Source organism: Leguminivora glycinivorella, chromosome 10, assembly GCF_023078275.1.
Source record: "Leguminivora glycinivorella isolate SPB_JAAS2020 chromosome 10, LegGlyc_1.1, whole genome shotgun sequence".
Taxonomy (NCBI): Eukaryota; Metazoa; Arthropoda; class Insecta; order Lepidoptera; family Tortricidae; genus Leguminivora; species Leguminivora glycinivorella.
Window position 1 is genome coordinate 11,929,905 of NC_062980.1, and position 234,738 is coordinate 12,164,642.

The 234,738-nt window shown below is 36.6% G+C and overlaps 19 protein-coding genes across 28 annotated transcripts; 11 read left to right on the top strand and 8 right to left on the bottom strand.

Annotated features, from left to right (window-relative positions):
* Positions 1-2,673: 2,673 nt before the first annotated feature.
* Positions 2,674-4,436, top strand: LOC125230385. The gene is made up of 2 exons (XM_048135524.1): positions 2,674-2,982; positions 3,944-4,436. Exons 1-2 carry the CDS (start codon positions 2,691-2,693, stop codon positions 4,294-4,296), a joined length of 645 nt encoding a protein of 214 aa, XP_047991481.1. The 5' UTR covers positions 2,674-2,690; the 3' UTR covers positions 4,297-4,436.
* Positions 4,437-6,593: 2,157 nt separating this feature from the next.
* Positions 6,594-11,649, top strand: LOC125230283. Its single transcript, XM_048135398.1, has 3 exons — positions 6,594-7,132; positions 7,482-7,862; positions 9,889-11,649. Exons 1-3 carry the CDS (start codon positions 6,796-6,798, stop codon positions 10,458-10,460), a joined length of 1,290 nt encoding a protein of 429 aa, XP_047991355.1. The 5' UTR covers positions 6,594-6,795; the 3' UTR covers positions 10,461-11,649.
* A 1,111-nt stretch (positions 11,650-12,760) lies between these two features.
* On the top strand, positions 12,761-16,033 carry LOC125230623. The gene is made up of 2 exons (XM_048135839.1): positions 12,761-14,443; positions 14,961-16,033. Exons 1-2 carry the CDS (start codon positions 14,104-14,106, stop codon positions 15,905-15,907), a joined length of 1,287 nt encoding a protein of 428 aa, XP_047991796.1. The 5' UTR covers positions 12,761-14,103; the 3' UTR covers positions 15,908-16,033.
* LOC125230622 (sodium channel protein Nach) lies at positions 16,025-20,319 on the bottom strand. Its single transcript, XM_048135837.1, has 8 exons — positions 19,226-20,319; positions 18,385-18,579; positions 17,902-18,055; positions 17,695-17,825; positions 17,261-17,434; positions 16,836-17,100; positions 16,484-16,682; positions 16,025-16,275 (listed from the first exon to the last, which is right to left on the bottom strand). Exons 1-8 carry the CDS (start codon positions 19,345-19,347, stop codon positions 16,025-16,027), a joined length of 1,491 nt encoding a protein of 496 aa, XP_047991794.1. The 5' UTR covers positions 19,348-20,319.
* Positions 20,320-20,593: 274 nt separating this feature from the next.
* On the bottom strand, positions 20,594-54,849 carry LOC125230555 (sodium channel protein Nach-like). Of its 4 annotated transcripts, XM_048135742.1 has the most exons (11): positions 54,747-54,849; positions 33,056-33,209; positions 32,679-32,885; positions 32,436-32,601; positions 32,225-32,370; positions 31,829-31,967; positions 30,941-31,021; positions 26,622-26,874; positions 25,472-25,667; positions 23,261-23,367; positions 20,594-21,096 (listed from the first exon to the last, which is right to left on the bottom strand). In XM_048135742.1, the coding sequence occupies exons 2-11, from the start codon at positions 33,142-33,144 to the stop codon at positions 20,867-20,869; spliced, it is 1,614 nt and encodes a 537-aa protein (XP_047991699.1). In that variant the 5' UTR covers positions 33,145-33,209; positions 54,747-54,849; the 3' UTR covers positions 20,594-20,866. The 4 variants fall into 4 exon arrangements, with proteins under 4 accessions (XP_047991699.1, XP_047991697.1, XP_047991698.1 ...); XM_048135740.1 differs by lacking the exon at positions 54,747-54,849 and having other exon boundaries at positions 33,056-33,325; XM_048135741.1 differs by lacking the exons at positions 30,941-31,021; positions 54,747-54,849 and having other exon boundaries at positions 33,056-33,325.
* Positions 23,835-24,238, top strand: LOC125230557 (acylphosphatase-2-like). The gene has a single exon (XM_048135747.1). It carries the CDS (start codon positions 23,857-23,859, stop codon positions 24,169-24,171), a length of 315 nt encoding a protein of 104 aa, XP_047991704.1. The 5' UTR covers positions 23,835-23,856; the 3' UTR covers positions 24,172-24,238.
* On the top strand, positions 24,734-26,761 carry LOC125230559 (acylphosphatase-2-like). Its single transcript, XM_048135748.1, has 2 exons — positions 24,734-25,129; positions 26,705-26,761. The coding sequence occupies exon 1, from the start codon at positions 24,823-24,825 to the stop codon at positions 25,126-25,128; it is 306 nt and encodes a 101-aa protein (XP_047991705.1). The 5' UTR covers positions 24,734-24,822; the 3' UTR covers position 25,129; positions 26,705-26,761.
* LOC125230556 lies at positions 32,906-60,260 on the top strand. Of its 4 annotated transcripts, XR_007177532.1 has the most exons (4): positions 39,887-40,044; positions 45,995-46,194; positions 47,111-47,445; positions 60,250-60,260. XR_007177532.1 is itself a non-coding variant. In XM_048135745.1 (3 exons), exons 2-3 carry the CDS (start codon positions 46,000-46,002, stop codon positions 47,324-47,326), a joined length of 411 nt encoding a protein of 136 aa, XP_047991702.1. In that variant the 5' UTR covers positions 32,906-33,025; positions 45,995-45,999; the 3' UTR covers positions 47,327-47,659. The 4 variants fall into 4 exon arrangements, 3 of the variants coding, with proteins under 3 accessions (XP_047991702.1, XP_047991703.1, XP_047991701.1); XM_048135745.1 differs by lacking the exons at positions 39,887-40,044; positions 60,250-60,260 and adding an exon at positions 32,906-33,025 and having other exon boundaries at positions 47,111-47,659; XM_048135746.1 differs by lacking the exons at positions 39,887-40,044; positions 60,250-60,260 and adding an exon at positions 34,682-34,735 and having other exon boundaries at positions 47,111-47,659.
* LOC125230378 (sodium channel protein Nach-like) lies at positions 47,755-58,937 on the top strand. Its single transcript, XM_048135517.1, has 10 exons — positions 47,755-47,867; positions 48,189-48,383; positions 49,135-49,272; positions 49,605-49,751; positions 50,673-50,754; positions 50,879-50,964; positions 54,764-54,963; positions 55,702-55,867; positions 57,801-57,910; positions 58,624-58,937. The coding sequence occupies exons 1-10, from the start codon at positions 47,755-47,757 to the stop codon at positions 58,890-58,892; spliced, it is 1,506 nt and encodes a 501-aa protein (XP_047991474.1). The 3' UTR covers positions 58,893-58,937.
* A 30,949-nt stretch (positions 60,261-91,209) lies between the features above and the next one.
* Positions 91,210-97,453, top strand: LOC125230268. The gene is made up of 13 exons (XM_048135378.1): positions 91,210-91,367; positions 91,805-91,994; positions 92,554-92,864; positions 93,379-93,507; positions 93,605-93,756; positions 93,868-94,109; positions 94,194-94,343; positions 94,419-94,562; positions 94,680-94,903; positions 95,225-95,390; positions 95,923-96,087; positions 96,324-96,477; positions 96,726-97,453. The coding sequence occupies exons 2-13, from the start codon at positions 91,817-91,819 to the stop codon at positions 96,727-96,729; spliced, it is 2,019 nt and encodes a 672-aa protein (XP_047991335.1). The 5' UTR covers positions 91,210-91,367; positions 91,805-91,816; the 3' UTR covers positions 96,730-97,453.
* A 2,307-nt stretch (positions 97,454-99,760) lies between these two features.
* LOC125230269 (uncharacterized protein F21D5.5) lies at positions 99,761-109,162 on the bottom strand. 2 transcript variants are annotated; one of them, XM_048135379.1, is made up of 6 exons: positions 108,892-109,162; positions 107,917-108,650; positions 106,169-106,438; positions 105,168-105,317; positions 100,848-101,053; positions 99,761-99,928 (listed from the first exon to the last, which is right to left on the bottom strand). In XM_048135379.1, exons 1-6 carry the CDS (start codon positions 109,022-109,024, stop codon positions 99,805-99,807), a joined length of 1,617 nt encoding a protein of 538 aa, XP_047991336.1. In that variant the 5' UTR covers positions 109,025-109,162; the 3' UTR covers positions 99,761-99,804. The 2 variants fall into 2 exon arrangements, with proteins under 2 accessions (XP_047991336.1, XP_047991337.1); XM_048135380.1 differs by having other exon boundaries at positions 108,777-108,911.
* Positions 109,163-111,024: 1,862 nt separating this feature from the next.
* On the top strand, positions 111,025-118,265 carry LOC125230579 (acetyl-coenzyme A transporter 1). The gene is made up of 8 exons (XM_048135776.1): positions 111,025-111,166; positions 111,254-111,484; positions 111,729-112,018; positions 112,376-112,730; positions 114,696-114,815; positions 115,545-115,727; positions 116,381-116,602; positions 117,310-118,265. The coding sequence occupies exons 2-8, from the start codon at positions 111,272-111,274 to the stop codon at positions 117,475-117,477; spliced, it is 1,551 nt and encodes a 516-aa protein (XP_047991733.1). The 5' UTR covers positions 111,025-111,166; positions 111,254-111,271; the 3' UTR covers positions 117,478-118,265.
* A 6,455-nt stretch (positions 118,266-124,720) lies between these two features.
* LOC125230606 (cationic amino acid transporter 4) lies at positions 124,721-131,429 on the bottom strand. Its single transcript, XM_048135818.1, is given in 8 exon segments — positions 124,721-126,195; positions 126,681-126,842; positions 127,999-128,215; positions 128,308-128,876; positions 128,879-129,286; positions 129,763-130,011; positions 130,862-131,011; positions 131,302-131,429. Coding segments are annotated over 7 exon segments (1,953 nt in total). The 5' UTR covers positions 131,004-131,011; positions 131,302-131,429; the 3' UTR covers positions 124,721-125,989.
* An 8,494-nt stretch (positions 131,430-139,923) lies between these two features.
* Positions 139,924-144,455, bottom strand: LOC125230666 (leucine-rich repeat-containing protein 1-like). The gene has a single exon (XM_048135900.1). The coding sequence runs from the start codon at positions 144,225-144,227 to the stop codon at positions 141,501-141,503; it is 2,727 nt and encodes a 908-aa protein (XP_047991857.1). The 5' UTR covers positions 144,228-144,455; the 3' UTR covers positions 139,924-141,500.
* Positions 144,456-146,772: 2,317 nt separating this feature from the next.
* Positions 146,773-154,532, bottom strand: LOC125230531 (spindle assembly abnormal protein 6 homolog). The gene is made up of 12 exons (XM_048135714.1): positions 154,368-154,532; positions 154,109-154,272; positions 153,224-153,380; positions 150,335-150,520; positions 149,938-150,095; positions 149,341-149,500; positions 149,169-149,237; positions 148,364-148,507; positions 148,064-148,271; positions 147,580-147,760; positions 147,123-147,235; positions 146,773-147,051 (listed from the first exon to the last, which is right to left on the bottom strand). Exons 1-12 carry the CDS (start codon positions 154,482-154,484, stop codon positions 146,918-146,920), a joined length of 1,791 nt encoding a protein of 596 aa, XP_047991671.1. The 5' UTR covers positions 154,485-154,532; the 3' UTR covers positions 146,773-146,917.
* A 978-nt stretch (positions 154,533-155,510) lies between these two features.
* Positions 155,511-158,018, top strand: LOC125230265 (LDLR chaperone boca). The gene is made up of 4 exons (XM_048135372.1): positions 155,511-155,707; positions 155,783-156,037; positions 156,401-156,677; positions 157,133-158,018. The coding sequence occupies exons 1-3, from the start codon at positions 155,583-155,585 to the stop codon at positions 156,573-156,575; spliced, it is 555 nt and encodes a 184-aa protein (XP_047991329.1). The 5' UTR covers positions 155,511-155,582; the 3' UTR covers positions 156,576-156,677; positions 157,133-158,018.
* Positions 158,019-158,804: 786 nt separating this feature from the next.
* On the bottom strand, positions 158,805-162,638 carry LOC125230160 (replication protein A 32 kDa subunit). 2 transcript variants are annotated; one of them, XM_048135208.1, is made up of 7 exons: positions 162,534-162,638; positions 162,314-162,447; positions 162,153-162,235; positions 161,195-161,416; positions 160,147-160,332; positions 159,280-159,494; positions 158,805-158,973 (listed from the first exon to the last, which is right to left on the bottom strand). In XM_048135208.1, exons 2-7 carry the CDS (start codon positions 162,321-162,323, stop codon positions 158,889-158,891), a joined length of 801 nt encoding a protein of 266 aa, XP_047991165.1. In that variant the 5' UTR covers positions 162,324-162,447; positions 162,534-162,638; the 3' UTR covers positions 158,805-158,888. The 2 variants fall into 2 exon arrangements, with proteins under 2 accessions (XP_047991165.1, XP_047991166.1); XM_048135209.1 differs by having other exon boundaries at positions 162,314-162,614.
* A 512-nt stretch (positions 162,639-163,150) lies between these two features.
* LOC125230181 (protein spinster) lies at positions 163,151-209,231 on the top strand. Its single transcript, XM_048135244.1, is given in 10 exon segments — positions 163,151-163,595; positions 194,630-194,826; positions 195,158-195,309; positions 197,273-197,363; positions 197,366-197,472; positions 202,638-202,772; positions 205,690-205,951; positions 207,143-207,241; positions 207,708-207,897; positions 208,939-209,231. Coding segments are annotated over 10 exon segments (1,503 nt in total). The 5' UTR covers positions 163,151-163,390; the 3' UTR covers positions 209,004-209,231.
* A 566-nt stretch (positions 209,232-209,797) lies between these two features.
* Positions 209,798-218,194, bottom strand: LOC125230180 (ovarian-specific serine/threonine-protein kinase Lok-like). Of its 2 annotated transcripts, none has more exons than XM_048135243.1 (9): positions 217,919-218,194; positions 217,587-217,713; positions 217,368-217,504; positions 217,114-217,238; positions 216,901-217,026; positions 216,520-216,723; positions 214,983-215,191; positions 214,535-214,736; positions 209,798-211,291 (listed from the first exon to the last, which is right to left on the bottom strand). In XM_048135243.1, the coding sequence occupies exons 1-9, from the start codon at positions 218,091-218,093 to the stop codon at positions 211,019-211,021; spliced, it is 1,578 nt and encodes a 525-aa protein (XP_047991200.1). In that variant the 5' UTR covers positions 218,094-218,194; the 3' UTR covers positions 209,798-211,018. The 2 variants fall into 2 exon arrangements, with proteins under 2 accessions (XP_047991200.1, XP_047991199.1); XM_048135242.1 differs by having other exon boundaries at positions 217,584-217,713.
* Between the last annotated feature and the right edge of the window lie 16,544 nt (positions 218,195-234,738).

Sequence of the window (234,738 nt, forward strand, 5' to 3'; positions counted from 1 at the left end):
AGGATTAGAATACGAGTAGGTACTATAATGTTGGTACTACCGGAGGTAAGTAATAAGACAAGACTGTGGTTAACTCTGTATATTTGACTGAAGATACATCGTGTTTATATAGTAGGATATTATCTAATTATCTATTTATGTGGGAGTTATCATGGTATCTATTCCATGATACTATGTTCTCATATTTCAAAGGTTAATTGGTACTTGATACTTGATACTTTATTATCTTATTGTTAATCTAATGTTCTCTGAAGGTTATCTGTTTAAGATGTGTGAGTGTATGACGCTGCTATGACTGTGACCTCACTACAGCTTTCCCCTTTTTTTTTTCAAGACAAAAATAGTTCATTACTTAAACTATTTTTGACTTATGTTTATGTACTTAATAATTTATTGAATGTCACAAGTCACAAATTATTAGTCCGGTTTCCTCCCGATGTTTTCTTCCACAGAAAAGTGACTGGCAAATGACAAATATGAAATAACATTAGGAAGACCATAAACTCTTAGATACTATAAGCCGGGGTTTGAACTGAACTCACGACCTCCAGATTGATAGTCGTCTATTTGTTTTAGAACGGGCTAAAAAAATTATCGGCTTGATAACTTTAGTGAACGTTTATGAATAAGGGGGTTAATATTTAAGTAGGTAAGTAGCTAACTTTTGCCGGTCATTTGTCGATATTCTTACAAAAATACACGAAATATGTCGTATGAGTAAAAAGTGACATATTTTCTGACTTCCGTGTTATCTGATAAAGTTGCTGTTATACCTACACAGTGTAATATTTTTAACCGGCAATATTTATTTAAGGATCGGTTCATATAGCTGGTACAGAACACAAAACAATTATAATATGTAGGTACCTTACTTTTACTCAATATATAAAAAAAACATACATTATGGAACCCAAGCGCGCGGCGGTGAAATAAAGACAGAATGAAAGTGGCCGAGGTAAATTTAAAGTAAATGTGATATAATTATATAATTTGCCGAACATTTGCCGGTTATAACAATTACACCATATATCATATTTATATTTTCCCAACCAACATTGTTTACACATTGTAAATAACTAATTACAAAGGACTATGATCTTCTACTATTTGTATTTGTACTAAGTAATATAATCATGATAAAGTAATTACAAAATAAATAATACGTTCAGTTACCTCCTTATCGAGGTATTATTATACAAATTCATTATTATAGCTGTAATATAAGTAAAGCAGGTGGTATACATAAATATTAGTAAAATTTAAGGTATAATTTAGCTTAGGTAAAACTGACTATTCGAATAGGGGTAGACAGGGCTCAAAAAACAGCTCAGTGTGCGTAGCCGAATACACAAACGCTCACGATAATATCTCTTTCGTATTAGCTATCTATCTCTATCGCTCTTGCGTATTGGCGCGACAGAGCCAGACTACATTTCTGCGGCGTTTCGTCGCAGAAATGCCATTCGGCTACGGAGCCAGGTCTCAGTGCCACTCTTAGCAATTAACGGGTTAAAAGAAAACAAAATCATGATACTCTAGTGAATACGACAGATACCAATTAATAAATAATAATATCAATAAATATTCAGATTGTATAGCTTATTCTGAGCCGATGAGTTCGTCCGTCTGTCACGTAACTGATTACTCGCTAATAGAATTTTGACGTACATTTTGCATGTCAACCGTTTAGTGTAACCGGCCCTTAGTTTAAGGAGAAAGGGGAAGGCCGCTTCTCCATAAAAAAAAACGTGTTACTTAGTGACCATTTATTGTGTGGATATTATTTGACGTATCTGTAATTGTATTTTAATTTTAAAAGAGCTTGGAAAATCAGTTCAGTACAAAGCTATTCAGATCCTTAAAAGTAACAGGAGACGTTGGTGAGATGAAAATCTGAGATTACAATTTCCGATTTTTCTGCATAGTACCTAAATGTTATGTAATGTTGTGTATATTTCTTTATTTGTAGTTTTAGCACTTTTAGCAATGTTCTAAATATTTACGTAAATTAAACCCTCGGAAACTTGATAAGAATGAAATCAATTGGCAAAAAATTGCTACAAATAAAGAGTTTTTTTTCATGCCAATTGAATTGGAAAAGTAATAGCAATTTGTAGCTTTTTGTAACAGGAATATACACCCTGTTTTTATTGAATTCCGTTAACATTAAGGGAAAGTTCTTTAGATCAAATACAATTAATTTCTCTAAGAAACTAGCGTCTTAACTCTTACGGTTATCGAGTTATTAAAAAATTAAAGATAATTATTGAACACGTGTGTGACAGCCTTTCCCACTTCCTAATGTTATTTGTTTTGAAATGTGCCGTCAATCAGTTGATACTAACTTGAATAAATTCATTTATTATGTATGAAACTCATGAAAAAATTTTTTTGCGAATTTAACTAAAAATTATATACAGGTTGGTTCCTGATAATGAACCTAGCTACGTGTCGAATTTAACGGAAAACAAAAAAAACACGGTGTATTTTTTACTATGGGATCGGATTCGATCAAAAACATGAGCCTGTATTTTGTATTTTTTTCCAAAATCTGTAAACAAGCGATTTCATGCGGACTTCCACTTCCATCTTAAGAGAAATCTTATCGTCGTTTAGAGAAGTCTTACCATCGTCTCGATGATTTCATTCTTGTATACCTTTGTTTGAACCGAGTGCATGATTTAACAACCATGAAACTAATAAATCACGAGGAAGTAAATACTTTAATTAAACAATATGGGAAATACAAAGTTCTTGATTTTACGATTTCTAAGTATTCAGACAATTTGATCGGTTATTTAGGAGAACATTTGAAGCTAACAGTTACAGTGGAAGCCAATGGAGTTCAGTCTGACTACAAGTTTTTTGTGAAGTGCATGCCGAAAGAGCAATGGCTGGCAGATTTTTTGACAAAATCAAATTTCTTCCTGAAAGAATACGTGATGTTGAGTGACTTATTTGTAAAATTTGATCAATATGGAGGTAAGTATGTTCAAACTACCTGGACATTAAGAAAATTTTTATTTATTAAATTAGGACTAATTATTTCTTATATTAGGTTCCATTTATTTAGTCAGCTTCAGCTTACAGCTATGTACTTTTATTTGAGTAAATATTATCTTGACGACCGGTCTGGCGCAGTCGGCAGTGACCCTGCCTGCTGCGCCGCGGTCCCGGGTTCGAATCCCGGTAAGGGCATTTATTTGTGTGATGAGCACAGATATTTGTTCCTGAGTCATGGATGTTTTCTATGTATATAAGTATTTATATATTATATATATCGTTGTCTGGGTACCCACAACACAAGCCTTCTTGAGCTTACCGTGGGCCTCAGTCAATCTGTGTATTAAGAATGTCCTGTAATATTTATTTATTTATGTATTTTATGAGGTTGTGATTAGACTGAAGGATAAACTCAATTAATAGCAAAAAGTGGAGAAGTATGGTGCCAAAGACACTTCCAAATACTCTGTCTCTATAACCTTTATGTTGATTCCCATTAATTAATACTTAATTTTATGAATCAATTTCATCGATTTAAAGATGATCAGTGGTCTACTTTTACCTTGAGTGTGTAATTAATTTTAAAGCAAGTAGCAGCCATTGAGGTGATCTATTGTCACTGCAATATTACGGGGTCGTTAAAATGTTCCGAAGGAAGAAATAGTGGCCTTAGGAATTCCGCAATAAACGTAACTCTTCGAATATCTTTACAGTCGTTTAAGACTTTAAGAGTAATTCGTAAATAAAATAATTGTATAAATAAAAACACGTTTCATTCTTTAAATAGTCGTATGCATTTTATCGATAGTTTTATACCACATCGGAATTTTTGTTTTCTTGCAACAGTTGTAGTCCCTTAGTTGATGATTCAAAGTTTAGATCGATGATCAATTTATATACTTACCTAAAGATTATCACTTTAATTAGGTACTTATTCCAGGGAGTAAATGGCGTCCGAAATCGCTCTTGATAAGAAAAGATTTATTTGTATTTGAAGACATAAAAGAACTTGGATATCAAATGTTTCACCAACAAGGTGTTCTAAATTACGAGGAAATGAAAGCTGTAGTGAAAACACTAGCTAAATTTCATGCTCAGTCGTTCATTTACGAAGAAAAAATGTCTCGAGAACTGCAAAGACCTTACAGAATTTGGGAAGATTTTAGCGAACATTTAAAAGAAACCGAGGAACTCAAATGGCGTAATACTGGCAGGAACGCTGTCATTGACTTTCTCAAAGTCAATTCCAAACGCAAAAGCGAAACAAATTTTTCAAAAATGTCAGGGAACTAGTGATCTCTTTATTTGACAATGCTTTGAACTTAACGAAACCTAGTGCAAAATACCGAAATACTGTGATCCATCGAGATCTCTGGTGTAACAATATATTAATTAAATCCGATGGTCAAAGCTATCACGCGCTGATAGTGGACTTCCAGACAGTCTTGTACAGTGCTCCAACTTTGGACTTATCTTCACTGATATACTTTAACACTTCGAAAGATTTCAGAGACAAATATCTCGATGATATTCTAAATACTTACTACAAAGAACTATCCAAAGAAGTAGAAGACGCAGTTAACGTAGATTTCTCAACAATTTTAAGTAAACCTAACTTTATGAAGTCTTACGAAGAAAGTATATTATTTGGGATGACTCAAGCAGCAATAATAGTGCCTATAATAGCACTATCTGTGAAGAAGAGAGAAGAATTGTTCTGTGACCCAGAATCTATTGATAGGATAAACAATGTGTCACGTAGTCAGGAGATATTGGACGTGGCTAAGGAGGATGCGACATATAACTTAAGAATTACTGAGCTGTTTGAAGAGCTCATTGATAAATACTACTATCTTATAAACAGAGAAGAGGAAAGAAAAGTAGTTGTTTAAGGCCATAAAGGTCCAAAGAGTCAAAATCATAATTACTTATGGTATTATAAGTATTGACTATTAAGCGGTTGCTTTATACAAAGATTACAAAGCGAGAAAAGAGAAAATTGCCAGGGAAGAATAATTGAAAATTACATTTTAAATGAATGTGCCCAATAATTTTACAGTATTCAGTTTTATTTATGGGAAATTACAAAGAAAATGTACATACGAGTAGGTAGGTCTCTGCCTTGTCAAGATTTGTTTCTTGACAACACAGTGCCAGTGGGACTTTTTGTTTTAAAACGTCACATTTTTAATGAGGTAGGGAGCAAACGAGATATACATTTTATTTTGTATTAATTACACCCTTAACAGACTTCTGAGTCTATTTCATTTCAAATAAAATAAAGACTGTAGACTACAAAGATAAGAGAATAAAAATTAATAAGAATTCTGTGCGTTTTTTTAAGTCTATGCGATAAAGAGACTACTACAGGTATAAACTCTAGGACTTGCCACATAGCCACATTGTATTCATTCAATTAAACTTCCGGTTGTGCATGTGCAATCATCTTTTTATAGGTACTAAGTGAGATAGTCGCCCAGTCGTACTGTAAGACAGTATTGTAGATCCTCTCATGCTTATCTGACGTTGTATATTTTCATGTATTAGAAGATGATGTAATTGTGGTTTGTGAATATTAGTTTTAGTGTGACGTCGTTAATCAATAATATGCATAAGTAGCCTTGTTTTGGAAGCGCTGGTGGCCAAGTTTGTACAATTTTTGCCAGTCATTGTCTCTTTCCGGTGAAGGAATCGAACTTCCCAATAAACTAGTTTACCCTTTGGGGTTGGAAGGTCAGATGGCAGTCTCCCATGAGCCGTGGCAAAAAAAGCCGGGATAGCGCAAGGAAGATCATATGTCGCCATAAACACATAAGCCATAATTTAATATATCGTGATTATGTTCTAGTATTCAAAGATAGCAGAAGTATGGTCTCATCGGAAGATCAGCGCTGGAAGTCGCCAGCAACACGCTGAGATGAGGCCATTTCGTGGCACTTCATTCCTCTCTGTTTGTGTTGTAATGTGTAATTAGTCCTGACTGTGCTCACGAATAAATGAAAATCACAAATATAAACTTGATGAAATTTGAGTTTCGTGAGTGGGACAAAATTCAAAACTTTACTACGTGCCATAATATACACGGTTTAACATAAGGGAACAGAAATATTTTAACTATGCATTTCTGAGGGCAAAATGAAGATAAAGTTATTTTAAGCAATTACTTCAAGCAATTTTCGCAAAAAAAAGGTGTATTTTTTTTTGTTTTTTCGGATGTATTTTCTCATAAAAAGTAAATGTTATTCGTTAAACTGGCACTTAAATTAAAACCAAAATTTACATTTTTTTTTCTAAAAAGAAAACTTTTTTGCGATGAGACTCATGACATCTATCAACGAGGACAGTTAGATAATGTCCGATAACGGCATCATCGCCATCAAAATAGCGTTTTGTTCTGAGAAATAATAAGTAATTGTTTTTTTTTTATGCTTATAACTCTGAAAGTAGGCGAAATCCAGAAAAGTTTATATGACATTTTACTCTTCTAATAAAATGAGGAATACTTTTAAAATTATTCGGTTTTCTCATGTTACACCGTGTATAGTAATGGGTATTAAATAATTTATTTTGACTTCTTCGAAACCTATTATCTATACAAAAACTTTATTATCTTCTTTACTTTCATTTGTTTATCAGTTACAGAGATACGAGTTAATATTTGCTGTTTATTTATTACTTATTTACTTATTTTTGATAAGTATAAAACTAGGAAATTTTAGTATCTAGTGTTTCATATCACAATAAGGTTAGATATATCAGCAAATTACACGTATAAGTAAAATTAATACTAATATGGAGAATAATAAAAAAGTTTCATGTGACAAAATGCAATATATAACAGAAAAAGACATCAAATTGATTGTTGCCAAATATGGATATGAGAGCGAAGACACCGTCATAGAAAAATACGACGTGCACTATGCAAGTGACAAATTAATTGGATTTGTGTCGGACTATTTGAAACTTCAAATATCTGTAAGTTCTAACGGCACACGAAAATTGTTGAGTTTCTTTGTTAAAGCAATTTCTAAAATGAATGATGCTAAGGCAAACATGGCAAAGGACTTGGGGGCCATTGAAAAAGAAATCATGTTTTATGATGTTATTAAAAGGAATCTAGCAGTACCAGGTGAGATTAATATATTTATTGACCGCGGTGAGAGCGTAGGTCTAGACTCTACTTACAGTTTAACTCGTTTTGCTTTTTTATGTCCGGGTGTGCTCCTCCTCAACAGGTCGCAATTCTCAACCGATGCTTGTGGAATTTTGTGACCAGGATCTATGATTAAGTATTTTTAAGCATGGTAAATAATGCTTCCTAATTAGGCTCCGTCCGCAATTTGAATAACGATTTATGAAAGGTGGTAAAAATGACGGTTCCGTTGCTGTAAAAATGATGCATTCGGTAAATTTCATTAAATGCTATTTTCGGGGTAGCACGTTTTTTATTTCTTACACTTTAGTGATCTTTATTTCAGGTTTGAAACCATGGAGCCCACACTTTGTAACATATCTGCAAGACGCTGTAGTTTTTGAAGACTTATCAGCTCTACAATACGAGATGAGGAGTCGATTTGAAAAATTTGATAAACGACATACTTTGAAAGCACTTCAAACATTGGCCAGATTCCATGCTGGCTCTATTGTCTTTGAGGAAGTAAAAAGTAAAGAACTTCAGCGACCATATACAGTTAATGAACAGTATAAGGATACTTTAGGAAGAAGTGGGTACATAGAATCCGATCCTTGGTTCATACAATGTAGAACTACTGGGTTGGAAGCCGTAAGGACCTTTTCAAAGTATAGATTAAATGTAGACTACATGAAAATCATTGAACGCCGCTGGGACGCTGTTTTTACCCATACAACCATTTCAGTCGCAAAATCTTCAAATCAGTAACTAACTGTCAAATGTGACATAACGCGTGGTAACGTCGTGCAAACAATGCGACCGTATTGTTACAATAACAAAGTGTAGTCGTCGTGTGCACTCGTTACGGTAACAAAATGTGTACGAATTTGTGGCTGTCAATGTCACTGTCAGAATGACTTTTAACGACACTTTATTAGTCGACGTTTGCACACATAACGGTAACAACATGTGGACGAATTTGTGGCTGTCATTGTCACTGTCAGAACGGTTTCTGACAGTGACATTGACAGAATTTGTACACACATGTGTAGGTCTGATTACCGAACTGCTCCTAAACCACTGTAACCGCAAATGACAATCTGAAATACGAAGGTTTCTCAAACTTTCTTGTGAAGTTGTGGACTGGTTGCTTTGAATCATTTAAATATGAGCGAATTAAATAATAATAAACGATGACGACCATTTAAGCACTCTTCGACATTTTATAGAAATGTGGGAAAGTTAAGAAAAGTGCAGAATGATAATACAAATAGATAAGCACTTTATAGTTACTTAATGTATTAAATATATAATTTTTAATTCTTATTGATAAAAATGAAGTGCAGTGTTGCTTTACACAATAAAAGTAGGAATCAAATGAAATAGAGTATTTACTGTGATATTAATAGAATTTCTGTTGCGCAATGATAGTTTTTTTCAGTACAGATGCTGCTTTTTACACGCAGTAGTGCGAGCAAATCAAGCAATGATTCATTTCTTGTCTGGTCGAAACTCTTAGCTTGGATTTAGGTACTGAAAATCGTCATACGATACACGTGCAAAAGGACATTCACAACTCGTGTCGATTTAAAACACTCCCTTCGTTCGTGTATTAATTTATCGCTACTCGTATCGATTTTCCTCTTTTCCGCACTCGTATCTACAAGTATTTTGTTTGGGTTACAAAAAAAAAACATTTTATTTACTCTACTACGTTTTATTTATGTCTCTTTAACATTACAAATTTGTAGACACTTATCTATACAAAAATCTTGACAAAAGAAGTACAGATCGCTGAAATTAATGTTGATAGTAATATTATTGACGACTACTTCAACAAGTGTCAATTGTGAAATGCCGCAAAATACTAGTTGCTCTATAGAAGACCATAATAATATGATCCCCGATCCTTTACAACCCAGCAGCTCGGTACGCACGTTACATTTTTTTTTAAATCTTCTTTAGTGAGGGCAACTGAGTACGACGGCATATTTAATTGTTTATAAAGTTTGAGGATACCTGGAAAAAAATAATACAAGAATTACGCCATTTTGAAAACAGCTTTCGGTCACGCGTGTACGCTGCGACCATTTTGCGACCGTTTGTCGACCGTTTGGTGACCGTTTGGCGACTGTTTTTTACATGGAATATTACCGTCTTAATCCATATTTTAACAACTTTATTGGTTTTCTAGGCATTATTTTTAATATTTCAGTATAGTGTATGCACCGGAGCACTAAAACTTCACCAATCAATATACATAACACGCAAACACCGAGTAGTCAATAATATTATTACTGGTTAAACTGAGGTAAATTGATGGCGCGTTGATAAATTTAGACTTATTTTATGAAATCACTCGAGCAATTTAATTGGCCATGGTAATTAGCCCACATTATATTACAAATGCAAACAATATTTATCTTTAACAAATTCTTACGCCATTACATTTTAATGTCAAATGGTTTTATTTCTTTTTTACTTTGACGTCTCTGACAGTCGCCATTTGAAAAGAATGAAATGAACGAATGATTTTCGGAAAGTAGTCGCCAAACGGTAACAATGTGTGCACGCGTAGTGCACACTTCTGTCACTTCTGTGACCATTTGTGCCTGTTACCAATCGTCCCCATTTGGGTCGCCGCGACTAAACGTCGACCGTACTGCGACTAAACATTGAGACCCGAAGACCTGTGTGTACACAAAATAGGAGGATTTGCGTAGGAACGGCGACCGATTATGGTTATATGGGTAACTCCGCTATGCTTTTAGGAGATCCTTCTTCCGAGCATCGTAATGTTATATGTCATAGAGATTTGTGGAATAATAACATTCTATTTCATTATAAGAAATTACAGAATAACAGTGTTGTGCCTGACGATTGCGTATTTGTGGACTTTGTGGTAGCACGCTACATGCCTCCTGCAGGCGACGTCATGCAACTACTTCACTGTAACTTAAATCCTCGCTTTCGGAAAGACAACCTGCATACTTTCTTGAATTACTACTACGATGAACTCAAAGTTATTCTGAAGAGCAATGATATTGATATCCTAAATATTATGAGCAGAGAAAAATTTATAACTTCAGCTAAAGAACAAAATCTGTGGGGTCTTGTAACTCATGCTTGTTTAGTGGAAATATTTTGGATGGATGACGATATGACGACAAATGCTTTTACTGAGTCAGCACAATTTCATAAAATAATGTACCGGGATAAAGCGACCTATGTTATAAATATAATGAAAAATAATGAGGATTACAAGAATATTCTTTTAGAGGTTTTTGAAGAGTTTATTGAAGATTATCTTCTAAATCAAAATTAACTTATACCGAATAGGTACATATTTTATTATATTAATCCGTAAACGACATAAACGTACCTAATATTTTCTGTAATTCTACTATCAATATTATAATTATATTCTACTGTATCCACGAATATAAACTCGATTAAATCGAACGTGTCGAAAAACGGGCGTTTAACTTGGTTTAAGCGCTGGCTTCCCGTCATGATAGCTCCACTCCATGTTGGAATGGAGCAAATTGAAGTGAAAAAATGTCAATCAGTTGTCTGGAAGATTACATCCAGGACAATATAATACCTCTTCTGCAGCAAACTCTGTTGACTTTGAAATTTTTGACTACAGATATCTCTGTTTCTATCTATACCATACATGACGGTAGATAATCGCAGTATAAGCCTATTTGACCATTTATCTTTTAGTACCTGATGAGATATTATACAAGAAATATTGGAGCGACTAATAAAACGTGCCTGGTACAGAGTCCGATACCACGCTGCGAGTCATGCAGGTTCCTCGGATTCACAATTGACGCCAAGCTGAAGTGGAAAGACCACGTAGACAATTTGTGTGGAAGTTTGGGCAGCGCTTTATTTGCTCTGCGCAAACTGAAACCAATTGTCTCAAATGACGCTCTAAAACAAATATACTACGCGTACTTCTTTTCACTGATGCAATACGGCATAATTTTGTATGGAAACTCAACAGATTCAGACCGAGTATTTTTGATGCAAAAATGGGCTGTACGGATATTGGCTGGTGTGAATCCGAGGCACTCGTGCAGAGAGCTCTTCAAAAAATTCAATATGATGACCTATTACTCGCTTTACGTGTACGAAATTATAATGTTTACGCGAAAACATATTCATAAATTCAAACGGTCAAATATGCTTGGCGAAATAACCCGTCAAACGGGGCGATTACTGCCCGTGCCGCGCCGACTAAGCGCTTCTCGACAAGAACCCGCGAGTAATAGGTCCATCACTTTATGAACGCCTACCCGCCAGTATCAGAAATGTAACCTCCGACGACATATTTGGTCACCAATTAAAAGAACTTTTACTATCGACACCACTGTACTCAGTTAAAGAGTACACTGAAATGTACAAATATTAATGGACATTGATAAAATTGCTTTTTTTATATTATTTCCTTTGTTTATCTTTCTTCTTAAGTTAGGTTATTTATAATATGATTATAAAAGTAAAATACAAAACCACATACAAAACAATACAAAATATATAAACACATTATAAAAAACCTAACCTAGGGTGCCGCCAGCAGCGGGGCAGGGCCCAAGCTGCCGGTGGTTAGGGCTGCAGAGAGAGGAACCGTCGGACTATCCGCGCTGTGTCCAAAATTACCGCCTTCTGCATCTGGCCCTTGATCCAACCACCGAGCGAGAGTCTCTTAACATGTTGGTCGAGACTCTTCGCTATGAGACCGTTCGCTGAAACGACTATCGGGACAATGATCGTTGAATCAACATCCCACATGGTGGTTATCTCGTGAGCCAAGTCTAGGTACTTACTGGACTTGTCCTTCTCGGCTTTCACGAGATTCTCATCATGGGGGATGGTGATTTCAACGAGCACGGCCCGGCGTTGCGGTCGATCTATTATCACAATGTCAGGCTTATTGGCTACAATAGTCCTGTCAGTGATAATAGATCGATCCCAATAGAGCGTGGCACGGCCATTTTCTAGAACTGGCGCAGGTAAGTACTTGTAGTACGGTACTTCGCGGTCCACAAGGCCGTATTGAAGAGCAAGCTGCTGGTGAATGATCCGGGCTACGAGACGCCTGTGCAAGTACTCACCGTTAGCAAGATGAGAACAACCGGAAATGATATGCCTGAGTGATTCTCCGGGACGGCGGCATGCCCGACAAATGTCAACCGTACCGTCCTTCAGGATATATTTCCGGTAGTTGTTCGTCATCATAACTTCGTCCGCAATTGCACAGGCAAAACCCCCTTTATATTATTATTATTATCTTTGATTTTTGACATTGTTTTTAGCACTTATGACGTTTGACATTATATTCACTAGGAAGCCCTAGTACTATATACAAACATTTGTTTTTTGGACATTACTAATGTAATTTTTTTATTTTTTATTTTATTGCTTTATTATGACATATTATTATTGGTTTACTTTTTAATTTGATGATTATTATTGTTTGTATCAATTATTTTCTTATAATTATGTTGTGACGATCTTTTTGTGAATTGGTGCTATTTTTAAGTTAAAATAACATGTAATTTTCATCAAGAAATAAATATAATCTAATCTAATCTACGTCTGAATAGTTAATCCATTCTATAACGGTGAAATTACTGCATGTCTGTTACCTTTTAACGCCTGAGCTGAACTGTTATTGAACCCATTAAATGGAATGTGGTACGCAAATAATGGGAGGAGGGAAAGAAAATGAATTTGAAAATGAAAAAAAAAACTGAAAATATATCATTCATTTTGGCCTCTTCAAACCTACTATGTATATAAAGGGTGTTTTTTTAGAGGTATAGAACTTTAATTTGGCAACACTTTTTTAATTGGCGGTAATTTTGTAAACTATAAAGTGATTTGTGTTTAGTTTGGTTTGGCATTTCAAGATTGAATAAATAGGCGCTTGGATAACGCTTCCAGATTGTGAAAATTTATTTTGAAAATCATGGATCTGTTCCAAAGACTTCGTCGATTTTCATAAGCGAATTTTGTTTAGCGATGAAGCTCACTTTTGCTTGAATGGATACGTCAAAAAACAAAACTGCCACATTTCGTGTGATGATAATCCTCAAGCCTATGTTGAGACACCGTTACATCCAGAAAAACTGACCGTTTGGTATGCTTTATGGCTTGTTGGGATAATTGGTCCGTACTTCTTTAAAAACGATGCTGGCCAGAACGTCCAATGGTGACCGCTATAGGGCCATGATTACTGATTTTTTCGTTCAACCATTGAACGATCATGATGTGCAGGAACTGTGGTTTCAACAAGACGGGGCAACATGCCACACAGCTCGTGCCACAGTTAACTTATTGAAGGAAACGTTTGGTGATCGCATAATTTCACGTTACGGGCGTTTCGGCCCCATGAATTGGCGTCCAAGATCGTGCGATTTAACGCCACTCGACTATATTCTGTAGGGATATGTGAAGTCTCTAGTCTACGACGATAAACCCGAAACCGCGTTGACCACTTGAAGGACAACATTCGCCGCGTTCTTGCCGATATACGGCCACAAATGTTGGAAAAAGTAATCGAAAACTGGACCTCCAGATTAGACTACGTCCGAGCCAGCCGTGGCGGTCATATGCCAGAAGTTATATTCAAATTATAATGCCAGAAAATTGTCTATCGAATAAAGTTAATTTCATGTCAATTGAAAAATATCATCTTTGTTTTATTCCATTTCAAAGTTCTATACCTCTAAAAAAACACCCTTTATATATAATAACTTTATTATCTTCTTTACATTCATTTGCTTATCAGGTTACAGAGGCGAGTTAATATTTGCTGTTTAGATTTATTACTTCAATATTTACAATAAGCAGGAAACTAAGAGATTTTAGTGTCTAGTATTTCATATGGTAGACGATAAGGTTTTATATAACAGCAAATTACACGTGTAAGTGAAATTAACACTTAAATATTAATAATGGAGAATAATAAACAAGTTTCATGTGACAAAATGCAATATATAACAGAAGAAGACATCAAATTGATTGTTACCAAATATGGATATGAGAGTGAAGAAGACACCGTCATAGAAAAATACGACGTGCACTATGCAAGTGACAAATTAATTGGATTTGTGTCGGACTATTTGAAACTTCAAATATCTGTAAGCTCCAACGACACACGAAAATTATTAAGCTTCTTTGTAAAAGCAATTTCGAAAACGAATGAGGCTAAAGCGAATATGGCGAAGGACTTTGGGGCTCTTGAAAAAGAAATCATATTCTATGATGTTATTAAAAAGAATTTAGCAGTATCGGGTGAGATTAATAATATTTACCTATGTATTATTTTCTAATAATATTTGGTTAAGCTTATTGCCTATATTTTATCGACAAGTTACATCCTCTTAATAAGTCACACATCAGTCAATCGGAAAGTGAAGAGCCTGGAATGAACGAAGCCCTACACATTCTGTGACTTTGCTAATTGCTGGCAGACTCTATATGCGTCGGTTCCAAAATATTAATTTTACTTTTGTTTCTTGACTTTCATTTACAATGCGACATTAAAACCAGAACAAAAAAAACTAAAGGATTTCCGTAGTCTAGAAAATTGTTAACATTTAACCTCACATCTTTCTTTACGAAGAAGGGCGCTTTCTTATTTATTTTCTACGTTTATACAACGTAGGGTTAATAATGCTTACTAACTGAAATTTGAATAAGGATGTATGAAAGGTGGTCAAAATGATGCATTCGGTAAATCTCATTAAATCCTATTTTAGATGTAACGAGTTCTTTGTTCGTACACTTAAAATAGTGATATTAATTTCAGGTTTGAAGCCATGGAGCCCACGCTTTGTAACGTGCCTGCCAGACGCTGTAGTTTTTGAAGACTTATCAGCTCTACAATACGAGATGAGGAGTAGATTTGATAAATTTGATAAACAACATACTTTGCAAGCACTTCAAGCATTGGCCAGATTCCACGCCGGCTCTATCGTCTTTGAGGAACTAAAAAGCAAAGAACTTCAGCGACCGTATACAGTTAATGAACAATATAAGGACACTTTAGGAAGAGGTGGATACATAGAATCCGATCCTTGGTTCATTCAATGTAGAACCACTGCCTTTGAAGCCGTAAAGAGCTTTTCAAAGTATAGAGTAAATGTAGATCACATGAAAATCATTGAAAGCCGCTGGAACACCGTTTTTAACTCCGCTTTACTTTTAGCAGATCCTTCTTCAGAGCATCGTAACGTTATATGCCATAGAGATTTGTGGAATAATAACATTCTATTTCATTACAAGAAATCAGAAGATAACAGTGTTGTGCCTGACGATTGCGTATTTGTGGACTTTGTGGCAGCACGCTACATGCCTCCTGCAGGCGACGTCATGCAACTACTTCACTGTAACTTAAATCCTCGCTTTCGGAAAGACAACCTGCACACTTTCTTGAATTACTACTACGATGAACTCAAAGTTATTCTGGAGAGCAATGATATTGATATCCTGAATATTATGAGCAGGCAAAAATTTATGACCTCAGCTAAAGAACAAAATTTGTGGGGTCTTGTAACAAACGCTTGTTTAGTGGAAATATTTTGGATGGATGACGATATGACGACAAAAGCTTTTACTGAGTCAGCACAATTTCATAAAATAATGTATCGAGATAAAGCGAAGTATGTTAAAAATATAATGGAAAATAATGAGGATTACAAGAATATTCTTTTAGAAGTATTTGAAGAGTTTATTGAAGATTATCTTCTGAATTAAAATTAAGTTACACCAAGTACATATTTTATTAAATTATCCATAAACACAATATTTTCTGTAATTATACTATCAATATGTATGTCACTATTGCATCCACGGATATAAACTGGATTAAATCTAAGCTTTGAAAATCCGGCGTTTAACTTGGTTTAAGCCAGCTCCAACATTTCCTTCATGATAGCTCCACTCCTTGTTGGGTACAAACTTGTTGTCTTCCAGGCGACGGTTACCAAACTTCCTGTGCCAATGATCGACGCCCCTCTGACTGTAAATATCGCAAAAGGGACGCAGCAATAGTATGTAGACGAATTCCACAAAACTCAAGATGCTTGCACCAAGAAACAATCCGCCTGTACCACCCGTGGATACTGAAAATTGGAAATTTGAATATAATTGGGCTCCCGATTTTAAACATTCGCTTAGTTACGAAAATATCCATCCGTCCATCTAGCTCATGTCATGGCATTTGGAATGACTTGAGCTCAGGCAGACACAAAAAAGAAATGGAAGTGAAAACATGTCGGTTATTTGAGTGAAAGATTACCTCCAGAATATTATAAAATCTCTTCTACTCACCTACAAGATCCAGTATGCCTCTAACAACATTTCTTTTATATCGCTCGCTCGGTAGTATAGCTAGTTCGATATGGACTGCAGCAAACTCCGTTGAGGCGGTGAGTTTGAAATCTTTGACTACAGATATTTCTGCCTCCGTGCATGACGGTAAACAGTCGCAGTACAAGCCTGGACGATTTGACCATTTAGCTTTCAGTACCTAGAAGTTAAATAATAATTTAAATTTAAAGTGGTATGTACCAGTGTACCTATGTACTTGGAAATACTAACTAGATACAAGTGAGTCTCTAGCATAAGCGAACTGGTGACTAAAAATGTCACACTCTCTCTCGAAGGTTGTCAAAAAACTTACCGATAGTTCATTAATGTGGTTGTTAAGACAAATAATTCCATTCACATCGCACTTCAGATACTCCGGAACATTGGGCGTGAAATAATTTGTACAATTACAGAATCTGATCTGCGCGTCTTTCCTGCACTGGACCGTGCAAGCACTGTAGGAGTAGTGACGATAGACGTCCAGGAAATTTTCATCTGTGTACCGGCATTTCCTTTTTATTGGAGAAATGAAGCGAGCAGCCTGGTCGTTGGCAATGGTTCTTATGGAAATATAACGTCTGGAAGAGTCGGAAAGTTTATAAATAAACAATTCAATATCAGTCATAATGGCGGTTGCACATCAGCTAGCACAACTTGCGTTCTCTCGAGACTTCATACTTCAAATATGGGTTTGGACTGATGCGCGTTATAAGTTGTAGGCAATGCGATTTAACTTACTTTTGAGAAACTTCAGGAGCGATTGTAAGGACGTCAGAGCCTAGTGTGGTTTGTGATGGAACGTCTTCTGCGTTCAATACATATACGTTGGCGCTTACCATCACGTTAAATTTAATAGCTCCTGGACCAGTGGTTCTGTTACTTATCATGGGGAACATGGGCGGATTGGGATCTCTGAAACATCAGTTAGTTACGTTTTTAGAAGACTATAATAATATATGATAATTTTAAACACTAACAAATATTGGCCACCATTAAATAACACATAATGATCATATAAATATGTCCAGAACTTACTTAAAACCTATATAGGTGCTATTTCTTAATCCGTAAAACTTTAAAGTTACCGTTGGGAGAATTTAGTAGTTCTAATTCATGTAAACTAAATCACCGAATCTAGGACCACCCTTTCTTATATATATAGGTACACTTGCCTTCCTTGTATTGTATTTACGGCAAAACATGTGCCAAGTTCTGTGTCCAAAGGTCTGAAGTATGCACAACATAGAAAAGGTTGATCGTTCCATGAACAGTTGGTTAACATTTCTTCACAAGGAGTTCTAACCTAAAATTAATAGAAATTTTTAATTCAACCTTGAGTAAAAAAACTGTTTTAAGTATTTCTTTATTTTTATTCTTACCAAGTTGGCGTAGTAACTGAGATTGCTCTTGACACAGTCTGGTAAGGGGTCTTCCAAGCCACAAAATTGCGAAGTGTAGTAAGTTATTCCTTTAAAATAGGCTAGTTCTTTCAAAACTTCTTCCATGTTAAAATCATGATCTTCTCCCCATAGCCTTAAATAAGATGTTAAGATTTTAGGTTATTAGTATTCAGAAAATTACAGACGAGGAATATGTAAAGGAATCGGGTGAATTTTTGTGACCGAAAATAATTAAAATCAATTTAAATCTAAAATTATTTAAAATTCGATTTAGGAACTAACAAATATGAAGTTATTATTATTACTAATTAGCTTTATTTGATGTGTAGAGCGGTACGTTTAGTTTTGTGTTGTGCTGGTAGGTAATACGTACTACGTACCTACCTACAAATGTACAATTAGTGAGTCTTCATCTTGGTGTACATGTACAACTACGTTAAGTTACATTTGGTACGTACTTACATATCGGAAACATGTTCAATACGAGCGGAATTGTCATGCTCGCAGACCGCCACAGAGGGAAAGTGAGTTTGCCAATCTTTGTACGTCGTTTCGACCACAAAAGAAATTGGATTATTCTGGAAAGCGTAGTACTGGGCTTCTATGAGAAGGGATGACCCGTACCAGGACATTGCGACGAATATTAGCCAGAAGATCCTGTGATATGACAAATGGCAGAGCACATCACATCGGATTTTTTCAGTCACGTTACGATATTCCGTTATTTAAAAAAAAGAACAAATTAGAAAATAAAGAATTCCATATCTAGTCCCGCGTCACAGAGTTTGGTGGATGTTTTACTGCTCGTGGTTTTTAAGAGGCAACAGGAGCGAAAACGCTAAGAAAGGAGCCCCCTTTAAACAAAAAAAAATGTCCATCAAGAACAACTCAGTAAAATGATATTGAGACAAAAATCTTTAAAATAGATACTCAGCTCTCGACTGTTTCCTCCCCCAAAACATAACGTTTGAGAATCTGAATAAAAATTCACTGTCGGACCGTTTAGTTTTTTTGGCTGATCTTGAGAATATTTTACACCTTTTTTGCGCCATATTGAAAAAGGCCGACTGTGATTTTTTTTAATTGGCTCTAACGTCTTTAAAAATAAAATAAAAATGTCAAAAGAATCAAAACGGTCCGACACAGATGAAAACAATAATAATCTGTATAGAAAAAAAATATTGCTCTAATTTCAAAAACCCGGGAGGAAATAGTCGAGAGCTTTTGTATGATTGACCCCTATTGCGTCTTAATAATCATTTTTAGATAGTTATTATTTTTTATTATATTTAAAATATCTTACCTTTCCACCCAATGTCTCTTCGAATCTGCGATAAATCTGAAACCATGTATAGAAGTAGTGTCAGGCAAACTTTTGATGCCATTCCACCAAATTTCAACATATCTTTTCATCTTTATATCCATTTTGCACGTTACTCCAAATGAGTCAAAATAAAACGTATGTCCCACATCCAAATTATTTTATTAGTGCGTCAAATAATCGTACCATAAAACTCACCATTGGTATTACCAGTAGATAATTACGAATCATAACTGTCGCAACCTCTTTTCGATAGCAATTAGAAAGTAACAATTTGGACTCTAATCTTGAGCAGTATAATTATAATATCGAATAAACCTAATAGCGCGGTGCGAGCTTTCGATCTCGAAACTTGATAAGGTAATAAATAATTCAGACTAATTACGTATCCCATTCCATGGCAAAGCTTGGTACAAAGAGATTTTATCGGCACCAGCGTGGAAACTACGCAGATGGTTGATTTATTTGTCGTTATTACAGTCCCTTTCTGCCCTTTGATTTATGGCAGATATGCGATTACTCACTAATTATTTAATAATTACCAATATTAAACGCACATTACCCAATAAAATGGTATCTAGCTATTTTTACCCGACTGCGTCAGAAGGAGGATAATGTTTTTAGATAGTACCTACGAGAGAGTTTTAAGAATAGATTGATGTTTTTCGAAATTTTGGTCACCTAATACGTTAAATAGCTAAACTATAAAATCCCCCATTTTTTGGGGATGAATTGTAAATTCATTATACGCGATTTAATCCGTTTCCATAGTTTTATTTCATGAGTAACTATCGCGGTAACCGAAGACAATATTAGCTAAACTATAGGTAGGTTTACCTTTACATGTAAGAAAACCTTTACCTTTTAGAATCACCCCCTATCCTTCAACTGACTATCCCTGAAAATTAAGTGTATGATACCTATTCAATAGAATTTTGCTCGTAGGCACTGTTACCTGTTACCCACATATTTATATGGCAGTCAGTGTCCGTGTGAATGAGGGTCCGTTGCCGCTACCTCCCTTTTGGCACAGAATATATTATAATAGTACAAGTACAGAAGGCCCACTGCTTTGATGTTCACGAAATGCCGCCTTTTTAAATGCCTACAAAATTGTAACAAAGAAACGAGCCGCACGTGCGCTGCGTCGGACGATAGGGTTGCCTATGGATTAAAACGAATTATACTCAGATAAAATGTTATAATTATTATTATATTTAAGTCTTGGGTACTTTCTATACGTATATATGTTATTTATATATTTTTGTTTAAGTCCCAACATCACAAGCCTTATTGAACTTTTCCGTGGGACTTAATCAATATTAGATCTGTGTTAGATTGTCCTATTTTATTCATGATGTCTATTTAACTAAGCATTATTAGCCATTCCACACGCGGACATCGCATATGAACCTTAAAAAAGACTCGTGACGTAAAGTAACATAGAAAGTGCAAACGTGCGGTCCGTGAGAACGCGGGCGCCCCTGATTAGGCCGCGAACTCACGGCCGCCAGCATGTACTTGTAGCGCGGCGATAGAATCGCGGAGTGGGCCGCCCCTGCTTTTGGCGCGAACCAATGACGTTCTTTATTATCTAAGGTGGCTAAAGCCGCTAAAGCCCGGTTAATATTTTTGGGCACTATTGCCCAGTTCATTCCAGTAAATAGGGCGGTATCTCGTAATTGGCTTCAAGTGGGGAGTGGGGGGTTGAATTGCGTTGAGGTCCTGTTGCCTCTGCCGCTGCCGACGCGCGTGGACCTCTCGGAATAGCTTCACGGTGAAGAAGTAGAAGAACTCCAACACGGACACGAAGCTGAAGCCGGTTACGAAGCCGCAGGTGGATCCTATGTTACCTGTAGTTAATATAAATTTATTAATTTCCGTTACGGACTAGTTCGAGGAACAGAGTACTGTAACGAACCCAATCATGGACAGTTTAAGAAAAAATTTCGCCTGTTTTTGATATTTCACTGATAAATGTAAAAATTCTACCGCTAAGCGTGTTAAATCTTGAATGTCCTATCCTTCTTTTACATTTCAAGCGTATTGCAGAATAGAAACTCCTATTGGTTTCTTCATAGTTAACAAATTAAAACTAGGTGTTTTTTCTCCAATTATGGACGGCAGTTCTCCAGTAATGGATCCCCCATTATGGACAGTGAAATAAGTTTAAAATTTTACTTTTAAAGCGAACTGATACTCAATGAGTCAATTTTATATACCATAAATAAAATTAGTTTGGGTTATTTTAACATAGGATTGTTTCTTGTAAATTTTGGTTTTGTAAATTGTTCCTTGTCCATCATAGGAGGTACGCCGTTTTTTGGTTCCAGTAATGGACACTCGCAAAATAACGCTATTTCTTTATATCTTTGGAGCAACAAACTAGTATGTTTTATACCTTATCTCATGCTTATTGCAGTAAGTAAAACTCATTCAAGTTTACACCGACTATTATTTTTTTATTATTTTATACATGAACCCAACTCTCTTAACAACATTACTAAGAATTAGTCTTGAAATTTTTTTTCAGTAAACTGGTGAATTTTATCTTATCACCAAATCCTTCAGAAATAACCGAATTAATTGAAACTTCACAATGAAACAGCTCTACAACTCTAGTTTATGGTACATAGCCGTCAGTTTTTAGAAACTAATTTTAGATACTTATTTTTAAGGATTTGTGTTTTTTTGTCCATAATGGCATCACCGTCCATTATAGGGTATTTTACATTAGTGGAGGGTTCCAAGGTAGGGCCAGTTAGAAGTAAGTAAGGACATTTAACATCGTCATCAATAACATATGGTATGGGTAGGATTTGCAATACATTGCGTAATTGCATAATGAGATCCACCAAAGATTACGTTAGTGCTAATAAGCCAACAATTATATAAAATCGCAAGCCATTTCATTCACCGGCATTCAGTTGCAAAAAGTTATTTAGATAACCCAAGACAAGCTGTTTTTTTTTTAGTATGAATAGGTAGACGTTTGACCACGATCACACCTGATGGTAAGTGATGATGCGGTCTACGGTGGAGCATGCTTACCTATGAGATACCTATTTACTCTTGCTTTAAAGAGACCTGGATTGTACTCATCTGGAAACACAGATTCAGGCAGGGCATTCCACTCCTTGGCGGTTCGCAAAATAAATGTTGAAGCGAAACGAATTGGGTTGGATGTTTTCAATATACATGATTTATAATTCATGTCTACATTAACCAAAATAAAAGTCCTCTTCCAACGTCACAGGATACCATAATAATACTACTATAATAAACCAGACAAACACTAATTTATGTATCTGAGTTTCGCAAAATATCAAGATGTTGGCGAATATAAGCATAAAGCGACTAAACTATTATTAATTGGTCAGGTTATGAAAGCGTTACGTTACGTCTGCTAGATTCCTAAGAAGCTGTTTAGGTATTCGAACTTTCTAGCCCCAGTATAGGTTTTGTAAAACCTGTTAGATTAGTCACTAGCACTAGCGATTATTTAGCGCACCGTTCTGTCAAAGCGCAACAAACTTAGCAAATTATAGCTAATTTTACATAAAATTCTATGAGGATCCTCCAAGGATTTCTATGGATGGACTTCTTTGTAATTCTTATTTTTGGGAATAGCAGTCATCCACAGGTTACCCGGCTAAGTATTTTTTACTAACATTAAAATCAGGAATGGGTTCTGTTTTATTGTTTTTATTTTTTTATTTCCGTTTCTTTCGTCTGGTGACGGGTTAAGAATTTCACCACCCCCATTCCTACTGTTGTGTGGGCGATTGGGCTGGATATTATGTGCTCTGCCTACGCCGTCTGGGAATACAGGCGTAAGATTAGTAGTCTGTTCCTCGACATCCCGAAGACTTTTAAACTGCGATTGTTTGAAATTTATTCTTTATAAGAACCTATCCATTGATAACATATAGTCACGTATAGGTCGGATAAAAGTAGTGAAGTGCTATATCTAACAAAAAAGAATATGTTTCCAAAAGTATGTAGGTAAGTACTTACTTATTAAATCAAACCATTTCATAATAACGTTTTGTCCGTAACAATCCGCCACTTCTTTAGCGTATTTCACATGAACAATCGAGGCCCCGGTGTAGTTGGCACCAACTCTGAAACAACATGCATGACAATGCTGGTTCCGAACTCGCAAACTGAGCTTAGTTGCTTTTGTTGCTAACATTCGACTAACTTCTGTACGTAGGCCCTGTTGCATTGTGTTAAAACTGTTACACAAGAAGGTGCACAGAATACAACGCCGATGGTGTTATACGTCCCAAATGCGGACTGAATTTTCATTTTAAATTAGTTAGTTTTGAATTAGTACGTAATTGCGTATAGTACCTACCCTAAATTATAAAAACAAGAATATTAGTAATTTTACTATTATCTTCGGTTGCAATATTCTTTACAGGTATCTGCAGCTTATGGATATACAAACTTACGTTGAACCTACATATTGGCATAAACGGGTGTCATTCTACAACAGACCTCCAATAGCCAATACAAAAAATAATACACGTAATCATAGACTAATGTCAAACATACGTCACTTTAAGCAATTTATTCTTTTGGTATATCTAATAAAATTTTTATAAATAATGTCAAGATTGTCAACTTACAAGCCACCCGTAGTTCACACAACAGACTTTGAGGTTTTCGGGAAGGTGCAAGGCGTCTATTTTAGAAAATACACACAGAAAAAGGCCTTGGATTTAGGGGTAAAGGGATGGGTGATGAATACTCCTCACGGCACCGTGATTGGCCAACTTCAGGGTCCTCCGGAGAAGGTACAGGCTATGAAGAGCTGGCTGCAGCTGATAGGGAGCCCTAAGTCCAAAATCGGAAAGGTTGACTTCAAAAATGAAGGCGCGATAAAGGGTTGTAGTTTCCAGAGTTTTACTATACGCCGTTAAAATTTGTATTGTTACCGTTAAAATGTATCTTGTTATGTAATAATTTAATAAATTGCCACGTGAAACTTTCTTTCCAATCATTGTTTTTTTGTAATTATTTTCAAAATACTTACGTATACTTATATACCAATTAAAGCAAGCCAGGGATGAGCTAGGTGAGCTGATTGCATCAAGATTGCATGAGCAACAAATACCCAGTGGTAAGTGATGGTAATCATTTTGAGTTCGTAAGTAGTTCGAATTACTTATTGGTGGGAAACGGAGAAAAAAATAAGTAAGAGAAGAGTCGTGTCGTGGGTCGTAACTTTGGTCATAACTGTTATAAGAAAACCAATAAAACTTTAGGAATTTATTATTTACGTATTGAATGACACATTTCTATTTTGATTTCTATAAATGCTTGTTTTCCACTGACGTAGTATAAACAATATACAAGTTTAAAGCTTTCAATTTTCTCTCAGTGTACAACGTGAACGCGCCCTAAAAGTTGCATAGCAACCTTTCCGGTGCTTCGCAACAGGCCTAAACGAATGCCGTTTCCAAAGCAACAAAATATGTAAAGTCAAAATTTTTGTATTTGTACACAACTACTAAAGATTTTAATTTACATCAAACATAAACAAAGGAAAACAAGTATAAACTGATCAAAAAATGGCAACCAACAAAGCTGTGACGTTGGCAACAGCCGATTTCGAAGTTTTCGGCAAAGTTCAAGGCGTTTACTTCAGGAAACATACACAGAAGAAAGCACAGGAGTTAGGTTTGAAAGGTTGGGTGATGAACACGGCCCAAGGAACCGTAGTCGGACAACTCCAAGGACCGCCAAAACCACTACAAGATATGAAGGTCTGGTTGCAGATGGTTGGGAGTCCGAAGTCTAAAATTGAGAAAACTACTTTCCGGAACGAAAGTGCCATCAATAACTGTGCTTTTAGAAGCTTTGAAATACGTCATTAAGGTATTTTTTGCTTATAATATTTTTGCTGCATTAATAAATTTACTTTGGAAAATATATGAACCAGTGATACTTTCTTTTACATTTCAGTATAAATATATTATGCCTATGTACCTACACAAAATAAAAAGTTCACTTTCACTGCATAACCAAGTAGCAGTTTATGAGTCATGCTTAATGTTGATATTCCTTAAAAAGGTCTTGGAGTTTAAATGGTTAGGATAGATAACGACGTTGTTGAAGTCGTAGTTATGCATGATCTTACGACACGATGGATAGCACATAGGGTACTGGATACCTCCGCCCTACCAGCTCATGAAAATTAACTTAAAAGCAGTAACTTACAGCCAGTTTTCTCTATCTTCATCCGGTACACTGTTCAAGTAGTTAGGATAAATGACCACGTTGTTAAAGTCGTAGTTATACATGGTCTTAGAGCAGGATGGATAGCACATGGGACAAGGTATACCACCGCCCACTTTGTCGAGTTCCAGTTCTGGTGGTATCTCGTCTACTTCTGGACGGACCGTGATGGATTGAGCTGTGAAAAAAATTAATTATCGTTTCAATTTTTTGCTTGGGTATTTAGTTTTGGCTTTTGGACTAGATGCACGTAATTAATTTTGGTTGTAATAATAATATTTATTTTAATTTACGTTACAATTGCATTGAGTTTAGATTAAAATAGGAAAAAATCTGCCTTGGATGAGATGAGCAGAGGTACCAACTCTATAGAGTTCAAGTCCCGTCCAAGCAATATTTATAAATTTATAGCTTCGTGCTGTATAAAAACTAATTTCGTCTTAGATAATCATATCCAACACTTGATCAAAAATTAAATAATGTTAGATATTATATGATATGTAGGTGTTTTAATATATAACTTACAGAACAGAGCAATTTTATTTGATATGTGATTGCACAAGAAGTAGAAATTTAAAGCCGACTAAAAATAACTATAATAGTTTAAGGTGGTGATAATTTACATTTCGACATGGTCAACCTTGCAACGATTCAGTAATTGACGATGATTGATCTCTGGTGTTGCAGAATTCACGCTTAGTCAAATTATCATTAAGAATGTTCAGCGTTGGAATTTGATGGATTCAATCACGATTAAGCCTTTCCAATGCCTCCGTTTGTCATTCATTAGCAATTAAAAGAGATCTATTAAAACTGATGAAGATATTATATATAGAGTTTCGTGTAGATATTACGACCCTCGTCACTATCTTTTTTTATATTTTTCCTTTGGTCATGGCTTCATTACTCCGAAAGCATATGATCTTTTAATTGCTGTGTCTGCCTATCGTGTCATAAGTTTAGCTGTGCCATATGGGCGTCATTCTATAATTATAGTTTGAGCATTCAAGCCAATAAATGCAAATTCGATATTGGTGTTTCTTTTGGTCTATAAAGGTAAAATCTAATTGGGATATAATAATTAAGGCAGACTATTCTTCTCATTGGAAAAGAGTTATTCCTATTTCCTCACCATAATAAATCCCTAGGCACGGTATATCCTGCATATCGCACGTCCTGCCGTTATTAATCTTGGGCATGTTGAACGGCGTGCAGTTGCAGTTCTGCAGCAGGAAAAGCATGCGGCACTTGAGCATGCAATCGCTGTACGTGTAGAAGGGAAGGTACGGGGATTCGTCGTAGAACAGGCAGCTGCGGAGCTTGACGGAGACGTGCTGGATGTCGCGGGAGGCTTCGGTGAAGCTGGCTGTTACCATTACTGTCATCTGCGGGGATTGGTTAATTTATCGTGAGTACGAGTACATAGGAGGCCGCGCTGGACCGTGAAGAATGGAAATCCCTTCTGAGGAGCCCTATATCCCTGATGATTGATAACAGGATATTATCATCATCATGAGTACGTAATGGTTTATATTATACTAGCTTTTGCTTTTGAGATGCGGAGCTTCACGGAGACGTGTTGGATGTCACGTGAAGCTTCGGTGAAACTTGCAGTGACCATTACTGTCATCTGTGGGAATGGGTTAGTAGTTATTGTAAGTACATAATTGTGGTTTTCATTTCTATTCCATACCCTCATGAAGTAAGGAGACAAAATTATCCTATAATGGTTCTGTTTTTTTTTTTTTTTAATTTGAGGTGCGGAGCTGAATCGACACGAGGTGGATATCGCGGAAAGCTTTGGTGAAACTATCTAGCTGTTACCAGTACCTACTGTCATCTTCTGAGATGGGTTAGTAAATATATTTTATAGTTAATATATATACCTTGTACTTTTAGCTGTTGAAAAAAGTGTAAACAAACCGGGGCCGTCAAATTTGACAGATCCAGGGGTAGTGAACCTTTTAAGCCCAGATCGAAGAACAAAATTGTAGGTGGTTACTTACTTGGTACTTTTTATTCATGGTGAGCCAATTTTAATGATTATAAACGCATAAATGGTAAGTAAGGTGAGGTGAGTAACAATGCGATTCCTTGTATTTTTAGGTATGTAAAAAACTGTGAACAAACCGTCAAATAGTTGTTTATCAGGTAACGTTTGGTTCCTGTTAAAATTTTCGTATTTAAAAATAATTGAGCTCACTACTATAGTCCGTTCCATTCCAAAACATATTATACCTACTTTCGCTTAATTTTACCAAATACACATGTACAATTAGACAAGACGAGTGTAAGTACAAGTTTATAATGGGTCGGCAAACGCACATTGCTAATGTGAAACCAGAAAACTGGAGAAGATGCGAAGAACATGTCATCAAGGAAGAGAAGAAAATGAAAGAGTTGAAAATGAAAATGAAAATGAAAATGAAATATTTATTTTTCAAGTAGGCATATTACAATGCGCATATGAACAACAAGACAGTTAGACAACAAGATTGACGATTTGGCCGACAGAATAATAATAAATGTGACAGAATCATCTTCGTCTTCGTCCTCATCGTCGTCATCGTCCTCACCAGAATAAAATAACGTATATATAGTATTGCGTTTTACTTAAAAATAATAAATGTTTTCAACATTAACCACATAGAATAGAACGACATATTTAATTTTTCATATTTTTTTATTATTTATGCACAGATAATCTTAATTTTCTTTCTATTGCTTTTTTATATTTCTCTGTCTTTCATCAAAATTTAGTGTGGTACCTATAAATATTACTGAATCAACTAAACTACCGTCTAGTATAAAAAAATATATAAATATAACAATCATCATCTCATACGGAGAAACGGAAGCTCGAAAACACAAATATCAAATTTGGAATAGATGATGATGATGATGATTGATAACAATGGAAAATGTCAGATATAAAAGAAAGCATTTTGTTTGCAAAGTTGAATTATCCAAAATGTATCGTATTCCAATCATTAGTAAGGTTTAAATTAGTTTGTTAACACTCGTAGTAATTTGCATAATGGGTAAGTATGTTCTTTGTACCTATTATGCAAATGATTACAATTTAAGCATCTATCTTGTACAACTGAATATGTATATATGTAGTTAATAAAATTAAGCACTTATATTCTTTAAGGAAACTATAGGTCTATTGTAAATGCAATAACAACTTATATGTACCTCATACTGTATGTGACCGTTTGTTTTTTCTCAATAAAATAAAATAAAAATAAAATTAAAAATCGCGTAAGGGTTAGTACCTTTATATTTTAGTAGTGTTAATACACCCAGATTAAAATGCAACCATGAGTTTTAAACCTCTGCAAAATTGGGTACTTTTTGGTTGATGATTCCCTGAAGAAAATAATAATATTACTTAAATGTAATGACCACAGATGTCATATATACCATAGATCAAGCAAACGTATCTACTTAGCGTGTCAAATGAACTCAGTGAAATCCACTGAGTTGTCCGTCTTTAATCGCAGCTTGCAGCTTTCGGGCGTCAATTTTTGTAAGTTGAAGTCAATCAAAACATAAAAAATGCCTCGTTACGTGATATTCAATTGCAACAACACAAAAATTATGAACAATCAAGAGCCTGAGACATATTTAAAATTACAGGCAAGAAACAACTTCAGTACAAAATTTGACACGCTCGGCCCCTATACAAATAGATGAACTTGTTTCTTCTATCTAAATGTAGTTCTGTGGTAATGACGATATGCTTGTATTCATGAAGGTGTATTATGTTTCGTCAAATTAATCGAAATTACATGTTAGTGGAATGAAATGGAAAATAGTAGTGAGTAGTGAACTCAATTTATTTTTAAATAGAGAAAAAAAATCAGGAACCAAATGTTACCTAATAAACAACCCTCAAATTTGACAGCTCCGGTTTGTTTACACTTTTTTCAAGAGCCAAAAGTACAAGGTATAGTAACTGACAATAATCGAAAGGATTAATTTAAAAGTATCTAGTCATCTACTGGATTTTTTTTTCAGCAATTTTCAGGCCATTTATTCGGTGTGAGAACTCGCACGCCGCGGGTTTCTTTAGGTACATATGGCTGTGCTGAATTGTGTGTAATCCCAATAGTCCGCAATATAGGTAACTACCTAACTACTTAATTCACGAAGATAATGTCCTGAACAAATGCTACGTTTATATGAAGACTTATGTTGACCTTTAATTAATAGGACAGGCAAATTAGCTGTATACTTTGCCTAAGTGTCCACTGTCCACGTTCCCATGCATCTATTAAAGTTTACTTATTAGAAGCCCTTCTTCAGATGTCAATAGTCCAAGGATGAAGTTGCTAGTGAATGGATTAAGTCTATTACGCACTTATTGCAACAGACTAAGTACCAATTTTATGAAGATAATTATGTTCCCATTTTATGGATATTAATGCATTTATATACCAGACGCGGTTTGTGGTAGGTAATAGTTATTTGTTATACAAGGGGGCAAAGTTGTATTTTAACACACGAGAAGTAAAATACATTTGCACCCGAGTGTAACACAAAACTTTTCCCCTCACTATAGCGAGGAAACTACAACGCAAAAAAATGCGTTTATCACTGCTTCCAGTTTCTACAGGTGGTAAATCATCTTAATTACTAGATTCACCTACTTTTATCAATTTTAAAGCAGTTAATTTGACTTTATTCAAGGTCAAATTACTTTACCCACTAGTGGATAAAATGCGTTTTTACCCGCTGGTATTAAAGGACAAAACACGTGTTTCCGAGCTAGTGAGGGGAAAATAATTATTATTTGAGGAACCTCATAGTAATATTATAAATGGGAACGTGTGTGTGTCTGTTTGTTTGTCCGTCTTTCAGGGCGAAACGGAGCGATGAATCGACATGATTTTTTAGGTGGAGATAGTTGAAGGGATGGAGAGTGACATAGGCTGCTTTTTGTCTCTTTTTAACGCGAGCGAAGCCGCGGGCAAAAGCTAGTACTTATATAAATATTATACCTACCTATATTTCTCGTGTAGTAGGTCCACATATGTGTACACAGATATTTAGATATTAATTAGATATATGTACCTATTCATTTATATTTATCTGACCAGCTAGCCGAATGGCACAATCGCTCACGAAACGCTCACGAAACGAAGCGCTATTATCTATCTCTATCGCGCTTGCGTATTGGCGACAAGCCAGCGGCGTATCGCTTTCGTTTGGCGTCGGAGAAATGCCATTCGGCTACGGGGCCAGGCCACGTAGCCGAATGGCATTTCTCCGCGCCAATACGAAACGCCGCGAAGAGCTGGCTCTGCCGCGCCAATACGCAAGAGCGAAAGAGGTAGATATCTACTAGCGTTTCGTTTCGTGAGCTTTTGTGCCATTCGGCTACGCAAGTACGCACCCAGTTGACCATCACTGACCCATTTTCATAACTGTAATTTTTAGACTTACGTGAACGCTGGGGCTAATTATTTTCATCGAAAAACTTCCGCTTGGCCCATCAGGAAAGTCATAAGCATCTGAAAACTGTAGCTGAAAACATAGACATATATTCGAGTTGTGACAATATACGAGTATGTGTTTAGTTATGTCGGTACCATTAAGGCGAGATTTATTTGTATCTTTATATGAATAAACTGACGAAGCGGCTTTATAGCAATCGACAAAGTGAGACGTTTTCCCGTAGTACACACTCATGTAGTTTACTTACAGCATATGAAATGAAATAAATTTAAATGCTTGAAATATGGTACAGAAGTTTTTCAGACAATATTATAACACATATTTCACCGTCATCGAGCATGCAAAAATATCTTTACCTACAACTAAAGCTAAAAGCTAAGTCTATACAATTATGGTCAGGGCCAACTTCAGTCAAAAGAGGACACGTATTCCTATGGAATAGAATGCTTTTTGTACAAGCCAAGCTTTTAGTTTTACTGTATGTTTTCAGCGGCAATAGTTTAAGATCATTATCCAGTCTACTATATATCTTAATACTCATACAAAAAGTGTTTTACTATACAAATCTGGGTTTATACGTCTTGCAAAGTTCTGGGTGCATTTTAACAAATAAACATATTTCGTAAATATACATACAAAAGCACTGTACTGTCATGTCTGTCATTAAGATAAGGTCTTTGAACAGGGGTCTGCAAGACGTCATAATATCAACATCACATATTGCTCTGATGCATTGCTTCTGAGCTATCAGCGCTCGGATTGCATGGTGAGAATTTCCCCATAAAATAATAGCGTACCTAAGTAGGGAGCAAACGGACCCATGATACGCCTGTATGGTTGTGTAGTTAAGTACACAAATATGTTATAAGAACTTACTGTGGAACCTAGAGATGGAATGTTGTAATAAAAATCATCACTCTCGTCTATCTTAAGTAACACTTTCAGTCCCATATCGAAGTCGAAACTAGACTTATTTCCGTACTTGTACATGTCCATACTTCGGTGACCGCTGTTTCTGCTGAAATAAAGAGAGTCAGTCGGGAAAATTAATATATTGCAAATCTTGTTTTTGACTTTAATAGATAGATCCACGTATCTTAGAAATAGCTTCATAAATTATTAGAATCCTCTTACTATTGTTAGCATTATAGATCTACATATAAAACTTACAGAGAGTGCTCATAATTATTATTCATATTTATTATTCCAGAAATGTAGTGCAAAACTGCCCGAAGAGGAAAAGAGTAGAGTGTAAAAATGTCTAGAGCATACTCTTCAAAAATATCCGACTGTCGCAGATAATTGAAGGTGCAACAAAAACCGTTCATTGTCAGACGGAAGTTAAACAGGTGATTGCAATCCTCTGCCTTCTCGTTCCAAGCACATCGCAACAGCAAATCGTCGCAATGGGGAGTCAGCTGTAAAAGAAAAATCTAAGTTACACGTAGCACATACCATATTTTGAAAATGAGACGATACTTACATCTCGCATCAGCTCTGAGACTTCGTAATCACCCAGTGCGAGGTGGAGTTCCTTCGATCGTGTATTGTCCCCAGTTAAGCCTTGCAAGTTGTATAACTGGCCCAGACCAAAAAGGAGCGACATTATCTCCGTTTTATTGTACTTCTTGTTACGTTCCTCTTTAAGCCTAAGTATAAATGATTGAGGTAAGTTATGTGATCCTTTTACGTATGACGTATATCAACAAGTAATTTTGAAACTTACAGATTGTCAGCAAGTTCGGATACGGCTCGCTTGCTAATCCTATTATTCGAGCAGATTCCCACAGCTGGAAATATTATGGTGCTAACGGAGACACCTTCAGGCATTTGAGTGGTCACTAAAGGCGCCTTGTAGTATTTACTAAAAGTGAACCACACCAAGGATGCGGAACAGATCAGCGCACTGATCAAGATTATGACCCAAATGATCCTGTGGAGATAAGTGACATAACAGTGCTAAAGTTGTGTAATACAGGCTGTACTGGAAAGACATAATTACGACAAAAAGTCTAAGGTGGCAGCGACCCAAACAAGTTAAAAACAACTTGCAATGAGCATTAAAACGAACAGGTAATCACTACTTTCATGTGCGGATCTTACCTCTCTATATGCGTCGTGTTTTCATTTACTAGGTGTTTAAGTCCACATATCGAAGATTCAGAGCAGTACTCTTTCCCCACCGCCTTCATACTATCTTTTATCGTTTCATATTTGGAATATTCTGGTGAGTTGTTTCTATAACGACGCCGGTATGCTAAAACGTAAGGGGAATGGTCTATATTCATATTTCGTGATTTATTTTCCTCAAAATATAAACCTGTGGGTCGATTCATTTTAAAAACTGGAACTTCACTTGAACATATGAGTTTTCAAAGAGTACTGCGTAGGCAAGCCATACTGGTAGTTAAATATTCGATTTCTGTGATAAAATCAAACCTCTATTTTATGCCGGGTCATTTGTTTTGATTGATCGATTCTTCTCGTGTTGATTGATATAAAAGCTCATTTTATTCTAATCGATCTTTCTAGTGGGTACATTTTGTTCCAATCTTACAAATAATAATTATAGCCTCCAACTAATCTCGTGCTCTGTCCAGCATACCAGTTGCAAAACTGGTTGCCAAACAAAAATAACCATCTCCGTAACCACCCACATTCTCTCGAGTATTGCTTTTACCTTGTATCGCGTCATAAAGTGCTCCCATTATTTCATACCTACGTAATAACTGAAATTTTGTAGTGACAACACTGACAAATTAATGATACTTAAAGGCTAGCAATTGATTTATAAAATGTAATACCTATGCCGCCGCCACCAGTCAATGTTATTTACCTACGTCATATTAAGAATATTTTATTTCGGTCATCGGTGTACCCGGTGCGGTGCGGTTTCGGTAGTGGGTGCATGGTTTCGGTGGTGTGTAATATATTGTTTAGATGGAACTTTCTAAAATACTATATTACTCAAAAAAGAAGTTGGCAACCCTAGTTAAGAGTCTTAATTAAGACCCTTAGCTGGCTGGTACTAGCTATGCCCGCTTGTAACGCCGTGGCTTGCATGGGCGAAGGTCGCGCGACGGCGATGCGACGCATACGAAATCAAACCTTATCGATATGGAAGTAGACGATGCGATGAGACGCGACGGCGACGGTCGCGCGACCGTCGCCCACGCAAGACACGGCGTAATATGCTGCGTTGCATCTGTTCCGCGGTTCCGTCGTATGTTCATCAAATCCCAATGTCCAAAAATTCAGAAGCCCTCGTCAACATTTTTAGTAGTTTGATGTGAAATGGATTATTAGACTTATATTGACCGGGATATAGACCGTGATTACCTTTTTGATTTTTGTCGAGCTCCCGATATTTCGACGCAGTTGCATGCATCATGATCACGGAAAACATGATGCATGCAACTGCGTCGAAATATCGGGAGCTCGACAAAAATCAAAAAAGGTAATCACGGTCTATATCCCGGACCCCGGTCAATATAAGTCTAATGAAAATAACCGTGAACCATTCAAAACTCTTAAATGGATTATTTTAAGACAAAACAGGGAAACAAGGATAGGTGTACGTACAGTAGTACATATAATATGTATTTTGAAATTTAGATGGACTGTGACCTTCAATTTTAACTATAAAACATACATACATATCGAGAGCGCGACGTGTATGCGGGTATGCGTCGCGCTCTTGATATGTAAAGGCGGGGTTGCTACTCTTGAGAAAGATCCTCGAAAATGGATCGAAGCATGTCGAACGCTACATCGACTTAACACGTAAGTAACCCGCTTAAAATATTTTTAAATATGTGACCTTAAATACCTACATAAAAAACATAAATGGTCCTCTTCTTTCACTTCATCGTCCACATTAGTAAATGATGAAGAAGTTGGCATGAATATACCAGTTTATATTATTAACACATATTTTAGCCACCTCCTTTGCCAATCGCCAACGTCAACTTCAATATAATTCGGTTGGCTAAGTTCGAACTTGTAACCTAAGATGCGGTCTCGGCTGGTTGCGCTAAATGTAGTGTATTACATACAATTATGTAATGAACAGCAATCCGTACAAGGAACATTTCGGGCAATTACCGGTCAGGCATTCGAGCGACCACCAAGAAGTTTTCTTTACTACCGCTTACCAAACATTCGCATCTGATAAACCACTTTAAGAACGTTATAAATAGTACTGATTCTGTAGATATTTTATACTAATTGAATCAAATTGTGTTCTATCTTAATGTATAACCAACCAGGACAGAGTGCGTATCGTAATGAAAAGCATATCATATTTAAAATTTTGAAACGATTTAGAGAAGAACTTTATAAAATGGGATATGTTTTACAAAACTACCACGAATGTAAGCTAATGTAATAACGGCCGAGGTCTTCTCACCTTTCTCTGGCCGGCGCCAGTCACGTGCGCTTACGCAAACTAATCTACATTCCCAATCTCCAGTGTTTCGGAAGCGGCAGCATTAACAAAGGCTATATTTTGCACAAGGTTGGTATAATTGTTTAATCAATTTTATATGCACAAAGTAAAAATCCATCAAAAGTAATATGGAAAGTCGTAAACGACGAGATTGGATTAAAAACAAAGCCCCAATCCATATCATTGAAACAAGAAGATTCAAATGCCGTATTATCTTACGAAGAAATTCCGAATACATTTAATTCACATTTTATTGATATAGCTACAAAATATGTTATAAATAGCGATGAGCAAATGTCTAAAGGATATGTCAGTAAATATTTAAGCAAATATATTATTTAACACTTTAAGTTCTCGCGCTTTGTACACATATTTAAAGTCACACACAGGTCGAACGCAATTAATTAACATTATTTTTACCTTTTTTCCCAACGTTTCGGCCAGGTTGCACTGGCCGAAACGTTGGGAAAAAAGGTAAAAATAATGTTAATTAATCGCGTTCGACCTGTGTGTGACTTTAAAAATATATTATTTTACAAAAATTCAATCTCCCTGTAGTATCACGTGACCACTTGGACAATAAAATAAAATTAATGTTAAAAACCCGCACAACTATTGACGTTTATGACATGTCATTAAACATTATTTTAAGTATATGGCCAATTATTGCTGACATATTAGTAATATTAATAAATGCTATGTTTCAGAGCGGTAAATACCCCAGTGTACTTAAGAATACCCGAGTCTGTCCTGTGTACAAGGGTAAGGGTGAGAGGGATGACGTGAACAACTATCGACCAATCACTATCGTCCCCACTATTTTAAAAATAGTGGAGTCCATTCTGTCCTCCAGCCTGATAGTGATGACATATCTAGAAAAACATGCCCTACTTACTGATCAGCAATACGCATACAGACGCAACCGGTCAGCTACAATGGCGGCGCACAAGATCATTGACAACATTATCACAGGCCTCGATGAGAAGCACAAGACGGCAGGCATTCTGTGCGACTTATCAAAAGCATTTGATGTTATTAACCACGACCTACTGTTAACTAAACTAAGCATGTACGGTATTACAGATTCTGCTCTTAAATTGTTCACGTCATTCCTGTCGGACCGTAAGCAGGTGGTGAAACTGACCACGAATGGGAAAGTACTCACCTCGGATATGGGTTTCCAACTTGTCATATTAGACATTGACTACCACTTGTAAAATGTCACTTGTAGCTTCGAGAAATGGGCCTCGCCCCATTTAATTCGGTCATTTCTGAAGGATTTGGCGGCAAGATAAAAGTCATGAGTTTACTGAAAAAAATATCAAGACGAATTCTTAGTAATGTTGCTAAGAGAGTTGAGTTCATGTATAAAAAAATAAAAAAATAATACTCGATGTAAACTTGAATGAGTTTTACTTACTGCATTAACCATGAGATAAGGTATAAAACATACTAGTTTGTTACTCCAAAGATATAAAGAAATAGTGTTTTTGTGCGAGTGGACCCGGAAAACTGCGTACCTCCTATGATGGACAAGGAACAACATACGAAACCAAAATTTACATGAAACAATCCTATGTGAAACTAACCCAAACTAATCTTATTTGGGGTGTATAAAATTGACTCATTGAGTATCAGTTGGCTTTAAAAGTAAAATTTTAAACTTATTTCACTGTCCATAATGGGGGATCCATTACTGGAGAACTGCCGTCCATGATTGGAGAAAAAACACCACGTTTTAATTTGTTAACGTTAACTATGAAGAATCTAATAGCAATATATATTCTGCAATACGTTTGAAATGTAAAAGAAGATTAGGACATTCAAGTTTTACCACACTTAGCGGTAGAATTTTTACATGTATCAGTGAAATATCAAAAATAAGCAAAGTTTTTTCTTAAACTGTCCATGATTGGGTCCGTTACATCGTAGTAGGTATACCTACCCTTCATAACTTCATATATAATCCATACTAAGGACGCAAAAAGACAGCTCTGTAAACACCAGCGATTATGAAAAGAATGGAAATAATAAGCTTAAGGCACTGGTCCCACCGCGAGCTAGTAAGCTATGAGCTATCGGCTATAAAAACGAACAAAAGATAGCCGATAGCTCATAGTTTACTAGCTCGCGGTGGGACCAGTGCCTAAGGCTCCATAGTCGAAGATTTACGCTACAATTTGCGCAACAAAAGGTCTATTTTTGGCGCTCGCTGCGTAAAATAATTTGTTGTTCCAAATTATGTGCTTATTATAAACCACAAATATAATGCCTATGCAAATGAGTTGAGTGGTTGTGTTGCAGAAGAATACAAATGAAATCGTTTATTGTCTCGGAAACAACTGTAGGTAATGGATGACCAAATTAAGTCCTAATAATTTGTACTGCGTAGGTACTGGAGAGTGGAGACCTAGCAAAGAAATCGTTTGCAAAGGAAACGCAACACTATAAAGTTGATAGAGAGACAAAAGTTTTTCGTTTAGATATCTGTTGTTATAATTTTTTACATGAATAACGTCTATTTATAATAATATTGATTAGGCACTATGCCTCAGGGGCTCTCTTTAGATTTAGATTTTTTTTATGGGATAGGATAGGAGGCAAACGAGCAGACAGGTCGCCTGATGGTAAGCGATGACTGCCGCCCATGAAACACCAGAGGTGTTGGTATTGGAGGTGAAGAATTTTTTAAATTGCCTAGTTTATAATATATTTATGGTATAATATATTTATTGTTGCCACCCCATAGGACCATGCGGATCATTCCAGACTACTTTAATAGTCTAGTTTTATCCACTCAAACTTTATTTCAAATAAAGTATCCGCCGGTCTTGCCCGCACTGACCTTATAATAAATTTTAAGACAATTATTATTACAAGATATGAGTTGAACAGAACAAGAGACAAGAGGGTCATGAGCCCTTATTACCTACCATATTATACCTAGGTAGTAAACACCTCACAGGAGCTATTGTAGAACCATGTCACAATGTCAACAACTAATTGCGAGCTTCTACGAAGACCCATAATTTAAAAATATTGATAGGGAATACCTACCGATTAACTGTGGGTAAATGTTTTACCCATGTATTAAAGGGGTAAAATTAAAATTGTTCGTTAGATAGCTGAGATATTATTATAATTATAGTTCCACAAAAATACTATACATAATTGCTGTTTTATTTCAAATGATTTTAGCTTATGGGATGTGGATGTCAATTGATTTTAGCTTATGGGTAACTTTCACATTCACACCCTGTGTGGCGAGGGTTTAAGTATTTCATCCCACTCTTCGTTCCCGCGGGAAGTCGACTGTAGTAGGTATATGGGTTCAATTGTGGTCTTGTTTCCCTGACAGTGGCACTTCAGCAGCTTTATGTACAATATTTTGCTACTTTTGCTGACCTTTTTGGCAATACTGGGTACTTTAAGTTCTCACGCTTTGTACACATATTTAAAGTCACACACAGGTAAAAATTATGTTAATTAATCGCGTTCGACCTGTGTGTGACTTTAAATATGAATACTGGGTACGTAGCCGAATGGCACAAACGCTCACGAAACGAAACGCTCGTAGATATCTATCTCTATCGCTCTTGCGTATTGGCGCGACAGAGCCAGACTATCTTTCGCGGCGTTTCGTTTTCGTTTCACGTCGCAGAAATGCCATTCGGCTACGGGGCCAGGCGAGAGTTTATTTATTTAATTTTTATTGAACAAAGAAACACAATGTACAATAGGCGAACTTAATGCCATAAGGCATTCTCTACCAGTCAAACTTTAGGCAAGGCAGAGAAGTTGTAGGCGGTGCAAAATTACAAACACAAAAGAACTATAATTAGGTACTTTTAAGTACACATCAGGGTTCGAGGATATATATCAATATATATATCCAGCGGGGTTCGATGATATATATCAATGGATATAAATATCCGATATTTATCATTTGTTTATAAATATTGCAATACAAAAATGGTTTAAAAAAATGTAACAGTTAAAAATAGAGTTTTTTTTGTGTTTGTTACTGTTTTTCTACTAAATTTTATGTTTTTTAGTAGAATTTTCCTAATCTGAAGTTGTATTCATAAATATCCGATATTTTGATATTATATTCCGCAGACGCGCAGCTTGAACATTTTATGCATGTACGGTAAACTTAATTTTGTGCGGATTCAAACCTTGCGAATGAAATCGTTGCCAATTTGGGCTGGGGCTAACTCTACTATACCTACCTACTACATCGTAAGTTGTACATTCGTCTTAAAATTCTTCGTAATTCGTAATGAGAATGAGATTGAATTTAATTCCAGTAATTCGGTTGCAATATTATAATCGTTGCATACATTTTCAGCGACTGCAATCTGCAATTCTGTAAACACTAAACAGTGTAATAAAGTAATAATTTATATATAATTGAACGCCGAATGGTGGGACTAACGCAACAGTGGTGGTGAGCGCTCTTTGGTGCTCGAGGCATGTTCAAATGTGAGGCAACCGCAGTGTTGACCGGTGATACTCTAAATATTCAATATTAATAAAAAAATTGTTTAGTGAAGTGAGATGTGATTGTGTTTTGTCAGTGATTATTTATAAATAGTGCTTAATTAAATATTAATAGATTGTTTACAATTAATTTATGTAAAAGGTAATCATAATTAAATACTGATCCTATTCATATAAACAAACAGAATATTCATCTATAATGGCAATGATACCCAATAAATAATTAAGAATCAACCATTACAATAAACACTAAGTTCATCATCATCATCATTTTCCTCGCGGTGTAGCGTCGTTTGGGAACAGGGGATCGATTTTTTAATTTCGAACGCACGAATTCGTCGTTCAAAAGTCTGTGGAAAACGAAGTAATGCTACTTTTCAAAAAGTACCGCTAGAAATTTTAAAACTAGTGGTAATGATCACTCGTTTTCGATTCTGTTACTAGAATTTAAATAGCTAGTAGTGGGTCACTTTGATCTCTCCTAGCCGAGAAGAAAAGTTTACATTATGATATTATGAATAAGTGTATTACTTTTGTTCTTAACCAGTATCTATTGAGTATGTAGAAGCCTGACCGCGCATCTTATACTAAATTTAAATTTTATTATGACCAGTGGGTAGAATACGATGTTACACCAACTTAACAATGCATGTTTATGTTTATGTATGAACCGATAACTTCTAGATCTTTACGCTGTCTCACCTTGGACTTATGACGATTATCTAAAACCAACGTTTATTTATTACTTAATTATCCTTTTAAGTAATCGATGTCTTAGATTGTGATTTAAATTCTTATCTTAATGCAATTATTGTACTCTATAGTGTAATAAAATTATCATACTTTTTAACTTCTGATTAGCAGAAACGTCTGCAATCGATGCCATTAGGCTTAGAATAAATTTAAAAGTGGAAAACTGGAGTATCGATCCAGAGGCCGTGAGTTCAAGTCTCACCCAAGGCAGACATTTTCCACTTTTAAATTTATCATACTTTGTCTTACGGTAAGGCTCTTTAAGCAACTATTTCGGATCTATTTATTTCATAAAAAAGTAGGTAGCAGCAGTGGCTGATCCATACAAGCCGATTCTCACAGGCTTGCCTAAAATTGATTACTATTAGTAAAGTACCTAATGTGAAGTAGGTTTCTGTTTGCTCAGTGTTGCCTAGCAGAAATTTTCACCAGCCGCCACTGGTAGGTAGATCTTTAAATTAATCATAAGGTATGGTACGGGGAAGAAATCATAACTGCGGGACGCTGGACATTTAAACTATGTAATCAAAATATCTTCCATAAATAAATGTTATGAGATATACTTAGACGGATTGACTAAGCCCCATGGTTAACTCAAGATGACTTGTTGTGGATACCTACTCAGCACTGCCTCTGTGTGCGTCCCATGATACAGCCACGAGCAGCATCGGCTCGGTGTACCCCTTAGGGCCCTCCCACATCTAGCGTCTCGCGAGCGAAGCGTCGGGCCAACTGGCCCCGTAGCCGAATGGCATTTCTCCGACGCCAAACGAAAGCGATACGCCGCTGGCTCTGTCGCGCCAATACGCAAGCGCGATAGAGATAGATATCTACTAGCGCTTCGTTTCGTGAGCGTTTCGTGAGCGATTGTGCCATTCGGCTAGCCACCCAGTTATAGCAAAGCCTGACGCCGCGTCGGCGCGACGTCGACGCAACGTCAACGCAGCGTCTTTTTCCATACAGTTGGCCCGACGCTACGCTCGCAAGACGCTAGATGTGGAGGGGGGGGGGGGGGGGGGGGCTTACATGTCATAGTGTCATAATTTACAACGAGTTGACTTCGGCTACGTTGGCTTCTCAAAAGTCCGGAATACCATTGGTATCCGTGATGAGAAAGCCATATACTTCAGAACATAGAAAACATCCACGACTCAGGAAAATGTAATTACCGGGATTCGAGCCCATGAAACCCAGGACTCTTGGCTGTAGGCAGAGCCACGTCCAGACAGACCACGAGTTCCATATTTCACATTATTATCTAGAATGGCAAAACAATAGTTATTTGTTATACAAGGGGCAAAGTTGTATTTTAACGCCGAGTGTGGAATTGAAAAACGAGCAAGTGAAAGGATTCTATAGTTGAACCACGAGCGAAGCGAGTGGTTCGAGAATAGAATCTTTTTAATACACGAGACGTAAAATACATTTGCACCCGAGTGTAACACAAAACTTTTCCCCTCACTATAGCGAGGAAATTACAACGCAAAAAATGCGTTTATCACTGCTTCCAGTAGTTCCACAGTGGTAAATCATCTTTATTACTAGATTCACCTACTTTTATCAATTTTAAAGCAGTTAATTTGACTTTATTCAAGGTCAAATTACTTTACCCACTAGTGAATAAAATGCGTTTTTACCCGCTGGTATTAAAGGACAAAACACGTGTTTCCGAGCTAGTGAGGGGAAAATAAAATTATTTACCTCTTGTTTTTGACGTGGAAGAATACCGTCAAATATTTATTTTGATACCGTATGCTAATAATAGTCTCGGCATTCTCGACCTCTCGCATTTATTATAATATTAATAAATAATCTTCGATGAGTCAAGGGTAGCCCCAGTAACGCTGCAGGTGGACGAGTATATTTATATTTATTGACCAGAACATTCTAGAGCGTTGACCAACGTTTGTTTCGATCCAATGTACTAACAACACTGCATTTCTCTCACCATTTATGGACCATAATCTCGTTGTAACAAGATTGAAGACTAGTTATTCGTTCTAAAGATGTATAAGTACACTCGTTTGAAAGTGAATTTGACCTTAACCAAGTCATTGTCCGGTGTGTTGCGTGGGACATGGACGCATCTTGGGGCATCTTAACTACATGTCCGCGTACATCCGTCTTTGTTGTTTACGTTCTATAAAAAAGGACAGCTAAACACTTGTACGCACGTTGTGAGACCCTAATTTTACATTGACCCAGTAAAATTGACGCGTGTCTTTTTATGGCATAAGCTCTTAAGTTTACCAAACAAGTGTCTGTTATGATAAGGAATGCTTTTGTTTATTTAAACACACACCAACGGTGCCTATGAGTAGATACTTCTACCTAGTAACTATCATAATATTTGTATAATTTGTTCAAGTTGCTAATCAGATAATGAATCCATACTAATATTATAAATGGGAAAACTAGTATTGACGTGATTTTTAAGTGGATAGGCTACTGTTTGTCTCTTACTAACTCGAGCGAAGCCGCAGCAAAAGCTAGTATTCAACTAAATATTAGGTACCTATTTCGTGTGAGACATGCAGACAGAAATTTTGGTGCATGAAGGTCGAAATAAAGGAATACATGTTTAAACATTCTCTACATAAAAAAAAATTAAGGTTCCTATTACTGCTATTAATCCTCATAGTCATTAACTATTCCAGCTAAGTGCTGACATACATACCTATGCCTTTAAAGCGACAATGTTGCACCTGATACAAAATTTACGATGTCTGAAGATATGTCAATTAAAGTTTCAGTAATGCTTGTGAGGAACTCTATAGACGTTCATAATCATCAATCAACCGTCATCGCCCACTACTGATTATAGGCCAATCTACTAGTAATAACTAGTAGGTAAGCCTCTTCTACTTCGCTCATCTTAAAGATAGGACTTTCGGAAACGGAAAACCCCGCTAGCGAATCTCGAAACGAAACAATTGAGTCTCCCATAAGTAGAAAAGAGCAAACATTTTAATTTGTGTTTTCGGTGTTCCATAGTAATAGTTGTGCAGTCTATGATTATACTGGCATCATAAAATGCATACAGCCTGTATAAGTGTACTAGCTAGAGATGTACCGACTAGTGATTTGGCCGACTAGGCGGACTACCGACTAGTCGGCGTTTGGGTGGCCGATTAGTCGGCCGACTAGTCGGCTAGTCGGCCAGAACATAATTTTCGACTAAATTCACCAGAATTTTTGAATGACATTTTTGGTTCTTTCGCGTTTTCATTTTTTTCAGGTTCAAAGGTCTATGAGAATAATTATACACATTTTCCATTTTTTAGCTTAAAATACATAGTGGTCTTGCCTATGAGACCCATAGTCTTAGGTACAGTACCCGTCGATAATGTGTGCACATCGGTTTTTCGTCTTCGTAGAGCGTTGTGTCTTTCTTATGTGACGTGTATCTTGCTGATGTGACGTTAATTGACTCTTTCCAAAGACCAATGTGCATTCTTTATCGCTGTTCACTGTAGGATATTTAGAATACGTACATAATACGACCATAAATCACCCCTTAGTTACCTACTGTTTTCCTATCACTTATCAAGTGCCGACTAATCGGCCTTTTTTGCCGACTAGTCGCCGACTAATCGCCGACTACAAATATGGCCGGATAGTCGGTTTTCCCGACTAGTCGGTACATCCCTAGTACTAGCTTTTGCCCGCGGCTTCGCTCGCGTTAGAAAGATACAAAAAGTAGCCTATGTCACTTTCCATCCCTTCAACTATCTCCGCTTAAAAAATCACGTCAATTCGTCGCTCCGTTTTTTCCGTGAAAGACCGACAAACAAACAGACACACACACTTTCCCATTTATAATATTAGAATGGATAAGCCACAGATCAATACAACAAGATGGCCCTTACAGGGCGACTCGCGGTCACCAAGCATACGACAAATCAGGTTTATAAAAGTTTGAACGCGTGCGACACCGATCAGTAGCGCCCAAGTATACGACCCGCTAACAGTGTCCGTGTCCGCTCGGGAAAAAATCTTAAATAATCAATTTTGGTTGCAAACAATGGTCTCTTACAGCATAAAGTGGTGTGGCAAGTCTTCTAACGCTTCTACATGTAAAAAAGATGGAACAACATTCCACAGTTAAGTCAAATTAATTATTTTGTTGAATATTGTTTATTGTCCGCGGAGTTCATTTATACTGGTCAATATGGTTGTGCTGAGCGGCGCCGAGGCGCGTCCATCCCTCTTTACCGAGTTAACAATGTGATATGCTATCCCTTTCACGTAAACGACTAGGCATGGGGCCATGTTAGTTTATGTCTGTTGCGGGAACTTCGTACTGCCGTTCGTACCATGTGCTACCATTTTATGAAATATAAAAGAAAGCAGATTTGTAATAGTGAATAATTATCTAGAATCTGTAGAGTCTGTAGTGGTATTTAGTTCATTGATTAGTTTAGAATATTTAGTTGGTTATTTAACTTAGTAAACGTAAGTAAAAATGCACAGTTTAGTTATTAGTTACTAGAATGATTTTTATTGAGATGCTATCACAATTATCATCCTCCTTGCGTTATCCCGGCATCGGCATTCGCCACGGCTCATGGGAGCCTGGGGTCCGCTTTGGAAACTACTACCAAGATTTGGCGTAGGCACTGGTTTTATGAAAGCGACTGCCATCTGACCTTCCAACCCGAAGGGTAACTAGGCCTTATTATAATTTAATTATAATATTATAATTTGTTGCAAAACAAATTCACCACAGTACTGGTACCGGTACCATTGTCTATAATAGACATGTCCCATTCCCATCCCTACTGCTAATCATACAGGCGCGCCATTATTTGAAACGACCAATGGCAGCACCGTGCGCGCCCGCCTCACCCCGCAAGGATTGGTGATTTGCGTCTCGAACAATATCGCTTGCATTTGGCTTCTAGTGGGGTGTTCTGTGGGATAAGCTGACAAGCCGGGTTCGATTCCCGGCTCGGCCACCACGCCACCAGTGGGCCTTGCCATTTTTTCTTTCGTGTATGATATCTATTTCAATTTATAATTTATATATATTTATTTTATTTATTTATTTAAACTTTGTTGCACCAATAAAACAAAAATATACAAATGGCGGACTTAATATATATAGTAGTGTGACTACTTGAAAAAAAAGAACAAATCAAAAATATTCAATAAAATAATTTGATTTGTTCCCTAGTTGTATAAATCCCGTTGTAGGTTAATGTCAGTCACCCACATAAGGTGGAAGGTTTCAACTGGCTGGCCCTGTGTACTTAGACTTGGCCTGTTTGACTTTTGCGCCTTTATCAATTACTGAATCAAAGTTTTTTTTTCTATCTTATAATTTCTGTATATTTCAGGCACAATGTGGAAGTCATTATTTTACGTACTGGCAACCTCATGGCTCGTGAGCTGCTTGCCTCCCCCACACCCCGCCGTGATTCAAGTCAGGCAGGAAGAGGAGTTTCTGCCACAGCACCTTCGAAGTAGGGCTCTCTACAACCCTCATCTTAGAGAAGTCCTACCGCTGACCAGTTTGCTCCACAAGGGAGAACAGTTGGTAAGGAAAACATTGAAAAAAAAAACTGTTTTAAGTCTAGAGCCAGTAAATATCCACCATATCCAAGCAGGGTGAAGAGGAGTTCCTCCTACAGCACCTTCAATGCAGATATCTCTCTACAATCATTACTTACTCAGAAAATGCTGCCGCTGACTAGTTTACTCCACAAGCGAGAACAGTTGGTGAGACAAAAATTGATAAATTTCTTTTAAAATGATGGGTCGACCAATTAACTGATTTAGTAATTTCCTTAGTGGATCCAATTAACGAGCAACCTTTTTAAAATGTTTCCTCTCGCAATAGGATGTCGATTCCAATTGATGTGTAAAATGATGAACCTGGTTCGAGGCAATTTCTGCTCAAATTACATCTGCCTGGCATTCATACTCGTAGCTAGGTACTATATTAATATTAGCCCCATTTCTCAATACTGAAAGTTACAAGTTACAAGCGGAAGTCTCTTTCCAACTTGTCATATTAGATATTGACTACCACATGTAAATTTTTTGTAACTTGTAGCTTCAAGAAATGGGCCCCTGCCCTATCGCAGGATCTCAAAAATCAAAGATAAACAATATAAATGGACATAAGTACTTTCGCGAAAATATGAACATCTCGCTGTTTTTAAAATCAGCTCCTCTAACACAACTTGGCTTGTCGCGCGCGAGTCCATACTTGAAGTCGCGCTTGATGTATGAACTCGCGCGCGACAAGGCAAGTTGTGCTAAAGGGTCAGGAAAAGATAAAAATCGACCCTGACCATCATTCATGTTAAGAATTTAACACAGTAATCCGTATTCCATATCAAACTTATAATCGTCAATGCCACAACACAAAATAGTGGAGGTTAGTAACTATTTCCTTCCCTACTAAAGCATAGTTGTGAAAATAATAAAATAATGATTTCTTTCAACAGGTGTACGAAAGGGAATCGGACAAAGTGCCTCGCAGCAAGATATACAACCTTCTGACTCACTCTGGGCTGGTACCTCGTCAGTTCCACCAGCCTCCCCAGTCCCAGTTACACCAGTTCCAGCCAGCGCCGCAGTTCCACGCACCACAGTTCCACAGACCACCGGTCTTCCACGATCCGCCCTTCTTCCCCAACCCAGATGTACTACAACGTCTGTAGATGTTCGATAAAATCAATAGGTTATTTATAACAAGTAAACCATATTTAGCAATTATTGCTCTAATAGTACCATTAACCTACATGTACCTACTTATTTTTAAGTGTTAAAGTAATATGTTGTGTAGTTAGTAAACTAACAATTATCGCGACCTTGGTGTTGAAAACACGAAAGTAAACAAATAATACACGATATGCATTTCTGTTTGGCATTGGTTGATTGGTGACCTTGAATAAAATGTATGGTCGTGCATAATAGTCATTGTGCAATACACACGAAATTATGTGATCCAACTAGCAATTATGGAATTAAATATTTAATATCGAAATATCAAACAATGCATTTTTATTGAAAATCTTTATTCCTCGTTGAGCTTTACTGTGATTTGAGCGTAAAATTTCGAAATGGCTGGATAGACTCCAAAGTTAAAATGACGACGCCACCGCCGACAACGTGCAAGGCATTGGTAAAAGATTATTGCGAAAACACTACATTTGCTGGAGTTCACTTCATCGCTGACGATACGAAACATTGGTTTGAGAGGTAATTTGTAATAAATGGTTGAGAAGGTAAGTACTTAATACGTAGTCTTAATCAGGGATATAGACAAAAAGAGAAAAATAAAAAGAAACTCACACATACACTGAGTTGACTCAACTTGTCCTCTTAGTAGCTAGAAGGGGACAATTAAGTAAACAAAGGAAAGGAGAAAAACTACTGATAATGATTCAGTAGTTTGACTCATCTAATCCTCCTCCGACTCATCTAATCTAATAATCCGCACAAGAGTACATCACGAGTCAATAAAATGATTAATTATTATTAAAATCGGACTTAGCTGTTAACATAATCTTATCATTCTAGATGGTTCTGGTTGGCTCTAGTGATTCTCTCATGGTATGGTTCGGCCATCCTGATAATAGCGGCATGGGATGCGTTTCGGGAGAGCCCCATCAGCTTCGGCTTGGAGACCACGTACACCAAGTGGGACACGGCACTGCCCTCGGTTGCTGTGTGTGAGGCCGCTAATGATGATAAACTTTACAGCGTGTGTGACGCGTAAGTCAGGTTTATAAATAAATCAGTCACTATGGATGCAAGATAATATCCTGGCGACACCAAGACAACGCCCATATTGCTGGGATGAACGAGAAAAGGAAAAGAGTTATTATTAATTACCTACTGCAAGCACTTCTTATAGGAGATCTGCCACTGATTAAGAAAGAAAGAGTAAATATTTAAACTTATTTTTTAGTTATGCAGAAACGTCTGCGAGCGATACTACTCGTATCTACATATTTTAAATTCAAGGTGATTAAAGGAAAAATGAAAAAATTCACACCTCCGGCAGGATTCCGACCTGCGACCTACTGCATTGCCGGTGCAGTTGCTATGACCAACTAGGTCCAACCAGCGACTAGGTCATAGGTGTGAATTTTTCCCTTATTTTAAAATTAAGTAGGGTGCATTAGGGTAATTCCGAAAGTCGTCTAATTTCGAAAGTCATATAAAAATCACCATTATTTCCATCATATCAAGATTCCCCTTTCGAAATTACCCGTGCATTTCTGTCATTTGTAGTTAGTTAGTTACCTACCCTAATGCACCGCCTAAATATTTATTACGAATTTAGACACGAGCACATTTAACACAGAAAAAAATATTAATTAGTTACTTATTTAATGCGTACATATAACCATCAATTACAATTAACAATATTTTTACACTCCTAAGTGACATGGAAAACACTAATATCGTCTTCGATACACTATGGTCCCGGGGATACACATATATTTATATATTCTTTTAGTATTTGGCCTCCGGGCCACCTTTTGGATCTGGAAGACACCTTAAAGGAGATCACCTACTTCCGAGGAATTTCTTACAGTCTCACTGAAGTCTGCGCTATCGACAAGCCTGACCCTGGCTGTCTTCTGTCAAATTACAGGTAATTTATAAATTGCTATTTTTCAAATTTGCCTCCTTTTTTTAGTGACAAGATTTGGTTGGCTGTCTATAATAAGTATATAAGTGTATACATAGGTAGATAATAGGCATTGTGTAAACGAAAGGCTGAAGATTAAATGAGTATACATGAAGTATATAAGTACTTAAGAGTATCGCTGTAATCGATGGTCCCGACGTATCGAACGAAACCCTCTTTTTAGTGAAAAACCTCAAATTCAGAACTAGGTATAGGTAGGAACTTAAGTACCTATAGCTACATGCATAGCTTGCAAAGTATAAATATTTCATATTAATGGTGCTGTGTTATTACAGTTACTTCGCCAGTCTGACACGCAGTGCATGCCCAGAAATCATAGTAAACTGTTCTTACAACGACGAGCCTTTCAACTGTTGCAAATACTTCCAGCCCATAGAAACTGACGTGGGAACCTGCTTCATCATTAATTCTATTCAAACTGAGTATGTCATATTTATTTTCACCACACCAACTGATAAAGGCTTTCTTTGCTATTCGAAAACAGATAGCAAAATTGCATTTTATCCACAAGAGTGCAAAGTAATTTCATACAAATTTTAACTTGATGTCTAAAGCTGGGTGTTGGAATTCACGTATAAATGATGAATTTGAATCATAAATGTTAAATAAATTGAATTTTTTTATTTATTTTGATGTTTTACAGTTCATATTTTCAGTCTTGGTGTGGTGAAAAATTTTGTGTTTCACTCGGAGGCAAAGTTTGTTTAATCTTCGTGCCTTGATACCCTCGCAACGCTCAAGATTCCACTTTTTGAACCACTCGCTATGCTCGCGGTTCAATATTGGAATCTTTCGCTTGCTCAGGTATCAATATTGGCACGTGCGGTTAAACAACTACTTTGCAAAATTTGTTATGGTTAAAACTCCACTTTTGAACTACTTGCTATGCTTGTGGTGAAGCTTTGTAATATTTCCCTTGCTCGGGCGGGTCTGATATTGATATTTTAATGTTTAAGTATAGGTACTCAAATGCTAACCTTGATGATGATGATGATATCCTGTTATCCCTCACCAGGGACTTTTTAACTGACTGTTAACCTTAGAAGTATTCATTGATTTCTTGACTCTACAGTCAAACTTATATCGTAGTTTTGTGGAGCACTGTATATTTATACTATTTATGTTACCTTTGATTGTAATAATTAAATAAATAATAATGTAATAAGATGGGTTAATCAAATTTTGCCAGCCAGTAAAAATCATGTTTTTTTTTTCACTACACCAGCGCAAGCGCACCGTACCCACATCCCACATAACCATTTTCCACATATCAACCCCATGCATTCATATAATGATGGGTACTAAATAATATTCGTGATAATCTTATACGTATTATGTTTTAGGAAACCAAACCCACTAGCGATGATAAGCAATATGAAAAATAAACGATCAAGCATCAAGTTTGAACTGTTATTGCAATCAACGGTAAGATTTACTTCTAGTTCTTGTCTAATTTAGTAAATTACTAAATTTGCTGTAAGCGCAAATCTGTAGAAAATAAAATCTGTGAAACGTAATTATTAACAATTTATGGTTCTATTTTTGTAAGATGTACACATTGGGGAATGATGAGGTCCCAAGCATTACCACATTACAATCATCAACTATGAAGATACAACTCGGACATAAATATACGTAAGTAATGTGATTTGAGAAAATCTTATATACTTATGTACCTGCCTAAGTATAGAGGTCTTAAACTCTTGAACTGTGTTTGATATAGACGTGTGCGCCGCGCCGGCGCGCCGCCGCCGCCGGCGATTTTGGCCGCCACGGCGCCGCCGCCGATTAATAATCGGCGTGAAATCGGCGTGACCTTGGTGGTTAATAAACTGCTCAAACTTAGTATTTGATTAAATTTTTGTACTTTTTATGCTTTTATTTGTTACAATTTCCAATACTTTACTTTTATTAAAATATTATATATTCAGCACTAAGAAAGACAAGGAACCTTAATGTGAAGTTATAATGGCATGCGAAAACCGTATATGCGGGGAGATCTGTGGTAGTGACAACGTTGACCTAGCATACGACTTGACACAATGGTTTTAAGCGTCTACGAGAAAACCACACGTGGAGAGCCAAGAACTCTCCCTGTTGGATCTTCTGTTATCGTTTCATCTGGATGACTACCATATTGTAATCCATTCAAGGTTGCATGGCTCCTTGAAATATTGTCCGTTCTAAAATGCCCACGTGCCCACCGCGTCGGGAAATTGCTTATAGGCGCTGTGTAACTCGGCAGATTGAAATAAGACTGTAAATCGGCAGATTGAAATAGGCAGCGATTGTTTTTTGCGTCTTACTCTTAGAAGTATACTACCCAGGTAACCCAGGTTTGCTTCACTTCGCATGATCCTAATTTTGTTCTGCAGGAAATGAAGCTTTTCATTCCATTCTCTGTGGTTTCAAGAACTCATTTTGATCGTATCGTGTTTTAAGTGGCCTAATATGTGTCCCACTGCTGAATAACGCCTCCTCTTCTTTCCCCCACTCATCACGGTTTGATGCCCGCTCCCGCCAGTCATTATAAAATGCGTCCAGGTCGTCCTGGTATCTCTTTTTAGGGTTCCGTAGTAAACTAGGAACCCTTATAGTTTCGCCATGTCTGTCTGTCCGTCCGTCCGTCCGTCCGTCCGTCCGTCCGTCCGTCCGTCCGTCCGTCCGCGGATAATCTCAGTAACCGTTAGCACTAGAAAGCTGAAATTTGGTACCAATATGTATATCAATTACGCCAACAAAGTGCAAAAATAAAAAATGGAAAAAAATGTTTTATTAGGGTACCCCCTACATGTAAAGTGGGGGCTGATTTTTTTTTTTCATTCCAACCCCAACGTGTGATATATTGTTGGATAGGTATTTAAAAATGAATAAGGGTTTACTAAGATCGTTTTTTGATAATATTAATATTTTCGGAAATAATCGCTCCTAAAGGAAAAAAAAAGTGCGTCCCCCCCCCTCTAACTTTTGAACCATATGTTTAAAAAATATGAAAAAAATCACAAAAGTAGAACTTTATAAAGACTTTCTAGGAAAATTGTTTTGAACTTGATAGGTTCAGTAGTTTTTGAGAAAAATGCGGAAAACTACGGAACCCTACACTGAGCGTGGCCCGACACGCTCTTGGCCGGTTTTTTTCGTCTGCCTCTGCCCCGGCTAAGCTGCGGTAACCATTCAGTTGCTACTTTGGCCCACCAATCCAGGTGCATTCGACAAGCATGTCCTGCACGTATCGTATAGCACATGGAAAATTATTCAGTGATCCAAGAAGAAAAAAAAACAGAACCACTGTCTGCGTCCAACTCAAATTGCCGAGAGCTATATGTCGGGATGTTCGTTTTCAGCATAGTTCAGCATGTAAAGCTCTTTTTTCCTCGACAGTGATAACGATGGAATTCTTGTAATTTTGCTGAAGTTGTATGCTTCTGAGAGGTCATCAATATCGAAGACCTCTTTTTCAACGTAGACCCAACCTCATAATAAAAAAACCGGCCAAGAGCGTGTCGGGCCACGCTCAGTGTAGGGTTCCGTAGTTTTTCGTATTTTTCTCAAAAACTACTGAATCTATCAAGTTCAAAACCATTTTCCTAGAAAGTCTTTATAAAGTTCTACTTTTGTGATTTTTTTCATATTTTTTAAACATATGGTTCAAAAGTTAGAGGGGGGGGACGCACTTTTTTTTTTTTAGGAGCGATTATTTCCGAAAATATTAATATTATCAAAAAACGATCTTTGTAAACCCTTATTCATTTTTAAATACCTATCCAACAATATATCACACGTTGGGGTTGGAATGAAAAAAAATATCAGCCCCCACTTTACATGTAGGGGGGGTACCCTAATAAAACATTTTTTTCCATTTTTTATTTTTGCACTTTGTTGGCGTGATTGATATACATATTGGTACCCAATTTCAGCTTTCTAGTGCTTACGGTTACTGAGATTATCCGCGGACGGACGGACGGACGGTCGGACGGACGGACGGACAGACAGACATGGCGAAACTATAAGGGTTCCTAGTTGACTACGGAACCCTAAAAATGAGCTTTGGCTTTGATATACGTAGCTCCAGCCTACGATCGCGATTGGCACAAAGTTCTTGTTTCGAAGCTTCCATCATAAGAGATTGTTCGAACGGTTCAGCAGCTTTCTCGCAAATAAAAGCATAAAGGTTGAAATTAAATGTTCGGTTCAGACTACATTCATGCTGGATTACTGGTAGCCCTTAGGGTTATAATATACATAATAATAATATCGTTCAGTAGCAGTAGAAGTAGTGTATTAGTAACATTCTGCAAAACAGTCGCTGTTATGTTGATGATATGAATCTTCTTACAGCGCTAATGGAAAACTTAATTGAGAGACCCAATTAACAAGTTTCCCATTATCATCACTAAATCACTAAGCTCATCATAATGAAAGAGTTGCTTGTAGGTTCATGAACATTTAAAGAAGGAATCCTTAAATGCAAGCCAACATTGATCAAAAAAGGTTTTGTGCCAGTAAAGGATAATTATTAGCGTATACCTATTCGAAAGTATTTTTTCCTATTCTGTGTTCATTTCCATGTGTTATTTAACTCATAGTTTATATAAAAGTATACGTAGTACACCGGTATTGATCAGTATTTCAAGAATAATAACAAATAAATGATTTTTATATAAGAAACATAAAATCACGGTCACGCCGATTTCACGCCGAAAATACGCCGCCGCCGCCGATTTTTTGGCAAACGCCGCCGCCGATCGTTTTATAATCGGCGCACACGTCTAGTTTGATACCAACTTTCGATTAGCATGCATGAGTTAAATTGTTAGTGATTTTTGATATTGTATCCAAACTGTATCAAGTAGATAAATCAGAATCGGGCTCCCGACGGTTTACCTTTACCGTGAACACCGAAGTTTACAATTTGTGAGTGTGCACGGGAAAACGTCCCACTTTGTCGATTGCTATAAAGCCGCTCTGTCAGTTTATTCATATAAAGATACAAGTACATCTCGCCTTAATGGTACCCGACAAAGTGGGACGTAAAGTAAAAAGTATTTATTGTACACACAAAAAAAAACTTAAACAGAAATTAAGTTATCTGGTCTTACAACTAAGTGACAGTTATGTAGGTACATTAGGCATTATCATTAGGATTTGCTGGTTCCTACACTAGGCAAAGCCTGTCTCGTAGGTAACCGTTTCAGACATGATATTCCATTGACGTGATTTGTGCGAAGGCCAATAAGACACTAATGAATAAGGTGAAAATAAAAATAAAAGATAACCAAAAAGAAGATTACAAAGGAGTTACATAATACAATAGTTAACCTTAAATCTATTTCAACTATAAACACACTCACATTTGTTTGTGTGTTGATAATTTAAGTGACAATTTGCCAACTTCGGTAATCTGAGTGTAGACCTACCCAAATTGACATTTCAGTCGTCAAGTCGCGGTGCGTGATATCGAGAACGACCCACTTATTGTAGAGACGACCACGGAGCAGCGAGCCTGTAGGTTCCATGAAGAAAACGAGGACGGCCTGTACCCGCACTATTCCTACAGTGCCTGCACTGTGCTGTGTCGCAAACGGGCGCAGATGGATATCTGTAAATGCAACGACCATTTTATGCTTGGCACGCGTAAGTTTTTCTCTCTTATACGGCATACGCTTTGAAGAAGATAAAAGTTTCAAATGGAATTAGAACAATTAAAATGGCATTAGAAATAATTAGTGTTAGTGGAAGTCTAATTGGCGTCAAAAGAAAAAAAAACATGTAAGTAATTTGGTATACTGGAGCGTTTATAGGCAAATTAATAATTAGCGACGGAGGTGCTAAGCGGGGCGAGTAGAGAACATAGTACCTAATAGTACTTAATAAATAATACGCAGCTGAGCAATTAAGCATTGCCGTGTCTTAGGGCCCCCCACATCTAGCGTCTCGCGAGTGTAGCGTCGGGCCAACTGTATGGCAAAGCCTGACGCTATGTCGGCGCGACGTCGAAGCAGCGTCTTTTTCCATACAGTTGGCCCGACGCTACGGTCGCCAGAAGCTAGATTTGGGCTAAGTGTTGCTCAAAATAAATAAATAAATAAATATTATAGGACATTCTTACACAGATTGACTGAGGCCCACGGTAAGCTCAAGAAGGCTTGTGTTGTGGGTACTCAGACAACGATATATATAATATATAAATACTTACATACATAGAAAACATCCATGACTCAGGAACAAATAATCTGTGCTCATCACACAAATAAATGCCCTTACCGGGATTCGAACCCGGGACCGCGGCGCAGCAGGCAGGGTCACTACTGACTGCGCCAGACCGGTCGTCAAAAATTCGTCAAGAATTTTATTATAATTTTTATTTTATAGCCGAATCCGATCGCTGCAATATATCGGGTCTCGCATGCATCCATTCTCACGCCAATTTTCTGACCACCCTCAAACCGCACTGGGCCACACGACCGGGACTCTCTTGTGACTGCCTCCCATCTTGTGATGAGACGGAGATCACAATCATCAAAGATGTTGACATTTCGTGAGTAAAAATATAGGTACAATAAAGCATAGTTAATTTAGAATTGGTACGCGATGGGAGGAATTTAATTTTTAAATGAAAAGAAAAAAGTAAACAATATTTTTTATTGCAGAATATAAAAGATCGTTTATTAATTTATAGCGTGTCACATATATTTCAATTATTCAGTATGTTTATGCACAAAATTACGGACTTTTCTGAAAATAGTATTCATCATCCTCTGAACAAGATTTTCATCCATCTTTTTTGTCTGTTGATTCCGTGTGGACCGCAAGGAGTGGATATTTTGAATTATTTTGCCACTATTATTTAATTGTCCTTTAATGAAATAATGATTTGGGCAATAATTATTGCCTAGTAGTTTTCTGGAAATTCAACAATTTAGCAATCATTGACCCAGACCAAGGGGATTTTTCACGTATTTGTTCACAGTGCATTTTCGCCGGTCAACGTCCATCATCAATAACTTACAAACGCAAAAAGTTAGATCAACCAAATTTCTAATATAGAGTTATCAACGTATTAAAATTAAGATGTGATTATCAGTTTTTTTTAATTTTTAAATATATTTTTTTTATTCATCGTTAAACGCGTGCCAATACTATGTTAACTATGCTTTACTTGCATATGAATATATTTATTAGGTATCGCAATGCTTTGCTTTATAAATAAATACGAGAAAAGTGTGTAAAAATTTAAAGGATTATTAGGTAGTCCTAAGATTTCTAGAAATTAAATTTTAATCAATTGAGTGCCAGATTATTATCCAAAGAGAATGTAACTAAGTATTTAATAATAGAATTAGTGCGAGCACTTCGCTTACGCATTTTAAATGAAAATGAAATGCGTAATTTTCGATCGATATATACACGGTGAAATAAAAATTAAGGACCGTTCAAACTTCGCATGGTGACTTCTGAGGTTATAATTAACAACTTTTATTATGGGACTAATGCTGAAATCGCAAAAAAAATTTGGCAGTTCCATAGAAATGAGCGGCATCATGACAGTCGGAATGTATGGAACATCCAATTTTTTTTCGCGGGATCAGCATTGGTCCCATAATAAAAGTTGTTCATTATGACCTCAAAAATCAATACATGAGTATATACAAAGTCGGAACGGTCCTTTTTATTTCACCCTGTAATATTAAAATATGCCTATTCTAATTTTATTGTAGGTTATACACGTTAACATTCAGATCTCGATACGATATGGATCGGATCTGTCAGTGTGAAATATATTACGCTTTAAGAAATGTCACTTCAGATATTGGCATATCTGATACGATACGTGCCGTACCGAGATCACGATTTTGACGTTTACTAAAATAAAAATAGGCAAGTCCAATTTCTTCAAATACCAAACATAAGTTCATTATTCCTTAGACAGCCGTTGAGAGATACAATCACAATACTATCAATATATCTGTCAGTTAATTTGGAAAGGCAATGTGAGATCAAAGGGTATGTCAATGTCATGTTACTACGGTTTTCATTTTCAACATTTATATTTGATTAGATTACTCAGTGTAAGTACATGACTATTTGGAAATATCATAAATATACAAAGGAATCGCAGCAAAAAATAATCTAGAAGATGAATATAACATCTTTAACGTAGAAGACCATAGTACTATTCGCATAGGTTGAGTATGTTGACTTTATAAATTATAAACATAAGTGGTAGGTATTCCAAAAAGATAAATCAAACTAGACTAGAACTCCCTTCGTTCCAGGTGTTAATAACAAAAAATAAGTAGGTTAATTACCTACATGAAAATTTCATATGAATTTAATTACAAATTCTTCTTTAAGTATAGCCTATTTTTCGCATGCCTCATAAAAATGCCTATACCCATTATATAAATAAATGATTGTTTTATTCTAAAAATGGCATATAACGAAATAATATTTTTTACTTTTATTTTTAGACAGCGATCGAAGAAGGACAAGAAAAAAGCAACAGTAGAAATGGTGTTAGCTTACATGCCCACTGAAAGATACAAACGAAACGTCGTAAGAAGTCGCCTTGACCTCGTCGGTAAGATTAGACCAATTCCACTTAGCCTTTTCATGAGAAAGATTACCGTAGATGTTATTTTCGCATTCAAATCGTATTTTTACCCAAGAATCATTCAAGGTGGTAACCTTGTACAGTCGCACTAGATAATACGGTAAAGAGATAAATTAAAGCTCATCATTCATAATCTAAGTGCAAAAAATTTCCACGCTTTTGCCATTTTATTCTAAACGCAGTAGTCATTGGGTGTATGAATAGAAGCAAAAATATCACACATTTTATTATCAATTATTATCTATTACAAGTTGACTGGACCTTCATTAGAACAATAAATTAATACAGAATATAATTAAGTAAACATAAAACTAATTAAAAACTGAACTTAATAACTTCATTGACCTAAAGTAATTTGTGCTAGGTATCTAATATTTCATTATAGTCACCATTAAGATACATCGGGGTGTCTGAGCTGGGAGCCGATTTTTAAGTCTCACTGTCAATAAAATACTGGTTGAAAATGGTGACTTGCCTTTTATTTTCAGTGACAATTTTCTGAATTCGAACGGCTCAAAAATCGACCCACTGATCACAGACGTTACATGAGAACACACCTTTATTGAATGCGTATTCAGGTAGTTTTGAGTAGGTACCTGGAACGCTCCAATATAATCTAATAGTGACTGTAGCTACTTACTTTAAACTAGATGCACTGTAACTATCTACTGCCTTTTCAGTCTCTGTTGGCGGAACAACAGGGCTATTCGTCGGAGCCAGCATCATAAGCTTCGTAGAACTGATCTGGTATTTCACCATTCGCTTCTGCATAAACATCTGGCTAGAGCGGCGGGCAAGACGAACCACTGCCGTGTTGCCGCAAGACACAGAAATATTGCGGATTGCGAATAGAGAGCAGAGTGATGACCAACGTCCGTACACTAGCAGTGGGGTCCCGCAGTCCCAAGTGGAGTATGACAAATTTTATTCGCAATCAATTAATAAATAATGCTATAAAATAAACCTGACCAGACTAAAATAGTAGAAATAAAAAAATGGCAATATAGTAGTGTCAGTGTCGTCCCGTTTTATACACCCATTGATTTCCAAGCAACCATCTTGTTGTAGCCACTTTTTAATTGTTACTCTTTTTTTGCCAGATACCGCTCTTTGAATATTTTTAATGAGGAGGCACAATGACATTTTATCCCGCCAGGCGGCGCCTGTACAAGAGTCTAGGAGTCTAGGCATGTAACTGTCATTCATATGTGAGAGAGAGAGAAAAATATCTTCTTCGCGCTCTGACGTATAAAATTATTTATCTGTGCAATGGCCTAATAAGGTGGCGCCATCTGTCATAACCTTTGAGTGTGCCTCCTCATTATTTCCGAAAAACCCAGCAGCATAAGTAGTTCCACAATCCCGAGTCCAGAATGAATTTTATTTACTTACAATCGAACAACAGAGCGAAGCTGAAACTTTTGGGCGCTTAGGAATTTTCTGCCGCTAACTTTGTAACGTCTCATTTGTGTGAAACATTGTTCACATCGTGGATTCACATTCCTCTGCCGTTGGTAGAAAATGTTGCAATGGCATTATAAGCATGGGTTTAGATGGAAAATACGTCAAAACTAACAAATTGAGGAAGGATTTGATTTTCAACTGTCACTGAGATTCAGTAAATGTAAATTATATTTTCCGCTCTTATGTTAAGAAACGTGCAAATATCATACTGTACTTATGTACCTATAGGTAAGTTAATAGTGTTGTTGATGCACTAAATAAATAAAATAAAAATATCCGCCAGTACCAGAGTTACGACATAGAACGAATTACCCAATTTAAACCAAGCCAATACATCAGGCGGAACACGAGACGGGTATTATTGCGACATAATACCGGGTTAGTGCAATGTCCTGTAACCCGACTTATAATATGTTATACTGTAATTGACCCTTTGTGCGGCAAAACAGAGATGAAGTACCTACCCTAGCTAGTTTCTACCAGAAAAATCTACACTAATATGTTACTATAATTTATATATTCTAGTTATAGATATAAAAATTAATGGTAAGATGGACATTTAACTAAACTTGGACACAACATTCATAAGGTCAATACGGGTAAGTGTGTCTTAAGACTCTTAAGGTGAAGTCTGTCTAGTCTTCACATTTGACCTTTTTACTCATTGTCACTGATGTTTTTGCGAGTTTATACTTTTGCTACTCGCTACTCTTGATTAGTAGTAAACGTATGAACTCTCAATAAACACTGATCATTGTTCTAAACAAGCTAAATGTGAAGGCCAGACACACTTCTCCTTATGACACACTTACCCGTTTTGACCTTAAGTACATAATATATAGGTACATACATAAACCTATATATTCCCAAAAGGGGGCAGATAGAGTACAATATGAAACTGCTCAGGCCTCGTAGCCGAATGGCATTTCTACGACGCGAAACGAAAACGAAACGCCGCGAAAGGTAGTCTGGCTCTGTCGCGCCAATACGCAAGAGCGATAGAGATAGATATCTACGAGCGTTTCGTTTCGTGAGCGTTTCGTGAGCGTTTGTGCATTCACGCAGGTTTCTACCAATATCCAATTAATTTCTACGACACCCACGGAAAGAAGGGGGTGGTGATTTGCATAAACCGTCACCACACGGCCACACGGGCACAAACATCTCTAAATCCTAATACCACAGAATATATAATAGTACAAGTACAGAAGGCTCACTCCTTTGATGTTCACAAAACGCCGCCATTCTAAATTCTTACCTACATTAACAAACGGACCGCACGCGTGCAGACGACATTGAATTCTATTGCGCCGCGCGAAGGTCGTCGCCAATGAATGGGCCGCTGTAACTGAACCTCCACTCACCTTACTTATTTACTTACTTACTTGACTAACCAACAGTATAGCTAACCCCCCTTTAAAAATACCCCGTAAATTTGGCCTTGTGATCGTCTAGCGTGAATAAGTAGAACCCTTCGATGTGAACCGCGATAACCTAGATCCTTTAATGAGTATCAGCTGTATTTTTGACTAATATTTAAATTTTTATTTATTTATATTATAAAGAAGATTATAGGTAATTGTAGCATAATAATGTAGTGTTATAGAAGAGTATTTTACCAGATTTAGGCTTAGAAAGTTATGTGAGAGAAAATTAATGACGTAATGAAGAAATTTTTAGAATAGAAGTTAGTGAGTGAAGCATATATGAAATAAATATTAAAAATATTTTGGTAATCATCCGCTACGCCTTATTAGTGGTCCCGGCTTGGGCAAGGGCTTGCGATACGGTATGGGACCCCTGACCCGACCAAACCACTTTATCGGGAACCTAAGCAAGCAAGCCAGAAGGGCTATCTATCTACGAACTAACCCCCCTTTTATTTATTTGTTTTGTTTCCTAGCTAAACCCCCCTTTTCCCCAATACTGCTAATAGACCATAACTTCTCGATCTTTCTAATGTATCATCAAGGCTCCGAGTAGTTGCTACCACTGAGAACGAAGTAAGTAAGTCTAGTAACTCCTTGAAGCTTTTGACTTGTCATCAGTGGACGGCGCTCGCATGCCACTGGGCCCTATAACAAACTTATGCTTTTTATTCCAAAGTATAGTTTGTTTCCCTAACCAACTTGATAGAATTTACCTTGAAAAACTAGTTAGCAACACTCACTGGCTCGATGCTACACGAAGAATCAGAAATTGCTACCACAATTATTAATTTCACTCAAATAAATTAAGTAATAAGAGGTTTTATAAATTACCAGTTTTACCACATATATTAAGATAATAAACACCACATTTAAAGTCCATTTAAACCATATAAATAGTAGTAGTTAAATTATTTCTCCACAATACACGTCGACCAATTATAATTTAAGACCAATCATAAAAGAACTCTACTTTTATAGAAATAGTGTGTGACTCTACCCTATTCCTATCGTTTTCCCTACTCTAACATATCTGAAACACAGACCCTCACTTACCATAGATCTTGTGTTCAGAATATGTACAAGTGTATCCCTACTAGAACTGTACAGTTCAGCCAGCGAAGCTGAGATAGGCAACCTATAGGCTTGAGTTCTGATCCCCCCCTCTGCTTTTGCCCGCGGGCTAGGGTAGCAGAGAGTAGATCGCCCTATCCGTGTATATATCCAGTATTCTAGGACACACCAGTACCAGCCACATGGGAGACCCAGCTGCGATCAGACTTTACTTAGATATGGATCGATCACAACCGAAATCTCCAGCGACCAACGCCAGCATGAACCAGAACACCGAGTAAATAAATATATATATATATAGGACCCCAGCCTCAAATACTGCTGACTTCAGTGAGCAAGGATTACTCCTAATGTCTTTCGTCAATCGTGAAAGTCCTCACTTCCATCTAACAGTTGGACTCTTTGAGACCGGTGAGAAAATACGCTTTTGTAAGTATAGAAAAGCGTCCAAGCCTCCACTTGGAACAAAAAGACTCCTAAACGCCTTATGTTTAACACCGCAAGGTATAAAGCGCTTAGCCGGACAACAGTCTGTCACAAACAATGATCTGGCTTATAACTTTCACAAAATAACCCCTTAGAAAATTACTAAATTCAATTTTACTGATTAACTAAATAAACGAATGAAGTTTCCTTTACGTGCTATAATCTAAGCTTAGTTTTGCAAGAATTACTCCCTACAAAACCAAACACAGACTTATCTCCAAGCACCAGCCATACATCGACCCAGTCTTTGTATTGCTTGACGGCACTCATGAAACAAAGCACAGAAAACTTCACTACACTTTAATTAAAACGTAAAACTACACTATAATAGAACACTAAAATAAACCCACAACTGACGGTAAAGCAATTCTACCACAGGTCTAAGTTCAACTGTACGACGATATTGTCCCCGCACAATCAAACAGAGACACAATTTCAAAGTTTACAATCACTTAGAATAATTTCCAAGTAAAAACAAACAAAGAAACAATAGCAGAACAACTTCATTCACCAGTATAACACACGAAAGCCAGAGACACTGTTAGTCTTGTAGATATTTTAAGAATGACGCGCGTCGGCTCGCTTCGACCCTTTTATAGCCTCTATCTCCGACTTAAATCCGACATCCGACATCCGACATATCTCCGACCTAAATCCGACCTATCTCCGACATCCGACATATCTCCGACCTAAATCCGACCTATCTCCGACATCCGACATATCTCCGACCTATCTCCGACATCCGACCTATCTCCGACCTATCTCCGACATCCGACCTATCTCCGACCTATCTCCGACTTATCTCCGACATCCGACATATCTCCGACCTAAATCCGACCTATCTCCGACATCCGACATATCTCCGACCTAAATCCGACCTATCTCCGACATCCGACATATCTCCGACCTATCTCCGACATCCGACCTATCTCCGACCTATCTCCGACCTATCTCCGACATCCGACCTATCTCCGACCTATCTCCGACTTATCTCCGACATCCGACATATCTCTGACCTAAATCCGACCTATCTCCGACATCCGACATATCTCCGACCTAAATCCGACCTATCTCCGACATCCGACATATCTCCGACCTAAATCCGACCTATCTCCGACATCCGACATATCTCCGACCTATCTCCGACCTATCTCCGACATCCGACATATCTCCGACCTATCTCCGACCTATCTCCGACATCCGACCTATCTCCGACGTATCTCCGACATCCGACCTATCTCCGACTTATCTTCGACTAGGCGGCTATTAAATCGCGCACATAAGAAAAAGATCATAAATGCTTTGTTTACTAAGTCATACGCCCTACGTAATAAAGTTCACGATCATCACGCGGACGTTCGCGTATCAACACGTGCAGATTGCAGCTGTTTTAGAGAGAGACAGAGCTATTGGTATTGATACCTATGTAGTCCAATAGTGGAGTGTTCCGTAAATATTTTTACGTAAATATTATTTTGTGAAAGACTGTTTAAATCAATTTAATAAGTAACTTCGCAATAAAAGATCACATTTGTTCCTAATTGTTACATTGAATGATATATTCAGGAAGTATAATAATCAATATGAGTGATTATTACCTCTTTGACTTGTAATTGGAACCAAGACATAATATCGGAACGCTATGCAGTTGACAACTGTCAGTGTCAGTATTTCGTCCATGTGAACGTAATTTGTTGATAAATACGTTTTTTCCAACCTGTTTTACATTAAATAATAGTGAATTTTATCAGTGATGACACTGATGACGTAACTTAACATGTGATTAACCATCAAAGATATTATTTGTTAAAATATTCAATGAAATCCCGAAGGAAATATGTACCAAAAAGTTGGTCAAGGAAAAGTTGATTCGCCGTAAGTTTTATATGTAATAACGGGTCCATTTCCTCGTCATAGACGCTTGTTCTGTTACAACTCGCCCCCAGATTGGAATTCTTTTATAAAATACAAAGTGGTTTGTAAAAAAATCCAATCTCACTTAGCAAAAGAAGCAATAAAATTGAATAAAAGAAAAATATCTCTAGATCAGTCGGAAATATCCCCCCATTTCTAATCGTGTGGTGTGTATTCCAACATTATGCGACTGCTAGCGACTCAGTTTTGAAATCAGCTCATCAGAATCTCGACAATGAACCATGATAACCCCTTTCTCAGAGTCCACGCACCGCCAGGGATACCAGGTTGTGAATCTGATAGGTCCTATTAACCCGTTCTTGCTAGCTCGTTCCCCGGTCGCGGCGAATATTCATTCCATCCACACTGTTGGACCGGAATAATTACCGTAGTAATTTCAACGAGTTCACAATAACTTCCCACGCAAATACGAAGAAACCTTTTGAGCTCTCATTATAAGTCCAGAGCCTTCAATCTCCATTGTCGGAACTCGAACCAATTTTTCTACCTAATCACTCCCAGTCACATGTCTTGGCGCATGTCTCATACTTGAATAAAAAATACTGACTTAAGATTTGTTTGGATATTTTTTTTTTTTATAAAACAAACCTTAAATGACATAAGCATGTACCTCAACTTGGTACCATATCATGATTTGATCAAATGAAGAAATTATTTGATGACACTAAACTTCACATTCTTTGAACACATAACAAGGAAACAAATATTGAAAAGAGCCTCGTTCTTACTAGACGATTTCGGCCCTTAAATATGTCGATTGTCAAATACATCCCATTCAAGATGAGGTGTGTGGTTTTCGTATGGGTCTTATTACCTTGTGTAGTAGTAGTCACAAAAAACTACCCTTGAAATGGGTCGAATCCATTGGATTTTAACCTAACCAATAAGAATTTTATGACTAATGTGTTCCCGAAATTCCCCCCCTTGTTTGTTCCCGCAAATTCCGACCAAACTAGTTTTGACTACTTTCCAGCGCTGTCTGTCTGTATCAATCCACTCATTCCATAAAAAAAAAACATTCGAGACAACCTTCATATCTTACATCCATCATATCCAGCCATTCAATCTATCAAAACATTCATACATCTATAAGCATTCATCACCTCTAACTTATACACATACACTCGTTCATTCCTCCTCAATTAAGCTTTCATTCGATTGTTTACAGAAAGCCAACGCTTTTAAAAGTAATCAAAATAAAGAATAAAAATAGAAGTAGAAACTAGATAATAATTTTAAAAGTTTACCTATCCCATTTTACCCTTCTCTACCCTGGCTCGAAGACAAAGAAAATTTTATTTTATTTATAATAGGTCCTACGTTCATCATTTATAAAGTAATTACTATTTAAAGTATTTGATTTTATAAAGTATTTACTAACCGCAAACCATTGGACAACATGTGACACCTTGATCATAATCTCATCTGCTACAAAATTGTATGACGATCAAGCATACCAACTTAAGAACAATGACAGTTTGAGTATTGTCGCCAATAGAACACCTTTTGGCGGAGATATATGTTATCTATGGTTAAATTATTTTCTCTAATCTATCTCATGTTTACCGCTAAACCGCTTTGTCCGCGAAAAAATGACAGATCTATTTATGAATGGACCATTTTAGCGCTATACTGCCTACAACATGAATCTGTAATAACTTAAAACAAATGTTTTCCATTTAATATTTCAAATGTGGTCCGAAGAATAAACTTTCAGATCAATGTAAAATATGTTTGTGTCACTAAGTGAGTTTTAATTTTTATAACCTATAAATTCGTTAGGAAATCAGGCGAAAACGCGTTATTTTAATTCATTGCAATAAGTGTTAGGTGTACAGTAGACTTAGTGAAATCTAGCCTAGTGCAATGGACGTAAATAAACTGGATACTTAACTTTACAGCAAAGGTAAGCTTTTGTTTTTACTCTTCAATCTGTCATGAAACACGAAACTCCTGAACACACCTCGTTTAAAGAGTAAACATCAAAAATATATCTTCGATTAATTTACTTGACCTAGGCTACCTAACTGTACTTGGAATTTATAAAATTTTTGCGGTTCCAAACAATGAAATGACTTAATTATTTTTCTAAGGCGCTAGCTTATGGATTATGGAAAGCAATAGTTATAGGGACTTAAATAAATGTAGTGTCATCTAAAAACGGGTAGGATGCTTTGAGTCTTGTCCTTAGTTTAATTTTGTATTTTTCAAAGATAAGGCTTGACGTTGAACACTTAGCTGTCAACAATGTGCAGGTGGACTGAGGAATTTTCCGGTGTGTCTTTTATGGACTGTACTCTGTCTTAGCACAATTCCCAAGTAAGTACAAAACATCTTGTCATTAAAAAGCTATTCTTAGACTTAATTAACCCTACTTAGTAGTAAAACGACTCGGCAGGAAATTTTACATTACTTAGAAAAATGGATATGGTTGTTCTTCTTTTTTTTTCTTAACCATGAATGGCCTAGATAAATATAAACAATCTTAATGATACGTATTTATAAATAAGATTCCTTAAACATACATACACCCTTTTTTAACTAATCTTTCAATATGTACAATTTCAGGTTTTACCTGAGAGGCCACGCTTCAGGTTGGACCGTCTTCCATATATCTACTGACTTCATATAAATGAAAGGTACTTATGTTTTATTATAATAACACGTTCTAATTATTAAATTTAAAAGTGAACAGCTCATGGCATCATTATCTAGAAAATTGAAGTGAAGCGTAAAGCAAAACGGCGAGGCATGAGCGACCGGATAAAAATCAAACTTAACTGACTCATCATCATTTTATTGGCTAAGCAAACTTATTACTAATTTATGTCCTAGCTCATGTAGATATGAACTGCTAGGCAGGGGTTCTCAAACTTTTTAATATATTTTTTTTTCTTTTGTAAATTTTGTTGTATGCGTTGTTTTTTCTGACACAATATTTCTCACGGGCGTGCCTTAGTTCCAAAATTAAGCGACGCGCCCCTGTGAGTAGATAAATGAAATAATATTGAACCCAATTTGGCAGAACCTAACTCTAAAACTAAACCCTTTTCTTACTCTATCTATAATATATGAAAATTTCTAATGTCTGACTATTTCCTTTCAGTGTACTAAGGACTCGCTGATCTGCACTGCACTACCAGCTCATGTTCAACGTTACTGAACAACAAAGTAATCCGACAATTAGACTGGACCCGGTCATGTTAGGTAAGTTTATATACCTACTGCATACTACATACATACTATTTCTGAACCTCAGTAAAATATGGTTTTATAGTAGTAATGGTGCTTATTATCTATGCCTACTTAACAGGAATATTACAAGTTTAAATCAATTTTCATAAAATTATTTGAGCAATTGTGACAATGAGCAAGCAGTGATGGAGTTAAGGTATGGCGAGGTACGACCTCCCAGATGCTGGTAATGCTAATATTTCGTAGGACATGTTTGACATGGTTGTAATGAAGTACAGTATGTTGGCATACTCCTGACTTGTGTAATATTGTATAAAAGCTGTGTACACAATCTACCGAACATAATGATTGTATGGTTTTACACTTACTATTTTAGACTAGCCTACAGCTTATCATGTGAGGTAACGAACTCATGTCATATGAAGCTATTGAAAATCTTGTTTATACATACATACTTATTTGTATTACTACAGTAAAAATATATACGTATAGAAAGTTGAAATTCGTACAGTGGATTTAATTTATTGAAATAATTGGCAGATATAGGCTATGGTGACCTCTCACCATCAAGAGGGACGTATGCTTGTTTACTACGGATGTAATATGAAAATATATGATGACTTATAAGCTAATGAACTAAATTAGTCCTAACATGATTAATACGTATAACCTAACAGACAGACATCTGTTCTTCTCACGGCTGCACTACAGTGACAATATTTGGTACAAACAATTTTGCCAAATTATTATATGATGTATGAAATCCTGTAAGCCAATATGTAGATTATAGAGTGACAACTAAAATGCAAACAAACCATCCATCGAAGGAGGTACTGTCATAGTATAACATGCGTGTAGCTATTCAGTATTCATAGAAAAATGGCGTGACGCCCCATATAATATTGTACTTCAGCGTGACAATAAATGATCGCGCCCCCATAAACATTAGACTAGAGCCTATCTTCTTGTATTACTAGGTCTTAAATCTAGGGCTTAGGTATCCTAGATTATTTTAGGAAAATAACCTTACATCTAGACTGTAGTTATCCTGCCTATGAATGAAATTCTGTATAACAAGCCTGCTAGGAATATGTATATCATCAGAGTGTTCATAGACTATATAAAACAGCATCGAAGCTATCCGATCTCCGGTGTGAAGTGCAAACGTGATGTGAGATTTCAAAATAGCCCTGAAGATGGCAGAGCCTGCTATGAAAATGTACTAGACATATAGAGAACTATTTGTTTTAACATGAAATTCTATTGCTATTGTACATAGTTCACACACTTATGTTTCCAATTCCGGTCACTAGGTGGCAAACTCTTCTAAAGTGCTACAGCTCCGCGCCTCCGGCCTTTTATTTTAGGTACATGGGTATTTTTCTATAAGTACCTAGTATTTTACGTACTAGCCCCGCCTATCCCTCAGCTAGAAAAACATACATTAAGGCACAGAATAAATAATAGTACTAAGCATAGGCGCATGGGAACGTCAAGATGTGCCAATGCCAACAATTACTACGTAGCAATGCAAACCGAATCGCCTATTGGGGACGATGTTTAACCACTACGACTATGAACTAATTTCCTAGAAATATTTTTTTGTCTTAGTTTACTACGCTACTTTACTTTTATTACTATGTTTTTTTTTAGATACCAGTGGAAGGAGATGAACATACAATTGACTCCGCATCGATGCATGACTTCGCCCGGAACGCGGCAAGAACCAACAATGGAAGAAAAACTACAGACGTGTTTATTAACAATAAAGTTATTTTTGTTTTTATGAAATAGCGATTGAATAAAAATATTAGGTATATGAGTTTTATTTAGAGATGACATAAGTCAGAAATACAGCACACCCACTCGTCTTCACAGCAACAAATGTAGCCTGGTAAGGCTAATAAAATAAGGTTATTAAAATTCTGGTTACTTGGCACCAAAAGTAACCTTGCAACGGCTACTTCCTATTATTTATTTGTAAACCTTGGTATCCAAGATGTGTTCTACAGAGCACATCTTAGATCCCTTGGTCACGGAACCAAATGTAACTGAACCTCCACTCACCTTACTTATTTACTTACTTACTTGACTAACCAACAGTATAGCTAACCCCCCTTTAAAAATACCCCGTAAATTTGGCCTTGTGATCGTCTAGCGTGAATAAGTAGAACCCTTCGATGTGAACCGCGATAACCTAGATCCTTTAATGAGTATCAGCTGTATTTTTGACTAATATTTAAATTTTTATTTATTTATATTATAAAGAAGATTATAGGTAATTGTAGCATAATAATGTAGTGTTATAGAAGAGTATTTTACCAGATTTAGGCTTAGAAAGTTATGTGAGAGAAAATTAATGACGTAATGAAGAAATTTTTAGAATAGAAGTTAGTGAGTGAAGCATATATGAAATAAATATTAAAAATATTTTGGTAATCATCCGCTACGCCTTATTAGTGATCCCGGCTTGGGCAAGGGCTTGCGATACGGTATGGGACCCCTGACCCGACCAAACCACTTTATCGGGAACCTAAGCAAGCAAGCCAGAAGGGCTATCTATCTACGAACTAACCCCCCTTTTATTTATTTGTTTTGTTTCCTAGCTAAACCCCCTTTTCCCCAATACTGCTAATAGACCATAACTTCTCGATCTTTCTAATGTATCATCAAGGCTCCGAGTAGTTGCTACCACTGAGAACGAAGTAAGTAAGTCTAGTAACTCCTTGAAGCTTTTGACTTGTCATCAGTGGACGGCGCTCGCATGCCACTGGGCCCTATAACAAACTTATGCTTTTTATTCCAAAGTATAGTTTGTTTCCCTAACCAACTTGATAGAATTTACCTTGAAAAACTAGTTAGCAACACTCACTGGCTCGATGCTACACGAAGAATCAGAAATTGCTACCACAATTATTAATTTCACTCAAATAAATTAAGTAATAAGAGGTTTTATAAATTACCAGTTTTACCACATATATTAAGATAATAAACACCACATTTAAAGTCCATTTAAACCATATAAATAGTAGTAGTTAAATTATTTCTCCACAATACACGTCGACCAATTATAATTTAAGACCAATCATAAAAGAACTCTACTTTTATAGAAATAGTGTGTGACTCTACCCTATTCCTATCGTTTTCCCTACTCTAACATATCTGAAACACAGACCCTCACTTACCATAGATCTTGTGTTCAGAATATGTACAAGTGTATCCCTACTAGAACTGTACAGTTCAGCCAGCGAAGCTGAGATACGCAACCTATAGGCTTGAGTTCTGATCCCCCCCTCTGCTTTTGCCCGCGGGCTAGGGTAGCAGAGAGTAGATCGCCCTATCCGTGTATATATCCAGTATTCTAGGACACACCAGTACCAGCCACATGGGAGACCCAGCTGCGATCAGACTTTACTTAGATATGGATCGATCACAACCGAAATCTCCAGCGACCAACGCCAGCATGAACCAGAACACCGAGTAAATAAATATATATATATATAGGACCCCAGCCTCAAATACTGCTGACTTCAGTGAGCAAGGATTACTCCTAATGTCTTTCGTCAATCGTGAAAGTCCTCACTTCCATCTAACAGTTGGACTCTTTGAGACCGGTGAGAAAATACGCTTTTGTAAGTATAGAAAAGCGTCCAAGCCTCCACTTGGAACAAAAAGACTCCTAAACGCCTTATGTTTAACACCGCAAGGTATAAAGCGCTTAGCCGGACAACAGTCTGTCACAAACAATGATCTGGCTTATAACTTTCACAAAATAACCCCTTAGAAAATTACTAAATTCAATTTTACTGACCAACTAAATAAACGAATGAAGTTTCCTTTACGTGCTATAATCTAAGCTTAGTTTTGCAAGAATTACTCCCTACAAAACCAAACACAGACTTATCTCCAAGCACCAGCCATACATCGACCCAGTCTTTGTATTGCTTGACGGCACTCATGAAACAAAGCACAGAAAACTTCACTACACTTTAATTAAAACGTAAAACTACACTATAATAGAACACTAAAATAAACCCACAACTGACGGTAAAGCAATTCTACCACAGGTCTAAGTTCAACTGTACGACGATATTGTCCCCGCACAATCAAACAGAGACACAATTTCAAAGTTTACAATCACTTAGAATAATTTCCAAGTAAAAACAAACAAAGAAACAATAGCAGAACAACTTCATTCACCAGTATAACACACGAAAGCCAGAGACACTGTTAGTCTTGTAGATATTTTAAGAATGACGCGCGTCGGCTCGCTTCGACCCTTTTATAGCCTCTATCTCCGACTTAAATCCGACATCCGACATCCGACATATCTCCGACCTAAATCCGACCTATCTCCGACATCCGACATATCTCCGACCTAAATCCGACCTATCTCCGACATCCGACATATCTCCGACCTATCTCCGACATCCGACCTATCTCCGACCTATCTCCGACCTATCTCCGACATCCGACCTATCTCCGACCTATCTCCGACTTATCTCCGACATCCGACATATCTCCGACCTAAATCCGACCTATCTCCGACATCCGACATATCTCCGACCTAAATCCGACCTATCTCCGACATCCGACATATCTCCGACCTATCTCCGACATCCGACCTATCTCCGACCTATCTCCGACCTATCTCCGACATCCGACCTATCTCCGACCTATCTCCGACTTATCTCCGACATCCGACATATCTCTGACCTAAATCCGACCTATCTCCGACATCCGACATATCTCCGACCTAAATCCGACCTATCTCCGACATCCGACATATCTCCGACCTAAATCCGACCTATCTCCGACATCCGACATATCTCCGACCTATCTCCGACCTATCTCCGACATCCGACATATCTCCGACCTATCTCCGACCTATCTCCGACATCCGACCTATCTCCGACGTATCTCCGACATCCGACCTATCTCCGACTTATCTTCGACTAGGCGGCTATTAAATCGCGCACATAAGAAAAAGATCATAAATGCTTTGTTTACTAAGTCATACGCCCTACGTAATAAAGTTCACGATCATCACGCGGACGTTCGCTTATCAACACGTGCAGATTGCAGCTGTTTTAGAGAGAGACAGAGCTATTGGTATTGATACCTATGTAGTCCAATAGTGGAGTGTTCCGTAAATATTTTTACGTAAATATTATTTTGTGAAAGACTGTTTAAATCAATTTAATAAGTAACTTCGCAATAAAAGATCACATTTGTTCCTAATTGTTACATTGAATGATATATTCAGGAAGTATAATAATCAATATGAGTGATTATTACCTCTTTGACTTGTAATTGGAACCAAGACATAATATCGGAACGCTATGCAGTTGACAACTGTCAGTGTCAGTATTTCGTCCATGTGAACGTAATTTGTTGATAAATACGTTTTTTCCAACCTGTTTTACATTAAATAATAGTGAATTTTATCAGTGATGCTAATACCTACTTAGGTGAGTACAACTTAAGAACCTCTCGTCCTGGCGATGGCCCCGTTTCTCCAGGAAACCATCAGTTGACGGCGATGCAGTAGGTTAATTGCGGTTGTAGACAGTAATCAACTGCAGCGGGGTAAACGAGCTGTATTGCATTCGGCGACAGTTGGCTTAATATAATAGAGGTACTATGTACCTAAGTAAAAGTATAAACATCTGAAACATATCTGCTGCCTAAGATTGTTAGCAATATTTATGATTATAGGTGTATAGTTTTGGTTTTGCGAAAATTCTAGAAAACTAAATTAAAGATAGGTATTTGAATACCGGCCCGTGCGCAATTTAACTGTACAAAATATGTTCAATATGTCAATGTGAATATTTTCTATAATTCGTTTTATATTACTAATAAATATCCTGCATCCTAATTTCTGATTGCTATAAATTAAATATGCTATTATTGGGAATATTTTTTGTCAAATCAGCTCCCGTTTCAGTTACACACCATACCGACACATTTGCTAGATAGTATTTAAATAACAATAGACCTGCCAAGTCTAGGAAATGCACGAGATAGGTGGTTATGCAATTGCATAATATGTACTACCAAGACGATAGTTGTGTCGGAACCAATTCAATACATTATCAAATTGTTAAATTAGAATTGGCCTCCCGGTGTTGTCAGGGCCGGACTGATCCTTGCACGCTTTGGTTCGTATTTTCATGTCATTCATGGTTAGAATTGACTACCTAATTGGTTCGTCATCGTGAATATTACAATCTGTGTATGTATATCAGATTATTATGTTGACGCATAATCGGCGTAATCAAGGTATGTTTATGTGGACTTTGTGGTACCTAAACGATTACACTGCGGCATCGGGGCGAAATATGTTATAAAGAGGTTAATTACGAGTCAATAGGGAACTTGACTGGTGTTAAAATAAAATATTTTATACATATATAAAGTAACTGAGTTGACCGTGACGTCACTCAATTCGATTTCATATATAAAAGTAACTGAGTTGACCACGTATTTAACAAGTCGTTCAAATTCGTTTTGACAGTTCTTAAAAAGAAGCTAATTTGACTAACTAGGAGGAGTAGGAGGCAAGTAGCCTATTGCTGCAAGGAAGGTGTTAAAAAAATAGGTAAGCTATTTAGAGTGTAATTTAAATGATATAGTAGGAGGTACTTTTAAGTATCTGAGTTATAATTATATTCAATAAAACAACAGTCAGACTAGAAACTTTATTTAATACTTAGTTCAAAGTATGAAACATTACACCTAGACGTTACATTAATAACAAAACATAAATTCGTAATACATTGTCTGTAAGAAAATACTGTTTTACGATATCATTATGTAAGTACCAATTAAATCTAAAGTTATACTAACATTAAACTTAAAATAAAAATTAAACTAAATAAATCTAAAATTAAACTAAAATAAATCTAAAAACGGCCCCTGTGGCATGGTACCAATTTGTAATTATCTTATCATCATATCATATTCATATCATATTTTTGTGCTACGTAAATATTGTTTACACCTAGTTATGGTGTTTTCAGAAAAAAAGTAATTACCAGTTAATTTCTTGTTATACCCCTCTAAAGTAGCAATACAGATATTCTGAAAACACTAAAATTTACAAGAATATAATTATGCGTAGGTAATATAAATACATAAGTGTATGAAGTATCAGATACGTAGGTAAGTATGTACTTATAATTGTAAAGTGAAATAATTTTAAGGTCAATTAATAGTGTCTACCATATTTTAGTGTGTAAATTACATTACACAAATTACAAACATCAGTCGATTTCATTATTGATTATACATATAGATATTAGGTACATATATAAAATTGATAATTTTGTACCTATATGATGTAAATTATATTTGCTATACAATTAGGGAAAGTAGGCTTTAACATTCTAAAGTTACAATAATTTCTCTGTCTCTTGTAGTTAAAGGAATGTTAAAGTGTTATTAGACATGCAGTACCATGGCACAAATACATTTAAACATATTCTTCACGATGTAGGTACATAATGTACATATCTACCCTGACAGCCCTTATTTCGAAAAAGTAAAGAGACGTCGTTATCATGGAAAGGACATTAAAACCAAATTAGATTCTCTAATCATTAGTTTCCAAAAAAGCTAAAATCTCTTCTATAGCCAGACTTCAAAACAAAAACTCTCAGAGACTAAAAAACCGTCGGCTCTACAACGAAACAGTCCATGGGCGATTCTCAGAGATGACGTTCGGTGCCTGATTTCGGTGCTGATTTTTATTTTCTACTTTTTTGATAAGTCAGTCTATTTACTAAAATCTAGCCTAAATATAAAAAATATTGGTGGTGGAGGCCTCCATTAGAACTTTATAGTTTGTAAGAAATCTGACATTTTAAAATCACCGAAATTATGTATGGGCACTGTAATCAATTGGCACCACCGAATTCAATTTTTTACACATTATTCCACATTTTCATCTTTATGTATAACTTATTATTCAATTTATTGATATTTTTCATTTTAATTCGATGACAGGTGATGTACAAAGGCTCATAATCGCGCAATTTTACTAATTTTGACATGTTAATAGACTAGTCATTATCGAGTAGTGAATTTTGTACCCATAGTATGGCTTAATTTGCTTACAAACATAGTTTTATGTTTTTACAAAGTATATCCTACTATTTAAGTATTAAATGTTAGAAAATAATGCACAATAAACTAGTTTACAACGTGGCAATAGAAGTCGGCGGTCACTTTTTTTGATATCGGTGGTCAAAAAATCCACCGAAACCACGGAAATCAACTCCACTGACATCAAATTTTATCGCTTTTTTGGAGATAACTGCAATAGCATGCATGATACAAAGGAGATGTCATAATGACGTAATAACATACGTTCAAGGATTTATTAGTACCTCACATAACGACAAATGCACTAAAACTGTGGGAGTAAATTGAACCACCGAATCTTAAAAAACATGGGACCAAACCCACCGAATGACTGAGAAACCTTTAAAAAGTCCCCTTTATAAAACGGTACTGCATCTCCTCTACACTGAATGGTTAAAACATAGTTAAAACTTACTATATTTGTGCCACTATGTCCCTGATCTACTAATTTGTAAGAGTACTGTCTTGTTTAGCAAATGACACCGAAATCAGTCACTAGCCCGAGACACATCGTAAATTTGTCTTTACTCGATGAGTTTAGCTAACATATTATTTTTATATAGAAAATATGAAGGTAAACTAATACTTTATGCGTGAATATCTATAACAACTGCGATCAACAACTCCATCTTGAGTTATGATTTTTTGTTTTGCAAATTCTGGGTGCGGGACACGTCCACCGAAGGTCATTTTTCGCATTTAATATTTTATTACTTATATTATACAAATAATAAATAAATAATTTGATAGTGTACCAAACAGAACAGAGGCTAAAGATTATGCCTGAATTAATTCAGATTTTTAGAACAGTCCGTTCTGCCGTTTTTTGCCCCGGACACGTAAAAACGCGCCTCCTGAGAACTGCCCCAATGCACTGATTGCACTGTTCAATATTTGATCCAGCATCATAGCGACATAACTATTAAAGGTTTTTCTTTAATCCAACCAATCTCAAACAACTTAGAAAACACATTATCGCAATGCACTGTTAATATGGTTCGGTTAATTGTATTCAAAGTTCAAGAAAACTTGCGCCAACACAAAAAAATGACCCATATCAAAGAAAAGTCAATACACTGTTAACATGGTCACGCTCGATTCGGGGCTAGCCGTGCAGCTGAAACCGCCGGTAGCGCATGCTAACTCATAATATCATGCTAGCGACATCGCTATAAAATCCTCAATCCTGTGTTCTTTGTTTTTTTTTTCACTTTTGTTCAAACTCCAAGAAAACCTCAGAAAAAATACGCTCAAAGAAAAGTCGACGCACTGTTAACATGGCCACGTTTCCGGCTAGCCGATGAATCAGGAGCGGCGCATGAGCCACCAGCGTCTGCACGCCCGTGGAGCTGAACCGCCGGTAGCGCATGCAGAGCCATTGCGAGACTGCGGCGGATCGCTTCAATGTAGACTATATTAGATCCATCATGGTAGTGACATCACTATGAAATACTATTATTTACCTACATAATCCATATATTTTTTACTCTTCTAACCAAACTTTAAGAAGACTGTAAAAAATCGCCATCTCAACGAGAAGTCAATGCACTGATAATCCACGAATAGCTTCAATCTAGATCCTTGATCCAGTCCAATATCCTCCTAGTGATGTCACTGCGACTATGACAGCGTAGCTATGAAAGGATTTTTCTTCAATCCTCCATTTTTTTATCCAACCGATCTCAAAAAACTTAGAAAACACACTATCGCAATGCACTGTTAACATGGTCACGTTCGACTCGGGGCTAGCCGATGAATCAGGAGCGGCGCATGAGCCACCAGCGGCTGCACGGTCCCGTGGAGCTGGAACCGCCGGTAGCGCATACAGTGCCATTGCGGGACCTGCTGCATGCGGCGGATCGCTTCCATCTGGAACAAATATTCAAGAGTTACTACTTACCACCAGCTGAGCCGTATGCTAGTTTCGCACCGTGCGGTATAAAGAAAAATATTATTTAAGTCATTAATTTTTATTGGCCAAGGGACGATGGACATTATTGGTCTCCTAATTTATGTATGACACTAGCTTTTGCCCGCGGCTTCGCTCGCGGTAAATTCGAAAGCTGTGGACTGCTCCATACAAACTTCCATCCCCCATTTTAGGGAGTTGACGGGTTAGAAAGAGACAGAAAGTAGCTTATGTTACTCTCCATTCCTTCAACTATCTTCACTTAAAAAATCACGACAATTCGTCGCTCCGTTTTGCCGTGAAGGACGGACAAACAGACACACAAAGTGTTTCCCATTAATAATATTAGTATGGATATCAAGCAAATTCGTTTCACATTTTTAAATTATTTTGTAATTCATGGCATGTCTTGCCGGTTGAATTTTTCAAATCTAAAGAGAACGTTCCATATAGGTAATAAAACTAAATGATCAGCAACACATTGGGATTTCATAAAGTTTTAAAGCCGGTTTGTACCTACTCATAGTGGGCATATCTTTCATGTAACTATACCTAGGCCTAGATGATATTTTATCGGTATTCAAATTGGCCTATTCACATTGAAATAAAGTTTGAGAATCCCACAAATGCTATGCTAATACTCACGTCACGTTTAATCAATTTCCATTTTCATTCTGCAAACTATCTGTTACAACATTCCTAAAATACTCTCAGCTAAAGAAAACTTGTATTTTCACTTAATTATTAACAACGTAGGCCGTGTGAAGTATTGCCCATCTTTTTAGGGTTCCGTAGTCAACTAGGAACCCTTATAGTTTCGCCATGTCTGTCTGTCCGTCCGTCCGTCCGCGGATAATCTCAGTAACCGTTAGCACTAGATAGCTGAAATTTGGTACCAAAATGTATATCAATCACGCCAACAAAGTGCAAAAATAAATAATGGAAAAAAATGTTTTATTAGGGTACCCCCCCTACATGTAAAGTGGGGGCTGATATTTTTTTTCATTCCAACCCCAACGTGTGATATATTGTTGGATAGGTATTGAAAAATGAATAAGGGTTTACTAAGATCGTTTTTTGATAATATTAATAGTTTCGGAAATAATCGCTCCTAAAGGAAAAAAAGTGCGTCCCCCCCCCTCTAACTTTTGAACCATATATTTAAAAATTATGAAAAAAATCACAAAAGTAGAACTCTATAAAGACTTTCTAGGAACATTGTTTTGAACTTGATAGGTTTAGTAGTTTTTGAGAAAAATAAGGAAAACTACGGAACCCTACACTGAGCGTGGCCCGACACGCTCTTGGCCGGTTTTTAATAACGTAACATAATGTACCTAATTAAACGCAACTTACAGTTACGTAAAACATTGTAGTCTTGTTATTAAGTACCTCTATAACATTTTTGTCAACGAACGACAACAGAAGTACTTTAGATGAACAAAGCACGAAGCTTTCACACAATAAGTAAGGGCTCTACAGTGTAGGGTACTCTTCATTCTCGCAGTTGCTCTTTATGTGATTGTTAGAATAGTTGCCAGTTTTCTGCATTCAGCATTTTATTTGCTATGAACAAACTTTGTTAGGTAGGTTGCCTTCAGATATTTTTAACCGCCTTCCAAATCTCAAAGGAAGGGGTTATCAAGTCGTCTGTATGTTTTTTTTTTTTTTTTTTTTTTAATGTTTGTTCCTCGATATCTCCGTCGTTACTAGACCGATTTTGAAAATTTTTTTTTGATTGAATGTATATGCATACAGATTGGTCCCATTTTTCTCAGAACCCAGTTCTGATGATGGGATCCTGGAGAAATCGAGGGAACTCCTCAAATCTGAAAGGCATACATATGGTGATTTTTGTGTTTTTAAAGGAACAGCATGCATTTAGGTACGGAACAGTGACATTTGGTGCAGTGGAACTGCTGATGATGGCCAGAACGGAACTCTTCAAATCTGAACGGCACGCTTATAGTGACTTTGGTATTTTTATACGAACAGCATGCACTTTCGTCCAGAACAGTGACATTTGGTGCAGTGGAATTTCTGATGATGGTCAGAACCGAACTCCTCAAATCTGAATGGCACGCTTATAGTGACTTTGGTATTTTTATACGAACAGCATGCACTTTCGTCCAGAACAGTGACATTTGGTGCAGTGGAATTTCTGATGATGGTCAGAACCGAACTCCTCAAATCTGAACGGCACACTTATAGTGACTTTGGTATTTTTATAAGAACAGCATGCACTTACGTCCAGAACAGTGATATTTGGTGCAGTGGAATTGCTGATGATGGTCAGAACGGAACTCCTCAAATCTGAACGGCACACTTATAGTGACTTTGGTATTTTTATAAGAACAGCATGCACTTACGTCCAGAACAGTGACATTTGGTGCAGTGGAACTGCTGATGAAGAGTGAGCCGCCCCTGGTTAGAGTTCCGTTCTGATAATCATTCTCATCTGTAAGTACTTCAGAATCATCCAGATTTCAAAATTGGTTCAGAAATGACGGAGATATCGAATAACAAACATTAAAAAATATACAGACGAATTGATAACATAATCCAACATTTGAAAGTATAAGTATTTATCACCAGAACCCCAAAGGAAGGCGGTTTTTTTTTCTTAAAAATTATATAATTTAAAAATGATGATTTGATTGATCAATTAATAATGATTAATTATTACAATAAAACTATTTGAATCGTCATATATGCAGCGTATGACATCAAATTGATGTCATCGGCATGAAAGTTACGGGCCCTGTTTATAAATGTGACCTTTATTGACGGTTAACGATAATAATCTATATATATAAAAATGAAATGCGTTTCTTAGTTACCTATAAACTAGAGAACGGCTGGACCGATTTACGTAATTTTGGTATTGAAATGTTTGTATTAGACCGCAGAAGGTTTAGGCAGTGTAAAAACACGTAAATATTGTGATGATAATTAGAAAACAGTGATTCTTTTTTCCCATACAAATTGTTCCTACCTGACAACTTGACAATGACGTGACGTTAATGACAGGTGCGTTCCAAACTTACATTAATGACGGATGCGTTCCAAACGCATTGTGATTTTATTAATTTATCTTGGCAAAATAATGTGAAAATTAGTAATTATTCCGTTAAAGAAATAAGGAATGGCAAAATAATGTGAAAATTAGTAATTATTCCGTTAAAGAAATAAGAAATAATACTAAATCGGAACGCACACGTCTGTTACAGCTATTTTAAGTAGTCTATGAAGTTGTCATTGTCAAATTGCTTGCCAGATTTATAAATTTTCTCTAATAGCTGTAACAGACGGTTAGATTTGGTTCGGGCCGGACCGGTCGGATTTGGTCCGCGTGCTCTACAGACGGCCGGATATGGTTCGGAGCGAATTAAATCCGCTGTCCGACTCGAACTAAATCTGACAGTTTGTTACAGCTATTAATTTTATACTTCACAAAAGTAGTGATGAACCGGTACCATCGCAAATAAATAGTTACATTCGCTCCGTGCAAAACTTAGGCGAAGGAAACCGAAACGATCACAATCCTCAAGATCTCTACACACATGGCGATCGGTTGCTCGATTAGAGTGAGATAGAGCGATAGAGTGAGGCAATACATGTTTCTCCTTCTCTACCTATTGCTCCATCTCACTCTAATCGTGCAACAAGTAGTTGATTAGGTGGATGTCACACTGGCTCCGATTCGCATCGCACAACCGGAGCCAGTGTATCATCCACCTATGTAGCGGCCAGGTAATGCGGCTAAAAAATATTGCTTGAAATGAAATGAATGAGAATGAGCTGTCATAACAGAAAAAAAATCTGTTAGACGTTGTCAACTGTTACTGCTGTGATTTTAGTAGGGGGAAATTAGCTAAAATTACGGCATAATTAATGGAAGGTTTTTTTTAATTGAAATATGTACGTTATAGACTGAAGTTATTTTTCATCAACCCTCCCCACTCCTCCCCCCTCTGAGTCACCCCTCTACCCTCCCTTAAAGTGCCGAAAATGCGGTTTTTCTCGATTTCTGACAAAACTGTTGAAGATACAGAAAAAGCGCGTAGGAACGAAGTAATCCTTAATAAATTTACTACAAATCATTCATTAACACTTTGGTTCTAGCACTTATAGTTTTCGCGTGATCCGTCACGAAAGTTGGTCCTTTGCTGCAATTTTCTTTATTGAATGTTAAGTTTTCGCCCAAATGCTTACGAAATCGTCGAAATTTGTTTGATATGACTAAAATATTGTAACACATGACTAAAATAAAATTAAGGGGGAAAAATCACTACCATGAGTGGAATTTCCAATATGTCTTGGAATTCCAATAACTATTTAAGACGTAATATTTTCACAGTAGTAGTCGCTAGGAGTACCATTGATCCATATAGTATATCGATGACTGGGGATGAGCTTTTGGTAGCTGTTGGTAGAGCCCTGGAGTTTCAATCCAGAAGCCGTGAGTTCAAGTTCCACCCATGGTAGTGATTTTTCCCCCTGAAATTCATTTTCAGTTTATAATATTTTAGTAATATCAAACAGATTTCGTAAGCAATTTGGGAGAAAACTTAACATTCACTAAAGAAAATTGCAGCAAAGGACCAACTTTCGTGATGGATCACGCGAAAACTGTAAGTGCTAGAACCAAAGTTTCAATGAATGATTTGTAGTAAATTTATTAAGGATTACTTTGTTTCTACACGCTTTTTCTGTATCTTCAACTGTTTTGTTAGAAATCGCGAAAAACCGCATTTTCGACTATTTAAGGGGGGGAAGAGGGGTGACGCAGAGGGGGGAGAGATGGGGAGGGTTGATGAAAAATAACTTCGGCCTATAATGTACATATCCCAATCAAAAAAAATCTTCCATTAATTATGCCAATATTTTCATACATAACTTTCCAGAAGCAACGTACTATTTGTGTTTTGAGATAAAATAAAAATAGTATATTTTTGTAGTTGGAATAAACTAGCTTAAATGGTGTATTTTAAATGAATGGTAAAAAAACTCCAAATTGATTTCAAAAGCAATTTAAAGTATTACAGTTAGTAACTAAAACAACGCAATAACCGGATGATTGCCACAAGAGGAAAAAGGTAAGTCATCTTATCTCTTCAATAGGTATGTGAATAGCCGGGCACCGTTAATCAAATATTTAACTTCGATAATCGTTAATCCGTTACTAAAAAAGTTAACTTCGTTAATCGTTAATGCGATACATTTCAACAAATTTAACGTAAGTTAAAGTTAATCGATAATCCGTTAACGCGTGACAAAAAAATATTTTTACTGTAGGTATATATTTAGTTGTATCAGTAATCCACTATAATGTATTATATTACTGTAAAAGCCCGAATTACAGCAAGCCTATTGAACTATAGGCTACATGTGGAAGGCAGTGATTGCCTGAGCTACTGCCAAGAACTGTGTCAGGAGAGCTGCAAGATCACAGCAGGCGGAAGCCGGGTAGAAACTAGGGAAGAGAATGTGGTCTTAAATTGGGCTCGAATTTGCCGCCCTGTCACTAGAACCACAGTATAATCTAGAACAGTTGCCATGGTAAAACTTAGGATTCATCGAATCAACGTTGGTAAAAGCGAACCCATGTGAACAACAATTCTTTAGGTAATATTTGGGCTTTTGGCGATCAAAATCGGTAAAAGCTGGGACTTACCGGTTAAATCCTAGGATTTTCCGTACTTCGGACTTTTACAGTAGCGTGTTTTTCGCGGCGCTGCCCTGCTAAATTAACGATTAACGGACTCGGAGAAATTTAACGGAAGTTAACGAGTCCGTTAACATTTTTTAGAGTTAACTTAAAAGTTAATCCGTTAATCGAAATGTTAACTTCGTTAATTAACGATTAACGGATTAACGAGTTAATGCCCAGCTATGGGTATGTGTATATTAAATAGGTACGCTATAATGTAATTAATGATGTAGCTACTTAATTGTGTCAAGTAAAAATGGTCACTTCTTTGCCTTGCCCCATGTTTTGCGCCTCCAAGTATAAGGCGATACGAAGTACGCCGGGCAGCTAGTTAAAAATAAAAATCAAATACGTAAGATCTGTTCAATTGAAAAAATATTTATGTGCCACACCATGTTTTTGTTGATTTTCGTTAACCTCGGCATATAGTTAGGTCCATTGTAGGAAACAGAATGGCATAGTTAGTTTTCTTAAATTCGTATTTTTTTCTAAAAAACCCATACACCTGCGATAGATGTTACTTCAATTGCTGTTGAGAAACGGGCTTTACAATTAATTAACTTATACTAAATAAGTGTCAAAACTATGACATGTCAATCGCATATCGAACACACAAAGCCCGTTTCTTAACAGCAATTGACATAACATCTAATAGCAGGTGTTTTTCAGAAAAAAGTTACGAATTAAGAAAAACTAACTATGCTATTCTGTTTCCAATAATGGACCCAACTATTTGCAGAAGTTAACGTAACTCAATACAAACACGGTGTACTGGCATTATTGGCATATTTTACAGTACCTACTACTAAATTCGCACGCAAAAGCTCGAACAGCGTATTTACATTTTACGGCATAGTTCGTACCCTAATGAATTTATATCACTATAAATATTAACTCATTCAGAGCTAATCACGACACGTTGTCGTTCTGCCTCTACAACGCATTTTCGCTATTTCGCATACACATTTTTACATACAGGAAAAACCATGTTGTCGACTACGACGTAGCGCTACAACCGTAGCTCAGCGGTGAATGTGTTATAGATTTTTTTTTTTTTTGTGTATGAGAATTGGGAATTTAGAGGGATCCTCTATTCTATCCGCAAATCGGACGCCGTGATGTCCCGGAAGAATTGAAAATATATGTTTAGAATTAAAATAAAATTTTAGGTTAAGGTACTAATGTTACTACAATAGTTTAACACAAATATAAATATAGAGGAGATACCAAATATTCTTCAGGCCAGTATCAATCTGTACTTGTTAATTAATTTACTTGTGCGCCAAAAAAATATTTAGGTATGTGCATCAGCTATCAGATAGGTACATACCTACCTACATGTGGCCAATCCGAATTTCACACAACAAACAAAAAGTAAATCCGATTCCCGGATTCGAAAACCAGTGAACTTGGTCGCATTTTCTTAAATGTCTACCTACTAATACCTATCTATGTTAGTTTATAAAAAAATAACAAAGTAGGTAAAAGTACTTACATAGTCAATATTCCCGGGCCTGAACGGATAGGCCTCCACACACATGTGAGTCACCAGCACCACCAATAACAAGCACAATTGGACCTTCATGATCCGGCGTCCAGAGTTCTAATGGACGCCGGCTGGATGGCCCGCCGTATATAGGGAACCGCCCACGCGCTTTCTTAGGGACGCGTGGATGCAACAGGCATTGTGCGAGCACTTTGATGATTAGAAAATGGGAATAAGCTACGGAAGCTACTAAAATACAGAAGTTTCCAGAGAAAACGGTAAAAGCGTACCTAATTGACATTTGACATTTTATGTAGGTAAGTATGTATTTAAGATTCTACCAAAAACGAGATATTGAAATAGTATTTTATGCAACAGGCGTTTAAAGGAGGTCAAAAAAGACGAGTGGCGTGGGTAACAATTTGAGGCGAAGCCGAAAATTGTTATTAAGACGCCACGAGTATTTTTTGACTCAGTTAAACACCGTTGCATACAATACTTTTTCTACGACCATGCACTTACTCTTTAATAGTTTTCTAGAATAACTTTCGTGAAATTCGCACTGTTCCCTGTATTTTGACTTGTCCTCTGTAATGATCCTGCACTCACCCTGTCGCTCGCACTCCCCGCCCCGCGCCGCCGCAACCCCCGGCGCCCCGCGCACCCACGCTATATGCCTTAAAGGCTACCTAACAATACTTTAAGAGCTATATCGTATGCGCGGGTGCGCGGGACCCCGGGCGGGGGCCGGCATCTTTTATGTAGGGTTTTAACGATCTATGCTCGACCCTGTAAATGACGAATAACAGTTCGGGAGTAGAAAAAGAATTATATGACTATTGTCAAGAGGGCGGCGCTGTTATTCTGATGTATGTGGTGATAGTTCAGTTTAGTATGAAGAAAATAGTTCCAATGAAATTCTGCTACATGGCGCGTAGTCATATATTTCAGGGTGGCTAGCCGAATGGCACAATCGCTCACGAAACGCTCACGAAACGAAGCGCTAGTAGATATCTATCTCTATCGCGCTTGCGTATTGGCGCGACAGAGCCAGCGGCGTATCTATCGCTTTCGTTTGGCGTCGGAGAAATGCCATTCGGCTACGGGGCCTGGTCAGGCTAATATACATATATACCTGTTATCTACCGATAGATATAGGTGTATGTACCACATTTGATAACAATACTTTTTTGTCAAGGGAGACGAATAAAAATGAAAATTACCGCACAGTTTAGCTACGCGACATTCATACATATCGAAGTCAATTTCAATCATTATATTTTTTTATTTAGAAGTAGGTATTTATGGATTATTTGTTTTGTAAATCACGTGACAGTAAAATGAGGTTGCATTATTGACAAAACGTACTGTATCGTGCCAGCAAGTATTTATTTTCAAACAGTACCAACGGACGACTGACACGACATATTTTGATGCCATATTTATTCAAATTCATCATAATATACATATATCAGTTTTAATTAAGTCATTGTCACTACACCATAATTTTTAAGAAAAAAAAAAACCGTCGCCTTTCTGGTTCTGGTGAAAACTACTTGCGAATGTTGGATTATGTAGAAATGTGTAAGTATTTTTTAAAACTGCTTTTAATGCTTTAATTATTAGATGGAAACACAAATGAATATACGTATAACGTTAAGGTTTGAGGAGTTTCCTCAATTCCTCATGAATCCGATTATATTATAAGAAATCGAAGCTTGACAAACTTTGACTTCAAAACATATGCTTAACAAACATAACTAAATAAATGTCACTGTTCTGAACTTAAATGCATGCTTTTCTTACAAAAATACCAAAGTCACTATGAGTGTGCCGTTCAGGTTTGAGAAGTTTGGTTCTGGCCATCATCAGCAGTTCCACTGCACCAAATGTCACTGTTCTGGACGAAAGTGCATGCTGTTCTTATAAAAATACCAAATTCACTATAAGTATGCCGTTCAGATTTGAGGAGTTCGGTTCTGACCATCATCAGAAATTCCACTGCACCAAATGTCACTGTTCTGGATGAAAGTGCATGCTGTTCTTATAAAAATGGCAAAGTCACTATAAGCGTGCCGTTCAGATTTGAGGAGTTTGGTTCTGGCCATCATCAGCAGTTCCACTGCACCAAATGTCACTGTTCTGAACGAAAGTGCATGATGTTCTTATAAAAATACCAAAGTCACTATAAGCGTGCCGTTCAGATTTGAGGAGTTCGGTTCTGACCATCATCAGAAATTCCACTGCACCAAATGTCACTGTTCTGGACGAAAGTGCATGCTGTTCTTATAAAAATGGCAAAGTCACTATAAGCGTGCCGTTCAGATTTGAGGAGTTTGGTTCTGGCCATCATCAGCAGTTCCACTGCACCAAATGTCACTGTTCTGGACGAAAGTGCATGCTGTTCTTATAAAAATACCAAAGTCACTATAAGCGTGCCGTTCAAATTTGAGGAGTTCAGTTCTGACCATCATCAGAAATTCCACTGCACCAAATGTCACTGTTCTGTACGAAAGTGCATGCTGTTCGTATAAAAATACCCAAGTCACTATAAGCGTGCCGTTCAGATTTGAAGAGTTCCGTTCTGGCCATCATCAGCAGTTCCACTGCACCAAATGTCACTGTTCCGTACCTAAATGCATGCTGTTCCTTTATTAACACAAAAATCACCATATGTATGCCTTTCAGATTTGAGGAGTTCCCTCGATTTCTCCAGGATCCCATCATCAGAACTGGGTTCTGAGAAAAATGGGACCAATCTGTATGTATATACATTCAATCAAAAAAAAAATTTTCAAAATCGGTCCAGGAACGACGGAGATATCGAGGAACAAACATAAAAAATAAAAAATAAAAAAAACATACAGACGACTTGATAACCGTCCTTCTTGAGATATGAGGCGACGGTTAAAAATGATCAGAGTTGGGGAAAAAATACTGTTGACGTCCGTACAAACTAACTCAAAGAATTAGACTTTTTAGGAACTAACATAACATACCTACATACACTTATTACGCATTCATTTATTTCCAATTCTAATAAACATCTAACTGAACATTTAATTTAATTCTATAGTCTATTACCTTCGCATTTAAAAATTGCTAAAGAACAAAAGTTCTCTCAGATAAGAGTTCTTTTGTAGTCGCCGCGAGGCTGAGCTACACTGTCTACAGATGTCAAATGGAGCAATCTCTGAGAACCATCTTATAGATAATGAAAAGATATTGTAATATAAAAGGATGGATAGGCACTTACTAGTACATACTCAACTTAAGCTGTTTCAATAATGAACTGGGCACATAAACAAGTGTGATCCGCTACCGAATGTTAACGATGGCCCTAAGAGATTGTCCAAGAGTCAGTACGAGTATGTGACTGTGGTGACGCCCGTGGGTGTCGTAGAAGCCGGCTGTGAAATGGGCGCCAGCCAGTCTGTGTAATATCACAACTTTGTTTTCTTTCAACCCAATGCCCTACACCTTGAGCAGTTTCAAGGGCAGGTAGGCCTTTTTGGGAATACACATGAGTGAATTTACGTATGTAAATATGTGACTGTGAGCCCCTGTGCCTGTGCCTACGTTTAATCAATAAAGCCTTTGAAAATGAGTCTAGTTCAGGGGTGACCTGACTAACCTGCCTTATTATAAATAAACGTTAATAAAGTCATTGGGCAGAAGAATCGTGTTGAAAATGGAGATCAACTTAAGACGATACGGTAGGGGTCAATTCTCCATACAAACGCTCTCGACTATTTCCTCCCTGGTTTTTGAAGATAGAGCAATGATTTTTTAAACACAGATTGTTATTATTTTTATCTGTGTCGGACCGTTTTGATTTTTTTGATATTCTGCAGGGTCCCCCCACATCTAGCGTCTCGCGAGCGTCGCGTCGGGCCAACTGTATGGAAAAAGACGTCGCGTCGACACGGCGTCAGGCTTTGCCCATACAGTTGACCCGACGCGACGCTCGCGAGACGCTAGATGTGAGGGGACCCTTAAAGACTCTAGAGCCAATCAAAAATTTCCAAAAACGGCCTTTTTCATTGTGGCGCAAAAAGGTGTGATACTCAAGATTGGTAACAATTCACCAAAAAAGCTAAACGGTCCGACATATTCAGATTCTCAAAATTCGTTACGATTGATTAAGCTTTGAAGGAGGAAAGAGTCGAGAGCGGAACCTAAACCGATTTTAAAGATTTTTTTGAAATATCTTTTGACTGAGTTGTTCTTAATAGACAATTTTTTTTCGATAAATCTAGTTAATAACACTTGTATATTTAACTAAAATTCCCAAGTTGAAAGGGGGGCTCCTTTCCATTTTAGCATTTTCGCTACCGTATCCTCTTAACACGGCTGGCTGAAAGTATTAAAAGTAAGAGAGAAATTATTAAAGCACCATTCCTTGTACTGATTGATGGCAATCATTACTTAGAAATGCCGCAAACCGCACAGCGCGCTTCTTAGAAAAATTATCTTTGGATCAGCATTTAACTACATTACTAATGATCATTATTTAATTAACAACATATTGATAACATTATGGATGTACATAACATTAATTGTCAAAGCGGACCCCAGGCTCCCGTGAGCCGTGGCGATGGACGGGATAACGCAAGGAATATGATGATGGATAACGCACAAAAACATCTAGAAATGTCTAGCATACACAACTACACAAGCAGATTACAATCTAGTAACCTTCAAAACAATAATCTTCCGTATATGAAATCGACACCGTAACAAAGATCTCGAGATTTCCACGCATTACCTCAGCCTTTACGTATCTATTCATACTCAATTTTGTCTGAGTCTCAAATGTCTCAATATTAGTCATTCCCGCAGGAGCACTTAATTCTTCCGCGAACTGCAAGAAACTGCGTTGAGTCAGGTCATAATTTGATTAAGGAATTACCGTTTTCGAGTGCGTAAGTGTTTTAATCAGATCCGGTCGGCTGCATTTAAACTGGGGGAGAACGAATGCTTTAAGCTGAGTTTAGACGAGCAACTTATTGCTGCAAGTTTTGAGACAGAAGTATATGCAAGAAAGAGATGCAGATAATGGCCACTCACCTAAGTTGAGTTGAGTTGAGTTGGTAAGACCTATAGTTGCGTCTTAAAACTTGCAGCAATAACTTGCTGGTCTAAACTCAGCTTTAGGTTGCCGTAGGCAACGCTATGCCCATTTATCCGTCTGTTTTTTTTAACCCCCCGCCCCGACGCAAAAACGACGGGTCTGTCTGTCTGTCTGTTTGTCTGTCTGTGTGTTTTTTTTAATTGAAAGCTGAGTTAGTCGGAAGTATTCTTCTTAGCTATGTTACATGAAAATCGGTCCACTATGTCGAGGTTTTATTTTATTTATTTTTAGGTCGTTTTTAGGTGGATACTTGGATAGGTTATTTATTTATTTATTCATAAATAAAACTTAGAACATAAGATTACAAAACAATCGCTAAAAACTGTATAGGTGCAACAGTTGGTCAGCGCTAGGAACCTGCAATTAGGCAAAATAAATAACCTAAACATAAAACCTACTAAAAACAAGACACACTTTTAGCGGGCTGAAAGGCAGCTCACTGCGCAAAACATAGATCCCGTTTTCTTATTTAAAGTTAAATTAATTCCTAAGCTTTTGGTAAGCATCAATTGACGGATGAACCGTGACAAATAGGTGAAATTTAATAAAGAATTCTGCTTACACAAGGTGACGGGGCCATAGAAAACCGTTTAGTGAGAAGCCTTAGTATGAAACGTTAGTAGGGTGTCCAAACTTTTGAAATATGTAAGTAGGTACAGTCAACAATCTGAATCCTAGGCCACTGTAGAACCCTTTCACAGTAAAAGTCAAAGTGACTGCCTACTACTACAGGGTTCTAGAGTGACCTAGGATTCTAATTGGTTGACTGTACATATTAGGTACTTCTCTAATTTTAATACTGAACAAGTGAACAGTCGAGGTTTCATCAAAAACTATTCATAAAAGGAGTAAAAATTGATATTGACAAATGTCGATTGAGGAAAAGACGTATTTTGTACGCTTGGCAGTTTTGAATCCCGAAAACTATTCACATCTCATGAAAAATAAAACTTGATTTTGCAATTCTAAAAAACCATATTGCGATTAACAGTGCTAGTTAACAATAGCTTTGTAGTCGTGGAGTTAGTAGGGTCAAGATAGTTAAAAAGATAGTCAAGTTAGCAAAGAAAGTCAAAATTAATTAATGAAATCATGCTGATTTTAGTCACTTTGCTAGCAAGAAAGTACCTAACTCATTTTCTTCCTAAAATTTAGTTAGTACCTGCTACATCATGCAAGTCCTTCCGTAAGATTGGTCACCCCAGCGGCCGCCGTGTATCGATTGAAAACAGAACAGGGACGCCCACATCGCTCCGTACCGCTCTAGTTTGTCGCAGAAACATGTATAACCGACCTTATTTACCGGTTATCCACACTTTTACTCCAAATTTCCCAAAATTCTCGTCAATGCATCTGGATTTTTAGTGTTTTGTGAAATAGGTGACCTATATCAGCGCCATGTTTGAAAACAATGTTGAAATGAGTGTTTTGAGTGGTTAATGTTTTTATTATGGTAAGTACTGAACGTAATTATAAATAGGACACTATTTTGTACTTAACCTATTTAATATTATTATAAGTTGCTATACACTATCCTGCAATAGGTTGATTTTAAGGACTTTTGTATTATTTAAATATTGAATTAAGTTTCATATGGGCCTTGACAACCAATAACTAAGTTGGTGCATAATTGGTACAACCTACTTTTTGCTATTACTTTCATGATAGTACGTAGGTACCTAGGTATTGTTATCGGATATAATATTAAAAAAACTAAATAGTTTTACCTACCCATCAAGACATACTTTGTACCTACAGCAAAATGTTACGAAACATATTACCTATTTATTACGTACTTGGTAGATACAAGTCTACCACTTTTAATACTGTATTAAAGTGCTGGGTTAAAGCGACAGTTCGTGCGTCTCCATATAATTTAGTAAATTACAGTGATTTGTGAAAATGTCGACGGAGCCAGAAAGCGGTATGAGCCGTACGCTGAGCGCACTCGGCGGCGGAGATGCGTGCGGGGCGCGTTGGACGTTAGCAGCTCTTCTGTTGGCGCCTTTAGCTGCTGCCAACTCGAGCTACTGCGCTGTGCCTGCTGTTATGTTGCTGGCTGCCTTTATAACAGTGGCTAGTAAGTACTTTATAAAGGTTAACAAAAACCAACCAGTCAGTGAATATTTTATTAGAGCGTGCGGAACGCGTTGAACGTAGGCAGCTCTTCTGTTGGCACCCTTAGCTGCTGCCAACTCAAGCTACTGCGCTGTGCCTGCTGTTTTGTTGCTGACTGCCTTTATTACAGTGGCTAGTAAGTACTTTATGAAAGTTTAGTAGTAAGTAAGTTCTTTATTTACCCGGCAGCGGGGACGCGTGCGGTACGCGTTGGACGTTATATATATGGGACTTATTCAGGGCGCTCAACGGAAAAGCGACGCTCTTTTAGCAGCATCATTTGTTAACTATTTCCAGCAAAAATTACAGCGCTATTCGAGGGGATTTATGGTTCTTACTCAGTTTTACAAGTTCTAGCAAACTGTGCCGCATCTACATTTCTTGTTTATTTCTTATAATTACCGAACCGTAGATACTTCAAGCAATCTGCTATTAGGTGTTAAATGTTGTCAACATTTTTTTCAAATATTAACCTCGATTGCTGCTACCTCGTCGTTTAACAAGAGCATTTTTTTGTGCAGCTATCACATGTAGAGATCTCAAGAAACTAGCCGACATCCTACCCCCAGCAAGAACCGGCCGTGGCCGTCGCGAGCGCAATCTACGCTCCTTCGCCGACTTCATGGCAACATGGATGTGTTTCCTCTCACACCTGGTAGCCGTAGCCATCTGCGCAAGGATCCTCAGTGCGACTGCGGATCACGTGACGAGCGGACGGACGAGGCGGTGGCTGTTTGGATATGAGACCAGGGCGCTGGGCGAACCTTGGCCTGATGTGCTTGGGGTTACTGTGGTCATGGTGGTTTGTGCCATGTTCATGTGTGGATTGGAGGTACGGCTAACAGAAATTCCTCTCTTCGCATACTCATACTCATTTATTTGTAAAGCCATTTTACACGTCAAGATTTGGTTTAAAAAATAATATTCATACAACAATAATACTTAAGAAAATAAATAGACAGAAGATTGAGATTACAAAAAAAAAGTTAGGCAACATTCACATTAAAAACACACAATAATATTTTTCTAATTAGGTAGTAAAAAATTCGTCATAAGTGTAGAACGGGTGCTCGACCAGCCAATTTTCTAAGCGATACTTAAAGTTCGACACACTAGGTGCTTCAACCACATATTGTGTAACTTATTCGTTTTGGAAGTTTCGCTTTATTGTAATGAAGCCTCTAATATTCTTACTTTTGCCAAGAAATAAGGGAGCTCTTAAAATTAATCGCGAAGCGAACATTGAGCTATTACCTAGTCCGTTTTACTAATCCCTACCTATGATAATTAGGTTTTGGATGAACTTTATCTCTTGGTTATTCTTAAATTGCTGTTCTCTTTTGCAGGAAAGCATGATGTTCACATTCATGCTGTTGATTCTGCTGTACATATTCAGCCAGTTCTTCGCTATCTTTGGTCTAATAAATTTAGATATTGCTAACATAAACATGCCTATACCTATGACTATTTACGAGGTAAGAAGATTTTTAAGTACTGTTGTCACGTTCTTTCGCTTATCTTAAGCGCTCTGCAGTTTTTTTGCATTTTTTCTCCATGACTTTTTTCTTTCAGCTTTTTGCCGCTGGATCGCCTATCTCATACGCTTTTTGTGTATCGACACAGAAGAAAGATAACAGTTTAAAGAAGACTCTAATTCTTATGGTCGGGCTCCCTGCAATTATTTTATCTGGCCTGTGTTTTTTGTACACAAACATGTTAAAAGGGTGAGTTGATTTCTCTTGAGTCAAAATTCTTAGCTAAATATGAACGGACTACTTTTTTGGAGCGTTCACTTTTTTCATGTACCTTATATACCTTCGCACTTTTTTTTTCAGAAGTAGTATAGACGCGGCATTGCCAATAACAACTCTACTAGAAGCCAGAGCACCCTCATGGATGTGTCCCCTCTTAGCCGCAGTCACTGTAGCGGGGATCAGTCTGGCCCTGACCGAGCTGTGTCCCATACTCTTCTCTATCCTGGTGACTTTGGCTTCTCCTGAATGGAAGGTGCTCACCAGATCCATGACGTACGAAAGTCAAACAACAGGCAGTCCGGTTCTAGCTGTGTTCACTGCTGGTGAGATTCACTCCATATTATCAAAGTCAGATTGCATTTTTCCTTAAGTGGGCGGCTTAAATTATCTGACAACTTTATTTGCAGGAAGTCTAGCAGCAATTCTAGCTTTCGCCTGTCCACTTTCCCACATGATCACGTTAATGAATGCGAGCCATTTACTGGGAATTTCGGTACAGGCTTTCCACTTTATGATAATGAGATGTGTTCCGACTGCAGAACAGAAAGAAGCTGGAGGTATTCCTTTTGATTTTGATAATTTATTTTAACACACATATTCAGTAGTATCTTGAAACTCATCTTGATTTACAGATGTTGAGTACAAACGTCTAGATCGAGGAGATGCACGAACTAAGACATCAGGGAAGAAATCAAAAAGGGGGCTTTGGTTCATCCCTTCTGCTATAAGGCACACAAAAACTTTGGAGAGCATCAAATCTAAAGTAACTGCGAAAGGTAAAACCATTTTATAATCATTACATTTGCCCCGATTTATATGGTTTCTCGGTGTAGTTTCCTAGTGATGTGTGACGCTTTTATCTTGAGATAATAAGCCAATGCCTATTTCTTCAGAAACTGAAGAGCGGGAATGTCTCCTCCTCGACGAATACGGCAGCGGAGTAGTAGACGATGCCGAGCCAATGACCAGTTGCAGCAGTGACCAGCGGATCGCGCCGACTGCTATAGACGAAGTGCCTTCGGATGTCGAAGTGGAAGTCAGCGAAGGGGACCTGTCGTCTGGCGATGACTCCACTGATATTGATGCTGTTGTTAAGGAGTACAGGGATACGATACAAGTAAGTGTATTTTACGCCCCTCGCTAGACTTGTTAAGAAACATATTGGTCGAATTTCTACCACATGTAAACTGGCTGAGATTGCGAATGCTTACTTAAAAGTTAGTGATAAAAATTATTGCCGTAGTGTTTGCTCCTTGATGATTTGGTAGGACTTGTATCCTTCTAACTTAAATAGCGCGTGTATTATCTACCTCTTCCTTGCATTCTGTCATTGGTCAATGGTCGGCATTGACAAAAACCCCAGAATTTGGCGCATACATTTGATTACCGATTTCAATCTATTAAAATTCAAAAATTCCTCACCCTGACATCATTCCAGGTAGTGACGTCTCTCCCCGAAGCAAGTGCTCCCATCCCTCCTTGCGTGCGCGGGGCCAGATGGTCGGCAGTGGGCGCTGTAGTGCAGTTGATCGCTGCTGCTTTGATAGCTGTAGCCTTCTGCAATGAACACATTCGATTGCCAATGTTCGCTGCTGGGATACCAGGTATATCTAAAAAAGTCCTAAGTCCTATAAGTCTTCTACTTTCTTCAAGTCAAATTCTTATTTTTTATAGGAAAGTTGAATTGGGCCTAACACTGATCATTAGGTAACATTCGTCCGTCACATAGTAATATCCTGGTCAGTAGGTACCAACAACAAACATATTCGTAATTCTGGAAGACAATTAAATGGTAAACGATCGAGACAAACAATGATATCCTCAATTATCAATTAAACAGATCGGTTTTAATATGCTTGCTTATGATCAGCTCGATGACGTGTACCTGGTCGTATTTATGTGTGGTAGAACCAGAGGTGCTTTATTTAATGTCACTGTGATTGACCATTTAATACCAACTAAAAGTAGACCTTATTTTTCAATGCAGTTTAGGCGCGAAGATTTCCGGCGGTGATGTTCTATTCACTACATTTTTTTAAGTTCGTCGATGTCGACTCGTAAAAACTAAAAACTGCCTCAATGGCTAGATTAGATTCCTTATAAACGTTCTCACTTTTTCTTTTAATATCATTCCAGTGTGGATCTGCGGCACCTTCATATGCGCATGGCAGCCAGCCCATCCCCTCGGCATGCGCAAGGGGCAAGGTCTACAAGCGCCTTTGGCTCTGCTGCCGGCTCTTCTGTTCCTCACGCCTCTACTGATTGACTCCTGGCCCGCCATCGTACTGTTCGCTGGCGCTGGTACAATACTTAAATCTTTATATAATAGTTTGGTGTTGTGGTACCTTCATATGCGCTTGGCAGCCAGCTCATCCCCTATGCATGTGTAAAGCACAGGGTCCAAGCCGCTACCAGCAACTTTAACTAGGGTGCCCTCTGGCTTGCCGGCTCTTCTGTTCCTTTGGTACATTGGCTGACTTCTGGCCTACAATAATTACAAAGTCTAAGTTAAATCTTATTAACATCAAATGTTCCAGGTGTCGTGATCTACGCTCGCTGTGAGCGTTGGTGTGGCGACTTAGCCGTCCAGCAAGCCCGTAGCGCGGTTGAACGACGGAAGCTACACGCTGTGTCCGCTGATGTCCCTCTGGCCGCTCATCTCGCCCACATAGACACCGTGTTCATAACCAGGTAGGGAGCAACAGCAGTTCTAAGCAAATAAAACAAAGACATGCAAACAAAAACATTAGACGCTAAAATAGAACCCCCAATCAGCATAATGTCGCGGACATCCGCAACGCTGGTTTTCTGTGGGGACCTGACTTACACTAGGTTAAATGGCGTCACTTACGCCAACAACACAATATTGGTGGAATCCTAAGGAGACTACTTATGTCTTTTCTAGAAGCAAGAAGTTCACCCCATTATCCTAATTGCAGATGACAAGAAGATGACTCGGATACGAGTCTGGATAACCTCCTCGACGCAGAAGACGAAGAACCGGACCCTGACGAATGACCAGCAGATGTCATCCCATAGTCATCTTCAGAACCATTGTGAATGTTCAACCATGAATTCGACGTATGTAGACGCCAGGAGTTGTGAAGTGGGACTTTTGCTTGTGGAAAGTGAGATTCGATGATTGGCAACAGCTAATTAAGGGTGTTATATCTATGCATTTAGATCTGGTTTCTATTCAAACGAAAACATTTTAAAATCAGAGAGAACATAAAAGAGAAGATATGCCCTTGCCCCTATTTGACAAGAGGCGTGAAATATAATTAGTAAGTGTGAATAAATGTGTCAAAACACAACACAGAAAAAGATAACGCAATAATATTTATAAAGATAACCTCCTAGTGCCTATATTGCTTTAGGGTTTGAAATTTTATAGCTGATTTGCATTAGTTCTTGTGTCATTTTAGAAAAAAGCCTGAAATCGACACATCTTGTGAAAATAGCAGTGTATCACAAGCTTTATAAATTATTAAAGACAATGATGTTCTTTATTATAAATTATTCTAAATTTAAATTAATTGTAAGAGTTTTCTTAAATACGATTCAATTTTATTCATAAGTGTGTTGCCAATGTTGGACACAAATCAACCTTAGGTATATAAGGTCCTAATTTATTAGTTGCAGATATTTTAACACATGATACTTTACATTAAAATAATTAACTTTAAATATAAATTAAGAAATCTTTTCATGTAACTTTTTGATTTCATTTTCCTAACAAAAAAATTAATTATAATTTCGTCTAAAAAAAATCATCATGTGCATTATCACATGTCACAATATCACTGTCTGTCATGTCAACAATTGTTTGTTGTAAATGTCATAAAGGTTCGGCGGGAAAACTGCACATGTCATTGAAGTGGCCAGTTACAGTTAAGTGGTACGTAAAAGAGGTACTAGAATCTGTTCAATGAGTTTTCATTTAATAATCACATAAACAGGGTGTTTTTACGGAGCAAATTTGTTTTTCCGTTTTCTCCAAAAAAACATCGTAAAAGCTATAATGTTTCACGGTTTAATATACTCCAGAGACCGAGTACTATCAGCTGTAAAAATATCTGCATCTAATAAATTAGGACCTTATAGAATACTACCAACAACACACACCGTGTTTTATTGAATTCCGTTAACTTCGGCATATAGTTAGGTCCATTATAGAAAACAGAATGCCATAGTTAGTTTTCTTATATCCTTTTTTTAATAAAAAAAAAACCATACACCTGCGATAGATGTTACTTTAATTGCTGATTGAGAAACGGGCTTTACAATTAACTCACACAGTGTCAATCGCATATCGAACACACAAAGCCCATTTCTTAAGAGCAATTGATGTAATTAACATCTATCGCAGGTGTATGGTGTTTTACAGAAAAGTCACTAATTAAAAAATTCAATAAAAACACGGTGTGTAAATAAATAAAAACAGGCATACATAGATGCCCTGATTAGGATTAAAAAAACAATCGCTAGCTTGACGTGATTCCTAAATTAAGGAGATAAAGTGTGATATCATGTGATTTTGTAGTCATTGAAAAATATCCGGAAAGTTAAAGTGTTGGCGCAAAAATCTTGTTTTTGGTATTAGATGGATATATTAAACATAAATCTGTGCGTGTAAGCAATTGAAGGTTTAGTTCTTGCCATTTATTACTTACTGCTAAGTGGTAAGAGTTATTGTGCCGATGCCGGTCTTATTTCCATCCTTTTTCTTACGCAGAGAACCAAATAACTCAACTTCCGTTGACTTGGTAACCGATATTGGCGGAAAAAAAAATTATAGACATGGTTTAACCCATGGCTTCACAAAGCTTTGAGAGAGCGAGAATCACGGTTTCCGTCCATTTTGGCATTGTATTTATCATAACACGCTTCGCCTTAGGCCGTTTTCACATTATCCGATCCGGTATCGGATGTCGGAAGGATTTCGATGGAAAAAATCCAAGATGGCGCTTATAATGTATATATCGGTCCAACATCCGATATCGGATCGGATAATGTGAAAATTCACTTACACTGTTAAATTTGCTGTCAATTGGTAGTCAAATCGTACCTCGATATTTTTTCACTACGCTTATGTAAATGCCTTACTTAACTTTAGGTAAACTATCTCGTTGTCTGATCTAATAAGTGTTGAGTGTTGACTTCTTCTAACTATAGCAGATGGTGTGATTTTCACCATGGATAAATCGTGGTTTAAACTTTCACGATTATTGCACATATTTACTTTTAAATCGGTACTTAATCGCGTAACACGTTACTTGCCAAGCAATAACATAATTGTTTAAATATAACATTAGTTAATGCGTATAATTTTAGACGTAAACTCAATGTATCAATGTATGTTTCGGTGAGAACTGATGTGGAGGTAAATGCATGTTTACCATATAATTTAGTTTTTATACAAAAGTATGTACATTTAACTCTGTTTGTTCTCCTAATAAATAAAATAAAATAAAGAACACTACATATTAAACTGACCTTCAACGTTTCAGGGGCGTTGTCCACGTGGTATAGCCGTGGTATAATATTTAGTGATACGCGATTACGTCCTGATTTAAAAGTCAATATGGATAAATCGTCCCAACTAGATAAACTAAAAATATTTTTTGATATAGTGAATAAAAAAGAATATTGTATTTGGCTTGATAAACTATGTCAAGAGACATCACAATGTCGAATCGTACCCGAGATATCCTATCCATGGTGAATTTTGCGTCCATCATTGATCTACAGTACAGGTCTCTGTGAGGTAAATGACTCAATTGTTAGCACTTTATAATTCAATACACCTAGAATCCAAAAAATTGAAATTCGAATTACTAGGTGGATTTGACCAAACAATTGAGTTGTTAACCATACCAAAATACTCTATTAGGCCTACTAAATAGGCCTAAACTATACTACTCAAAACAAATGTACCATACATCTTCATCTTCGCTACGCAATAAAAATCTGCTGACCTTATAACTGTTTTATTAATATTTCCAATCACAAATGTTATCACTTCTCCAGCAAATGCATTCGGTACACTTCTTCGGCTTGTTTATCTTCGAAACAGGGATTAAAATTCACAACTATTACTTCCTTGAAACCTTCGCTAGGCGAGGGCTCTGTATATTTATTTCTGAAACAAGAGTATTTAAAACAAATTAGGACATAATCACTAGTTTTATAGTCAACTAGCTTTTGCCCGCGGCTTTGCTCGCGTTAGAAAGAGACAAAAAGTAGCCTATGTCACTCTCCATCCCTTCAACTATCTCCACTTAAAAAATCACGTCAATTCGTCGCTCCGTATTGCCGTGAAAGATGGACAAACAAACAGACACACCCACTTTCCCATTTATAATATTAGTATGGATAACCATCCCACTTCTGAGAACGAGTCCCCTCTCATGCAGGGAAGAGTTCAAACAATAATGGAGGGATTTAAGGAAAATAATGCAGACGACAAGACTGTCAATATACTCTTAATTTGAATTTTCTGCCAAAAGGACAAGTCATTATTTTGAATGTAAATTATGGAAGACGGATCCTTTTCCCTAAACTACGTCCAATTGAGCTATAGTTCTCAAGCAGGGTTGGGTTCTTTTTTACGACTATCCATACTAATATTATAAATGGGAAAGTGTGTGTGTCTGTTTGTTTGTCCGTCTTTCACGGCAATACGGAGCGACGAATTGACGTGATTTTTTAAGTGGAGATAGTTGAAGGGGTGGAGACTGACATAAGCTACTTTTTGTCTTTTTCTAACGCGAGCAAAGCTGCGGGAAAAAGCTAGTATTGTATAGGTATATGTGTGGTAAGTTTAGTGAAACGTCTCACTTTAACGGGTACGATAAGGACGATATTTGTTTGTATTTTACGTAACCTGTCAAAATGTTCTTACGGCAAGCGACAAAATGGGAAGTTTTTCCGGAAAATTACACATATGTAAAAGGCAACTTACTGTCAAAAAGAAACGTCTTAATTTCTTGACAGATTTTAGACCACGGAAAATAATTAAACAATAAACCATCAAGGTATAAAGAAGACAAGAAACTAACTTGTAACTATGAAACACAATATCGTTGACAGGCACATGCTTGATCTTCATCAGCTCCCTAAACTTGTTGTTGTGCTGCGCGTGCGCCTTAGTGGTGGACATTCGGGCGCAACGGCACTGAACCCCCATTTCCTTCGCCAGCGACGTCCAGCGTCCGCGGGATTCCACATCGGGATTTGTACTGTCTACTATGACGCTTTTACCTTGCTGAAAAGATACAAATACATACATCACTCTAACTCACGCTTGTAAAGCCTGACCAGGGTCCCGTTGCTCGAAAGTTACAAGCCTAGTGTGTTTCCATGACAACCCATACGATTTGACATTTAAAAAACACACTTGTAATACAAGGCTTGTACCTTTCGAGAAACGGGCCCCAGGTGCCGTAGCCGAATGACATTTCTGCGACGCCAAACGAATACGAAACGCCGCGAAAGGTAGTCTGGCTCTGTCACGCCAATACGCAAGAGCGATAGAGATAGATATCTACTAGCGTTTCGTTTCGTGAGCGTTGTGCCATTCGGCTACGTACCCACAAATATATGACTACGCGCCATGTTGCGGAATTTCATTACAACTATTTTCTTTACAGAGTGTAACAAAAATGGTGGTGATCCGTTTAAGGGCGTATTCAGTATCGTAAAATTTTTTTTATCTTTGTATGGAGATTCGACCGATTCGCGCGGCCCGGCTCATACAAAAGTGAAAATTTTTTTAGCGAAAAAAAAATTTTCTTCTACTTTTTCCTGATAAGAATACGATACTGAGTACGCCCTTAAACGGATCACCACCATTTTTGTTACACTCTGTATACTGAACTGAACTGTAACCTTATACATCAGAATAACAGCGCCCTCCTGACAATCCATACTAATATTATAAATGGGAAAGTGTGTGTGTCTGTTTGTTTGTCCGTCTTTCACGCCAAAATAGAGCAACGAATTGACGTGATTTAATAAGTGGAGGTAGTTGAAGGGATGGAGAGTGACATAGGCTACTTTTTGTTTCTTTTTAACCCCCCCACTTCCCTAAAATGGAGGATGGAAGTTTGTATGGAGAATTCCGCAATTTTTGAATTTAACGCGAGCGAAGTCGCGGGCAAAAGCTAGTAATCATATATTTCTGGTCAGGCTTTAGGAATTCATATTAAAATGAGTTAGCAGAGAACATGCAATTATATTTTTTTAAGTGAAATTAAGGGGTTGAATGTGACAGGTTGCTAGACGTTAGGCAATAGCCACAATTAAACCCATATCCCACACCACAGTCGACTTCTATAACACCCATGACCGGAATGAGAGTGGTAAAATTATTATTCCATCACTATAAACGGGGAAAAAAAAGGTGACGTTGGAAAATGTACCTTATAAAAAAGCTCGTATGGTCTACATTAAAGCACATAATTATATTGTGTTTTGAGTGGCTAGTGCCATAGGTCACAACATTAAAAAAAACAATCTGGCGCCAGCCAGTGCTTTTTTAGTTTAATAAAATTAAAAAGACTCATTTTGTACAAAAACATTTTTCTGGTTATAGGTATCTAACTAACAAAGCCTACTCAATTATGATCGTATGATTGGAAATGTGAGTAAGCAAACATTTAGATTTTAATTGTTTTTCGTAATAAACCTTATCTAATCATTTCAGCTACGCAATTTCAAATGCCGTCTGCATTTTGACACATTGTTCGATGTAACGGTTCAAGGGAGCTCAAAGGTTCAGTAATGACAACCAATCAGCAGAAAAAGAAAGGTACCTATCGTAAAATAAGTACTTAATTATTTTCCCTAATCAAAATGATATGATTATATAGGAGGAAGTAAGTTTATCTCCATCTAAATATGATTCATCTTGTATAAATTAAAAATTTAAATAAGATGTCATATAAAATAGGCTACTAGACTCATATCGAATTTGGCACAAGAAATGATTGTTTTCTGTATTATTTGACATAAGAAACCAATATTTATAGATTATGAGTATTAAAAGTGAATGATTACGTATTTTCGATTAAAAAAATTGGTTGTCTGTAAAGTCGGTTTACGGACGGTAGTTTAACGTGATAACGTCAAACATTACAGTAGTATAGACAGGGGCGGTCAGAGTATAGCAAAAGGGGCCCGATTCTGTGACTTTTTTCACGTTTTTTTATTTATTTATTTATTTATTAAAAATACACAAAAGTTAACAGTATTTCACCAAAGCACTTATGTGGTAATATAATTATGTACATGTTAAATTGCATTAATAAAAGCAAACACACTTAAAAGTTAAACTATGGTTATTACATTAATCACCTAAAGAGTGTAGAGTCTATGAACCTTAAGAGTTTTCTGTAAAACACACCAACACTATCAGCAAATATGTCAATATCGTCTGTCTCCAACATGATGCGGTTAAGAGCAGCTCGGGCTCGAGCGGTGCGCCGGCCGCCGCGAACAGGCGCCGCCGCCGCCGCGCCGGCACCGCGCCCGGCATGCCAACCACCACATTCGCTCTTGGCACTTGCAGCCCCATTCTCTCAAGCACGGATGCGTCATCTACTCTATGGTGAAACAGTTGGCGGTAATGCATAATATGCAGCAGTTTCCGTCTGGTTTCTAGAGTTTGAAGACCAACCATTCCTGTTACGAATAGAGATGGATAAATGTGCCTACAGAACTTCCTCTGCACTCTTTCTAGCATAGTGTTTTGTTCTTATTAGAAAGAATGCATTACAATAAGCCTCTTTTATAAATTAAAGTTTTTTTTAAAACCTACTAATTTAGGAGTTAGAGTGGTGCAAAGTTGCAAAATTTTCCCGTAGCATTACTAAGGCGCCAGAGACAGAAAGCGATATCGACGGAGCCCCGCTTATTACAGAAACTGCACAGAATAGGAGCCTTCGGCCGTTTGAAGATACCTAACGAACCTAACCTATACCTATATAAAAGTCGTCATTTTGTATCCTAGACCGTTTGCGAGACACGCGTTAATTTTATTAAAGTGCTAGTGCCATTTACTAATCTTAGAACCCTAATATCTCAGTAAATATTAATGGAGAAGAAAAAGTTTATATAACAAAACATCCTTATTTAAACGTGTTCTATATGATTTATCAATATTAACATAGGTTATATTGGTAAAAAAAATCATCGTAAATTTATTAAGTCTATGGCGCCTTAGTAAATACTATGGGAAAATTCGCAACTTCGTACTGCTCTAACTCCTAAATAAGTAGGTTTTTCAAACAACTTCATTCTATAAAAGATGCTTATTTTAATGCAATCTTTCATGTTTTTAAATTACAAACACTCAAAAATAATAAACACGGGCGCGCCATCTGTCGCAGCTGTGGTGCTTTACTCAGGCCACACGCTACAACCATACCGAGCGCATCGATCAGCCGCTTAGTTCCATTCCAACGCGCGCCAATAGATGGCGCTTAAGCTATATTGGGAAACAGGACAATTACGTCATCTTTTTCGTGCATGCTGCCCGTAGTAACGAGTTATTAGACGTTATCACGTCAAAATGTGTGTAATATTTGATTTAACTTTGGCCACCGAAAACGCTGTCAGCGATGTAGTGACGTCATAGAACCTAACTTAACTTCATGTCAAGGCAATCACTGACATAATGAACTTTATGCCTCATACTTAAATGACAGGAAGTTTTGTGTTTAATTCGATTGACGTCAATCACAGACAATCTATAGATTAACATGGCTAATGTTGTTTTTGCCTGATAAAGTGAAAGTATACTTTAAAAATGTTTCTTTCTTGCGGTTTTCAAGTCGTAATAAAATATGGTAATATTTTCTTTCAGCGGTTAACAGTATTACGCTCCGCATCACCACTGAGGCGCCAGCATAAGCGTGGCGGCCAGCAATACTGGTGGACAGCTTCGGCAGGGTCGCGTCTCGCGTCGTTGTCACGGCATATGAACGCTCTACATCACCATCGAGGCGCCAGCATAAGCGTGGCGGCCAGCGATACTGGTGGACAGCTTCAGCAGGATCGCGGCGTTGTCACGGCAGATGGTTAATCGGACAGTAATTAATAATATAAGATAGACTTAAAAAAAAATGATTAACGGTAACGTTTTTGCAGCATGGAACTTTCTACAAAAAAGTGGGTAGAATCGATTGGGGCCAAGTAGCCTAATGACGGACACCACCACGACGGATGACGGATGACGGATGGACGGATTTTAAATTTATATATAGTAGTGTGACTACTTAAAAACACAAATCAAAATATTTGTTAAAAATAATATTTGTTCCCATAGTTGCGTCATGTTGTATAAATTATTATGAATTAATATAAAATAAAGAAATTACCTGCAATAACTTTTTTGCTTCAGCAGCACACTTTTGCCATGATCCTAAAACGTCTCTGCAAACCGCCACATATTTATGCTGCGATTTGTTCTCAATTTGCTTGGCTAAAAATGACTTGCCACTCCCTGGGAATCCGACTAAGACTAAAATCTGTAAAGAATAATCAAATTACAACAACTGTGAGAGTAAAGCATCAACACCAACTGCAGTGTTGAAAATTATCGAGTATTTAAATAAATAAAATAAAAATAACCAAGTCCACACAGCAACACTGCCTCTGTATGGATCCGCCTTATTACAATAGGCAGCAATAAAATAAAATAAATGATACTTTATTTTGCTGACAAAAGATTCTGATTTGATTAAAACTGAGAGTACAATATAATACACACTGGGTCTTACTGTCTCATGGGTCCTTATGGCACTCCCACCTCCCACACTGGCTGTTAAATATAAATATGGGCCATTTTTTTTTCAAAGTTGTCCACTTTTTTTTGGATTTGGAAATTTTTATGTGGTATACTCAGATTACTCAGAATCGCGAGCTCATTCAATCCTAATAGGAGAAAAAAGTGTCCCAAGGTTTTTTCCCATTCCGTTACCATTTTTTCATACATTTTATGGCGGTAACGGAATGGAAGGTTTGAAAAATGTATAATCATCTTGGGACATTTTTTTTCTCCTTTTAGGATCGAAAGACCTCGCGATTCTGAGTATGAATCGCGTAAAAAATGCCCATAGTACAAAAAAAGTGGGGTGGACAACTTTGAAAAACATTTTTCAAAAACATCCAAATGGTAATCCCAGTCACACCATGTTATATAACATTTATAACAGCCAGTGTAGGAGAAAAAAAATGTAATAATGGTGCTGTCCCTATCACACCATGTTACATAATTTTTTTATTGTTCATATTTTGTTTCACAATGAATATATTTTGTGAGTGTGTATCCTGCACACTAATTAAAATTTTACTGGTATTTAATAGTATTTCTAATTACCTCTTTCTCTTTACCAAACAGATTATCATTAAAAGGTTCCGAAGCCAGATGTTTTGAGACAAACTCGGGATTGCTGAAAGGTACATTAGCAACAGAATGCCCCAGGAAATACTGCTCAGGTGTGTAGAACTTGAGACCCAAGTTTTCAGCCATAAGCTTGTCGGCCATGGAGTGATCTTTCTTCTTTCCTGGTGCCCAGTTGGCTACTCTGCCGGCGGCATCACCACAGTAGAAACTTTTATCCATGTGTACTTCTATGCCATCATTTTTCTGAAAAAAATACAGAATTCAATAGTCTTCTTTAATCTAATATGTTATTAAACAACTATAACTATTAACATGAATATAATATGGCAGCTTACAAGCATTCAATCAAAGGCATGCAATATATTTAATTAAATATTTAGAGGTCTTATTCTATGTGAAAATAATATAGTAAGGACTGTATCGTTAAGTATAAGGACAAAACAAACTTCGTCTAAATGTTGACATGTGCATAATTTTGTATTATTATGTTCCGAGAGTATGATCTTAAGGTATTGGTAAGTACTATTTGATATAAGGTCTGATTTTTTTTTTATTTTAGGGACTTTATGGTACTTTCATTAAGGTCTAGCAAATAAATTTCGGACAACCCCTATCTGGCTTAATTTGAGAATATTTCAATGACTCTTTGTACGATTTCAACAAACAAAGGTTAATATGCTGCCAAAACATATTCTTTAAGAGTCCTCTTCATGATTTTTCCAATTGGGTACTTGTAGAATAAATGCGGCGAATTTATATAATTTAAAAAAACGCAATTTTGAGCAACGTTCCGGATTGCCGTAAATTTTTGATGCTAGCAGGATGAGAGAAACAGATAAAAAAATTAGCCATAGGCCAAAGCCTAATTGACATTCATGGTGTTTGAACAGTGCTTAAACCAGATCGATATAAACAATGTATGATAGTCAAATTCGACATCAAAGTCGAAGTTAGAGTAAGCACCATGCCACATTCTCTAAATGGCCGCCATACACAGATCCTGAACTATATTTTTTTAAAATAACAGTGGCTAGACTATGTCCAGATATTCTGCTTTGTGGATCATGTGTCGTTGAGGTTCGCACCATACAATTTTTTTTCGCAATCGTATCGTCTTTTACGCACTTTGTGAATTTTCTAGTAGCACTTGTCCGAAATCGTAATTGGTACTCGGGAGGATTAAGTCAATACTGTCTAAACCATATGCTTTACGTCGAGTTTCTAGGACAAAATGTGTACCTTATTATGTGCCTTATTAAGCCCATGGCTTGTTATAAGAAAAAAATATAATAGCAAAAAAATACAGCTACTCAAAGTTGTCTTCATACTTAACAATACAGTCTTTATTAAAGATTATTTTTGTTCCAAGGTGAGCTACTTATAATTTAATATACCTAATGTACTTTACCTTTGTAATTTACCTTTGTATGTAAATTACTGTAAATAACTTTAAAAGTAAGGTATAATAATTTATGTTTGCTATCCAATGCTGTGTCATAGAGGTTTTTATTTTCTGTAGGTATATTTAATTCATGTCAACATATACATTTGCATGCTGTTTATAACAGCTGAAGAAGGTGGAACTATTTTATACTAATAAGACGCTATGTACCCTTTTTCTGCAAATAAAAGATTTCTTTCTTTCTTTCTTTCTTACTATTATGAGGCAAATAGCACACACTTGAGTTCTACTTCTGTAGTTTTTTCTTCAATCAACTTACCTTTTCAGTTAAATAATTCCACATCCCGGGAGTAGGCTTCCTATAAAACCCTTTCCCAGTAGCTATGTATGCTTGTATAGGCACATCTAATTTTGCAACTATATTTTCTATTTTCTTCTTAAAATCCTCTATTTTTACCCTACCATTACCGATAGGAGCTTGATTACTTAGAATTACTACTTTAAAATTCATAGAATATAAGTCTTTTAATTTCTGTGATACCGGAGGGAAGGCAATCTGCCAATCATTAGTGTCCACAGGATGGACTTTCCCTGATTTAGTTTTAATTAGTGTTCCATCCATATCAAAAGCAGCTATTTTATGGCTAGATTTGACACCTTTAGATGTAAATATGTAGAGTTCTCCTTTGTCTATTTCCTCCCATACATTTTCAACTGCTTCTGGTATATCTTGATCCATTGTTTTTTCAGTCTTTTTAGTAGAGTTAGATGTGTCTGACTCCTCTTCAACTTTTAGGTTTTTCCTTTTCCTAGGTGATTCTTCCTCTTCCTCTAATTTTCTTTTGGTGTTAACTTTAGGTGGATCAAATCCTTCTGGGGGAGGATCAAACTCTATAACATGAGAGTAGAAGTTAAGTAATATTTCAATTTTTGTACCATGTCCTAGTTTGTATGTGGCATCTTTTTTCATAGCAAAGCCATCGAGACCAGACGGGTTTATTCCAATTTGTTTCACTTCAACAACACATTCATTGCAATCTGCTTTTAAACTCACTGGAAACAAACAAGAATTATTTAGACACACAAACTGAAGAATAATGAATAAAGATACTACAACAAAATGTTTTACTAAAACTAGAATATTATGGAACAAAAACCTAAAATCTAGAGGCTACCGACCAGCAGTCCGTTCACCAAGACGGTGTTTCAATAAAAGTAGATTCAAACTCAGTACAATGTGTGCCCGACTTAATCTTTATACATATCTCGATTCGCGCGATACGATAACACTCACATTGATGACGAGAGCATGACTGATCTTTTATCTTGGTGATTTTACTTCGACCCGTTAGGATTTCAACGTTGTGCGGCAACTTGACAGGCGCGTGCGAGTCTAGTAAACATCGTAAAAAGCACTGGCGAACCATTTCTTACAACTTTTAATACATGAGATTCAACAGATATCTCTACTCAATTGTTATGTATGTAAATGTAATGATTACAATTCAATGAAAGCATTTATTTCGAGTTCAAAATAACAACCAGAAAATACGGAAATTAAACTTATTGACAATGACAAATGACATTTTTAAATTTTGACATGTCAGCTGTTAAGCGGGTCGTTCCAAAACTTCCGATTATATCCTAACTTTAGTAACAGAAGAGTTTTTTTTTAAATGTAATTTATTATTTTTCTGTAAATTTAGTTTCTTCTTTAACTTTTATGGGATGGAATACTTATTCCATCCCATAAAAGTTATACTTATGATACTTATGAAAAATTATACTTGTGATACTTATCAGTCCAGACATCGGATTCCGTGGGGCGAAACTTCTTGACAGCTAGGGACTTCCTATATCGATAAACTCATTTATCGATACTAGTTCTATATACTAGTGACCGCCCCCAACATTGTGTGTTTTTTGTAACTATTGTTCTGAAGACCAGTATGAAATTCATACATAGCGTCTAAAATAAATAGCGTCGAAATAAATTGTGACGAGTAAACTTTTAAAAACGTTTTCAAAAAAGAAGAAGAAAATTGAGTTCTTATTTTATTATATACTGTTTTTTTATACTACGTCGGTGGCAACCAAGCATACGGTCCGGTGCGGTGGAAAGCGGTTACCGTAACCTATCGACGCCTGCAACTCAAACAGTGTCACATGCGCATACTCTTTTAATAAAAAAATATTTTCTAAGCAAACCTTTGTGTGATCACTGGTATTTAGAACTAGTATCGATAAATGAGTTTATCGATATAGGAAGTCCCTAGCTGTCAAGAAGTTTCGCCCCACGGAATCCGATGTCTGCTTATCACAATCGATTTTTAGCATAGATTTAGATATATAAAGCTAGATTGAGTAAGGCCAAAAAGTGTGTCCACATGAGAGGGTAAAGTTGGGGCTGGTGTCCCTCTCGCACTTATTGCCACTGTCAAAATCATTTGAATGACGTCATCACTGTCATACTTTGGGAATACCAGTCAATATTCAACGTTACTACCAAATCTACTAATACCAAATTAAAGGTTTTTTTTTAATTGAGCAAATCTTTGGTTTTATGGCTTCATAATAATGACTTACCAATTCGTTACAAGGTATTAATACCTTGGCCTCGATATAATACAAAAATAATTTAAGAAGTTTATAAACTTAGTTATCACACAGGTAAAAATACTACTACTATAGCGTCTATAGCACACCTCGGACACTGGCGATCAAATATATGAAAGAGGCGCGTTCCCAGCACACTGTCTAAGCTCGTGTAGTTGAACGCGTACTATGCTTGTATGAGTGAAATATGACAGGATTGACAGGTCGACTGTTCGTGTTTTTGACAGGCGGTAACTGTGAGGTAACCGAGAGGGGGTGGGCGGCACTTTCAGCGGGGAGCGGGAGTGGCCATACTGTACGATAGTACTCTTTATTATACTGTGACTATAGTAATCTCTTTAACACTGGTCACACGTGCGAGAGGGACAACAGCCTCAACTTTGACCCTCTCATGTGGACACACTTTTGCTAGTCTGACAAGAACGCCTTTCTGCACCGGTGATAAAGTTCAATTTAGTATGGCAAAAAAAGTGTGAGCTCAGTCCCTATTGAAGGTCCATGATTTTTAGCGCCTTGTTAGGTTAGTGCTAAAGTTTTCAAACTTTCTGTATTTTTTTCTGCAGTGTAATCTGTTAGGCCGGCAACAGACAGTCTTAATTTTCATAATCTTAAAAAAAGATTTGTATGCAAACTGACATTGACAGATCTGTCAGTGTCAGTTTGAACTGTCAGTTTGCATACAAATCTTTTTTTAAGATTATGAAAATTAAGACTGTCTGTTGCCGGCCTTACATAGTTTCATTCGTTTTCAATCGCATCCTAAAGTTATCTGTGGTTTGACATTTCATCTCACTGACGTGTAGTGCTGAGAGCTCGCGTTTTGAAAACATTTTCCATTGGTAACGTGGAAAATTCATGTCAATTTATGAATTGAAATTAAAATATTGATTTCATTAAAGCCCACAAATACAGCGGCTCATTATATTCATTCATAACTGTGTGTGAAAATTAAGGTTTGTGAAATAAACTTCTCTTGTTACACAGAACTTCGAGGCCTTGAACAGGGAAGTCGATTTTTTGTGATTTGTTATTATTTTTAGGCCATACGAGCTTTAATCATGTCCGTAACTAAAAGAAAAAATGTGCCAGAAAAGGAAGAGTTGATTGAAAATGGTTCTACACTTACATATACTGGACAAAGTAACATAAAAGGAGATGAACTGAATATCGCCGTATTATTATTTCTGTACACTTTGCAAGGGATTCCCCTGGGCCTAGCTGGAGCGGTGCCTATGCTTTTACAAAATAGAGGAATCACCTATACACAACAGGTATGAAAGCCATGTCATTTAGAATTTTCTTTAAAAACTCCTAATTACTTTGCTCCATTTATATGATTATTATTCTATGCCTTTTTTAGATCCTGGTTTTTAGTTAAAAACTCAACAACAATTAACAAAACTTCTTTCACTTGTGTAAATGACTTGCTATGTAAATGGTAAATATGTATATTGGCCTAATGAGTATGACTATTTCAGTGTTATTTTCACAAGTGTTTTTACATTTTATTTTTAGGCAGAATTCAGCTTTGTGAATTGGCCGTTCAGTGTCAAATTACTATGGGCACCAATAGTTGATGCATTATTCTGGCCAAAGTTTGGCCGACGGAAGACTTGGTTGGTGCCTGTTCAGTATCTCATTGGCATTGTTATGATCATTATGTCGAGCAGCATTACAGACTGGCTAGGGTCTGATGACAAAGCTCCTAACATGATGCTTCTCACTGTTACATTTTTGTTTTTGAACTTTTTGGCGGCTACACAAGATATAGCAGTTGATGGTTGGGCTCTGACTATGTTGAAAAGGTAAGCATTATTTCTAATAGTATACATGTCAGGAATGTTTCATTTCCTCTAAACATAAGTGTCATATCAATAAGTATCCTGCTATCTTAATAATTAGAATTATTTTGTTGAGAAAAGTTATTGGCCATAATATACTTTCCACCCTCTTGAAGTTACTTACCACTCTTACCAGCAATCCTGCTTAATGCACCAAAGCTGTCTGAGTAACCTTTAAATCTATCAATCACACCCAACTTTACCAGAAAACATGTGATGTTTAAATTTAACCTATACTTTTCCATATTAACTGTATCAGTCTGTATAGCATTAACATTACTGCTTTACTGAAAAAAAAAACTAACGTAAATCTCTTTGCAGGTGCAATGTAGGCCATGCGTCAACCTGTAACACAGTAGGCCAAACCGCTGGTTTCTTCCTCGGCTACGTCTTATTCCTAGCCCTAGAATCTCCGTACTTCTGCAACAAATATCTCAGAATCGTCCCAGAAGACGTTGGCCTTGTCACTCTAGCCAGTTTCCTGTTCTTCTGGGGCTGGGTCTTCATCGCTTCAACTACACTGATAGCGATCTTCAAACATGAGGCTAAAGAAAGGGATCACAAAGAGAATGAGACTAAAGGAATGAGTGTCATAGTTGATGCATACAAACAGTTGTATACTATTGTGAAATTGCCTGCAGTTCGGACTTTAGCTCTAGTTCTATTTACTGCCAAGGTAAGTTACGTAACTTTAAGAATTATTAGTTTGCTATTTTAAGATGGTTGGAAATATTAATAGATTTACGTGACAAATAAACATCCTGTTGCTAAGTATACCTATGTCACGATTTACAATCATTTATCATTATTACCTAACTAGCACCTCAAGGATGTATCTATGTTTAAAAGTAAATGAAAATCACTTTAATTTATAGGCACCTTACAATGCAGAACAATTGAAATTACAAATATGGCTATAAAGGTTTCATTTGGTTTCTATGGTGCATAGAAAACGTTATCAAATTTACGACGTATGTTAATTACAATCAATAAAACAAGTGGGCATGACTAAGCATGAATTTGCAGTTGTTACAGCTTTTATTACTAACTGTACTTTTTACTCAATGATAACTATAACTTCGCTTGCAACATCTCACAGTGTTTTTTTTTCTCAAAAATCGGACATCACACTTTTAATCAACCAAAGAATAGCTAGATAGATGCATCTGATCCAAACGTTTAACCCTTCAGGTGGCAGAGCTTTAAGTTGCATAGGGGAGAAGTGGCGCGGTCATTTTATAAAACATTCCGTTAAGTGGCAGGCGCCGGGAGCCGGACTGTGGGAAAAACAAGCTGTTAAGTGGCAGGGACCGGCTCCTGGACCCTGTGCGACGATATACCTAAACATATAAAATAAATAAAACCGTCTAAAACTATATCTAAGCTTCCTCATACTTGTACAAACCATTCGTCACTAAACAAGGACGGCATTCAGTAAAGGTTCAACACCTTCAACTTCAAAACAACTTGAAGTATGACCCAATTTGATTGGACCACCCGCCTGCCATATTTGAGACACGTGTTTAAAAACCGTCTTTTTTGTAAAAAATTTACTGTAATATGTTAAAAAAAACCGGCCAAGAGCGTGTCGGGCCACGCTCAGTGTAGGGTTCCGTAGTTTTCCGTATTTTTCTCAAAAACTACTGAACCTATCAAGTTCAAAACAATTTTCCTAGAAAGTCTTTATAAAGTTCTACTTTTGTGATTTTTTTCATATTTTTTAAACATATGGTTCAAAAGTTAGAGGGGGGGGGACGCACTTTTTTTTCCTTTAGGAGCGATTATTTCCGAAAATATTAATATTATCAAAAAACGATCTTAGTAAACCCTTATTCATTTTTAAATACCTATCCAACAATATATCACACGTTGGGTTTGGAATGAAAAAAAAATCAGCCCCCACTTTACATGTAGGGGGAGTACCCTAATAAAACATTTTTTTCCATTTTTTATTTTGGACGGACGGACTACATGTAAAGTGGGGGCTGATATTTTTTTTCATTCCAACCCCAACGTGTGATATATTGTTGGATAGGTATTTAAAAATGAATAAGGGTTTACTAAGATCGTTTTTTGATAATATTAATATTTTCGGAAATAATCGCTCCTAAAGGAAAAAAAAGTGCGTCCCCCCCCCCTCTAACTTTTGAACCATATGTTTAAAAAATATGAAAAAAATCACAAAAGTAGACCTTTATAAAAACTTTCTAGGAAAATTATTTTGAACTTGATAGGTTCAGTAGTTTTTGAGAAAAATACGGAAAACTACGGAACCCTACACTGAGCGTGGCCCGACACGCTCTTGGCCGGTTTTTTCCTAAATAAAGTTACTTTAATACATGGAAGTGGAAAATGTAGCCATCTGATATTTGATCGAGTCTGGCAAAATTCACATAAATGGAATGTATTTGTATTTGAATATGTCTGCTGAACATTTTGGACTACTATTGTTCAATCGGAATCTTGCCAAATGTTCCACAGATTTTTTAGGAAACTTGTAATAATTTTTTAAGGAATGGGATTCCAATTTTCCTTTGAAAGTTTCCGAAAAAAAAAAACGGATTTTTTAATATAGCGTGTTTAAACCAAGACTGCGCAAAAAAAATCTGTTCTCCTATTAACTGTATGTTCTATGTTTCAGCTTGGTTTCTGTGCCAGTGACGCGGTGTCTGGTCTCAAATTAGTAGAGGCCGGTGTGCCTAGAGAAGATATGGCGTTGTTGGCCGTACCACTAGTTCCAGTTCAAATTATATTACCAGTGGTAAGATTTTTATTTTTACTTTTGGTAGGTACAGTCAAAGCGCCGAATATAATGTAACGTACCTTTGTACCCCTGTGTGGTGACGGGTTAAAATTTCACCACCCCCTTTCTTCCCGTGGGTGTCGTAGAATGGGACTATGGGATATGGGTGAAATTGTGGCGTAGGCGAGAGGCTGGCAACCTGTCACTGCAATGTCACAGTTTCGTTTTCTTTCAACCCCTTATTTGCCAGGAGTGCCACTGAAGCTTTGGTAGTTTTGTGTGCTCTGCCTACCGCTTTATGGGATACAGACGTGATTGTATGTATGTATGTACCTTTGTAAGGTACCATAAAAATAATAAATGTGTGTTTTTTTTATTTGCCTTTGGTTGTTACAGTACCTATATTCGATGCTCGCTGTACAATAAATATCATACTCTTGCACTCTCGCATAATTTACAATAAAAGTACCCACAGTAACATAATAGACATTGTTAGTATTAACAGCCAGTGACCTATTTCTCAAAACTGAAAGTATAAGTTACAAGCAGAAGTAATTTTCCAACTTGTCATATTAGACATTGACTACCACTTGTAAATTGTAACTGGATCCTTCTCTTCTCTAACTTTGAAACAAGTAAATGGAAATTTCTATCTGCACCTTTATGGTTCGGATACCTAAGAGCGATAGACAAGCAGATACTTAACGATAGGCATTCTGACGTAAAGTTTTGTTTTCTAATTTTCAGCTACTAGCTCGCTACACGACGGGCCCCGCGCCGCTGTCCCTATGGCTGCACGCGTTCCCGTTCCGACTGATAGTCGGTCCGCTAGCCGCTGGTTTGGTGGCCCTAACGCCTTCGCTACTTGGCGACTCTGGGCCTTCTTACTCGTACCTTTTGGTGTTGATGGCTTTGTACGTTTTTCATCAGGTAATCACCATTCTACAATCTAATCAATTTTAGTAGATGATCTCTCTAGGAGCAGGGGCCCATTTCTCAAAACTGAAAGTTACAAGTTACAAGCGAAAGTCTCTAGTTCCAACTTGTCTTATTAGACATTGACTACTACTTGTAACTTGTAACTTCGAGAATTGGCCCCAGATCCGTCCAGTGTTAATTTTTAGAAATAAAATTAAATTCACTGCCGTAAGCGAGTCGGTCAAAATTCATGGCGCTCTAACATCAATACCTCGCTCGCTAATTAAACCTTCCCAGTTTGTGTCAATATTTTACTACAACCTTAAAATAAAATGACCTGCAAAGACACAACTAAACTAAGCTAATTCTTGCGTCACGTGTCGGAGATGTTTTAAAAGATATCCGAAAGGTTAACGGAATGGATGTGCAAGTATATTAGGAGTAACCAGCAAAGATGTTCAAGCTCTGAGTTAGGCTTAGGGCCAGTTGCATCAACCACATTTGACAGACATAATATCATCGTCACGCAGCAGACGTCTATAGAACTTCCCATACAAAAAAAAAATTTAGCGAACGCTGTAACGGTGACAGACGGTTTGATGCAACCGGACCTTAGATGGCAGTCTGCCTGGTACACAATTTGAACCCTAATTTTATCATTTCAGACCTGCCTCTACTGCATGTTCGTAGCAGTCATGGCTTTCTTCGCCAAAGTCTCAGACCCAGCCGTGGGCGGGACTTACATGACGTTACTCAACACTGTGTCCAACTTGGGGACCAACTGGCCTAACACTTTAGCCCTGTGGGCTATAGACCATTTGACTTTCAAGAACTGTTCACTACCGGAGATGAGCGATAATACTTGCTCTTCAAAACTTGAAAGCGATGTAAGTACAATATTTGTAATTGTTGTCAAAGAAGGATTTATTCATATTCATTAAGAGCCCAGAAACTTGCACCAACAAACATCCCGGGATAGAATATCCTGGCTCCGATGCACAAGGAGGCCCGACCCCAGATAAACTAGAATAATGGGCAAGAAGTTATCAAAGAGAAAGGGTTTTACTGTTTAATCCTTTATACTTTCCTTTTCAATCTAACATCGCGCTGGAACCATTTTCTCAGGAACAATAAATTCAATGATAATGCTATACGTACGTGCCGTATGATGTATTTAAATTAGTTGCAAGCAAAGCATTTGCAAATGGTTGCAGACAATTGTCTCCATTATTAAACCTCTGCATCAGCGAATAAAACACGTTTAATTAAATGACATAATTTTGCTAATCTTGCATTGCGCTTTAACTGGTGTTTACCTAGGTACTAATAAATTAGGTACCTACTGAAAACACGATTTAGATATGTGCAATTTAAGTGTAATATTTAACCTTATTTCGAACCTCTTATTTACAAATTGTGTCAATCAATACCTATAATTTAATTATTACAATGTTATTCATAAAGTTATTACTTATCGATTAGCCCATAGACAACCATTATAGAGCTCTAATATAAAGGGTATTTTTACATGATTATTTGATAATGATAAACTTATACTAAACACATTCCTAAGATAATTTATGTTTCATTTCAGCTCTGTAAAAACGGCGGAGGCACGTGTGTGACCCGAATCGACGGGTTCTACATAGAAACAGCCATCTGCCTAGTCGTAGGCTACCTCTGGCTACAATGGGGCCGTCCCACCATCAACCGGCTACAGCGCCGGCCCGCCTCGGCGTGGCAAGTCAGCACGCTAAGATAAGGAAAGACTGTTCATACTATACGTATATTACCTCTAGCGTCCCACGAGAGTCAGTGTCATTTAAATAAAACAGTTTTTTTTATAATGACCATTGTTAATGGATTTAAATTGACAATTTGATAGGTTACTTTTGTAGTCAAAGGACACGTTAAGAGAGAAAGTTCGATTAGAAAAAAGGGGGCGCTGGTGGTGGTATGTCTTCATTCGATACCCCTGCTGGGGTGTGAGTGGCCCCTTCCGCGCTGGGCGCTGGGGGGGCTGTGTCGGGGCGCGCCCCATCCTCGTGGGGCGGTCTGACGTCGTCATTTTGCGGACGACTGGGCAATTGGTGCTTTGTTCCTCGCTTTTATTATATGGACATGAAGGGGAAAACTGTGGCGCTTCAGTCGTCATTCTGATTGGTCACGAATGCCGAGGCGCTGGCCGCCGCTCATTGGCGTAGCGGACTCCTTAAGTTGGCTATCCTGGGCAGTGTTGCGTTATGCAGTCATGGCGTTAACAGTTGGTATGAGCTTCAAATCTAGGCAATAAAAGCTTGGAAAAAATGAATGCGCACCTATCTACATGTACAATATAAACTTGAGCCCTACAAGAAAACTTTGTAGTAACATTTTGAACCAGATGTTCATTGTGTAAATACAGCAGAATTTACATAGTTTGCTGAAGATTCGAACAGAAATAAATACAAGATGGTTACAATTGATGTACACTTCACAGAGTTTGTAGTAATATTTATTTTATTGTGGGACGCTAGCGGATAATCTAGTCTAGGTATCTTTATGGATAAACACATAAGGTCAGTGTGGGGAAGACCGTCTACCCGAAAAGACCGTCTATTGACTATAACTTTTTTGTTTATATATCTACGCTTCTCACACCTCAGGAGGTATAGTAGTTTTTCATCCTTAATCCATTGGTCTTCAATACATATCCCTAGGACGAACACTAGTTAACAATAAACTTGTTTCTCGTTTCGAACTCGAACATCGAGTTCAACATGGTACCGCAAAAAAATAAAATAAAATAGAAGCAGTCGGAATATTTGTATATCATGTATGTAACGCAGTCATTTAATAACCGTTATTTCTGACTAGTACTATTATTCTACTCAAAACGCGCTCAATTTCTAGTTTTATGTTCTGAAATATGTAACTTAGAAATTGTGCCTAGTCAGAAAGTCCGGCATAAAAGAGAAAGGCAAGACCGGCATATGATAAACAAGGAGTTGCCAACCTTTTTAGGCTTAATTAGAAATAAGTCTAGTGTAAACAATATCAATATATAAGTACGTTTTTGGCTTATGATAGTTGTACCGTTTTTGATTTTAACTTCGAAATACAGTTTTGATAATGATTCGTATGGTGTTACTAAAATCATTCGAAAGTATTAAGTAAAAATAAAATATATGTGACATGGTTGTGAAGAATGATAAGAGGTGAACAGAAGTAAGCCTACACTGCATTATTCATCATCATATTTAAGTTGGTAGAATTATCGTAAGCTCTAACCGTTTTTTATTATTTTTGTTTAAGTATATTTAGATTGTGCAACATGCGGCGACAAATATTTCAAAAGAGAGTAGGGTTTCCAGGGTGGCTAGCCGAATGGCATTTCTCCGACGCCAAACGAAAGCGATACGCCGCTGGCTCTGTCGCGCCAATACGCAAGCGCGATAGAGATAGATATCTACTAGCGCTTCGTTTCGTGAGCGTTTCGTGAGCGATTGTGCCATTCGGCTAGCCACCCAGTTGGTCATTATTTTTATAATCAGCATTACCCAACAGGGACCGTATGGGACCCTTTAAAACGGTTTTGACACTTTTGACCGACTATTTTACGGCTACCCAACCGTTAATTGACATTGCTGGCTGTCACTTCTGTCACTTTCACAAAAAGTCGTCATGGGTGTCGTCAATAGGTTATCGGGGGTGGTAGCTCAGGTAGGTGGTAATTCTGGTAGTAACTATAGAAAAACCAAGCATTGCTAAGAAATGTTACCAAACCAATTCACGTATCTTAATATCCTATTACCTTTTCTTAATAAAAAAGTTTCAAAAACAGATAAGTAGTTGGATTTATATGAGCCCGTAATATCGTGACTAAATTATATCGCAGGTGTTCGTTGGAAAAACAGTATTATGCAATATCTGGACCTGAAAAGAAAAGGTTATGAACCCCATCTACGGGACTTATGCCGGTCTTGCCTTATAAATAGAAAAATGCCTATATGTTCAATATTTTAACATTATTTTATTCATTATCTAGCACATTCTGCCCTGTTATTACGTAAAATAACAATGATCATGATTTTGGAAGCTAGTCTCATATGAAATTACGCGACAACAAGCACTAGACGGTCTTTCTGTACTCATCGCGGGAGGACGGTCAACCCGCCGAGCCTTATAAAATGTGATTTTTATGACTTAAAAGTACCCTATTTCACCAAAATATTATAAAAGCTGTATAAAATATAATATTTGCTTTCTCATAGGACCATGCGCATTAAGCCAGACTACATTAATTATAGAGTTTTATCCACTCAAACTTTATTTCAAATAAACTATGCCGGTCTTGCCCGCACTGACCTTAGTGTATTTTATGAAGATTTTTAGGCTAATAAATAAATTTGTATGAAAAAAATATTTTGGGTGCCCCCGATGAGAAATAGTACCGTTTCGTAACTAAAAATTGGTAACCAGCTTCGAAACGGGAAAAAAAATCCTAATTCGTAGCTGGCTTCAAATTGGGACTTTCCCATTGCCGATTTGTAACCACGTTTGGTAACCGGGTTTGAAACGGAAAAAAGAATCCCGTGTTGTAGTAACTGGTTACAAAATGATACTAAATCATTACCGATTCGTAGCCATGGTTGGTAACCAGCTTTCAAACGGTGCCCCTTGTCGGTTAAAGCCGGAATTCGTTTCGTAATATTTGGCTTTTTGATGTTTGGCTTATCGTCGTGTCTGGCGAATAAAGCAACTTGTGAAGAGCCTGCATCATACAATTCATACAGTATTCCAATACCTGTAAAAAAATACCTAATTACAGGCAAATTCAGGAAAGCTGGCACGAATGGAATGAACAAAACTGATCGTATGAGTGACATTGTATTGATAACACTGGACCCTGTCAATAGCTACCATTTTATAGGCTACTAGACTCATATCGAATTTGGCACAATAAATGATTGTCTTCTGTATTATTTGACATAAAAAAACAATATTTATAGATTTTGGGTAATAAAAGTGTAAGATTACTACGTATTTTCGATTAAAAACGTGTGTAATTTTTTTGGCCATCGAAAACGCTGTCAGCGATGTAGTGACGTCATCGAATTCGAACTTACTTCATGTCAAAATAATCAGTAATAGTCAGAAAATGTTGTTTTGTAGTCGAATGACCTGTTGCACAGATAATCTATAGATTAACATGACTGTGTTGTTTTCGCCTGATTACGTAAAAATATACTTTTAAAATATTTTTTGCTGTTTTTAGGTCTTAATAAAATATGGTAATATTTCGGATAATTGGATAGTACTTAATCAAATAAGACTTTAAAAAAGGGTCAAGTAGCCTGTCACACACATGCATATTTTCATTCAGTCATTCGTTCCATTCATTCTAGCTCTTGTGGGTTGATACGGTACGATATGAAATAATAGAAATAGAGTGAGGGCGCCACTTTCTTTGTAAATGTGCAATGTGGCAACAATTTAGTGTGGAATTTATTTAGGTCAATCTAACTTAATTATTTTATATTACCGAATTATTAATGAATGTTAGGCTGGATCGTGATGTAAAAATGTCTATTCTTGAACACGTAGACGAAATGAAATTTAATTGAACGACAAATGACAGACTCAAGGTTTTTTTTTCTTACATTAGTTACTTTGTCACGGACTTTTTTCATCGAAGATATTAAGTTATTTAATAAATTAAAACAATATATTTTTCTGATAAAGAGAATAGGTACCTACATGACCTAACCATTGATTTTGTTTGAATTAGTTATTTGTTTTACAAGGGGGCAAAGTAGTTGTTTAACCGCACGTGCCAATATTGATACCTGAGCAAGCGAAAGATTCTAATATTCAAAAAGTGGAATCTTGAGCGTTGCGAGGGTATCAAGGCACGAAGGTTAAACAAACTTTGCCACCGAGTGAAACACAAAATTTTTCACCACACCAACACGAACAAAATACTGACTATAAAACATCAAAATAAATCAAATCCATCAATTTATTCAATATTTATGATTCAAAATCATCATTTATAGGTAAAATCTAGCAGCCAGATTAAGACATCGAGTTAAAATTTGTATGAAATTACTTTGCCCCCTTGTGGATAAAATGCAATTTTGCTATCTGTTTTCGAATAGCAAAGAAAGCTTTACCAGTTGGTGTGGTGAAAAAATATTTAAACTGGCTATTATTTACGAGGTACATTATTCATATTGGCGCAAAGGTCTTAGCGCATAAACTACTTGAAATCATGTATTATTTAATTTTCATGTATTTATTAGATAATGTTGACGTAATTTATTTCTTTTTATTAGTTAATTTCACTAGGGTTAAAACAAATTTAAAAATGGAAGTTGTTTGCCTTCGGTGTGATTGGAACTCACTTTTAAATTTATTCTAAGCTTAGTATGAATCACAGCACTCCAGGTCTTTTTACTTTCAAAGTCGACGTAAAAGTCGACGTAATCGACGTAAAAGTTCGCAATAATAGTCCGAGTTTATAGTCGTACCTTTTTGGAGATAGTCAACCATTATTACACCCTTTGCGTCCCAGAACACTGATGCCATAACTTTATTTGCCGACAAAATGGCCTTTGCCTTTTTGGGTGGCGGAGATCCAGCACGAACCCACTGTTTTGATTGCTGTTTAGTCTCGGGCGTATAGTGGTAGACCCATGTCTCATCCATAGTAACATATCTGTCCAAAAAGTCTTGAGGGTCAGCTTCATACAGGTCTAGACAGTCGCGTGAAATTGTTAGACGAGTGATTTTTTGTTCCACTGAAAGGAGCTTTGGAACCCATCTCGCCGACACCTTGGAAAACCCTAATTCGTTAACTATAATGTTTTGAGTTTTTTCATAGGAGATGCCTACGATGTCGGCTATTTCTCTCACTTTTAACCGTCGGTCTTGGATTTATCTTCATAAATTTGTTTCGCAGTCAATCCTTTTTTATGAAGATATTTAATTACATCACGTTGCTCCAAATTGTCCATTGTGAAAAAACTGCTTACACGTATTTTTAAATGAGAGGAAAAACTTATTTTAAAATATTGCATTTAATTAAAATTTCGCGGGATGACAACTAAATAATGACAGTTCAAAATGACGGCAGAAAAAAGGAACTAAGTTTTTTTTTTAATGGTCAGGCCGCGAACTTTCCAATCAGCCCTCGTATTATTATTCGTGTATTTATTATTTCGCATAGATATAATAATTTATAATGATCCACCTTAAATCTTTTAAATTTGGGTTATGGTTGTGATATATATTTTTATTAAATATCATCCCTTAGTATTTAATATTATAACCCAAATAGGTATATTTTATGACTTAACGGCGATTTCATTTAAATGCTCAGGTTCTTGTGTACAAAAATATCTTATGTTATTCTTAAGTACTACTGTTGAATATTTTAAAAATAGTTTTATTTTGTGTTTTTACTGTACCTACAAAAGATACTAATCATTCCAGCGACTCAATAAGATGTCCACAAGTTTGGTGGAATTTAATTGTAAATAACTTTGTGATAATTAAAAAGTTGTAGTTATTATAAAGTGAATAAAATGACTAAGATAATATTTGTGAAACATGTGTTTTCATTAAAATACTTAAAAATTAACATATTTGAAAATCATTCTTAAACCCTCGCAATGGAGTTTATTTTCAGAACTATCCAAAAAGTTTCAATTTCACCCAAATAAGGCTTTTAATATATATAGTTTATAAGGAGGTAAATTAAATCCTTTATTTTTTATAATTTCTTTATGTACACATCAACACTTCTTAAAATATGTCGTTAGAGTATTAACAATGCTATATGCAGTTCATAAACATTTTTGGTAATCTATAAACTCATATGCAAAAAACAATAACATTCTGTTTAGAAATCTTAAAGAATTGGAAATTTTAAAAGATCACATTTGGTGTCACTATTTAATAGTCTAGGTATTTTATTTAATAAAAGATATATCTGCAAATATATTTACCTACAAGGACGTACTTATATACTACTTCGTAAAATTAACATATATTCGATTTTTATCAATAGGTAAGCTATTTAGAATATAGTTTTGTTCGGTGTTTCATTCCTATTTGGAACTTCATTAAATAATTGATATATTTCCTTCAAGCCACATAATATACTATGATGAACCAACATATTACTATGAATTGCCCTTACAAAGCAGCCACAAATTGCTCATAATACTCAAATGATATATAAAGACCTTTTCACTACACGATATGTTCATACTGGACACTAACAGCACATAAAAGTACACAAAGCAATATAGTAAAACATCATTTAAATAAATGCATAGTAGTCTGTAAAAACACTCAGTTTTAATCAATCCTTCGTGAAGTATTTTATCATCATGTGCATTGGAAGATTTACATAAATGAAAATAAGGTTATGTACCTATACAAGATCAAACGTAAAAGATCATTAATAATATTCGTATCCCAGTTTCATAAAATAATCATTACATTTTTGGCAACACTAATAGAAAATTACGTCACAACTAACTAACAGTTCACTATTCACATTTATGTTTGGTAAATTAATCGACTTCTGAAAAAAGTTACAAAAACAAATGTACCTAAATTTTCTAACATTGTAGTAATTTAATTTCGATTGTAATCTACATATATTTGAATAACTAAAAATAACATCTTCCAATCGAACTTTGACTTTACTTTGTGCTATAAATAGGTACAATAATAGTCTTTGGCATTGTATCTTTATAAATATGGATTTTTAAAACAATTGCGCGATTTAGTTGTATCGCTTAAAATTTTAATTGTTATTTTCGAGTAAGTTCGATTTGCTCAACATTACTATGTAGGCATTACATACAATAATTGACCCTAAGCTTAATTTAAAGTTTAATTTAAGCACACCTCGGACACTGGCGATCAAGTATATGAAAGAGGCGCGTTGCTAGCACACAGTCTAAGCTCGTGTAGGTGAACGCGTACTATGCTTGTATGAGTGAAATATGACAGGTCGACTATTCGCGTTTTTGACAAGCGGTAACTGTCAGGTAACCGAGAGGGGGTGGGCGGCACTTTCAGCGGAGAGCGGGTGTGGCCATACTGTACGACAGTACTCTTTATTATACTGTGATTTAAGCTAATTTAACATGAACATTAGCATAACGTTATCGTCAGTTAGTAACACGAACTGTTTCTACAAATCCGTTGCCCCCGCTAGTACAGGTGCCGTAGCCGAATGGCATTTTTGCGACGCGAAACGAAAACGAAACGCCGTGAAAGGTAATAGTCTGGCTCTGTCGCGCCAATATGCAAGAGCGATAGAGATAGATATCTACGAGCGTTTCGTTTCGTGAGCGTTTGTGCCATTCGGCTACGTTCCCAGACATGCCAAAGAGTTTGGACCAGCGACTGCCATCGTATAAGTCATCTGAAGATGTTATCAATGATATGGCGCTTGAATACATTACATTTTATTCTTTATGTAGTTTTCGCGTGTTGCACTAAAGCAGCAAGACTTTTAAATGACTTAGGGAGAACCTTATGGCTTTGTAGGTACAATTTATCAGTTAATCCCGTGGACGAAGATACCTCCTTCAATTAAAATTTCATCTCATTTTATACCTACTTCTAAAATTGAAGTCATCACTATTTGAAACATTTTTCCATTGGAGTATAAAAGTTTTAAATGCAATATCATTTTGTGCCTATGTTGTCCGAATAGTTCAAGAATCCATAACAAATCGTATGAGTAGGTAATAAATAATAGAAGTAGATACATTTAAAAACGGTAGTCATGTTCTATAATCAGATTATAGAGATATCAAAGTAATATTTTTAAAAGTGCCAATCATCTTGGGATAGCCAAGCAAATTATAACACAACCACTGGCGACATTGTGTCTTACGTGTAACTAACTAAAACGAACAAACTAAGCGACAGTTTATAGAGCTGAACACAGATCTGTAAATAATTATTAGATAGAGTCATTACATATTGAAAACGCACCTTGACGTATATTTGAAGGCAAAATCATTGTCATATGTTGCAGACTTTTAAACCAATAGTCTTTTGCTGATGTCATGTGTTCTTTCAATAAATATCTAATTTGGCCTTTTGACTTATCTGTATCCCTGAATCCATATCTGAATAGGAACCGTAACAATTATGGATATTGAAAAAAATAATAATAATAGGTGCTTACCCGAGGGATGTCAAGCCACAAGTTTAACGTGCGTTTTCAAATTGGAATCTTCAGAACACATACAACTTTAGAATCACGGATCCCGCCGCGCGAGTTCATCGTCGCTTATGATCGGTTTTCGATCGTCACTCTTTTCTTTTCCGAAGCGTCCGATGCGCCGCGAAGTCTTTTCGATGGCGCCCCAGCCGCGGCCGGCGCTGGCTGATCGGGACAGGAGACCGGCTACGCCTTCGCCTAGCTTGCTGTGGTGGATGCCGTAGAGGAAGTAGAGGAGGAGACCTGGAGTATGTGTGACATGATTAGATGATTGATGCAAGAATCAATGCACTTTAAATCTTTTATCTGGTTATAGGCAGACATCTAAGATCAATGGAAGTAACATCCATTGGTATTTCCTGTGAACTAGATTCTCTAATTTCTGTGCAGCGTATGTCATATGAAAACAGCTGCTATTGGATATACTTCGAGAGATAAAATGGATATTGATGATATCTAGGAGGACCCTCTTGATATACCTACTCGTATTTGAAGAACTTACTGAAAGTATCCATAGGTATAGCGAACTGCGTGAGAGCATGACGGAGGCGCCATCGTATAGCAGCAGCAAAAACGGTACTCTGACCAAATGTAGGTAGGTATATGAGGTCTGGACTCTGGAGGAGCATATCCAAAATTAGCGCATTGAAATTGACCATGAACTTCACGTTGCGGATGACGGAAGCAGCACCTATGGGCTCTGAATGGAATATACATGAGGAACTTACCAAAAGTGATCCATATAGCGAACCGCGCCCACGTCAGCGCGTTAAGATTCACCATGAGCTCGACGTTGAGCATGACGGAGGCGGCAGGAAGTAGTGGAACCCATGGGACTCTGAATGGAAGCCGCGCTGGAGACTGCTGGTGCGCCCAGATTATGAATATACCTGGAGAAAATACAATGTTTTTCAAAGACTGCATGAAATTTTTTCAAAGAGATCGATAAATAAAATAAACTAAGATCCATACTATAGAGAGAAACTGTCCTCTCAGATCTTCGTCAGACTAAATTACTTCATTCCCTATTTCACTTCACCACAGATAATAAGTGACTCAAGCCTGGGTTATGTGCAGTGATCGGGGATTTGGATGCCACACGGGGTGAATGACCTCAAACATTATGCTAGTATGGATATGCCGCGGGATTCCAGGCTTTTTGTGGTCAGAAAAAGGACAGTTTTTTTATCATAATATTATGTAAGTACCTACCTTTATATTATCATTTTTTTGCTATTACGGGTCAATATTTTAAATGCGACATCAAACCATCATTGTTATTACTGCTGAATTTTTCTTAATTAGTTTAGTACTAATAGGCCTCACTTACAATAAAATATGCGTATAAAAATTCACTTTATTATAGATTAGTGCAAAATCAACACATTTTCTCAGTGACAAAGAAAGTTTGACTTTTTTTATATTACACGTAAATTGATCCCTACATTTCTGTACAATTTCATTATTTTTATATAATTGGGCTGTTTTTTTTTATATAATGCTTAAGGTAAGCCTTTGAGTCCCACGGTAAGCTCAAAGAAGGCTTGTGTTGTGGGTACTCAGACAACGATATATATAATATATAAATACTTATATACATAGAAAACATCCATGACTCAGGAACAAATATCTGTGCTCATCACACAAATAAATGCCCTTACCGGGATTCGAACCCGGGACCGCGGCGTGGCAGGCAGGGTCACTACCGACTGCGCCAGACCGGTCGTCAAAATCATTTCTATTTCTCTATATCATAACCAATACTTGCTAAACTTACTTATTGAATATCGTTTATATTATAAATATTATTACCTACACGGGAATTGCGTTTATTTTTCGACCAGTTACTTTGTAACCTCATTGTTTATGAGCTACGGTAGTTGCTTACCATCAGGCGATCCGTCTGATCATTTAAACTAAGACATAAGAAAAATTATCACGGGCCGGACGGCATATCCATATCACTGTTTCTACTTGATATCCCGTGGTGTGGCATCTAAATCCCCAATCACTGGTTATGTAGGTTCTTAGCAGCAGAATGCTTACATGCAATAATGATGGAAGTCAGCACAAGGTCCGGCAGCAGTGCCCACAAGCCCGCCTGTTCAGCCACGAAATGGTTATGTGCACATAACGCGGCGGCAGCCGCAGTCAAAGTGTACACACAGCCAGAGACGGCAGCCCCGGGTGCTCGGCCGCCGACGAGTGGCTCAAGCCAGGCGTATTGCGGGCGGAGACGACCGACGGTTAGAGCTTCGAACATCTGAAATCAAGGGTCCAATTAATTGGTACCATAGAATACCTAGTACCTACCTACTACAAAATTCACCACAGAAGACATAAGCTGATTCTCACCTCTGAAGAAGAAGATCCGCCATCAGTCGCTGGTGTACCAGTTGCTGAACTATCTTCACGATCTCCAGGAGAATCTATCGGTGGAACTCCAAAACTCTTATCGTCAACTGTAGGAGCAGGCCGATACCGTAATATTATAACTGCAGCGCTCACGATTGTGTACGCCAATAATGTACCGATTGACATGAATTCTACGAGCTTCTCCAAGTCAAACAATAGAGCAATGATCGCTGATGATAATCCAGAAATAATCAAGTTCGCAATAGGGATCTGAGACTTGTTGCTAATGTCGCTGAGGAAACCAAATAGAAGGCCATCAGTAGACATGGCATATAAACAACGGGGCAGGGAGAACAGAGATCCAAGAAGAGTAGTGGTCATTCCGCAGACTGCTCCAACGGAAACTGCATATTTAGCCCAATCGGCATGCACTGCACCTAAAGCGGAGGGCAGTGCTGCTTCAGGATTAATACTAGTATATGGCACCATAAGAGTCAAAGCTAAAGCGACAAGAATGTATCCAAAAGCGACAATGGCCATGGAAAGGACTGTCGCAATAGGAATTGAGCGTGAGGATCTTTAGCTTCCTCGCTAGACGCCGAGATGCTGTCAAAGCCAACAAAGGCGTAGAAACATGTCGCTGCCCCAGCTAATACCCCACTAAAACCGAAGGGCATAAACCCGCCATTGGCAGCAGACCAGTTCGATGTATCAGCGTAGTAGAAACCTAGCGATATTACCAGTGTGATGACCAAAAGGTTTAGAATAGTGAGGCCGTTGTTGATGTAAGCGGAGGTTTTAACGCCTACCGCTAAAATGAGCGAGGCTAAGATGCATATTAAAAATGCTAAAACGTCTGGATATCGACTGAGAAGAGTCTCGTGCATTTCTCCAGTGACGGATATGGTGGCATTGCTTAGAGCTCCGTTTAACATGGCGTCTAAATAACCGGACCACGCCCTGGCGACCGAAGCTGCACCTGAAATCCACAAAAGGATTCGTCATCACCGGAAAAAGGATCCAAATAAATTAATAATTAATAATGCGGTAGCCATGATTTAATTGTCTTTTGAGGAAATAAATACATTTGTTAAAACCGTGACCATTTATAGTTACAAAACGACCGGACCAGAGCGATCTTTATCGTTCATTAATAATCAATGAGCCGTGTAATAAGTGCATCTGTAACTTCATAGTGGGGTGTTAAACAATGAGCGATTATAAGTACAGTTTATGCATGGGGTAATTCTGTAATTGGGAGTGGTGTTTACAGCAGTCAAATTTACAACATAGTTTAGCCACATTTCCTCTCTTTGAGGCTTGGTTCCTTCGTCGTTTTAGATGTAAAATTCTAGAACCAAACTGGGCGATACCGATAACACAGGAATGGTAGGATTGGTAGCTAATTATGTGATATAAACAATAGTACAGTACAATCTCAATTTAAATACTTACCAATCATATACTCCAAAACGATGTTCCATCCAATAATAAAGGCCCAGAACTCTCCAATGCTCACGTAAGTATACGCATAAGCACTTCCAGCTCTCGGTATCCTCGTCCCGAATTCAGCATAACACAGGGCCGCGAGGGTGGAGGTTATTCCAGCCAGGAGGAAGCTGAGGGCCGTGGCTGGACCGGCCATGTGCCTAGCGACTGCGCCAGTTAGGACGTAGATGCCGGCGCCCACCATGTGACCGACGCCTGGAAAATAGATTAGGTGCATTCATTTGTAAAGTTGAGTGTACCTACAGAACACGGCTTAGCAAAAGAGAGGTCAGCATGTAGTGGAACTAGTCGTAATTAGTAGATTATGAATGCATTATCGATAATATAGTCTGGGCCCTCTCGTAGTAGAGGAGGTCTGTGTTTGGCAGGCCGCATCAGTGGGTGACGTATTTACCCATAATGTGATTTAAATCACATTAACTGTTTAATACGATCACCTAATATGGATAACGCAGTACTCATATTAGCTTATCAGCCTTATCGTGGTCATCCTAGCGAAACTTTGCCATTATGAAAATTACTAACTCTTTACTTTCGCTGGAATCTAATCACCATCAATCATGGTACAATTAAATTAATCCACCAACCTACTTACTACTACTGATTGCCGCGAGAGTATTCGCCGCGAGACTACCCGTCCTTATGATTAATACAGTTAGAAGAAGACGTGTGAATCTCGCGGCGACATACTCTCGTTGACACCGTTGACACCGTACTCCATCGACGCCATATGTAATAGGTATATTATTAACTCACTCTACAATTGGTCTACATTATTTTTTTAACAAATAAAACAGTTTAAAATAAACAAACGTTTTTGAATTTTTCCTTTACCCTTTAGTTTAAAAAAATCAGGATAATATTGGAAAATCAGAGTGAAATTGCGCGTTTATCGTATCCAATAGGAAACTCTTAACACCGGAAAAACGACATCAATTCTTGAGTGAACACCTCACTTATTCAAATAACCTACACATAAATGTAAAGTTAACCTACACCTACATATTTTCATTGTACTTAAGTAATATAAGGTCTTTTTTCTTACCAAGCAAAGTGATGTCCAAGGTGGTCAAACATCGGTTGAGCGGAGTATCCATTGCGTCCCCATACAGAGGTTTGCGACGGTTCATCTTATGGCAGAACCCCGACAGAACATGCCCCAGTATTTTATGCCTGGCGCCCGGCATCTTGGCTCCTATGCAAATACAACAATCAATAAAAAAATGTGTTCACTTGTCACTAATTGTTGAATTAAGGTATTTTAAATAACTTTTCAGAGAAAAAGAAGTAATGAGAAGACAATTTTCATAAAAGGTCACTGAAATTTGAATACTTAGGTAAGTATAATTTGTACATAGGTTTCAACCTTAGATTTCAACAGCAGTTTTCTGTATAATATTTTGTCAATGTATGAGGTCAACGTGTATGAGGTACTTGATCGTTGTTTATAAATACCTAAGTAAGACGTAGAAATTCCAAACTTACCTTATATTTGAACCCCAGCTGACTGTATTTGCTATCGAGGCTCGCTGTAACGGGAACTGACTGAAGCCAAGAGCGCAGCGCGCGCATCTAATCGATCCTTCATATACAACCTTGTTTACATAATAAGTACCTATGTAGGGTAAACAGCTCCATTGTAGGTTGTAGCCACTCTAATTATTGATACGATCACTCGTATCACCAAGCTGTAAAGACGTAAATTATTTGTCGATATTACGCTCATAGCCGATAACTGAAGAGTTTACCCTAACAGAAAAATTTAGGTACAGCGGAATAGCGCACATCATATTAAATTCTTTGTTAATTGGAAAAGTAGATGAACTGAAGCTTCCATGTTAGTTACGGAAGACCTAGTTTTATTCTGAATGCAAATTAAAACAAAACAACTTTTGGCTTCGTCGACCTCGTTAGTCTGCCGATTTATTCGCAGGTTTTTAGGTTTGCAATTTCATTTTACAATATAAGTAAGTAAGTAAATATTTTTATTGCACCACAAGGATAAGCTGATACAAACTATCTAAGAGTAGATTAACGTTCAATTAATTTTGCATACTTAGTTTTGCTTTTCAGAATTTCGTTCGATAGACTGGATAGACATAAAACTAACATTGAAATAATCATACGTACTTACTTTAAGTAAATGACGTTTAAATATTTCCAAATTTCGTCATCTCCAACTTCCATAACCGGGTCCTTAGATTAGGTCACAGACCAAGTTTTCTGTGACCTATAGGTACTTAGGTAGATGTAAATTACTTAGTTAAATAGGGTAAACTATTAGAGTGTGAAACAGTGATGTTTTTTTTACAACTTTTTATACTGAACTGAACTTGGTTAAGTACAAGGGGATAGACCAGAAACTTAGATCCCAACTGTGTAATACTTGCTAGGAATTTTGGAGTTAAAATTATAGGTAATAAGTACACTAAGCGGCATGCTAAAGGCAAGATACGATGTTTTGTGAATTATGTCCAAAGGTTCGGTGCTACTCACCTGGCCCCGTAGCCGAATGGCATTTCTCCGACGCCAAACGAGTGAGCGTTTCGTGAGCGATTGTGCCATTCGGCTAGCCACCCTGTTGCACATAACTGCTTTTAAGTAGCTTTAATGTTGTTTAGCCACTGGCCCGTTAATAAGAAAATCAAAGACGAATATAATAGACGGACGCATAATGACACTACGTGGGTAGGTATAGTTTAGCTGCACATTATGTAGGCGAAGGATGGAACGATCTTATATCATGCAGCCTTGATTAAGAAGCAAGACACGATGTGTACGTATCATATTAACGAATAACTGGCTAATAGATCAACTAAAATGGAAATGGACAGGTCATATGATGCGCTCGAAAGAAGGAAAATGGAGTAAAGAGATCACTAACTGGTACCCCAGAGGATGCAGCCGTAAGAAAGGCCCACAGCTCTGTAGATGGGAAGATGAAATAAAACTAACAGCGGGACCATTCTGGAGAAGAGCAACCATGGACAGGACACACTGGAGGGATTTAGAGGAGGCCTTTGCCAGGAGGCAAACTGAGCTACGAGACTTAATTTAAAAACTAAAGAACAGATATAAAACTAAAAACAAAATACGAAACTTAACTTTAATGCCAACAATGATAATTCAAACTTAATTTAAAACTCAGTAAGAAAGGCTATTTTAATTTTAATTTTAAACTGGCTAATACCAGTCAGTTCATATTCGCAGTTCGCACCAGACAGTCTACCTCTATTCAGTTTCTAACCAATAGTCCTCAAAATCCGTTATCTGCCTGTACCTATCGTTGAAAGCATAGTCGGAAAAGTGTAGCCAACTAAATATGAACCAATTGATTTATCCATTTTCGTTCAAAATTTACCTAGCCAATAAGTGTCGGTGTAAAGATGCCTACTCCTACGCGATCCGCGGAAACGCGTGGGCATTTGCCTGCGAATGCCGAAACTTCGCAGAGCCTAAGTATCCAAACACGAAGATGTAACACATACACAATACACATGTACATGTTTGACGACCGGTCTGGCGCAGTCGGTAGTGACCCTGCCTGCTGCGCCGCGGTCCCAGGTTCGAATCCCGGTAAGGGCATTTATTTGTGTGATGAGCACAGATAGAGATGGGTAACTACCCAGGTAAATACCCGACGGTGGGTATTTACCGGGTAAATACCCGATATTTACCTACCCGCGGGTAAATACGCGGGTATTTTCATTTTTCTTCCAAATTTGACGTTTTAAATGGTGTTTTGGGCTAAAATAGATTAATTTAAGTCAGTCTTTGTAATTGTACACATAATGTTTATTCAAATTGAGAACGAATAGGTTGCTATGAGATAAAATGTGATTTTAGTGTATCGTTCCAACTATGAAAATGGTGTAATATCATTCTCTGACACACGGAAATAATTTAAAATGCTTTTAATATAAATTATAAGTCTGATAAATTAAAACTGTAAATGAAAATATGTGAATAAAAATATTTTAAAAATCTCATTTTGAAGCTCATAACTCATACATAGTATGTTTTATGACAAAAATGTAGCACAGATATTTGTTCCCGAGTCATGGATGTTTTCTATGTTTATAAGTATTTATATATTATATATCGTTGTCTGAGTACCCACAACACAAGCCTTCTTGAGCTTACCGTGGGCCTCAGTCAATCTGTGTAAAAATGTCCTATAATATTTATTTAACACCATGTATGAACTAAAATTGTATGTGGTTTGCCATACCTAAAGCTTTATCTGCAATAAAGTTGTATTTCTGTCGAGATGAAAAAAGATGCAAGGAGCTTATTGCAAATATTGTGACAAGGTGGGAGGGGAAACCTCGAAATTTGGATTGACGCTAAATGGATGACACAAAATGCGTAGTTCAACATAAGGACTTAGGTCAGGGCTTCCCGAACTGTTCGTCGCGACGCCCCAGGAACTCTTTAATCTAATTAGCTTATTTAGGAAACAGCTAGGAATATAATGAATAACCTTTAACCACAAAATTAAAATATTGAAAACCCCCGACCGCGATATATTAGACCGATTTTCATGAAACATGGCTAAGAACACTCCCGACTAACTCAGCTTTCGGACAAAAAAAAACTTAATCTAAATCGGTTCATCCGTTCGGAAGCTATGATGCCACAGACAGACACACGCACACACAGACAGAGAGACAGACGCGTCAAACTTATAACACCCCGTCGTTTGTGCATCGGGGGTTAAAAATAAAAAAAGGATACAGTTTCAAACTCTTTATTAAACCCTATACTCTACTAACCATTGAGTAATCATACATAGCAGACAAAGCGTAATAAAAACTTGATAAATACAAATAAAATACAAAATATCTACAATTACTTTTTAAAGTATATAATATTATAACTAAATTACTTTAATATTCCTCTTTTGTATAAAATCATTTTCGCAAATTATTATTTTATAAATTATTTAAGAAAACTATATTTTATTTTAAGCAATATTTTAACATAATAATTCGAATTGAGATGCAATGTATTTGTACAATACCCGTATAACCCTCTTTTTGGGTTCAAGAAATTCTTTGATTACTTAATTTTTATGTTTTCAATTATTTCCAAAATACGAACAATACATTTATTAAATTATCAAATATTATCATCATAAGTTTTGATCCTAAGAAAGTACAAAAATTACATATAGAGCAATAATAGAAAACATTAAAAGATATTTTATGAAGGTTTATTTCTTTTTCAGGTTTATCATTATCAAATCGTGTAAGTAAAAAATCATTTCAGTACCTTTTTATAACACTGCTAGGTTCCGCATATATTTTGCAGGGCACTATCAACCTGACAATTAATCGGATCCGCGGCACGGCCATCCTGATCGTTAACACGTCCTCCTAAGCGAGAACGCTGACATGTCGCGAGATGATACTCTAACTACGTCTTGTGAAAATTAGACGAGGCCTATATCATTAGGCTACAACCAAATAACTCAATAAAAAAAGAATTTCACCTTGACAGAACAACAGTCCGATTCACTTATTAAAAAATGGGTAAATTGTACTATAAAATATAGAACATCTTCTTTTCATCCTGTTACTCATTATTGAGGAACGAAATATTACGTAGACACATAAAAAAAAGTTTAATATTGTATTTAGCCACCAACTTTTGAAACCATGAACTTTTAGATAAACTATAATGGTACCTATTTAGTTTACAAATAGTATTATTTTATTAGTCATCGAAATAGATCTTTTCTATTTAACATATTGAGTACTCTTATTAAATCTATGGCACAGTAAATAAAATCTTTCATAACCTCATAAATCACTATACATTCTCTATACTGAGGTACATTAAACAAGTAATGTTGTCTCATTTCAAAATGGTACTTGTTACTGATTGCGTATGTATCATGTAATTCATGTACCATGTTTCATTTTCTAGTCTCAGTAGTTGTTTACTAAGTTACCATTAAGAACCCTTACCTACATTTACCATTATAATGTACGTTACATTAATGTATGTGTCGTTCATTAGTTATAATTCATAATATGTCAGCGCCATGGGCTTTTTGCATATGATGATGAGACATTATGCTAAGGTCCTTTACATCGTCATTGGTTTATTTAATTCTCTAGATAGATGTTATTCAAATAAAATTAGTTATTTTATTATTTTAGACCAAATTCTAGTTCTGTCATTATAATTAAAATATTCTGAATTTAATTTGGTAAATACGACACATAAAAAGTAAACATATAAACTTCCAACTGAAAACTACATGAGTTTTAATCTCTATATTTATTTACTTTGTACAAATATCTCCTTAACAATAACAATATTTACTAGTTTGTGCCTTGTATCATTTAATTTTCCAGTTCTTAAAAACACCAATCATATCTACAATTCACGGATAGTTCTCATCCAACACGAGTTCAGTGAAGAGTTAAACACCCTTACTTTCTATTAATGTGAGCTGATGAGTTATGAAAATTGTACTCTAAATAACAATAACACATTGAGTGTGATCTTAATCAGATATACATATAGCTTATATTTGTCCCTTGTTGCACCTAATAATAGGACAAATTCAACAACTTTCATTACGGCTTAATACAACATTGTGCTAACATATTCAATTTAAAAATAATAAATTAAAAATAACATTGTGTATAACGTTTGAAAACTCTTTCATCCTTTAGACGTACTCTTATCGTAACTTAAATATTTTAACATTTTATACTCGAGTATCTAGAAATAGTCTGTAAGGATTTTAAGTGAATTTGTTTGAATACACAACTGATAAGAGCTGATACTTACTGCGCAAAAGAAGTATTTATGAAAAACTACAACATTAGATAGCATTATACGTGAAGTAAAAATTAAGTATAATCTTAAGAACGCTGGTTGGTATAGATTGTGAATATTGTATTATTAAAGTGGATTAGTGGAGCTTAAATCGAAAATCGCTTGACATATTTACGGTTAAAAAACTGTTTTTATTCAGAATTATATCGTTTTGTTGAATTAGACACATTTTAAATGCAGATATATAAATTTGCCCCATGGAAATTACCAGATAATTAAGTACAGACTAAATTTTATAGAGTTACATAATTATTTAATATAAAACAACAAAATAATGATATGTCTTAGGCTTCAGTCTTCAGAATGTAGCGTTTTGTATTATAATATTCAGAATTAGTAAATTATGCAGAATGTTTTTGAATTAAGTTTTGTAAATTGTCACCCGTAACCTATAATACGATATATGATAGATTAGATGTCTACATGTACCCATGTATCAATATGTTACATACGTTGGTAAACAGAATGATACTTAAATAAATATCTCATTTTCACGCAGACAAATATGCTCAAAATAATACAAGTTCAACTATTCTGTATGGGAGTAACTATATGTATTTATTAATTATTATTTCAGTTAAATTTACTTTTGACCTATATACTTTGTGCTTTAGAAAAGTAATAAATGGTACAAGAAGTTTTATTATTTATTGTAATTATGATGACCTGTAAATTGGAATAAATTATGCGTTTAATTGAGTTTAAAGTACACCGTATTTTGTGCAAAATCGAAGGTATGTAAAGGTATGTGCTCTTTAAATACGTTTACAGACTGTATAACATCCATAGGCAGACTAAACAATAATTAAATATTAAATTTTGAAAATAGTTATATTAAAACATAAGGAATTGAGAAATCGCGAGTAAAGAAGTTAAAAAGTTGGATCGGATTTTTAGTTGTATTAAATACGAGGACATTAAAAAAAGGTATATTTATATATAATTTTAACTAACTTTCTTTAATGTATGTATTTGAATTATTTAAAAGCAGGTACTTCGAAATCATTTTATAAAAATAAAGGTTTTTTAAGCGATGGGCATTTTCAAAATATGCAAACATAAACTACGCGTATTAACACTATTAACCTCTGTTATGTACATTTATATTTGAAACCAGTTTTTAATTAAACCATGTCGGTACAAATGTATCTCAAGTGTAACAATAACCTGCGGTCTGAAAATTATATGATAGGATTGGTAGGCGTAATAAAATACTGTAACTACGATCAGTTTTATAAAACCCATAATATATGCGTTCTTTAAATTTTAAAAGGTTCATGGATTTTAATATAAGGAATTAGAAATACGCACCTGCAATACAGGTATTTGAATTAAAATAAAGTATATATTATATGCTAGTATGCTACTCTGCTTACAGGTGTATATTACGTTACGTTGGTCCTAAAATTCTAATAGGTCTCAACAATTGCCAGTTTACTACCATATTTATAAAGTTCTACTATCACTTACATACTTCTTAATCACGATTGTGGTTACACCACAAATTAGGTTTTTCAGTTATACATTTTCGGTTTTAACCTTTTAAAACTGCAACATATCAGGCAAAATTTTATAGTACCAGTGACTGAGGACATGTCAAATATTCTAAGTAGGTAAGTATACACGATTATTTACATTACAACAAGAACGTAGAATAATTTTGACGCTCTTAATAATGGTCCCAATGTTTTAATTTCGATTAGAGCTTTATGTACCAAAACCTGTTTAACTTAATTGCATATTGACTAGAATATTTTAAAGTTGATTAATACTTTCATATTATACTTTAATCGTTTAAACTATTTACGTATGTTTTTTAATGCATGTATGTTGGAGCCATATCTTCACTTCAAATATAAGTACTTCTTTAGACTACCTCCCAGGAATCATAAAACATAAGTTTTTATTGTCCTAGGTCTGATACAAAAGATCAATTAGGTGCGTTAAATATACAATGGCACAAAAATACTCAAGTAATTATTGCGACGCCATCTCATAAAAATAATAAAATTTATATTTACAACGCATTACATTTAAAAATAAACATACAAAAATAAAGTTTATCTAATTGTGATAAATCAGGCTTAATACTTAATTGCTTGTTAAAATAAATTCTTCGGCAGTTAAATTCAAAAAATAAAATAGTACACGTCACTTACTAGCAAAACAATTTAAAATCGGGAAACTTTATTTTACATAGGTATTATAAACATCTCTTACTGCTTTATCTAATGTGAGAAGGAAAATTGTTCATTTATATTTTTAAATAAATACGATACGTAAATATGATTAGTAAATTAATTATGAAGTTTTGGAAATCATTATTGGGATCTAGCGGCCAATTTGAATTATAAGGGGTTTCCCAAACTAACCAATACTACAAACAAGGTTAGGCTGCATCTCTCTTACATTAGTAGTAGTTCAGCAATTCCCGATAAGTTTGTACATTTGGATCAAATCTCCGATTTGGATAAAAATTGGTAGGCTGATAGTCCATGATGCTGAGCAAGATCCACTAGGTTTCCCAAAATATCCTAAGTTGATTGTATGAAACTTTCCTTTTTTGTTACCGAAAATGTATAGAAATCTGGTAACAAAAACCGGCCAAAACGCTCAGTGTAGGGTTCCGTAGTTTTCCGTATTTTTCTCAAAAACTACTGAACCTATCAAGTTCAAAACAATTTTCCTAGAAAGTATTCATAAAGTTCTACTTTTGTGATTTTTTTCATATTTTTTAAACATATGGTTCAAAAGTTAGAGGGGGGGGGACGCACTTTTTTTTCCTTTAGGAGCGATTATTTCCGAAACTATTAATATTATCAAAAAACGATATAAGTAAACCCTTATTCATTTTTTAATACCTATCCAACGATATATCACACGTTGGGGTTGGAATGAAAAAAAATATCAGCCCCCACTTTACATGTAGGGGGGTGCCCTAACGAAACATTTTTTTCCACTTTTTATTTTTGCACTTTGTTGGCGTGATTGATATACATATTGGTAAACGGTTACTGAGATTATCCGCGGACGGACGGACGGACGGACGGACGGACGGACGGACGGACGGACGGACGGACGGACGGACAGACAGACATGGCGAAACTATAAGGGTTCCTAGTTGACTACGGAACCCTAAAAAAGGAAGGTTTCATACAAACTACATAGGACATTTTGGGAAATCTAGTGATCTTGCTCAGCATCACGGACTCTATCAGCCTACCATTTTTTATCAAAATCGGAGACGCGGTCCAAATGTACAAACTTTTCGGGAATTGCACCTTTAACATTTTATTATGAAAAAAATTAAAAAAATGCGAGCGTTTTATAAATACAAATATACCTAGGCCCTGTAAAAGTTGTCATCTTTAAATGCGCGTTTATCGTGTTCATTTCATGGCCGCAGTTGTCTTTTATAAAAGACATATATTAAGGAACTTTCATGTCACGTCTCTGTCAAATCGAAATTTATTTTGATTAAACTAAAACGCCTGCTGTTTTCTAACCCCTGTCCAAGATATTTGCGAGCCTGATACGCCACGCGCCACCCGGCAAAACTTTTTAATACTTATAAAATATACATACAGAAAAATAGTAATGAAATGCAAAGAGTTAGTTCCAATACACAGTAAAAATTAAATATATATTTGAAGTTAGTTTTATATACAATACAAACATCAATATCACATGAGACAGTTTTTACAAAAATATTTTTAAAATGTTTAGTGCAAGCCTTCATTTCAACATTGTAATAGATAAAATGTAAATATGAAATGCCTGCTCAGAATACTTTTTTATAAAAAGTTTATGCACTCGCCCAATTTCGGGAAGCGGACGGACTGTCAGCCAATTTATTACAGAATGAAAGACAATTACCAAATTATTATTAAACTCAAACAATTGAACTATGTGAATTTGTTTTTTTAGGCATTTCTTACTGAAGTAAATACCTACTGGCATATGAATCATATAATACAAAACAATGCACGGCATATAAATTATAAAAGTTAAACTTTTAAAGGTTGTAACTTTATAGATTATAAGTTATTAAGCGTTAGATTGCATTGCAATTAACTATCTGCTGTCAGTAAGTAGAAATAAATAGGTATGTATATGTACGATACGCTGACATATAACTGAGCTTCACGACTTTCTGTGCAGGCTTTATTTATCGATTTAATTATTAATTTAACAATTACATCATATTCATAACAGTATAATGAAACAACATAGTTGTTACCCAATGTACTAAACCAGTACCTACGCTTTCACCTAGAGTGCTCGTTTTTACAGTTTGCCATATACACACATATGCCATAAATCCTACTCAATTTAATTAAGTAATTACTCTACTGTAGCTGTAGTCACTACTTTGGCATCGATTGACAATAGCTACGCCAGCTGCCACAACTTTATGACTTTTAATCATGATGATAAATTTGAGCAGTGCTCGAAGGTCAGCCTTGGTACTCTAGGCTGCTTAAATGCGTATACTTAAAAAAAAGTTGTAGTTTTCTAACTACGGGTTTTCACTACCGAAATACGTAACGGTTGGTTTTTGTTTCCGGGCACTGCTCATGATAAATGTATGAAGCACTTATATCGCACTAAAGAACCAGTCATAAAAATATCCCTTTGGACACTTTCCAACAATAACATCCATCTTGTAGCACCTCAGTATTTCCTTTTCAACTTCAACATATGAAGGTATCACATTTAAATTGCACGTCTAGAAAACAGACATCGGACCACTAACACATGCCGCTTGTTCATTGTTGATGATAAGGGCAGGGTTTGTGTAAGATCTTCTGTTTTCCTTTCATTAAACACTATCCACCCGTTCCATTGAAATATTGAGCGTGTTTCGTGTATGGAGCTACTATATGGTAAGGCGGAGGCTGGCCTCTGCCGTACACCGGCTCAGACATGGCACTGCTTGGACTGTGGCGATGACTTATTACACTCGGCGGGTTTGACGGAGCTCCCATTGAAGGACTTGGAATAGCGTCATACAAATCATACATGTTAGGCGTAGAAGGAGCGTGTACGTGATTGTAACTACCGTCGTCCGATATAAGGGGCGTGTTGGTCATCCTGTATGGATTAGTAGTATTTGTATGCCCTGTCGGCGAATACAATTCTGGCGACTGCGTAGGGACGTAAGTGGGACTCGAGGTTGACATTCCATAAATATTGGCATTGGGAGATGATGTAGAATAATGATGGCTTTCGACAGTGGGGCCCGGATAGGCGCTGCTGTAGTTACTCAAATTAGGCATAGTTGTTGAGCTGACAACCTGGCTAATAGTGTGTACTCGCGGATTTGGCGCGTTGCCATGAGGGTGATAGCTGTAACAGTCGTAATTGCTTTGGCTGAAGTTTTTGTCATTAGCATAACCATAGCTCTCAGTTTCATAAATTCTTTCATGATGATTTCCTTTTGTTATAGGATGTTCTCTTTTATGGTAAATGGGCTCAAAATTTTTAGCATTATCAATTACAGGTCTGTGGTTGTATGTATTGTCATCATAATGTGTTGATATTATGGTTTCATTATTTGAACGCCTATCTTGAGAGGTTAAACTTAATCTTTGTAATTGACTGTGCACTCTATTAAAATTACTTTGGTAATTATTTTCATTGCTGTTATGATAATTCTTAGGTTCCGGATGGGCATATACATTTTGTGGTACAGGAACATTATTCCTATCAAGTTCCTGTCTAGAAGAATAAATTTCAGTATTATGTTGGTTTCCATAATGTGATTTTTGTGACATGTTATAATGGTTACCAGATGAAAAATCGTTATTGTCATCATCATTGTTGTCGGGATACAATGCATGATCTACACTTTTATAGGTCTTCTCTAGATCTAAAGGCCTGTCATATGCGTTATCCGGTGTAACATTATCATAGACAGAAACCTTCATAGGATCAGAAGTGCCATCTGTATTATCCTTATTTATATTTCCATCATCAATTTCTTTCTTGTTATCTGATGCAAATCTCTGCTGTAGTGTAGGTGTTATTTTAGCAGCTTTGATTAATACAGCATTTTGCATTGGAGGGGACACATCTTGTGTACCATCTTTGTGAATATTTCTGGCATGCTTAGCCAGAGCCCTTAACTCTTTTGGGTAGGGTGTCGGAGCCCTTCTTAACTGACCCGGCTTTTCAGGTATCTTAGGTGCTACTTTCATGTCTACAAAACTAATATGGCGTGCAGAAGGCTGAACATCAGCACTTTCAGATTTGTCATTCTCCAACTTGTTTTCAATGGGGGTCAAAGGCACTTGGGGAAAGAGGAAACAAGTGAGGACTTGCTCATAGGTATGGGGATCCACTTCAGAATGCATAGGCACAAGAGGTTTGCTTTGATTCTCAGACAGCCAAAGGGCAACAAGATTATCACAATTCAGTAAGGACTGAGGAAGGCTGCTCAGCGAGTTTCTCACTAAGTTTAGTACTTTTAAGGAAGAAAGGTGCCCAATTTCCGATGGCACCTTTGTCAATTTATTCGCTCGTAGTGACAATACTGATAACTTAGAACAACTTCCTATCTCAGGGGGTATTGCTCTAATCATATTATCATCAATATTGAAATATTGTAACTTTCTGAGCAGACCAATAGAAGACGGGATTTTATCTATGTAATTGCACATGAGCATTAGCTCCTCTAGATTTGTGAGCTGCCCTATACTCTCTGGAATAGAATACAGCCTATTATTATCCAACTTTAGTGTTGTCAGGTTGCCAAGTTGTCCGATGCTGTCTGGGAGCTGAGTGAGAGCATTTGCTGATAAACTGATGTCTACTAATTTTGAACAGTAACCAATTTCAACAGGAAGCTCCTCAATCATATTATTGCTCGCTTCCAAATGTATCAAGTTCTCCAAAGGTTTGATCACACTGGGTATACTTGTCAGACTGTTGTTATCAATCCATAGTTCTCTCAGCTTTATAAATCTTCCAATCACTTCAGGAAATTGTTGGAATTCATTCTGACCTAAATCAAGTCTAAGAAGTTCTGTTGAGCGAGAAAGAGATTTCGGTAAAATCATTAAGTAATTATCTCGTAACTCAAGTATACGTAAATTAGCAAGTCGTCCAAAATTACCTGGTAGGTATTCAAGGTAGGTATCATTTAGATATAATTCTTGCAAGGCAATCAGATTTGTGATGGCATCGGGAAGTTTTTCCAAAGGATTAACACATAAATCTAAGAATGTTAAATACTTCAGGGCTTTCATGGTGTCAGGTAACGAGGCGAGCGTGTTGCGGCTGATGTTGAAGTGGTGGAGGTTGACCAGGGACGAGATGGCCGTGGGGATGGCCTGGAGCTCGTTGTCACTGAGGTCCAGGTGCTTCAGGCCATGGCACATGAACAGTTGGCGCGGCAACTCACTGATTCGGTTACTGTTGCACAGTAGAGTCTCGAGCGTCCTTTCATAGACGAACACTTCCGTGGGAACGTCCGTCAAGGACTGGTGGGAATAGTCTAACTCGCACACATCCTCCACCCCCGGCCTCACGCAACACAAAAAGTCGAAAGGCATTGTACAGAAAGGCACTTTCCATACACAAACACAAATTTACAATATTCGTTCCATTGAACAAATCACTTGTAGCCCCTACTCGTGTAAAACAACATTGTTATTATCATACTGGTTTAACACTTGACTGTCTTAAATGGCACTGTATGTTATTGTATTGAAATTTGATGTTACAGGAAATAAAATAATTGAATCCATCGATAATGAATCACTCAACTCAAAAAACTTGTGATTGACCTTCCCATCCCAACACATACTTATCCAATCTGACAGTTCATTTGGTTTTTTTTTAATGGCTTAACAAAAGCTGCGTTCCAACAGCCACAGAATTTAATTACCTGTTAATATTTTTGCATCTCTCTTCTTGCACTTATAAAATAATGTTTATAGATCATCATTTTTAGGGTTCCGTATTTATAATATTATAACTGAGAATCTGCCACTAACAACAAAAATATTCACTTGTGTAGCCCTCAAGCGATTTTAATTATTATACTACTCTTTGATTTTCATTTCCTATTTATGTTGACGCGCAGGAGGGCAGGCGGATTTGCCTCTATTCTTTTGACAGGCGCTACATACTTCAACGCCACGGCTGGGCTCACAACTTTAAATTCCATCATAACTTTTTTCTGGTACGCCAAAAAAATTTGAAAAAAATATATTGACATGCATTTGACAGGTACCAAATAGGTAGTAAATATTGACTAAGATATCAATTAGTAGTGTTGTCTAGAACTATGTAAACCAAAAATGGTCCAGACATCCTGACGTCCGAATGTCTGGCCACTTTATTCGCTCGATTTTTCGATATCAGTGGAGGTACCAAATATATGTACTCAGGTACCAAATAGTATCAAATAGGTACTAAATTTTAGTATGTACTAAACATCAAATATCTGTAGTGGTCCAGGGGTCCTGACGCTCACGACATCGCGAGGCGCGGATTGAAGAGGATGTGCGAGACTTGAATTGAAATATTTGTTACTGTAAAAATGTACCTTATTGCTTTCGACATAGAGTATCGTATGAAACTTACAATCTACGGCAGGCACCAGCAGGCACGCGCGGGCTCGCTCGAGCTCGCGCAGGCCCGCGATGGCTATTAATGGCAATTTTTAGTGGAAAAGGGTCCGCGGGCGATCTCAATTCCCTCCGCTCTGCCCATTCACGCTCTGCCGGTGGAAAACCACCTTAAGTTATGTATAAGTTGTAGAATAGCCAATCAATTGCTTCAAAAAGACGGTCAAGCAAATCTTGCCACTAAAAAAGTCGCGAAATTCAAATTTTTTATTGGACGATAAACTTTCGCCACATTTTTCAACTTTCTTCGCCTTTTTAATGACAAGATTGACTTGGCTGTCTATATTTTAAAATGGAATCTACTATTTCAATTCAATTCAGGTATTTGCTGGATATTTCTCTCATTTTAATAGAAAATTAGAAGTTATGAGGGAACAGATGAACATACATACATACATATATATATACATACATACCGGTCAAAATTATAACCCTCCTTTTGCGTTGCCGTAGTCGGGTAAAAAATACACTTAATTTTGTTTCTGTCTAAAATATTTATATTAAAATTTCATATGTAATTATGTATACTAAAACAAATAACTTTTCAGTAATTAGGTAGTAAATGGAGCCAAATTCAAATTCTTCTAAGACCACATTTTAATTTTGCCTCTTTTTCTAATAACTAATTTGCTGCCAACTATATAATAACTAATGTACATAATATAAGTAACTCTCATTTCAAAAATAAAAAAAGTAATAAGTATTGCCTTTATCTTACGCTAAGTGTCTACCCAATAGAATGATATGAGTAGGTATAGTTTTATTCTTATTTACAGGTTTGACAGACTATAGCAGGATACTTTTTAACATAGATTTAACTGAATAATTAATCTGGTTCATGGCGACCCTCTACCAAAGCGTCTCCTTTAAAATGTCTTCGAAATCAAATTGATCCATTTCAATTCATTAAATTGGTTAACCAATAAAATTGTCATCTATAAACAATACGAGTAATTAGGTGTTTTTTCATACGGGGCTACAATCACGAACAATACCTATTGTCTAGTTGGGAAGTAACCTCTTCCTAGTTTTCTTTGGCAACTCTTGTTCTAAGGCAGGTCCAGCAACTTACAGGAATCTCGAAAGTCCACAAGTGGTTTAAAACGTTCTTAGGGTCACATTTGGGTGGAAATTCCGGATAAGAACAGATTGGACACTCATCAAAGGACTGATACCTCCAATACAGCAACATTTTGCGAACGCTTTTACTGTGACAAAAAGTTTGATAAACAACCGATCCTGCCTCTCGAATCTCTATTTGCCAAGCCTTGGGATAGATAACTGTTTTTTCTCAAACATGCAATGAAATATTGTCTTTACGTTCCTTAAAATGGGCTGGGAAGTATCGCTTTTTGGGCGCAACAACTCGAGAGGACTGTAAAGGGATTTCATATTATTTTTTAGGCCTAGGCCTGCAAAGTAACTTTTTTTCATAAAATATTGTCCTTTAGAGCATTTTTTTTTTATTTCATTGTATGTTTGAGAAAAGCACTATACATGCCTCGGCGTGAAAACGGATTCCCGGCCTCGTATCCCTATCCGGCCGGAAATCCTCATTTTCCCGGCCTCTGATGTAATGTACTATTTAACACCAAACTGGGATTAAATTCTCATGGAAAATATGCCGACACCGGTGTCGCCCGATAGGTATTTTTTCGCGAAGATTTTTTTTCTCTGTAATCCACTTGAGGTAAACTGAATTTGTCATTTTCCTTTCCTTTTACGGACTTCTGTGATCCGCAATCTGAAACAAAGACTTATTAGAAACACATTAAGAACAAAAGTCGAGAAAAAAGAAAATGTATAAAAATATACCTTTTGTAATCTTGTTTGTTTTATCATCAGCCGGTCTGAGGTATTTCGGGTCAAGTCCGATTTTATTTCCATGATCTTGAGTTTTCGTTACAGGAGTTCCTTCAAATGTGGACCTAGAATGAACACTTCATATTAAAATGTATATTACATTTCTATGAGTCACTATTCTCTTTCATTATGCTTAGGCGGAGTGTCAGCGGAGCGCAATGATAGCGGTGCGCCGGACGAACACTGGTGTTGCGCCCAGCGGACGCCGGCGGGAACTAACGAACGCGGATTGCGAGCGGAACGCCGGCGTTCGTCCGACGCACCGCTATCATTGCGCTCCGCTAACGCTACGCTACCAAAACGCTTTATGTGTGGCGGAGGCCTTAGGAAAGGTGTTAAATGCGTATGTTCAAAAACATATTTCGTGAATTCGTAACTAAAGAGCAATATTAGTTTTTAGAACACTTACATTTTCGATGTAGCATAAAAATTTATAGATTCTTCTGACATGCCCTCAGCTAAATCTGAACTCTCATTCGGCTGAACATGCGGCGTCGAGCTATGTTTGGCGGCTCCGTTGAATGATTTGTTTCTCACAGCGCTGATTGGTTCACAAGTATCCTCCATTTTTTTATGCAGCCATTGGATCACTGTAATTTGTTTGAATTTAATCAAAGATAGGATAAATAGAATCCATTAGCTGGATGTATTACACAGAGCGAGCATAGTCGCGAAGCGTTTTCTAGCGCGGCAAACGCCAACATACACCTAAGAAGAGCGAACTGCCCCGGCAGCGGCCAATGCACGTCTATATTGGCCGTTTGGCGTGCGAGGAATTCTGAATTTCAGGCAGGCAATCACTTACAAATAGTGCGATAGGGCCAGATGTTTTATCATTTATCGCGCGACCATACTTGCCTGGCAGATTGGAAATATCAATAAAGAATGGTTACCCATATTATTATTCTTTATCATTTCTTCTTTATCTTTCAATGCTGCTTCGTTTATTTTATACTTTTCTTTTAGCTTGTCCAATTCTGTTTTTAGACTGTCAATATTCTGTTTAGTCATATTTATCTCAGACTTGAGCTCCTCAATTTCTTTATTGTTTTTCTCTATAACTTTTTCTTGTTCTAATGCTATTGCTGTTCGACATAGTATCTGAAAATAATCAAAAACAGTTATGTAAAATGTCCATTTGGCATTGTATAATTATTTATTATGTTAAAACATGACCTTGCTCGGTTAATTACCTTTTCTTTCATTTCAATGATATCATTATTTTGTTTCGAAATTATTTGGTTAGCCTTCAGCAGTTGTTCTGAAGTTGAATTTGCAGCTTCATTATTTCTATTCGCTAGTGATTCACTTACAGCTAGTCTTTCTTCTAAAGTTACCTGAAAAACAGAAAAATTAGAACTTCACACACAATAAAAAAACCTCTCACATCATCTTAGGGACCGTCCCCACTCAGGCGACGCATGTCTTGAGACGCGGAACGGACGTCAGCGCCACGCCGCCCGAATGTAATTTAAAAAACGTCTCCTCAGTACATTTTGTATAGGAAGGACGTAAGACGCGCCCCCAGGCGACGCGTCGCTTGGCGCGCACCGCGCGGCCTGGGGCGCGCCAAGCGACGTCCCTTGCTCGTCCTTCCTATACAACATGTACTGAGGAGAGGAGACATTTTTTAAATTACATTCGGGCGGCGTGGCGCTGACGTCCGTTCCGTGTCTCAAGACATATGCGTCGCCTGAGTGGGGACGGTCCCTTAAGAACTTTTCAGATATTTGTCACAACTGAATAATATAATACACTATCCCACAACTAAACATATACTACCATACTGTCACACTTACGTGCGAATTTACAAGTGCAACAAAGACGTAAGATACCGAACATGGTACGCGGTACGCGGTAGACCCCCCTCAATGTGCCAGCGGCGCCCTCTGCACAGAGTTTTGTGTAATATTCTCTACTGCAGTCCTTGTCAAGTGTAGGTCTTGGAATAATAGGAAGATACAGAAAGGTTTCTACAAAAAGCAAAATAGTAGTTACCTTTTCTTTTTTAACTATTTGTAACGAGTTTTTCAGCTCAGTGACAAGGTCAGCATTATCTTTCCCAATCTAAAACAAAACAGCAGTAATATCAGATATAAAATATTTAGTTTCGTGCAAAAAAATCAATACAAAAACTAAAGCTCTTTTAAAAATATTTTAAATAATTTACCTTTTCTAAGTAAGTACATCTTGTGTTCAAGTTGTTAATTTGTTTTTCTTTTTCAGTAATTTCTCTGTCTAAGCTTGCATTTTTTGCCTTCAATGTAGCTACTTCTATATGAGACTTTTGGACTTCTCCCTCTAACAGCATTAGTCTTTGAGATTTTTCACTGAAATTAGACAAATAATCATTTCAAAATGTTATGATACTAGGAATATTGCATACTAGCTTTTGCCCGCGGCTTCGCTCGCGTTAGAAAGAGACAAAAAGTAGCCTATGTCACTCTCCATCCCCTAAACTATCTCCCCTTAAAAATCACGTCAATTCGTCGCTCCGTTTTGCCGTGAAAGACGGACAAACAAACAGAAACACACACTTTCCCATTTGTAATATTAGTATGGATAAGATTACATATACATAATGTACATGTTATATATATCTTTATTGTGTAATAACTCCTTTAATAATCTACTGTCTATCATGTACTTTTAAAAAACTTCATTATTAGCAAAAGAGTGGCATCAATATCATTGCCAATTTTCACATAAATTGATTTGAATAATTTGAAAAACTTTTTAATTTCAATTCTTTTTACAAAATGATCACCTCAGTTGGTTGTCCAAATGGCCTATTTTGTCTTTCAGCTGCTGGCATATAGCATTTAACTCTTCAATCTGTTTGTTTTTCCTGTTCAAGGCTTCTTCTGAACTTGCAAGCTGAGCTTTTGCATTTATATCTGCATTTTTCTGCCACTGTTGTCTTTCCTAGAATTTAAATTGTGAACAAAGATGATTTTATGAACAGCCTACATAATTAATATACTTTAAGATTTATTAAGATTTTTTTATTAATAAGAGAATTATTCCAAATCATGGTCAACTACAAAACCCAGTAATATTTGAAATGCAAATGTATTGTCTGACTTTTTTTTTATAATAACCATTGATTGATTAGACTTAGGATGGGTTTTATCACCTAAACTATTCTAGATTAGTCCTATTACCTGAGCAGCCCTGTCTCTCTCCAGTTTCAATGCTTCTTGAAACTCAATCTCATTCTTTCTCCTGTCATCCTTCAGTTCAGCCAAGTTATTTGTCAATTCATGTATTTTCTGCTCCATTTTGATACACTTCTCCTTCCACATCACTTCACTGCTTGTTGCTGAGCTTTTAAAAGATGCCAAGGTATTCTGAAATCATTGTTGAAACATATTTAAACTTGTGCCACCCAGCACACAAACTATTTGTAAGGAAAATTGACTTCAATTTGCCCAAAATTGTTATAAGCAGAGGTCAGCTATTTTCCTACTAATCCATACTAATATCATAAATGGATGGTGATAAGCAATAATGTGTCAACCCACACGCCAACCATTTTGAGAAAATGGCGTCTAAAGATTTTTTCTCATTTTTTTGTGTTTCTCATAAAAAAAATTGTTTTTTATATAGATTGTTGTGTTTTTCAGCTATAATACGTTCAGTAGTAGTGATTATTGTAGCTTAATTTCAAAACAAACTTCAATTTGACGAAATAATGCCCTTTTCTTTTATTGCGAATTGTTCGACGACGTCAAACTTTTTCAAGACTGTGTTATGATACTTAACCCACTTTTGCTAATTGTTTAAAAATATCTATGAGTCTTAAATAAACATGTTAAAGCACATAAATTGTTATTGTAAAATACTCTACCTATGCATATTTTTAACTTTATAAGTGTTAAGTAACATATCAGTCATGGTCACTTATGTTATTAGGTATAAATAATAAAATAATAATAAATATTATAGGACATTCTTACACAGATTGACTGAGACCCACGGTAAGCTCAAGAAGGCTTGTGTTGTGGGTACTTAGGCAACGATATATATAATATATAAATACTTATATACATAGAAAACATCCATGACTCAGGAACAAATATCTGTGCTCATCACACAAATAAATGCCCTTACCGGGATTCGAACCCGGGACCGCGGCGTAGCAGGCAGGGTCACTACCGACTGCGCCAGACCGGTCGTCATGTAGGAATCAATACATTATTTATTAATCAAAACTTTTAATGATTTTTCTACTCCCGAACTGTTATCCGTCATTTACAGGATTGTGCGTATCGAAAAAACTGAAAACGCATTGTTTGGTTCTGTAATCATGGCAACGCATTGCATTAAATATACTGCGTGCGTGCGCGGGAAGGCTTTGGGCAGCTGAGCTGACAGTGCAAACCTTTGCAATACAGGAAACAGTGTGAATTTCGCGAGAATTATTTAAAAAAACTATTAAAAACTAAGTGCATGGTCGTTGTAAAAGTATTGTATGCAATGGTGTTTAACTGACTCCAAAATACTCGTGGAAAGTACGCCACTCATATTTCTTGACCTCCTTTAAACGCCTGTTGAATAAAATACTATAAATTAACTATTAGAGTAATGATCATTTCTAGACACATATTTAAATTATCTGTGCTTTTTCAACAAAAAATCGTTACAAAAATCAAATAATCATCTTTTAAAAAAACAAACTACTTATCTAAAATATACATAACAAAATATTTTTTTACGCTAAGAAATAGACTAAGTCATTTAAATTATGAATAACTCATGACTTGTACAAGAACAAAACATAAAATATCTTTAACAAAATAATAAACTACCATTCAGTAAGTATTCAAAAATCAAACAATATTTTTATGCATACATTAATACGTCTTAATGTAATTAGTAATTATAAAAAAATAGTAGCTTATATTAGATTTTTATATAAACACGTACTTGTAAAAAATGTTTGCAAATTATAATAACGAATATGTATATTCATGACTTAAAATGTTCAATTTCGTACTGAATTTACTATTCATGTGCAAAAATATACTAATGGACTAAGTCATAACTTATTCAAACATAAATTAATATGAACAGTTATATTTTACAATATAGTGTCATGGTACTTACACCAAAAACGAACAATTTATGACCCGAATATAATTTAACAATAATGACTTATGTTTTATAACACGGGTCGTAGCATAAAACAACGAATAAAATATCATTTTGCAATAATCATTCAAGTCTCATAGTGGGTAACTATGTCATTTTTTGCGTTTTGCAAGAATGAGTCAAGTGTAAAAAAATCGTTGAGTCAACCCTCATAACACATTATTGTAATTTAAATATGTCTTCTGCCAATTACTATAATAAGTTAAGGTTCTTGACACATTAATGCAAAACAGGCAACACACGATATAGGATTTGTGTAAACCTATTTTTTTACTTTTGGGATAGTAAAAATTTTCAAAATGAAAAGGTCATTTTTGCAAATAGAAGTTTAAAAATCCAGCTATAACATGGCATTAAAATCTCATTTTTTTAGTTTTTGTGGGTTGACACATTATTGCTTATCACCATCCAAATGGGAAAGTGTGTGTCTGTTTGTCCGGCTTTCACGGCAAAACGACACAAGTAATTTGGATAAAGAGTGACATGAGCTACTTTTTGTCTCTTTCTAACCCCCCCACTTCCCTAAAATGGTGGGGTGGAAATTTATATGGAGTATTCTGCAATTAACGAAATTATTTAATGCGAGCAAAGCAGCAGATAAAAGCTAGTTTAACATAATTTGACATGTTTGATGTAATATTAAGTAGGAAAATAGCTTACCCCTGCTCACTTCCAGTTAAGAGATAAAAGAAATACACCTTTTTTAATTGGTAATTGGGGCTCCATTAAAATGTACGTTTCACTATACAGTAACTGAAACATTCAGTTCCAAAGTAATTCCAAGGTAAAAATAAAAAAAAAGTTTCAAGGTAAATAAAAACAAGTGAATTAAGTTGTGTCCACTATCGCGAAGCTGTAGGAATGTGTTATCGCCAATATGGTAAAACAGACTAAGGTACCTTTAAATTATTGATAGTATCAGCCATATGTTGCTTGATGTCTGCATCTGTAGCCGGCCCAGTCTTCAGTGACAAATGAACTAAACGCCTGAACTCATTGTGCTCCACAATTTCAAAATAAAATTGGACTGGATTTGTCTGTTGCACAATCAGGAACCTGAAAGATAAAGATACAAATTAAAATTCCATTCCGTTTTGAATTCAACCAGTAGACATCAAATACTGAGTTGGAACAAGCCCAAGACGGTGGCTCAAGATAGAAAGGTGTGGAAGGATCTTGTGGAGGCCCTATACACCTATGGGGTGCCCTAGGACAATCAACAACAACATATCAAATACCTACATACTAGTGTTACTACTTTCAATTTTACTAATTTAATACACTTGATATATATATGTGTGTGCTTCAACAAATTTTTTGAGAATAATACCTTGAAGTATAATACCAACACAGTATTCTACATAGAGATGCAATATGGAAAAAAATTCAATACATAATTGAAAAGGATGACACGCAAAATCGGAACACAAAATGTATATGTCTAATTTTTCTTGTTATGTCATAATGCAAGTCTGTAATCATGTTTACAAATAAATAATGCAAGTCTAAATGACAACCAGTCTGGCCTAGCACGTAGTGACCCTGCCTGCTACACTGCGGTCTCGGGTTCAAATCTCGGTAAGGGCATTTATTTGTGTGATGAGCACATATATTTGTGCCTAGTCATGGATGTTTTCTATGTAAATAAGTATTTGCATATTATATACATCGTTGTCTGAGTACCTGCAACACAAGCCTTCTTGAGCTTACCGTGGGACTCAGTCAATCTGTGTAAGAATGTTCTATAATACCTATATATTTATACTTATTTAAATATGGCTTACATATTGTTTGATGCACATTGTTGAAGGAGCCTAACTAGCTGCGACGGGAAATTATCGAAATCTATCAACAGGCCTTGCTGTTTCTTCAGATCCTCGTAGTCGCACCTCGAAACATTGAGAATGCATAGAAACGTAGGATCATCTTCGTCGGAAAGAGATATTCGCTGTAATGAAACAAAGATTTAACGATCTAAATATAACTGTACCTACACAAAGCATATTTAATGGTAAAGTTTGATAAAATATTTAATTTACATACCAAGCTATCACTGCCGAAAATCTTCATGATAGTAACAGTAACATCTCTTTTACTGTCTTCAAATCCTCGTTTAAAAGTAATATAGTATTTTCCTTTATGGAATGTCTTGCATTCCATTTTAAAATATCGAAATCACGATTAAAACACGAAATAATATTGAAATGAAATAAACAAAATAAACGGTTTTGTTGACAATTCCGTTGCTGTCAAGCTTTTTTTTCTAGTCCACAGATGAAGTATACTAGTGTTGTCATAAATGCGCCAAGTAGAACAGGACAAAAAGCTTCGCCAAGTTTTCACTAATTTTAGACGAACAATTCTACCAACATAACACACACTATTATATTAGATGATATTTTTGTTATGGCAACACTTTTGAAAAGTTTTGACATTTAGGCTTCCCACAGACAGTCTTAAAAATTCATAATCTTAAAAAAAACTTGTATGCAATCTGACAGTTCAAACCAAAGACCTTTACAGGGGACAGCTCAATCACATTTTTTGCCATACGAAATTAAACCTTATTACTGAAACAGAAAGTCGATCGTATCAGACTAGCGAAAACGGTCCACATGAGAGGGCATTGTTTGGGCTGGTGTCCCTCTCGCACGTGTTGCCAGTGTTAATGAGGTTCCCATATTAGTAGTATTTTTATCTGTATATTACCTGACTTTATAACTTCTTATTTTATTTTAATGTTATATTCAAACTAGGGTTTCGATACATTTCAAAAAATTTGAAAATAATTGTAATGTGATTTTTTTGATGCCTGTAAATCAAAGATTTGTATAATTAAAAAATACTTTCAATTGGGTGTTAGTAGATTTAGTAGTAACTTTGAAAATTGACTGGTATCCCCAATTTATGACAGTGATGACGTCACTGAATAATGTTGACATTGCCAGCAAGTGCGAGAAGGACACCAGCCCAAACAATTACCTCTCATGTGGACACACTTTTTGACCTAATTAAACAATCTAGTTTAATAATTCTAAATCTATGGTTCAAACTGACACTGACAGATTTGAACTGTCAGATTGCATACAAGTTTTCTTTAAGATTATGAATTTTTAAGACTGTCTTTGGGAAGCCTTATTTTCATTCATTTCATTCGTTCAGTGAATGTACTTACCAAGTACTTACGTGTTGTTTAGCATTAGCAGACGACCAGTTGCCGCCTACTATTTTTTTATATTGTTCGCGTTTTCAGTAATAATGGCTAAACTACTATTTATATTACTTGCGATATGCATATCTGCTGTTATTTCTAAGAAATCCGAAAATAAACCAGATTGGGCAAAGAAGGATATCACAGATTTTACCGAAGCTGACATGGAAAGGTATTTATTACAGTTATATTCTTAACTAATTCCATATTCCTGACATAATTATGTTTATTTACATCTTCATTACAGACTGTTAGACCAGTGGGAAGAAGATGAAGAGCCCCTCCCAGAAGATGAGTTACCAGAACACCTTCGAAAGCCACCGGCAATAGACATAACCAAAATGGATATGTCGAATCCAGAAGCTGTGTTGGAAGCTACAAAGAAAGGACAGACGCTCATGATGTTTGTTACAGTGGCTAACAACCCCTCAAGAGCGCGCACAGACGAATTGACAAAAATTTGGCAAACAGGTCTCTGGAGTAATCACATACAGGCAGAGAGGCGAGTATACAGCTACTATTTATCTAACCGTTTTTCTCCTTATTTTATCTGGTAAACCCTAGCGCCGATGCCAATTCTTGATTGGTTGCCAAGCTGACCCCAGGGTTCCAAAAAACCATGACTATTCATATTCCAGGAAGATAACAAATAGTGGGTAAACTTTGCTAGTGACACTAACTTAAAATTAATAAATATTATAGGACATTCTTACACAGATTGGATATATAATATACAAATACTTATATATATAGAAAACATCCATGACTCAGGAACAAATATCTGTTCTTGTCACACAAATAAATGCCCTTACCGGGATTCAAAATTTAGATTTCTTCACTAACCTATCCATTTATCTCATTTTAGGTACCTCATTGCTGATGACAGAGCCATTTTCATGTTCAAAGATGGCTCTCAGGCGTGGACAGCTAAGAAGTTCCTATTGGAACAAGAAGAGCTGAAAGATGTGCAGTTGGAGAGCCAAACATATCAGGGCACCAAGGCTGATGTCAGAAATACTGCTTTGAGGGATGAATTATAAGATGTGATAGGTTAAAATCTATTCTTCCATCATAAGGGTGCATTTACTAATCAACCATTGGCAGATGTATTCAGTGGTTAATTCAGTATGAAGATGCAATTGTAATTATCAATAGGCTTGTGCCGTTTCGTTCGTTGATCGGAGCGCTCCGATCTCGTTCAGTCGCTCCCACGAACTAGTTCGCTCTTTTAGGTCTTTTGCTCATTTAGTTCAGACAGACCAGCGACCGTTGCGGTCGGAAAGATCAGAACGAATGGGACCGAATAGTGTCAAAATGATACGAATAGTCCACAGATAGTAACATTCCGGGCCGAAAGGTTGTAAGTAACCGAAGTTTAATATGAAAACTTGACTTTTTTGTTGCTCTGCTAAGTAGCTCTCACTCTCGGTCGGCGCAGTCACACATTCGTTCTCGATCCAAACCGCTCGCGTTCGCCGATCCTGTACTGAACTAAATGAGCAAAGACCGATTCTCAGACCACGGAAAGATTCAGTTCATTTCAGTCATTGATGGGATTTTATTCCTAACAGTTCATAGTTCGTGAACGACACAAGCCTAATTATCAATATGGAGAGTATGTGAAGTGCTTTTATTGCTTGTGGATCCATACCTCGTTTAAAGTGTAAAAGTTCCATGCATATTTTTTTAATGAGACATTGCAGATATAGGAATAATAAACAGTGATCAGTTTTTTGGATTCGACATGGGGTGAACGACCTCAATCATTATGTTAGTATGGATATGCCCCGGGAATCCGGGCTTAATGTTGTTAGAAAAGGCAAAAAAATATGTACAATGTCCACAATGCCAAATGGTTTTATTGCTCAACCAAAAATATAAAGCAACAACATTAACATTATAAGATGTAAGGTAATACTTTGTGGAGGTTCTAATATATTTTGCTTAATAGAGTGTAGAGATTAGCAAAAGAATAGAAGTTTTTGTCTCAACTGGTTGCCATGTAAGAGTAAAAAGTTCCTTAGAGATAATTTCGTCGTATCAATATTAACTTTTCTACTTGATATCCCGCGAGGGTGAATCCAAAAAACCGATCACTGATAATAAAGCAGCCTAAGATAAAAGTGCTTCCCACACAATTTTTATTTTACAAGAGTAATCACATTCACTTTTACTTGTGTTACATAATATAAATTATGTAGATGTCATCTTTTTGTATAATCACTGGATTTGTGTGCCATTCACATTTAACCTTTTGTAACATCAACAAAATAATAATCTATAGGCATGTGTAGCATTGTCAACTACTTGCATTTCAATAAGGTTTCATGTAATTTAATATGGAATTAAATTTGAGTTTCACTAAAATGCAGAGCTCAAAAGATAAAACATCCGTTTATAAAATAAGTCTTAAATGTAGAACAATTGATCTGTAAATTATTGAATGAACTGAGATATTTAAGAATAAATGTTATTTCTTACATTTCCTGTTTTTTTAGGGTTCCGTAGTCAACTAGGAACCCTTATAGTTTCGCCATGTCTGTCTGTCCGTCCGTCCGTCCGTCCGTCCGCGGATAATCTCAGTAACCGTTAGCTCTAGAAAGCTGAAACTTGGTACCAATATGTATATCAATCACGCCAACAAAGTGCAAAAATAAAAAATGGAAAAAAATGTTTTATTAGGGTACCCCCTACATGTAAAGTGGGGGCTGATATTTTTTTTCATTCCAACCCTGTGATACATTGTTGGATAGGTATTTAAAAATTAATAAGGGTTTACTAAGACCGTTTTTTGATAATATTAATATTTTCGGAAATAATCGCTCCTAAAGGAAAAAAAAGGTGCGTCCCCCCCCTCTAACTTTTGAACCATATGTTTAAAAAATATGAAAAAAATCACAAAAGTAGAACTTTATAAAGACTTTCTAGGAAAATTGTTTTGAACTTGATAGGTTCAGTAGTTTTTGAGAAAAATACGGAAAACTACGGAACCCTACACTGAGCGTGGCCGGACACGCTCTTGGCCGGTTTTTTTTCATATGAATTCCTTAATTATAAGCTAGGTCACCACATGCCCTACTGCCGATAGCATACTCACGATATGCCCTATTCGAGGCTGGTTGTTTGACCGAGCAAAATTTTCATGCTGCCTCGGCCGAGGCACGTGAGAGCACATATGTACTCGTATTTTTGCCTCGCCTTATGTGAACCCAGAACCCATTCATTTATTTCTTCTAAGAGATAAGATAGTGTTTAAGAAAAACAACACATACATGATAACTTGCTTTTTTTATTACAAAAATAACTGGCCGTTCAACAGCATATGGGATACAGAAAGTATATGATTACCTAAATTAAAAAGCATCAGTAGCTCGGAAATGTTCTTCATCAATAGTGGAGTAGATGTGGCCTTCACCGCACATCCATTCCAGAATGTTTCTGTAATAAAAATGAGAAAATAAATTTTCTGAATATGCATAAAAAATTTGCTGACAGTTAAATAGGTATGATTGCGCGCGTATGATAACAACGGGCAACAAATGGGTTGGACAAAGTTCCTATTTAGGAGCTCAGTTCTTGTGCTAAGCTTCAGCAATTATCATAAATAAAGGGGGTCCTCCACTCCAAACCATAATATACAACTAAAGGCTGCGATTGTTTTGGAATTGATCCGACTGGTTTTAACACTTGTACTTGTATAGACAAATTATGATGAGTATGAATTCTCATGGTGCAAAAACTTACTCGAATTCAACCTGCGGCATGCGTTCCTTCAGCGACGCATACATGTCCTGCTTGCTGATACCCTGTTCCTGTGTGGAGGCCCGGATGAGGTTGAACACCATCATCTGGCGCGGGTTCAGACCGTTGACGGAGCCCCCACTGTCTGACATGCCCACCATTGAGTTGGCGGGCAGACCTCCGTTGAATGTAGAGTTGGTGTTTGCAACAGGTTTTTCCTGGATAAACAGAGTATTTTAGAAATAGCTGCATGAAAGAGGCATATGTTCAGCAGTGGATGCAAATATGCTGAGAAGAAGAAGAAGCTCATCTTCATTGTTTGCTTCTAGATTTTCTGATTTTAATTCTTCCACAAGAATTTTACTTAGACTGGTTGAATTTTGTTTTCATTGTATCTTCAACTGAATTTTATTTTGTGAGGTACTTGCTTATGCTTATTACAATGAGCAAACCACAGAACTTAATTTAGATAGAAGAAACAAATTCATATATTTGTATAGGGGCCGAGCGTGTCAAATTTTGTACTGAAGTTGATTCTTGCCTGTAATTTTAAATATGTCTCAGGCTCTTGATTGTTCATAATTTTTGTGTTGTTGCAATTGAATATCACGTAACGAGGCATTTTTTATGTTTTGGTTGACTTCAACTTACAAAAATTGACGCCCGAAAGCTACAAGCTGCGAGTAAAGACGGACAACTCAGTGGATTTCACTGAGTTCATTTGACACGCTAAGTAGATACGTTTGCTTGATCTATGGTATATATGACATCTGTGGAGCAAACTATTAAAGACCAAGTTCATATCATGGTAGCTGCTTGTTTGGTAGTAAGCTGTCGCCAGAGTCTATGGACGCCTGCTACTTGACTTACCTTCTTTGATTCTGCTTCCATTTTCACCTTATTATTAATACATTGTAAATAATGGAATGTGATTGCATTGACATCTGTAATGGGCATTATTTTGAAAATCATCACAACTTTTTTGCCTTTATTGGTTTTCACATTGCCATAAATTTGGATGTAGTCATTTACATTGACTTTGGGTGAAGACTTATCCTGGAACAGATACAAAGTAAAAATTAAATAAGTACTAGGTAAGCAATAAGGTGAGGGAAATGCTTAGACACACAACAGCTTTGTTAAGACAAGTTAGGACAAGTTCAAACTGTTGGGTTCCTAACATTATTAAAAGAGGCCTGGCCATCTCATTAGGACGTCCGTCGTAAATCGTAGACCGCGACCTATCTCTTTTAGTGTCTTTTGCTCATTTAGTTCACAAACCACATCCAGAGAATGCCAGATTTCAATCGGACGTCCGTGCGCTAGTCCACAGATAGTAACATTCCGCGTCCGTCGACCGATAGTTTATGAAAACGGACTTTTTTGTTGCTCTGCTATTAGCTCTCATTGTCCAGTCATTCCCTCGATCCAAACCGCGGCTCGATCCTATACTGAACGAGCACGTTCTCAGACGTCATTGATGGGATTTTATTCCTAACAGTTCATAGTTCGTGAAGAGACAAGCCTACATCTCATTTTTTGAGGACAACAGGGGGTGTGGCTAAATAAGTTTAGGTAGCTGTGAGTTAGGAGATAAACATATAGAAAGTCCCCAGCTAAACTTTTTAACCTCTTGCATGCTGTATTTTTTTCATATTGTTTACTCAAACGCGGATCCAGCTTCGTGCCCAGGGGGGGTCACGTGGTAAAGGCCCGGGGCCCCAGGGGGGGTCACGTGGTCTATTTGTATGGCCAACTTAAGCTCCAGGGGGGGGTCATGACCCCCATGACCCCCCCCCCTGGATCCGCGCATGTGTTTACTCCTAAGCAGATCCGCATTCCGGCATACGAGAAGTTAAGCAAGGGAGGAGGAGGGTTTAAAGATCCCATTGTTCAGTATGACGCGAAATAAACTTACATCCTCATCCATAGCTTCCTGGTCCAACCAGAGTACAGCTCTCATCCTGCCCGTCACATCCTGGATTGTGTAAGTAATTTTGGTGCTCTGCATCCGAATGTTCCTGACTCTCGCTACCAGGGATACAATTTGTATTTCTGTGCCCCATATCTTTACACCGTCGTCACCACAGTGGAGTGCTTGGCGGATTACAATGGGTGCTGTACGAGATGCTCTTCGACCCTGAAATGATATAAGTAGTGATTTTAAGCCATCAAGAAAAAATTGTTAAGAAAAATGCAGAAGTTGAATAAATCATTTGATCAGGGTTTTATCTAAATATGTAAACATTTTTAGTTCTCATTACGATTTGAAGAGTTGTGTGAATCTGGGAGATTATGTTGCCTAGTTCAAACAAAGAACAGAAACAGATCCTTTCTGTATTTATTTTGCCAAAATGAAAAGCATAAGTTGTTTTAACAAACCATGATTTCAAAACATAACACTTGCACAATAAAGGTTTACTGTAGTTTCAGTTTAGTTAGTTTTATTTCAAGTGCACACAACAGTTCCTTATCTTAGTTACTAATTTACTATTATTAGTTAATAATTTTAACCTTAGCAATTACAAAATAAGCTTCTGATTCATTTGACATTTGTTTTGAAAGGATTACTAGGACATTCCAGGTTGTCTGCCTTATTTAAGAACAGTCAAGTAATTTATAATAATGGAATAAAAACGTAGCATCAGCGTGATATAATTGATATCCAATTTGAATCTCCATACAAAATAGATTATTGAAGCGGCAATAAATAAGGCAAGTTTCTTCCCATATTTAATTAAGGTGTACACAGTTGTTGACCTAAGGACATGCTTTAAACAAAAACATTCATTGGCTGTTGAGTAAAAACATATAGCTTAAATTAGTTTTACAATAAATTGAGTAATGTCTCATGAGAATTGCAACATGATACATACCGTTTTTTGAGGCTGGTTTGGGGTGTTTGCATTGCCAAACTGGTTAGGAGAATTGAAAAATCCGCCCCCGGCCGCTGATTGGTCTAAAAAAGCATTTGTTTTATTAGGATGTTATTATAACCTTCAAAAGTACGTCTTCAATTATTGTAAAAAGTACGTACCGTTCCACATATTTACGGTTGATTTTTACAAGGAGGCTTCTTTACGTAGACAAGATAGCTATTTCAAATTATTAGTTTCGAATCACGGGGGTTACGGCTAAATCTTGTGCAATTGGCGGTTTCACATTCGGATACTGAAAAAAATAGTCCCTATTCATAAGATTTACCACTCATTCCTTTAATCCAATTAATGATCCAACAGATAAATTACAGTATATACCGATAATAAAGGCGGAAACACTACGGAAACACGAAATCTTGTAAGTAAAAGTGTTTTATACGGAACACAATGGACACACAGTTTGACGTTATAATTCAATTTGACAGAACAAATAAAAATAACCGCGAAATCGCGATACGAGGGTACGTTTCAAAACCTATTAGAAATTGATTGACTTCAGTTTTTTATTTATCATTAATTTTATTGATATAAATGTGTATAATTATAATTTTACTTTTCATAAGAATTAAATTTTATTTAACTTTTGTTAAAATTCTTTAGCTTGATGTATGTTTTCTGTTATTCGCAGTCGAGTTAAGGTATGTTGACAAAATTCATTATAAATGTCTCAGGAATAATGAAATACGCAACAGAAGTACAAGTTATAAATAAATATAATTTTATAAATTATATATCTAATTTAAACATAAAAGGAGTACTAATGTTTTTATTCTAGCAATCTTTTAAAATGTGACAACTCCAACTGTCAACGTCAAACGTGGATTGGATTAAAAATTATTCTCGTCACGAACGTCGGCGGGACGAGTTTTTATAAATGTTGTTGTTGTTGTTGTTGTTGATCGTCCTAGGACACCCCATAGGTGCATAGGGCTGACGTACATTAGAACTACTCTATAATTATGCTACGAATACTGTAACAATTAGTAGTCATTCTAATTTAGTAAATAACTAATCAAGACGGTTCCTAATTCTCAGTGGTTAGTTATACTTGAACCGAGCACAAGTCGTGAAAGTTGGTGAATGGTAGTTTTTTGAAATTTTCGGCCTGACTGTTACCTAATCAGAAAGCGGTTATCGTTATCACTGAAAGGACTGTAGTGTATGTAGTGAGCACCATGGACCCGAGTGGTATAACACCTAATACTTCTAATCAGCAGCTGGTTAGCAACGGGGACAATGACTCGGCGACGGCTCTGCTGCAGGAGAAGCAGGCGAGGCGGCGGGATAATCTAAGAGACGTCAGCTTTGTCGAGTACATGACGGTCGGGATACTATGTTTCATCAACCTCATCAACTATATGGACAGATTCACCATCGCCGGTAAGTGCTATTGACACATTTATTGAGAGACCAGTCCTTGCTTTGAAGTGATTCTATACATTAAACGTATGTTGATAATGCTAATGTAGGTGCTACCAATTTTTATCTAATTGGGTTTAGGTTGGAAGAACTCCGACAGGTAAGTCTTGAGCCTACTAAAGCAAAAGACAGTAGTTAAAGAGGTATCTGGTGCTATTTTTTCCTATCGTTATAATCTACCTGTTCAACAGGATTATTTTTTACTTCCTTGAAATAAAATTCCTCTCAGGTTTTTAAACATACACACTAGATAAAATAAGAATTCTAATTTAGTTGCGCCCTAGTCAGGTAAAAATTGATGCTGTAAGTAAAGTTTATTATTGATATAATTAAAAATTAAGTAACACTTTAATTGACATAGCTCATACGAAAGGGTTAAATAGAGTTAAGGCCTTACATCTTAGCTAAAAGTTACTGTTTCCCTGGTGAGATAATCTCCAATTTATTTCTTAAAATAAAAGAATGTTTGCTTGAAATAAAATAAGGTAACTAAGGTATAAGTCACTTTCCCATTAGGGCCGATTCATTGTTTTCTCCTTGTATTAAGCCTTATAAGGTTCAATTCACAACTCGAATGTTTTCTTATGTTTCTCAAACTGATATCACACATAAAATGAATATTCATGTCTCATCTCATCTTATTTATGATTTTATGATAATTATGTATACACAACTACTGAGACGAGTTGTGTTTAAACAATTGCATGCTACGTTACAGCTGCATATGAATTGGCCATTTCTCTGCAGGTGGTTATTGCCCGCACCTGTTTGAAATTTTACAATTGCTACCAAAGTCATCATAAGTTTTCACATTATTATTTACTTATTGTAATAAATTAAACTTGAATGTGTATGCTTGCATAATTATTCATGTAATAGTTGTTTGAATGTGACCTTTTAGTTTTATTTAAAAACAATAAATATCATACTTCTAAAAACTTACCTACAAGATGCACATGAATTTTTGATAGTTTTTTTTTCTATTGAGCAAAAGACTCGTATTTAGGATGTGAATTGCTAGTTACTTGAGAAAGAGATCATGATTCCTAATTCAATTTATGGTAGCATTATTGTGATCCAAAAAGCACTGTAATTTTGAAATTGCGTTTTTTGAACCTAATGTAGGCTCAAAAAACGTATGCTACAGTGTCTACAGTGTAGGGGATATTGATGCATTGTACCATTATGGAAATACATACTTTCAAATACAATGCACTTTAAACTTTAACCTTTTATCTCTCACAATAACATATTATAATCACATGAAACCTATGTATAGGTATAGTTATTGTAGATTTACTTGTGCCCATCATTTGTGACCTCCAATTTCAGTTTTCTATTGTCTTTTATAATTGCTGTGGCGTAGTATTGCGTTGTATTTCTCTTTTGCCACCTCACCATGTTTTTTTTCTGAACTGTGGGATATTACTTGAAGCTCAGTGTTCAGGTAGGTACTAGACCTCGAAGATCGTAATAATTTATGAGTTTGTCACAATCAAATACGGGGCCGTAGGTATCCTGAAAATGGTAATTTTATGATTTAATTAAAATTGCGTTATTTGCATTTCTATCGCTCTTATCGCTGCCATAGAGAGGCAGCTAAACGAAATTTAAGGGATCTATTCTATATGCGACCAGTTCGCTGGACGACATCAGGCTGATATCTTCACGCGAACTGGTATTCTATGGATCCCTTAGGCTCCGCGCACACGGGCGACAAAACTGTTTTGTCTCCGTCGCTCGGTCTATGGGCTAGTATGAAGGTGCGCACACGAGGCGACGCAACTTTTCATACAAATACGACGGAGACAAAACAGTTTTGTCTCCCGTCTGTGGGGGGCCTTAAATTTTCATTTTCAAGGGAAGGGACTATCGAAAGTATCGAACACATCAAAATTACACTGCCACGCCCTTGAATAGGTATTAGGTAGGCATTCTTGCGATAGTGAACGAAAAGCGAAATTTCGGTTAAATATTATTGTTGTGTAGCTAAAAATGCATTTTTCGGTGGTATGGTGGTATTCCTGTGAGTAAGCGTATGCGTTATCTTCACTTAGCTTAGCGTATTTGTTGTCATTGTCATTAACAAAGATTAACGAAGCTCATGAGTCAAGCATCCTGGGATGACAATGTGTAATCTAATCTTTTTAAATTACTTACTGAAAATTGGTAAGGCATGCGACCATTTTGCGCAATATGTAGATAAAGATAAGAACCTGCGTGGAAAATTGTAAGCCAGTTAATCTTTATCAAGTAAAGTAAACAACTTTTCAGACCTTGTTACGTAATTTTTGGAGGTGCCCGAACGCTAAACGTGCATAGAACTACCGTGAGACACTGACATATCATGTAAAATCGGGTCTGCGTCGGGATACCATAGGCATCGCGCGTGCTCAATGAAAATGCTCCTCGTCACGGAGTGAAACATGTCGAGCAATCTTCGATAATTTTACGTGAGCTGAGTTACCCGATTTTACATGTTTAATATGTGAATAGAACTGTCAGGATCTACACCATATTACCTAATGGACTCACGACTCACCCCTTATCCCAACATATTCACGGTAGAGCTGTTTGAATAGTGAACTTTACAGATTGTGAATGAATATGGTACTCTAGTACCAAGTCTCATTTCGTGTTCACTCTCTAGAGTAGTAGAATGAAATTAACGAAATCATTAACATAAAGGTCCTTATATGTATACCTATTTATATAATTGGTAAGAGGAAATGCTATTTTCTAGCAACAGACGAAAGCAATCGGCTTTAAAATCTGTTAAGCTGGAACCTATAAATATGTCATCACAGCCTTATGGTCACTTAAAGTGCATTTAAAAATGTTAAATTGAAGCGGTTCAACATTCAAAGAAATCCATCAGCAGTAAAAGTAGGAACGATGTTTTTATCGAGTCCTCCCAAGTTCGGTTCAGTTTCCGTAACTGATCCCGACTGTCGACTGTCCGAACAAAAAATATGAACTGAGTTAGTGTTAGTATCTTAGGTACGTATCATCATATATATTCATAAAATGTATACATATATATTATGTTGGTAAGGCCTGACCGGAAATATATGACTACGCGCCATATTGCTGAATTTCATTAGAACTATATTCTTCATACTATACTGAACTGTCACCCCATACATCAGAATAACAGCGCCCTCCTGACAATAGTCATATATTTCATAATCATAATATTCCTGGTCACGCTTTAAGTACATACTTTTCGGGTATATATTGCTTGTCAATTTTCTTCTTACATTAACCAATTCGCGTAGGTTTATTCCCTATATAATTAAGAAACATAATAGTTATTTACAATAAGTTGCATAGACGTAGGCTGTAAACGCAACTCCCACGATAAAATACTCTGCAGAGTGCCATTACAAATCGTTCCATGTAATCGAACGAATTACTCGACTTTCAATCACCGTACAGTCGTAAAACGCATTTTTGAACCATTCATTCCTGAACGAGTGATGGTTTTGTAAGGTGGCTATTACGAAGGCAATTATAGGGCTTTAGTGCGAGATGTGAGAGGCGAGGAGAGGTCGACGTCACGTAATCGGGACCCTAATCTCCATGGTGCGCTCACGTGCGTGGGTTCTCATAGCACGATGAATGAAAGGCGTCATAAATAGGACGTACGTTGTTTGATTTTTATTCTGAAACTAGCTTTTTCCTGCGGCTTCGCCCGCGTACTTAAAGTAATTTTATTCAAACGTTGAACTTTGACCCCCATTTCACCCCCTTAGGATGCGAATTTTGAAAAATCCTTTCTTAATGTTCCTCTACACCTTATAAGGAACCTACGCCAAATTTGGAATCTCTAATAGGACCAGCGGTTTCGGCTGTGCGTTGATATGTCAGTCAACCAGTCAGTTTCTTCTTTTATATATTTAAATGTAGTGATAAGACCTTAACACATCACGAATCATTTCTGTACAAGGATAATTTTTATTGTTACCATTAATATCGCCTCAGTAGTTTTCGTACTTGAATAAACTGTATGAGATTACTTTGTTATGAAGTCTGCCAAAATCATAACACTTATTAAACACTTCACCGAGAGTTTCAGAAACTATTTACATACTTATGAAAAAGTAATGCTACATTGATAAGAAAATAATGAAGAGGATGATATAACCCCATAACAAAAACCACTTCCTATGGCGTGATGTTTTTCCCCTATTACACAAATAAATATGTAAGGAAATTACCAACTTAATTTACAAACACAGGAAATCGGAAGAAGTAGGTAATGATGGCCGTATAGAGTACTTAATTTTGGCATAGTGTTAAGTATAAATATTACTAATTTTTAATCAGCAATACAATAATCACATGTGACAAAGTAATAGTACATTACTACAGAGGCCGGGACAAAGGGGGTTGCCGGCCGAAGACATATAGACATATATAGGATAGGTCTGAGGCGGGCAACCCCATTTCCCGCCGAGGTATGTATAGTGCTTTTCTCAAACATGGTATGAAATAAATAAAGTCTACTGAAAATAGTAACTTTGGATGGCTGTATCTCCTAAACGGTGCGTCGTAGCGCAAAAATAATCGAATTTTCGTTCCCCTTTGATACACCGTATACGCTTATAAAAAAACAAAAAGTTAAAAAAAAATTCAAAAAAAAACGAAAAATTTTTTTTTGTATGAAAACGCACCCAAAATCAAATATTGTCTAGGGCCCGTACCAGTTGCAGTCGGCACGTCTATAAAGCCCCTTACAGTTTTTTTTTTAATTGGCTAAATACCTGGATGTTATGTCACAATTATCTGTGTTTGGAAATTAAAAAAGAAGACTGCCGGCCTTGGCCTGCAAGGTTTGTATGAAATTCCATTATCTATCAATCGTCAAAAAATTCTTACAGAAAGTGAACATCTTATTATACTCTGTCAAACAAGTTTGTCAGTAAATAAGAACAAAGAAAACTTTAGTTATCCTTTTCTCTAGCACCCTAAAGAAAAGGATGCATATAGTTTTCTTTTTTCTTGCTTACTGACAGACTTGTATTCTAAATTTTCCTATGATACGCTCGTGTTGCTCGACTTTATAAAGACGAATCTGTAATGCGGTAGGCAGTTGACAATATTTGCGGAGCACTAATTACATGCGGGATGTTTATAGGATAAAGTGTGACGAGGGTAGATTCCCCAAGGGCTCAACAAGTGTTGCCAGTGTTGCCACCCTTACCCTTATCTTGATTAAAATCTTAAAGTAATCAGAAGCTCGATTTGCTGAACGCAGCTGTTTGGGGATAACACAATGTAAATACTGGAGATATGACTAATGATAGGGCACCTGGTTTGACAATGAAGAACTTTAACGGTGAAGATAGATAAATGATAAGGTTTTATGGAGATTATTCAAAGTTTATACTTAATGTTAGTCATTGTTTTACACTGGTAGGTATGATAAAATTAGCTGAATCAGAGAGGAATGAGACGAGGAGCTGATGTGGCTTCCAAATTCAGATTGGACCAAGAGCAAAAGTAGATTGTATGTGTGATGTGTCGCATCGCATCGTTAATATTAACCATGAGAAGGTATCAGATATTTTTGGTCATCATCCTCCTTGCAGTTGCGTTATCCCGGCATTTGCTACGGCTCATGGGAGCCTGGGGTCCGCTTTGATAACTAATCCCAAGATTTGACGTAGGCACTACTTTTATGAAAGCGACTGCCATCTGACCTTCCAACCCATTATAACTAGGTCTTATTGGAGTTAGTCCGGTTTCCTCACGATGTTATTCCTTGCCAAAAGTGGCACTGAAGCTTTAGTAGTTTCATGTGTTCTGCCTACCCCTTTATGGGATACAGGCGTGATTGTATGTATGTATGTATGTATGTTATTCCTTCACCGAAAAGCGACTGGCAAATATCAAATGACATTTCGCACATAAGTTCCGAAAAACTCATTTGTACGAGATCGAAAATCGCACGCTCGTTCTTACCGGTAGGCCACACCAGCGCTTATATCAGATATTTTTGGTACTTTCTGTCAAATATTGTAGCTGACTGTACGATAAACTTGCATTACAAGAATGAAATATAAGATCTCTGTGACCTATGCAACTTGAAACCGTCATAGGTGACTGCGTTTAACCTTGACCATTTATTTTCTTTTGTATGACAGTTAACATTAACACCGACTTTGTAAATACTGTAGAACAAAAAACTAAACTAGTCAATAGACATTTTAATATCCTAGTCCTTGTTTTAACTGACGTTTTAAGTGGTTGTGACTAATTGTCGTAAGAGAGTAGTTTAAAGTTTATTCGAGCAACTAACCTAAATAAGTTGAGCTTCTTCAAAGAAAGTGGTTTAAATAGCGTCTTCCGCCCATTGTCCTACTATTTGCTTTTCTAGTTAAATACACTTTTCCCTACGTTTTTACACATTTTCCACATTGTAAAGGACTAATTTAATCTAATTCTTTACGTCGGCCTCAGACGCAAAATACGAGTAAATATGTCTCTTAAGTTTTTTCTTGTATGAAACATAGAAACTTTTTTTTTACTTTTTTGGCGTATTACACTTTATATTACAATATTTACAATAATTAACTTAAAATGAAAATAAACGTTTATTAAAATAAAAAAATGTTACGTGTTATTCTGGTCCCCATACTAGGCACAGCCTGTCCTGTGGTGGACATAAAACATAAACAGTGTTTAGAAACAAAATAAAAAGAATTGAATGAAACCTATTGGATATTATACTCGTATCTATAAAGATGGTTTAGTTTAGAGATTCAGATTTTATGGACTTTAGAAATTACAGAAAGATATGGTTCTGCAATGTATCATGCAATAATAGGGTACAAGCAATCCAAGTATTTACCTACTCGTCGACCTCGTCTAACTAAAGCCTTATCGCAAAATAAGAATGTTAGTTCAGCCCACGGAATAAATCTGTTCTGTGGTTCAGCCTCTTATCGCTTTGGCATATGTATAGCTAGGAAACATTTAATACTAAGTTGAATACTATCTAAACCGATCTAGTTATCGTACCATGTCACGCTCGCGGAGTAGTGAGTCACAGCACAGATGTGACGTCACCTTTTATGATATCCAGTTCCATTGGTGCATTTGGCGCGCCAGACCGTCTGGCCAAGTCTAGGTACCCTTCGACTGACTGCAATTTATTTGTCTGTGATCTGTGACGTCACTGATGACGCCATTGCTTTCCTTTTTGTTTCATTTCCCGGCGGTCAATTGAGTCAATTCATGTCGAAATTGTAACTAGATTGCAATTGATTGTTTAGATTCGACGTCAAAATAGTGTTATCACTACTTAAATCGTAACAATTGTTACGAAATAATTTATGTCCTTACCTATTTATTTGTTACACAACTTGTATTTGAACAGGCATGCACTAAACAATGTAGTTTTGATACTCGTGATTCAAACGCTTTGAGACTTATTGTGATGCACTTCACAAAATGCATAGTCACCTATACGTGACGTGACAAAACGAATATTTCGGCTGTACCATGATGGAGGTCTGATCTCTATATGAAGGGACCACAGACATATTTAAGTAGGAATTTATTATAATATTAATAGTAGAGGTACTTTGAACTAACAGTATGCTTCGCAATTTTATAGGAGGTGAAATCTCAGGTCTTCAAAATAATGTGACTTTACAATGTCAAGCACAACACAGATCGTCAAAAAATCATGTTAAGGTATTGCGATTTATTATGAAAGCCAAACGTGCTAATTTCAAAGTCAGGTGAACAACATATTCTAGGCACATATCGAAGGTCAGACATCACAGTATCGTTAACTGATTTTCTTTTTTCAAATATTTTTAGTCACGAAGACGTGAAGGGGCTCAAATGAGTGTCCCACTTAGCTAAATATCTGTGGAAGATACTATGAATAACTATTTGAGAATGGAATGTCTGGCAACAAAAAAACCTATTCTTTGCTTATTAAACATTAAGTTAAATATTAATGTATGTTAATGAGCCTTAGGTCAGGTATAGGCGTAGGTTCAAGATTCACGATTGCATTCAATTGTTTCTAATCAGTTCAAATACAATGCTGGTTGAGTAATTAGTTGCATTATTGTGTACTGAACTGGGTAACTATTTCTGGCATTTTTAGTCAAAAGGTATCATGTTGCCATTGGTCGTTTAAGGACAATTTCTGATTTACAGTTTTATATCGTAACTTTTAGTCCGCTTTGTGTATTAAAATATTGCCGACAATACCTTTATTTTCTTTGTAATAAATAAAAACCAAAATGTATCGTAGTCGCTGTTATACCTACATAGTACATACCTATGTTTAAATTCTAATTTATGCAATGTCCTTAGTGTTAGTGACCAGCTTATTTGTTGTATTTTAATTGCCTAGGCAAGGTAGCGTTGGAGTATTTCTATTCATGCATGTATAAAAAATAGTTCTAGTTGTTTCACCCTTCATATTCTTAGTTTAGTTCAATATAAATATTATGTACATAAGTTATATAAAAAAATTGTACTATTCAATTTATTCTGACCAAATTTCATCTAAAAATCCAACTAAACAATAACCCTAAAAATGTCATGTTTTCTAAATGGCTATTGATATAAGTTACACCGCGTGTAATAAAAAGGGTTGTCCCCATTTGTTCACCAAGTTACTGCGTGGCTCGGGTGTCCGTTTAATGAATAAAATATGGGAGAGCTTATGCTAGCTTTGCCCAGTCAGGGGTATGCTGGGGTGTCGGTTATGAAGCTTTTTATCGCCTGAATACGTGGGGTTGTTCGGTAATAATTTTGACAGTTTGTGACCTCGCTTTTTTATTTTGTTTATTTATTAAATTTTTATTGTCACAAAAGAAAAATGGAGATATGCTGAGTTTTGTGAAAATTTAAACCCCCTCCGTGGCACAGTTGAGCGAAAGACGAAAAAACAAAAAGTAATAAATATTCATTATGCGCTTACAATCTTGCTTATTTGATAACCGTCATTATTTTAGATGCAGTACATATATTTTTAGCTTATTAACATTACCGTATATTAACTTCATCCTCGCCCTATGTTTACTTCAGTTTCCTTTGAAGTTTTTCTTATACCCGCCGGTGACATCGCCACTTCAAAGTGTGCATATGGGTCGCCGTGTCATAAAGTGTCACAAAAAATATCGAATACGCCCCTTGAAGTCGTTTTGTAACTCGTAAACTTCTGTGCTTATTTATGTTGAATAATCGAATAACATAAAACTTGTCCTTTCTATACTTTTACGACTCCCAGTAAATGTTGCATAACTAATAATGTAAGGTTAAAAAGCCTGACAAGCTATTAAAATAAATAAAACACACTTCTTAAATGCTATTGTTTTTTTTGTGCTACGAAAGCAATAAATTATGGAAAAGAATGTTCGGATTGTTTGTTTTTAAGCCGATTAAAAACGGTTTATAAATCTATAAGATTAATAATTAGCGTTCAACATTAATATTCATATTTATTCCCCCTCACAGTTTTAATCCTAATGTGCGTGCAGTGTTATTTTATTTCCATCGCTAATCGAACAATCGCTGAGTAACTTGGAACTCTTTAAACCTAACAAAGATACTTAATAACAGACCACAATTATACTGGTTTCACTAAACATAAAAGCTTTATTATTAATCGGGACGCTCACATGCATCATATGAAGGGATCAAATAGGATCAGATCAAATTTATGGGCTTACGTTGCGCTCGTTCCACCAGGATTTATTTTATGTGTTCACTGTTCTCGACGTATTAACATGGCTTGCCGCGTACAAGCCTATCCAACGCTGAGGGAATCCAGTGTAAATCGAATCTCGAGGGCTTAACAAGTGTACATAATGCGAGACCTCAAGTATTCTGGTCGTCTGGTTCACTTGCGTTCCAAAGCAGTTACAATCACTCCCCAGCATTACACAGCCACGTTAAACCCCTTGAATCCTTTCATATCAGGTGTCCCCATAGACCCGATACAATGGTGTTTGGGCGGTTTCCCAAGGCACTTCAATTAAATGTTATCTTAAAAATAAACAACTTGAGCATTTGACTATTTTGACTGGACGTTGGTGGTCTGTGCTTTTAAAAACATGCGTCCACTTACGGCAATGGACTAGACATGTCAAGTGATAAAAGCGATCGTAATGATACTTGGAAAGGGTTTAAATACATCAATGCAACATGCAATTGGTGTCAAGTCAATTACAAATAAAAATTGCCGTAAATTTACTTAAAAAATAGTTTGAAGTTACACGTTTTTAGTTTTCTAATGCGGAATCCTGAGCGTAGTAAGATATTTAAGCTATGTCCCCCGAAGCGTAAATAATGTTCTTATCGTGTGTATATCAGTCTTTATTAGAATAATTTCCTCTAGATCTACTAAACATGTCATGTGACAAGACACCGTTAAAGATACTTAGAAGTGATTTCATACTGATCAGTGCATCGTTTAATTGATAATTAAGCACTTGGTACATTAGATAATAGCACCTTACGAAGTGATGCTTGCCTGTGAAGTGATGCCTAATGAAGTAGAAAAAAGAGAGGAGGCAAAAATGTGCATAATAAACTGATGAATGGTCCCAGATCCGTGATATATGTAAAGAGAACGCGTGTATAATGCTAGCTATCGTGTAAGATCATTCAATGATATACTTTAATATGAGTAATCAGGTAATTAATGGCTTGCCATAGAGTTCTTAGTAAAACTTTCGTTGTACAGTACCTTTAATTTCTTCAACGTGGCATGCCATACGAAAACCTCTTGTTACAAAATGTACCTATAAACGTGGACGCGGTTCAGAAAGAAAGACACCAACGCGCTACTATTTAACGAAAATAAACTTCATGATTATCATGAACATTAATTTTCTTCTAAAGATACTAAATTTCCAAGAGCAACAATGCTGTATTACACAAGTACTGTATCTGACTGTACATAAATGAAAGGGACTTTTACTCGGCCGGTAACAGTGGTTCTTTGATCTGATGCATTACAGCTGTCCGGTATCGTGCACCGAGTGCTCTCGAGTGCACTTGAACCAGTTGAGGTTAATTAGTTCTGCAAGACGGAGATTATTATCCGTGAGTACTGATTTCAAACGTTCAATTTATGATTGCCAAAGATTTGCCGCGGGTTGCGTCAGTATTTATTATATTTATACAATTATTTTAAGCCTATTCATGTGTGCTGCATGATTAGACCTTTGCTCTCGAGTGTTCTTGTAACTTTTCATTGTATTTGGTGCCCTACGTTAAAATTGAAATGAAACTCAAAATGAAAGCTACCATTTCGCGGGAGCCCTCTTAAAAAGAAGGATCCCGTTTTTAGAACTGTTCAAATATTATTAGAAATTTAAATACCTTGGCAATGCATTGCTTGTTCAATGAAAATTATACACATCCGCTATTATACTATGTGATTATCTAATTATCTATCGTGTTGAACTGTGTTTGACCAACTAGGTATGACATCAGGGAATATATTCATCTAATATAATAGGGAATAGGGTAAGCAGGATATAAAAACCTCTTTTCTGATAGAAAGCCCTTTGTACGTAAAGCATATTTCTCTGATGACGGCTCTGGCTCTATATTATAAATTCAAATCGAAAGATAACTAAATATGCAGGTAGACGACTAAATGATTACCACATTACAGCACGCTTTCCATTTGTTAGTAAATTGCAAGGCTGTGCGTCAAAGTTCACGTCCGAGTATCATCAAAACATTTGATTCACACGTCCATTGTGAGCGCATAGGTTTTTATAACAAAAGAAATTTCAATTAGATTCTTATGAGACACAGTATACAATACGTACCTATATTATACAACCTGTTGACATAAGATCCAATTCGTTTGAATGGAATCAGTTCTTGTGTATTTTTGTCACTGATGCCATATTTGTTGCCAACAACATCAGTGTGGTAATAGGAAGTTTATGATTGAACTAACTCGTAATACCCGATTATGTTTGTTACGATTACGAATAATTTACTTCCAAATTCCGATATATCAATTGTTGTTTGTAAATCCTTCCGGAAGTCAACAGACCGTGTAATGACGGTGTGAGGCAATCTATTTGGCATAAATGCGAAATGAACTGCTTATTTGTTTATTAATTTATAAAATTATAACGCTAAGTTGTTGAACCTATTTAAAAAAAAAATTTGATCAATTTATTCCAGTATTCCGGAAATATAAGTCCGAATACTTGGGATCACAGGCCATCAAATTCTTATTTAAACTGAAGAGTATATTCCTTTTAATAAAATACATTCATGAAATGCGAAATGAATTGTACTTACTTTTGGAGAAAAAATATTTGTTTATGGTATTCTAGCGTAGTTTCAGACTAATTTGGCAGTTTTTTATCCGAAACATGAGTGGCCACCCAGGCCTCCAGGTTTAGGCGTATTAGACTACTTTGTATGGTCATACATGCTTTGATTTTTTATAAAATCATAAACCTAGATCATTTCAAAAAGATTATTGAGAGTATTTGGGATGAAATGTGAAGAAAACGGTGCGTGCCGCGTGTGATCCGTTTGAGAAGCGTTTGAGGCTGGTAAACAAGTTAATGCTGGAGTTATTCCAAAACATTTGTTGTGAATGTAGTAAATAAGAGTGCCATTCATAAAATATAATAATAATGTAGTAACTATTTGTTCATTTTGTTTTATTGGCAATTTATTCCAGTATTCCGGAAATATATTTTTATCTTTCTGTTTGTATATGTTTATACAAATCTACCCGGACATAATTGACGATCAATATCAAACCCGTATGTTGTATGATAATGATATTAAGGTCGGGTCAAGCGTCCTATTGGCCAATAATTGGTTTAATTGTAGCATTATAGATATGACACTGTAAGGGGCAATAATGTCCGTCTCGTTCGGCTATTAATCATTGTTAAACGACAAATGCATTGCACGGGCGCACATTTGGCTGAACTCAGCTGCACTGGTCTGTTATTAATGACCACAGACACTTAGTAAAAGTGTCCTTGCATTAAGTAATGGCAATATAATTGGCATTTATTTGTATTAGTTGAAGGAAAATAATCGGTTGAAGTTTTCTTACAGTCAACAGCTCGTTATCGACTGTCAATATGACTAGTTTACCGATGGTCAGTTAAGCGTGTTTGCTTTTTATTTGCAATTCATGCGAAGGCCCCCAACATCGGAAGTCTTTTATATCGAAATAAATAAAACGCTTTCCGTTCTTGAACAATAGTAGGATATTTTTAGTTTAGAAGCTAAACAATAAAAGATAGTCGCTTAGAAATGCATGTAATCCAATAACGTTGAACCAAAGAATGTTAATTCGAATTAGTAAGTCGACGCGCGCGTGCAACCACATACCTACTCGTACCTTCCAGCGAGCATTGATTTTTGGTTTTCTGTAATCTGATACGGCTTCTGTTAGGTGATTCAGAAGGCAACCGGTCAGTCAGTCTTACTTGCACTGGCATTCCTCGTTGACATAATATCGCAACCTGGTCATATTCAATATTTACCGTCTGTGAGTGTTATTGGAAAGTTAACGCAATTATCAATAAGATATGAAGTTAACATTGCGACATAACGGTGTTCATATTGAAGTAACAGGCTGCCAGCACACACAGACCGACACATAACACACAGATAGACAGTATCAGACTGTCAAAGAAAAAGCCCAGGAAAGAGATAGCTGGAGATTGCTTCACCGACAAGAGCCCAGCTCTTAAATTTATGATGATGATTGAAGTAACGTTAAGTTAACAACACTTGAGCATTTACTCTACAAAATAACTGCTTAAAAGATTTCAAGTCGTAGCTACAATAAGGGCTTGATACATCAGTTGTGCTACTTTTTGTTTGGATAGTAAAGTAAACATTCACATCAATTAGAGTGATAATAAAACTCAGTAATAGCGTGGCCACTGGTTTCCAGTCTTTAAGTTCAAAGGGATGTAAAATGAGATTGATGAACAGTTGACCCAAAACATCGATTAATACCGAAGTTTTAAAGGTCTCATTCACGTTGCTTTTGTCTGCATTTTAACTAGTTGCATAATACCTACATGATTAAATTACTTTTGCTTGAATAACCGACAAGGTAACAAACAGTATGTTATTAACCTTTCAGAACGTCCACCGACGCTTTAAGTGTAGGTAACCAGTACCAAACTCTACGAACAACATTCGAATACATATAGGGCTATTCCTATTCACATGTACCTACCAAATGGCAACTACTGGAAACAAGATTTTAAACAAGAAAACTTATTAGTGCCATTAAATTTAGCGGTAACAGTACAAGCTGCAAATTCGCACATTTGCAGTCAGCAACGACATAAAAATGAGATAAGACACGAACCTGTTTTTGTGTAAAGTTGACACTAACTTATACATAAACGTGTTACAAACGGTGTGCAAAGAGATTGTAGTGTTTGTTTTGCTTAGTGATATAATCTAGATCCGCATCAGGGTAATGTACGATGCGGTTATCATCGTGGTTGCGGTCTGTCAAGGCTCAAGGGTCAAACTCGCTGAAGGTGTTTTAGAAAGTCATATAACATATTTTATCTTAGAAGAAGAATGAGAGAATAGATAAAATGTAGACATTTTATCTATTCTCTCATTATTTCTAGTATCAATTAGGCCTACGCTATTTATAAACCTGTTAACGAGAGCTATCGCCATAAATAACCGAGAGTCTGAGATACTTTTTGCCAATGTCATGATTCATGAAGCTATTGCAATACAGTGACTACAGTGTACTTTTCAAGTAACAAATCATTCTGTTTTTGGCACCTCCCAAGTTTCTTTGACCAAAGACTACAAGCAAAACATTGTCATGTTACAATTTGTTGCAGCTATTGCAGCATACCCACATATCAAGAAGCGGTGAAAGTTTGCAGTGGCGTACCTAATTATCGACATGCTTGTATGCATGTATTTAAATGGTGTTATACAAACTGCTTGTACGTACTCAACATGAAGGTCTTTGGCTATCAATGACTTTAATGACGTCAAAATAAGTACACTTGATCAAATTGCGATCGCCTCATCAGCAGACGCGGATTGTTTGTTCAGTTCAGTTCAGTTTTTAAAATTAAATGGCTTCAGTCCATTGGGACTATTTCGCCAGTGTCAAGGTGATATGAGCTAATATTAGTAATTTTTGTACAGTAAGTACGACATTGTACGGTGACTTAGCACTTGTAAATTGATAGCTAGATTTTACAAGAGTCCACGTGACTACCGGCCGTTTACGACAAAAAAGAGGCTAAACGCGTTTCGAGAACAATTCTTCATCAGCTTCTCACTACACCATTAGTTTACTGCATAATAAGCTATCAATATTACACTTTAAACAACATTAATGAGTAAAAGAAAAATAAATTATTCACGACACGAAACCGCTAAGATGGCGTCCCAACCGGAAGTCCCGCGGATTGTTTGTAATGTTGGTAAATAATATAATGTAACTATAATTTATGTATGTTTCGAAGTAGCAAGTTAGCGAAACAAGATATGGAAATAGATTATGCACTTGAAATGCTCAATATGATTCCCACGAATGCCACTTATGCATATGCATATGCAAGTCCATTGATAAAGTTTCGAAGAATTATGTGTCGCAAGTTGATTTTTACAACTTGCAATTTTGCGTTGATATTTGATAGACCGGTACTTAATAAACAATAAAATGGACTCAATGAGGGTAGTGAAATTACTAATGTGTGTAAGTTGCAAAATTTATTTGCAAATATGCGCGTAGTTTCCTATTTCATATTGACAAAGTTGATTCAGTTAATTGTGAATAACGTTACAGCGTATTTCCAATCTTGAGCTTATTATATTTGTTAATGAAAAGGTAACTGAACTAAATCAATAAATGTTAATTATATTAGCGCCGGTAACTTTCCCCATAGAAAGGGCGTTGGTTGCAACATTCACCCCATGGGAGTTTTTGCATCCAGACGGCGCCTTCCTTTGATAACACCATCGTCTAGACGTCGCCGAACCACTTTCAATACCGCCATTTTTCAAACTGATTACGCAACTTTTTAAATTATTAGAAATATATTATAGTGCTCTAAATAAGTACAAAACTGTTCGTAAGTTTCCTTGGAAATAAAAAAAAAGACTAATAGGTACGCTTCATACTCTTGCTATAGCCATCTATACAGCTACTTATCTTCAGTATTAATTTACTCACTATTATAACTTTCGATGTGATTACCTATTATCTGAACATTTTAACAAAATGTACATTTTTTTAGAACTGAAAATGAAAGTTTTAACTAGCGACTAGTAAAGTTTTTTATAACCTTTTAAGAAGCGGAGTCCGGAAGTCTGTTGAGAGGGCTATAATAATAAAACTTTTAATAAAAGTTTGTGTTGTCAGAGTGGCGAGTGTTTTAGTTTGTTTTTTATTTCTGAACGAATATAGTTTTCTGCCTGAATGGGTTGAGTTTTGAGTTCAACACAATTGAACTGAATATTTTTCTCTATAGATGCACATGCACAGTGAACGAAACGTTTTTTCTCTTTTTTTACTTCGTGTATAGGAGCTAGGTATAGAAACTAATACACTAACTGTATCAGGTATTCTGTCGGGAAGTCAGGATACATCATTAAATATAAACATATTTAAGTATTATGAAAACGTTTTACCTATTAAAAACATTCGACAGGTTATTCCAGCAGGAAGCTTTAGAGGGTACTGAATTCCAATGTTTTTTACCCATTCTATTTACCAACCAAATTAGAAACTATTAATTAGTGAGTTAAGTAAGTATTAAATTCACATGTTAAGATGGAATGCTTGGATGATTTCGTTTAAGTAGGTTAGAAACTTTAAAAAGTGGAATGGATATGTGCCAAGTGCGGCAACGGAAGAAATTGGAAAAAATGTGTCATTTACGCTGAATATAACTTAACTTTGTCTTTCGAACAGTGTTGCACCTCTGAACTCCCTCTGTCTATAATCAACGGTGGAAAGGAATGCGGGGTTTGTAAAATAATATCATCCATTCAGCGAATCGCATGTTAATGCACTTCAGTTAGTTGACGTCTCATGTCAGTCAGCGAGAGGTAATGAAGAAAATTTTCAAAGAAATGTTCACCTACACGCCGTTCGTGAAAGTGGATCTGCATGTCACAGAACATGAATGAACTACCCCTACTACGTCGCCTCTCTGTATCCAGTATTGCTTGACCTGTAAATTCGAAACAACTACGAGTCTTCAAAGTCTTTATAGTCTGGTGAAATAGAAGACGCAGTGGGAACACAAAGTTCCCAGTATTCGCAGTAAGCGTCACCTTACACAACAACTGCATAACATGCCGTGGCAGAAATATTACACAGTTGCAATACTTGGTAGCCTAACTTTATGTTTCAGAAAATCAATATGAAGCAAATGTGACGTTCTAGGTAATCTGACCTAAAAGCATAACCTTACACGAGATTCAAGATCGATTTTACAATTCAATGGTCGTTATGAACTTATTATGACTATCGACACAATCGGCTTCTACAATATTTGGTGACAAGGTTAAAGAGATTTATTTTTGTTTTGATAAAACATAGTCAGTCGCCACTCGTGAATCTGGCAAATTACAAATTTAATCGATTTATCGAATTCAATACGAGATTACATTATCAACTTAAAAAGGTTACGCAGGAAAGTTTCCGACGCGGGTTTTAATTGCCTATTTACTTGATAACGATTTTATTAGTCCTGCGGCGCTGGCTATATTTTGAGCCCTAAGTTAAAATAATATTAAAGTCGATTCTGTTTTCGTTAATAGATACATTGTTAATTTATACATTTTACATTTCGTTTTGTGCAAAGTACGTAAGTTGCTTTTTCAGTAATTTGGTAAATTGTCGTTATAATTTTGTTTTGACCTAATTTGCTCAAAAAAATATTCGAGATAAAACATGTAACTGTGTTGGATTTAGAATGATATTTTTAACATGTATAAGTAGTTTGTGCAAATTTTGTCAATTGCGATATGGTATTATGTCATACCTAGCGAAACAGATACAAAAAAATATTCATGTTAAAAAAAATAAGAAACGTCGCTTTGACTCCTTAAAATATGCCAATGAACTGATATTGTGCTGTCTTAAACAATTGCTTTATTAAAATTGCAATAATTTAGCCAAAATGTAATCTTAACATTACAAAAAAATATTAGAGTTACTAGAGTTTACATCTCATCAACTTAAAAGACATGATAAATAAGATACATGAATTTGTGCAAGTTTAATCAATTGCTCCTTAAATAATACGATATTAATATTAATTTTATTTGCGTACGATCGAGTCAAGCGGGCGCAATCCACGCGGCGCGGGTAGTGTAGGTATCAGCGCGGCAGCGGGAAGGGCAATGACCTCTCTCGGCAATCGACAAAGACGCGTTGCGTATAAAACGCGTTTATTTAAACTGTGCGCCCAAATGAAGCTATTTAATTCAAAGCCTGTTGTGTTCGGTATTAGAGTAGCATTTTAAATAAATAATATTTATGTTTCCCAGATATAAATTATTTCAGGCATAAAATAATTCCATTAAAAATTAGCGTGCCTTGTTACTCGTAACACGAATTAGTATCAATATTATGGTCCCGGCCGGCAAAAAGCATTTATCGAAATCTGTATAATTTATTTTGACAATTGTCAAAATATATCAAAATGACATTTTTCATATCCACCCGCTATATCGCTTTTTGTTGTACATTATTTTATTTTTATAATAGACATTACGATTTACGATACAAGTGCGGAGAAAAGGAAGTTCGAAACGAGGGGCGATAAATTAAAACAGGACCGGAGGGAGTATTTTAAGTTGATATGAGTTATGAATTTCCTTTTTCGCACGTGTATCATACAACGTCTTGCAGTACAGATGGCCCTTCGAAGTCTTCCTCTACTTATGCTTCTCGCGCTAGCGCGTAAAAAAAACACCATCTGTACTGAAAAGTAACTTTATTATATAATTATTACAAACAAACTGTCAAAAGTCATTTTGATCATATAATCTGTCAAAATGTGATTTTGGGTAAAAAATGTCAAACTGGAATTACGAGTCTAAAATGTCAAAAAAGCATGTTGAGTCAAGACAAGACTGTCAAAATGTAATTTTGAGTCAGAACACTCAGAACTATCAAACTGACATTTTGGCTCGAATCTTATTGACATTTGCTGTCATAACTGTCAGAATGAAATTTTGGGACCAAACTGTCAAAATATATTTGGATCAAAACTGTCAAACGTCTGAGATCAAACCTGTCAAAATGACATTTTGAATCAAAACTGTCAAAATCTATCATTTGCCATTAAGGTACTATATCTTATACAACGGAATGACTTCAATTTACATTTTGGGTTATAACGATCATATTGACATTTGCTGTCAAAAGTGTCAAATTGACATTTTGGTCAAAACCGTCAAATTTAATTTTTGCTCTAAACTTTCAAATAGACATTTTGGTCTAAACTGTTAAATTGACATTTTGGTCAAAACTGTCAAATTGACATTTTGGTCCAAAAAGTAAAATTGTCATTTTGGTCAAAACTGTCAAATTGACATTTTGAGTCAAAACTGTCAAATTGACATTGTGTTAATTCTGTTATATTGAAATTTTGGCTCAACAGAGTCAAAATGTCACTTTGGGTCAAAAATTAAATGTAGGGGCAAAACTGTCAAATTAGCACTTGCTTTAAAACGATCAAATTGGCGATTATCTGTTGAACTGTCAAAATATATTTTCGATCAAAACTTCCGAATTGACGTCTAATTTCAAACCTGTCAAAATGATATTTTGAATCAAAACTGTCAAAAATTGTCAATTGCCTTTATGGTATGTGTAATCTGTCGTGTTGACAACGGAATGACTTCTCTTTACACTTTGGGAATATTTATGGGTTAAAACGATGATATTGTCATTTGCTGCCAAAACTGTCAAATTGATATTTTGGTCAAAACTGTCAAAATTGCATTGTGTCAATTCGGTCATATTGCCCTTAACAATGTCAGAATGTCACTTTTCTCCAAAAATGTAAAAATGAAATTTTGGGTCAAAAATGTAAAATTTACATTTTGGGTTAAAACGATCAACTTGGCATTGGTGCTCAAAATTGTCAAATTGACATTTTGGGTCAAAACTGTCAAAACGATATTTTGGGCCAAAACTGTCAAAATGACATTTTGAACTAAAACTGTCAAAATCTGTCAATTGTCTTTAAGGTACCTACGTAAGTAGTTTATACAACGGTATGACTTTATTTCTAAGCAAGAACCCAAGTTAGTCTAATTTGACTGTATGACTCATACACCGTGTTTTTTTTTTCGTTTTCCATGAAATTCGACATGCAGTTAGGTTCATTATCGGGAACCACCCGGTATACAACGTGTTTTTATTGATATCCGTTAACTTTAAGGGAAGTTTGCTTAGGTGAATTACAATTAATTTCTCTAAGAAAAAGAAAGTAATTTAAAAATAAATTTAATGAATCAATTAGTGTAGTAAAAAAAAAGTGTAGTACGGCCTTTATACTTTCAGAATACTATTTATTATGACATGTGACGTCAATTACTAGACACTGGTTGAATGTTATTTTATTCTTGTTTCTCACACGGATTTAACTTTAGGAAATTTTATAGGATGTCACACACGTGTCCAGTAATTAAATTTATTTTTTTAAATAGATCGATAACCGTACAAGTTAAGACGCTGGTTTCATAGATAACATACATACATACATGCATACAATCACGCCTGTTTCCCAGAGGGGTAGGCAGAGATCACGGATTTCCATTTACTACGATCTTGACAAACCACTTTCGCTTCACACACTTTCATAACGTTTCTTATACACGCCACGCACGTCGGTTTCGAGTACTTCTGACCTGGCCTTTTTGCAATATTTCTCCGATTTGATCAAGAAACGATAGATAATTCATATGTAAATATATATATTCATAGATAAATAATTGTTTTTGACCTAAAGAACCTTTCCTTAAAGTTAACGGAATTCAATAAAAACACAGTGTATAAAATCTAGGAAAATATAGAAAAAAAAAACGTTACTCTTTTTTGGGTTTTGCATCAGCTCTATGGTCAGTTAATCACTTCCTTAAATACTTCCCGTTATAAAAATTACACCCTGTATTGTGTAACGAAAAACTGAAATTAATAATATTGTCTTCGGTTACCGCGATAGTTACTCATGAAATAAAACTATGGAAACGGATTAAATCGCGTATAATGAATTTAAAATACATTCCGACGTTTCGAACTCTTTACAGCGTTCGTGGTCAACGGGTGACTGAGGAAAAAAAATTAAAATGTGCAAAAGCTACCCACTTACAAGAAATATTAACGAACCATGACCACAAATAATATAGATTTCTAAGGCAGGTTCACACACTATTAATAAAGCTAGTTATACAATATTCAAAAAATTTACCATTACTCTGTTAAAAAATAATTAATTAACAAGCACGACGAAGGCTGTGAGGCATTTGTGTTGTATGGTGTTGGACATTTGCAGTTTGTTTCTTTGTCAATTTTGTGTAGATTAATTGGTTAATTATTTTTTAACAGAGTAATGGTAAATTTTTTGAATATTGTATAACTAGCTTTATTAATAGTGTGTGAACCTGCCTTAGAAATCTATATTATTTGTGGTCATGGTTCGTTAATATTTCTTGTAAGTGGGTAGCTTTTGCACATTTTAATTTTTTCCTCAGTCACCCGTTGACCACGAACGCTGTAAAGAGTTCGAAACGTCGGGATGTATTTTAAATTCATTATACGCGATTTAATCCGTTTCCATAGTTTTATTTCTGAAATTAATAGTTACAATAATAAATATAATCACGGTGTATGAATAGGATACTATACTGGATCAAATTACCCCCATATTGGGAGAAAGGCGAATTTACCGCAATTACGAGGATTTCGTAGGGAAATGTAAAATGAAATCATATTTTCGATGCGATACCTTCACGTGTTTTCGAAATATACAGATTGGTATTTTCGTTAATAATGTAAAAAAATAAAGTTCAGTAATATATGTGTAAGTTTTAATTGGGAAGACATGCAAAAAATTGGGAGAATCCCGTCAAATCCCGACCATCTGGCAACCCTAAATTATGCATGACTGCGCACGAGACGTATGTACTTACGCCGCGAGGTAGCGCGGCGTCGCGCCAGTGGCACGCCCTAACCTGATTGGTTATCGGTTGCGCGCCACACTGCGCGAAAATTTAAAATACTTTGCTATTGAAATATCGTCAAATATTGAAAACCCATTGATCAAAACCGCACAAATTAAATTTGATGACTCGATATTATATTATAATAATATAGACGTCAACTTATGAACATGAAAATTTTTTTGAGGATTTGAACGGGTTTTTATTACAAAATATTTTTTTTAAATATAAGCAATCTATGAATGTCGCACACTTTTAAAAAAATAAGATATTTTAATGCCCTGAATCGTACAAGACTTCACTTACTGACTCTAATATTTTTTTAAGGGTTTTAGGATCAATATTAAAAAAAAAATTAATATAATTAAACCCATGGATGAAAATTGCACAAAATGCATATATACATCGGCAACCACTTTGTTTTTAGACAAATACAAATAATTTCTTCTCGAATATTTTTTTGACTGAACACTGCTTAAAAAGAGAAATACCTAAAGTTCATGCTAAGCAAGTACCTAGGAACGCACAAAACATTATTTTTATATTTGATCAATAGTCTAAAAACTATATTCAAAAAATAAGCAACGTGAATATTATCGAAACCTCAAAAGTTATCGCTACCCGACTATATAGCAACCCATAATTAAAGTCGAATATTTTTAAGCAAATTTTTGTTCGTTAGCCTAGCAGCTAGTCATCTAAACTTATTGTTAAATTTCGGTCGCAAATAATCTTTAAAAATAGTCATTTATTTAATGATCAAACTATCAATTGACAAAATCAATTTATGATCGATCGATTGATTGACTTTATTGATTAGATCAAATATAATGCAGGAAACTTTGAAAAATATTGGGATTAGGACATTATAGAAAAATACGACAGTTGACCACACCTAATTATTTTACTTAAACTGATTCGTGCTACAAAGTATATTGCCTTGTCAAGATTCCCAAAACTTTTCCCTCTCAGTTTATTAGTAGTTGTACCGAGTCACGCGTGCTGTCACGATCCGTCAGAATAGTGCTAGTTGCGTTCAGATAGATTGACGTGCCGAGTGCCGACTTTCATAGCTGTCGTGTGTGATTTAAGATTTCGGCAGACAATAGTGCAGGTAAACGATACGAAACCTCTGACTGTCATCGACGTTTTCTCTATGCCTATGCGACTGGCCTGAACCTAAGCTCAAAATCCCGCACTATATTTTACAACACATGATGACCAACTTTACACGTTCTGTGACACCGTATAAAATCTTAAACCGGTAACTGTCTCTTTCAATGCTTCCATTGCATATCTCAAACCGTCGTCGAGCATGTGTTTTTTTCCGTTAGGTAATTATTTTCTCAGTACGGTTATCACTCTAACCATGATCACACACTAATACCCTTTTTGTGGTCCCTACTCGATCCCATAAAACACTTTATAATGTGACTCCTCTAAAGTTACAGTCAAGAAGCTATGTATATATTAGGGTGTTTCATTTTTCCAAAATTTTGATTTATCTTTGACTTCGCTTTTCTTCTTGTTTCTACACCTATACAGAGCCCATATACCAAAAATCAGATAAATCGGACAATATTTAGAGGTCGCACACTGTGGCAACTTTTGTCTGAAGAAGTTAGTATGGGCGCAGGAAAGGCTAGAAACAAAACTTATGTAACTTTTTGTAGTAGGTGGTTTAAAAGTGATTTTAATGAAAAGTTTTTATATTGAAGCAAGTTCTTTTAAAAAAATTACTAGTTGACGTGGCATTTAGTTTCTAGGCAAGGTTCCTTATGGTATTTTTTTGGACGCTCGACTTCCTTCTAAGGAACAAGTTTTTTTTTGTTTTTTGTCCTGTTTTTGGCATGAAGCAGTGGTCTCTCGGCCTTCTCGGGGCACTGATAACAGGATAGGTGGATGATATCAAACGGCACATTGGCTATCACCAGGTCCGCCATGGACCGGCTCGGCAAAATATGGAGAATCTTCATCACAAATGCCACTAAAATGCGACTTGTCAGGGCATTAGTATCTCCCAATTTTCCCATATTTCTTTACGGTGCTGAGACGTGGACTTCAAGGGAAAAGAAGATAGATTTCCTAGAAATGTGGTGCTGCAGAAGAAAGCTAAGAGTATCCTGGACAAGGTTCAGATGCGATGGACCAGCCAAGTCAAGGCTGCACTTAGTGGCCCACTCTACGAATGCGTAAGGAATATCGATGCATTGTTAAGCTTGCTACCACCCCTGATGTGACGACCACGACCACTCTGCCAAGAGTGTGACGACAAAGAAGAAAACAAGATCCTTCTTTGACTTAAGTATATTGACCGGGATATAGACCCTACTTACCTTTTTGATTTTTGTCTTCGAACTATTTAATGTCCAGGATGTTAGCGATTATTGTAGCCCTAACACCAGACTTGGTCGATAGTCTAACAATAGTCTATCATACCGCAAAGAAGAGTAAGTATACCTATATATTTAATAATAAAAATTAACGCTCCAGTCAAAGATGAAGAGCAAAACGGTTCTCGCTGAAAGTCGTCGAACATCATAGAAAATGCGTTACTACTTGCGAACAAAAGATAAGGTTGCGTCTTACACATGTAAGCTAAATGATGATGATGACTTATTTTATCAAGAATGGATGTTACAACTATTGTATTATAAGTTTAATAAGTTTACCTTTACTTTCAAATAAGCTACAACTACTCTATTGTTTTATTACACACACAAACACACACACACACACACACACACACACACACACACACACACACACACACACACACACACACACACACACACACACACACACACACACACACACACACACACACACACACACACACTCACACAATTATGCATGCTGTTGTACCAACCTAGTAATATATGTTAATTTCCGTTTCTGTGTTACAAATGAAGTCTAATTGTTCTTTTCAATACCTATCTAATCGAGCATGTAATTCGGGCATCCACTGGGACTGCAACACAGTGTAAACTAACGCAGTCTCCAGGGCGCCATTGTACCATGTACCATGTACCTTTTGATCAATAAAATGATTTATTATTATTATTATTATTATTTAAAAATAAAATTGAGTAACATTACTTTTTAGTGACTTTTTTTCAAACTGTTCATCCAGTGCGACCTCTAAACAACGTCCAAATCACTTGAAATTTGGTATATAGGCGTTTAAGATAAGCTAGAACCGAAAGCCGAGCGAAGTCAGAAAAAATATCACAATTTTATTTTTCCCATACAAACATGAAACACCCTAGTATATATAGTTCAGTCTAAGGACTCTTTAAGGTGTTGGTTAACCAAACATCGCTATGTATAACCAACGATCAATCGATATCCTTAGCCATTAGTCCCCCGGGGCGATCCGTCATCCACAGCAAACACCGTCCCGATGCCGGAAATGAAACGCGCTTTCCCATTTTCAAACGATTTCATTACCCCCGTGAAAGTCCCGAATCCCATTACATGTCTGTGATTGACACTTTATTAATCCCCATCATCCCTCTAGTTTAGGGCTATTTGCTCCCCACATCCGTGTAAGTTGCCAACAGCGTTATATTTTTGGTCTGCATTAGTCATAATCATAATAGGGAAGTGCTGATCGTTATTTTCTTTTATTAATGAAGGTCAGCGTCTATATTGGCATTTCGAATTAAACATGCGTTTCGTCACTATGACCACACGTTACCGTTCCGTTACGAGCCGCTGCGCTCGCGCTGCAACGCTTCAAGTCTGGTGCGGCAAATCACCTCGGCGCTGATTGGGCGCCGGTGATGGCGTGATGCGCGAAGTTTGCGTACGCGCGTGCCGGCGTGGCGCGAGTGGCGCGACGGTGCTGCCACCGCGATTGTTTTGGCTCCTTGTGTTTCATTCCTATCGCTATCGCTTACCATGCGCTGGCGACTTGAATGCTAAAACCAGTTTACGCTCACTCAAGCACAGTATAAGGATAAATCAGTAGTTAATCTCCGGCAGCGGCGACGCGGTCGTTACTACTGCGCAAGGTCACGCAGGGTTGTACCTGTGCTACTGTCCTACTCGTAGTAACTGTGTATGGCGCTATGCTAGTACCCTACTCTTTCTACCTTTATATCTAATAAAGATTCAAGTACGTGTTTGTTTCTTAAATACTGACGAAATCGTATTTACATAAAATGTTTGAATAGATGTTTGCACAATATTTAAGTAGGTACCAAACTTTCGAGCTAGATAGATCGCAGCATCTACCTAAATGTCGTTACAGATAAATCCTTATTGATTTTAATGTATCATTCTAGCTTTAAATCTCACTTTTACGCCATTTACGTAAGCAATAATGTACCTAACACTGCAAAAATATAACAACCACTTACTTTTCTGGGTGTCTAGGAATTCTAAAGAACATTCTGACATTTCCGCATTTTGAAAACTGTTCTCCATACACCCATAAACACTACAGTAACGAAAATATGTCTTCGGTGCTGACGTCATTTTCTCACAAACTCAACACGTCAACACAGCGCGCAAACGCGGCCCCGACTGTCCAGCCCAATACTTACCAGTTTCGCATGTATTCGGTGCATATGGAGAGTAGTTTTCGATACACCGCGCGGAGTGAAGTTTGTTAGAAGAGTTATTACTGCTTTATACTGTGACTCAAGATACTAAGAAGCTCGAGGTCGCAGTTTGCGGGATAACTGGCCTACTCTCGCACGTGGTAATATTCGGCCTAAATGTCACAGTGACGTTGACGTAGAACCACGCCACCGGACGCCCGTCACCAAAACGAAGGCCGTTCTAAATCTTGATAATTTTATCATGACGACAAAACTATGATTACTCACAATCGCAGTCAGACTTGAATGAGGCATCTTTCTTTACGACAAACCTTGATATGTCATCATAAGTATCATAACACGATCAGCTGTTAGTTATTTCTTATTAAAAACAATCTTATCAGCTTACATGTCAGTAACCATTTTATTAATTATGATAAAGTGATCACTTACATAGTGTAGCGCACTACATGCTTTATATTTTTATGTTATATACCTTGTACCTAATTTATTAGTTCCTTAAATAGAGCGTTTCTCATTGCATTTTAATCTCATATATCAGGGGCAGTTAAAATTAGAGCATCTACAATTTCACTGACCGACTGGGAAATGCCTTTCGGCTTTTTACATTAATTATTCAGGCATCCCTATCTGGGGCACGTTGACATGGCGGTTTTCCAAGCGTTCAAATTAACAATTATTAATAACCGGTACTTTCTCATCAGTAAACCAATCTGTTTGCCAGCACTCACTTTCTATATAGATCTTTGTAAGTTAGCAAATGCAGAAGCTGTGGTATCTTCGGTGTGCTTTCACTATCGCGACGTGAGTAGTTAGTTACTTAGATAAAGCTTTTCATTCTGCCATTACTTTTGCTTCTTATCTTGGACTTGGAGAGTGGAATAAATCCCTGAGTAATATATCCTTTTTCATGCCCATCTGACTAAGAATACCAGTTGGTTGTTTGCAGATTGTTTTTCCTTTTGCTAACACGTCGCACTGTTACAAGAACCAATATAACTGACCTCTATACCCATATGACGTATCCTCCTGCTTAAACCCTATTTAAACTGGTCGTCATGATGTTGGTTTGTTTAGTTAGGGCATTCCTTTCAACTCTTCAAGGCTTCGTTAGTAAGGACGACGTATTGTATGTTCGAATTATCGAGGCTGTCTCGTCACTCGACCGACCGTGATCTGACCGTGAAAATCTGCTTACATCACGGCACATCACACCACCGTCTGACGCAATCGCTTTTAATCAGTACTAGCGCCATACACGCACCTTTCACGCTTTTCAGTAACGTAACAATGAATTTCAATACATCGGAATAAAAGGTACTTATTAATGTTTTCCGAACAACTGCACTCAACAAGCTGTAAGTACTAAAGAATAATACAAGCATTAACATATAAGTTAAGTTAGTCTTACGTCTCATGAAAAAACTCAAGGATGTAAGTATTAATGTTCTCACTATCGTCATTGTAATTAAACTTGCATAATTATTGCTTTGACGTTTGACCTGTGCAAAGGACGTAAACAAACACCTAATAATATTAGAATATTCTTCTGCGTGCTTTAGTGTTTCTGTTGTCAGGAGCTTGTCCTTTTATCTGTTCATTTTATACACAAAAGCTATAGATGTTGTTTACAAAAGCTCTCGTTAGTGCCAATCCTATAAGCTCTCCAGAGTCTCCAATTGAAGTCTGAACTTCGATTATTTATATTTCTTACGCATCTCTAGGCCAAATTATAGTAGGAACAGAATTAATGTCGAGCAGATTTTTATGTGAATGTCCTGCGAGGTAGAACTATAAGAGCAAACTAATAAAATGAATCGACCGGGTACAGGACGGGGCTTCAACAAATAAAGGTGACGCAAACAATGGGGCCCGGCAATAAAAGAAATGATTTATTAAAGTGTCTGCATGATAGCCACGGGATGGAACAGGGAATATTATTACGTTTTATGACATGGCGAAAGATATTAGAAATGCAATATTTTGGCTGTTGAATGTTACACTAGTGGACACTCTATTTAATAGTACAAAAAATGTGAGACATCATATATATAACGGCGAAGCATGCGCGCATTATGCTATTGTTATTAATTGGTCATAGATATTTAACTACCGGCTTAACAACTTTCTAAGTATTGTGGTAATGATTAATATAGACACCTTGGTTAACCAGTAGATAGTTATGAAACTGGATAATAGGGATATCCTTTTAGAAATGCCAGCAAATTAGTTATTGCCAGGTTTTTACGCTTTCAAGCGAGGTATGTCAATTAAAGTGTAGGCTTAAGTGGCGACGACTTCTATATATATAGATGTCGCTTGCTTGAATTATGTATCCCGAAACTGTTTTATGGTGACCTTAATATTTATAATCATTTCGAAGATAGAGCAGCCGTATTTCATTGTCTTATCGGGCATTTTCATGTTCTGCACACCACTCCCTTCCTTAGTTTATTGGTTTTCTCTACTAGTACTTGTAAAAATGTTTTCGAGGGTCTTATCTTATGCCACTCGGATTTTCATCGCCCATATGTCCATAACTCCCCGGGTTGCGGATGTTTCTGCCTTCATATTACTTATTTAAAATTTTATGGAAAATTGAAAGACTGGAACACTGGAAAATCTGGAAAATGTTTACGTTTTAAATAGCTAAAACTTTATAAAAAGTTTAACTCGTGTGCCTAGTTCCGGTTGAGTCTGTTTGGCGCATCGGCCACGCATTCGGCGTCGGCCAATCAACTTTGCAAGGTCAAGTTTCGTTGATAGTCTTTTTTTTTAGACCCCGAGGCAATTTTGTGCAGTTCTACTAGATTTAGGCGTCTGAGAATGGCAAGGTTACGTCTAAATTATCGTTCTAGATTAGAAATGTATAAAATGCAGTTATTAGGTATAATTGCAGCACAACTTCACTGGTCTTCAATATTAATGACTCTATATGCAGTTCAAAAAACTCATTTAATTCCTAAAAACATGATTATTTGTCAATGTTACACAACATAGTTTTTATCCATGATAAAATTACAGTAACCTAATCCAAGTGGGAAGAGGCACCGCCCCAAAATCGGCCCACGATATCACGCGATGGGCGTGCCTAAGTACGATGACTTCACTAAAACTTTACGACAGCTTGTCACGTATGACACCCAAAAAATAGGACAGGATAAAAGAAAAAGTAGTAAACAAAGCATTAAAATTTTCCTTTTTTTTGGGTACTGCCCTAATGGAAGCATTGGACTGTTATGAGCATTGGACATCGAGCATGACAGAACACATTTGTATTTGTAGTTGTGTGCAGGCTTATTCCGCACGAATGCACCTGTTAGGGTCTTGAAACGAATCGTATGTTCGATGTACGAGTGGGCACGCTTAAAAAACACGTGTTTGGTTTCCCGCTCTGGAGCTTAGTCACAGTATAAGGATAAATCAGTAGTTAATCTCCGGCAGCGGCGACGCGGTCGTTACTACTGCGCAAGGTCACGCAGGGTTGTACCTGTGCTACTGTCCTACTCGTAGTAACTGTGTATGGCGCTATGCTAGTACCCTACTCTTTCTACCTTTATATCTAATAAAGATTCAAGTACGTGTTTGTTTCTTAAATACTGACGAAATCGTATTTACATAAAATGTTTGAATAGATGTTTGCACAATATTTAAGTAGGTACCAAACTTTCGAGCTAGATAGATCGCAGCATCTACCTAAATGTCGTTACAGATAAATCCTTATTGATTTTAATGTATCATTCTAGCTTTAAATCTCACTTTTACGCCATTTACGTAAGCAATAATGTACCTAACACTGCAAAAATATAACAACCACTTACTTTTCTGGGTGTCTAGGAATTCTAAAGAACATTCTGACATTTCCGCATTTTGAAAACTGTTCTCCATACACCCATAAACACTACAGTAACGAAAATATGTCTTCGGTGCTGACGTCATTTTCTCACAAACTCAACACGTCAACACAGCGCGCAAACGCGGCCCCGACTGTCCAGCCCAATACTTACCAGTTTCGCATGTATTCGGTGCATATGGAGAGTAGTTTTCGATACACCGCGCGGAGTGAAGTTTGTTAGAAGAGTTATTACTGCTTTATACTGTGGCTTAGTGCAGGGTAGCGCGATAGGGCCATGCTTATTATTTTTTGAAAGAATTTTTTGGTACATGACTAGCTGAGTCTGAACAATATTTTTGTTATCTTTGCAGGTGTATTAGGTGATGTGAAGAAAGAATTTGCGATCGGCGATGACCAGGCCGGGTTGCTGCAGACGGTGTTTGTGGTGGCGTACATGGTGTTCGCGCCGATCTTCGGGTACCTGGGCGACCGGTATTCGAGAAGATGGATCATGGCCGGCGGAGTCGCGTTATGGAGTCTTACCACATTCGTGGGATCTTTCTTCACGGTAAGGCAATAAAAAGAAATCAGAATCATATACTCGTAATTTATTTGCTGAATTCTTACTTTGCATCCATGGCAACTGAAATTCTTTAAAAGAAGTAAAGTGTGATTTTGATTGAACTGACCAAACTTGACTGTAGATGGTGTAAATATCTTCTTACTGTTTTGCTTTTGGTCTTTTAGACATTATCAGTTCGAATGAACCGAAGCAGTTAGTACCTACGCTTCATTAGTCTGTAGTAGGTATCATCAGTTTATTACCTATATACTATTTTAAGGTAAGTATTCTGTGCAAAATCAGTTTACCTTTCTGACACAAACTTTCCTGGTTCCAGAATTTCGGCATGTTCGCGTTCTTCCGCGGTCTGGTCGGAATCGGCGAGGCCTCCTACTCCACCATTGCGCCAACTATCATCAGCGACCTCTTCGTTGGCAACGTGCGGTCCAAGATGCTGGCTTTCTTCTACTTCGCCATACCCGTTGGCAGGTAAACAATCATTTTTATGTTTACTAAAAGTTTAGACGGAAAAGTACTTGGCTCAAACACCATGTCCACATCACATCTCCTGTCTCTGGCATACATAGTCTGCTCTGCATAACGATTTTTAGACTGTGTTGTGTATGCAGTGTATGTCACCGAACGAGGGTGGATGTAAGGAACTCACAAATGCAAATAAGTAATACAATGTTCATAAAGTAGGTAACATTTTTATACGATGTTGCTTGCGAACAAGCTTTTCGATCAGATGGCAATCTATATGGATGAATGTTTTAACACCACGCACGGGTATTAAATTAAAAAAAACATTACCTCCTTGAAAGTTTTAAGAGGATTACATTACGTAAGCTGGATTGCATGATTTCATTTTATTAAAATGGTTTGATTTGAATACTTGCCTTACATTATATACACCTAAGCCCTAAGGTATGCCTGTGCCTACAGTACCGTCTTGTCAATGTAATAAGAGTTGCAACAGGTTTTGTAGACTATTTTCGTTCAGTTCTAAAGATGGTTGAGGATTTGGCACACCTCATAACAATTGAATACCGGACGGATATCGGTTCAGAGTTTTTATAAAGGTAAACCGGTTGTCTATTGTTTGCCCGACAGTCATTTAACATAATATTCATTTGCCCGAATCTAACTTGCCTGAATTTCATTTGCCCGAATGATTTGTTTACCATAAAAATCATATTACATACTCGTTGTTTATCCGAATATTACCTTCCATAATCATACAATGCCATACTATTTGTTAGCCATATTATTAAGTGCAATAATATGGTTTCATAGAATATTCAAACGCCATAAGCAATTATTGCCATATTAATTGTTGCCCATATTATTACCTAACCTAACCTACTTTCTGAAACAATGATTATGGCATAAGATGTTATGAGAAACAATATTATGATTGTTGAATAGGATGGCAAAATATCCGTTGCTACGTGAGTTCTATATATATATTTGTTTATGCTATCTTCCGTTTGGCGCTGTTTGCTTTGCCCTTGCCGTGGTCGTACGATGATAAGGGCGGGCATTCGCCAATCTGTGCCAAGTATGGACTTTGGAGATAGCATCGGATGATCCAGGCGATTGCCGCTCTCGCTTTGTACGTGGACTGAATGTCAGTAAGATTGATATTATCGTACACGCTTCACTTGATATCAATTAGCGTACTTTGATGAATGTTCCGATACTAGTGTTGTCCAGACGTAGAGAGTTCGATGCTACGAGTAACACCACGAACAAACTAATACTATTTTGATACAGTCATTATAAGTGAACAGAAGTTGCTCAAAATGTTTGGCCTTATGGGTCTTGTGTTGTGTCGACGAATTAAGAGTTATGGGACATATTTTTAAGAAACTTGTACAAACATACATATTTATACATATATTTGACTGTAATAAGAACTTTACGAACAAACTTTTTGAATGATGATGAAATTTATTTCCGTACAAACTTAGATTATTTGACGATACCCTATATTTATTTAGTCCTTTTATATCGGTTTTGTTATGTCTAAAAACCCTTAACCCTCTGAAACAGCGTCTTTAAATAAACATTCGAATCATAAGGCTAAAATTAAAGTTCATATCAGACGGCCGTTGACTTATTAGTAGGAAGAATTATGAGCTTGTTATCTCATGTATTTTTAGAGCTAGTCGTGCATTTAATGAGCCGATTTTTACCCATGCAACGTTTACCTAGTCTACCTAACGATCATCTTATGATTTCGATCCAAATTCATTCGACCATTGGTTTTCACTCGACGGTTGCAATGTCTGAACCTACCTCTAGATGTCCTTATAATAGGCATACTGATTGTGTTTGAATACATGCAGAAACTTTTGACCCGTAGTTTATCATATAATTTTAGTATTATTATTAATGTTTTTCATTTGCATTTTTCTTTATATATTAACACATTTTTTTCCTATTCCAGCGGCCTCGGTTATATAGTGGGCTCTGTGGCCGGCGCGGCGGCGCACAACTGGCGCTGGGGTCTGCGCGTGACCCCGTTCCTGGGCGCCGTGCCGTGGCTCTGATCTCGTGGGTCATGACGGACCCTGAGCGCGGCCAGGCCGAGGAGAGCCACATCAAACCCACATCCTATAAGGATGACATACGCTCGCTGATTAAGAAGTAAGTATTGTACTACTATAGGGGGACAACTGGTACCTACTGCGGATTCAAGTGACTCGGTTTCTGGGTGCCTTGGACGGGGCTCTGATCTCGTAACTCAAAATAACATTAATTCGTTCATAAATGTGTCTTATGCAAAATCACCGAAAATTGTCACACAAGAACTGGTCATACTACTCGACCTACAATTTGCTAAGTGAAAGAGCTTCTCACTGTATAAAATACATCGCTGGCCTCACTGTGGCATTCTCGTAAACAACTCATCTATGAGACCGCTATGAAACTGTAGGCGGAGAAGTTGACAAAAAATGGTATGTGTCATCAATTAGCGGAGCTCACTACGTCAATGTATAGCAAAAGCTACTTAATACATATTATATGACGAGTCAAATATGTCTACACCTACAGACAGAAGTATATTCTCTAGCCTTTATTTTGCTTAAAAAAAAAAATTAAAATTTAAACTGTTTATTTCTATAAATAATTATACAAATAACATGTTTTTTCTTAACTACTAATCTTAACTAATAAAGATTTTTTGAGTTAAGGAATCCTATCTTTTATGGCTAAGTAATTATACTAATGATTGCCAACATATTGGCTACGTGCACGACAATTACGTCCACTACCATGTGAACTTGAAGTGGAAAATGTCAAAAAATGACATGTAAACAAAAAACATTATATTTTTTTAACGATTTTTCGTTAATTTTAAATAAATCGAATAACAAGAGCTACTATTTCAAGTGTAATTTAGGTAGATAGATTATAAAGACATGGGTAGTAATACCAAAAAAATCAGTTTCCAAAGCATTACTCACGGTATAAACTTCCAACCCCAGACTACAGAAAGAGTCAATAAATTGGTGCTGGCAGGGCATATAAGGAATCTTGAAGAACATAGGAGTAATGGTACAAGTTCTTCGAGCTAGTGATATGGTATTCGCTAAACCTCCGTCCCGTTAATGCCATATAAAACAAATCTAAACGTAAGTACCTAGTCATGTCCGCGGCCGCAGAAATATCCGACACGGGCCTATTTCCAGGCTAGGCCTGAATCTTTAAGCATAATCTTTTACGGTAGGAAAAATACGAACAGCGTATTGAACAATATTAGGTAAACAAAGCTTAAATATTTATTAATTACATTTAAATTGTAAATTCTAAATAATTAAATATTGTGAAAATCGTGCATATTTGTATTCTGGCAACACCCTTTATTGACAGCTGATTCTGATTGGATAATCGAACTGTCATCCAGTATCGATCCAGTTGCTAGATCACATAAAGACCTTGCTATGCGCAAAAAGTAATTACGTTCGGGACAAATTTAAAACTGCCGTTATTAAATTGTTAAGATAAAATGTGCAATATCACAATATCACTTACGTTTTCTTTTCACCGTAGCTATCCATTTAATTCTTTGATCCAATTTCCAGTGTGCTCTAAGAAACGCATAGAACGTGCAACGACTATTTATGCCATTATTTGTACAATTAACAACGAAACAACATTGATGCCCCATATCAAACATTACACATTGTATTATATTTTATGAGTTTTGATAGATGACAACCACAATCAGTGTCGATTTTGGCCACCGCAAGCACTGCGATCGCTTTGCTTACCCCCTCCATGCACTTCGCACGAAGCCAATAAACAGCTACAATTAAAAGAGTGGGTGGATTGAATACCTAGTCTGATAAATTGAGGTGGATCACTTTGACCGTCTCAATGTCAATTTTATAAAATTCCTGTTCAATATCGTAATGGTCAATAATTAAATTGATGTAGTCACGCCTTAGGCACCTGTACATGCGAATATGCTGAACTGTAGGTATACTCTCCATTTATTAACTAATTAAGCCACTCAATACTAGCGGGTTTTAGCGTCGGAGTCGTTAGCATTGTGAAAATACCTGTTTAAGTACATCTTACACACATCGATCTAGCCCCAAACTAAGCATAGCTTGTACTATGAGGACTAGGTGACAAGCAAGACACACCCAAGTAACAATTTCTGGTCCTATAGTGGTCGAGAGCACCAAATTAAATCACATTAAATAGTCCTATAAATAGTCTATATTGGTACTGTAGAGCCGATTTGGCGCAATTATGCAGCCATTTAGTGATATAATAGGGCTATAGCAGTATCATCCGTGACGTTTAAGGTCTATAATGGTGATGTGATGATGACTATTGTGCTAATTTGTTGACATAGATGACACAGTAACGCTATTATAGTATCAATTTATGCTATAGTAGCATTTGAGATTCCGTTATACAGGTTTTTTGTTCTGTAATAGCAGTTGCCGTCCCTTTTAATGCGAATGAATGAAATTTCTAAAATAATTTAATGTGTGTAATATTTAACAAACGAGGAACTTTATGAAAAGTGGCGTGTGAACTTGTAGTTTAGTGTCAATCAAAATAATTTGGATTTCGTATAATTCCATCATTACTGCAAAAAGGTATGCGATGGAAATTTTACCGTTAAAAGAATATTAGTTTAATGGAGTATTTTAAGTGCGCCCTCGATTTATACCTGTTTTGAATAAAATAAATAAATATAATTTAATACAATAAAATTATTGGCACCATAGTTTCTACTATGGATCCAAGAAGTAAAACATACGCTTTTATAGTTCGACTATGTCACTTATCATACGCATTCACTGCCATAAGCCCGCCATTGTGGATTCAATTAGGATTGCATGAGACTTTAACTATGATCCAGTTTAACTTATAAGTACTTTATATAGAAAACAATACTTGTTTTCAATGTTTTACTATAGAAAGATCTTCTAAACAATTTTTTTTTTATAAAACATATAGTAAACTCAGCTATAACGCTATTGTGTTTTAAAAGAGATACCGAAACCATTATTCCACAGTTCTGTGATATAAAAGAGTAATTGTGACGTATACGGCGATGAGATATAAAAGGCATTAATTAGAAAACGACTTTTAACGCTTTTCAAAGCTATATAAACGTATCCTGAAAACTTCATTATACAGCAAAATAGCTCTATAATGGTATTCATATCACTACTACAGTGTTAAATACTGTAGCAGTGTTTTCCAAAGCCACTATATCCCAAAATAGTGGTATAGCTAGGTTTTAATTTCTGTTAAAATACGACTACTAAAAATACTATAAGCGGCTTGTTGGGAACCTTAATAGCACAAATTGCTAGCATAACAGTGATTCCTAACACTATTATACAATAATATTGTTCTTTAGTAGGTTATTTGATCCTGTTATAGACCAGGCCTATAGCGGCTGTATAAAATGGTGATATAAACGTTTACATCACTTCCTAATAACACCTTTTAGCTGTATAACACAACAACTATAGCGGTTTGTCGGGAACCTTAATAGCGTAAATTGATTGCAAAACAGTGATTTCTAACACCATTATATAATAATATTGTTCTATAGTAGTCATATTTGATCCTGTTATACATCAGGCCTATAGCGGCTCTATAAAATGGTGATATAAACGTTTACATCACTTCCTAATAACACCTTTTAGCTGTATAACGCAACAACTATAGCGGCTTCTCGGGAACCTTAATAGTGCAAATTGATTGCATAACAGTGATTTCTAACACCATTATATAATAATATTGTTATATAGTAGTCATATTTGATCCTGTTATAGACCAGGCCTATAGCGGCTCTATAAAATGGTGATATAAACGTTTACATCACTTCCTAATAACACCTTTTAGCTGTATAACGCAACAACTATAGCGGCTTGTCGGGAACCTTAATAGCGCAAATTGATTGCATAACAGTGATTTCTAACACCATTATATAATAATATTGTTCTATAGTAGTCATATTTGATCCTGTTATAGACCAGGCCTATAGCGGCTCTATAAAATGGTGATATAAACGTTTACATCACTTCCTAATAACACCTTTTAGCTGTATAACGCAACAACTATAGCAGCTTGTCGGGAACCTTAATAGCGCAAATTGATTGCATAGCAGTGATTCCTAACACTATTATACAATAATATAGATCTATAGTAGTCATATTTGATCCTGTTATAGACCAGGCCTATAGCGGCTCTATAAAATGGTGATATAAACGTTTACATCACTTCCTAATAACACCTTTTAGCGGTATAAGCTTATAGAGCTAAAAGGTGTTACTGGAGGCTTTTATACGACAAGCGGTCACGCCGAAAACCTTTATACGACATCTATAGTAGCTTTTGGCGTCGAAAACCAAAATTATAGCACTAAAATGTTACTTGGGCACCCCCATACATACCCCCTTATTCATCAGCAATTCCCGTCAACTTTGTACAATGCCACGTCAGCAAATTTTAATTGATCCTATTTTGTTACCAACATTTAGTAATATAATTCGACTTTCGTAAGATATATACAGGATAATTGTTATAATTAAGAAAATATAGATACTAGAGAACCTTAATGATGAAATAAAACTTAATAAAATCTCAATTCATCAACAAAATCTTGGTAACAAAATAGGAATTAATAAAAACAAATTTAACTTTTCCCTTAATTTTTGTACAAAGTTGACGGGAATTGCTGACATAAACGTTCTCTAAAGTTATCAAGCCGATAAAGTTCGTTTGTCCCTTTCTATCACGCCAATACGTCGGAAAAGGACAAACGAACTTTATCAGCTTGATAACTTTAGTGAACGTTTATAAGTAAGGGGGATAGAAAACATCCATGAACCAGAAACAAATATCTGTATTCATCACGCAAATAAATGCCCTCAATTGGGATCCCAATTCCCAATAGTCGGCTGAGCAGGCAGGCTCTGCAACTAGATAGGCCATATCGGTCTCGATCTTCGCAAACATCATAGTCATGGGCCTCTCTTAATAAATAAATAAATATTATAGGACAATCTTACACAGATTGACTGAGGCCCACGGTAAGCTCAAGAAGGCTTGTGTTGTGGGTACTCAGACAACGATATATATAATATATAAATACTTATATACATAGAAAACATCCATGACTCACGAACAAATATCTGTGCTCATCACACAAATAAATGCCCTTACCGGGATTCGAACCCGGGACCACGGCGTAGCAGGCAGGGTCACTACCGACTGCGCCAGACCGATTAATGCTCGATTTATTTGTAAAAATCCGTTATTTGTCATTTCAGCCCGTCATTCATGTTGTCAACACTCGCATTCACGTGCGTCGCGTTCGTGACGGGCGCGCTCGCGTGGTGGGGCCCGCAGTTCATCTTCCTCGGCCTCACGCTGCAGCCCAACATGCACGACATCACTCTTGAGAGGTGAGAATTGTTTTAATGGCTATGGGCCGATTGCATCAAACCGTATGTCACCGTTCAAGCGTTCGTAATATTTTATAGTATGGGTTCACATAGACGTCTGCTGCGTGACGATGTCTGTCAAATGTGATTGATGCAACTGGCCCTAAGTGTTATTGATGTTGGCGAATACAGAGTAAATTAGATTGAGGTGGGGAAAGGATCGAACCTATGAAATAGTTCATAGTTTTTTTAAATATATTTGCTAAAAGTAAATGTGAAGTTCACGACAAATTTTATACGTAGGGTCCTTTTCGTTTAACTAATAATAACTATTTCAGAGCAGTCTTGTATCTAGTTAAATGAAAAGTTTTGAGTTAAAAATTTGAGCATGAGTACCTACCTATCAACAATGTTTGACACTGTTTACAACATTTTGACACAGCAATTGTAGAAAATTACCTTCTGTCCAGTTAATTGTAGACATAGATAAAGCAGATCTCTTTATGTATATAAACATTTATAACTTAAAATATACATTTAGCTACAAATTTACAATTAACTGGCCATCTAATCCAGGGGTTCTCAACCATTTCTGCGCCATAACTAGATAGATAATTCTAATCCAAATAGATAAAGTAACATGGTAAGGAGTAAGGAGAATTGCCTCACGTCATCTGTAGTAAAGGCCTGAGTGAACACTCGGTCGGCGGGGCAGGCAACTTCGATTCAGGACACTTGTACGGCACAGCTTTTCGATTAAAATAAACTATTTTGTGCAGTGCACGAAATAAAGTACCACATAATTAGAAGAAAAATATGGACAGTAGCTATATAATAAGTCAAAGAGAAAGATATAAATTAAATTAATTGACCGTGACGTCACTCCTCAGTATTTCATATTAGTTCCATATTAGCAAAGACATATATAACTCCGTATAGACAGATAAAGTCTAAGAAAAAAATGTACCTCCGTACCATACAGAAAAAGGTACGGTGGCCTAGATGGCGCTAATATTAATATTTGACATTTTAACACATAGCTTTTAACAAATAGTTAGTTTTTAGTTTTAACTTAGAACTTAGATATTATATAAGTCAATCTATTCTCTTTTTGTAGCAATTCGCGCCTGTAATGGTAACTCGGTTGTAATTTGATTTCCTACGGGACAGGCATTGCCTAGTGTAGGAATCACGCCAACTATTGGTAAGGCACAAAGGGTTTGCTTTTCAAATTCAAAGTTCTGTAATTAAAGTCTGTGTATATTGTATATGAATTTGTAAAGTTGAATAAATATGTTTTATGTTTTATGTTTTTATGTTTTTTAGCTAAGAATATGGGCCAAATTGTCAAAACTGGGGTTCAAAAGTTTTAAGCCTGTGTCAAGAGATGGCAGTCTATGCACTGTGATTACACATTTTACTTCTATACTCAACGCAACTCTCTATACTACTCGATCCTCTTTGATATTAGCAAATCGTTTTGACAGTTCTTAAAAGAAGCTGATTTGACTAGTAGGAAACTAGCCTATTGTTTGATATGCACACTGCCGCTACACGCCCAATATGAGCGTGCACTTAGGCCTTGCGTTTTTGAGAACCCCGGCTAACAGTATATTTATGACGGGCAGCGTGTCGTACAAGTTCGGTCTAGTGGGCATGTTCGCCGGCGCGCTGGGAGTGCCGCTAGGCTCGGCGCTGGCCCAGCGCCTGCGCGCTACGGCCGAGGACTCGGACCCGCTGATCTGCGGGTTCGCGCTGCTCGCCTCGGCGCCCCTAGTGTACCTCGCGCTGGTGTGCGTGAGCGCGCACGAGCTACTGACGTACCTGCTCATGTTCCTGGGCATGATCACGCTGAATTTGACGTGGTCCATCGTGGCCGATATTATATTGGTGAGCGTTATCTGACTTTAATCACGGGTTTTCTGCTACTGTTCATATTGGGGCACTCGTTATTTACAATTGGACTTGTGACAAGGAATCTTTTAGATACAAATCTTCTCGTATAAATTAATCAATTTCGTATAAACCTAACGATTGTGGGATATCGTTGATTAGAGATATAATTTAACAGATACAAAAATATTACTTAAAGAGCTAAATAACTCTACTGGTTTACCAAGTTACCATTAAAAAATTTTCCATATAAATCGTAGCAGAAATCCTACTATACTTGCATATGCATGCGGGCGCTAAGTTTCGCATGGTGCAAGCGTTTAAAGCAGAAATCGTCCACCGGCCTAAATGTCGAGAAAAATATTCCAATGAATAAGACTTTATTTCATGACATCGTGACCCCATCGTCATCCATGCGCTGTTTACAGAGAATGCCGCTTATAATTAATTATAATCTTATTTTATTTATAAGATCGTATATTTTCACCACATGATATGTGACTAAAGCATAAATATGAATATTTATTATAATTTAATTTAAATATATATTGATAAACACGATGGTGGCATGTATGCTATCAAATTATAAAATTAAACATGTAATATGACATGGCTTTTGAACAAATACTTTTATTGACAATATTAAACAATTAGAGTATGTACACTTATAAGTTATATTATAACTACCAACGGAACTTAATCACGTCATACTTTATTGATTAGATCCCGTTTGTAATTAAAACATCGTTAAAGTTTAAATCGGTATTAAAGACATTAAAGTATGTGTGTTCAAAAGCCTCAATAATATTTGTTATTTTATTTTTGCGACTTACTGAAACTTGCACAAAAATCTCTATTACCCCAAACTCTGTTTTTATCGACATATATAAATTTCGATAATATGTAATGTGACATCAATTCTCAATACACTAACAATGAAATCCAAGTTGAAATAAATCGCAAAAACACCGTACTACCAACCGCGGGTTATACCTCTAAACCCCTAATGCATGTGTTGACACTTGACCTCCGCTATTGCACGAAGGGTGTCGCTAATCTTCGGCGGCATCACCATGACGTCGGGGCTGCTGGGCGTGCCGCTGGGCGCGTGGCTGGGCGCGGCGCTCATCAAGCGCTTCCCGCGCGCGCACCCCGTCATCTGCGGCGTGGGGCTGCTGCTCTCCGCGCCCGCCATGACGCTCGGCCTAGTGCTCTGCGAGCATTCCTTCTACGGTCCCTTCGTCGCCATGTTTATCGGCGAGGTCTTCTTGAATCTCAACTGGGCAATAGTGGCCGATATGTCGCTGGTAAGATTGGTTCGTGAGCGATGCCTTTGTTTTGACTAATTACGATTGGTACTTGACAATTTGGTAAACGGTAAGGTCTGTGATGTGATATGATCCGCGCCCGTGGTAGAAAAAAATCTATGCCGGTATGTCATTTGAAGTGTGTTTTTTTACACTAGATTATAAAATAATCATAAACAAAAAGGTCTATTCAATTTAAGTTTTGGTAAGACCGAAGGGTTCGTCAGTTTTTGACCCAAACATAATCCTTAATTTTTCTTCCGAAACCGAAATTTTGTTGGGATACTACGATAAGTTACACATGTGGAAAGTACTGAAACTGAGTGCGAGATCGATATTTTATCTGTCTCCATTGTAGTCGCTACTTTTACCGTTTATTATAAATTCGAAAAAAATTAATTGTCAAGAGTCAGTTGCCAAATTAGTGAAATAAAGGCTAGATGCTTATTACATTTTGGTTTATATGAGTTTGTACATTGTAGTGTAATCATTTAGTTGGAATCGGTATAAATGGGTGCATGACGTCAATATTTGTAGTGTATCCGTTTTCTTTATGTATTCTTGTAGTATATTTGCTTTGGGTTGCATGCGTAAAATTTAATCAGTCACTCATTAAAAGTCGTACCGGCCCACTGTTGCCCGGTTGTGATGATCTAGATATAGATAATAACATTAATCACTTAGAAAAACAATATTCATTGGAATATTTTTCTACAATTGACAACAGGGCTGAGTGGACTGATTTCATTTTTATTCAAAAATAGTGACATCTATTGGCGAACGCTCGTACTACATACGCAACTTGTTTGTGTTTCGCATGTATTCTATTAGTAATGTTGACTGTGTTACATAGATGGCGCTGATATCAAAGTATGTTTGTGATACAATATGCAAATTTTTCTGAGCTATAAATAAAGAAAACGGTAAGCCAAAGTAGCTCATTTATCATTTGAGTAGATTTGTAGTTAAAATAACATACATCTCCATAAAAATAAACCTTACCAATGATCAGAAAAACCAATGCATGAGTAAAACAAACGAAATAGTATCTTCCTATTTTGCAAGAGTTAGTTTTATGTATATGTCCTTCATATTCTATTAGTTCTGACGAAGAAAAGTAGTTTTGTAGCTATTTATATCTACTATCTTCTACAAAATTGGTTTGGATTTGACCTTTCAATATGTTTCCAGTATGTCGTGGTGCCTCCACGGCGGTCTACTGCTGAGGCGTTCCAGATCCTGATATCACACATGTTTGGGGACGCGGGCAGTCCTTATTTAGTTGGAGTGGTAAGTCTCATTTTCAACTATCTAAATAGTCATAGTCATAATGAAGGTTTGATTTATTTACGTTTTTTCTTTAATAAATTCACGGGTTTAAACGCCAGATTTTTTACCAAAACGGTAATGTGAATGACTTGTTTTTTTAACGATCCCATTTTTATGTGCCTAGTGATGTTTATGTTGGAAAGCACTGGAAATATGTTTGGATCGCCTTACAGCATGAGTTTGCATTTTATTTCCTATAATAATATTTACATTACAAATTAGATTGGTACACTATTACACCAAAGCACTGACTTGGTAGTATAATTCATATAGTATAGACATAAGAACGTAATATATTATGGCGAAACACTTTAGCTTTGTCCGAGTCTAGTATTTGGTTCCATAAGTAGTTCGAATTAGATAGTTGACAATAGTAAAATATACTCATGTGGGCTCTAAAACTAAAGCCTATTTTATTATATTTCAGATATCGGAATCATTGAAACATTCACTAGGCACAATGCCAGAAGAGTCCCCGAGTACTAGCGTGCAGTTCCGAGCGTTGCAATACGCGCTGTTCGTTACTTGCTTCGTGGAAGTCATCGGTGGAGTATTCTTCCTGCTTACGTCTGTTTACATCGCCAGGGACAAGTTAAAAGTCGACAGAGCGATCGCTGGTAAGTTGAAAATTTTAGGTAAATGTTTGTACGGTTTGAGTAGATTCCTTACGGGCCTGTTTTACAATGTGGCTTGTCGCGAATAAGCTACTTGGCACTTATCTGAGGAAAAAAGTCACAAGTGCTAAGTTTTGCATGTACCGCAGTTAATTAATTTATATCTTAAAACGGGGCCCTAAATCTAGTTGTATTTGACGTTACTTTTGTTTTTTATTCCTAATATTTATATTATATATGTCGGTCTTAATTACCTAGTATTTGTTGAGACAAAAACACTAGTTTTTGTAGATGCATTATTTTCGTTTTGAACTAAAATAAAGTATACTTTTAGTACTTTTACCTAGTCGCATTGAGACAAAACAAGACTAACAAAAATAATGATCCTTCACTAATTAATTACTTATTTATGTTATGTACCCTTTTGTTTGTTTCGTTTTGTTGTGAATCTACCTTTCACATTGTTTCAGTTGCTTCAAAAATAGTTTAGCGTAGTGGTGAGTTGATACTCATTAGACCGCTTACTGTGCACGAGTTCGCTGAGTTACTGTTATGTCTCTTTGTGACTATACTTTTACAAAGGCCTCACACTAGAGTACGTGATCATTGGCGTCAAGTTAGCTCTATAGCTGCTGCTCGACGAAAATTCGCATCGACACCATTAGCCGGGTCCACACAGAGCGAGGCAATTTCCTCGCACGCTAAATGTGCTATATAAACGTGCCTCGGTACGAGGCAGTGCGTGCGTTTGTCTCGGCCGAGCAACCTGCCTCGGTCGAGGCACGTCTAGATTGGCCATTTGCCACGTACGCACTTTGCCTCGTTCTGTTTGGACCCGGCTATTTTCTATAACGTTGACTAGACGCCGACGCTCCAAAAACGCTTGTGGGGTGGCTCTTAATACTCTTACTTGCTTATAAGTAATAAAATCATTTATATGTAATTTTCATACTAACCTGGGTATGGCTGCCTCCACAGCACTTTTTGAATAAATATGTTTTCCAAAGTATTGTATATTTTAAGATTGTTGTTTCTGTTTTGCAGAAGCGGAAACCCAAAGTGCGGAGCCCTCACATAGCAATGCCCAGGAGCACGCGGCAGGCGAATAGTTTAATCTAAGTGACCTTAAGACATTGAATTAGATCTGCGAGTGTACTCGTACATTGTGAGCAGAGTCGTGCGTTACTCACTGAGGCGAATCAAAGTTGATTGCGCCGTTGTAAAGACTGATTTGTTTGGTATTTTGTATAGGCGAAATACGGTGGCGTGACTAGTGTGAGATATTGTAATATATAATGTAGGTTCAAATAGGCATCACAAGATCAACTCTAGATAATGATCTAATTAATAATGCGCATTTTAATAATACTGGTCGCAAAAAGGGACTGGATTTTAGAGATGGATATTAGAATCAACAATTAAGATTGATTCTTTAGCAATTGAAGAATTATTCATTAATGTTGCCGTTGGTACATAATTACCTCATTTGTTATTCTATTTTAATTTAATAATAGTTTGATTATTCCATATTCTCAATGTTGAATTTGCAATTTATATTCCTAATTTATTCGATAATTTATTTGGATTCAGACAGTTATAATAATTAGATATTTTTATGCACTCATACAGTTCTAGCGTTAAATTATTTTAAATTTTAGCCACAATCGTTTGAATGAAGTCTGTAGGTTACCTGCACGTAGGTGATTGTTTTACTAATAATTTATTGAAAGATCGTGGGAACCAACTAGATCAAGGTTAAACTGTATTGAATGGCAAGACTGAAATGTATTGAACTAATTTATCTTAATGTCTAAATTACATAGGCAATACCTACTATGTAATGTTGAAATCGTTTTTTGTAAATATCGTAAACTTGCGGAATGAAGAAAATAAAAATAATTTATTTTTTATAATCGCATTTTTATTGGATAAAGCAGAATCAGCATAATATGAGGTGACTAATAAGGTACCTGTAATAAGTAATAACTATCCGTCACGGGGAATAATACTACAGTTAAAATTGTTACCTTTGCCTAATTATATAACTTTGCAAAATAAATCAACTTAACTAAAAACAAAACTGCGACTAATGGTCAAATTAGCCCCGTTTTTATTAGTCACCACATTTTATGGCACCCACTAATTTCAACGTGTAACATGATAATAAAATGGCACAATGTCGGTGGTTTAAAGGCGGAATTGCTTCGCCGTCATTCACATATTAAAATCGAATTATAATTATTATTCACATAATACTAAGTACAATGAGATGCACGAGGTACATGTTTTCGGGTAGACCCGAAATGAGTCATCTCTTATCATCAAGAAAAAAATCCCAACTCTTGCTAAGATTTTAAAATAAAATAGTGGAAATAGGTGGGATTAAGGGCCGTATTCCACTAGTCCAATTTGTATTCTAATGTCATATTTTGTTTAAAAAATAAGAGACAATACACATAGGACAAAGAATTAGGACAATTGGAATACCACCCTAATGAAAAAAATAAAATAAGGATATCATTTGAGACATCCATCACATTGAACATTTTATAGATAAACACTTACATAAGTCAAACATCAACAATTAAAACATATAGACAACAATAACAATGTTGCTTGTTATTGATATACAAAGCACACAAATCAATAATTAGCACATCAATTGGATAAGAATCAATCATATCAACAATTATAAAAAAAAACATTTGAGGGAGCTTCAAGTAATTGCAATTGCTTAAACATAGTTGGCAGCAATAGCATGCACCTATAGTGCAAGTATATTTCTAACGTCTAACTTCTAGATGTACTTAAATCTGTGCTTTTGCAACTTGAGCTGACGTCACCAACCAAGGCCCCAATTCAACACAAGAAATTTAAAACATTTTCAAACAATTATACAATAATAATCAAAGAGGTAGACGCATCATATCACATTAATTACGTTATACTTTAGCGGTCTGGTAACTTAAGAGCAGAGGTCGGCAATCTGTAGCAACATTTGGGAGTTCAAATATCTAAACAACGTTTGCGAATCTTTCTGTTAAAGTGGTTTCTTGCGCTAAAAAGGTTGCCGACCCCGGCCCTACAGCGTAAAGGTAAACTTACATGCTATCAGACATTTCGTTCATGGGCTGCTCAAGCTATAAGCTGAGCTTGTATCCTCATCCATGGACGATATCTCTATCCTCAGTTTCTTAGGGATAGGTTCACATGAGCTACTGAAACTGTCGCTTAGACCACGCTTTCCTTTAGCCACTAGTCTTATCACAGTTACATTGTCTGCATTACTGTTGTTCTCTTCATCAGAGTTCATTGAGGAGACTGAGAGCTGGCTGAATTGTCGCACTTGGACAGATTGGATCAGTAGCCTGTCGACTCGGTTTATAACTTCAACATCCTGTGAACAAATAAGGATTTTGTTAATTGTATGTGAAGTCATAAGACTCATAAGGAATGAGTGTTTGAAATTATCTTTATTTTTCTTAAGAGGTGGGGCCTGTAACAAAGGCGAAGAATTGAACTCTAGGCTATTCTCCTTATACTGATCAACATTTGTTCGGCGACTTTTAAAAATAACTTGTATTTTGATTTTTATTACCCTTGAAAGTTTTTTCTAAGAGGTAATGTATTGCGAATTCTGTTAAGTCTAAAGTGTGACAGACAACGTCAATGACAACAATAATGGCGTACATTGAAGCTAATATTTATTTTGTATGAAAAATTAAAAATTTAAAGACTTCATAATTTTTAAAAGTCACTGAATAAATGTTGATCAGTATAAGGAGAATATATTGATTTAGACTAACACGATTTGCACTCATAATTTTAGAACAAAACGGGACGTAATCGCGTAAACACTTACATTTATATTTGGCCCGACGTTTCGAACATCACATTATGTTCGTGGTCACGGGTAGACTGGCGAGGAATTGCATCAACATCTTCTAGCCGCGCGAGTTTCTCGAACTACCCGCACTTGTTCTTGATTATTCACTTTTGCGCTAGGGTTGTCACTTTGCCTACACACAACACTCACGACATCAGCCGGTGTGTCCCTCGGTGTTTTTTCACGCTTACATTTGCTAATCACTGGATTCCACGAAGAAGAAATTCCCTGTGGTTCCATTTTGGTTGAAATTTCGATGCTTCCTAACACACACCGACTGATGTCGTGAGTGTTGTGTGTAGGCAAAGTGACAACCCTAGCGCAAAAGTGAATAATCAAGAACAAGTGCGGGTAGTTCGAGAAACTCGCGCGGCTAGAAGATGTTGATGCAATTCCTCGCCAGTCTACCCGTGACCACGAACATAATGTGATGTTCGAAACGTCGGGCCAAATATAAATGTAAGTGTTTACGCGATTAAGTCCCGTTTTGTTCTAAAATTATAAGGAGAATAGCCTACAGTTCAATTCTTCGCCTTTGTTACAGGCCCCACACTGTATATAATGGAACTAAGATCGGTTTTCTTTAATTTTAAGTAGTTTTTTTTATATTTAAAATGTGTTTTTAGGGTTTCGTAGTCAACTAGGAACCCTTATAGTTTCGCCATGTCTGTCTGTCTGTCCCTCCGTCCGTCCGTCCGTCCGCGGATAATCTCAGTGACCGTTAGAACTAGAGAGCTGAAATTTGGTACCAATATGTATATCAGTCACGCCGACAAAGTGCAAAAATAAAAAGTGGAAAAAATGTTTTATTAGGGTACCCCCCTACACGTAAAGTAGGGAGTGATTTTTTTTTTCATTTCAACCCTAACGTATGATTTATTGTTGGATAGGTATTTAAAAATGAATTACTGAAATCGTTTTTTGATAATATTAATATTTTCGGGAATAATCGCTCCTAAAGGAAAAAAAGTGTATCCCCCCTCTAACTTGTTAACCATATATTTAAAACATATTTAAAAATCACAAAAGTAGAACTTTATAAACTTTCTAGGAAAACTGTTTTGAACTTGATAGGTTCTGTAGTTTTTGAAAAATATGGAAAACTACGAAAGAGCCGAGCGGCTATCTACCGGCCGAGAGCGTGTCGGGCCACGCTCAGTGTAGGCACTGAGCGTGGCCCGACACGCTCTCGGCCGGTTTTTAAATATTATGTTGTTTTAATTGCATGGAGCACAGGAAGGTCCACATCTATGTATTAGTTTTTTGTAAGGAAATACAACTCTACGCTACGCCTACCTGCTTTAGTTGACTGTTGACACACTGAGACAGTGGATGCGCCAGAGTATAAAAGAGTGATTACCATCTCTTGTCAAAGATCTCGTTGAGACGAATCAAACGAACCCAAACACGAAGTGGTTTCAAGACCTGGTCGTGGAATACTCTTGACTACCTTCCAGCTTCATCATCAGATCCTGGGTACCATCTCTTGTCAAAGATCTTGTTGAGACGAATCAAACGAGCCCAAACACAGAAGAGTTTCAAGACCTGGTTGTTGAATACTCTTGACTACCTTCCGGCTTCACCATCAGATCCTGGGTACCATCTCTTGTCAAAGTTCTTGTTGAGACGAACCAAACGAGCCCAAACACGGAGTGGTTTCAAGACCTGGTTGATGAATTCTCTTGACTACCTTCCAGCTTCATCATCAGATCCTGGGTACCATCTCTTGTCAAATATCTTGTTGAGACGAACCAAACGAGCCCAAACACGAAATGGTTTCAAGACCTGGTTGATGAGAACTCATGACTACCTTCCGGCTTCATCATCAGATCCTGGGTACCATCACCTCTTGTCAAAGATCTTGTTAAGACGAACCAAACGAGCCCAAACACGAAATGGTTTCAAGACCTGGTTGATGAGAACTCATGACTACCTTCCGGCTTCATCATCAGATCCTGGGTACCATCACCTCTTGTCAAAGATCTTGTTGAGGCGAATCAAACGAGCCCAAACACGAAATGGTTTCAAGACCTGGTTGATGAGAACTCAAGACTACCATCTGACTTCATCATCAGATCCTGAGTACCATCTATTGTCAAAGATTTTGTTGAGACGAGTTAGTAACCTAAAATGATATTCAATAATAAATAATACTTACTAAAAATATTAGTCAAGTTAATTAGTTAGTTACCAAAGTCGTCAACCCAAGGATCAAAGTTTTCGGTCGCAGTATACATGCAATAGTACAGCCAAACACGCACACAAGTGCGGTTTTGGACACGGCGGGTGCCGCACACAATGACAAAATAACTTCGCGATCGTCGAGCCGCGTGCGGAGCGGACTAACATACGTCCTGCCTCTACAAGCTCTGCCGCGGTACTGACATCGCAAGCGCGCGTAACCGGTAATAAGGAGGCATTTTTAAAAAATCGTCAAAAATATTAAATTGCAATTAATAGAAAACTTTTGCATAAAATCTGTTTGAGTAAGCGTTGCAGATTATTTTTATATTAAAACTACTTCAAAAACACGTAAGTTTTCGAAGAAATTGACACTTATTCTGAGGTGATTTCTGAAACAAATTGGATTCATCATATCCTCATCTTAAGAGGTTTATTTGTCACTTGTCTTAACTATATGTACCCAGGTATCAACCATTGCGCAAAGCATAGATGTGGCGATAGGGTTTTTCAGGTTAGGTAGGATTAATGAAGCATTTGTAAATTGTTGAATCAATCTTTCAAAAGTTTTACCTGCATCCAGCTATGCCTCAGAATTTGGTCAAGCGTTATCCTCCTTTCAACTGGCACCGTCAACATTTTCTTCATAAGTTGTCTGGCCCGGGGACTGATGCCTTCCCAATGGGACGGCGAAAAGCGGAATCGGCCAGTCACTATCTGGTCTCGGAGAGACATGTCAGAATAGTCTGCTGAAAACGGCAAGTAGCCTGCCAAGCTGAAAAAAAAAAAGAAAATACAATATTGTAGTAGCTCCGTGCGTGACTGTGGCGCCGCCCTAATGGGTGTGCATCCCATGAAAGTTTAGATTTCTATTTTTCCCAACACCAACTTCTTGCCCATTTCCCATTGCCACAACTATCAATGGCATATCATCATAAATAATATCGCAATTTTCTACATACGAACATGAGTAGTTTTTTTTTTTTTACTTTTTTAGCTATAAAATTTCAGATATATTTACCAAACAAAGAAAATTACTCCCAGACTCCAAACATCAACTTCAGGTCCATATCCTCTTCCATTCGCCTTTAATACTTCCGGAGCCAAATATAGTGGTGTCCCACACATGGTTTTCATGAAGCTGTCTTCGCCAACAAACTTGCTCAGGCCAAAGTCACTGATTTTCACCAGTGTCTCATCATCTTTACTCTCCAACAGCACATTCTCAGGCTAGAACCGAATAATTATTTTTAATTTATAGTGAAAAATACCAATAAAATTCATTATTTAAGGGTGAAATTTCACAACTATGTTAAGAATGTGCGGACAGATTTGAGTCGGTCAAAAAGTTGATTCGCCCTTATTCTCTTTATTAACTTTAACTCTTAGGCTAGTAAAGTAAAATACAAAACCATCACAATACTGCCTAATATATTTCAGACATATTTAACTTACTCACTTGTTATGCATATGTAGTATGTGTAGTTAATAAAGAACAATCTAAATAATCTTAAGAGATTAGGCACAAACTCACAACACTCATAAGTAGCTCATAAGTTTTTATTTGTAACTTTTTTGTCTGTTCAAGATACAGGATTTTCTAAGTTTGTATGGAATGGATAGTTATAGTAACTTAACATTTGAAATAAGTAGATAGGGTTGTCTTATGACATACTCGTTGTTTATCCGAATATTACCTTCCATAATCATACAATGCCATATTATTTGTTAGCCATATTATTAAGTGCAATAATATGGTTTCATAGAATATTCAAACGCCATAAGCAATAATTGCAATAATTATTATTGCCATATTAATTGTTGCCCATATTATTACCTAACCTAACCTACTTTCTGATAGCAGTTTCATTTTCCAGGGGTCACAGTTCTAACCTAACCTAACCTACTTTTCCAGCAGTTTCATTCTCCAGGGGGTCACAGTTCTAACCTAACCTAACCTACTTTCTGATAGCAGTTTCATTTTCCAGGGGGTCGCAGTTCTAACCTAACCTAAACTACTGTCTGATAGTATTTTCATTTTCCGGGGGGTCACAGTTCTAACCTAACCTAACCTACTTTTCAAGCAGTTTCCTTTTCCAGAGGTTCACAGTTCTAACCTAACCTAACCTACTTTCTGATAGCAGTTTCATTTTCCAGGGGGTCACAGACTATTATAGTATTTGTAAGAAATTAATATCATGACATTCATGACTAAGTGCTTCTGAATAAAGTATTTATTTAATTATAAATTGAAATAGATATCATACACGAAAGAAAAATCGGCAAGGCCCACTGGTGGCCGAGCCGGGCAATCAACCCCCAGGATAGGTCTTCAGCTTACGCGGCTAACGTCTTTACCACTAGACCACACGCCCGCCCATTATTTATATATAGTAGTGTGACTACTCGAAAAAAAGAACAAATCAAAAAATATTCAACAAAATAATTTGATTTGTTAGTTGTATTTATTTAATATTAGTTACCCATTTAACAAATGACATCTCTGCACCCTGTAAGGAGACTAGTGATTATTGATCTCTCATTTAAGGAATACATACTTTAAGGTCTCTGTGAGTGATGCCCTGAGAGTGCAGATACTTGACAGCCAGCACCATCTGCCTAAACAGGAAGCGAGTCAGTTTCTCAGTCAGCCGACCATGTTTAGTGATCCTGTCAAACAGTTCACCTCCTTGCATGAGCTCTAGGATGATGTACACAGCCTCACGCGAGTCATACACAGCTTCAGTAGAGATTATACATGGCTGAAAACAAAAAAAAATTGTGAAAACATTTAGTAACCTTTTCCAGTTTTCATGCTGAGACCAATTTCAATTTCTTATGGTAATAGAGGTGCAGAGAAGAATGTAGGGTAGTTTTTACCATCAAGCAAAATTATGGTTAGAAGCTAGTATACGAAATAAAAACTAGATTATACTTACATGCCTCAAGGCAGTCATGATATTTATTTCATTTCGGATTTTCTCTGGATTATTCAGATTATTAACTTGTCCATTAGTCATTCTGCTTTTTTTAATGATTTTCATAGCATGCTTGGTGCATTTTGTCTGAAATGTGAAGACATCGGAAATGATTGAGTAGTGTTGTGAACAAAATTGTGAAGAAAAAAACTTTTGCCATCCCTAATTTCATACCTTGTCATAGATTAACTTGACTAGCCCACAAGCTCCTTGGCCTAGTATTCTTGAGATATAATATTTCTGTGAAATTTCTGTAGGCACTTTATCTTGTTCCTTCAACAAGTCTTTGAAAATAAAAACTGAAAGAGAAAAGAATATAGATTAGTTCAGGTTGGTACATAAAAAGTGCCTGAAAATATCATGTGTTAGTTATATCATTAATAGAACAACAAAAATATAAAAAATAAAATTATATAAACAAAACCTACTTTTTACCGCTGGATGGGTCACAGATATTTCATCATTGTCGTCAAGCACTCTGCTATTGCCTTTGCCAATCTTATCTCCATTTAAAAAAGTGCCATTGTAGGATAGGTCTGTTATGATAGCAGGACTAAGGGGCTCCCTGGAGATAAAAATAAATTCGTAACAATAATTTGTTTTGAAAGTTGATTTTAATAAAAAGTTGTATAAGCATTACTTACATCATGTCTCTTGTTATCATAAAATGCTGCTTGCTAATATTTTTTATGATATCTTCTTTAATTATATCTTTTTTCATCACAAATGTGCACGAAAGAGCCCTTCCAAGGCTGAACTCCGGCTGTATGAGATCTGTAAAGTCACCATTTTTTAATAAAATAATTTAAATAGTAAAAAAAGAAAGGATATTTTGTTTTATTATCAGCATCGCTCGATTTAGTAAAATATCAAGGTCGAAAAGTAACAAAGTCAGCAAGGTTAAGGTGGTAAGTAAAAATTATTACGAAACTATAACTTATCATAAGTTAAGGCGGTTTATTTATAATTTTACACTTACCATAGTATTCGGGGTAGCTAGAAACCTTCCAGCAAAGCTTGCCTTTCAATGAAAGTTTGGTGGAATAAAGTCTACCCCATATTGTCGGTATGCAACTTGGAGTAGTAGGTTGACTCCATTCTATCTGCGAATTTTGGGTTTGGGTTTGTGTCGCCTGGCTTTCTTCACCCATCATTAATATTGAAACCCAGCCCCTATTGTAAGTTTAGCACTTATACTAAATTGGATAAGATTAGCGTTAAGCCATTGAGAAGACTTTAAAACTCAAAAGACAAAAAAGCGGTCACCGGTAAAAACTTTGCCACAGATTATAGCCAAAACAACAACGCTAAATAGGCGCCAAGTAAAAACTTTGCCACAGATTATAGCCAAAACAACAACGCTAAATAGGCGCCAAGTTAGCGCCAAGTGTAGAAACGTTGTTTGGTTCGTGATGTTGGCAATACATACTGTAAAGCTTGACTACACACACATTTATCTTAATGGTGTATAAAGGCGGCAATTCAGAAATAGGATGTCATTATGTGATGAATTACGAAACAGATCTTGACAGTAGGAAAAGGCGGCAATTTAAAAAACCGGCCAAGAGCGTGTCGGGCCACGCTCAGTGTAGGGTTCCGTAGTTTTCCGTATTTTTCTCAAAAACTACTGAACCTAACAAGTTCAAAACAATTTTCCTAGAAAGTCTTTATAAAGTTCTACTTTTGTGATTTTTTTCATATTTTTTAAAGATATGGTTCAAAAGTTAGAGGGGGGGGACGCGCTTTTTTTTCCTTTAGGAGCGATTGTTTCCGAAAATATTAATATTATCAAAAAACGATCTTAGTAAACCCTTATTCATTTTTAAATACCTATCCAACGATATATCACATGTTGGGGTTGGAATGAAAAAAAAATATCAGCCCCCACTTTACATGTAGGGGGGGTACCCTAATAAAACATTTTTTTCCATTTTTAATTTTTGCACTTTGTGGGCGTGACTGATATACATTTGGTACCAAATTTCAGCTTTCTAGTGCTAACGGTTACTGAGATTATTCGCGGACGGACGGACGGACGGACAGACATGGCGAAACTATAAGGGTTCCTAGTTGACTACGGAACCCTAAAAATGGGTACGAAGATCATGTATTTGTATTGATTGAGATGCGAAAGCTCCTAGTGAGTATTATATTCTTTGTGCGAAAGTCATGTAACGAGAAAGGTATAGTGAGTGAATGTGAAGGTATAAAGGCTGGCGTCCACTAGGCTCGCCGAATTGAATCTCAATAATTCGCCTTCTGCATTTACTATGAAAGTGCGTCCATTGGCGACTCGTCGATTCCACGCCGCGCGCCGGCTCGACTTCGACGCAACTGGACGACATTCCACCTCGGGAAAGGAAAACCGAGGAAAAGGTGGAACCGGGAAAGGAAATCTGTGGAAAACGTGGATGGACTGTGTGAAAGATGATATGAAACGAAAGCAAGTTAAATTGCCGTAGATTTGCCCGGCTGTTACAGTTACCATTCAGCACAACGAAATACCGCAATGTAATTAAAATGGCATGCATGATCGTACGCCGTCTTAAGCAGCTTTCATTTATGGTTTGCAATGTCAAGTTGTTAGATCAAGGGTCTACAAGCCAGTACCCTTAACAGTCCTAACACATACCTATGGATGTAAGCTATTCAGTGTTCATTACTAAACTTTTCAATTACGGGTAGTTTTTTATACAATAGTATATATTATACACCGGGTTTTTATTGAACTCCGTTAACTTTAAGGGGAGGTTCATTAGATCAAACACAATTAATTTATCTAAGAAACTAGCGTCTTACTTAACTCTTATACGGTTATCGAATTATTAAAATAATAAATTTAATTAAATGTGCCGTGCAATATTTACATAGTCGCCAGTCGTCATAGCAATAAATAAAATAAATAAATAAATAAATATTATAGGACGTTCTTACACAGATTGACTGAGCCCCACGGTAAGCTCAAGAAGGCTTGTGTTGTGGGTACTCAGACAACGATATATATAATATACAAATACTTATATACATAGAAAACATCCATGACTCAGGAACAAATATCTGTGCTCGTCACACAAATAAATGCCCTTACCGGGATTCGAACCCGGGACCGCGGCGCAGCAGGCAGGGTCACTACCGACTGCGCCAGACCGGTCGTCATAAGATTCATAATGTTTTATTATATTCGATAATTTAAAAACACGTAGCGTGCCAGCATAAGGGTGCCAGGTGAAGCGTCCACGTGATACGAGGAATATGTTCGACGATTTAACGCGTAGGTAGGGACAACGTGAGGCGCGTCCTTGCCTAAGGATGTCACGGGTCTGGTTTAATTAAAACTTTTAAGTGAGACTAACGTTATCAACATTTGGGTACTTTGGTGCATTATGAACGTAGATAAAAATAGAAAAAAACATTGAACACTTTTTGTTTTTGAGAGGGTTTTCATGAGCGGGAAACTGAAATTGCGATCGAGCGTTTAATTATGGTTCACCCTGTTGTGGCATAATTTTTTTATGAATAATTCTATTGTGCATAATCGATTTAGTCATAATTGGCTTTGTGCATAAACTGCTATGGCATAGTCAAGTTTATCATAATCTGTTTAGGCAGATTGTGATTTTCCGAATATTCTTTGTACATAAATTTGGTGCTCCGAATCATTTTTACGCATAAATTTTATGTGCATAAACTTAGTGTTCCGATTTAATGTTTTGCCGAATTTATTTTGGCATAACATCAGTATAGGTCGAATCTTACCATTATACATTCTTTTGTATATTTAAAAAAATGGTTACTACCAGTATTACAACATTATTGGAGCAAAAACATAAGCAATTAATGTAAAGATGCAAATAGGTAGATTGCATGTGTATACACGTTTCATATACTGAATGTAAAAATAAAACCAGGTTAAAATTATAAACGTTACTGTTTTATTTTTGTTTCACTTTTACCTAGCAGTGCGTTTTGTTGAGGTCGCAGTTGTAACCTAACCTAACCCACTTTTTCCTAGCGGTAATTTTCTGTTGTGGTCGCAGTTCTAACCTAACCTAACCCACTTTTCCCTAGTGGTGCTTTTCTGTTGTGGTCGCAGTTCTAACCTAACCTAACCCATTTTTCCCTAGCGGTGCTTTTCTGTTGAGGTCGCAGTTCTAACCTAACCTAACCCATTTTTTCCTAGCGGTGCGTGTTTGTTGTGGTCGCAGTTCTAACCTATCCTAACCCACTTTTCCCTAGCGGTGCTTTTCTGTAATAGTCGTAGCTCTAACCTAACCTAACCCACCCACCCAGTGAGTAAAAGGTGAAACCAACGACTATTTACTTCGTATAAGATCTGTAAACCATTCCCTTTTTTGCAAATAAATTATTGTTTGTTTGTTTGTTTGTTTGTAGAGTTCGCAATTCTAACCTAGTGTAAGCATTTTTCCCTAAAAGCGCATTTCTGCTTAACGAAAAATGTATGCGAAATAAGTTTCGGATAATGGGATGTATGCCAAAAATATTTATGCTCATCCAATTTCTTCCTAATGACACTCGGCCTCAATAATAGTAGGCCAATATATTTTCGGACAAAATAATATTCGAAATATCGTGAATTATAATACCAAACAATGTTTATGCTACATTAACATTCGGCAAAAATCGATTATGCCAAATCTGTTATGACAAAAGCGTTTCAGACAAATAAAGTTATAATAAAAAATAAAATAAAAATAAAAATAATTTATTTCAGACTCAGGGTCCATAGATGGTTAGTAGAACATTACAACTCTAAAGAACTAATATTAGTGTTAGTAAGACATTTTACCTAATGCTAAGACTTAAAAAACTAAAACAGTTCACACTTAAAACCTAGACATGGCGACAGCGTGCAGCATTTGCCATCGGTTGAGCATGGGGCCACTTTCACGCTCCATAAATACGCTCAAGATGCTGTTGGGGCTGCCGCGCAGGCGACGCATTAGTGAGGCGCACCTTTTGCGCATTATTGCCGCGAAACTGTCCACGTTGGCCTCTGCGAACATACCAGAGGCACTGCAAAAACGCGGCAGCCCCATCAACACCCGGAACGCATTACTTATTATATTGGACGCGCAGGCCGTTGTACGCCTTCTGCGTAAAGTTGGTCCACAGGCTGCAAGTATAGAATGACTGACAGTACGCTTTGAAAAGTGTAACCTTGACTTACTTATGCCTTTACTTATGCCACATAGGTTCCCCGTTTAATTATACCGTATGGGATATCAAATGAAAGGGCTATGTAAGTAGTTTACAAATATATTAATAAGATGCCGAAATGCATTTCACTGACTAAAACTATCAATTTTAGATTATTTTGCATTTTTTTTGAAATCTCTTTTAAGGAAAATTGTTAAAGCACGCTTCTACTAACTAGCTCACGAAATTCGACGGGCGGTATTCTATTAATTCGAGTCTTCTCGGAAGCGGCTACGAATTTTTCCATTTTTTCTTTTAATATAAAAAATCATATGTTTTTTCTATGCCTACGAGTTGAAAAAATAGGTATATTCGTGTTACGAGGTAGCTTTGCGAGAACGTGACGTATTAAAGTATGTACGGATGTCTAGTAAGCTGAAGAGTTAAGTTTCCCCCTGATGCGAACAATGAACATTTGTTCGCAGATAATTTAATGTAGAAATTCTTCTATGAAATGGGGTCACTCTGTAGTTTAGGTGCCTATTGTTCATGATGTAAAACAATAGAAATATTTCTTGTTTCTCAGGAATAACAAATGAACCAGTGAACATACTCGTAACCATTGAACCTAATATACTTATTTAGACAACAATTAAATGTGAAATTTGCTGAAGAGCGGACTCTATGTAAGCACAATTTATGGCTGGTATAGGGGGGTATTTCGTCAGATAGATAATTTCAACTAATCGATTTGTGTTCCACGTTTTACAATGTATGCATTATTAAATAGTTCTACTGGTCAAATATGGCACGCGTTAAAAATGTAAACATGGAACATATTTCGCTAAGTTGCAATTACCCGTTAGTCGAAATTGTCCCGCTTTACCTTTCGGTAGGTACAACATAGACATTTTAGGTTGAAGAGGGTGTAATTAGTTTAAGTAACTTTCTTTAACATCAAAAAACATCCGGTCCCTCGAATGTCACTAAATATAATACAAGTAGACACATACCTAAATCAATGCCTTAATGCGGCGATTGATTTTATACGAAATTAGAAATGAAATATTTAGTACCCCTAATAGAGTATCTATCGACTCCGTTTAATATACATTATATAGTTAAGTTATTTTTAAGTATTTTTTACCAAAAACCTGTAATTTTATTATAAGTACTTTTAGATTTAGTAATTTTATGTGTTTGTAATTTTTTGCACGGGATACCCCCATTTGCCAGAATTTCATTTGCCATAATTTTATTTGCCACCCTAGTCAACAATCATAATATTGTTTCTCATAACCAGAGATCGGACGGATTTGCGACATTCTTAGTGACTTACGTCATTTTAATGACTTTTAGTATGAGAAAACGCACAAAAATCCGATCTCTGCATAACATATTATTATGCCATTCTCATTGTTTACTATATAATGTTCCATAATGTCATTTGTCAGAATCATCGAAATCCGTAATTACCACATTCCAAAACATCCTTTTTTATCCAAATTAGCTACCAGAAAAATACATTAGGCTAGGTTAAATTAGAACTGTGCTCACTAGAAAATGAAACTACTATCAGAAAGTAGGTTAGGTTAAGTTAGAACTGTGACCCCCCACGAAATAAAACTGCTTGGAAAATAGGTTAGTTTAACTAGAACTGTGACCCCCTGGAAAATGAAACTGCTATCAAAGAGTAGGTTAGGTTAAGTTAGAACTGTGACCCCTGGAAAATGAAACTGCTTGAAAAGTAGGTTAGGTTAGAACTGTGACCCCCTGGAAAATGAAACTGCTATCAGAAAGTAGGTTAGGTTAGGTTAGAACTGAGACCCCCTGGAAAATGAAACTGCATGAAAAGTAGGTTAGGTTAGGTTAGAACTGTGACCCCCTGGAAAATTAAATTGCTATCAGAAAGTAGGTTAGGTTAAAACTGTGACCCTCTGGAAAATGAAACTGCTTGGAAAGTAGGTTAGGTTAGAACTAACCCCCCCCCCCCCCTCAAACATAAAATGAAATTGCTAGCATAGTAGAGTTGCTTGTAGAAGTAGGTTAGAACTGTGACCCCCTGGAAAATGAAACTGCTATCAGAAAGTAGGTTAGGTTAGAACTGTGACCTAAAAAAAATGAAACTGCTATCAGAAAGTAAGTTAGGTTAGAACTGTGACCCCCATAAAATGAAACTGCCAGTGGAAAGTGGGTTAGGTTAGGTTAGAACTGTGACCCCCACAAGATGAAACTGCTTGGAAAGTAGGTTAGGTTAGAACTGTGACCCCCTACAAAATGAAACTGTTATCAGAAAGTAGGTTAGGTTAAGTGTTAAGTTAGAACTGTGACCCCCCAAAGAATGAAACTGCTACTGGAAAGTAGGTTAAGTTAGGTTAGAACTGTGACCCCCCCACAAGAGGAAACTGCTTGGAAAGTAGGTTAGGTTTGGTTAGAACTGTGACCCCCTAAAACCGAAACAACTGATAATTTATTCTTATGGTGTTTGAATATTCTATTATTCCACTTAATAATATGGGCAACAATTAATATGGCAATAACTGCTTATGGCGTTTGAATATTCTATTAAACCATATTATTGCACTTAATAATATGGCTAACAAATAGTATGGCACTGTATGATTATGGAAGGTAATGTTCGGATAAACAACCAGTATGTCATACAATTTTTATGGTAAACAAAACATTCGGGCAAATCAAATTCAGGCAAGTTAGATTCGGGCATATGAATATTATGTTAAATAACTGTCGGGCAAACAATAGATAACCTTTTTGCACTTGTTAAAAATAAATTCGATGCCTAAATATATATCATAATAATATATCATGTCATTCAAGGGTGTTTCTTGTTTCGTGGCAGGGTCACTGCAGACGAGGCTAGGCCTTGAAATAAGCCTTAACTATTATTATGTTTACCTACCGTAGTTAGTCGTCATATCTAAATATTAGCTTCGAGTTAGCTTAAACATACATTGCATGGCAGTTTGCAATGACAAAATGTGGAAAGCTTATCATGTCTTTTTTATGGTTCCGTACCAAAAAGTTTCAAAAGGAACCCTTATGTGTGACACTGGCCGTCTGTCTGTCTGTCTATTACATCAGACATTACTAAATATCTCGAGAAATACTTATGCTATCGATTTTTTAAATAAGATGTTTAGAAATTCATATACTTTCACATTTGCTGTAAAAGTCAATGTTAGAGTTATTTTAGGAGTATAAGACAGCTTCCTAAATGATCCGTCGACACCGACAGAGCTGCAGCCATACATGGAGGTGAGAGGGATCGAGTGTCTCAGTAGTGTCATTATAGCCGCTACCATGTGTTATTGACGTTTTGGAATAGACACGTTGATAGCGTAAAACGACATTCATTGTATTGAGAAAATAAGCAGCGCTCCAAACTGTTACAAAAATTAGCTATAGAGTAACGTGTTTTAAAACATGGCATTTCTGCGACGCGAAACGCCACCGAAACGCCGCAGAAATGTATTCTGGCTCTGTCGCGCCAATACGCACGAGCGATAGAGATAGATAGCTACGAAAGAGATATTATCGTGAGCGTTTGTGCATTCGGCTACGCACACAGAAGCTCGTGGTAGATGCTTTATTCAAATTCAGAAATGAGAGTTTTTATAGAGTACTTAGTTTAAAAGTAGAATATTAATATTTGGAGTTGTTTAGGTACATGTATTCTACGTTACGTCCACGTATATAATGGTTTTCATGACTAAAGTTGTCCATGATGTCGTTCTCACCTTCTCAAGCAAAACGTACCAACCACTTCTACATTATCGCTTAAGCATAAGGACGATCAAACAGGTAATTCGTATATATATACGAATAAATAAATAATAGAATATAGAGCCTGTGTGGTGACGGGTTACTCGCAGCTTGCAGCTTTCGGGCGTCAATTTCAACCAAAACATAAAAAATGCCTCGTTACGTGATATTCAATTGCAACAACACAAAAATTATGAACTCAAGAGCCTCAGTGGGTATCGTTCTGTGATAGAGCCTGTGTGATGGCACCACCCCCTTTCTTCCAGTGGGTATCGTAGAAGGCGACTTTGGGATATGGGTTAAATTGTGACGTAGGCGAGAGGCTGGCAACCTGTCACTGCAATGTCACAGTTTCGTTTTCTTTCAACCCCTTATTTGCCAAGAGTGGCACTGAAGCTTTAGTAGTTTCATGTGTTCTGCCTATACCCCTTTATGGGATACAGGCGTGATTGTTATGTATGTATAAATAAATAAATATTATTGGACATTCTTATACAGATTGACTGAGGCCCACGGTAAGCTCAAAGAAGGCTTGTGTTGTGGGTACTCAGACAACGATATATATATAATATATAAATACTTATATACATAGAAAACATCCATGACTCAGGAACAAATATCTGTGCTCATCACACAAATAAATGCCCTTACCGGGATTCGAACCCGGGACCGCGGCGCAGCAGGCAGGGTCACTACCGACTGCGCCTAACCGGTCGTCAAATTACATCCTTATACGTTAAGCGAAGATCTTATGTTAAGTGAAGTGTAACCTTTTACTTGAAAGCGTCACAAATTATGAAAAGTTTCCTAAACACATAGCCCCTAAGAAGGCACTCTTCCGTTCAAGTGTTATTTCTACATTATGGTTATATACGTATATAGTAATCTAATTCAAGCTTCGACAGGTGTGTGTAATAGATTTGTGATAAAATTAATTGCTGTTACCATAGAAGACATCTAACATGTTTTATTTCTTTGGCTGAAAGGCTAACTGAAACTAACGACCATTACCTAAAAAAATCAAATCTCTCTATGACAATATCCCTTACAGTTACAAAGATATCTAGAAAAGTAATTTGTGTTCACGATTGTTTAAACATTTACAAACCTATTACCAAAGTTTTAGGGAAAATACAAACTTTTATGATTTTGCATTAGCGTCTTATTATCTTCGTGGCTATTTGAATTTTTATATCTTCTCAATTGATATGTATTCTTTTATCAAGTTGTTAACGCAAAAAAATGCCGTGATTAAGGTGGACCAGCAGTTTTTTCATTGTAGCATTTATAACGGTTTTCTAAATCATAACAATTTCTAATATAAAGTGCAACACGGCGTCAAGCCAAAATTTGCTAAAGGAATTTCTAGAGGGAAGGTCAAACAAGGTTTATAAGATTGACACCCACTCGTTTTACTCAACCAAGTAAATAATAATAAGCTAGGCAACAAAAAGTTTCAAATTAAAGATACTGATTACCTTAGGTAGGTATTGTTGACATTAGGCACGTATTTTCTCCTTTTTAATAATAGGCCTTAGATACGAAATACAAACTAAGTCTAGACATTTGCGTCATTACATGTGGAAAGCTACCAAAGTCAGTATTAATAAACAAAATAATCAAGTTAACGAGTGACATGGTTTGCTATTTACGTGGCCCACGTAAATAACGACACAATGAACGTGATCAGAAATCAGGGGGGTAATGGTTATGATTGCCATTTGTGTGTTCGATGCCACAGCGCCCCTGCTGCGCTGAGCTCGTGTGGGTTGTGGATCTGGGGACCGATTTTTAGGGTTCCGTACCAAAACGGTACAAAAAGAACCCTTATGGTGCCGCTCTGTCTGTCTGTCTGTCTGTCACATTTTTTAAATAACTCGAGAACTACTTATGCTATCGATTTGAAAGGAATAATTATGAACATTTTAAACCTGTACAAATTAAAATATTATTCATTTTAAAAATGTATTAATATTAATTATAGAAAATGGCCAAAATGAAAGGGGGCAAACTGTAAATGTCAAGTGAAGTATCTCTCGGTCGGCTGCTTCCCAACGTGGGTGAACCAAACGCTACGTGTACTCCTGTACTCTCATGTTCTGCGAAGTATGGCCTTATATGGCGCTTCCATATGGGTAGATGCTCTTTCTGCTGAAAATAGAGCGCTGCTTCGCAGACCACAGAGGGCAATATCCATAAAAGCCATACGGGGGTATCGTACGGTTTCTTTTGCGGCGGCGACGGTCTTGGCTGCTGACCCCCCTGGGACCTTCAAGCACAAATACTTGCGAATGTTCACCGCTACAGAGCTGAAAAAAAAAACATTCAGTCGAATTGAAAACCTCCTCCTTTTTTAAAGTCGGTTAAAAAAGGCAGCGGCAGAATTCCCGGACGGATATGAAGTACGAAACATCCGGACATTAACCCAGACGGAAACACTTCACCGATGGAGAGCAGAGCTCGACGCCGCAAAATATGCAGGCGGAAGACAATTGACGCCGTATTGCCGCATCTGGAACGCTAACTTTCCACATGGTGCAGATACTTACTGGCCATGGGTCTTTTGGTAAATACCTGCACCGAATAGAGAGGGAAGATTCCCCCAAGAGTAATGAGTGTGGCGCATTAGTAGATACGCCCCGTCATGTTCTCCCGCTTACGTCCCCCGGCGCCGTATTTGTACACGTACATCGCTCATAACGCCGTAAGCGCCATCGACAATAAGGTACCTTTACACAGATAATGTCACATATCAAAAAACGTACGAATTCGCCGTTCGGAAGTCTCTGGAAAACGACGAAATGGTATTTTTGGAAAAGGGCGGCTAATAGTAATTTTAAATCTATTGGTACCTAATTGGCCACTGGTTTTGGATTCTGTACTAGAATTTAAATCGATAGTAATGGAGATACTATTGAACAAAATTCACGAATATTGGGCCCCTGATGGGAGGCAATTTTTGAACTTCAACTTCATTTCGTATGTATCGTTCAATAATATCTCCACTACTTCTTCTCCACCACTTACGTACCTTCCTACTTATATAGTTTGTCAATTTTTTTTTCATAATCATTTCAAATACGAAGGCTCGGGCCGATATTGAACTTGAAAATTAACAAAAGGGCTTATATTGTTTCCTTTTGTTATCTAATTAGGAGCACTTCAACAGGCACGCGTTGGGGCTAACTGCATACAACTAAAGCGAAAGTACATACATTTTAATTTTACACCATGCCACGCCGAAAAGGGGCACGATTTTTGAGTCTCACTGTCACTAAAATACCGATTGAAAACGGTGAATTGCCTATTATTTTCAGTGACAATTTTCTGAATTCGAACGCCGTGAGACTCAAAAATCGGCCCCCAGGTATCTTTTGATTTCACTAATCCTATTGTTATCGCTTAATGACCGTCTCAAGTGATATGGGCCTTCAAGTGGCCTTTCGTATTTGAAATGGAGTATACTTGTAACTCAATGTCAATAGGAATTTAAAGTTGCTTCCGATAGTGATAGCTAGCTGTAGGCACGTAACCCGGACCAGGTAGGCAAGCATGGTCTCGCACTATTTGTAAGGTCGATAGGGACGGCCTGATGTTTTATCATTTATCGCGCGACCATGCTTATACGCCAGATTACGATAAATTTATTTACGTACAATAACTAGCAAATGCCACGATGATAAGGATTTCAGTGATAGTCTTGAATGCCTGACCTGTATAAAACTTTAAATTATAGGTGTTTTACTAAACTCACGAAGCGTCTGTTTGACGTACCTAGGTACCTATTTAATTAATTAGCGCCCAAACATCACACGACTTAAGCCTGGCGTCCACTAGGCTCGCCGAGTCGAGTCTCATTAATTTCAAATGTCTCGATTCGACGAGGTTCGATTCCGCCCAAAAAATATAATACGCTGATTCCGCCTAAGTGGACGCCAGGCTTAATACGGAGCTTAATAATAACGTTTTATCGCAATACCTGCGAGGAAGTACCGCCAGCATCCTTGGTACAATTCTTTAAGTAAGTATATGTTTTAGATACATATCAGATAATATTTTTTATGACAGATAGGCAATAAAATAAATGACTACAACAACAACAATAATGTACTACTTACCAAATTAATGATTATAAATTAAAAACAAAGAACTGCAATACTTCCTGTTTTTATGTAATGTTACCTATCTTGATATTAGCATTCATTTTAATTTAATTTGATACAAAATTTTATTAAATTGCACAAATGTCCCACCAACGTCTTTGGAAGACAAAAGGGTTATTTACGAGTACAAATAAATAAAAAATTGAAATTAAAAAGCATAAACAATGAAATTTACTTTCGAATAAGGAAAAGGGCCATAGTGACGCAGTTCTTGCTCCGTTTTTTATCAAGTTCGTCGAACCGTTATTTATTTCCTAAAAAGTTCAAATGCCTTTCTGAAAATATACATAGGTAGGTACCTACTTAGTATTGTTTTTTTCTCTGACTAAGAAACCCCAAACCTGTTTGTTACTTTACAGCAGCCATTCTACTATACCTAAGTATAAATTATAGGTATTATCAAAAAGTCCACCGTCATATGTCTGTCTGTATATTCGTGATAATCTCAAAATCTCCTGAATGACATTTCATGCGGTTTTTATCTATAATCGAAGTGGATACTTTAGGAAGATATATTATTATGTTATTAAAGTTTTGTGTTAGGTAATTAGTTAAAATACAGGTATTATCTGAAAATAATCACGCTGGTAAGAGATTTCCTGATCGAAAATGCTGCACTATCTGTTTGAAATAAGTAAGGTACAGCGGGGCAATTTCGACTGATCTGATCCATTTTTTTCATGTTTTACAATGTTTGCATTATTAATTTATTAATTGCCCCGTTGTACCTTATACCTATATAATTACAATGGTGAAATTGTCTCTCATTCATTTATTTCCAAAAAAACGTGCGTTGGTTTAAAATGCTGTGTCTACTTCCCGTGCGAAGCCGTGGCGGGTCGCTAATAAAGGATATGAAGGATTCGATTTGGTTCCATTCAAGTGGGTACCTGCGTTGTTTACATCAAAGCTCAATCATTTAACAATATTATTATTCGCATGAATCCACAGGAAATTAACACAATTTCCTTTCTTTGTGAAGAAATATATCCTTTGACTCAGTAACATTTGTATAAGTAGAGGTAGCGCGAAAGATTATTTCGATAACTTGAAACATTTTTATTAGATTTATGAATCCAGCTTTACGCCTAAAATTCCTGCAACACACTAACGTTTACTATGCAATGCGTTATGTTTGGGCGATGTACGAATTAATTATTATATATTTTATTTATTTATTTAGAAACAAACAGTCTTATGAATAAGTATGAATATAAAGTAACAATTTTTCAGTAATAGACCGACATTTTTCTGTATGTAAACACATATTAACAAATAGACTATAATTACTACAAAAATAATATGCATGTGCAAGTTATACAAAAAGAAGAGAGGAAAAAAATATAGTTTTTTAAACATCTCATCTCATTATTTAAAGAAAAATTGTGGAATTGAAAAACGAGCAAGTGAAAGGATTCTACAGTTGAACCACGAGCGAAGCGAGTGGTTCGAGAATAGAATCCTGAACTTGTGAGTTTTTTAACACACGAGAAGTAATAGTTATTTGTTATACAAGGGGGCAAAGTTGTATTTTAACGCCGAGTGTGGAATTGAAAAACGAGCAAGTGAAAGGATTCTATAGTTGAACCACGAGCGAAGCGAGTGGTTCGAGAATAGAATCCTGAACTTGCGAGTTTTTTAACACACGAGAAGTAAAATACATTTGCACCCGAGTGTAACACAAAACTTTTCCCCTCACTATAGCGAAATACATTTGCACCTACTTTTATCAATTTTAAAGCAGTGTAACACTTTAAAGTGGATAAAATGCTTTTCCCCTCACTATAGCGAGGAAACTACAACGCAAAATAGTTATTTGTTTTACAAGTTGTTGTTTAACCGCACGTGCCAATATTGATACCCGAGCAAGCGAAATATTCCAATATTGAACCGCGAGCGTAGCGAGTGGTTCAAAAAGTGGAATCTTGAGCGTTGCGAGGGTTTCAAGGCACGTAGGTTAAACAAACTTTGCCACCGAGTGAAACACAACATTTTTCACCACACCAACACGAACAAAATACTGACTATAAAACATCAAACTAAATCAAATCCAGCAATCTATTCAATATTTATGATTCAAAATAATTATTTACAGGTAAATTCTACCAGCCAGCTCAAGGCATCAAGTTTAAATTTGTATGAAATTATTTTGCACTCATGTGGATAAAATGCAATTTTGCTATCAGTTTTCGAATAGCAAAATTGATCTTTACCAGTTGGTGTGGTGAAAAATGCGTTTATCACTGCTTCCAGTAGTTCCACAGGTGGTAAATCATCTTAAATACTAGATTCACCTACTTTTATCAATTTTGAAGCAGTTAATTTGACTTTATTCAAGGTGAAATTACTTTACCCACTAGTGGATAAAATACGTTTTTACCCGCTGGTATTAAAGGACAAAACACGTGTTTCCGAGCTAGTGAGGGGAAAAATATATTTTCACCACACCAACTGGTAAAGATGAATTTTGCTATTCGAAAACGGATAGCAAAGTAATTTCATACAAATTTTAACTTGATGCCTTGAGCTGGCTGGTAGAATTTTACCAACAAATAATTATTTTGAATCATAAATATTGAATAGATTTGCTGGATTTGTTTTAGTTTGATGTTTTTTAGAAATACTGACTGTATTTTGTTCGTGTTGGAGTGGTGAAAAATTTTGTGTTTCACTCGGTGGCAAAGTTTGTTTAATCTGCGTGCCTTGAAACCCTCGGAACGCTCAAGATTCCACTTTTTGGACCACTCGCTACGCTCGCGGTTCAATATTGGAATCTTTCGCTTACTCGGGTGTCAATATTGGCACGTGCGGTTAAACAACAACTTTGCCCCCTTGTAAAACAAATAACTATTTTGCTCCTGTCAGTGAATTTCTCATTACTCTTCTAATTTCAATTTTCTTTCAGTCTTGTGTATCCTAAAATGTTTATTTCAAAGTTTATTTATTTCATGTGTCTCATACTGAGGTCACTCAACTTGTGCGAATCTGCGAATACGGAAATACAATGATGTGTATCAACGTGATGTGTATTCCGTACAAATTTTCGCGTAGTTTTCAACTCAAGCTAACAAAAACTGTCATTATGTTATCTACGACAGTCCCACACTTGTTGAAAACTTTCACACTTTGTAAGTACGTAATGGATGTGAATGCCCTGGGTGGCTAGCCGAATGGCACAATCGCTCACGAAACGCTCACGATAGACGATAAAGATATCTATCTGTCCGCTATCGCACTTATCAAATAGTGCGATAGGCCCCGTCGTCGCAAGCGCTAGAGATTTTATCGTCTATCGCGCGTTTCGTGACCGATTGTGCTTCCCTAGCTGGGGACAAGTTTGTAATTACGTAGCCGAATGTGGTGATTGGTGATATAGGTACAAAAGGATGCATAATAAATTAAATAAAAATAACAAAAGTACTTTTCTGCGCGTGCGAAGCCGCGGGCAAAAGCTAGTACTAATATGTGTACAAAACGGAGCGACGAGTTGAGTTTTTAAGTGGATATACATGGTTTAAGGGATGGAGAGTGACATTAGGCCGCTTTTTGTTGTTATGTGGTTAAGTGAATTTTAAATAATTATTGCCGTAAAAAAGTTTGTTAAACAAGTACATATTAGATTAAACCGCACCGCTATAACATTTTGTTACTGTGCGTCAAAGACATATATAACTCCGTATAGACAGATAAAGTCTAAGAAAAAAAAACGTACCTCAGTACTATACAGAAAAAGGTACGGTGGCCTAGATGGCATTACACCTTTGGGATACGCTCAGCTATGTTTGTAATATGTTTGCAATAAATGCTTTGTTTGTTTGTTTGTTTGTTAGATGGCGCTAATATTAATATTTGACATTTCAAAACATATCAAGCTAAGAATATGGGCCAAATTGTCAAAACTAAGCTTCAAAAGTTTTAAGTCTGTGTCAAGAGATGGCGGTCTATGCACTGTGATTACACATTTTATTTTGACAGTAACTCTCTATCTTTGCTGTGCGTAGTCTCGTAGCGTTTTGCTACGAGCGCCTACGGCACATTACGTTACTAATACAAGTAGGTAGTGCAAAAACAGTTTTTTTTAAATCTCTTCGACTCTGGGATAAATTAAAACATGAATTTACTGTAACGTCTAGTAATAAGAATTCTATCAGTACGTTAAATAAATAATTTATATTAAAAAAAAAATAAGTTGGTCCAGGCCCGGCCTAAAATTTGCCACCGCGGAGCGGTACTGTCCTAGCTGGTGGTGGTCCGCAGCAGGTGGGGGGGTCCAGCGCTGAAGAGGAGTAGGGGCGACGGCGGGCGAAAGACTCAGGCTCCAACCCTGCCATCTGGATGTTGCGTGTGGTGTGACACGTCGGCCGACGAATAACGCGTGGACCTATTACAGTAATTTATTAAAACACTTTTATTTTATTATATTTTTAGTCGTACTTCAAAAAATAAAAGTGGAATAAGATAATCAATGTAAATATAAAATTAATTGTTAAATTTGTAAAAATAAATAGTTGATTAAAATAAATAATGAAAGTAATAATTGATTAAAATAATTCGTGCAACAATAATTAAAATTTTATAAATAACTTATTGGGTAAAAATTGTAAAAATAATAAAATGAAAGCTTATACAACGCGCGTTCGGGCGGGCGTGTGGTCTAGTGGTAAAGACGTTAGCCGCGTAAGCTGAAGACCCAGGT

Excerpts from the sequence above, each read along its gene's own strand:
- LOC125230385 (XM_048135524.1), top strand. The coding sequence starts at position 2,691 with ATGAAACTAATAAATCACGAGGAAGTAAATACTTTAATTAAACAATAT. Across the intron at positions 2,983-3,943 it reads AAAATTTGATCAATATGGAG|GGAGTAAATGGCGTCCGAAA; the intron begins GTAAGTATGTTC and ends TACTTATTCCAG.
- LOC125230283 (XM_048135398.1), top strand. The coding sequence starts at position 6,796 with ATGGAGAATAATAAAAAAGTTTCATGTGACAAAATGCAATATATAACA. Across the intron at positions 7,133-7,481 it reads AAGGAATCTAGCAGTACCAG|GTTTGAAACCATGGAGCCCA; the intron begins GTGAGATTAATA and ends TCTTTATTTCAG. Across the intron at positions 7,863-9,888 it reads CCGCTGGGACGCTGTTTTTA|ACTCCGCTATGCTTTTAGGA; the intron begins CCCATACAACCA and ends GTTATATGGGTA.
- LOC125230623 (XM_048135839.1), top strand. The coding sequence starts at position 14,104 with ATGGAGAATAATAAACAAGTTTCATGTGACAAAATGCAATATATAACA. Across the intron at positions 14,444-14,960 it reads AAAGAATTTAGCAGTATCGG|GTTTGAAGCCATGGAGCCCA; the intron begins GTGAGATTAATA and ends TATTAATTTCAG.
- LOC125230622 (XM_048135837.1), bottom strand. The coding sequence starts at position 19,347 with ATGGATATAAAGATGAAAAGATATGTTGAAATTTGGTGGAATGGCATC. Across the intron at positions 17,435-17,694 it reads GTAAATACAATACAAGGAAG|AGATCCCAATCCGCCCATGT; the intron begins GCAAGTGTACCT and ends CTGATGTTTCAG. Across the intron at positions 17,101-17,260 it reads GCTCCTGAAGTTTCTCAAAA|ACGTTATATTTCCATAAGAA; the intron begins GTAAGTTAAATC and ends CGACTCTTCCAG.
- LOC125230557 (XM_048135747.1), top strand. The coding sequence starts at position 23,857 with ATGTCAAGATTGTCAACTTACAAGCCACCCGTAGTTCACACAACAGAC.
- LOC125230559 (XM_048135748.1), top strand. The coding sequence starts at position 24,823 with ATGGCAACCAACAAAGCTGTGACGTTGGCAACAGCCGATTTCGAAGTT.
- LOC125230555 (XM_048135740.1), bottom strand. The coding sequence starts at position 33,288 with ATGAATCGACCCACAGGTTTATATTTTGAGGAAAATAAATCACGAAAT. Across the intron at positions 31,022-31,828 it reads TTCCATCTCTAGGTTCCACA|CTACAGTTTTCAGATGCTTA; the intron begins GTAAGTTCTTAT and ends CTATGTTTTCAG. Across the intron at positions 25,668-26,621 it reads GTGCCTAGGGATTTATTATG|CTCAATCCATCACGGTCCGT; the intron begins GTGAGGAAATAG and ends TTTTTTTCACAG.
- LOC125230556 (XM_048135745.1), top strand. The coding sequence starts at position 46,000 with ATGTGGAAGTCATTATTTTACGTACTGGCAACCTCATGGCTCGTGAGC. Across the intron at positions 46,195-47,110 it reads TCCACAAGGGAGAACAGTTG|GTGTACGAAAGGGAATCGGA; the intron begins GTAAGGAAAACA and ends TTCTTTCAACAG.
- LOC125230378 (XM_048135517.1), top strand. The coding sequence starts at position 47,755 with ATGACGACGCCACCGCCGACAACGTGCAAGGCATTGGTAAAAGATTAT. Across the intron at positions 47,868-48,188 it reads ACGAAACATTGGTTTGAGAG|ATGGTTCTGGTTGGCTCTAG; the intron begins GTAATTTGTAAT and ends TTATCATTCTAG. Across the intron at positions 50,755-50,878 it reads AACTGTTATTGCAATCAACG|ATGTACACATTGGGGAATGA; the intron begins GTAAGATTTACT and ends TATTTTTGTAAG.
- LOC125230268 (XM_048135378.1), top strand. The coding sequence starts at position 91,817 with ATGTCGACGGAGCCAGAAAGCGGTATGAGCCGTACGCTGAGCGCACTC. Across the intron at positions 94,110-94,193 it reads TCTAGCTGTGTTCACTGCTG|GAAGTCTAGCAGCAATTCTA; the intron begins GTGAGATTCACT and ends CTTTATTTGCAG. Across the intron at positions 95,391-95,922 it reads GTTCGCTGCTGGGATACCAG|TGTGGATCTGCGGCACCTTC; the intron begins GTATATCTAAAA and ends ATATCATTCCAG.
- LOC125230269 (XM_048135379.1), bottom strand. The coding sequence starts at position 109,024 with ATGGTTCGCCAGTGCTTTTTACGATGTTTACTAGACTCGCACGCGCCT. Across the intron at positions 106,439-107,916 it reads GGAATTATTTAACTGAAAAG|AAAAATGATGGCATAGAAGT; the intron begins GTAAGTTGATTG and ends TATTTTTTTCAG. Across the intron at positions 101,054-105,167 it reads AAGCAAAAAAGTTATTGCAG|CAAGGTAAAAGCGTCATAGT; the intron begins GTAATTTCTTTA and ends GTATCTTTTCAG.
- LOC125230579 (XM_048135776.1), top strand. The coding sequence starts at position 111,272 with ATGTCCGTAACTAAAAGAAAAAATGTGCCAGAAAAGGAAGAGTTGATT. Across the intron at positions 111,485-111,728 it reads GAATCACCTATACACAACAG|GCAGAATTCAGCTTTGTGAA; the intron begins GTATGAAAGCCA and ends TTTTATTTTTAG. Across the intron at positions 112,731-114,695 it reads TAGTTCTATTTACTGCCAAG|CTTGGTTTCTGTGCCAGTGA; the intron begins GTAAGTTACGTA and ends TCTATGTTTCAG.
- LOC125230666 (XM_048135900.1), bottom strand. The coding sequence starts at position 144,227 with ATGCCTTTCGACTTTTTGTGTTGCGTGAGGCCGGGGGTGGAGGATGTG.
- LOC125230531 (XM_048135714.1), bottom strand. The coding sequence starts at position 154,484 with ATGGAATGCAAGACATTCCATAAAGGAAAATACTATATTACTTTTAAA. Across the intron at positions 149,501-149,937 it reads CATTTGGACAACCAACTGAG|TGAAAAATCTCAAAGACTAA; the intron begins GTGATCATTTTG and ends GTCTAATTTCAG. Across the intron at positions 148,508-149,168 it reads AAATAGTTAAAAAAGAAAAG|GTAACTTTAGAAGAAAGACT; the intron begins GTAACTACTATT and ends TCTGTTTTTCAG.
- LOC125230265 (XM_048135372.1), top strand. The coding sequence starts at position 155,583 with ATGGCTAAACTACTATTTATATTACTTGCGATATGCATATCTGCTGTT. Across the intron at positions 155,708-155,782 it reads ACCGAAGCTGACATGGAAAG|ACTGTTAGACCAGTGGGAAG; the intron begins GTATTTATTACA and ends TCTTCATTACAG. Across the intron at positions 156,038-156,400 it reads AATCACATACAGGCAGAGAG|GTACCTCATTGCTGATGACA; the intron begins GCGAGTATACAG and ends ATCTCATTTTAG.
- LOC125230160 (XM_048135208.1), bottom strand. Across the intron at positions 161,417-162,152 it reads CAAACCAGCCTCAAAAAACG|GGTCGAAGAGCATCTCGTAC; the intron begins GTATGTATCATG and ends ATATCATTTCAG. Across the intron at positions 159,495-160,146 it reads TGGAAGCAGAATCAAAGAAG|GAAAAACCTGTTGCAAACAC; the intron begins GTAAGTCAAGTA and ends CTGTTTATCCAG.
- LOC125230180 (XM_048135242.1), bottom strand. The coding sequence starts at position 218,093 with ATGATGGGTGAAGAAAGCCAGGCGACACAAACCCAAACCCAAAATTCG. Across the intron at positions 217,505-217,583 it reads ATGATAACAAGAGACATGAT|GGAGCCCCTTAGTCCTGCTA; the intron begins GTAAGTAATGCT and ends TTTTATCTCCAG. Across the intron at positions 214,737-214,982 it reads GGAGTAATTTTCTTTGTTTG|CTTGGCAGGCTACTTGCCGT; the intron begins GTAAATATATCT and ends TTTTTTTTTCAG.